General features: G+C 42.3%; 3 protein-coding genes across 12 annotated transcripts in view; all 3 read right to left on the minus strand.

Annotated features, from left to right (window-relative positions):
* Nucleotides 1–49,702, minus strand: part of LOC128703112 (UDP-glycosyltransferase UGT5) — a 51,627-nt gene extending 1,925 nt beyond the window's left edge. The window contains exons 1-7 of the mRNA XM_070103490.1: nt 49,632–49,702; nt 47,164–47,337; nt 46,625–46,879; nt 23,995–24,228; nt 23,598–23,762; nt 23,186–23,405; nt 4,243–4,462 (exon numbers count right to left, since the gene is read on the minus strand). Coding sequence (XP_069959591.1) covers nt 4,243–4,462; nt 23,186–23,405; nt 23,598–23,762; nt 23,995–24,228; nt 46,625–46,879; nt 47,164–47,337 — 1,268 coding nt within the window. The 5' untranslated portion in view covers nt 49,632–49,702. The remainder of the gene's footprint in view (nt 1–4,242; nt 4,463–23,185; nt 23,406–23,597; nt 23,763–23,994; nt 24,229–46,624; nt 46,880–47,163; nt 47,338–49,631) is intronic.
* Nucleotides 49,703–96,788: 47,086 nt separating this feature from the next.
* Nucleotides 96,789–141,392, minus strand: LOC128703106 (UDP-glycosyltransferase UGT5). 8 transcript variants are annotated; one of them, XM_053797645.2, is made up of 8 exons: nt 141,307–141,392; nt 137,055–137,228; nt 136,512–136,766; nt 128,580–128,813; nt 128,072–128,236; nt 127,659–127,881; nt 98,112–98,331; nt 96,789–97,119 (listed from the first exon to the last, which is right to left on the minus strand). In XM_053797645.2, exons 2-8 carry the CDS (start codon nt 137,226–137,228, stop codon nt 96,834–96,836), a joined length of 1,557 nt encoding a protein of 518 aa, XP_053653620.2. In that variant the 5' UTR covers nt 141,307–141,392; the 3' UTR covers nt 96,789–96,833. The 8 variants fall into 8 exon arrangements, with proteins under 8 accessions (XP_053653620.2, XP_053653623.2, XP_069959572.1 ...); XM_053797648.2 differs by having other exon boundaries at nt 141,246–141,358; XM_070103471.1 differs by lacking the exon at nt 141,307–141,392 and adding an exon at nt 140,575–140,645.
* A 21,996-nt stretch (nt 141,393–163,388) lies between these two features.
* LOC128703108 (UDP-glycosyltransferase UGT5) lies at nt 163,389–243,323 on the minus strand. Of its 3 annotated transcripts, none has more exons than XM_070103484.1 (8): nt 243,271–243,323; nt 211,667–211,840; nt 211,128–211,382; nt 202,573–202,806; nt 202,175–202,339; nt 201,761–201,983; nt 166,717–166,936; nt 163,389–165,468 (listed from the first exon to the last, which is right to left on the minus strand). In XM_070103484.1, the coding sequence occupies exons 2-8, from the start codon at nt 211,838–211,840 to the stop codon at nt 165,183–165,185; spliced, it is 1,557 nt and encodes a 518-aa protein (XP_069959585.1). In that variant the 5' UTR covers nt 243,271–243,323; the 3' UTR covers nt 163,389–165,182. The 3 variants fall into 3 exon arrangements, with proteins under 3 accessions (XP_069959585.1, XP_069959583.1, XP_069959584.1); XM_070103482.1 differs by lacking the exon at nt 243,271–243,323 and adding an exon at nt 242,396–242,452; XM_070103483.1 differs by lacking the exon at nt 243,271–243,323 and adding an exon at nt 242,274–242,329.
* Between the last annotated feature and the right edge of the window lie 20,618 nt (nt 243,324–263,941).

Here is a 263,941-nt window from a genome sequence, read left to right on the forward strand (position 1 = left end):
GATAATGGGAGGCCTCTAATTAAGCTACTCTAAAACTTCTAGAAACAGGCAATACTTTTCTCTAGAGAAAGTACACTAATAAGTGCTGGACATCCTGATATGAGTGTCCAGATCATTACTTAGGCGTAGTTACAGTAAAAGTAAGGGGAAGATGAAGAGAGAAGTAATAATGAATGAACTGAAGGTGACAGTGGGTGACACTAGCAAATATTTCAAGGAAATGTGGTCCTAGAAAGACACCAGGTAATAAGGAGGTCAGAGTTAAATGCTGTAAATTTAGGAAAGCTTAGGGTAACACTTTTGAATTTATTTATGAAAACTAATTAGCCGGATTCTAATTCCAGACAAAGGAAGTGCAGTACCTGCACTAAACAGTGGCTGCACTAAGCAGTGGCTGCACTAAACAGTGGCTGCACTAAGCAGTGGCTGCACTAAACAGTGGCTGCACTAAACAGTGATTGCACTAAGCAGTGGCTGCACTAAACAGTGGCTGCACTCAGCAGTGGCTGGAATAAACAGTGATTACACTAAGCAGTGACTGCACTAAACAGTGGCTGCACTAGGCAGTGGCTGCACTAAACAGTGGCTGCACTAAGCAGTGGCTGCACTAAAGAGTGGCTGCATTTAGCAGTGGCTGCACTAAACAGTGGCTGCACTAAGCAGTGGCTGCACTAAACAGTAGCTGCACTAAGCAGTGGCTGCACTAAACAGTGGCTGCACTAAGCAGTGGCTGCACTAAACAGTGATTGCACTAAGCAGTGGCTACACTAAACAGTGGCTGCGCTAAGCAGTGTTGCACTAAACAGTGGATGCACTAAGCAGTGGCTGCACTAAGCAGTGGCTGCACTAAGCAGTGGCTGCACTAAACAGTGGCTGCACTAAGCAGTGGCTGCACTAAACAGTGGCTGCACTAAGCAGTGGCTGCACTAAACAGTGGCTGCACTAAGCAGTGGCTGCACTAAACAGTGGCTGCACTAAGCAGTGGCTGCACTAAACAGTGGCTGCACTAAGCAGTGGCTGCACTAAACAGTGATTGCACTAAGCAGTGGCTGCACTAAACAGTGGCTGCACTAAGCAGTGGCTGCACTAAACAGTGGCTGCACTAAGCAGTGGCTGCACTAAGCAGTGGCTGCACTAAGCAGTGGCTGCACTAAGCAGTGGCTGCACTAAGCAGTGGCTGCACTAAGCAGTGGCTGCACTACTAAGCAGTGGCTGCAGTGGCTGCAAACAGTGGCTGCACTAAGCAGTGGCTGCACTAAACAGTGGCTGCACTAAACAGTGGCTGCACTAAACAGTGGCTGCACTAAACAGTGATTGCACTAAGCAGTGGCTGCACTAAGCAGTGGCTGCACTAAACAGTGGCTGCACTAAACAGTGGCTGCACTAAACAGTGGCTGCACTAAGCAGTGGCTGCACTAAACAGTGGCTGCACTAAGCAGTGGCTGCACTAAACAGTGGCTGCACTAAACAGTGGCTGCACTAAGCAGTGGCTGCACTAAGCAGTGGCTGCACTAAGCAGTGGCTGCACTAAACAGTGGCTGCACTAAACAGTGGCTGCACTAAACAGTTGCTGCACTAAGTAGTGGCTGCACTAAACAGTGGCTGCACTAAGCAGTGGCTGCACTAAACAGTGGCTGCGCTAAGCAGTGGCTGCACTAAACAGTGGCTGCACTAAGCACTGGCTGCACTAAACAGTGGCTGCACTAAGCAGTGGCTGCACTAAGCAGTGGCTGCACTAAGCAGTGGCTGCACTAAGCAGTGGCTGCACTAAGCAGTGGCTGCACTAAACAGTGGCTGCACTAAACAGTGGCTGCACTAAACAGTGGCTGCACTAAGCAGTGGCTGCACTAAACAGTGGCTGCACTAAACAGTGGCTGCACTAAGCAGTGGCTGCACTAAACAGTGGCTGCACTAAGCAGTGGCTGCACTAAACAGTGGCTGCACTAAGCAGTGGCTGCACTAAACAGTGGCTGCACTAAGCAGTGGCTGCACTAAACAGTGGCTGCACTAAGCAGTGGCTGCACTAAACAGTGGCTGCACTAAGCAGTGGCTGCACTAAACAGTGGCTGCACTAAACAGTGGCTGCACTAAACAGTGGCTGCACTAAGCAGTGGCTGCACTAAACAGTGGCTGCACTAAGCAGTGGCTGCACTAAACAGTGGCTGCACTAAACAGTGGCTGCACTAAACAGTAGCTGCTGCACTGCACTGCACTAAGCATTGGCTGCACTAAACAGTGGCTGCACTAAGCAGTGGCTGCACTAAACAGTGGCTGCACTAAGCAGTGGCTGCACTAAACAGTGGCTGCACTAAGCAGTGGCTGCACTAAGCAGTGGCTGCACTAAACTAAGCAGTGGCTGCACTAAGCATTGGCTGCACTAAACAGTGGCTGCACTAAGCAGTGGCTGCACTAAACAGTGATTGCACTAAGCAGTGGCTGCACTAAACAGTGGTTGCACTAAGCAGTGGCTGCACTAAACAGTGATTGCGCTAAGCAGTGGCTGCACTAAGCAGTGGCTGCACTAAGCAGTGGCTGCACTAAGCAGTAGCTGCACTAAGCAGTGGCTGCACTAAGCAGTGGCTGCACTAAGCAGTGGCTGCACTAAGCAGTGGCTGCACTAAGCAGTGGCTGCACTAAGCAGTGGCTGCACTAAGCAGTGGCTGCACTAAACAGTGGCTGCACTAAACAGTGGCTGCACTAAGCAGTGGCTGCACTAAGCAGTGGCTGCACTAAGCAGTGGCTGCACTAAACAGTGGCTGCACTAAACAGTGGCTGCACTAAGCAGTGGCTGCACTAAGCAGTGGCTGCACTAAGCAGAGGCTGCACTAAGCAGTGGCTGCACTAAACAGTCGATGCACTAAGCAGTGGCTGCACTAAGCAGTGGCTGCACTAAGCAGTGGCTGCACTAAGCAGTGGCTGCACTAAGCAGTGGCTGCACTAAGCAGTGGCTGCACTAAGCAGTGGCTGCACTAAGCAGTGGCTGCACTAAGCAGTGGCTGCACTAAACAGTGGCTGCACTAAACAGTGGCTGCACTAAACAGTGGCTGCACTAAGCAGTGGCTGCACTAAACAGTGGTGTGCACTAAGCAGTGGCTGCACTAAGCAGTGGCTGCACTAAGCAGTGGCTGCACTAAGCAGTAACTGCACTAAGCAGTGGCTGCACTAAACAGTGGCTGCACTAAGTGGCTGCACAGTGGCTGCACTAAACAGTGGCTGCACTAAACAGTGGCTGCACTAAGCAGTGGCTGCACTAAGCAGTGGCTGCACTAAACAGTGGCTGCACTAAGCAGTGACTGCAATAAACAGTGGCTGCACTAAGCAGTGGCTGCACTAAGCAGTGGCTGCACTAAACAGTGGCTGCACTAAGCAGTGGCTGCACTGCACTAAGCAGTAGCTGCACTAAACAGTGGCTGCACTAAACAGTGGCTGCACTAAACAGTGGCTGCACTAAACAGTGGCTGCACTAAGCAGTGGCTGCACTAAGCAGTGGCTGCACTAAACAGTGGCTGCACTAAACAGTGGCTGCACTAAGCAGTGGCTGCACTAAACAGTGGCTGCACTAAACAGTGGCTGCACTAAACAGTGGCTGCACTAAGCAGTGGCTGCACTAATCAGTGGCTGCACTAAACAGTGGCTGCACTAAACAGTGGCTGCACTAAACAGTGGCTGCACTAAGCAGTGGCTGCACTAAACAGTGGCTGCACTAAACAGTGGCTGCACTAAACAGTGGCTGCACTAAACAGTGGCTGCACTAAGCAGTGGCTGCACTAAACAGTGGCTGCACTAAACAGTGGCTGCACTAAACAGTGGCTGCACTAAACAGTGGCTGCACTAAGCAGTGGCTGCACTAAACAGTGGCTGCACTAAACAGTGGCTGCACTAAACAGTGGCTGCACTAAACAGTGGCTGCACTAAGCAGTGGCTGCACTAAGCAGTGGCTGCACTAAGCAGTGGCTGCACTAAGCAGTGGCTGCACTAAGCATACTTGTGGATGTTACAATCTGCTCTCTTCATAAGACAGCTATTGAATAAATGACGGTGATTGTGCTTTTATTTTTTAATCATCTAGATCAAGAAAGTGCATTTTTTTTAAATAAAAAAAATACAATTTTGAAATATACAAACTTTCGTGGATAAGAAGAATGAATAAAGAACTTAGTTACGTAACCAGAGAAAAATTCTCACTATAGAGGGTGTGTTATTAATTTTTCTCGCTTTATTAGCCTTAAAAAAATTATGTACTTAGGTTCGTTAAGAATTTTGGTGAGAGCGTCAACGATCATGTCCGTAGTAAGTTCTTCCCATATCAAAAAGTCTCCTAGTCCAGAGTTCTTAATAAACATGCTGTTCTTGGGCTGGTCACTGTGGATAGGTAGAGCGAGGAGTGGCGTGGCGTGGTAGATGGCTTCTTGCATACTGAGGAGACCACCGTGTGTGAAGAACACCTTCACGTTGTTGTGAGCTGTGGAACAATGGTAGTGAAAGCACCAAGAGGCATGGTACATTGTAAATTAAAAATGAGCAGTTTTTCGTTCATCAACGATGATTATCAACTTTTAAGTAACAAGGAAAATGGAAGGAAACCAGGATGAGGCTATAGCAGACGGCGCTTAGGTGACAGCTAAAGCTAGGTTCTAAATATTCGATAATACACTTGGAGAGACAAGCAAAGTCGTACGGTTTAACTTACCATAGTCTTGCTATGGCTAACACTTGGTCGGTAGTTCAATCTCCCAAAATGGGGATATCCCGATACGGCTAGCTCTGTTTCCTCGAATCAAATTTGTTTTCTCGAGTTTTTCATAAAATGGCTAGATTTTTGGTCCTGCCCAGGTGCTATCCCACTGTGCTAGCTCCATTTCCTTAAATCAAAAATTTTTCCTACATAACCTAAACTCATACACGCGATTTTCGTTAAATGAAATTCGATTACTCCCGTCTTAAATTTCCTAGACCGAAAACATTGCTGGGGTATCTTTAAATTTTATACAAAAATAACCTGCACTTAGAAGAGAAGAGCTTATGACGACGTTTCGGTCCGACTTGGACCATTTACAAAGTCACACTGACATAAAGGAGAGAAGGACGGAGTATATATTTGCCAGCAGACATTGACGAGATCCAGAGAGGTAATAGTGGTTAGGTCACGGGTGTTCTGAAGTTTGAAGCATCTTACAATGTAATGGGAAAGGAAGGCATCTAAAGCGACATAGTCAAGACTAAGAAAGTTAGAAGTAGAGTAGACAGTTTCAGCAGAAAAACAGTCAGTAGGATGACTGTGACCTCTGACGTGACAGAAAAGAGCATTGTGGTTGTCGGCAAGCCTAACACTACTTTTGTGCTCCCTAAGCCTGTCAAAAAGACATCGGCCAGTTTCTCCAAAGTACTGAAGAGGACAAGAGGAACAAGAAATGGAGTAGACACCAGGAACATTTATAGAGGGAGGAGAGGTATGAACTAGATTAGTGCGAAAAGTCTGGCGAAAAGTAAGTTTGATTTCTAAGGAACGGAGAGAGTTGTTGAGATTAGAAAGACCGGAAATGTAGAGAAGGCAGAGGACAAGAGAGTTCACAGGAGTAGAGAGTTTGGGAGAGAGGAAAGTCCTTTTAGCACATGAGAAGGCAGAGTCTATGAAATGGGAAGGGTAGCCAAGACAGGAAAATGAATTATGATAAGTGAAAATTTCTGATTCAAAGAACTGAGTATCACAAATACGGAGAGCACGGAGAAAGAGGGAGATAAGAGCACTTTTCTTGACAAGGGAAGCATGATAAGAAAAGTAGTGAATGTACATGACACTGTGCATAGGCTTGCGGTACACCTGTATCTGAGCGGTGGACATGAACATCAAGGAAAGGAAGCAAGAAATTAGATTCCCATTCAGCTTTAAACTTAAAGGAAGGGACAAGATTATTAAGAGCATCAAGAAATGGTTGGAAGAGACTGGAGTCATGAGGCCACAGAGCAAAGCTATTATCTACATAGCGTAGCCAAAGTGAAGGGCTCACATCAATAGTAGGAAGAACATGGAAAGATTAGCAAGAACAGGAGACAGAGGAGAGCCCACAGCGACACCGAAAGTTTGAGAATATTTACTTTGGAAGGAAAAGGAATTTGAGTCCACACAAAGGCGGATAAAATCAAGAATGACATCTGAGAAATTTAAGGACATCAAGAGGGACATTAGTGGAGAGGGACTCAACGTCAAGACTAAGCATCTTACAGGTTGGGAGAGAGCGAACCCGTTCAATGAAGTCTTGAGAGTGACGGAGGTGGGCAGGAGAAAAAGTACCAAGAAAGGGAGTGAGGGTTTTGGCCAGCCAAGAAGCAAGAGAATAAGAGACAGAACCTCTAGAGGATATGATAGGACGAAGAGGAATATCAGGTTTATGAGTTTTGGGAAGGCCATAGAAATAGGGCAGAAATTGACAGATGATCTTGTTCAACGTTTTCGTGTCATCTGTCCCTCTCCGCCTTATCTATGACCTTCCCAAAACTCATAAACCTGATATTCCTTTACGTCCCGTCATATCTTCTAGAGGTTCTGTCTCTTATTCTCTTACTTTTAGCTGGCCTTTTTCTCCTGCTCACCTTCCTCACTCTCAAGACTTCATCGAAAGGGTTCGCTCTCTCGACGTGTAGGATGCTTAGTCTTGACGTTAAGTCCCTCTTCACTAAAATCCCTCTTCATGATGTCCTTAATTTTCTCAGAGAGTGATGGCCAATGAAGGGTTACCTCATCTCTCTATACTTATGTGCGGGATAATTGTGTATTATTACAGTTACGGTAATGTGCCTTTTTTGTTATATAAATTTTATATTTCGTGGAGCATAGAAATTTATTTATATATGTATTTATTTTAAGAGTTATATTTGCGTATTTTACGTATTTCGAAGAACGATATTCTAATAATATTTGGCTAGAGTTGTATGACACAGTCTTGACCTTAGTAAAAGGACACAAGTGCAACTAATGTGACATTTATTGTGGCAACGTTTCGCTCTCCAGGAGCTTTATCAAGCCATTACAAACAATACATGGACACAGAGGGTATATAAAGGCTCAGAGTGAGGTGAATACTAGTGAGGTACCATTTCGATGTTCACTAGTGGTAGTAGTAGTAGTAGTAGTAGTGGTAGTGACAAAAGTAATACAATATGGTAGAGCAATTAATTCGTACATGAGTAAAAGGATATAAAAGCTATTACTTGGGTAACATAAAAATAGGTTGGACAAATATAAACTGGAATGAGGCAGCTTGTTTCAGTGTTCACTCTCTGTGCTTTGTGTAGTATAACAGGAGAGACTATGTGATGGCAGGGTTTACTGTTTTCAGGAGGATTCTTGCTAAGACTTCGGAGATGGTGAAGCTGCCGTTGTTTTGTTTAATTGTATTCGAAACAGCGATCAGTGCTGATTCGAGGCACTTGCGTCTGCGGAAATTAGTTTCTTTGATCACTAATTGGGCGTCTCTGAATTTCATGAGATGATTGGTGGAATTTCGGTGTTGTACACAGGCGTTGTTCAGGTTATCGTTCCTACATGCGTAAATGTGTTCATTGAGGCGGGTGTCGAGGTTTCTGGCTGTTTCACCTACGTAAATCTTGTCACAGCCTCCACAGGGTATAGTGTAAACTCCTGCATTGACTGGTTCGTGGTGCTTGGATTTTGTCCTGGTTATATCCTTTATTGAAGTGCTAGAAGCGATGGCGACTCTGGTGTTAGCTTGTGAAAGTGCTTTTGAGACGTTCAGTGCAACCTGACTGTTGGGAAGAATTATAACTTTGCTGGGAGTGGTGTTGATGCGTGGAGAATTTATGATCTGAAGAGCTCTTTTCTTGCAGTCTTTGATGAAAAAAGAAGGAAAATGTAACTCTGTGAATGTTTGGTGAATGTATGTACACTCCTCGTCAAGAAACTCAGGACTACAAATTCGGTATGCTCTTAGGAAAAACCCGATGATGATGCCTCTTTTGGTCTTGGTATCTTGACTGGAATAGAAGTGTGTGAGATCATTTTTATTGGTGGGTTTCCGATAAACTTGAAATCTTAGGTTGTTGTCTACTTTGTGAATGAGGACGTCGAGGAAAGGTAGCTTGTCATTGGACTCTTCTTCTAGTGTAAACTGGATCGCCGGTTCAACTGCGTTGAGCCTTGCCTGAAGATCCCGTACATCAAAACGTTTTGGAGTTATTACGAGGACATCGTCCACGTAACGTAACCAAGTGACGCTTGAAGGGATGATGTTGGCGAAGTGTTCGGACTCTAGGTGTTCCATGTATAAGTTGGCTAGGACGGCACTTATGGGGGACCCCATTCCCATGCCGTAGGTTTGTTTGTAGAGCTTGTTATTGAAAGAAAAACAGTTGAAATTAACACAGAGTTCAATTAAGTCAACAAAATCTCCGGGAGGTAGAGGAAGATTAAGGTCCTGATTGACTTTACGTCGTAGAACCTCGATGGCTTTTTTGGTAGGTACTTTTGTGAAGAGGGAAGTCACATCCAAACTGCTTAGTTTCTTGTTACGGATGGAGAGGTTACGGATGCGGTTGAGAAGGTCACCTGAGTGTTTAAGATGAGCGGGGCTGATGGTCCCCAGAAGGCAGGAAAGATGTTTGGCAAGAACTCCGGCTAGTTTGTGTGGAGCACTGCCTATTCCTGACGTGATTGGTCTGAGAGGAATATTGTGTTTATGGGTCTTGGGTAAACCATACATGTGTGCTGGTTTAGGGTTGCTTGGTAACAAGTACAGAAGTTTCTTCCCTTCTCTAGTGCGTTTGAGTATTTGTCTGGTTTTGTATAGAAAATCTTTGGTGAGCGTCTCCCACTGTTGAGTGCTGATGGGTTCGTATGTAGATTGATCATTCAAAAGGTCCATCATTTTAGTGTTGTAGTCACTGGTGTTGAGGATGACGACTCCACCTCCTTTGTCGGCGGTGGTGACGATAATGTTGGGGTCGTTGGCGAGGTTCTTAAGGGCAGTGATGTATCGTCTAGGAAGATTAGAAGTAGAAGGTTCACATAAAGCTGCAGTGAGAAGGCCCTGTATATAACCCTTCTGGAAGTTGCTGTCACTGTGTCTATGGTTCCTGGTAACTAGATTTAGTTGATAGTTAGGTTTGCGTATGTTGGTGGTAAATTTGAGTCCCAGACTCAGTGCTTGTTTTTCGTAGTCGGTTAAGGTGCGTGACGATAAGTTGTTTATCAGGGATTCACGTCCCATTTCCTTCCATCGACTGTTAGAGCAGAGGTACTGAAGTTTGCGATTGAGTTTGATCTTCTGTTGGAGGTTAGCTGTGGTGACTGTGCTGAGAATATGCTCAGCAGTGTGTTGGTCAATCTGAAGATTGGCCCTCATATTCCTTGCAGTTTCAAAGGTTTCCTTAGCGATGTTAGAAAGTTCTTCGGCACATTCAGTTAAGTAAGCTTGGGTAGCTGGAGAGAAGGGGTGCTTGGAGTTGGAGAGTTGTGCAGGAGTAGACTTAGGGATCACCTTCTCTGCCAGGCAATCTTGTAGGAAGTTGTGTCTGTTGCGATAGCTGTGAGCACGAAGAAGGGTGTCCAAATAACGTCTGCATGAAATGTCCATTATGTTGCGGTGTCCGACAGATTGTAATAAAGTTGGTAGAATTACCGACAATATGTAAAGTAAAAGGACACAAGTGCAACTAATGTGACATTTATTGTGCAACGTTTCGTGCTCACAGCTATCGCAAACCCAAGCTTACTTAACTGAATGTGCCGAAGAACTTTCTAACATCGCTAAGGAAACCTTTGAAACTGCAAGGAATATGAGGGCCAATCTTCAGATTGACCAACACACTGCTGAGCATATTCTCAGCACAGTCACCACAGCTAACCTCCAACAGAAGATCAAACTCAATCGCAAACTTCAGTACCTCTGCTCTAACAGTCGATGGAAGGAAATGGGACGTGAATCCCTGATAAACAACTTATCGTCACGCACCTTAACCGACTACGAAAAACAAGCACTGAGTCTGGGACTCAAATTTACCACCAACATACGCAAACCTAACTATCAACTAAATCTAGTTACCAGGAACCATAGACACAGTGACAGCAACTTCCAGAAGGGTTATATACAGGGCCTTCTCACTGCAGCTTTATGTGAACCTTCTACTTCTAATCTTCCTAGACGATACATCACTGCCCTTAAGAACCTCGCCAACGACCCCAACATTATCGTCACCACCGCCGACAAAGGAGGTGGAGTCGTCATCCTCAACACCAGTGACTACAACACTAAAATGATGGACCTTTTGAATGATCAATCTACATACGAACCCATCAGCACTCAACAGTGGGAGACGCTCACCAAAGATTTTCTATACAAAACCAGACAAATACTCAAACGCACTAGAGAAGGGAAGAAACTTCTGTACTTGTTACCAAGCAACCCTAAACCAGCACACATGTATGGTTTACCCAAGACCCATAAACACAATATTCCTCTCAGACCAATCACGTCAGGAATAGGCAGTGCTCCACACAAACTAGCCGGAGTTCTTGCCAAACATCTTTCCTGCCTTCTGGGGACCATCAGCCCCGCTCATCTTAAACACTCAGGTGACCTTCTCAACCGCATCCGTAACCTCTCCATCCGTAACAAGAAACTAAGCAGTTTGGATGTGACTTCCCTCTTCACAAAAGTACCTACCAAAAAAGCCATCGAGGTTCTACGACGTAAAGTCAATCAGGACCTTAATCTTCCTCTACCTCCCGGAGATTTTGTTGACTTAATTGAACTCTGTGTTAATTTCAACTGTTTTTCTTTCAATAACAAGCTCTACAAACAAACCTACGGCATGGGAATGGGGTCCCCCATAAGTGCCGTCCTAGCCAACTTATACATGGAACACCTAGAGTCCGAACACTTCGCCAACATCATCCCTTCAAGCGTCACTTGGTTACGTTACGTGGACGATGTCCTCGTAATAACTCCAAAACGTTTTGATGTACGGGATCTTCAGGCAAGGCTCAACGCAGTTGAACCGGCGATCCAGTTTACACTAGAAGAAGAGTCCAATGACAAGCTACCTTTCCTCGACGTCCTCATTCACAAAGTAGACAACAACCTAAGATTTCAAGTTTATCGGAAACCCACCAATAAAAATGATCTCACACACTTCTATTCCAGTCAAGATACCAAGACCAAAAGAGGCATCATCATCGGGTTTTTCCTAAGAGCATACCGAATTTGTAGTCCTGAGTTTCTTGACGAGGAGTGTACATACATTCACCAAACATTCACAGAGTTACATTTTCCTTCTTTTTTCATCAAAGACTGCAAGAAAAGAGCTCTTCAGATCATAAATTCTCCACGCATCAACACCACTCCCAGCAAAGTTATAATTCTTCCCAACAGTCAGGTTGCACTGAACGTCTCAAAAGCACTTTCACAAGCTAACACCAGAGTCGCCATCGCTTCTAGCACTTCAATAAAGGATATAACCAGGACAAAATCCAAGCACCACGAACCAGTCAATGCAGGAGTTTACACTATACCCTGTGGAGGCTGTGACAAGATTTACGTAGGTGAAACAGCCAGAAACCTCGACACCCGCCTCAATGAACACATTTACGCATGTAGGAACGATAACCTGAACAACGCCTGTGTACAACACCGAAATTCCACCAATCATCTCATGAAATTCAGAGACGCCCAATTAGTGATCAAAGAAACTAATTTCCGCAGACGCAAGTGCCTCGAATCAGCACTGATCGCTGTTTCGAATACAATTAAACAAAACAACGGCAGCTTCACCATCTCCGAAGTCTTAGCAAGAATCCTCCTGAAAACAGTAAACCCTGCCATCACATAGTCTCTCCTGTTATACTACACAAAGCACAGAGAGTGAACACTGAAACAAGCTGCCTCATTCCAGTTTATATTTGTCCAACCTATTTTTATGTTACCCAAGTAATAGCTTTTATATCCTTTTACTCATGTACGAATTAATTGCTCTACCATATTGTATTACTTTTGTCACTACCACTACTACTACTACTACTACTACCACTAGTGAACATCGAAATGGTACCTCACTAGTATTCACCTCACTCTGAGCCTTTATATACCCTCTGTGTCCATGTATTGTTTGTAATGGCTTGATAAAGCTCCTGGAGAGCGAAACGTTGCCACAATAAATGTCACATTAGTTGCACTTGTGTCCTTTTACTTTACATATTGTCGGTAATTCTACCAACTTTATTACAAATATGTTATACTAATAGTCGTAGTGTGAGAAATAAGATAAACTTGTTGAGAATAGTTGCAACTGCGGGTAACACTGAAGATTTTGCTATAACCGAGACGTTAATATGAAAAATAGTGACATGCCTGCTGAATGTCACATTCAGGGTTTTAAACTGTTCCAAGTAGACAAAAGCATTGGGAAGGGGGGTGGGGTGGCACTTTATGTCCGTGATCGTTTAAATTGTTGCATAAAAACGGGTATAAAGTCTGAAACACATACTGAGTCTGTTTGGGTAGAATTTTCAAAAGGGCATGAAAAAAATTATTTTAGGCATGATATACCGTCCCCCAAACCTGGATAGAAACCAAGGAAGACTACTGTGGGAGGAAACTGTAGGGCCACATGGCACAATAACGTAGTAATTCTAGGAGCCTTTAACTTTAGCCATATTGGTTGGAATTCTTTGACTGGGAATTTAAAGTTCAACGACTTTTTAGGGGTAGTTCAGGATTGTTTTTTTGAAGCAGCTTGTGACAGGACCTACAAGGGAAAATAACCTGCTTGACTTGGTTCTGGCAAACAGGGAATCCCTCTTTAATAATTCAGACATTTCAGAGGAACTTGGTGCAAGCGACCATAAATCTGAATGGAAGTATGATAGTAGGGATAACTCAGTAACGGTCCCAGATTTTCATTTAGCAGATTAAAATGGGCTTAGAGAACACTTATCATCTGTTGACTGGGGTAACGAAGAGAGCTATTAATTTGAGAGTTTTCTGAACGCTGTACATGCTGCCCAAAAAACGTTTATTCCATATAAAGAAATTAGATCGAATAGAAATGACCCAAAATGGATGAATATTAAGCTCAAACATCTTTTAGGGCAGAAGAAAGGAATTTATAGGTGCATCAAAGGAGGTGGGGGTCTTTGTGAGGGAAAAGTTCAATAGATAGGAGTAGCGATATAGTAACAACAGTTTCATTGCCGGCTACTTGTTAAGGTAGGGTAAGTCCAGCTCCCGCTATCCCCCCCTTTTTCCCCCTCCCCGAAAGTGATAGTTTGCTTGCCGGCTACTTGTTAAGGTAAGGCAAGTCTAGCTCCGGCTATTCCCGCTTTTTTCCACCCCCCACCCCAAAAGTGATAGTTTGATTGCCAGCTGCTTGTTAAGGTAGGGTCAGTCTAGCTCCTGCTATCCCTTCCCCTCCTTCTTCCCCCACCCCCCAAAAGGTGATGTGTGGGGCTCTGGTCCAAACAGTAATCACTAGACTCACAGCTCCCAGCACTACTGTAAGTACATGCCTGCCTTGTGTTCTAGTGGATTTATTGGTTGAAAACTTCACTTTTGACCAATAATAAACTTAGTCCTTTCAGTCTTGCTCTAAGTTGACTGTTGTAATAATCACCACATCTTTTAGGTATTGTACTTATCATGGAGAGTGATTTCTTAAGCAGTGGGTAACCTGTCTATCTTTCCAGCTTGGATGACAGAGAGGGTCACCTGCCAATCAACGAGCAGAATTGAAGGAGATGGACTAACGTTCTGAGATGTCCCAAATTTTGATCCACTTACCTGTTTGTGTATACAAGTAGCAGGATATAACCCCTCATCATTGCAGTGGAGGAAACCTGCTTTCCTGTCATCTGGAAGGATTATTGAAAGCTAGAAAATCTGTGAAGAACGAGCCGGTGGGTTGTCACCAACACCTGCGACCCCCCCCAATCATCAGCAACGGCTACGATTTCAACAACAGTGTCACCAACACCAGACACCCAAGTTTTATATACATTTATATTAGCATTGAATTCAGTTATCATTTATATTTTTCATTTTTCATTTTCTTTAATGTAGGATTAATACTTCATATTTAAGTGTTTTATATTTTATATTTTCTAAATAATAAAGTGTTTATGTTTGTCAGGTTTTATTCTTTTTCTATACATTAATTTTCCTGAGGAGGAGCCAGCCTTGGTAATACTGTCTGAAGTTGTTACAGGGCTGAGTAAGCCTTCACAAGTGGCGACCTTGCCAGGATCAACTCGACTGAATCAAGATTCAACTCCATCTCGAATCTACCATTGGAACTTCAACGCCGCATACCACAGACGGTTACCACCAGCCATGAGTAATCATTCTCTATGGTAGGACTACAGTACAGGTATTTAAAAGATTTGGTGATTGTTATAGTCTCCATTTATTGTAAGTCAAGTCAGGCAGGATATAATATTTAATTCTGCCACCTCTTTGTTCGAGCTTGAAACTCTTTGGAGGATTAGACTCTAGGGACCCGAGATTTTCCAGTGACAATTTCTTTCACTGAGCTCTTTATTTTATCAAGGGAACTGTCGTAGGACACTCTTGATTTGTTGGTGAGAAGATTGGATGGTCAAGTGACCCCATTCTACTTACTGTTTGCTCGGAGCCAGCATAGAACCCTTCGTTTTCATTAATACATATTGTTTAATTGAAGCAGGGATCGAGCCGTCTGGTTTATTTACAGTTTGAGTGGAGCAGGAATTGAACCCTCCGTTTTCTTTAATACCCGTTTCATTTCCCCTGATAGTTTAAGTTATTCTTGCAAGTATGGATGAATACCAGTTTTGGATGAATGCTGGAAGTAAGTTAGGAATAACAAGGAAAAATTTAGAATCTTTCATTAGTGCTAAGATCCAGGAAAGACTTGTAAGAGAGAGAATTGAGAGAGAAGAAAGACAGAAAGGGAAAGAGATGAAGAAAAGGAGAGAGAGAGAATCGAAAAGAGAAGAGAAAAAGGAGACAGAGAACCTTGAAAGACAAGAGAAAAAGGAGAGAGAGGGAATTGAGAGAGAAATCCAAGAAAGAGAGTTAAAAAGAGAAAGAGAAGACAAAAAGGAGCGTGATAGAAAGAGCTAAAGAACTTGAGGAACAAGCTAAGATACGTGAGGAACAGGTTAAATTAAGAGAACTTGAGGAAAGAGCAAAGGATAGAGAAGTTGAGGAAAAAGCTAGAGAACTTGAGTTAATAGAGAGAGAAAAGGATCGCGAGCTCGAAAAATCTCGCCTTGAATTAGAGAATAAAAAGTTAACTTTGACAAACAACAATTAGAGGAAGGAATACTTGAACATCATGCAGCTAGTGCACATATTCCAACACCTAATTTACCTCCCTTCACAGAGGGGGAAGACATTACTTCATACATTATCAGGTTTGAAAATACCGCTACCCTCTGTGAATAGCCTGCTGACACCTGGGCTACTAGGTTAGGAATGTTATTTTCTGGTACCGCTTTGAATATCTATGCAACTTTGTCGCAGGATATTATATGTAATTATAACCTACTGAAGAAGGCAATCCTTAAAGCATATCAAAAAACCACTAATTCTTACAGGAAAGATTTTAGGTATGTCACCTTACAGCCTGGCCAGAACTTTCAGCAGTTACAGGTAACACTCTTTCGTTTGTTCGACTTTTGGATAGAGAGTTCAGGAATTGATCACAGTTATGAATCTCTTATAGACTTCATGGTTGCTGACCAGTTCCTGACAGCTCTTCCTCACCAGATACGAACATTCATTAGAGAACGTAACCTGATTAAAGCTGAAGAAGTTGCTGAGGCTGCTGACCTGTATGCTGAGGCTCACAATTCCTATAAAGACCTAAAGGGATCGAACCCTAAGGGCAAGGGTTCATCAGACCTTAAGAAATCAAAGTCTCTAGTGGAAAGTAAAATGACTTCTTTTATTCCTGTTTGTCATTTGTGTGGTGTTAAGTGACATAAACGTCCAGATTGTCCTTCTAAGAAGGTCCAAAAAGTTGGAAGATGTTTTAAAGACTGTAATGACCAAGCACCCTTCTGTTCAGGAACAGTTAATGGACTTAATGTATCTACCATTTTACGAGACACTGGATGCACATGTATAGTCACTTCTGATAAGCTGTTCCCTAACCTTAAAGAAACTCATTCCTCTGCTATACTTTCAGACTACTTGGGCCGTACGGACACTTTTCCTACCATTCGTTATTACATTAGGTCTAAATGGTTCACAGCTTGGTCTGAAGCCGTACTAGCTCCCATCACTTCTTGCTCCGTGCTAATAGGTAATATAAAAGGTGCCATTCTTCCTTCTGAGATTGACCTTTCATCACCAAAGATGGACATAAGTGTTTCAGATCCTCTTCCTGTAGAGTCAGAGAAGCCCCTCGAAAGTTCAGATGAGACAATGTCTCGTGAGATTCATGTGGGATTAAAAACCATTGATGCTACTCTCGAAAGCGAGGTAGTAGGATCACCGGTTCACTTGTTAGATGAAAGTAAAGATATCACCTCCAATACCATAAATGTCTTGATTAGGGTTCAGACCAAAGCCCAGGCTTCTCCTACTGTCCATCCTTTGATTTTCCCTGACTTTAAGCCTTTAGATGTATCGAATGACTCCTTTGCCAATTTACAACATAATTGCCCTTCTCTTCAGAATTGTCATAATGCAGCTAAACAAAATCAAGTTATCCAAAGGAAAAACTTTTCATATAAATTTGAATATATAAAAGGTATCTTGTACAAGTCAGTATTCAAATTAAATTCAGATGAGATATACTATTCCATCTTAGTTGTTCCAAGTCAATGCAGAGAGACTGTTCTTAAAATGGCTCATGACCTGCCAGTGGCCGGACATTTCTCGCGTCGTAAAACCTTAAATAAAATTAGGGAAACCTATTTTTGGCCAAAATATCCTCAGATGTCACTACCTATTGTAGATCGTGTAAAGTTTGCCAACTGTCATCCTCCCGAGGTACCAGGCGAGTACCTATGGTCAAAATGCCTATCTTTACGGTACCGTTTGAAAGAGTAGTTATTGACATCGTTGGTTCTTTATCTCCCCTTTCATCTGGGGGACATAGATATATATTAACATTAGTTGATTATGCTTCGAGTTTCCCTGAAGCCGTTCCCTTAAAGACCATAACTACTACAGAGGTGGCTGAAGCCCTTTTGTCCATCTTCTCCAGAGTGGGCATCCCTAGAGAAATTTTGTCTGACCGTTGGACACAATTCACATCTGACTTAATGCAACATCTCTACCAACTTCTGGGAGTGAAGCCTCTCTTCACCACACCCTATCATCCCAGCTGTAATGGGAGGATTGAGCGCCAGCATTCGATTCTCAAGTCCATTTTAAGGAAACTTTGCTCCCTTAAACCTAAGGAGTGGCATCGTTACCTACCCTGTGCTTTGTTTGCCATGAGGGAGGTTCCCAGTGACTCTTTGGGGTTTTCACCTTTTGAACTTCTCTATGGTAGATAGGCCAGAGGCCCATTGTCCATCCTTCATGACTTATGGACTAATGAGGAGGTAAGTGCTGAGGTTCAGTCTTCTTACCAGTTTCTCCTTGACCTTAGATCCAAACTTGAGGAGACCTCTGACATAGTTTCGAAAAACCTAAATGGGGTTAAATCCGAGTGGGGATCTGTAACAAGTGGCGTTCCACAGGGATCAGTCTTGGGCCCGTTGTTGTTTATAATATATATCAATGATCTTGATGAGGGAATTACTAGTGATATGAGCAAATTCGCCGATGACACAAAGATAGGTAGGATAATTGATTCAAACGTAGATGTTAGGGAACTTCAGGAGGATTTAAACAAACTCTATTCTTGGTCAGAAAAGTGGCAGATGCAGTTCAATGTAGATAAATGCAAGGTTCTGAAGCTTGGGAGTGCCCATAACCCTAGTACTTATAAATTAAATGATGTAGAACTTAGCCATACAGATTGCGAAAAGGACTTGGGGGTTATGGTGAGCAGCAACCTTAAACCAAGACAGCAATGCCTAAGCGTACGTAATAAGGCAAATAGATTACTGGGATTTATATCAAGAAGTGTAAGCAACAGAAGTCCAGAGGTCATACTGCAGCTTTATACATCATTAGTAAGGCCTCACCTTGATTATGCAGCTCAGTTCTGGTCTCCGTATTACAAAATGGACATAAATTCGTTAGAAAACATTCAGCGTAGGATGACTAAATTAATACATAGCATTAGAAATCTTCCTTATGAAGAAAGATTGAAGACTCTTAAGTTACATTCACTTGTTAGACGAAGAATGAGGGGAGACCTGATCGAAGTGTATAAGTGGAAGATAGGTATTAATAAAGGGGATATTAATAAGGTCTTGAGGATGTCTCTCCAAGAGAGAACGCGCAGTAATGGATTTAAATTAGATAAGTTTAGATTTAGAAAGGACATAGGAAAGTATTGGTTTGGAAATAGGGTAGTTGATGAGTGGAACAGTCTACCTAGTTGGGTTATTGAGGCTGGGACTTTGGGTAGTTTCAAATCTAGGTTGGATAAGTACATGAGTGGGAGTGGTTGGATTTGAGTGGGACTTTCACATCAGAGCTTATTTCTTGGGTGGCATTGAAAATTGGGTTGGGCAAATATTTTGTTAGTGGGATGAATTGTAAAGGACCTGCCTAGTATGGGCCAGCAGGCCTCCTGCAGTGTTCCTCCTTTCTTATGTTCTTATGTTCTAAGCTTGTCAATGGACCAGTACAAAACCTATTTTGATTCCAAAAGTCAGAGGAGAAGTTTTAAAGTAGGGGATGAAGTTCTGGTACTTTTGCCTATCAAGTCAAATAAATTATTAGTAGCATGGAAAGGTCCATATAAAGTATTAAAAATTTGTGGGAAAGTTGACTACCTCATAGAAGTCAAGGGGAAACCTAAGCTTTATCATATCAACATCCTTAAGAAATATTACCGAAGAAATTCGGTTAACTGCCTTAATAACTTTGACTTAGTTTTTCCACACGAACTTGATAAGACAACTGAAGAATGTAAAGTGTGTGTAATTGACACCTCTAACTTAGACTATGATGAAGAACTACATGACTTGGTGACTTTTGACCACTCGGGCGCAACCAACATTAATATTAATGAATCTTTGGATGACCATAAGAGACATGAACTACTTCAATGTGTGAGTAACTTTTCAGACGTCTTTACTGATATTTCAAGTGTTACCTCCACGGTAGTCCATAAGATTGACTTAGTGACGGACAATCCTATCAAACGAAAATTATACCCAGTTCCAGTTCACCTTAGGGATGCATTTGACCGAGAGGTAGACAAATTATTAAAACTAAAGATCATTGAACCTTCAGTATCTGCATATTGCTCACCAGTAGTCATGGTTAAGAAGGATAATTCATATAGACTTGCTGTTGACTTCAGAGGCCTTAATGCTATAACTCGGTGGGATGCTAACCCTATGCCCTTAATAGATAGCGATCTACACAAATTTTATGACGCTTCCTTCTTTTCAGAGATTGATATTGCGCAGGCATATCATCAAGTTATGTTAGATCCTTCTTCTAAGCAGTACACCGCTTTTCCTACACACCAAGGACTGATGCAATATAGAACTATGCCCTTCGGTTTGGTAACTGCCTGTGCTACCTACGTGAGACTGATGAGAAAGGTCTTGGGTAATATGACAAATGTTTCAGTTTATTTTGATAACATTTACGTAATGACATCCACGTGGGGCGAGCATATCCAAACATTAACATCAGTTTTACGTAGGTTACGCTCACATGGCCTCACTGCCAAGCCGAAGAAATGCTTCCTTGGGTATAACAAGATTAGATATCTTGGACTGATACTTTCTGATAACTCTCTGCAGCCTCTCCCCAGTAAGATCAAAGCTTTATTAGAATTTAAATTCCCCAAAATCAAGAAGCTCATGCGTAGCTTTCTTGGTTCTGTAAATTTTTATGCACGGTTTATCCCAAACCTTACTGATCTTACAGGCATCTTATCCGACTTCCTTAAAAAGTCTGTGAAGGAACCTCTTGAACTTTCCGAAGTAGCTCGGGAAAAGTTTAATGAGATTAAAAGTATCTTTTCGAAAGACCCTATACTTAAGATTCCAGATATTAATAAAACATTTTGCTTAAGAACTGATGCCTCCAATACTGGCTTAGGTGCGGTGTTTCTACAATACCATGATGGTACTCCCTTCCCTGTATGCTTCCTAAGCCGGAAACTCCTTCCCGCAGAAACGAGATACTCCACAATAGAAAAGGAATGTTTAGCCCTTGTGTGGGGTATTGATTCAGTGGAAAATGTACTAGTTACTAGAATAACCGCTGATCATGTACCACAGCAAAAATTATCATTACTGGAAGAAATGAATGAACCAGTTGATAAGTTGTGGGATTTAGATGCGATAGGCATTGATGTAAATAAACCAAGCCCACAAGAGTCTCAGACTTATAACCAATATTTGGACACTGTCAAATATAAAGATGGACAGTATTGGGTTAGGTTACCATGGAAATTAAATCCACCACATCTGCCTAGCAATTATCGCATGGCTCTCGGACAAATGAAAGCACAAATACATGAGCTCAGGAAGAATCCAGAGCTACTGACTGTCTATGATAATATCATGCAAGAACAGTTGGACAATAAATTCATTGAGGAAGTAGTCGAAGATAAGTCGAAGACAGAAGCTCATTATCTCCCGCACCATGGAGTCAGAAAAGATTCTGAAACCACTCCACTACGTGTTGTATACAATTACAGCGCAAGTGCAAATAAAGATGTAGCAAGTCTTAATGACTGTCTGATGACCGGACCCTCACTAACTGAGAAGCTTGGAGACGTGCTTATGAAATTTCGCACAAATTCACAAGTCTACACGGCTGATATTTCCAAAGCTTTCTTAAGAATAGGACTACAAGAAATAGATAGAGGTTATACTTGATTCTTGTGGCCTGAAAATCCACATGATCCTCAAAGTCCTGTGAAAACTTATTTGTTTCAAATCAGTATTATTTGGTGCAACATTCTCTCCATTCTTACTAGAAGCTACTCTAAATACACATTTGAAGAAATCTGTAAGTATCTTCAAAGAAATCTTAAAGAAAAGTTTCATTGTGGACATTCTTTAAGGTACTGTGAATAAAGAGGAGGATTTGAAATCCTTATACTGAGACGCTAACAAAGAAATAAAAGAGGCAAATATGCCTCTCAGGATGTGGGATACTAATTCAACTCAATTAAGGGAACTTATCAAAGAAGATTTCCCTGAAACTGAAATTCCTGATTGCAACAATATGCTGGGACTTAATTGGAACACACAGGAAGATACTTTGAGTCTCAAAAGGATAAACAATAAATCATACAGTACACTCACTAAACGTAGTTTACTGTCAGAGGTATTACAATGTTTTGATCCTCTAGGACTCGTCTCACCAATTATCATTATTACTTTAATTCTTGCTCACACTGAGAGAGAGCCTTGTCAAATTACAGTAGGTGGAACCTAGACCCCCCAACTGACCCCAGTTGGCTTAGGCGAGTACTTGTGGCTGGCAGCATTGATACTCATTGTGGCGGCACTCCTGACGTCCTCGTTCCACTTTAGTTTTTTCTCTATATTTGTTTTAATCCAGAAAGTGTCTTAAACAAGGGGTGACCTAAATTGTGTAATGTCAGGATGGAGCCGACAGTAATTAATTCACACTCTCAGGTGAAAAGTCAGCACCAGCACCAGGACCAGCACCAAGCACCATCACCAGGCACCATTACCACCATCAACAACACTACCAACACTTCTACACCCCTATCACCAACACTATCACCAACACTATCACCAACACTATCACCGACACTGTCACCAACACTATCACCAAAACTATCACCAACACTGTCACCAACACTATCACCAAAACTATCACCAACACTATCACCGACACTGTCACCAACACTATCACCAACACTATCACCAACACTATCACCAACACTATCACCGACACTGTCACCAACACTATCACCAACACTATCACCAACACTATCACCAACACTATCAACGACACTGTCACCAACACTATCACCAACACTATCACCAACACTATCACCAACACTATCACCAACACTATCACCGACACTGTCACCAACACTATCATCAACACTATCACCGACACTGTCACCAACACTATCACCAACACTATCACCAACACTATCAACGACACTGTCACCAACACTATCACCAACACTATCACCAACACTATCACCAACACAATCACCGACACTGTCACCAACACTATCACCAACACTATCACCGACACTGTCACCAACACTATCACCAACACTATCACCAACAATATCACCAGCTCCCTCCTCACCACTATGTTTCATATTTATAAGGGAAAAGCTAAACCTGTAGGAGTTTTGCAGAGTGACGGGGAAAGAAAAGCATAAGAAGCACAGGTGTAATCTAAGATCAAGGCCCTCTCACCAGCATCAAGGCCCTCTCAACAGCATCAAGGACCTTCCTTGTCTAGTTGGTGATATACTAATCAAAATTTTAATAGCGATTTCTTTATTATAAAAATGCACACGAAACGAAATTTAAAGTTGAATATGTTTCTCTTCTTGTTCCTTATCTATATTAAAATTTAATTATTTTCTATGCAAAAAATTGCTGTCGTGAAGTGTATATTATAAATTAGGGAAGTAATATTCATTCTTCTCTTATGTGGCATCAGAGAAAATACTTATAACAGAGTTTTATCAGCATTCGTTATTTTAATTCAAACTGTCCGACTTCAAACTTAAGACTCGTGATGCACCAACCTTATTGGTTGTTTCTTCCTTGTTTTCACCACCGCCACAGAACAGTTTCTGATCACTTATTACAATCTTCTATAAGAAGGTATTAGGATTAAAATGTTTCCTTACAATGAATATTTTCCCGATATTTATTTTCTCTAAATTAATGGAATATGAGATGTAAGACTGAACATCAGATAGAATCAAAGTAGTGGGAACATCTAAAGCGTGTGTATTGTGAGTGAGAGACGCTAGTAGAATAGCTAAAAAAAAGACTGTGAAACTATGGTAAAAAAACTGATAACTAATAAAAAATATAGATAATATGTAGCGACTGTAAGTGAGGCTTCTAATGGAAGCTAAGACTCACCAAGAATATCTTGCTGGGGAAGCCACTTGCTGATCATCACGTTGTCAGGGACGTCCTCCAGTTCTCCTTCGTATTTCCAGATGACTCGCTGTGGCAGCCTGCGGAAAGCCTGGATGAAGAGGTCGCGGTACTGGACTGGCATTGACGAACTGCGCACAAACGATCCCAAACTGAAGTAAATTACGCCAGATCTTGATCCTGTGATCCATGATTCCAATTCCTGTAAAAAAGCCGTACTTTATCATCTTTTAATAAAAGAAATGCGCAGTGAAAGACAGGTGGGTCAGTAAGAGCAACAACAAACCTGAGTCTCTGATGACAGAATGATTGATCATGGGCAGGACCACTGATATTGGTTAAGGTGGCATAACGGAATGATATGACCATGGATCAGGTAGTCAGGACAACTCACCTGAGGCAGAGGGTTGGCAGGACGACAGTGCATGGCGCCCACCTCCACCTGTGAGGGCAGGAGAGGCAGTGGTGCGTTTATAGAAAAGTGACTGTTGAGCAGCGATAAACTCACGTTCCTCTCCAGGTCCAACAACAGTGGCAGCTCCGGGAACTGAGCTGAGATCTGAGGAATACCACCAATACTTTACAGTTGAGCCTGGGAGCAGGTCTGGCATTGCATCAAAATATCAAGATCCTTCTGTTGATCAAAGTAACATTAGCCTCCACTCACTATAGTAAAATTATAACTACACATTTATGAACCAGAAAAATATTATATTGATGATTCTGCTCATTTCCTGACGATTATCGGCTGCACCAGTCTAGAGTACTGTCTGTGATTGCATGTTACTCACAGCTTTTTGTATCAGTGGCAAAATGGTCCATTTCCGCCAGTAAAGCGCATGTCTAATGTGTGAGAAAGTATTGTAGAAGCGATGCCAGATGCTCAAGGGTCTTGGGTGGTCCTGCAAGAAATGAGGAACGTAGGCTGGGTTAGGAACGTTGCCCAGAACCGAGCTCATGCGTGGTTCCATCCCTGACGTTGAAACGGTAATGAAGGGAACTTCGTGCAGGAAGGGATATGCAACCTGTGGAAGACCGAGTTCTGTTATCCACAGAAAATTAAATTTAACCAACACTTTCATATACGATTCCAGAATTTCCGTAACTCTTTTCAGTACACATAACATGGAGTTAGTCAGCAACAGATTTATCATCTTTCCTAATTCCAGGGTTTCTAGTAACATTTCTAAGGTACAAAACAGTCATCAACAAGTCCTCCAAGTAACAAATACAAATAAAATATTTATTTTCTGCAATATTCAGGTAATATAGCTTACATATAATAAAATATTTTCAGGCACAAAGAAAGCAACTAGAATGTGGCGCATTTCTGACATATGTTGGCTGATATGTTCACCATTACTCTAAACACTCAAAGCATGTCAAGGAAAGCGTTCACCTTTGTTCCTACGAACACTGTGTCTATGCACCTCCGAGATTTATGATTAAAGGTAATTATTGTCAAATGAATTACAGATTGTTTTCAGTCAAATAACATATTGCGACTGACCTGAATTTCGACCCGAGTTGTCTAGTCAGCCTCTCTGGACGCTAGCTAAATTCTCAACACCCTAAACCAATAAACTACTGAGGAAGTGGTTTAGAGCGTCTAACATAAGAACATAAGATCATAAGAAAGAAGGAGCACTGCAACAGGTCTACTGACCCATGCGGAGCAGCTCCATGTCCCCCCCCCCGGATTAGACCAATGACCCACCCCCCGGATTATCCCAATGACCCACCCAGTCTGGTCATCCCCACTCAAGGATGGAGTACTGTACCAGACCCAGCAGCACAAGCTAGTCAGGTCCAACTCACACCCACCCACACCCACTCATGTATTTATCTAACCTATTTTTAAAACTACACAACGTTTTAGCCTCAATACTGTGCTTGGGAGCTTGTTCCACTCATCCACAACTCTATTACCAAACCAGTGCTTTCCTATATCCTTCCTGAATCTGAATTTTTCCAACTTGAAACCATTGCTGCGGGTCTTCTCTTTGCTGGAAATTTTCAGCACACTATTTACATCCCCTTTATTTATTCCTGTTTTCCATTTATACACCTCGATCATATCCCCCCGAATTCTACGCCTTTCGAGAGAGTGCAGATTCAGGGCCATCAGTCTATCCTCATAGGGAAGATTTCTGATACATGGGATCATCTTTGTCATCCTCCTTTGTACGTTTTCCAGAGCATTTATATCCTTTCTTTAACACGGTGACCAGAACTGAGCAGCATAGTCTAAGTGAGGCCTAACCAAGGATATATAGAGTTGAAGAACAACCTGAGGACTTCTATTATTTATACTTCTAGATGTGAAGCCAAGAATTCTGTTAGCTTTATTGCGAACACTAATGCACTGTTGTCTTGGTTTTAGGTTACTGCTAACCAGAACTCCTAAATCCTTTTCGCAATCGGTAGTATTAAGATCTACATTATTTAGTTTATATGTGGCATGGTTATTTAACTGTCCAACATTTAGAACTTGGCATTTGTCAATATTAAACTGCATCTGCCACTTCTCCGACCATTGCATCAGTCTATTCAAATCATCCTGGAGTGCTCTAATGTCCTCGTTAGAATGAATTGGACGGCCTATTTTGGTGTCATCAGCAAATTTGCTTATGTCGGTATTTATTCCCTCATCTATGTCGTTTATGTAAATTGTGAACAACAACGGGCCCAACACTGACCCCTGAGGAACACCGCTTGTGACGTGCCCCCATTCTGATTTCTCCCCATTTATGCAAACACTCTGCTGTCTATTTGTCAGCCATGCCTCTACCCAGGAAAAATTTTCTCCTCCTATTCCGTGTGCCCTAAGTTTCCTCAATAGCCTCTGGTGTGGAACTTTATCGAAAGCCTTAGTGAAGTCCATATACACAATATTATATTCATTACCATGATCTACCTCCTCAAACACCTTAGTGAAAAAAGTTAGTAAATTCGTAAGACAGGAACGCCCCTTTGTAAAACCGTGTTGAGAATCATTAATCAATCTGTGCCTGTCAAGATGGCTACGAATTGCTTCGGGAATTATTGATTCCATAAATTTTCCCACTATGGAGGTAAGGCTTATTGGTCTATAGTTCAAGCCAAGGACCTCTCACCTGCTTTGTAAACAGGAATTACATTTGCCATTTTCTACTTATCAGGCACTATGCCAGTTTGTAGTGATATGTTAAAAAGATTAGCCAAAGGTATGCTAAGTTCCTCTTTACATTCCTTTAACGCCCTTGCGAACAGTTCATCAAGACCTGGGGATTTGTTAGGTTTTAGTTTCACTATTTGTCCGAGGACCATGTCACTAGTTACCGCAATCGTACATAGTTTATCATCATCCTGTTCTACGTAATCTATTATTTCAGGAATATCGCTAGTATTTTCCTAGGTGAAAACTGAGAGGAAGTAGGTATTTAGAATTTCACACATATCCTTATCACTGTCAGTGATCTGACCAGAGTTACTCTTAAGTTGGCCAATCTTGTCTCTAATCTTACTTCTGTATATCTGAAAGAACCCTTTTGGGTTAGTCTTTGAATCCCTTGCGACCTTAGCCTCATAATCTCTTTTTGCTTTTCTTATTCCTTTCTTTATTTCTCTTTTTAATTCAATATATTGATTTCTTAACTGCCCATCCCCTCTTTTGATACGCCTATATATGCCTCTCTTTTGACCAATGAGATGTTTTAATCTATTGTTCATCCATTTGGAATCATTTTTGTTAGATCTAATTTCCCTACTCGGAAAAAAAGTTGTCTGGGCAGCTAGAACTATGCTCTGAAAAACGTCATATTGGCAACCAAGATCACTTAATTGACTCATAGTTAGGACATCCCAATTTAGCTCACCCAAGTAATTTTTCAGTCCCATGAAGTCGGCCAAGCGAAAATCTGGGACAGAGATTTGATTGCAGTTATCTAGGTAATTCCATGATATATTGAAGCTAAGTGATTTGCGATCACTTTCCCCAAGCTCATAATTAACCTCAAGATTATTAGTTAGTGACTCTTTGTTGGCAAGAACCAAGTCAAGCAGATTGCTTCCTCTAGTTGGTTCTGTCACAACCTGTTCTAAAAAGCAATCCTGAACCGTATCAAGAAAGTCACTAGACTCAAGATTTCCTGTCATATTGTTCCAATCAATTTGTCTAAAGTTAAAATCTCCTATTATCACAACATTTTCATATCTAGATGCCTTATGAGTTTCGTCCAATAACAGCTTACTGTCCTCCCTATCAAGGTTTGGGGGACTATAAATCACACCCAAAATAAATTTGTCACGACCCTCGAGAAACTGTAGCCAAACCGATTCTGTGTTCGACGTTTCTAATCTTATATCATGTCTAATACAACAATTTAAATTTTCTCTGACATACATCGCCACACCACCACCCTTCCTGTTGACCCTATCAGTGTGGATTAGTTTATAAACCTGTATGTTGCATTCAGAAGGCATTTCTCTATCTTTCAGGTTGTACCAGGTCTGTTATACATACACTTGCAAGTAATTTTAGCTAATCTATCTTATTTCTTAGACTCCTACTATTTGTATAGTAAACCTTAAGGGAGCTAGTCACTCGTTGCCCTCTACTATCTCTCTTTGTTTGTTGATCAGTTGATTTGCCATTACTAGCAACTTTATTTTGAATATTGTCTTTTAAACATATCCCTGAGGTATACCGGTAATAACTGCTGTTGTTAACCCTAATGCTGCAGCCTGATTGTTTCCCACAAACACCCATACCTCTATAATCTATCAGTTTAAATTCCTAGACAAGTCATCAATTGCCCTCTCAATTGAATTGGCTAATGCAACCACTCCATCCCCAGAGAGATGAACCCCATCCCTTGCATACATATCACGTTTGCCAAAGAAAAGGTCCCAGTTATCAATGAATGGGATTGCAAGTTCCTTGCAGTACCTGTCTTGCCAGCGATTTATACCAATTGCCCTAGACATCCATTCATTGCCCACTCCCTTTCTAGGCAAGATGCTACATATGACTGGGATCCCTCCCTTAGACCTAACTACTTCTATGGCTGATCTGTACTTATCCAGCAGCTCCTCTCTCCTGCCCTTCCCAATGTCATTACCCCCAGCACTAAGACAGATAATGGGCTTGTTCCCATTACCTGCCATAATATTTTCCAACCTGTTGAAGGATCAGTAATGGAAGGAGAAGAGGGATTATAAATGAGTAAATTCAAGGATTATGTGGATGAAAATTAGGGGTCGGATGCAAAAAGTGGGTCATAGTAAGGATGTATGCGCCTGGAGAAGAGAGGAGTGTAGAGGAGAGGGAGAGATTTTGGGAGATTTTAAGCGAATGTATAGGAACCTTTGAACTAAGTGAGAGAGTAATTGTGGTAGAGGGGAACCCTTTGATTGAAATTTGTATAGAAAGGGGCTTAGTTATAGGAAATACATATTTCAAGGAAAAGAGGGCAAATAAGAATACAATATATGATGTAGGGCATAATGACATTACTTTGTTGGATTATGTATTGGTAGATAAAAGACTGTTGAGTAGACTTCAGGATGTACATGTTTGTAAAGGGGCCACAGATATATCAGGTCACTTTTTTGTTGTAGCTACTGTGAGAGAAAAAGGTAGATGAGATACAAGGAAAATAGAAGCAGCAAGTAAGAGAGAGGTGAAGGTGTATAAAGTAAAAGAAGAGGCAGTTAGGATAAGATATAAACAACTATTGGAGGATAGATGGACTAGTGAGAGTATAGGTAATGGGGTCGAAAATATATGGGGTAGATTTAAAAATGTAGTGTTAGAGTGTCCAGCAGAAGTTTGTGGTTACAGGAAAGTGCGTGTTCAAGGGAAGAAGAGTGACTGATGGAATGATGATGTAAAGAGAGTAATAAGTTAGAAAAAGATAACATATGAGAGGTTTTTACAAAGTTTAAGTGATGCACATAGAGGAGAGTATAGTGAGAGAAAAAGAGAGGTTAAGAGAGTGGTGAAACAATGTAAACAGAGAGCAAATGAGAGAGTGGGTGAGATGTTATCAACAAATTTTGTTGAAAATAAGAAAAAGTTTTGAAGTGAGATTAATAAGTTGATGAAACCTAAAGAACAAATGGATTTGACAGTTAAAAATAGGAGAGGAGAGTTATTAAATAGAGAGTTAGATGGAGAGAATATTTTGAGGAATTGTTAAATGTTGATGAAGATAGGGAGTGATTTTGTATATAGGACAAGGAGGAATAATATCTTGTAGGAGTGAAGAAGAGCCAATTGTGAGTGTGGGGGAACTTTGTGAGGCAGTAGGTAAAATGAAAGGGAGTAAGGCAGCTTGGAATTGATGGGATAAAGATAGAAATGTTAAAAGCAGGTGGGGATATAGTTTTGGAGTGGTTGGTGCTACAATTTAATAAATGTATGGATAAGAGTAAGTGTTATGACCAAGGTCATAATGAGATTAATTTATATATGTATTATCCACTTAATATTATACTCGGGGTTTCTTTAATATTAGCTAAATTAAAGATTCTACTAGTTTATAATATTATCTGATTTAGGAATATACCGGGGTATGATGTGTATATATATATATATATATATATATATATATATATATATATATATATATATATATATATATATATATATATATATATATATATATATATATATATGCATATATATATATATGTATTTTGAGTAATGTGTTAGGTAGGTAGGTAACAGCTGGCTAAGAGTTGAAACAAGATATGTCCTTGGAGGGTAGTTTAGCCTACTCTTCCCTCTCAACTTTGGAGAGTTGATGTCATGCAGGGATTAACTGTGTTAGTTCAGTTCGCTCTCTCTGCCGACTCAGTGTGCATTGACTGAGCTACCCGTCCAGTACTCCACCTTATTCTCACTTGGATAGAGAATTGTGTTGTAGAAACTCCTGAACCAGTTTGAGGTTTATTCTGAAGTGAAGTCTGCGGACAGTTATATATTGTTACCCTCAGTTTACGATGTGACAACCTGTGCCAAGCTTAGAACTTTGTGCTATATTCCTTATGCCAGGGAGTTACTCAGTGAAAGTGTTACTTCTCAATGTATGTACCTGCGTACAAGTAATGTCACTATTGAGGAAGCAGTAATATTCCTCTGATCATTAACAAGTGTAGTGACGATATTGACAGAGGGGGTCTATGATGTACATTCTATTTAAGAGTTTTCTTGTGCGAATGAAAGTTTCTGACAGTGATATTTAATAAATATTTGTGAATATCTAAAAAGTGTTTAAGCTTTTAAATAAAAAGAGACTAAGAAAAGACTGAGTAACTATTATTTGTGCCTTACATTTCTAAGTTTGGAAGTATCTTCTAATTCTATGAAGTGTATTGTTACGGTGTGCACTAACCTGGCTAAAGATTAAGATTCAAACCGTAACAAGTGGGGGCCTGTCCAGGATCTTTGAACTTCTTGACCATGGATCGTGACATATCACAGTTGGTGAAGGACTTGACTCCAGATACGCTGAAGACTTTACCACTACAACAATTCTGGCAAGTGGCTAGAAATTTGGGAGTTTCTTATAACAATCGTTATACAACGAGTACCGTCCATCCCATAATACAGAACATATTGTTTTGTCAGGCCTCTGACACTGTTCCAATGTTGGAATCGCATGGCAAGACACCCTCGGAGGAATCTTTGTCCATAGGAGTAGCTCATTTGGTCGCTTCATTTGAAGGCCTCACTTTGGGAGCAGAGGCTATGTCTCGAGACAACGTGCCACCTGATTCGTGTAATGAGAGCCCATTAGCCAGCCCAGGTCATGTGAGGACGACCGGAGATAGAGCTCGTCCCAAGCTTCGCCTAGAGGGACACACTCCTCCCACTCCTATCTCACTCGAACACTTTCAACGTCTGGAATATCTTATGAAGTTGCAAACAGAGCAACTGGAATCCCAGCGCCTGCTGTATAAAGAAGAGTTCAAGAGGGAAAACATCCGATTCGAGAGGCAAAAAGAGAAGGAAAAGAGTAAGTCGTCTGCTACTCCAACCTTGACCTTTGATCTGCACAGGGCTGCCTCATTAGTGCCCAGGTTTTGTGAAACAGACTTGGACACTTCGACATGAACACTGACGATTACAGGAACAAAATGCTCAATCTACTTAATGACCCAGATACCTACAAACCTCTCACAACTAACCAAGTGGACAACCTTACTAAAACTTTTCTTCAAAGGACTCGCCGCATTCTGAGGGGCTCAGAACAAGGGAAGAAACTTCTGCACACCATGCCCAGCAACCCCAGACCTGCCAGAATGTATGGCCTGCCAAAGACTCACAAGCCTGGTATCCCACTGAGGCCCATATCCTCGGGAATAGGCAGTGCTCCCCACCAGCTCTCAGGAATTCTCGCCAAACACCTCTCTAAACTCTTGGGCACTATCAGTCCAGCACATCTCAAACACTCGGGTGATCTTCTCAATCGCATTCGCAACATCAACATCAGGAACAAGAAACTTTCCAGCCTTGACGTGACTTCCCTATTCACCAAAGTACCTACTACACAAGCCATCGATCTCTTGCGCAGGAAAATTGACGATTCACTTGATCTTCCCATTCCAGCCAGCGATTTCATCGACCTTGTTGAACTATGTGTTGGCTTTACGTGTTTCTCCTTCGAAAATCACCTCTTTCAGCAGACTTTTGGACTACCCATGGGTTCGCCACTCAGTGCAGTCCTGGCGAACTTATACATGGAACATCTAGAAGCCGAACGTTTCTCCACCATTATTCCTTCGTCTGTCACCTGGCTCCGTTATGTTGACGACATTCTCCTCATAACTCCTAAACGCTTCAACGTTCAAGCTCTCCAAGACAAGCTCAACCAGGTCGAGCCTTCAATCCAGTTCACACTTGAAGAAGAAGTCGACAACACTCTTCCTTTCCTTGATGTTCTGCTCTGCAAAGCTGACCACGAACTTCGTTTTAAAGTCTATCGAAAACCCACCAACCAAAACGATCTTCTCCACTTCTACTCTCACCACGACACCAGAACCAAACGTGGTGTGATTATAGGCTTCTTCCTACGTGCACTCAGAATCTGCAGCAATGAGTTCCTTGAGGAAGAATGCACTATAATTGAACAAGTATTTTCCAAACTCCACTATCCTAGTCACTTCATCAGAGACTGCAGACGGCGGGCATTAAACATCTTCAACACACCCAGAGAAGACACTGCCGAGAAGAGATACATAGTCCTCCCCAACAACTCCATTGTCAAACATGTTTCCAACATCTTTGCCAAAACATCACTCCAAGTATCTACCTCCACAACCACGACCATCAAGGACATCACCAGTAGTAGACAGGACAAGCCTCCATCCTCTGCAGGGGTATACATAATCCCTTGTAATGACTGCAACAAATTATATGTGGGCGAAACATCAAGAGACCTCCAAACACGCATTTCAGAACACCAATATGCAAGCAGGACTGACGATACAAGGAATGCCTGTGTACAGCATCGCAATTCACACAACCATTTAATTAACTACAGAAACTCAAGACTTATAGCCACAGAAGACAACACTCAATACAGAAGAATCATGGAATCATCGCTTATCTCTATAACCAACAATTTCAACCAGAACAATGGCTTCTATAACATAGCTGAACCACTCGCCAAGAAACTTCTTCATCGCTATCCCACATAAGAACATAGAACACTGCAGAAGGTCTACAACTTGTCCAATACCCCTGCCAAGCTACCCAAGACTCTATAACCCCACCCGGTGGATCATCAGATGCAGCATTCTTCACCTGACCTCAACATTCTGACTATAAATACTCTCGTACCTTCCAACCCCAGGTAGATCCGTGTGTGACTTGAGAAAGCCCACTGTGTGGGTGAAACGTTGTCAATAAAGGATCACATTATACTGCATTTGTGTTTATATTTCCACATTTGAGAATCAGTCACGAGGGATGAGATGGCCTCGTGAACATTGGGCTTCCTTACTTCACACCACACTTAAGGGTAAGGCTCAGTCATGTACTGCAGCTCTCCCGTATGACAAGTATGCAGATTACGAGGCAGTTAAGAAAATCATTTTAAAGGAGTATGACTTACTTCCTGTAAGTTATCAGCGCACCTTCCTCTCTCTACGAAGACTGCCCGGCCAAACCTGGGTAGAATTTGCCTGGCAAAAGAAGGTGGCTCTAGAGCGATGGCTGAGGTCATCTGGGTGTGATACTATTGAGCGTCTGATACAGTTGATCTTACAAGAAGAATTTCAGAACTCTCTGACGGGCGATGTACGCTCCTTTGTCATCGAACACCAGACTGCAGATGTGTTGGCCTCTGCTTCTCTAGCTGATCACTTCGAGATAACCTCTCAATTGACAAAGGAAAAAGGGTCTAGAGAGAAAGCCAGGTATGTTCTTCTAAGAGTCAGCCCTTCTCTCCTAGGAAAACGGATCAGCAGACCTCTCCTTCTCATTCAGCAAAAGCCTACTCGAGTGTCGTACATGGTAATGGTAAAGGAAGACCATCATAGGAGATGAATACATCAAGAAGAGGCCCAACTTGCTCTTATTGCCAGAAACCAGGCCATTGGAGGTGCTCATGTTTCCAATTGAATCGAGACCGTAGGCGGTCAGGTTCGAAAACATTGCCTGTACAGATGATGTCTTCCTCAAAATCGAAGTGCCTAATTCCCTTCGAGTTGTTCGCAGACAAACTTTCGGAAGCCATGTTGCCTTACTTCTTTAAGGGTAAGGCTGGAATTACACAGGACCAAATGGTGGACATAGTATCCTATCGGGATACGGGAAGCTACCTGACCTTACTGAGAAAAGAAGTACTTCCTCTAAATGATGACATCTATATTAACCTGGATGTTCTGCTAGAAGGATACGGTGGCGCCATCACGAGAGTACCCCTTCATAAGGTGTATGTGAACATAGATTCATATCAAGGTGAAGCTGTTGCGGGCCTTTCTGATACTGATTTTCCCATTAAGAGTGTGGATCTATTGGTGGGTAATGAGTTAGGAAGAGGAGGAATTTGCCGAGAACCTTGTGTTATAGAGAAGTTCTCTGGAGAGAATTACGCCATTGAAGGGTGTAAGGAAGATCTTCGTCTATTCCCTCTTACAGCTATAACAAGGGCTATGGGTAAAAATTTGGAACCACTGCCTACTCCTGATGAACCCTCAGATTGGGGTTTGGATGCTCTGTTCAGTGCCGATGATCAACCCAAAGTCGAAAATCAGCCTCCAAAATCCCAAGTGGTAGATTTTGCCCCATTACAGAGTAACGACTTTAATCGGGAAAATTTAGTGAAAGAACAGCTTGAAGACCCGTCGCTGAAACAGGCAAGTGATCAAGCGCTTACTGAGATGGAAGCTGCGGGTAAGGAAGAATGTTTTTATTACTCTGACGGTATCCTGATGAAGAAATTTCCGTCGACTTCAGTTAATTCATGTCTCAAGCCAAAACAGCTTTTGGTTTTACCTGTCAGATTTCGGGAGTTAGTGTTGGAAGTGGCACATTCTAGCCCCATGGGCGGACATTTGGGAATAAGAAATACTGTAGGAAAATTAGCCCGATATTTCTTCTGGCCCAAGATGAAGGATACCATGACTGAGTACTTGAGAAACTGCTATTTGCCAGCTCATTGGAAAGCCTGCACAAAAGCCTCCTCCTGCGCCCCTCTTACCTATTGCCGTAGAAGGCGAACCCTTCTCTTGGCCCGTAGTAGACTGTGTGGGACCTCTCCCATAAACTAGGCTTGGCAACCATCTTCTTACTATAATGGATACGACTACTCGGTATCCAGAGGCTGTGCCCCTACGCAAGATTAGTGCTAAGGCTATTGTGAGAGTTCTATTTAGATTCTTCGTACAGTTCGGATTCCCTAAGGAGATTCAATCTGACAGAGGGACGAATTTCACATCAAAGATTTTATGTGAAGCTATGTCCAGGGTCGGAGTTAAACCCATTGTTTCAACAGCATATAGACCCCAAACCCAGGATGTCATTGAGGGGTTTCACCAAACCCTTAAGATCATGATGAGGGCATACTGTGAGCAGTTCTCAAAAGACTGGGATGATGGTATTCCTTTCCTCCTTAGGATATAGTCCTTTTGAGCTTATTTATGGCCATGCAGTCAGAGGACCATTAGTAATGCTAAAGGACGTATGGTCTGGGAAAGTGGAGCCTTCTTTATGCTTGTCTCCCACGGCCATGCAAGAACACTTGGTTTTTACTCGGCAATTGGCCGCTGACAACTTCAGACAAGCTCAAAACCCTATGAAACAACGTTATGACAAGACTGCTGTTGAGTGTTCATTAAATGTGGGAGACAAAGTGTTAGCTTTAAAGCCGGTGCCAGGCCATACCTTGCAACCCAAGTATGAGGGTCCAATGGAGGTGATAAAGAAGTTGAGTAAGGTAAATTATGTGGTAAGAACACCAGGAAGAAGAAAGTCTACTCGAACTTACCATATAAATCAGCTAAAGAAATACTACGAAGGGCTTGTCCCTGTGGCTGCGGTGAGGACACAAGAAGGTGACCTAAGTAAAGAAGATTGTTCACGTGGAGTAGAGATAAGACTGAAGAACAAGGAAATAATGGAAACCTTAGATAATTATCTCGGTAACTTAGAAAAGGAAAGAGCAAGTGAAATCCGAGACTTGGTTTACACCTATAGAAGTCTCTTTGGAGATATCCCCAGACAGTGCACCATGGGGATCCATGATGTGGACGTGCAAGGAGCTGCTCCGGTTAAACAAGCTCTGTATAGTCAGCCCAGTAAAGAATAAATTTCTGAGGGAGGAAATAAGTTTCCTGTTGAATCATGGTTTGATTGAACATAGCAAGAGCCCTTGGGCTTCACCGTGTGTCCTTGTACCCAAGTCGGACGGTTCATTTAGAATGTGTACCGACTATCGAAGAATAAATTCCCTAACGGTGCCTGATGGATTCCCCCTTCCTAGGGTTGACGACCTAATAGACAGTATCTCCAGTGCTAAGTATGTCAGTCGTTTGGACCTCCTGCGTGGTTATTATCAGGAGCCGTTATCGCCACGAGCGCAGGAGATTTCTTCTTTCACCGTGCCTGGAGGCTGTTTAACTACAGGATGATGCCCTTCGGGCTCTACAACGCAGCCTCGACCTTCCAGAGGCTTATGAATCAGCTGACGTATGACTTGGAAGGAACGGAAGCCTACCTAGATGATCTGGTAGTATTCAGCGATGACTGGCCTCAACACCTGATTCGGCTGGAAGCGCTCTTGAAAAGGCTGGATGAACACAATTTTACCGTCAACCTTGCCAAGTGTGAGTTTGGTCAGGCCCAGATCAAATATCTCGGATTTAATATAGGACAAGGCACGGTTGCCCCCGTCAATGCGAAGATTCTTGATATTATGGATTTTCCCGCTCCGCAAGAGGAGAAAGGTGTAGAGAGGTTCCTAGGGATGGCCGGTTACTACCGCCGGTTTTGCCCTAATTTTTCGCAAGTGGCAGCGCCCCTGTTTGAACTTACAAGTTCTAAAGTTCCTTTTAAATGGACGGCTACAAGTGAGTTAGCCTTTACTCGTCTAAAGCGTCTACTTGGTTCCTCTCCAGTTCTACAGAGTCTGGTGTTCGACGCTCCCTTTACTTTACAAGTGGATGCCAGCGAGTATGCAGTCGGTGCTGTTCTTCTACAACCTTCCTCCTCTTCTGATCTTTTACACCCAGTCTGTTATTTTTCTGCAAAATTGAAACCCCATCAATTAAGTTATGCAACCGTTGAAAAGGAGGCACTAGCACTGGTCTTAGCCTTGGAATACTTGAGGTCTATCTCGGGACTACCCCTCATTAAATTAGAGTAAAAACAGATCATAATCCCTTAACCTTTTTAAACACCATGAAGGCTAAGAATGCTAGAATACAAAGATGGTCCCTTAGGATACAACCTTTTTCTATAAGTATTAACCACATTAGAGGAGCTGATAACATGATTGCTGACGCTCTGTCCCGTCCTTAAGACATGTTATTAAATTTGAGTTTACAAAAGGGGGGATTTATGGTACATTTTTATAGAGATGTATTTGTTTAATGCATTTTCTTAATACTATTTGTTTACTTAGAGTTATCTGATTCTTGTAACCACTGAGGAGACCTGTCACGTAAGCCACCATATGGTATCCAGAACTTGTTTCTGCGGTGGCAGTCTCCTGTAGTCTTACCCTGACTTCTCCTGCTACCAAGGGTCACTTAAGACCTCTTTATGGGAAACACCTCTTCTACCAGAAGCTCTGGTTACGTGGTGTCTACACATACGTGGTTTGGCGACACAAGACTTTAAATTTTCTTATTGGAGAAGAAACATTTGTCATCAGGGTCTTTGTCAGAGGAATGAAATGTATTCTGGTTTATATTCTATTTTTGAAGTCCTCTTTTACGGCGAAGTTTAGTCGTCGAAAGTTTTTTTTTTTTTTTTTATATTTTATTTAAAACATGACATTACAAAAATATAATATGTAAAACTCATTTAAGTCTATAAATTAACACAATCCTCCCTACAGCTAACATTACACACCACACTTACAACTCCGTGTGGGTACACCCCCCACTCCCTGCTCCCTCATCCTATCACTTAACCCAAACCTGTTGGAGCTACTCAACAGAATTACATGATATGAACAACACTTTTATACACATCCCTGGAAATGGTACTTAATAATCACCTACAGACCATGCAATTCATCGCACTGAACATATTATACAGACATATTACCCACCCCCCCGTGGTTATCCAACCATCCCACTATTTACAACCTAACATACTATAAACAATGAATGTTACCTAATCTAAAGTCACACAGCAATGATCAAAACATTAATTTATGTAATTGTCCTAATGGTTCAGCTACATAACAATATGTATTACACAACAATGGTGATATAGAAAAGTCACAGAGACATACAAAATGACTACAAAACCATAAGAATAAACTTAGTCTCAAAATCCAACACATGTAAACCTCTACACATTTAAACATGCAATTCCAGTGTTAAAACAATAACACAGCTTCAACTATGATATTCAAGCTCTATACAGCTTATATGGACATTACATAGTGCTATTGACAACAGTACAATACAACATAAAATATAACCATGACATAAGTAACACATAAAGACTGTGCCTAGCACGCACCTAACCACAAAAACCTATAACACCACTGTTGCCCAACTTTATTTACACCATCTGACGTACAGTAAACTCTTTACTCTCAAAACAAAACTGAAAATTGCAGAACACCAGTGACGAACAATAATGCACAGACATTAATACAAACATATCACAGCATATCTCTGGACACAGTGCATGATCACAGCATCAACACTATGCAGTGCAAGGCACCTAGAAAACAAGTTGGAGCAAATACATGCAATTATTATAGCAAATCCCCAAATTACAATGTCATTACCGTAAATCAATATTACCACACACAATATGTATAATAAGTGTAAAGTCCAGTCACACAAAAACTGGCCAGCTCCACAGGTGCTAGCACCCGTGGTCCACATATTATTCACTCACGCATCACTCATCCAACACTCTCGCAAACATTTGTTATCCATTACCAGGGAGGCAACCCTGTTTTCACCCCTGACTTCCCTACCCCAGCAACACTTTCCAATCATACCCTCCCCTCCCTCGTATATTACAAGTCTAATAAAACCTGTAACGTAAGTTGCCTATATCCCTCTGAAAAATCCTTCACCCACCTCCTCCCATAATTTTCCTTATTTCTACATACCGTTTTATAGAACGTTAACGCTAACACCCTCCTCTTCACCTCGGTAACCTGTTTCCCCCGCAATCCCCACACTATATAGATATAATCTGCCATAATGTACCCCACAGCTCTGATTACACGTTCCTCCCAACCCCCCACGTCGAGACTTAATGCTCTCAATACAGAAATTCCTTTACCTCCTATCCTATTTATCACCCTATTTAACCACCCCTTGACACTCCTCAGTCCATCACAAAAATATACTACATGAAAAGCCGACTCCTCCCCACCACATATCCCACACTCCCCCCCCGTCAACGACTCGTCTATCCCGTAGAACCACACCCGACGGTAAAATGCCGTTCAGAAAACGATACATTACATCCCGAACACGAGGTTGCAACCTCATCCTACTCAACCTATTCCATATACTTTCCCATGCATACATGGGGAAAATTCCCTCTACAGGCGCTACAACCCTCCCGGCTAACAATCTACACAACCTACCTATTTTAACCTTTGCTGGCTCTCGATCCCACACCAGAGCCCTCAACACAGTTTCACACTCATGCAACTCAACTCCTGTATACATCCGTTGCAATCTGTTATGGATCCTGGCCAAACCCTCCCACCCACACTTTCCCTCATCACCTCCCTTTTAATGAAGACACATTTGACCCTCCGCTTTAAGTCCAGCAATCCCAGCCCCCCCTTACTTACAGGTAACATTACCACATCCCTCTTAATCCAATCACAGCTCGAACCCCACAAGAATTTAAAAACCTTCCTAAGTATGTTCGTTATTGCTGGCCCAGTTAATGGGAACACGGCTGCCACGTGCCATACTTTGCTATACAGTAAGATATTAATAACAATGGCACGCTGCACAAGGGTCAAATGATAAGGTCGCAATGCACCCAAGCGTCCCTGAATCCTTTCTACCATCCTAAGCGAGTTATCCATGCGTGCCACAGGTAGATCGTCTGCATAAATAAGACTGCAGATTTTTAACGAATTCACCGACCTCCTCACAACTGCACTACCTCAATCAACCCTACCCGCCCAAGCTCCTAACCCCATGACCATGGATTTATCTGAATTTACCCTCATACCAGTTGCCCCTGCGAACATTTGTACTACCCCGTCTAATGTGTCCATTGACATCCCCTCCCTGATCAGAACAGTTGTATCATCCACATACCCAATTAAAACTGGCCAAACCCTCGCAACCTCACACCCTGGTCCCACTACGTGACACATACACTGCTCCATCAATCTATAAAAGGGGTCCTGTACGCACGCAAACAATAATTGTGACATAGGACACCCCTGCCTAAGTCCCCTACCCATTACAATCTTCCCACCCAATCGACCATTAATCTGTACCCTCGCCATTGCACCTCCATACAATGCCTCAACCCAGCCCACTATTTCTTCCCCAAATCCCTGACCCTTGAGGATGGCTTTCAATGCTTTCCGATCCACTCTATCATATGCCCCTTGCCAATCGAGCGCCACCAAACCTCCCTCCCTCCCCCCCCCCTTTTGCCTCCACGAAATCCCTAAGTAACCCACGCCCCTCTACCATAGACCTCCCTGGGAAACCAAACTGAGTTTTTGATACTACCCGCCCCACCACACACTTGACCCGATTTCCCAAAATCTTCGCAAACAATTTATAATCTGCGCATAACAACGAGATCGCCCGGTAATCCCGAAGCGTATGCTGCCCCTTACCCTTCGGTACCAATACTACGACAGCCGTTGCCTGCTTCTCACCCAGCTCACCTCTCTCCTTCATGCAATTTAATAACCTAATCAGAAAATGCCTCAATAATTCCCAAGCTGCTGATAAAACTCTGCCGGGAGTCCATCAATTCCCAGTGCTTTGCCCTTTCGCATTCCACTTAAAGCCCTCCATATTTCCCCCTCAGTTATTTCCCCACCCAGTGCTTCCCTATCAATGTTACGCAACTGACATACCACACTCCCACACACCTGTTCTAAAACCCCATCCTCTACCCCTTCTCGTTGCCAGTACTGCTCATACCACTTGTCAGCAAACGCCCCCATTCCTTCCGTAGCTTGTATGACCTGCCCCTCCCTGTACCCTCCTATCGATTCATGAACCTCCAACCATGGAATAGTCATTGCCTGCTGTCTTTGTTTCTGCCTACGCAATACGCACGATGAAGGTCTATCGCCCCATAACACCTCTTCCACCCCCGCCTGTACCCTCACCGCTTGGAACCTCTCATCCTGTACCTCACGCAGCCTCCCTTTAATTGCCATAATTTCATCCATTGGATAAGTGCCCGCCACCGCCCCCCTCGCATAACAACCCCGTAATCTATCCTCCAAATAGTTAGCAAGCCCATATTTTAAAGAATTGATACGTTTCCCTTCCTTTACGTAATATTGCTTAATCCGTTCTTTAGCCACACCATCTCACCACATCACCACATCCTCTACCCCATTTATCTCTGCACGTAACCCCTCCCACAGCGTTGCAAATCCCTCTATACCCTCCTCATCACCTAACACACTTGTATTTAATTTCCAATATCCCCTAGATATACCTGCTAGTGACTCCCACGCCACCTCTGCTACTACCGCCCGATGATCTGAATAAGCTACTTCTATTGTACGGAAAAATGTCAACCCATCCCCTTGAGATATATACAGCCTATCCAACCTAGCAGCGTAACCCCGTCTTACAAAAGTGTGCTCTACCTCCCACGCCCCTCCTCCAACCGCATCCCGCAACTGAATATCCCTCAAAAGATCTCGCAAGGCCGCCGACACGTGCCCCGCCCCTTTTGGTTCCACGTCAGCCCTCCTAATAACGCAGTTCCAGTCCCCACCAACGACGGCCACTGCAGGTAAACCACGTAAGAAGAAAACTAGTTCTTCACATACAAAATCCCTTTTTACCCTCACATCATTTTCTGCTGGTGCATACACACATACAAAAAATACCCGCTGTCCCATCCACCACCCATCCATGCACAATACTCTTTCCCCCCTCCCCCCTCACTTCTTAGCAACACAAACGGGCTTGCCTCCCTGATCAATATACCCACACCACCTTTCAGACGTGCAGATGGCAGAGTCATGACCTGAAACCCCTCCACCTCGAGCACTCTTCCCTCCTTGAAATTGTGTTCTTGCAGGAACACTACTTCCACCCTATATTTATACAGAAACATTCGAAACCATTCCTTCTTCACACTATTACACAGTCCATTTACGTTCACATTCATACACCTAAGGCCTCTTTATAGTTTCCAACCCTTCCTCCTCTCTTCATTCATCCCAGAGCCTCCTGCCCCAGAGCCAGCACAAGGCTTCACACCATCAACCCCTCCCCCCTTTTTTGCGATGCCTCTTATCGTGACTGCTTCGACATTGCTCTTCCTTCCTCCCAGACCTCTGCGCCGGCGTCAGGACATCATCTGAGTCTGACGCCGCCGCTCTCTTCCTCGTGATGCCCTCTACATCCATGTTATCTTCTGAGGTTCCCTCACGATGAACCTCAACCTCCACCACGCCCCGTTCCACAGCACACGGCGACAACTCTCTCTTACTAGTTGGCCCGTCAACCCTGCTATGTTTTTTATCCTTACATTCCTCTACAGGCAACGCCGTGCCTCTCACCAGCTCAGGAACAACATCCTCTGCAGGCGGTGTCAATGTCCTTAACACTTCCTGAAGCTCTTCCTCTAGAGCCTGCACCTCCTCCTGCACTTGCACTTCTGTACTTTTCCTTTGTGTAGTAACAGATCCTTTTACATCACAGCTTACCTCACACATGCCAGTCTCCTCTTTGGAATCCTCCACCTCTTCACTCCACAAGCGCCCAGGCCCTTGCTTTCGCACTGGGCTCTCAACAGCTATCACGCTGGTAACTGGTGCTTCACCAGTTTGCGCTAGCGCCCTCCTCAGCTTCACGCACTCTGCCGCCATATGGTCGTACGCCCCACATATTCTGCACGTACGTCTCTGTCCGGCAAACGATACCATAACTTGCATTCTGAAGTCCTCCAACACGACGTAAGACGGTATGGGATGTCTCAGAGTCATCTTCAGGGAAAAGGAACCCTCCGGACGTCCCATGTAAGCACCTGCCGTCCACTTGCCCTTTTGTGCCAGATGTACGGTTCCATATGTCTCAAAAACACTCCTTATGTCAGCCTCATCTGCCTCAAATGGGACATTACGTATCTTAACCCACGTAAAGTGGCGAGATACGTCGATCAAACGCACCTTCACAGCTGGAATAGTGTCAAGACTCACGTCTTGGAATCTCGTCACCAAAGACTCATACACGGACGTGGAATTCAGGGCTACACCATACACCTCATCGTCCTGGATTCCATAGGTCTTCCTAATGATTGTTGGGAGTAAGACTTGCACTGAAGAGGGTGAAATCGCCCCACGAAGCAGCTCAATACCAATGGTATTTACGCGCCTCTTCACACTCAGTGCCATGTTGATACAAGGTAGCTCGCCTGAAAACAGCAGAGGGGTGCAGCGCACAACCTCACTCGACCGTGGTCAGGCAGCGAATGAATTATTATTATTGTCGAAAGGTGGGGGGGGGGGTGTTATGACCAAGGTCATAATGAGATTAATTTATATATGTATTATCCACTTAATATTATACTCGGGGTTTCTTTAACATTAGCTAAATTAAAGATTCCACTAGTTTATAATATTATCTGATTTAGGAATATACCCGGGCATGATGTGTATATATATATATATATATATATATATATATATATATATATATATATATATATATATATATATATATATATATATATATATATATATATATATATATATATATATATATAAATTTATGTATTTTGAGTAATGTGTTGGGTAGGTAGGTAACAGCTGGATAAGAGTTGAAACAAGGTATGTCCTTGGAGGGTAGTTTAGCCTACTCTTCCCTCTCACCTTTGGAGAGTTGATGTCATGCAGGGATTAACTGTGTTAGTTCAGTTCGCTCTCTCTGCCGACTCAGTGTGCATTGACTGAGCTACCCCTCCAGTATTCCACCTTATTCTCACTTGGATAGAGAATTGTGTTGTAGAAACTCCTGAACCAGCTTGAGGTTTATTCTTAAGTGAAGTCTGCGGACAGTTATATATTGTTACCCTCAGTTTACGATGTGACGACCTGTCAAGCTTAGAACTTTGTGATATATTCCTTATGCCAGGGAGTTACTCAGTGAAAGTGATGCTTCTCAATGTATGTACCTGCGTACAAGTAATGTCACTATTGAGGAAGCAGTAATATTCCTCTGATCATTAACAAGTGTACTGACGATATTGACAGAGAGGGTCTATGATGTACATTCTATTTAAGAGTTTTCTTGTGCGAATGAAAGTTTCTGACAGTGATATTTAATAAATATTTGTGAATATCTAAAAAGTATTTAAGCTTTTAAATAAAAAAAGACTAAGAGAAGACTGAGTAACTATTATTTGTGCCTTACATTTCTAAGTTTGGAAGTATCTTCTCATTCTATGAAGTGTATTGTTACGGAGTGTACTAACCTGGCTAAAGATTAAGATTTGAACCGTAACAGTAAGGTATCTATGGATTGGCAGAGAGCCTACATAGCTCCTTCGTATAAAGGCAAAGGAGACAAAAGAGAATGCTAAAATTATAGGGGAATAAATCTGTTGAGTATACCTGGTAAAGTATATGGAATTTATTATTGAAAGAATTAGTAGTAAAGACGGAGAGTAGGATAGCAGATGAACGAGGAGGCTTTAGGAAAGGTAAGGGGTGAGTAGACGAAGTGTTTACAGTAAAACAAATAAGTGAACAGCATTTAAATAAGGATAAAGAGGTTTTTGTGGCATTTATGGATTTGGAAAAGGCGTATGACAGGGTGGATAGGGGGGCAATGTGGCAGATGTTGCAGGTGTATGGTGTAGGAGGTAGGTTACTGAAAGGAGTGAAGAGTTTTTACGAGGATAGTGAGGCTCAAGTTAGTGTACGTAGGAGAGAGGGAGATTATTTCCCAGTAAAAGTAGGACTTAGACAAGGATGTGTGATGTCACCGTGGTTGTTCAATATATTTAGAGATGGGGTTGTAAGAGAAGTGAATGCTAGGGTCTTGGCAAGAGGTGTGGAGTTAAAAGATAATCACAGTGGGAGTTGTCACAGTTGCTCTTTGCTGATGACACTGTGCTTTTCAGAGATTCTGAAGAGAAGTTGCAGAGGTTGGTGGAAGAATTTGGTAGGGTATGTGAAAAGAAAATTAAAGTGAGTGTAGGAAAGAGAAAAGTGATGAGAGTAACGAAAAGATTAGGTGGCGAAAGATTGGATATCAGATTAGAGGGAGAGTATGGAGGAGGTGAATGAATTCCTATATTTAGGAGTGGACGTATCAGCAGATGGATCTATGAAGGATAAGGTGAATCACAGAAATGATGACGGGGAAAAGGGTACGTGGTGCACTTGGGGGTCTGTGGAGACAAAAAACTTTGTCCGTAGAAGCAAAGAGTGGAATGTATGAAAATATAGTTATACAAACGCTCTTATATGGGTGTAAAGCATGGGTGATGAATGTTGCAACGAGAAGCCTGGAGGCAGTGTACATGTCATGTCTCAGGGCAATGTGTAGTGTGAATATAATGCAGGGAATCTTAGTTTGGAAATTAGGAGGTGTGGGATTACCAAAACTATTATCCAGAGAGCTGAGGCGGGATTGTTGAGGTGGTTCGGACATGTAGAGAGAATGGAACAAAACAGAATGACTTCGAGTGTTTATAAATCTGTAGTGGAGGGAAGGCAGGATAGGGGTCGGTTTACGAAAGGTTGGAGGAAGGGAGTAAAGAGGTTTAGTGTGCGAGGGGCTTGGACTTCCAGCAAGCATGTGTGAGCGTATTTGATAGTGAATGGACACAAATGGTTTTTAATACTTGACGTGCAGTTGGAGTGTGAGCAAAGTAACATTAATGAAGGGATTCAGGAAAACCGGCAGGCCGGACTTGAGTCCTGGAGATGGGAAGTACAGTGGCTACACTCTGAGGGAGGGGTGTTGATGTTGCTATTTTATAACTGTAGTGTAAAGCACCCTTCTGGCAAGACAGTGATGGAGTGAATGATGGTAAAAGTTTTTCTTTTTCGGGCTACCCTGCCTTGGGGGGAATCGGCCAGAGTGTTAATAAAAAAATGTATATCAAATAATATTCTGCAAACCTACGGGGATCGATTTCACTACTGCACGATGCTTCATATGTTAGGTGTCCAGACACTGAGCACAATGACTAAAGCTATCCTCGTTATGGGGAATAGAAATACCCCTAGTTCGATGAATATTGTTAGAATTATTTGGTTGAGTGGTTAGTGCACTGACCTGTGAGTTGTAGAATTCACTTGCCATGGGCTGAAGCACCACCTATTTCGTGGATTTAATTATATACTTATAGTGTAATTTAACAGATGCACTAAACAAGCTCATTTCTATCAAATACACACACACACACACACACAAACACACACACACACACACACACACACATACACACACACACACACACACATTCGTGAAATAACAAACTTTAACTTTACACTAGTAATGGTCAGTTCCTTTAAATAACATTAACCCACGAGTACTTACCTCGTTGAACAATTGATCAATCACCATAACATCAAACTCCTTCCTTCTTTTATAAAGGTCCTTCACCACGGGGACTTTGTACAACTCCCTAGCAACAGCTGGTAGTACAGTCTCTAACATTAACAAGGCTCTACTGTGGTTCTTCCTGTTGTCGAAAAAGTTAATATTTTCCTCCCTGTAGTATGGGAGGTCGTGAGGAATATCTTCAATGTTAGGATGTTTGGACGACTTCGGTTGGTTGGTCAACATCACTATCTGAAAATTTTAGTTAACCTGTATGTCAAGGTAATGTTGATGGAACTTGACGAAACCCACAACAAAATCTGAATTAAAATCATCATTGAAAATATTTAACAGAATTTCTCTTACTTTTTTTATAAAGCAATCTTTTATTTTTTATGTTACTGTTTGTTATTACTCAAACAATATTTAAGATATTTTCTCAGTTATACTCAGCTTATAAATTATTTCTCGATGTATTACTCATGAATTTATTTAGGCTAATTCGGAAATACAACCATAAAACATTTTGGCATTACCTTGTGTCCACGGTCGGCCAGAGCCTCAGCGAGAGGAGTGAAGACATTCCTGTGACTCCTGGAGGAGACTGGAAGGAGCATGAGGATCTTATAGGACCTCTCAGGTGGAGATAACTTCCCCATGATGCTTCCCACTAGCATCACCACCAGTACACACATCGTTGTTGACTTCATCTGCAGACAACATGAATTACACTTTTAACATGTAGTACATTTCAGTATTTTACTAAATGAAGAATATCTATGCAGGCAAAGTTTTAAGAAAGTAATGATTATTTCATTGACAATGAACAAGTTGGTCCATTTCTGGGAGGAGAGAGAGAAGCTAAGATCAAGAAAGATCTATAACTTTGAGAGTTTATATATTCTTACGGATGTGTGATAAGGTCAACATTATTTTTAATATGTACATCCGAGAACCTACCTGGGAGTTAAAAGTTTAATATGTACATCCGAGAACCTACCTGGGAGTTAAAAGTTTAATATGTACATCCGAGAACCTACCTGGGAGTTAAAAGTTTAATATGTACATCCGAGAACCTACCTGGGAGTTAAAAGTTCAATATGTACATCCGAGAACCTACCTGGGAGTTAAAAGTTTAATATGTACATCCGAGAACCTACCTGGGAGTTAAAAGTTTAATATGCACATCCGAGAACCTACCTGGGAGTTAAAAGTTTAATATGTACATCCGAGAACCTACCTGGGAGTTAAAAGTTCAATATGTACATCCGAGAACCTACCTGGGAGTTAAAAGTTTAATATGTACATCCGAGAACCTACCTGGGAGTTAAAAGTTTAATATGCACATCCGAGAACCTACCTGGGAGTTAAAATTTTAATATGTACATCCGAGAACCTACCTGGGAGTTAAAAGTTTAATACGTACATCCGAGAACCTACCTGGGAGTTAAAAGTTTATATGTACATCCGAGAACCTACCTGGGAGTTAAAAGTTTAATATGTACATCCGAGAACCTACCTGGGAGTTATAAGTTTAATCAACCACTTAGTTTATATGCTGCCGAATCAACTGTACTTATAATAAGAAGAAATTAGATTTATTCCTTCACGAGAGATGCAAATATCTAATATTACAAAATTACATTTTCATTGGGAAAAAAGACCTTTTTGATAGAACTATAATTACGTTTATTTCCCTTCAACAAAAGGATAACAGAATTCATTAAGTAATTACGAACAGATATAAATAACCTAAATGGTTCGTTAAACGAATACAACTCAATACAAAATCTGCTGTTAGCTCAAGTAATTAACAAGGTTAACGTACGTTTCTTTTAACCAAACCTAACTTAGAAACTTCACCTAAATAATGAAAGTTGTTTTCCAAAACTCTCTTCAAATTTACTTCATGTTACTTCTCATTTAAAACTTCCATTTTTTCCTGAAGGCAAAAATCAATAATTTATAGCTCTAATAAGATTATTATTCTTAATGGATATTTAGCCTAGTATTTAAATCAGTTTATTTTTCTTCTGTCAAACAACATTAGAAGACAATCATGTATAATTAAACCAATAATGCAAATAAAGATTTAATTTTCATGATAGTCACATGCAGAAGCTGCTTCATGGTCACCATTATGATTGTTTATACCCACATGAGAGAGTAACCATAAAAATCACTTTTAAAACATGTGTAATGTGGAACACATGCTGTTTCAGAGATGAAAATTTTAAGTAAATTTTTGAATGATTCCCGGTGTAAGTCTTAAATTATAATCCAGGAATGCGTTTTAGCCTATAAGCCAAAGACCAGTTCTGTTAATGATTAAATAAAACAGTATATTACAATGATCAAGTGTCATGTCTACTGTACTGTAACTCCCCTATCTAAATACTTTCAAAAACTTCTTTAAGTTTCCCCAAGAGGGTACACTTTTTCTTACATCTTATTTTTAAACAATTTTGGCAAAATGGCCTTTACTCAGCCCAGAATCACTACCAATTAGATAGGCTAGACCAGCATTTAAGATTTGAAGGTGATCAGAAGAACCATTCTCCAGTTATTGCTAAAACTTTGAAGCCGATAAGAGGATGCATTCTCTGCTTATCACATAAGGCAATTCAATATTTATTAACTACGTTAGGAAACCTTTAAATATGCACCTACAGAGCTTATTAGTCTGTTAAATAATGCACCTTCCTTCACAGTGCAGGAAGACACTCAGGTTGTGTGGTGTTGTGAAGCTCAACAACTTACTGTCCCACACAGTGCAGGAAGACACTCAGGTTGTGTGGTGTTGTGAAGCTCAACAACTTACTGTCCCACACAGTGCAGGAAGACACTCAGGTTGTGTGGTGTTGTGAAGCACAACAACTTACTGTCCCACACAGTCCAGGAAGACACTCAGGTTGTGTGGTGTTGTGAAGCACAACAACTTACTGTCCCACACAGTGCAGGAAGACACTCAGGTTGTGTGGTGTTGTGAAGCACAACAACTTACTGTCCCACACAGTGCAGGAAGGTGTACTGAGGTGGTAGAGGCCCCACAACACAGCACAGCTCCCTGGCAACTCTCGTAATCTTGAACACAGATGCTAAGATGACAGTTATATACTTTACATTACGAGCTCTTCACAAATATTATTCTCAAACTTTGTTTACTATAACTCAAGTATATAAAGATTTTCGTTTCATTATATTACCTTCATAAAATAATGAGTAATATTTCCAATAAGTAACGAATATAAACATTTTAGCAATATCATCCTGAGTTAAACATAATCTGTGTTTTTCGTGTCTAGGCATTAATAAGCCAACATATTTTAACAGCAAGTTACAATGTTTAAGATTTAAGAACGAAAATTAGCAATGAAAATCATACCCTTAACTTCAATAGAAAAGATAATGGGCACTGTCAGTCTTGCTTTACACAGAAAATGCCAAAATATCACACAAGGAATGCAAAATAAACAATACTATACAATAATACAATACTTAATTTGGACATGATACAAAGTTGTACAGGGAATTATAGAAGTTTTTTTTATATTTTATTTAAAACAATACAATACATTAAATAGATAAAACACAGTATCAGTTCTTACACAGAATTATCAATTTCATTGTCAAAAGCATACAGACATTTAACTTTGAGCTGACACAAACTGTCCCTCATCCTCTATGCATTATATCCCATGCACCTATGTTAATCAAGATTACACTAAACTACATTACAATATGCATTGTTATTATTATTAACAAAGACGCACCAAGCCTACAATATGCATTTATTTTCCACTTTGTTATTTATAGCAAATCAAAAAACCGTGGCAGACAATGTCAGTACACACAAAAACAAACAAACATTTTAACATATTGATATAGCGAAATTCTGCCGTAGTAAAACATACCGACTACAAAACAGAACGTCGGAGTCATTATAAAACATGTTGGAATAAATCCTATAATCATGTCTATATGTATGTACATACACATGCACATATACACCTACATGTATGTAACCATGCGTTCTTCCCGAACTGACTAGATTATACTAGAAAGAAATACGCAAAAAGACTTTATCACTAAATAAACTGGACCATAAACTAAATATGTAACATCCATAACAGAAGTGGCAGACAATGTCTGGTACACACAAAATACATTTTAACACTTAAATATAACATAATTCAACTGAAAATAACCCACCCAGTTTATGAAAATAAGAGAAGAAACATACCGACTTCCAAACAATCAGTCGGAGATATTATAAAACATGTATAAGTCCTACAATCATATATATATGTATACATATACACATGCATATACACACATACGTGTGTGTGCACGCGTTCGGACAGAAGAAACTGGATTATACATAGAAATATAACGCTAAATGACTAGTCACAAAAAATAAAATAAAAATATATTAACTTCAATAAGAGAACTATACCTAAGACATTGGTTCTCACTACACACCTACACACACACACACACACACACACACACACACACACACACACACACACACACACACACACACACACACACACACACACACACACACACACACACAAAGTTAATGTTACCGTTTAAACTCAATTTATTAACGACCTTTCATACAAAATGAAGGGTATATATAAACCCCAGAAAAATACTTATATATTTTCGTACATAGTTCGTAATGTACACCTTCAATATGATATAAAAAGATACGTATGTCAAGGATAACTCGATCAACATATTCAAAAGTATAAAACATATCCTCACATATACATATAAATATAAACCCCCTATGCAAAATGGTTCTGATAACAAAAAAGGAAAACAGAAGGTCACATACAACTGTTGACTCTGTGATTTTACAAAATCATAAGGTCTAATACCCCGGTGCCCCCGACGGCTCCCTGCAAATAAACTTTACTCACATCAACCACCTTGCCAACCAATCTACCTTCCTCATCAGGCTTCCAATCACTCCAAGAAGACACACCACTGAAGAGACCAACCCCTTACCCCTCACCCCGTCGCCAAACGGAGTAGACGTTCAACAGTTAGTTCACGATATCCCTCCGGAAAACTAGTTACCCACCTTCCCCCATATAATAGTTTATTCCTACACGCTGTCCTATAAAAACACGCCGTTAACGCCTTTATCCTAATATTTCCCTCCACCTCCCTCATCCCCCAAGAAATATACAAGTAATCAACTATTACGTATCTAATGGCCCTTCCCACCTCTTTGGGCACCCTTCCTATATCTAACATTAAAGCCCTAAGGGGTGATATCTGTCCCCCCCCAATAACAAGAAAACCCTCTTCAACCACAACCTTACCACCTCCAATTCAGAACAAATATATACCACATGAAAAGCCGTTTCAAGTTCCCCACAAAAACCGCATGACCCCTCTCTCACAAAACCCATTTGTCTTAGCACCTCTTTCGATGCTAACGTCCCCATAAGAAATCTATATACTAATTCCCTCGCTCTTGCCTGTATTCTTAATTTACTAAATTCCACCCATATCACTCGCCAATCATATGTGGGATACACTGCCATCCCTTGCATTGATTCCTTACGACGACCCACACCCACCAACCGTTTTACCTTGAGTTTTTTAACATTTCGTACCTTTAACATAAACCTCAACATATCCTCACACTCGACTAAGTCCTTGCCACCCCACCATTTGCGGATATCACATCTTTGCCCAACCACGCCCTCCCAAAACCCCACACATACCTTAAGACTCTTCTTTGTAATTCCATAATTTCCTGACTTCGTAAGGGATAAATTTCCGCCACTCCCCACACCTTACTATAAATCAGCGTATTTACCACCACAACCCTTTGATGCAAGGTTACATCCCCGGCCCTTAAACTCCGGAGCCTACTCAAAGCTCTGTCCATTACCAATTCTGAATTAACCCTTCTGCTCTCCTGTACATCTGCCAAATACAAAATCCCACAAATCTTTAGCCTTTCTACAGTTATCCAGCCAAACTCCTCCCCCAATGTCCCGCCTACCCAAGCTCCTATCTCCAGCAACCGTGATTTCTGTTTATTAACTTCATCCCAGTAGCATTCCCAAAAATCTCAATTACCCTTCCCACTTTACTTAAGTCTTCTATCTCATTAAGTAAAACAGTTGTATCATCTACATAACCAACAATATTCCCACAAAAGCCTCCACTCTCCCCCATTCTTCCCATCCCACCATCAACCAGAACATAGAAAGGATTCTGCATGCACGCAAAGAGAATTTGGGAGAGTGGACACCCCTGCCTTAAACCCCTCCCCATGATTACAGGACTACCCAACCTTCCATTTACCTGTACTCTCATTGATACATTCCATACAATGTCCTCACCCATCTAACCATCCTCCCTCCAAAACCCATTCTCACCATACTCTCAATCAAAAATTCCCTATCCACATAATCATAAGCTTTCTCCCAATCCAGACCTAGAATACCTCCCTTACTACTACCCTCAAGGAATTCCCGAATACGTCCATGACCTACCCGCATACTCCTCCCAGGGATACCAAACTGTCCCCCATGTATCACCGACCCCATGACCTTCTTCAATCTGTTACCCAAAATTTTAGCAAAAACCTTGTAATCTGCGCACATCAGAGATATTGCTCCGTAAGCACTCAACTCTCTTCCCCCCCCTCAGCTTTGGCACCAAAACTATAACACCCATACTTTGCGATGTGCCCAACTTCCCACTAGTTAACATATGATCCAATACCCTAACAAAACACTGCCTAATACACCCCCAATGTGCCCTGTAAAAATCGTTTGGTATACTGTCTATTCCCGGTGTTTTCCCCGTACTCATCCCGAAAACTGCCTCTTCCACCTCAACCTCACTTATACCAACCTCTAATTCCACTCTATCCTTCTCACTTAAAACACTATGGAACCCCCCTTCAAAAATACCCTCCCAGGAGCCCCCCTCCCTCCAACTCCATTTCTCCCTAAACCAACTATCTGCATAGAGACTCATACTTTCCGTGTTGGATAGGACCCGACCCTCTGGATACCCTCCCACCCCAGGGCTTGTCTCCAATTGTAGAATGGTGGTTACTCTCTGTCGGTCCCGAAATTTACGTAAAACAAACCCGGACGGCTTATCACCCCACAATACGTCCTCTAACCCCGCTCTAACCCTAATTGCATCAAACCTATCATTGTGTAATTCAGCTATTCTACTCCGCAGACTGTCCATATCATCCCTCCTACCACCTCCTCCAACATAACAGTCTTGCAACTGTCCCTCCAGATAATTTTGCAACCCAAAATGCCACCTCGCCTCTTCTCGTCCCCTTACCTTAAAAAAATTCGCTATTCCAGGTTTGGCCTGCATTTCCCACCAATCTAACAGATCTATCTCCCTGTCCCTAGCCTCCCAAAAATGCAACCACCAATTACTGAAAAAAGGCCCCTCCCCCTCCTCCTTAAGAAGCCTTACATTTAATTTCCAGTACCCAGAATAAATATGCACCACTCCATCCCACATCAAATCTGCTATTACCGCCCTGTGATCAGAAAACCCCACGTCAAGGGTTTGCACCCTCACAACGTCTATTCCCTGTCTTTTCTCTGTCCAATCGCGCTTCATATCCCCTACAGACGAACGTGTGCTCCACTAGGTATCCCCCCCTCCCCACCACATCAACAACTCCAATATCTCGCAATACATCCCTCAGAACACTCAACACACAACCCGCCCCTCTCGGTTCGACATCACCACTCCGAATCACACAATTCCAATCACCTCCAATTACTGTTATAGCAGGCAAACCTCTCAAGTGATACATCAGTACCTCCCTGACAAAATCTACTTTTACCCTGATATTACTAGTTGCTGGCATGTAAACTCCTACGAAACTTGCTCGACTCTCACCCCATACACCATCCACCCTCACGACCCTCCCACCCCCCCCTCTTCCTTCATTCGTCTCTCAGCCCTTGAGTAGAGAGGACGTGTGCTGCTGCTACCCCCTGGTGTTGACTGGGTGCAGTAATATTTTCACAACATGGCGCAGGCTTGTCGCCGGAGAGTTAATACAGTCTGTATTGAATTAACCAGTGGAGCTATCACGGGGCCGTCTATGGAGCTACTTCTACCAGCAATAATTAGAGACACCTACGGCGTAGCTACTGAAGAGATTTGTGGACTTGCCTTGAATGGCACGAAGAGGATATTTCTTAAATTCAATTCGACGAGTATGTATGAAACAGTGGTTAACAAGTTTCAGGAAGTGGCCATACCTGTGAATCATGCTGTCACGGTGAGGATGCATGATGTATCAAGTTACTTCACTTGGGTGAAGATCAGGAATGTGCCATTTGAGGCGGATGCATCTGACATGAGGTTTGCCATGAGTAAATATGGGACGGTACACACGGTTACTGCCGGAAGATGGTCAGCTGGTACGTATATGGGAATACCTGAGGGTACGTACTCTGCAAAGATGACGATACGACATCCTATACCGTCGTATGTGGTGATGGAAGAATTCAGAACTCAGGTATTTGTGACATACGCAGGGCAACGACGCACTTGTCGTTTGTGTGGGTCGTATGAACACCTGGCAGCGCAATGTGGTAGAGGACGTGGAGACAACGACCTGCAACAATGAAGAAACGTAGAGGTGAGGAGAGTGGAGCAAGAACAGCCTTTTTCGACACTGACTCCGCAGAGTGCGTCATGGAGTGAGGAGGTTGAGAAGGCAGAGAAGATGGCAGGTGCTACGAGTGGGGGGGACTCCCCTTCCTTGGACGTGGTTCAGGCATTGGAGGAGATCATTGCAGAAGTGAATGATAGCAAGGAGGAAGCATCGACGACGCTTGTTGATATTTCGGGCACGGGGCCGTATCAGGAAGAAGGCACGGTCCTGGATCTTGGGACTATTATGGAGGACGGAGGGGCGAAGGTAGTTCGTCCTAAGGTGTGTGACAAGGCTGTCTTGTCGGTGAATACGGTGGAGGTTGAGGTTCATCGTGGTGATGAGCTTGATGACGAGATGCAGGTCGACGGTACGACGCGAAAGCGCGCAGCAGTGCTTTATGATTCAGATGAAGTGCTTACTCCCACACAACGTTCAGGGAAGAAAACATGGGCGGATGTCACGCAGAGGGGTTCAAAAGACACTCAGGGACAGGGATCGAGTAAGAGTGCACAAAAAGGGGGGGGGAGGGATAAGAGTGCAATGAGGCGATCAGGTGACAAAAAGGTTGTGTCAAGAGGGAAACCACCTTTGTCGGTTTTAAGTGCTTGACATTGAACATCAATGGTTTGAGGTCGCAGAGAAAGTGTGAGTGGTTTAGGGAGTTTTTGGAGCGTCATGGTGTTGACGTTGTGTTCTTGCAGGAGCATAATTATAGACATGGTTATGAGTTGAAGGTGGAGGGATATAAGGTGTATGTTGAACATGCGGTCAGATTGAAAGGCTGTGTGGCTATATTGGTAAAGGAAACTAGCCCGTTGGTTGTCAGGCATTGTGAAGGGGGGGAGGGGAGGGTGATACGTGTGGATGGATTATGGGGTCAGGTACAGATGACGTTGGTGTGTGTGTATGGACCGGCAGAGGGAGATGTACGTGTTAAGAATAAATTTGTGAGGGACGTGTTGGTTTACTACTTGCGTGGATTGCCAGGGGTAGCCGTGATAGGAGGTGATTGGAACTGTGTGATAAGGCGTAAGGATGTGGAACCGAGGGGGGCGGGGCATTGTATGGGAACATTGGGAGAATTGTTATCAGGGGTGGGTTTAATCGATATCTGTGGGGGGGGAGGTAGAGCATACATTTATTAGGCGTGGGTATGCTGCTAGGCTCGATCGTTTGTACGTCCCCAGAAGGGTAGTAATACATAGGGTGAGGGTGTTGGATATGGTATTTTCTGATCATAGGGGTGTTATGGTGGATTTGGGTTGGGAGGGGTTGCCACGAAGGGGTAGGGGGTATTGGAAGTTAAATGTAAAGTTGCTGCATGAAGAAGAATATAGACAGTCATTTAAACAGTTTTGGGAGGGGTTGGAGGCAGAAGCGCCTGGGAATGGTGATCTGGTTAGATGGTGGGACTCGGTGGCGAAATCAGGTATTAAGGATTTTTATGTACGTAATGGGAGGGAATATAATAGGTTAAAGTATGGGTTTCAATTTTATCTTGAGGGGCAGTTGAGGGCTTGCTACGAACGAGGGAGGGTTAGTTACCCGGTGGGAGATATTGAGGGATTAAAGGAGAGCATTAGGGATTTGCAAAATGAAAGATTTGATGGTGCACGCGTTTTGGCAGGGTTGGAGGTGTTATGGGGTGATAGGCCATCGGCGTGTATATTGAGAGGACAGCGTAAGAGGAGAGCGGCGACGGAGATGATGGGATTAACTGTTCATGTGGGGATGGGAGGGTATAGGGAAGGGCAGGTATTGATGTCGACTGAAGGTATGAGTGGATATCTTGATGTATGGTTTAGGTCATATGCACAACATGTGGGTATACGAGATGATGCTTTAAGGGAAATGGGTGGTTATGTGCAATGCGAGCTTGATGGTAGAGATAGGGAGACTTTGGAAGGACAGATTACGGAAGGGGAAATTTGGCAAGCTATAGCAGGTGCAAGTTTAGGTAAGGCACCGGGTGTAGACGGGTTGCCTAATGATTTTTATGTTAAGAATTGGGAAGTATTGAGGAGATTTTTAGTCAGATTGTTCAATGTAATGAAGGAAGATGGGGCAATGGGTGAGCAGCAAAGGACTGCTGTTGTTGTATTAGTGCCGAAGGGTGGACAGACAACGGTAGAAGATTACCGTGCAATATCGCTTATGTGCGGTGATTATAAGTTATTTGCTAGGGTATTAGGGAACAGAATCAAACAGGTTTTAGGTAAAGTAATTGATAGAGGACAATATGGCATACCGGGTAGATCAATGTATGAAGGGCATGGAGTTATTAGGAGTTTTATAGAGCATAGGGGGGAGGGGGGAAGGGGTGTTTTGGCTCTGGATTGGAGAGCTGCTTATGATAGCGTAGAAAGGGATGCATTATGGAGTTTTATGCGTTGGTTGGGTTTCGGGAGGGAAATTGTTTCTTGGGCAAAAACTTTGTATCTGGGTGCAGTTATGAGAATTCAGGTTAATGGACGACTAGGTGATAGCATACAGATGGGAAGGGGTTTGCGACAGGGATGTCCTCTGTCGCAAATTTTGTTTGCATGTCTTCAGGAACCCTTTTATAGGGCAGTTAGGTGGAGTATGGCTAGAGCGAGGGTTGGTTTTTCACGAGAAGGGGAAGCGGGTATAGTGGGTTACGTGGATGATACGACTGTCTTGGTGAGGGATGTGAGGGATTTACATAAGGTAGGAAGGGTGATAGACGTTTTTGGTGAGGCTACGGGGATGAAAATTAATGTAGTAAAGTCCAAGTATTTGGATCTAGGGGATAGCGTACATAATGGTGAGACTGTTGAGGGTGGGTGGCGTGTGGTAGATCAGTTGTTGATATGTGGGATAGTGTACATGCGGAATGATAGGGATGCACAAGAGGCAAATTCGAGGCGCACCGTGGATGGAGTTTTGAAAAGATTGGGAGGTTTGAGGGCAGAGCAATTAACGTTGCATCAAAGGGTTATAGTCACGAATGTCCTGTTGTATAGCAAGTTATGGCACGTGGTGGCAATATATCCGTTACGACGGTGTGAGGTGCAACGGTTGCAACTGCGAGTATTCAGATTTATATGGGGATCGGGTTGTGACTGGCTAAGTAGAGGGGTGGTGTAGCTTCCCGTTAGCCAGGGGGGGCTGGGGCTTATACCTCTTGAGAAACGTATGTTGAGTGTGTTTCTGAAAAGGGGGTTTGTGAGGGAGGGGGTGAGCGGGGGGTGCCTTGAAAGACTGCGCATGGATATGCAACGGTGGTGGAGGGGTAGGGATTTAATGTTTGGGGAGGCTATGTTGCGAGTTTTACTGAAGGTAAGGGATCCGAAACAGCTTAAATTGAAGGTTCTTGAGAGGGTGGGGGGTGGGTCTGTGGTGGCGGCAGTTGAGGGGGCATACCCTATGTATGCATGGGGTTCTGTATGGAAATGTCTTCAACAACTACGTGTAAAACCAAGTGTCAGGGAGGTTATGTTTAGGTTTTTACATGGGATTTTGCCGTCTGGGGTTGTGTTATTTAATAGGAGATTAAGGGAGGGTGGGGAGTGCAAAGCGTGTGGATGTCCGGAAACCATATTTCACGCTGTGTACTTTTGTACTTGTTTAGAAGATGTGAGGGTCTGGCTAAGTAGGGTAGTTAGGTTAGTGGGTGGGGAAGGGTTACAGGTGTTGCGGGTGTTAAGTTTAGATATAGGTGGGTGGAGTCAGCAGGTGGTGAATGCGGTTGCGTATGTGGTCACTGATTTTATTTATATATCTTGGGCAATGAGGGAGGTGGGAGTCGAGGAAAGGATAAGAGTGTTAGGGGCCACGATGTATAGAACAAAGTGCCGCAATAGGGATCTTTATGGGGGAAGATGGGAGACAGCATTTACTGAAGGTTATCGTAGATTCAGGTTGAAGGATTTAAGAGATTTAAGTGTAAAGTAAGGGGTTGCGGCGGGCTAGTTTTCTTGAGTATGGAAATGTGTATGGATGTTAGTGTGTGTGGTATGTTTGGTAATATAATAAATAAGCTTCTTTTGTGATGTGAGTTTGGTCTGGGTAGTTGTGTAAGATATGTTTTTCACATTGTTTTTCAGAAGGTATTGAATATAATATGTAAGTAGTGTTGTTGCAATACATTGTGTGTATGTGTGAGAGGGTACATCTCACAGTATTTGTGTGTTTGAAGGTTTGAGGTGACACAAAGCAGGATCTAAGTATGTTTGGTTTTTCTTTTTGTCCTCAAATGTGTTATACAAAGATAGTACTGTGGTGTATGTGATGTGTAGGTTTATAGGTATTCAACATGCTTGTTGTATGTTCCCTTTTCGATACTTTGTTTTAATTGTCATTTCAATGTACTTTGTATAGTATTATACAATGGTATTGTTCTTTGCCATATGAAGTGGTTTTTTTTTAGGTTATGTTATGTTCTAGGTTTTTGTATGTTAAGATGTACTTATAGACTGTCAGCACCCTGATATAGGTTTTTCATGCTATGTTCTTAACGTAAGTTTTGGCTGTATGGTACACAGATATATCTAGCCAGTTTATAGGCGCATTCCTTTTGTGTCTGAGATTTTTGTATACGGGTTTATTGTAACTGTAATGAGTCGGTTTTGAGATCTAAGCTGTTTTCTTTGTATGTTTATTTGTATTTTGGTATATGTAAAGCTGTAATGTTAGGGATAAGTATGTAGATGTTCTAGTAGGATTATGATGTTAGGTTTTGGTTTATTGATTAATGAGAAGGCTGGAAGTAATTGTTACATTTTCTTGTATATATTATTTTCAATTGTAATGAGTCTTTGTCATATGTCATGTTATGTAAAATTTATATGTAAGTTAGGTTTTGAGTCATTGAATGTTTATATATGTTAGTTCATGACTCTGTTACTGTGGTTATTTGTAGCTATGTTCTTGCCGTAAGTTATTGTTGTATGACTTAAGAAATCGTAATGACACGATTGCAAATAAACCGCGGGTTCAATCCCGGCCGGGGGTATGGTTTATTGTTGTATGTTATACAGCTATATCTTGCCAGTATATAGGTGCAATCCATTTGTGTTAGTTTATTTTGTGTTGGGTTTCATATGTCAATGGCCGAACCTTCAGGATTGAGATCCATACTGTTTCCTTTTATTTTTATTTTTATGTATACTGTATTGGTTATAAATAAAATATAAAAAAAAAAATCCAATCACCTCCAATTACTGTTATAGCAGGCAAACCTCTCAAGTGATACATCAGTACCTCCCTGACAAAATCTACTTTTACCCTGATATTACTAGTTGCTGGCATGTAAACTCCTACGAAACTTGCTCGACTCTCACCCCATACACCATCCACCCTCACGACCCTCCCACCCCCCCCTCTTCCCATCCGATGACACGCAAGGGGCTGGTCTCCTTTATCGACACTGCTACCCCACCTTTCAATTGCAAACCACTGGTGACATACATCCGATATCCTTTTAACCTCAACACACAACCAGCCCTATGATTATGCTCTTGCAAAAAGCAAATGTCTACATCAAACCGCCGTAAAAACCACTCCAACCAAACTTTCTTAACCTCAGTCTTAAGTCCATTAACATTAAGCGTGACACTTCTGAAAATTATAGAAGGGGCGGCTTTCCCCTATGCCGCTGGGATTTACTTGCTGCACTTTTCACATTACGTATTCCCTTACCACTCGAGTTATTCTGTGCAGTCACCTCCCCCCTCCCTCTCCCACTGTGCAACTCAGACGCACCTCTACCACTATGTGGCATCGGCTCCACAACCGCTGCCCATGACTTCTTCCCCGGCCTCTGCCCCGGGGTAATAACCTCGTCTATCTCTGATGCCGCAGTTCTTTTCCTAGAACTTCCACTTACACACATCTCACCCTCAGACGAATCCTCCTGGTGTACCTCCACGGCCACCACATGCTCCAGCCTTTTTTTACTCAAGTCTTTCTCCACAATTTGTTGTCCCTCCAGCGCTCCAACTTCACATAAACTGAGGACACCTTCTGCACCGGGATCCTCCCCATCCAAAAAATCCTTGATCACATCTGCCAGTAAACCCTCCTGAGTCGAAGCTTCCTGGACAAAAGACTCCTCAGATATCACCTTCGACTCCCCCGACTCCCCTGGGAGAGTGACACACGTCTCCGCCTCCGCCACCTCCCAGTCGACCTCCTCGCTCCAGAGATCAGGCCTCCGGCCTCCAGAGGCAACAGAGCCAGGCACCAAATCACACGACTGTTGAATCACAATCGGCGTTTCCAGAATTCGAGGAGCCCGCCTCCTAGGACACTGGGCTGCCATGTGCTCATAAGAGCTACACAGACGACATGTTTTTCTCTGACCCGCATAGTACACATAAACCTGTGTTCTACAACCGGTCATCGTTACATAGGATGGTATAGGCCTTGTTAAAGACATTTTAAGGGTGTAAGAACCCTCCAGCATTCCTTCATACGGACCATCCCTCCATACCCCCATGGTTGCAGAATGCACTGTCCCATAACTGCGAAAAAACTCCTGTAGGCCATACGCCGTGGCCTCGAAGGGTACATTCCGTACCTTGACCCATGTGAAGTACTTAGAAACATCATGTAACACAACATCCATCGCTGAATTCACACTCATTCGTTGTTCCTGGTACTGCTTGACAGTTCTTGTGTAGAAGCCGGCTCTTAGAAATTTCACGAAGATTCTTGTCAAACCATTAAGAGCGACGCCATATAATTCCTCGTTGGGGATACCATATGTGTCCCTGATGATGTTAGGGAGAAGTACGTTCATCGTATCTCCACTTAACGTACCACGAACCAGCTCTATGCAGATAGTATTTACTCTCCGTACTGTATGTTCAGCCATTTTGATATCCCAAAATAAGCAGCGCACGTCCTCACTACTCAATGGTTGTTGATGTACTGTGGTAGCTCGCCTGAAGACAGCAGAGGGGTGCAGAGCACAACCGCACTCCACCGTGGTCAGGCAGCGAATCAGTAGTTGGGCGTACATGCTGAAAGCCCCTTGTATGCAGAGCATTATGGGCAGGCTTAAAATTAAGTTAAGTTTAACTAAGCAATGATAGATTCAGTGGTAAAAATTACCGTAAACAATTTACTATATGAAGTACAATTGAGTACTTGAAACAATGAAGTTTGAGCATTTCTATTTTGAAGCATTGTAGTTGTGAATTTGTTGCATTACAATGAATAACATAAGATGATCAGTTTGCTATTAGTTGTCTGGAAGTTTTAAGATTTAGGTAAATTGAAGATTTATTGGTAAAGTTAAATACTGAGTATTGATTTTCTTAAAATGATTTTCAGACCAGGTTACTTTTGTGAGGGAAAAGTTCAATAGATAGGAGTAGCGAGGGAATATATATTAACAATAGTTTCATTGCCAGCTACTTGTTAAGGTAGGGTAAGTCAAGCTCCCGCTATTCCCCGCCTTTTTTCCCCCACCCCTAAAGTGATAGTTTGTTTGCCGGCTGCTTGTTAACATAGGGTCAGTCTAGCTCCCACTATCCCTTCCCCTCCCTCCGAAAGGTGACGTGTGGGGTTCTGGTCAAACAGTAAATCACTCGACTCACAGCTCCCAACACTATTGTAAGTACATGCCTGCCTTGTATTCTAGTGGATTTATTGGTTGAAAGCTTCACTTTGGACCAATAATAAACTTAGTCTTTTCAGCCTTGCTCTAAGTTGACTGTTGTAATAATCACCACGTCTTTTAGGTATTGTACTTATCATGGAGAGTGATTATTTAAGCAGTGGGTAACCTGTCTATCTTTTCAGCTTGGATGACAGAGAAGGTCACCTGTCAATCAACGAGAAAAACTGAAGGAGACGGACTAACGTCCTGGAGACGTCCCATATTGGATTTACTTGCCTGTGCACTTGCATGAAGAATCAGGACATAACCCCTCATCATTACAGCAGTCAAGAACCTGATCTCCTGTCATCGGGAAAGATTACTTATGGCCACTAGAACGAGCCAGTGGGTTGTCACCAACAACTGCGACCCTCCCCCCCCCACATCATCAGTAACGGCTTCTATTGCAGCAATACGCAGTGTCACCAACACCAGACACCCAAGTTTTTAGCGTTGAATTCAGATATCATTTATATTTTTAATTTTTCATTTTCTTTCATGTAGGATCAGTATTTCATATTTAAGTGTTTTATATTTCATATTTCCTAAATAATAAAGTGTTTATATTTGTCAGTTTTTGTTCTTTTTCTATTCATTAATTTTCCTGAGGAGGAGCCAACTTGAGTAATACTGACTGAAGTTGTTACAGGGCTGAGTAAGCCTTCACACTTTAGTATTTTCTTGTAATGAATTCCAAATTTTGGGGCCATTTATGTGCACAGAGTTTTTACACTATGTGATATGGACACCGGGTACATCAAAAACAGATCTGTGTCTTGTGTTATGGTCGTGTGTCCTGTTAAGGTTGGTGAGGAGAAGTTTGAGTGGAGCGTAGGTAGGTATGTAGTAGGTACATGAATATGTGTGATGTTCTTTATGGTGAGCAGATTCAAACTTTTGAATAAAGGTGGAGTATGCTGTCTGAAGTGGGAATTTGGTATTATTCTGATTTCAACCTTTTGCTAGGTTATTAGTGGCCTAAGGTGATTTAATGTTGGTGATCCCCATGCACAAATTCCGTATGTGAGATGAGGGTAGATGAGTGAATCATACAATGCAAGGAGAACTAATTGTGGAACATAGCACCGTATCTTTGATAGTATGCCTACTGTCTTAGCGATTTTCTTGGAAATTTGTTGTATATGTGTCTGGAATTTGAGGCTACTGTCAAGGTGGATTCCTAGGAATTTTCCCTCTGTGAGTCTTGTGATGACTGATCCATTTAGTGTTATGTTAAGAGAAACATTTGCAGCTGTGGTTCCAAAATGAATGAAATAGGTTTTGTCAATATGTAGGTTAAGTTTTTTAGTCATCATCCATGTAGATATTTTCTGCAATTTAGCATTGACAGTGTTGGCGAGTATGACTGGGTTTGAGTGGGAGAAGACGTATGTAGTGTCATCTGCAAATAATATGGGTTTGAGTAGCTGTGATGCATTTGGTAGGTTATTGAAGTAGATGAGAAAAAGGAGTGGTCCAAGGACACTTCCCTGTGGGACTCCTACTGTGACTGGTTGGAGTTTACCTGGAGTTTACCTGGAGAGAGTTCCGGGGATCAACGCCCCCGCGGCCCGGTCTGTGACCAGGCCTCCTGGTGGATCAGAGCCTGATCAACCAGGCTGTTATTGCTGGCTGCACGAAATCCAACTTACGAGCCACAGCCCGGCTGGTCAGGTACCGACTTTAGGTGCTTGTCCAGTGCCAGCTTGAAGACTGCCAGGTGTCTATTGGTAATCCCCTTTATGTATGCTGGGAGGCAGTTGAACAGTCTCAGGCCCCTGACACTTATTGTATTACTCTTAACGTGCTAGTGACACCCCTGTTTTTCATTGGGGGGATGTTGCATCGTCTGCCAAGTCTTTTGCTTTCGTTGTGAGTGATTTTTGTGTGCAAGTTCGGTATTAGTCCCTCTAGGATTTTCCAGGTGTATATAATCATGTATCTTTCCCGCCTGCGTTCCAGGGAATACAGGTTCAGGAACTTCAAGCGCTCCCAGTAATTGAGGTGTTTTATCTCCGTTATGCAGGCTGTGAAGGTTCTCTGTACATTTTCTAGGTCAGCAATTTCACCTGCCTTGAAAGGTGCTGTTAGTGTGCAGCAATATTCCAGCCTAGATAGAACAAGCGATCTGAAGAGTGTCATCATGGGCTTGGCATCCCTAGTTTTGAAGGTTCTCATTATCCATCCTGTCATTTTTCTAGCAGATGCAATTGATATAATGTTATGGTCCTTGAAGGTGAGAGTTTGGAAGAGTTTGGAAGAGTTTGCACCATTTGCGTACACGTATTGGCTTCTGTTACTAAGATATGTCTTTAGGTAGTTGAGGGAGTGCCCTCTTATACCATAGTGTGTTAATTTAGTGTGCAGCAGTTCGTGATCGACTGTATCAAAAGCTCTACGTAAGTCAATGAAAATTCCCAGTGGGACTACTTTCTTCTCAAGAGCGGTATATATTAGTTCTAGCATGTGTATAATAGCATCATTTGGGATTTTATTATTCCTGAATGCAAATTGACAGGGGTTAAGTATGTTATTTGAGACGAGGTAGGAATAGATCCGTCTATGAATTAATTTTTCAAAGAGAAACTGGTCGATCTCTTTCTGACAGACTTAGGGAGCTCAAAAATAGTGTTAGGCTTGCCGACACTAACAATGCTCTTTTCTGTCACGTCAGAGACCATAGCCATCCTATTGACTGGTCTTCTGCTAAAACTGTCTTCCCTACTTCCAACTCGAACAGTCGCCGTCTAGTTGAATCCTCTCTAATACACAACTTTCCTTGTATGAACCTTAGTCCTGGCTTCGTCTCTGTAGATGCCTTCCTCTCCCACTACATTGTAAAATGCTCCAAACTTCAGAACACCCGTGACTTAACCTGAATCCTCATTTTTTCTTTTTCTTTTTCTTCTTCCTCTTCCCCTTTCCTCTTTCCTTTTCTCCTCTGGGTTGTCTTTCTCTCTCCTGTCTCGTGTTTCTGTTCCTTCCTCATTTATTTCACCACTTCCCTTTCACGCACCTCTGTGCGCTTGCTCTCCGTCTGTGGGCACCTAGCTCTCTTGCAGTGCTCCCCTTCCTTTGTATTTGACTGGCTCGTCCTTTTTATTTCCCACTTCTACCGCTACCACTACTACTACCTCTTCTTCTTCTACTACTACTACAACTACTGATGAAATTAAGACACATGTGCGGCGTCTGGATGTCTTTGTTGTGGACGTTTCGCCATCCAGTGGCTGGCTGGATGGCGAAACGTCTATGATGGGGATGCCCGGGTGTTGTGCATGTGTCTTAATTTCATCTTGTCGGTATTATATACAACTCTTGTACTACTACTACTACTACCACCACCTCTTCCTGCCTATATATAGCCGTCCTGCTCCACCTATGGTTAGTGTGACTTTGTCAATGGTCCAAGTCGGACCGAAACGTCGTCGTAAGCTTCTCTCTTTTATGTGCGGGTTATTTGTGTATTTTTGAGTAGTGGTAAGTTAGAAATTGGTCTATAGGTATTCAGGTAGGCTTGATCACCTCCTTTGTGGATCGGGGTGACCCTCGCTGTTTTGAGAACTGCTGAAAAAGTGGAGGATTCAATTGCTTTGTTAAAGAGTGTTGCAATAATTGGTGACAGTACTTGTGAAGCTTTTTTGTACATAGAAGTTGGCAAGTTGTTTATGTCTCCTGCCGTGTTCTTAAGGGTGTTGATGATGAGCGAAACTTCTGTTGGGTTGGTTGGAGCTAGGAATAGTGTATCCGGGTAGGTGTCCGTGAGTAAGTCTGATGGACAGGTATTTGAGCTTGGTATTTTGCTTGCTAGATTCTTTCCTATGGGGGAGAAGAAAACATTGAGTCTGTTTGCTGTTTCAGTTGGTGTGAGTAGGGGTATGTCTGATTTTGTTAACTTGATTGTTTAGTTTTTGAATATCCTTTTAGTTCCTACAATTTCAGATAGGGTTTTCCAGGTCTTTTTCATATCACCTTCGATGTTTTGTAATCTGTTCTCATAATAAATTTTTTTTTGACCTTATCATGCTGGTAAGAGCTGACGAGTAACGTTTAGACTGGTCTCTAGTTATTTGATCCATTCTGTACTGTTTTTCATATTGGTGATTTGTGTTAATGGATTTGAGGATGGTGGGTGTTAGCCAGGGACTATTTAGTCTCTTTGCTGTGAGCTGTTTAGTTTTTTAGGACAATGGTTGTTATAGAGGTAGTGGGTTCCTTTTACAAAATTATGAATATATTCATTCGTGTCTGTATATGTTTCAAGCTCATTATGCCAGTCGACGTTTTTCATAGCTGCAGTAAAGTTATTTACAGCTGTTTCGTTATGTCTTGGGGCAATTTACCTAGGTTAGTTATGAGAAAGGTAGGGTAGTGGTCTGTGATTGTGCCTGATTTTAGAGGGGATATGGTGTTAGTCCAGATGTGGTCCAGTAAATAGATACTAGTCTGGGAGATTCATTTAGGTTTTGGTATTGCTGGTAGCAACAAACAGTTGCTCATAGTGTTTGTGAATTCAGTTACTTGTGGGTCCTGGTCATGTTGTAGATTTATGTTGAAATCTCCTGTTAGTAGTTGAGTGATGCTGGAGGGACACCACAACCTTCCAACTGTCTTACACATTATTATTCACCTGTGCTGTATAATCCTCCGGGTTTAGCGCTTCCCCCTTGATTATAATAATAATAAATCTCCTGTTAGTAGTTGATGGTCTTTGTTCATATGTGCATCAGTTATCAAAATCCCTAATTTATCACTAAAGTGGTAAATGTTTGACTGTGGTACTTTGCAGATGTTTATGACAGTGAGGGGTTTTTGCAGGTCTTTTGATTTAAATCTAGCTATAATATATTCACCATACTCATCCCTTGTGCAAGAATTGTTGATACATTCAAGTTGATTTGAGTAGTGTATAGCTGTTCCACCCCATTGTTGGTCTGTCCTACAGCTGTGTATGGCAGTGTATCCAGGAATGGCGTTGACATTTGTAGTGCCAGGCTTTAGCCAGGTTTCTGTGAGTGTGATGATTGACATACTGGATTTTTTTTGTATATTTTATTTAAAACAATACAATACATTAAATAGATAAAAAACATAGTATCAGTACTTACCCATAATTATAAATTACATTGTCAAAATACACACAGACGTTTAACTCTGTGCTGACACAAACTCTCCCTCATCCCCTATACATTATATCCCATGCACCTATGTTAAGCAAGATTACACAAGACTACATTACAATAAGCATTATAATTATTATAAACAAAGAAGCACCAAACCTACAATATGCATTTATTTTCCACTTTGTTATTTATATATTATCAATCCTTCTTCTTCTCTTGTTTAGAAGGAGGGGTGTTAATGTTGCAGTTTAAAAACTGTAGTGTAAAGCACCCTTCTGGCAAGACAGTGATGGAGTGAATGATGGTGAAAGTTTTTCTTTTTCGGGCCACCCTGCCTTGGTGGGAATCGGCCAGTGTGTTAATAATAATAATAATAATAATAATAATAAAAATTAATCCTTCATACATAAATGTACATAAACAAGTACATGTATAAAAAGAAACAACACGAAGTAATGGTTCCAGTACTCAGTCTACTGTGTTACACACAGTGAGACATCATGACAGTATAACGCTTTCTTTAACTTACACAACCGATACTCACCCACACCTGTGAGTAATTATAAGAATGATACAAAACAAAATTATAGTACCCCTCAAAAAGTATATTTTCACTGACCTGAATATACAAATAAACCCCGTTCTTCTGACCTTTAATATACACACAACACACCAACACACACCTCACGATTATGACATTGTCCCCTCATACATTGAATATTAAACAACATATGCAATTTTACACTTTTGATTACAAGGAAAATGTGTGTACTGACTCGATTGTCATTACATCCTACACAACACCATTCACAACTCGCTACTGACGATCATATCATCCAATATAGACATTCTTCGTATGGAATCTAGATAATTCGGTGCACACACCGACAACCCTGCTGGGTGAAGTGTGCTGCTCCCTGTTATCTCCTAGAAACCTAAAAGTAATAGACACTAATTCAACGATCTAAAACAAGTGGCACCTTCTTACACAGACAATGTAGAATAAAACACCTAAATTCAGTACCTACATGACACAATAATGTGAACTACTAAATACAGCTAAAACACATACACCTCAACAGGCAATATATATTATGCCAACAGTCACGTTACTGACATTTGTAATAATTATACTCTAAATCCAAAATATTATTATGATAATCAAAAAGAAGCGCTAACCCACAAGGGCTATACAGCGCTAAAACCAAAAACAATCCTGTAGATCAGCTTATATGTAGTTCAATTTCACAATGGATAATTATAAACAAATGATATTCCTCACCTTAATGTATATTTGGTAATCATCTTATGACTAACATGCTACACTCTGTCACCCACTATATTCTCCTGTTCAAATATGCACTCACACACACGTGTATACCTTTATAAATACATCTATGTATATTTCCGTACATATGCACACATATATATACACACTCACGCACCTACATATTTATGTAAACATACGTTTCCATCACTGCACCATCATAACCAAGGAAAGACACCTTAAATCAAACAATGGTGTCACAAACAGTGTAATACGCTTTCCCCTCTCGCACTCTTCCATATATTACTCAATATTATACGTACCTCACCTACATTCTTGCCCACTCACACCCACACGCCTCAGAACGGGAGGCTAGCCCGTTGCTTCCCATTGACCTACAAAGTCCATAAATCACACAGCCGAAAATTCCTATAACCCTCTGTAAATTCGGTGTTCCATCTCCTACCATATACTTCCCGATTGCGGCACTTAGATCTGTAAAATGTCGCCGCCAGCACCTTTATCCTTTCACCCTCTCCTACATCTCTCATTGCCCATGACGTGAACACGATATCAGTTACCAGATATGCTACTGTGTTTTTAACCTGCGCTCCCACCCCATCAATATCTAAACTTAAAACTCGCAATACCTGCAACCCACCCCCTACCATAAATCGAATTACCCTTCCAAACCATTCCCTGGCCCTACCTATGCATTCACAAAAATATACAACATGAAAAATGGTTTCTACTTCACCACACGCTCGACACTCCCCACCTTCCCTGAGCTTTCGATTAAATAAGACGATCCCAGAGGGCAGAATCCCGTGTAAAAAGCGATACATCACCTCTCGTACACCCGGACTAATGCGTAACTTCCGGAGACGTTTCCATATGTCGCGCCAGGCATACATCGGGTATGCTCCTTCCACAGGAGCCACCTCCAACCCTCCTCCCACTCTCTTGATTATGCGCAGCTTGACTCGATCTGGATCCCTCGCCACCATCAGAAATCTCAACATCGCCTCCCCTACTCGCAAATCCTTCCCCGTCCACCAACGTTTTCTGTCCGCATGCACTTTCTCGACCCCCCTCCCTTCTTCCCACGCTCCCGCAGAAGACTCCGTTTCACGTAAATACACATAATCCACATACACATACACATAATTTGAATAGACTGATGCAGTGGTCGGAGAAGTGGCAGATGCAGTTTAATATAGACAAATGCAAAGTTCTAAATGTTGGACAGGACAATAACCATGCCACATATAAACTAAATAGTGTAGATCTTAATATTACAAATTGCGAAAAAGATTTAGGAGTTCTGGTTAGCAGTAATCTGAAACCAAGACAACAGTGCATAAGTGTTCGCAATAAAGCTAATAGAATCCTTGGCTTCATATCAAGAAGCATAAATAATAGGAGTCCTCAGGTTGTTCTTCAACTCTATACATCCTTGGTTAGGCCTCATTTAGATTATGCTGCACAGTTTTGGTCACCGTATTACAGAATGGATATAAATTCTCTGGAAAATGTACAAAGGAGGATGACAAAGTTGATCCCATGTATCAGAAACCTTCCCTATGAGGATAGACTAAGGGCCCTGAAACTGCACTCTCTAGAAAGACGTAGAATTAGGGGGGATATGATTGAGGTGTATAAATGGAAGACAGGAATAAATAAAGGGGATGTAAATAGTGTGCTGAAAATATCTAGCCTAGACAGGACTCGCAGCAATGGTTTTAAGTTGGAAAAATTCAGATTCAGGAAGGATATAGGAAAGTACTGGTTTGGTAATAGAGTTGTGGATGAGTGGAACAAACTCCCAAGTACCGTTATAGAGGCCAGAACGTTGTGTAGCTTTAAAAATAGGTTGGATAAATACATGAGTAGATGTGGGTGGGTGTGAGTTAGACCTGATAGCTTGTGCTACCAGGTCGGTTGCCGTGTTCCTCCCTTAAGTCAATGTGACCTGACCTGACTAGGTTGGGTGCATTGGCTTAAGCCGGTAGGAGACTTGGACCTGCCTCGCATGGGCCAGTAGGCCTTCTGCAGTGTTCCTTCGTTCTTATGTTCTTATGTTCTTATGTTCTTCGTTCCAGCGGTATGAGCCCCATCCCTCCTTGGCCAATCGGCAAAGTAATTACCCCTCTGCTTAACCACTCACAGCCAGATCCCCAAATGAACCGATAAACCCTGCGCAACAATTTCGTGACCTCTCGGCGCATTAACGGATAGATGACCACCACGTGCCATAATTTACTATATAATAGTAAGTTTGTCGCAATGACTCTTTGGTGCAACGTTAGATTTGCAGACCTCAATCCACCTAATCTTTTTAACACACTGTCCACGGCCCTCACCGAGTTCACCTCACGTGCCACCAACGGATCACAAATATACACAATCCCACATATCTTAAGCTGATCCACCTCCCTCCACCTACCCCTCATGCCCCCATTCATTTGGTCCCAATTTCCCACTGCCATGAACTTAGTCTTCGTAGCATTAATTCTCATCCCTGTCGCCTCACCAAACACGTCCACGATTCCTTCCACCTGCTGCAAGTCTGCACCACCTCCTACCAAGACCGATGTATCATCTATGTAACCCACAATACCAGGCCACCCATCGCGCTCATAACCCCCCAACCCCCCCAAAACTCTAGCCCGCACCGCCCTATAAAAAGGATCTTGAAAACACGCAAACAATAACCGTGAAAGGGACAACCTTGCCTCAAACCCCGACCCATCTGAACTGGCACACCTACCTTACCATTGACCTGCACAGGCATAGTCGCCCCTTTGTATAAAGTCTGTGCCCAAGAGATGATTTCATTCCCAAAACCCTGCCAACACATGAACTGCCACAAAGCTCCTCTTTCTACACTATCATATGCAGTAGCCCAATCCAAAGCTAAAATCCCTCCCCCCCACCCGACACCTGTCGTCTTTCTCTGAAACCACGAATCACCCCGTGGCCTTCAAACATGGACCTACCTGGTATCCCGTATTGTCCCTTATCTATAACTTTTCCCATCACCTTTTTCAGTGTATTCCCCAGTATCCTCGTGAACAACTTGTAATCACCACACATAAGTGAAATGGCCCTATAATCCAGAACTGTAGATCGATCCCATTTTGGCACCAAAACCACCACTGCCGTCCATTGCAATTCTCCCATAACCTCGTTAGTCTTTAAGATGTTAAACAACCGTACCAAAAACGCTCTTATCACACCCCAGTTTGTTACGTAGAAATCACTTAGGAGCCCATCAATGCCAGGTGCTTTACCTAAGCTCACCCCAGCCAGAGCCTGCCATATTTTGCACTCCGAAATAGGCCCTTCCAATGCTTCTCTGTCTTGCATACTAAGCCCACACTACATGTTATTACCGATTTCCCGTAGTGCTATATTATTTATCCCAATGCTTGCCATGTAGGTCTTAAACCACGCATCTATATACCCGCTCATGCCCTCTGTCTTCACCAACACTTGGCCCTCGTGATAGCCTTCTCTCCCTGCGTGCACTGTTAACCCCATCATTTCCGTAGCTGCTCTCCGTTGCCTCTGTTCCCTCAACACACATGCCGAAGGCCGATCCCCGTAGAGAACCTCCTCCAAACCTCCCACCACCCGAGCACCGATCATTATGCAAGCCCTTGATATGTTCCTTTAAATCCTCAATTTCCTCTACAGGGTATCGTGCACCATCACCCACATAACAATCACGTAACTGTCCTTCCAAATACCCCTGAAGCCCGTACAACATTTGATTATTTTCCCGCCCTCGCCGAACATAAAAATCCCGGATGCGTGTCTTAGCCACCATATCCCACCACCGAACCAAGTCACCATCCCCAGTGCCTCTGCCCACAAACCCTCCCATAAAGTCGCAAATGATAGTCTACTCTCACCCCCTTTCAACAATTTAACATTCAATTTCCAATAACTACGACTCCTTCTAGGTAATCCCTCCCACCCTACGTCTACAAGAACCCCTCTATGATCGGAAAACACCACATCCACGATACGCACGCTCTTAACTGCGATGGTACGTGGTACATACACTCTCAAGTTGCGCCGCGTACCCACGATGTACAAAAGTATGTTCAACCTCACCCCCCCCCAACCATGTCCATCAATCCCGCCCCAGTCAATAAATCCCCCAACACCCCAGAAAAATGTCCACTTCCCCGGGGTTCAAGATCCCTATGCCGGATCACGCAGTTCCAATCCCCTCCTATGAGCGCCACTTCAGGGATTGACCGCAAATAGTAAATTAATACCTCCTTCACAAAGGTAGTTTTTACACGCCCATCATTCTCTGCCGATCCGTACACGCACACGAAGGCAGCCTTCACCCTGCCCCATAGACCTTCCACCCTTATTACTCTCCCCTCCCCACCCTCGCAATGCCTCACAACAAACGGGCTAGTCTCCCTGATCATGATGGCAACGCCACCTTTCAACCGTATAGAATTCTCCACATACCCATCTATCCGCAACTCACTTCCTAATTTATGATTGTGTTCCTGTACGAACACAACGTCAACATTATTATGCACTAATAATTCTCGGAACCATACACGCTTTTGCACACTCCTCAAACCATTAATATTTATTGTCAGGCACTTAAATTGGTCAGTGGGGTTTTTCCTTTCGATACTAAATGTTTCTCACCGAATCTTTTGTTCCAACCTTTTTAAACCTCCCCTCCTTTTGAAGCACTCTTGACCAGCCCCTGAGCTTTAGGTCCACTGGGCCCTCTCTGTGCCACATCTGCCCAGGGTTTCTTTCCGGATCGCTGGGCTGGCATCAGCACTTCCTCCGAGTCTGAAAGCGCTACAGAGCGCTTTCGCGTAACACTTTCCACCTGCATGTCTTCATTCGCAGAGCAGTCCTGGTGGATTTCCACCTCCACCGTGTGTTTCAACAAGGCGTCAGGGACGCCCACAACCAGCTGCTCTTCGTGTCCCACCTTCGCAGCAGGTCCCAGGTTTAGGGAAGGGTCCGTAGCAGGACTCATGCTTCTCTCTGTAAATAATTCATTCAGCACGGAGGCAATGGATTCCTCTACGTCGTTGTTATGCACATCTTGCAGAGCTGGGCCTTCTACTGGTTTTGCCTCCAAAGAAGGCGATACTTCCGGGAGTGTGGCACACGCTGTCTCAGTAGACCTCTCAACCTCTACACTCCAAGACAATCCTGATGGTATCACCGGCACACCAGGCACATCTTGCCCCGCAGCTTCCTCCTCAACATCCGTGCTTTGTTGTCCAACCTTGGCACCTCGTCGTCGTTCACACTGTACCGCCATATGATAATATGCGCCGCACAACCTGCAAGTGCGGCGTTGCCCTGCATATGACACCATTACCTGAGTTCTGAAGTCTTGCAAGATCACGTAAGAAGGGATTGGGTGCCGTAATGTCATCTTTACTGAAAACGTACCTTCTGGTATTCCTGCATATGGGCCGTCAGACCACCTCCCTGCTGTAGCCATGTGTATGGTGCCATAATTACCCAGTGCAGCTCTAATGTCAGACACATCAGCCTCAAAAGGCACATTTCTGACCTTTACCCATGTGTAATAGCGGGAGACGTCATGTAGCTTGACTGACACTGCGGGGTTAACCACTAGATTAACCTCCTGGAACTTGTCGACCACCTCCTCGTAAACATGAGCCGAGCAGAACTTCACAAAGTTCCGTGATACGCCATTCATTGCCACACCGCACAAGTCTTCGTTGGCAATACCATAGGTATCGCGAATTATCGCAGGCAACAGTAGCGCCATTGACGGTCCAGGCACGGCCCCACGGGTCAATTCAATACACACAGTATTGACGCGGCGCCGGGTAGCCATGTTGTGAAAATGAAAACTGCCACCAGTCAACTATAGGGGGCAGCAGTTACACACGTCCCCTCTACTCAAAGGCTGAGAGACGACTGGTACTGGAATTAAGGTAACTGGGTAATACTGTGAGGTCATCGTAATGTTTGCTCAAGGATCTGACATAGTAATTAAAGATAGTTATGTTATTTCATTTTTTTTATTTTATTTAAAAACTCACAGAATACAAATTGTACACAACATGAAATTGTTGTCCAACATATGGACCATTGTCAAAACTTACACAAATTACATCAACACAATCCATACCACTCCAGTGGACACTAAATCCATACACACTGATAATACTCCCTCAACACCTGCAAAGTGCAGGATGAGACACCCTTGCCGCCACAAAATAGTGGCCCAACCCCTTCATCTTAACTTAGTTTGCAACTAAAAAAAAACACTATTCCCCCAATATATATATATATATATTGGTGTGTTAATGTTGCAATTTAAAAACTGTAGTGTAAAGCACCCTTCTGGCAAGACAGTGATGGAGTGAATGATGGTGAAAGTTTTTCTTTTTCGGGCCACCCTGCCTTGGTGGGAATCGGCCAGTGTGATAATATATATATATATATATATATATATATATATATATATATATATATATATATATATATATATATATATATATATATATATATATATATATATATATATATATATATGCAAAACAACCACTCTGAAAGAATAGAGAAATTCCAAGCGCTTTCGTGACTACTCACATTATCAAGGAACTATGAAAGTGAAGCATCCAAGGAAGCTATATAAGGGGTCCGGCCAGCACCTCACTATCAGATCCCACAACGGTTAAACACGTGACGCGCGGCGAGCCAACTTGGATAGGTCCTTTGCAAAACTCACCCCCAAGCTATTTATTTGTCCAGTGTATTATTAAATTCTTCCCAAATTCTATTAATTATAAATGGATCTAATTTATATAAACCAAAGGAAATATTCATATTATTGTCAAAACTGCTTTTTATGAAACAAGATTCAATTATATTCCTGTCGACCATGGACTTGCTTGATACTACTTTCTCCCTTACCATGAAAACTTGGTTGATATGCCTTCTCTTCTTAAGACTTTTAATATTAAAGTTGTATTCAAAAATCTTGATACAGTAAAAAAACTTTTGATTAAGAATTCCCCCCAAAATGCTGATGGATGTGTCTACAAGATTCCTAGTAAAATTTGCGATAAAGTTTATTACGGTCAAACTGGTAAAAATCTCGAACTAAGATTAAAACAACATAAATATAGAATTAGAACTGGACAAGATTTCAATGCTCTATTTATTCATGTAAGAGATTTTAACCATCCAATTGATTCTCAAAAAGTTGAGAAAGTAGTATCAAGCAAGTCCATGGTCGACAGGAATATAATTGAATCTTGTTTCATAAAAAGCAGTTTTGACAATAATATGAATATTTCCTTTGGTTTATATAAATTAGATCCATTTATAATTAATAGAATTTGGGAAGAATTTAATAATACACTGGACAAATAAATAGCTTGGGGGTGAGTTTTGCAAAGGACCTATCCAAGTTGGCTCGCCGTGCGTCACGTGTTGTGGGATCTGATAGTGAGGTGCTGGCCGACCCCTTATATAGCTTCCTTGGATGCTTCACTTTCATAGTTCCTTGATAATGTGAGTAGTCACGAAAGCGCTTAGAATTTCTCTATTCTTTCGGAGTGGTTGTTTTGCATATTTTGAAATCACCTGTTTACTGTGATCTTATTGCATATATATATATATATATATATATATATATATATATATATATATATATATATATATATATATATATACATATATAAAATGTCGTGCCGAATAAGCAGAATTTGCGTTCTTGGCATAAATAGCAACGCTCATCTTGCCATATAGGACAAGTTAAAATTTGTGTATGCAATAATTTCGCCAAAATAAATTCTGAACCTAACGAAAAAAATATATTTCACTGTGTTTGTTTAGTATTAAATTACTGTAAACAAATCTAAAATATATTTAGTTGGGTTAGGCTAAAATAAATTGTTCTTGTTATAATGAGGTTAGGTAAGTTTTCTAAGATTCTTTTGGTGCAAAATTAAATTTTTTTACAATTACATTAATGAAAAAATATATCTTTAAACGTATAAAAGAAAATTTCAGAAAGGACTTAATTTTAAATGAGTCCTTCTAATTGACCAGTTTTACATATTCGGCACGACATATATATATATATATATATATATATATATATATATATATATATATATATATATATATATATATATATATATATATATATATATATATATATATATATATATATATATATATATATATATATATATATATATATATATATATATATATATATATATATATATATATATATTTTTTTTTTTTTTTTTTTTTTTTTATTATCACACTGGCCGATTCCCACCAAGGCAGGGTGGCCCGAAAAAGAAAAACTTTCACCATCATTCACTCCATCACTGTCTTGCCAGAAGGGTGCTTTACACTACAGTTTTTAAACTGCAACATTAACACCCCTCCTTCAGAGTGCAGGCACTGTACTTCCCATCTCCAGGACTCAAGTCCGGCCTGCCGGTTTCCCTGAATCCCTTCATAAATGTTACTTTGCTCACACTCCAACAGCACGTCAAGTATTAAAAACCATTTGTCTCCATTCACTCCTATCAAACACGCTCATGCATGCCTGCTGGAAGTCCAAGCCCCTCACACACAAAACCTCCTTTACCCCCTCCCTCCAACCTTTCCTAGGCCGACCCCTACCCCGCCTTCCTTCCACTACAGACTGATACACTCTTGAAGTCATTCTGTTTCGCTCCATTCTCTCTACATGTCCGAACCACCTCAACAACCCTTCCTCATTATATACATATATTATATACATATATTATATATATATATATATATATATATATATATATATATATATATATATATATATATATATATATATATATATATATATATGTATATATATATATATATATATATATATATATATATATATATATATATATATATATATATATATATATATATATATATATATATATATATATATATATATATATATATATATATATATATATATATATATATATATATATATATATATATATATATATATATATATATATATATATATATATAGCTGTTTGAGAATTTTCTCCTACCAACCCCTATATTATATATATACTTCGTCCAGCTCCCCGGCGGTGGGCCGCGTGCCCAGAATGCTGCAGGCATTTCCTCTCTGGATCGCAACACTGAGTCTCTGAAAGAGGAAGCTGGTCGCCCTGTGGTCCTTGGTTTCTATGATGAGCTTTTCACCTAGCTCTTTGAGGAACTTTAGAGTACACTTGCCCCATGCTCCAACGGTCTCCGACCCTATTGGAATGAAGTTGTAGCAAGGGGGAAGGTCTTCATATTTGCGGATCTTCTGAGTCTCCCTGTGGCTGGCAGCTCCACCCCGTTCCACTACGGAGTATGGCAAGTAGGTGTCTGCCAATGTGGCGGCACATGTGTAGTCCCAGGCAATCTGCTTTCCATCCTTCCAAGGTAGCATAGTGGCTCCATCAGGACGCTTTACACTTCCGTCAGACCTCTGCACTTGGGGTTCCCGTTGAGCTGGGCAACGGGCTGTGGCGAGGCTTCTCTTTATGATGTCATTGACCTCCTCATGCCTGGCATACTTCCCTTCTGCTGTGTGACACACGAGACCATGAAGTCCGAATTGATCAGCTGTCGCCCTGCCGCAAATACACCTATGTTCGGTGAGGATGGGGGCGGCTAGGCGAAGAGCAACACCAATCCGAATGGCCTGTGGGTCTAGTCGAGTGCCCAAGGAGGAATTGGGAACAGCAAACAGGAAATCTCCTGAGTGTGGTGCCTTCACTGCCAGGAGACGAGCGTTGTCCTTTCCTGAGGCGTTGGAGAGCATTGTGTTGGCGATTTTTTCCATGATCGGTTTGTCCCAGTGGGACTGTTTGTGTTCTTTGGGAGGAGCTGGTCTACTGGAGGAATCTGTAAGGGTGTCCCACCGAATTGCTGCTTCAGTAAACCTGGGGTCTTGAGCTCCTACCATGTCTCTCAAGCGTTCGGGAACAATCTTCTTGACTAATGCACTGGAAGCCAAACACGAAGACAGAAATGCAGGTAAAGCAACATGCGTTGCTTTGTGCACCCCTATACCTCCCAGTCGTACTGGGAGGGTTGCCTGATCCCATTGCTGATCCTCTAGTGACAGGTTCAGTGCCTTCTTAAGGGTTGACCTCAGGTGTGCGTCATATTTGTCAAGTGTTGGGTTGTCAAAAGAGGGTGCACACCTGTGGAAGTAAGTGAGTCTTGGAATAGTAAGGCACCTTGTGAGGAGATACAGAGCATCATGGGCATCAAGATTGATTATTCTCTCCTCCATTCTCATCAGGTCCTTCAATCTGTCCTTGAGGACTGTGTCGATGGCCTGGTGACCCAGCGGTGCTCCCAGGAGGGTACTGTTGGACGGAGTGGTAGTAGGGACTTCTGGGAGAATTCTTCGCACAGCATTGATTATTTCCTGGTTTGCTGTGATGATTTCACACTTGGAGGGATTGAGGATGAGTCCCAAGTCTTCTCCCTGTGTTTTCACCAGTTGTAGGTCCCCTACCAGGGACTCTTCAGTGCCTGCCAGAGTGCCATCATCCAGGTACCAGATGTTGAGCTCGCTGCGTAGGCTGGAAGTTAGTTCTCTTACTGCGAAGCAGAAGAGAAGTGGAGCGAGTGGGTCACCCTGCTGAACACCTTCTGATGAGAGAATTTCATGTTCTCCAAACAAAAGAATTGAGGGTTTGCTGTAGCCGGCTGAAATGAACGGAAAAAGACTGGGGAAGCGATCCCGAACAGCTGGCAAGACAGCATCTCTCTTTACCATATTAAAGGCATTTCTAAAATCTTGTCTTCTGGTAGGTCCCTGATGTAGGCCCTTGCCACATGAGCTGCAGCTTCACTGCCTTGAGGGACCCCAAAGCCCAGTTGGTGTGGCTGGAGTAAACTGGCAGCTTCTAGGCGAATGTTTCTTATTGTTTCTTATATATATATATATATATATATATATATATATATATATATATATATATATATATATATATATATATATATATATATATATATATATATATATATATATATATATATATATATATATATATATATATATATATATATATATATATATATATATATATATATATATATATATATATATATATATATATATATATATATATATATATATATATATATATATATATATATATATATATATATATATATATATATATATATATATATATATATATATATATATATATATATATATATATATATATATATATATATATATATATATATATATATATATATATATATATATATATATATATATATATATATATATATATATATATATATATATATATATATATATATATATATATATATATATATATACATGATATGAAAACTCGTTATAAACTAAATCATTAAGTATCATGTTATTGCAAGACAGTTTTTGCCCAACCATTTGATTATTTACATACCAACTAACAAAAGTCTTAACATTGTCTATATGCACTATCCCAACTACAGTTATTGTTATAATTTATATAAAAACTTACAGAATACACAATATTTACATGAACGTCCAAATGTTGCCCAACACATGGCTCAACATCAAAATTTATGCACAATACAACATCAACATAATCATCCCGATCCAGAGAACACTAACCTATACACTCTGATTACACGGACTCAAAACCTGCAATATGCAGGATGAGGAAACCCTTGCTGCCGCCACAACATATTGGCACAATCCCTATCTTCCTAACATAGCTATCAACTAAAAACACTTTTCCCCAATATACATATACATGATATGAAAACTCTACCAAATAACAAACATGAAGTATAATGTTACAGCAACAAAGCCAATCTAAGCACCCGTTAATATAACAGTGGCGTGCATATAACACAAGAATCCCAAAATGGCTCCAACACATAAAAGCCACACCATACATTACAGTTGTAAAACACCCGCACACGTAACATCATTCAGCACCCATCATTATACAAATAGTAGGATTACCAATCTTGACCATAATAATAGAAGCACAATATATACTGACGCTACAACACACGGCAACTTTATACCTCATACCCAATACTCTCATAACCTACTCACCATAAAACACCCTGTCTCTTTAACATATAAGTGGTGTTCCAGTCATACTCACACACACTAGCCCCCCCGGGGAGACCAGCCCGCCGCATCCCCTAACCCCCTCCCCACCGTTAAACCACGATTGCTTACAGGGAAATCCCGCTCCCACCTTATCCCATAAAGAACCCGATTCCGACACAGCGTTCGATAAAAGGTTGCCGCCAATACTCTTTTATGCACCCCCACCTCCACCTGACCCCTCATTGCCCACCACACATACACAAAATCCACAATAAGGTAACCAAATGTCCGCTGCACAGGGATTCCCACCCCTCCCACATCCAAACTTAGAGCTCGCAAGACCGAAATCCCTTCCCCCCAACCCATCTTACCACTCTCCCCATCCACTCCCATACGTCCCCCAATCGTTCACAGAAATAGACTGCATGAAAGGCTGTATCCTCACCCCCACAAACCCCACAGACGCCCTCCTCACGAATCCTCCGGTCTCGAAGAACCGCACCTGATGGCAGGATACCATGCAGGAACCGGAACATCACCTTCCGCTCCCGCGGCCGGATTCGTAGCCTACACAACCTATTCCAAATATCCCCCCATGCATACATTGGATACACTCCTTCCACAGTCGCCACTTCCCTTTCCCCCACCACTTTCTCTAAAACCCTCACCCTCATGTGTGTCACATCCCTAACATACATAAGCACCCACAACATGTCCTCACACACACGCAAATCCTTCCCTCCCTACCATCTTCTGACATCCTCATACAAAAGGTGCAACCCACCACCTTTACACCCCCCTCTCGGAGGAACCCCCTCTTTACATATACACTCATAATCCTATTCTTTAAAATAATTAACCCCAGCCCGCCTCTGTGCACTGGGAGAGTAACAAACCCCCTCTGTAACCAATCACATCCCAACCCCCAAATAAACCTAAAGACTCTCCTCAATAATACCGTAATATCTGATTGCAACAAAGGGTACATAGCGACCACATGCCAAATTTTACTATATAGTAAGACATTCACTACAATGACCCTCTGATGAAACGTTAAATGTCCCGGCTGCAACCCATCCAACTGCCTATTCACCCTTTCCACAATACTCCCAGAATTAACCATCCTAGCTTGCTGTACATCCTGCATATACTCAATCCCACAAATCTTAACCCAATCCACAACACTCCAACTCCCACTACCCTCTCCCCCACCTTCCCCTCCCAATCCCCCAACCCCATAAACTTAGATTTCTCTACATTCACCCTCATACCAGTCGCCTCTCCAAACAGGTCCACAATCCTCCCCACCCCTCCTAAACCTTCCCCTCCCGCACAAGAATCGTCGTGTCATCTACATAACCGACAATTCATGGCACACCTCGTCCTACCCACCCCTGTCGCTCCCCCTCACTCATACCCACACCGCTCTATAAAACGGATCCTGCAAACATGCAAAAAGTAGTTGGGATAAAGGACATCCCTGCCTCAGACCTCTACCCATAGGGATCCACTCCCCCACCCTTCCATTCACCTGCACCCGAACACCCGCTCTATGATACAACGTTTGTACCCACCTCACAATCTCATCCCCAAACCCTTGTCTCCTCAGTATCCCCCACAACGCTTCTCTCTCGACACTATCATATTCAGCCCTCCAGTCTAAGGCCAACACCCCATCCCCCCGCCATTCCTTGCACACTCTCCACAAACTCCCGAATCACCCCGTGCCCCTCATACATGGTCCTTCCCAGCACCCCATACTGGCCCGCTGCCACTACCCTAATGATCACACACTTCAGCCTATTCCCCAAAATTTTAGCGAATAACTTATAATCCGCACACAGTAAAGAAATAACCCTATAGTCCTTCACCGTGCATGGACTGGCCACCTTCGGGACCAAGACTACCACTGCAGTTGCTTGCAAAACCCCCAGCTCACCCTTGTTTTTCATCACGTTCAACAACCTCACCAAGAACCCCTTAAGTACATCCCAATTTTGTAAGTAAACCTCACATGGCAGACCGTCGATCCATGGGGGCTTACCTCTACTCATACCCGATAATGCCCGCCACACCTCCCCCTCGTCTATGTCCCCTCCCAGCACCATACGGTCCCCCCTGCTCAGAACATTGACCACATGCCCTCCCAACTGCCATAACGCCTCCCCCCTGCACTCCACAATTCCTCAAAGAAGTCCCGAATCATTCATCCACATAACAACCCATCCCATCCCTTCTGTTGTATGAAGCACCTGCCCCACACGAAAACCTCCAACCTCCTCCTGCACTAACAAACATTCCATCTCTGTAGCCACCTGATGTTTCCGCTGCCCTCGCAGAACACACGCCGACGGCCTGTCACCCCACAAAACTTCCTCTAACCCACCTTTAACCCGAACTGCATCAAATTTCTGATTCTGCAATTCCCTGATGCGTTGCTTCAGCCCCTGTATTTCCTCCACAGGATAACCCCTGCCCCCCCACCCATCTCCCATAACAATTCTCAACCTCCCCTCTAAATATCTTATAAGCCCAAAAGTCATTTCAGCCTCTCTCTTGCCCTGTCTAACATAATACGCCCTAATCCTCCCCTTTGCTACTCCATCCCACCATGCCAACATATCCCCAACAGCTTCCCCCCAAAACCACAACTCCCTCCACAATCGCGCAAACCCCTCCCTCCCCCCTCCATCTTCAATTTTACTTCAAATAGGTATTTACGATTCAAAGAAGGAAACGGGATAATACTACAAGAACATATTCCTCGCCAAGATGCTGGTGAGGGTGGACATTTGCTGCACCTCTCATCCCGGCGCAAGTGCTAGCCAGGCTGACACAATGGTGGTTGGGGTGTGCCGCAGAATTAACACTGTCAGCATAAAATTACTGAGAGGAGCAATTAATCAGGATTCGGCGTTGGTGTTGTTGCCTCTGATTATTCGTGAGACGTATGGTATTGAGGATTGCGAACTTTACGGTGTGGTCTTAAATAAAAATTACAGGATGTTCGTGAAACTGTCTTCTCAGGTGTATGAGGATCTACTCGATCGTTATCAAGATGTTGCCATCGAGGTTAATGCGGACATCCGGGTAAAGATGGTCGACGTTTCGCGTCAATTTACGTACGTTAAGTTATGTAATGTGCCTTTCGAGGCGAATGAAGCTGACCTCCGTTGTGTGTTTGGAAAGTTTGGAACCATACATGTAGCTCAACAAGGCAAGTGGACGGCAGGGGCTTATGAGGGTTATCTGAAAGGCAGTTTTAGCCTGAAAATGACTCTGAGGCAGCCAATACCTTCGTAGGTGTTCTTAGAGGAATTCAGGACACAAATACTTGTAACTTACGATGGACAACACAGAATTTGTAGACTGTGTGATGGTTATGATCGCATAGCGGCTGAATGTGTGAGGTGGAGGATGGACCAGGGAATACCAAGGAGTGACATTTGGAGGCGAGGATCTGTGGTGACTGATCAGTACCGCCAGGATGGACGTAGGCGTAGTCGGTTGTGGAGTGAGGAAATGGAGGAAAGGCAACATGTAGTGGAGCCTGAGGGTGCTGTGGAGCAATTGAGTGCGTCTGCAGAGGGTGTGACGCACGAGGCAGAGAAGGACGTAACAAATGATGTAGAAATTGACGTAGTGCTTGAGACAGTTTTGCAGGAGATGTTCCCTAAATCGGAGGAAACCTTGCCAGAGGAAAAGATGGGAGACCGGGTACCGGGACAAGGGAAGATGCATGCGGGCCTGGAGGAAGGAATGAAATGTCGGTTTTGCCAAGTAGTGAGAAGGGGAATGAGGTGATAGAGGTGGAGGTGCACAATGAGGAAGGTCAGGAGACAAGCATGGAGGAAGAGGAAGTGTCGAGGAAGCGGGCGCAGTCACGTCTGACTCGGATGACGTCCTCACTCCAGCACAAAGACCAGGGAAAAAGGCGGGAATTGAAGGTGTGTGTAGAGGCAAGGAGAAAAAGAAATGCCAGCAAGGGGTTAGGAGTGGAGGGGGTGGGGTGAGTGCCAAGGACGGTGTGTATGGGGCTACAGGACAGTGGAAAAATGAGGTGGGGAAACATGGATGGAAAACGTAAGCAGGCCTAAGGTGTATGACAATTAATGTTAATGGTTTATGTAATAGTGGTAAGTGTGAATGGTTGAGAGGATTGCTGTTTCGTTACAAGGTAGATGTAGCTTTTATACAAGAGCATAACTTGAAAGCAGGAAAATTGCTGGAGGTGAATGGATATAGGGCTTTTGTAATGCCAACGACACGTTTAAAAGGCGGAGTAGGTGTTTTAATTCGTGAGGCAAGTCCTTTTGTTTTGCAACGGTTTGAGGGGGGGGGGAATGAGGGAAGAATAATGAGGATGGACGGGTGGTGGATGCGTGAATGCGTGTCTTTTGTTGGAGTGTACGCTCCGGCGGAGAGCGATATGAGGGTAAAATTGGCATTTGTTAAGGATGATCTGGTGTATTTCTTGAGAGCGCTACCCAGGGTTGCATTGATCGGGGGAGATAGAAATTGTATAATAAGGAGACTTGACGTGATGCCAGAGGGGGCGGGATATTTCTCAAACTTGTTGAGAGATTTGTGTAGAGACATTGGGGTACGAGATGCATTTTGGGGTGGAATAGGTGAAGTGCAACATATGTATGTAAGGAGGGATTACGCAGCTAGATTGGACAGGATCTATATAATGCAAGGGGTTTCATTAGAGTCTTTTCACACCATAGAAGCAATTTATTCAGATCACAGGGCAGTGGTGGTGGGGGTGGCATGGGATTCGTTAGTGAAATGGTTCAAAAGCTATTGGAAATTAAACACACGACTCCTTGAGGATGAGGAAGTGGAGGGGGGGTTTCCTTCGTTGTGGAGGAAGCTAAGTGAGGAGGGAAAAAGGGTTGATAATGTGGTACGTTGGTGGGACAGTGTGGCCAAGGAGAGGATTCGTAGGTTTTGTGTGGGTGAGAGGAAGCGTATAAATCAACTGAAGTATGGATTAACAAATTATTTGGAAATTAGATTAGGGTACTATCATGAGCAAGGAATGGTGGGGGGGGGGTATTCCAAACAGAGGCAATGGATGATCTGAAGAGAAGGTTAAGGGAGGTGCAGGAGGAGAGATTTCATGTGGTGAGGGTGCAGGCGGGAGTGGAGGAAGTGCTTTGGGGGGATAAACCATCGGCATGTGTGTTGCGGAAACAACAGCAGAGGCAGACAGCGACCACGATAATGGATCTGGAAGTGCACTCTGAGGTGAGAGGTTTCAGGGAGGGGCAGGTGTTAAAAACAATGGAGGGGATGAGTATGTTTGCGGATGAGTGGTATGGGAAATATTGGAAAAGTAAAGGGGTAAATAGGGAGGATCTTGATGGGGTGTGTGGTGTAGTGCTCGTAGCTCTGGGGAGAAAAGACAGGGAAGCTTTGGGTGGTGATATTGAAGAGGGGGAGATATGGAGAGGGCTTGTAGACATGCGCAGGGGCAAAGCACCAGGTATTGATGGACTTACTACTACTACTACTACTACTACTACTACTACTACTACCACTACCACCACCACCTCTTCCTGCCTATATATAGCCGTCCTGCTCCACTTCTGGATAGTGTGACTTTGTAAATGGTCCAAGTCGGACCGAAACGTCGTCGTAAGCTTCTCTCTTTTATGTGCGGGTTATTTGCGTATCACTCCATGGTATCTTTCAAGCTACTAGCCGTGGCCCCCGGCACAGCTAGCAGCATTCAGTAACACTCCATGGCAACGTTCAAGCTACTAGCCGTGGCCGCCGGCACTGCTAGCAGCACTCAGTAACACTCCATGGTATCTTACAAGCTACTAGCCGTGGCTGCCGGCACTGCTAGCAGCACTCAGTAACACTCCATGGTATCTTTCAAGCTACTAGCCGTGGCTGCCGGCACTGCTAGCAGCACTCAGTAACACTCCATGGTATCTTTCAAGCTACTAGCCGTGGCCGGTGGCACTGCCAACAACACTCAGTAACACTCCATGGCAACGTTCAAGCTACTAGCCGTGCCGGTGGCACTGCCAACAACACTCAGTAACACTCCATGGCAACGTTCAAGCTACTAGCCGTGCCGGTGGCACTGCCAACAACACTCAGTAACACTCCCTGGCAACGTTCAAGCTACTAGCCGTGCCGGTGGCACTGCCAACAACACTCAGTAACACTCCCTGGCAACGTTCAAGCTACTAGCCGTGCCGGTGGCACTGCCAACAACACTCAGTAACACTCCCTGGCAACGTTCAAGCTACTAGCCGTGCCGGTGGCACTGCCAACAACGCTCAGTAACACTCCCTGGCAACGTTCAAGCTACTAGCCGTGCCGGTGGCACTGCCAACAACGCTCAGTAACACTCCCTGGCAACGTTCAAGCTACTAGCCGTGCGGGTGGCACTGCCAACAACGCTCAGTAACACTCCATGGCAACGTTCAAGCTACTAGCCGTGCCGGTGGCACTGCCAACAACGCTCAGTAACACTCCCTGGCAACGTTCAAGCTACTAGCCGTGCGGGTGGCACTGCCAACAACGCTCAGTAACACTCCATGGCAACGTTCAAGCTACTAGCCGTGCCGGTGGCACTGCCAACAACGCTCAGTAACACTCCCTGGCAACGTTCAAGCTACTAGCCGTGCGGGTGGCACTGCCAACAACGCTCAGTAACACTCCATGGCAACGTTCAAGCTACTAGCCGTGCGGGTGGCACTGCCAACAACACTCAGTAACACTCCATGGCAACGTTCAAGCTACTAGCCGTGCCGGTGGCACTGCCAACAACACTCAGTAATACTCCATGGCAACGTTCAAGCTACTAGCCGTGCCGGTGGCACTGCCAACAACACTCAGTAACACTCCATGGCAACGTTCAAGCTACTAGCCGTGCCGGTGGCACTGCCAACAACGCTCAGTAACACTCCATGGCAATGTTCAAGCTACTAGCCGTGCCGGTGGCACTGCCAACAGCACTCAGTAACACTCCATGGCAACGTTCAAGCTACTAGCCGTGCCGGTGGCACTGCCAACAACGCTCAGTAACACTCCATGGCAACGTTCAAGCTACTAGCCGTGCCGGTGGCACTGCCAACAACGCTCAGTAACACTCCATGGCAACGTTCAAGCTACTAGCCGTGCCGGTGGCACTGCCAACAACACTCAGTAACACTCCATGGCAACGTTCAAGCTACTAGCCGTGCGGGTGGCACTGCCAACAACGCTCAGTAACACTCCCTGGCAACGTTCAAGCTACTAGCCGTGCGGGTGGCACTGCCAACAACGCTCAGTAACACTCCCTGGCAACGTTCAAGCTACTAGCCGTGCCGGTGGCACTGCCAACAACGCTCAGTAACACTCCCTGGCAACGTTCAAGCTACTAGCCGTGCCGGTGGCACTGCCAACAACGCTCAGTAACACTCCCTGGCAACGTTCAAGCTACTAGCCGTGCGGGTGGCACTGCCAACAACGCTCAGTAACACTCCCTGGCAACGTTCAAGCTACTAGCCGTGCCGGTGGCACTGCCAACAACGCTCAGTAACACTCCCTGGCAACGTTCAAGCTACTAGCCGTGCCGGTGGCACTGCCAACAACGCTCAGTAACACTCCCTGGCAACGTTCAAGCTACTAGCCGTGCCGGTGGCACTGCCAACAACGCTCAGTAACACTCCCTGGCAACGTTCAAGCTACTAGCCGTGCCGGTGGCACTGCCAACAACGCTCAGTAACACTCCCTGGCAACGTTCAAGCTACTAGCCGTGCCGGTGGCACTGCCAACAACGCTCAGTAACACTCCCTGGCAACGTTCAAGCTACTAGCCGTGCCGGTGGCACTGCCAACAACGCTCAGTAACACTCCATGGCAACGTTCAAGCTACTAGCCGTGCCGGTGGCACTGCCAACAACACTCAGTAACACTCCATGGCAACGTTCAAGCTACTAGCCGTGCCGGTGGCACTGCAACGCTCAGTAACACTCCCTCAACGTTCAAGCTACTAGCCGTGCCGGTGGCACTGCCAACAACGCTCAGTAACACTCCCTGGCAACGTTCAAGCTACTAGCCGTGCCGGTGGCACTGCCAACAACGCTCAGTAACACTCCCTGGCAACGTTCAAGCTACTAGCCGTGCCGGTGGCACTGCCAACAACGCTCAGTAACACTCCATGGCAACGTTCAAGCTACTAGCCGTGCCGGTGGCACTGCCAACAACGCTCAGTACAACGCTCAGTAACACTCCCTGGCAACGTTCAAGCTACTAGCCGTGCCGGTGGCACTGCCAACAACGCTCAGTAACACTCCCTGGCAACGTTCAAGCTACTAGCCGTGCCGGTGGCACTGCCAACAACGCTCAGTAACACTCCCTGGCAACGTTCAAGCTACTAGCCGTGCCGGTGGCACTGCCAACAACGCTCAGTAACACTCCCTGGCAACGTTCAAGCTACTAGCCGTGCCGGTGGCACTGCCAACAACGCTCAGTAACACTCCATGGCAACGTTCAAGCTACTAGCCGTGCCGGTGGCACTGCCAACAACGCTCAGTAACACTCCCTGGCAACGTTCAAGCTACTAGCCGTGCCGGTGGCACTGCCAACAACGCTCAGTAACACTCCCTGGCAACGTTCAAGCTACTAGCCGTGCCGGTGGCACTGCCAACAACGCTCAGTAACACTCCCTGGCAACGTTCAAGCTACTAGCCGTGCCGGTGGCACTGCCAACAACGCTCAGTAACACTCCCTGGCAACGTTCAAGCTACTAGCCGTGCCGGTGGCACTGCCAACAACGCTCAGTAACACTCCATGGCAACGTTCAAGCTACTAGCCGTGCCGGTGGCACTGCCAACAACACTCACTAACATTCCTAACACAATAATAAATGTTCGTCTCACCGCGCTCCTTAACTCATTTCATTTTATTTCCTAAGGGTTTCATGACTCACGAAATCGTAGCGACACGATTGCAAACAAACCATAGCAGGGGTGGGGCTAGAACCCGCGGCCAGAGGGTCGTAAATCTCCAGACCGACGCGATATCTACTTGGAATATTTATGCACCATTGTATATTTATACAATGGTGTATATTTATACACCAATGAAGCCAGCTGGCCCAGTGGATAATGCGTCGGTCAGGAGTTTTACGACTCTCTGACCACGGGTTCAAGCCCTACTCATGGTATGGTTTGGTAGAGTTTCATACCTGAAGAGAGTTTCGGGGGTCAACACTCCCAAAGCCCACTCTGTGATCAGGCCTCATGGTGGATCAGGGCATGGTCAACCAGGCTGTTACTGTTGGCCGAATGCAACTCAACGTACGAACCACAGCCCGGCTGGTCACTTACTTACTTTAGGTGCATATCCAGCGTTTTCTTGAAGACAGCCAAGGGTCTATTGGTAATCCCTCTTATGCATGCTGGAAGGAAGTTCAACAGACTTGGGCCCCTGACACTTGCTGTCTTGTCTCTTATCGTGCTAGTGAGGCCCCTGCTTTTCACTGGGGTGATGTTGCCGAGTGTTTTGCTTTCACAGGGAGTGATTTTCGTGTGAAAATTTGGTATTAATCCCTCTAGGATTTTCCAATTGTACATAAGCATGCATTTCTCTCACCTGCATTCTAGGGAATACAGGTTAAGGAACTTCAAGCGTACCCAGTAACTGAAGGGTTTCATTGCAGTTATGTGCGCCGTGAAGGTTCTCTGTACATTTTCAAGGTCAGCAATTTCTCCTGTTTTGAAAGGTGCTGTTAGTGTGCAACAATATTCCAGCTTAGATAGAACATGCGACCTGAAGAGTGTCATCATGAGCTTGGCATCCATTTGGCTCGAAGTTCTCCCAGTCGACTTCCTTGTGTTTAAAGTTCCCATAACCAGTAGCTTTGCCCTGCTGGCATGAGCCCTCCTGGCCACTTCCGCCAGAGTGTCCACCATCGCTCTGTGTTTTCATTTCCATCCTAACATTTTTCTAGCAGTGGGATTTACACAATATTGCGGTCTTTGAAGGTGAGATACTCGGACATTATAACTCCCCAGTCTTTTACATTAGTTTTTTGCTCTAGTGTGTTGTTGTAATAGGTTTCATACTCCTATGAAGTTTTAATTTCCTCATATTTTCCATATCGGAGTAATCGAAGATCCTCATTATTGAACTTCATATTGCTTTCTACGGCCCATTTAAAGATTTGATTGATTTCCGCCTGGAGTCTTTCAGTGTCTTCAACGGAGGACACTGTCATGCAAATTAGGGTATTATCTGCTGTGGCTTACATCCCTGCTAAAGTCAGATATGAGGATGAAAAACAGAATGGGAGCGAGAACTGTGCCTTGTGGAACAGAGCTTTTCACCATAGCCGCGAGAAAGTTTAATCTGTTTACTACTACTTTTTGTGTTCTTTGTGTTAGGAAATTATATATTCATCTACCATCTTTTCCTGTTATTCCTTTATCACGCATTTTGTGAGCTATTACACCATAGTCGCACTTGTCAAAGGCTTTTGAAAAGTCTTTGTATACTACATCTGCATTTTTGTCTTCTAGAGCATCCAGGACCTTGTCATAGTGGTCCAGTAGTTGTGACACGCAGGAGCGACCTGCTCTAAACCCTTGTTACCCTGGCTTGTGTAACTGATGGATATATAGATGAGTGGTGAATTTGTTTCTTAGAACCTTTTCAAAGTTTTTATGATACGGGTTGTTAGCACTATCAGTCTGTAGTTCTTTGTTATTGCTTTACTACCACCGTTATAGAGCGGGGCGTAATAAAGGTTTCATTATTTTTCTCATAAGTAAGTTATTCTCCTATTAGCAAGGCTTTCCTCGTTATTCATGAATACATTGTCATGGGTCTACAAATGCTCAAAGCCAATTTCTAATAGCATTTACCGTTTTTTTATTTATTTATTTTAAAAAACGGAAAAAACTAAATAAAAATATATACAAAATTAAAAATTTGGGGGGATACAATGTAATGATACATAATTCAGTTTTTATCTATGTTTCTTCTTTAGTCTGTACTTGTTATGTAAAATAAACTAGAATATCCTGAGTGTTACTAACTTCGCATTAATTTTACCAGTGAGTTCCCATATCAAAAATCATTACTTTATTTTTTATCTTTCTTATTTTTGGGCAAACTTCATGAAACTTGTTGTATACAGTAGTTACCATATTTTTAACACGCATTATAAACATAATTGAAATCGGACATTTATAAAAAAAAAAAATCCATTCTGAACACTGCTTACCCTTTTAAGGTTCACAAGTTAGCCACAGTTACTGTTAGAGTCTCATTCAAAAGTAAATTAATTATTATAACAAACTTTGAATTCAATTATTATGTATTACGAGATCAAGAAAAGATCTATTCAAAGGAAATTGAGATGTGAGAAGCAGGTAACACCCCAACTATCGGCAGACTTTTTAATACGAGTCTTGATACAGGCTGTAATTTTCACTGGTAACAAGAAAATGTTCCGAAATTAATCAGTAGTAAAAGTCCTTTGTAGAAAATGTACACCATAACGTGCCAATTAATACGTAATAAAAACAAAGTTTAATTATCGGGAATTTATAATCTGAACTAAAACTAATTGTATTTTTAAGAAATAAATCAAGAGAAATTAAATCAGCAAGAACGCTGAGGTCAGTGGTTACGTTTGGTCATACCTGTCCTAAGTTGTCGAGGATTTAGCGAGGGGTGTTACCTAGCACCATGGCTTGTTGCAGTGTTTTAGAATCTCACGTTAAAATGTGGAAGAAGGAGCTTCTACTTCTTCAGGAGGAAAATAGGAGGCTGAAGCTTCGTTTAGATGGGTTTGCGAGTGAGTGTGAGATGTTTGTAGCTGGTGATGAGGAAAAAGTTACCAGCAGTGATTTAGAGAGTGGCAGCGGCTTTAAGTAGCAAGTTGTTCACAATTCAGCAAGAAATATGATTAGGAAGGTTAACAGAGAAGATGTGAAGGTAGGAAATCGATTCTTTGTACTCCAGAAGAGTGTACTTCAGTGGTTAGTGTGATTAAAGGTACCACTGACTCCCCTGCTTATTATGGGAGATTTTCGGGTAAGATTTATTGAATGTGGTTTTTGTAACAGAGAGAGAAAGGTCAGACAGAGGCTGTGTCTCCCAGGAGCTGGTGTTGGTGACATAGTCAGCAGGTTAGATAATATTATGTCAGGCACTGGGAACAAGCAAATTATTTTAGTGCTGGTGGAAATGACATCGGGAAGGGCAGGAGACAGGAGCTGCTGGATAAGTACAGGTCAGCCATAGAAGTAGTCAGGTCTAAGGGAGGGAATCCAATCATATGTAGCATCTTGCCGAGAAGTGGAGTGGGCAATGAATGGATGTCTAGAGCAATTGGTATAAATTGTTGGCTAGACAGGTACTGCAAGGAACTTACAATCCAATTCATTGAAAACTGGGACATATTCTATGACAAATGTGATATGTATGCAAGGGATGGGGTTCATCTCTCTGGGGCTGGAGTGGTTGCATTAGCCAATTCGATTGAAGGGGTTATTGCTGACATGTCTAGCACTTTAAACTGATAGGTTATAGAGGTATGGGTGTCTGTGGGAAATAATCAGGCTGCAGTACTAGGGTTGAAGACAGTAGATATAACCAGGATACCTCAGGGATATGTTTAAAAGACAATATTCAAAATAAAGTTGCTAGTAATTGGAAATCAATTGATTAACAAACAAAGAGAGACAGTAGAGGGCAACGAGTGACTAGCTCCCTTAATTAAGGTTTACTACACAAAGAGCAGGAGTCTAAGAAATAAAATAGATGAGCTAAGATTACATGCAAGTGCAAGTAATCGAGTTATTATTTATGTAACAGAGATTTGGTTCGACTTGAAAGATAGAGAAATGCCTTCTGAATGCAACATACAGGGCTGTAAACTATTCCATACTGATTGGGTCAACAGGAAGGGTGACGGAGTGGCGATGTATGTCAGAGATCAAATAAATTGTTCTGTTAGACAAGATATAAGATTAGAAACATCGGGTACAGAATCTCTTTGGCTACAGTTTCTCGAGGGTCGTGAAAACTTAATTTTGGGTGTGATTTATAGGCCCCCAAACCTTGATAGAGAGTGCAGTAAGCTGCTATGGGACGAAATTCATAAGGCATCTAGTTATGAAAATGTGTTAATGAGAGATTTTAAATATAGAGAAATTGATTCGAACAATGTGACAGGAAATTTTGAGTCTAGTGATTTTCTTGATACGGTTCAGGATTGCTTTTTAGAACAGGTTGTGGCAGAATCAACTAGAGGAAACAACCTGCTTGAGTTGGTTCTTGCCAACAAAGAATCACTAAATTCTAGAAACAATAAATTATGTAGAACAGTACGATAAACTGCGCATGATTGCGGTAACTAGTGACATGGTCCTCAGACAAATAGAGAAATTAAAACCTAGCAAATCCCCAGGCCCTGATGAACTGTTTGCAAGGGTGTTAAAGGAATGTAAAGAGGAACTTTGCAAACCTTTGTCTAATCTTTTCAACATATCACTACAAACTGGCATATTGCCACATAAGTGGAAAATGGCAAATGAAACACCTATTTACAAGGCAGGCGACAGGTCGGTAGCTTCGAACTATAGACCAATAAGCCTTACCTCCACAGTAGGAAAAATTATGGAATCAATAATTGCCGATGCAATTCGCAGCCATCTTGAAAAGCATAAATTGATTAGTGAATCTCTACACAGTTTTACAAAGGGGCATTCCTGCCTTACGAATTTCCTAACTTTTTGCACTAAGGTATTTGAGGAAGTAGATCATGGTATTAAATTTGATATTGTGTACATGGACTTTAGTAAGGATTTCGATATAGTGCCACTTAAGAGGCTATTGAGGAAACTTTAGGAACACGGAATAGGAGGAGAATTTTTTCCTGGGTAGAGGCATGGTTGAGAAATAGGCAGCAGAGAGTTTGCATAAATGGGGAGAATTCAGAATGGGGGCACGTCACAAGCGGTGTTCCACAGGGGTCAGTGCTGGGTCCCTTGTTGTTCACAATTTACATAAACGATATATATATGATGGAATGAATAGCGACATAAACAAATTTGCTGATGATACCAAAATAGGCCGTTCAAATCATTCTAATGTGGACATTAGTGCACTCCAGGATGATTTGAATAGACTGATGCAATGGTCGAAGAAGTGGCAGGTGCAGTTTAATATAGACAAATGAAAAGTTGTAAATACTGGAAATCATAATAACTATGCCACAAATAAACTAAATGATGTAGATCTTAATATTACTGATTGCGAAAAGGATTTAGGAGTTCTGGTTAGCGGTAACCTGAAACCAAGACAAGAGTGCATAAGCATTTGCAGTAAAGCCAACAGAATCCTTGGCCTCATATCAAGATGTATAAATAATAGAATTCCTCAGGTTCTTCTTCAACTCTATATATATTTTGTTAGGCCTCATTTAGAATATGCTGTGCAGTTCTGGTCACCGTATTACAGAATGGATATAAATGCACTAGAAAACTTACAGAAGAGGATGACAAAGTTGATCCCATGTTTCAGAAATCTTCCCTATGAGGATAGGCTGAGGGCCCTGATTCTGCACTTTCTAGAAAGGCGGAGAATTAGGGAAAATATGATCGAGGTGTATGAATGGAAAACAGGAATGAATAAAGGAATGTAAATATCATGCTAAAACTATCTAGCTTAGCCAGGACTCGCAACAATGGTTTTAAACTGGAAAAATTCAGATTCAGGAAGAATATAGGAAAGCATTTGTTTGGTAATAGAGTTGTGGATGATTGGAACAAACTCCCGAGTACCGTTGTAGAAGCTAAGACGTTGAGTAGTTTTAAAAATAGATTATATAAATACATGAGTGGTTGTTGGTGGGTGTGAGTTGGACCTGATTTGCTGGTTCTATTGGGTCAGATGCCGTGGAGGTGACCTGACTGGGTGGACCATTGGTCTAAGCCGGGGGTTGACATGTACCTGTACTGCATGGGCCAGTAGGCCTGGTGCAGTGTTCCTTCCTTCTTATGTTCTTTTGTTTTATACACTGAAAAGAATATATTTCTCATTATATATAGTCTGATAGATTATTTTGACCAATGTTTTTGGAATTAATGTTTTACTGACAGGTAATGAAAAAGCAATATTCACCTTTAATATGTGTGGTCGATAGGATTTAAATTTAATTAACTAATCATAATCTAAAAAAAAGATTAAAAAATCATGGAAAATTAAAAAAAAAATGTTTAGTTTATACTTATTGGCACTAACATAACCTCTGACAGATTAGTAAAAGGTAAATGTATAAGTGAAATGCTTAAAACAGTATGACTTTTAATCTACTTCTGCCTACAAGAAAGGTATTGCTACTCATTTTTCTTTTTCATTTTGCCACTACTACCGAAGATTTTAGCAGTGATGACTCGGATGATGCGACGTAGAATAAATAGAAGGACAATCACAGCCAGGTGGAGTATGAAGATCACGTCCAGCATGAGGAACTCCACCCAGGAGAGCTGTGCCGCTGGTGACCTCAGCTGAGGCGCACCTTTGTGACGGATGACGTACTCCGTCCAGAACACTGCCAGCTCCGTGGGTGGTACAAGTTGATCATGCAGTGGCACTGACATCTTCAGCACGTTTTCCTTATACCTGTGAACAAGTACAGTGAGAAAATCTGGAAGATTATCCACACGAGTTACAAAGCAGTAGGAGAGGAGGGAGAAATATTAATTAGTTATGGAAAAAAATTGTTTAAAGTGTTCCAGCTGAAGACAGATGAGGATTAGAGCTAAAGTGGAATATAAGATGACACAGTAAATGTGAATACTTCCCCGGCGGTGTTGACTGCATGAAACAGAATAATTGTTGTGGGTGACGAAAATGCTGGAGTGAGGAAACTGTTGAAGATGCCATAATACATATATTTAGAATGCCAGGGAAAAATGATAATGGGAATCCTCTAATTAACTACTCTAAAACTTCTAGTAATAGGTAATACTTTTTTTCTAGAGAAAGTACATTAATAAGTGCTGGATATCCTGATATAAATGTTCAGATCATTTCTTAGGCGTAATTACAGTGAAAGTAAGGGGAAGATGAAAAGAGAAATAATAATGAATGAACTGAAGGTGACAATGGGAGACACTAGCAAATATTTCAAAGAAAGGTGGTCTAGAGAGAGTGTAGGTAACAAAGAGGTCAAATTTAAATGCTGTAAATTTAAGAAAGCTTAGGGTAACATTTACGAATTTATTTATGGAACCTAATTAGCCAGATTCTAATTCCAGACTAAGGAAATGCAGTGCCTGCAGTAAGATGTGACTGCACTAAGCAGTGGTGAACTTTGATATCTTCTCTCCTAAAAAGACAGCTATTGAATATATGATGATCATTGTGCGTTCATTTTTTATTTATCTAGACCAAGAAAGTGGTTATATCTTCTTTTAAAACAAAAAAAGTACAATTTTGAAATTTACAAATATTCATGGATAAGAAGAATGAATAAAGAACTTAGTTACGTAATTGGAGAAGGAGAGGATACTTCCATTAACGAAAGATTAAGAATTATATTACAGAAAAGTCTTACTTAAGAGGGAGGGTTATTATTTTTTCGCTTAAAAAGCCTTGAAAAAATTATGTACTTAGGCTCATTAAGAATTTTGGTGAGAGCGTCAACGATGACGTCCACAGTAAGTTCTTCCCATATCAAAAAGTCTCCTAGCCCAGAATTCTTAATAAACACGCTGTTCTTGGGCTGGTCAGCGAGGATAGGTAGAGCGAGGAGTGGCGTGGCGTGGTAGATGGCTTCTTGCATACTGAGGAGACCACCGTGTGTGATGAACACCTTCACGTTGTTGTGAGCTGTGGAACAGTGGTAGTGAAAGCAACAAGAGGCATGGTACATTGTAAATTAAAACTGAATTACTGTCCGTTCATCAATGGTCATTATCAAGTTTTAAGTAATATGGAAAATGGAAGAAAACTAGAATGAGACTGGAGCAGGCGGAGGTTAGGGGATAACTGAAGCTAAGTTCTAAATATTCGGAAATGCACTTGGAGAGGCAAGCACAGTAGTAGGGTTTAACTTGTCATAGCCTTCTTATGGCTAGCTCTTGGGCTCTAGTTGGCCTCTGTCAGACACTGCAACACAATGGTATCTTGGTACAGAACTGAAAACAACTTGGACAACATCTATTGAGAATGGCTGGATTTGAGAGGGACGTGACCTCCAAACGACTACATTCTTGATAAATTAGACACATGTGTCTAATTTATCAACATGTCGGTTCTCTGAACCATTCAACTACATTCTTACCTATTCTAATGGTCTACATCTCAGCTCCTGGCAGTATATAAGGCTCCATCCTGTCACTTCAACTCCATATTGTTTCAGACTATGGAACAATAATCTTCTCAAGACTGAGGGACTGACCACCTCAAATCTTCAAGGGTGATGGATTGATTACATGGTCTTCACGTCTTTTCTGCTTCTGTCGACTTTTCTGTACTCGACAGAAGAAGCCTACTGTGTAGGCGAAACGTTTCGAAATAAAGATACCTAACTGTTCCATATGTGTCTTATCCACATTATACTGCTTAATTGTTTATATTTCCAAGAGAGGGCCTAAAACTGATGCTTGTGGAACCCCACTAGTGACTAATCCCCATTCAGATTTGACCCCATTAATGGAAACTCTTTGCTTTCTGTTGGTAAGCCATGCATCTATCCATGCTATAACTTTACCTCCTGTACCATGAGCTGCTGCTTTTCTTAAGAGTCTCTTGTGAGGTACTGAAATCCAAATAAACCATATCATAGTCTTCATCGCTGTCTACTGCCTCAAATGTTCTATTGAAGAACGTCAGTAAATTTGTCAGGCAGGATCGATTTCCCGTGACCCCATGCTGAGATTCATTAATCAAATTATGCTCTTCAAGTTGACTTCTAACAATGTCATCTGTAATTGATTTTAATAATTTGCCCACTATAGGCGGTAATTTACCCACTGTGGGTGGTAATTTGAAGGAATTGACTTATCCCCTGATTTGAATATAGGAACCACATTAGCCATCTTCCATATCTTTGGCACAACACCAGTAAGTATGGACGCATTAAACTCACTTGTTAATGGCTGACTAAGTTCCATCTTGCATTCTTTAAGTACCCTGGAAAAACAACTCGTCGGGTCCCTAGTACTTATTTGGCTTCAGCAGCTTAAGGTGGAATTGAGGGTAGTGAAAATAGAGATACAGCGATTGACTGAGGAAAACAAGAGGATTCGTAGTAGCACTCCTGTTGTGAGTCCTCAGGTCAACAAGGGAACCTGGACAGTGGTTGGGCAGCATGGAACGAAGTTGATGATCAAGAACACGAATGGAAAGGTATAAACGACGAAGAAGAAAGAAACTGCTGTGGAAACTGTTGTGGAAACATCTAATGCATTCTCCGTGCTACCCGAAGAATGTGAATCGACTACTGGGAACGTCACGACGAACGACACCAAGGAAGGTAAAAATATTGTTGTTGTTGGGGATAGCCAAGTTAGGTATATGGATAGTGCCTTCTTCTTGAAGGATAAGAGCAGGAGGCAAAGGGCTTGCTTTCCTGGGGCCGGGATGGAGGATACTGTTAGCCGCCTTGACAACATCATAAACAGTAATGGGATCAATCCTGTTATCTGCCTCAGTGCTGGAGGCAATGATGTAGGCAAGCGTAGAAGTGAGAATTTAGTTAGAAGGTTCAGGACAGCAATAGGCATAATTAGGAATAAGGGGGAAGCGCCCTGTTATATGTGGCATTTTGCCTGGAAGGGATGTTGGAAATGAATGGTTGTCCAGAGCAATTGGTATTAACTGTTGGCTGGACAAACACTGTAAGGATAATGCAGTACCATTCATTGACAACTGGGACAACTTCTATGGCCGAAATGAGATGTATGCCAGGGATGGGGTTCACTTATCCATGGCAGCTGTGGATTTTCTTGCTAGCTCAGTTGAGGGGGTTGTTAGGAGATTAATCTAGGATTAGTTAGAGGTATGGGTTTAGAAATGAAAAATAATGAGTATAGATGTATTGACTTAGGCTTTGATATTATGAATCTTAATATTAGCAGTCATGGAGTAACTCTGGGTGATGATAATTTCAAAAATTGTGAAAAAGCAAAGGTGAATAGGAAAAATGTGCAGAAGAAAAAACATATGATGGTATTTTATGCTAACAGTCGAAGTGCAAGAAATGTAATTAATGAACAACGTTTGGTAGCATGTGCTGGGAACTTTGATGTCATTGCATTAACTGAAACATGGTATGGCTTAAAGAGTCGGGATATGATTGCTGAGTATAACATTCAATGGTTTAAGTTGTCCCATGTGGATAGATGTAATGGGAAGGGGGAGGAGTTGCATTATATGTACGAGAAAATATTAATTGTTGGATACAAACAAGTATAAAAATAGATGGACTAGCAACAGAATCTGGGTAGAGTTTGTAGAAGATCAAGAAAAACTAATTCTAGGTGAAATATACCGACCTCCAGGCTTAGATCACGATAGAGGGAGACTTCTTTGGGACGAAATTGTTAGGGCTTCTAGACACTAACGTAGTGATAGTAGAGGATTTTAACTTTAGTCAAATTGACTGAACTTCTTTGACCGGTAATCTGGAGTCCAGTGACTTTATGGAAATAGTTCAGGACTGTTTTCCGAAGCAGTGTGTAACTGAGCCTACCAGGGGTAATAATATGCTCGACCTAGTCTTGTTAAATAAGGAAACACTAGTAAATAATCTGGAGATCGCTGAAGAGCTTGGCGCAAGTGATAAAAAATCCATCACTTTTACAATTAATTGGGAATACAAGAATAATGATAATATGGTAATATTTTCATTCTGCCGATTACAATGGACTTAGGGAACACCTGTCTAATCTCGAGTGGGGTTATCTTGCTAATGATTTTATTGATGATGATCATACTTATGTTTACGAAGGGATCTGCGTTTATGACTTTTTCTTAATAACGTACACCGTGCTCAGAGTATATACATTCCCCAGAGAGACATTAGGCATAATAATAACGATCCAACATGGGTTAACAGGAGGCTAAATCATCTATTAGGGGAGAAAGGAGAAATTTATAGGCGTCTCAGAAGAGATGTTAACCTTACTGACTAATATGTTCAGCTTAAAAGAGAAGTAAAAAAGGGATTTGAAAGGCTAAACATGAATATGAAATTAGAGTTGCTCATGACTCAAAGACTACTCCAAAGAGGTTCTTTCAAGTGTGTAGGACGAAGATGAAGGAAAAAGTAGGACCTCTGAAAATTGGGAATGGACAGCTGACGGATAACGAACTGGAAATGTGTTCCTTATTTAATGACTATTTTTTTGTCACTTTTTACTCAGGAAGACAGATGAGATTCCAGAAATTAACAATTATTCAGTTCCTGATGAATTCAAATTAACTAATGTTACTGTCACGAGGGATATGGTTATCAAACAGACAAACTTAAGGAAAATAAGTCTCCGGGGTTGGACGAGTTGTTTTCCAGGGTACTTAAGAAATGCAAAATGGAACTTAGTCAGCCATTAACAAGTGTGATGAGAGTAAGACACATGTGCAACATCTGGGTATCTTTATTGTAGACGTTTCGCCATCCAGTGGCTTTATCAATACAAATTCCAGGACATAACTTGAAGACAGTAGAACTATGTACATGTGTCTTACTCTCATCTTGTCGGTATTATATACCTTTCGTACACATTAACAAGTGTGTTTAATGCGTCCATCCTTACTGGTGTTGTGCCTGAGACGTGGAAGATGGCTAATGTGGTTCCTATATTCAAATCAGGGGATAAGTCCACTCCTTCAGATTATCGTCCAATAAGCCTGACATCTATAGTAGGCAAGATATTAGAATCAATCTAGTCACCTCCACTCAAGGATATAGCACGGCACCAGACCCAGCAGCACAAGCTAGTCAGGTCCAACTCACACCCACCCACACCCACTCATGTATTTATCTAACCTATTTTTAAAACTACACAACGTTTCAGCCTGAATAACTGTACTCGGGAGTTTGTTCCACTCATCCACGACTCTTACCAAACCAGTGCTTTCCTATATCCTTCCTGAATCTGAATTTTTTCCAACTTGAAACCATTGCTGCGAGTCCTGTCATGGCTGGAAATTTTCAGCATGCTATTTATATCCCCTTTATTAATTCCTGTTTTCCATTTATACACCTCGATCATATCCCCCCGAATTCTACGCCTTTCGAGAGAGTGCAGATTCAGAGCCCTCAGTCTATCCTCATATGGAAGATTTTTGATACATGGGATCATCTTTGTCATCCTCCTATGTACGTTTTCCAGACCATTTATATCCATTCTGTAATACAGTGACCAGAACTGAGCAGCATAGTCTCAATGTGGCCTAACCAAGGATATATAGAGTTGATGAACAACATGAGGACTTCTATTATTTATACTTCTAGATAAGAAGCCAAGAATTCTGTTAGCTTTATTGCGAACACTAATGCACTGTTATCTTGGTTTTAAGAACATAAGAACATAAGAACGAAGGAACACTGCAGAAGGCCTACTGGCCCATGCGAGGCAAGTCCAAGTCTCCTACCGGCTTAAGCCAATGCACCCAACCTAGTCAGGTCAGGTCACATTGACTTAAGGGAGGAACACGGCAACCGACCTGGTAGCACAAGCTATCAGGTCCAACTCATACCCACCCACATCCACTCATGTATTTATCAAACCTATTTTTAAAGCTACACAACGTTCTGGCCTCTATAACTGTACTCGGGAGTTTGTTCCACTCATCCACAACTCTATTACCAAACCAGTACTTTCCTATATCCTTCCTGAATCTGAATTTTTCCAACTTAAAACCATTGCTGCGAGTCCTGTCTAGGCTAGATATTTTCAGCACACTATTTACATCCCCTTTATTTATTCCTGTCTTCCATTTATACACCTCAATCATATCCCCCCTAATTCTACGTCTTTCCAGAGAGTGCAGATTCAGGGCCCTTAGTCTATCCTCATAGGGAAGGTTTCTGATACATGGGATCAACTTTGTCATCCTCCTTTGTACATTTTCCAGAGAATTTATATCCATTCTGTAATACGGTGACCAAAACTGTGCAGCATAATCTAAATGAGGCCTAACCAAGGATGTATAGAGTTGAAGAACAACCTGAGGACTCCTATTATTTATGCTTCTTGATATGAAGCCAAGGATTCTATTAGCTTTATTGCGAACACTTATGCACTGTTGTCTTGGTTTCAGATTACTGCTAACCAGAACTCCTAAATCTTTTTTGCAATCCGTAATATTAAGATCTACATTATTTAGTTTATATGTGGCATGGTTATTGTTCTGTCCAACATTTAGAACTTTGCATTTGTCTATATTAAACTGCATCTGCCACTTCTCCGACCACTGCATCAGTCTATTCAAATCTTCCTGGAGTGCTCGAATGTCCTCGTCAGAATGAATTCGACGTCCTATTTTGGTGTCATCGGCAAACTTGCGGATGTCGCTCTTTATGCCCTCATCTATGTCGTTTATGTAGATTGTGAACAGCAGGGGGCCCAACACTGACCCCTGTGGAACACCGCTCGTGACGCTTCCCCACTCTGATTTCTCCCCATTTATGCAAACTCTCTGCTGCCTATTTGTTAACCATGCCTCTATCCAGGAAAAAAATTCTCCTTCTATTCCATGTGCTTTAATTTTCCTCAATAGTCTCTGATGTGGGACCCTGTCAAAAGCCTTACTGAAGTCCATATACACAATATCATATTCATTACCATGATCTACCTCCTCAAATACCTTAGTGAAAAAAGTTAATAAATTCATAAGGCAGGAACGCCCCTTTGTAAAACCATGCTGAGATTCGTTGATTAATTTATGCTTTTCAAGGTGGCTACGAACTGCCTCGGCAATTATTGATTCCATAAATTTTCCCACTATGGAGGTTAGGCTTATTGGTCTATAGTTCGAAGCTAAGGACCTGTCACCTGTTTTGAAAATAGGTATCACATTTGCCATTTTCCACTTATGTGGCACTATGCCAGTTTGTAGTGATATGTTGAAAAGATTAGCCAAAGGTGTGCTAAGCTCCTCTTTACATTCCTTTAGAACCCTTGCATACAGTTCATCAGGGCCTGGGGATTTGTTAGGTTTTAATTTATCTATTTGCCTAAGGACCATGTCACTTGTGACCCTAATCGTGCACAGTTTATTATCGTCCTGTTCTACATAATTTATCATTACTGGAATATCGCTGGTATCCTCCTGTGTAAAAACTGAGAGGAAGTATGTGTTAAAAATTCTACACATTTCCTTATCACTGTCAGTGAGCTGACCCGAGGAACTTTTGAGTGGGCCTATCGTGTCCCTGATCTTACTTCTGTATACCTGAAAGAATCCTTTTGGGTTAGTCTTCGATTCTCTTGCAACTTTAACCTCATAATCTCTTTTTGCTTTTCTAATTCCCTTTTTTATTTCTCTCTTTAACTGAATATATCGATTTCTTAATTGCCCCTCTCCTCTTTTGATTTGCCTATATATGCCTCTCTTTTGACCAATCAGATATTTTAATCTATTGTTCATCCATTTAGGATCATTTTTGTTTGATCTGATTTCCCTATTTGGAACATAATTTGACTGAGCAGCTAGAACTATGCCCTGGAAAGCATCATATCGGCAACCATCACCACCTACCTGACCCTCAGTCAGGTCATTTCAGTTCAACCCACCTAAGTAATTTTTCAGGCCTATGAAATCAGCCAAGCGGAAGTCAGGGACAGAGACTTGATTGCCTTTATTAGGGGAATTCCATGATATATTAAAACTGAGTGATTTGTGATCACTTTCCCCAAGCTCATCATTAACCTCAAGATTATTAATTAGTGTTTCCCTACTGGCAAGAACCAAGTCAAGGAGGTTGTTTCCCCTAGTTGGCTCTGTCACAAACTGTTTTAAAAAACAATCCTGGATCGTATCAAGAAAGTCACCTGACTCTAAATTTCCTGTCAAATTGCTCCAGTCAATCTGTCTATAGTTGAAATCTCCCATTAGCACAACATTTTCGTATGTAGATGCCTTACGAATTTCGTCCCATAGAAGTTTACTGCAGTCCCTATCAAGATTTGGGGCCCTGTAAATCACACCCAAAATTAGTTTTTCTCGGCCCTCGAAAAGCTGTAACCAAACAGATTCAGTGGCTGACGCTTCTAATTTAATATCTTCTCTAACACAACAATTTAAATTGTCTCTGACATACATCGCTACTCCACCACCTTTCCTGTTGACCCTGTCAGTGTGGAATAATTTAGATTACTGCTGACCAGAACTCCTAAATCCTTTTTGCAATCAGTATTATTAAGATGTACATTATTTAGTTTATATGTGGCATGGTTATTTTTCTACCAACATTTAGAACTTTGCATTTGTCAGTATTAAACTGCATCTGCCACTTCTCCGACCATTGCCGTTGCAATGGTCGGAGAAGTGGCAGATCATCCTGGAGTGCTCTAGTGTCCTTATTAGAATGAATTGGACGGCCTATTTTGGTGTCATCAGCAAATTTGCTTATGTCGCTATTTATTCCCTCATCTATGTCGTTTATGTAAATTGTGAACAACAACGGGCCCAACACTGACCCCTGAGGAACACTGCTTGTGACGTGCCCACATTCTGATTTTCCCCATTTATGCAAACTCTCTGCTGCCTATTTGTCAGCCATGCCTCTACCCAGGAAAATATTTTCTCCTTCTATTCCGTGTACCTTAAGTTTCCTCAATAGCCTCTAATGTGGAACTCTATCGAAAGCCTTACTGAAGTCCATATACACAATATCATATTCATTACCATGATCTACCTCCTCAAACACCTTAGTGAAAAAAGTTAGTAAATTCGTAAGACAGGAACGCCCCTTTGTAAAACCGTGTTGAGATTCACTAATCAATCTGTGCCTATCAAGATGGCTACGAATTGCTTCGGTAATTATTGACTCCCACTATGGAGGTAAGGCTTATTGGTCTATAGTTCGAAGCCAAGGTATTACATTTGTCATTTTCCACTTATCAGGCACTATGCCAGTTTGTAGTGATATGTTAAAAAGATTAGCCAAAGGTATGCTAAGTTCCCCTTTACATTCCTTTAATACCCCTGCAAACAGTTCATCAGGGCCTGGGGATTTGTTAGGTTTTAGTTTCTCAATTTTTCTGAGGACCATGTCACTAGTTACCACAATCGTACATAGTTTATTATCATCCTGTTCTACGTAATGTATTATTTCAGGAATATAGCTAGTATTTTCCTGGGTGAAAACTGAGAGGAAGTAGGTATTGAGAATTTCCCACATATCCTTATCACTGTCAGTGATCTGACCAGAGTTACTCTTAAGTGTGCCAATCTTGTCCCTAATGTTACTTCTGTATACCTGAAAGAACCCTTTTGGATTAGTCTTTGAATCCCTTGCGACCTTAGCCTAATAATCCCTTTTTGCTTTTCATATTCCTTTCTTTATTTCTCTCTTTAATTGAATATATTGATTTCTTAACTACCCATCCCCTCTTTTGGTACGCCTGTATATGCCTCTCTTTTGACCAATGAGATGTTTTAATCTATTGTTCATCCATTTGGGATCATTTTTGTTAGATGTAATTTCCCTACTCGGAACAAAATTTGTCTGGGCAGCTAGAACTATGCTCTGAGAAACGTCATATTGGCAACCATGATCACCTACCTGACCCATAGTCAGGACATCCCAATTTAGCCCACCCAGGTAATTTTTCAGTCCCATGAAGTCGGCCAAGCGAAAATCTGGGACAGATATTTAATTGCAGTTATCTGGGTAATTCCATGATATATTGAAACTAAGTGATTTGTGATCACTTTCCCCAAGCTCATTATTAACCTCAAGATTATTAATTAGTGAATCTTTGTTGGCAAGAACCAAGTCAAGCAGATTGTTTCCTCTAGTTGGTTCTGTCACAACTTGTTCTAAAAAGCAATCCTGAACCGTATCAAGAAAGTCACTAGACTCAAGATTTCCTGTCATATTGTTCCAATCAATTTGTCTAAAGTTAAAATCTACCATTATCACAACATTTTCATATCTAGATGCCTTATGAATTTCGTCCCATAACAGCCTACTGCCCTCCCTATCAAGGTTTGGGGGCCTATAAATCACACCCAAAATTAATTTGTCACGGCCCCCGAGAAACTGTAACCAAACAGATTCTGTGTTCGATGTTTCTAATCTTATAAGAACATAAGAACATAAGAAAGGAGGAACACTGCAGCAGGCCTGTTGGCCCATACTAGGCAGGTCCTTTACAATTCATCCCACTAACAAACATTTGACCAACCCAATTTTCAATGCTACCCAAGAAATAAGCTCTGATGTGCAAGTCCCACTCAAATCCAACCCCTCCCACTCATGTACTTATCCAACCTAAATTTGAAACTACCCAAGGTCCTAGCCTCAATAACCCAACTAGGTAGACTGTTCCACTCATCAACTACCCTATTTCCAAACCAATACTTTCCTATGTCCTTTCTAAATCTAAACTTATCTAATTTAAATCCATTACTGCGGGTTCTCTCTTGGAGAGATATCCTCAAGACCTTGTTAATATCCCCTTTATTAATACCTATCTTCCACTTATATCATGTCTAAGACAGCAATTTAAATTTTCTCTGTCAAACATCGCCACTCCACCATCCTTCCTGTTGACCCTATCAGCGTGGAATAGTTTATAACCCTGTATGTTGCATTCAGAAGGCATTTCTCTATCTTTCAGGTTGAACCAGGTCTTTGTTATACAAATAATGTCTATATTACCTGCACTTGCAAGTAATCTTAGTTGATCTATCTTATTTCTTAGGCTCCTACTATTTGTATAATAAACCTTAAGGGAGCTAGTCACTCGTTGCCCTCTTCTGTCTTTCTTCCTTTGTTGATCAATTGATTTGCCATTACTAGCAACTTTATTTTGAACATTGTCTTTTAAACATATCCCTGAGGTATCCAGGTAATAACTGATGTTTTTAACCCTAGTACTGCAGCCTGATTATTTCCCACAAACACCCATACCTGTATAATCTATCATTTTAAAGTCCTAGACATGTCACCAATAACCCCTTAAATTGAATTGGCTAATACAACCACTCCATCCCCAGAGAGATGAACCCCATGCCTTGCATACATATCACCTTTGTCAAAGAATAGGTCCCAGTTATCAATGAATGGGATTGCGAGTTCCTTGCAGTACCTGTCTAGCCAGCGATTTATACCAATTGTCCTAGACATCCATTCATTGCCCACTCCCTTTCTAGGCAAGATGCTACATATGACTGGGATCCCTCCCTTAGACCTAACTACTTCTATGGCTGACCTGTATTTATCCAGCAGCTCCTCTATCCTCCCCTTCCCAATGTCATTACCCCCAGCACTAAGACAGATAATGGGCTTGTTCCCATTACCTGCCATAATATTATCCAACCTGCTGACTATGTCGCCAACACCAGCTCCAGGAAGGCACACTCTGTGTCTGACCTTTCTGTCTCTGCTGCAAATTGCACGGTCCATATATCTTACCTGAGAATCGCCTACTATTAAAATATTCTTACCTTGATTAGCGGGGGAATCGATGGTACCTTTAACCTCACTAACCACTGGAGTACACTCGTCTTGGAGAGGAGAGAATCGATTTCCTACCATCACATCAACTATATTAACTCTCCTCATCTTCCTTCTCCCTGAATTCTAAACCACTTGCCACTTAAAGTGGCTGCCACTATCATTGCTGGTGACCATTTCCTCCTTACCAGCTAAATCCTTCTCACACTCGCTCCCTAACTCATCTATGCAAAGCTTCAGCCTCCTATTTTCCTCCTGAAGAAGTAGAATCTCCTTCTTCAAGACTTGAACCTGAGATTCTAAAGCACTTCAACAAGGCATGGTATGGGTAACAGCCCACGCTAACTCCCAATAGCTTAGGCAGGTATGACCGCAGGTGACCACTGACCTTGATGAAGGGATTACAAGTGACATGAGCAAATTTGCTGATGATACAAGGGTAGGCAGTATGATTCATTCTGAGGAGGCTAGCAATGAACTCCAGGAGGATTTGGACAAATTAATGTCTTGGTCTGAAAAATGGCAGATGAAGTTCAATGTGGATAAGTATAAGGTACTAATCCTTGGTAATGAAAATAACCCTCGAAGCTATAAACTAGGTGAAGTAGAGCTTGATCATACAGAATGTGAAAAAGATTTGGGTGTCATGGTAAGCATAAATCTAAAGCCAAAACAGCAGGGCCTTAGTGTGCACAACAAGGCTAACAGATTACTAGGTTTTATCTCAAGAAATATAAGTAACAGAAGACCAAAAGTTATTTTACAGCTCTATACATCACTAGTGAGGTCTCATTAGATTATGCCGCTCAGTTTTGGTCTCCTTACTACAGGACGGATATAGACTCATTGGAGAACATACAGAGAAAAATGACTTAAATGATTTACTGTGTAAGGAATCTCTTGTATGAAGACTTAAAGCCTGGTGACTTGTACTTAGCTGTGGAGGCCTGTACTTAGCTCAGTGGTGACCTGCACTTAGCTTAGTGATGACCTGTACTTAGCTCAGTGAGGACGTGTCGAGTGTGCTCTCCATGGACTGAACCAAGATGCCCTCGATCGAGCAACTTTACCAGCAGCTCAAGGAAGAATTGAGGGTGGCGAAGATAGAGATACCGCGATTGACTGAGGAAAACAAGAGGATTCGTAGTAGTCCTCCTGTTACGAGTCCTCAGGTCAAGAAGGGAACCTGGACAGTGGATGGACAGCATGGAACGAAGTTGATGATCATGAAGACGAATGGAGAGGTAGAAATGCTGAAGAAGAAAGAGCATGATTTGGAAATATCTAATGCATTCTCAGTGCTACCTTAAAAATGTGAGTCGACTACTGGGAACGTCACGATGAACGACACTAAGGAAGGTAAGAATATTGTTGTTGTTGGAGATAGGCAGGTTAGGTATATGGATAGGGCATTCTTCTTGAAGGACAGGTGTAGGAGACAGAGGGTTTGCTTTCCTGGGGTTTGGATGGAAGATATTGTTAGCCGGCTTGACAACATCATGAATGGTAATGGGATCAATCCTATTATCTGCCTCAGTGCTGGAGGCAATGATATAGGCAAGCATAGAAGTGAGGATTTAGCTAGAAGGTTCAGGACAGCTATAGACATAATTAGGAAGAAGGAGGGGCACCCTGTTATATGTGGCATTTTGCCAAGAAGGGGTGTTGTTGGAAATGAATGGTTGTCCAGAGCAATTGGTATTAATTGTTGGCTGGATAAACACTGTAAGGATAACACAGTACCATTCAATGACAACTGGGACCACTTCTATGGCCGAAATGACATGTATGCCAGGGATGAGGCTCACTTATCCAGGGCAGGTGTGGGTTTTCTTGCTAGCTCAGTTGAGGGTGTTGTTAGGACTTTAAACTAGGACTAGTTAGAGGCATGGGTTAAGAAATGGAAAATAAATAGTGTCGAAACATGGATTTAGGCTTTGAAATTTTAAATCTTAACAGTAATGAGGACAGTAATAGGTATAATGGAAGAACAAAAAGGAGCAAGAAGGGTAAAAAGAGAGTCCTTAAATATATATTACACTAATAGTCGTAGTGCTAGGAATAAAGTAGACGAATTGAGATTAGTTGCTAGTGAAGGTAACATTGATGTATTTGCTTTAACTTAGACGTGGTTCAATACGAAAAATTGGGACATGCCCGCTGAATGTCGCACACAGAGTTTTAAATTGTTCCAAGTAGACAGAAGTATCGGGAAGGGGGGTGGAGTGGCACTGTATGTCCAAGATCGCTTGAATTGTTGCATAAAAACAGGTATAAAATCTGAAATAACACATACAGAGTCTCTTAGAATAGAATTTTCAGAGCGACATGAAAAATTGATTTTAGGTGTGATATACCCTCCCCCAAACTTAGATAGGGACCAAGAGAGACTATTATGGGAGGAAATTGTTAAGGCCACAAGGCACGATAACGTAGTAATTCTAGAGGACTTCAACTTTAGTCAGATTGATTGGAATTTCTTGACTGGGAATTTAGAATCTAACGATTTCTTAGAAGCAGTTCAGGACTGTGTTTTTGAAGCATTTTGTGACAGAACCTACAAGGGGATATAATCTGCTTGATTTGGTTCTGGCAAACAAGTTTTCTGAACATGCTGTCTAAAGAACATTTATCCCATATAAGGAAATTAGATCGAATATAAATGACCCCAAATGGATGAACAATAGACTCAAATATCTTTTAGGACAGAAAAAAGGAATTTATAGGCGCATCAAAAGAGGTGAGGGTCATCTTATGAATCAGTATATTGTCATTAAGAGGGACGTTAAAAAGGGGACAAGAAAAGTTAAACGGGACTATGAAATTATAGCTGCTATGGATTCGAAAACTAACCCAAAAAGTTTTTACCAGCTTTATAGAACAAAAGTTAGAGATAAGATAGGTCCCCTTAATAATAACTCTGAGCATCTTACTGACAAGGAGAATGAAATGTGCTCTATTCTTAATAATTATTTTCTCTCGGTTTTCACTCAGGAAGATACTAACAATATCCCAGCAATTAATGTTTATAGTGGGCCTGATGATAAATTATGTAATATCACAGTCACTAGCGAAATGATTATCAAGCAAATAGACCGGTTAAAGCAAAATAAATCCCAGGGCCCTGATAAACTTCTTTTTTCAAGGGTTCTTGAAGAATGTAAAATGGAACTTTGTGAATCATTGACTAAAATTTTTAATATTTCTCTTCAAACAGGTGTAGCGTCCGATAAGTGGAAGATGGCTAATGTAATTCCTATTTTTAAAGCAGGGGACAATTGTAGGCAAATTACTAGAGTCAATTATAACTGATAATATAAGAAGTTTTTACAAAGTAGAAGTGATGCAAGGAGGGAAGAGTATATGGAGAAAAAGAGAGAGGTTAAGAGAGTGGTGAAGCAATGTAAAAAGAGAGCAAATGAGAGAGTGGGTGAGATGTTATCAACAAATTTTGTTGAAAATAAAAAGTTTTGGAGTGAGATTAACAAGTTAAGGAAGCCTAGAGAACAAATGGATTTGTCAGTTAAAAATAGGAGAGGAGAGTTATTAAATGGAGAGTTAGAGGTATTGGGAAGATGGAGGGAATATTTTGAGGAATTGTTAAATGTTGATGAAGGTAGGGAAGCTGTGATTTCGTGTATAGGGCAAGGAGGAATAACATCTTGTAGGAGTGAGGAAGAGCCAGTTGTGAGTGTGGGGGAAGTTAAGAGATAAGAGATAAGATTTCGTTCGGATTTTTAACCCCGGAGGGTTAGCCACCCAGGACAACCCAAGAAATTCAGTGCGTCATCGAGGACTGTCTAACTTATTTCCATTGGGGTCCTTAATCTTGTCCCCCAGGTTGCGACCCACACCAGTCGACTAACACCCAGGTACCTATTTGCTGCTAGGTGAACAGGACAATAGGTGTAAGGAAACGTGTCGGAATTTCCACCCGCCGGGAATCGAACCCGGGCCCTCCGTGTGTGAAGCGGGAGCTTTAGCCACCAGACCACCGGGCCACTGAGGCAGTAGGTAAAATGAAAAGGGGTAAGGCAGCCGGGATTGATGGGATAAAGATAGAAATGTTAAAAGCAGGTGGGGATATAGTTTTGGAGTGGTTGGTGCAATTATTTAATAAATGCATGGAAGAGGGTAAGGTACCTAGGGATTGGCAGAGAGCATGCATAGTTCCTTTGTATAAAGGCAAAGGGGACAAAAGAGAGTGCAAAAATTATAGGGGGATAAGTTTGTTGAGTGTACCTGGTAAAGTGTATGGTAGAGTTATTATTGAAAGAATTAAGAGTAAGACAGAGAATAGTATAGCAGATGAACAAGGAGGCTTCAGGAAAGGGGGTGTGTGGGCCAGGTGTTTACAGTGAAACACATAAGTGAACAGTATTTAGATAAGGCTAAAGAGGTCTTCGTAGCATTTATGGATTTGGAAAAGGCGTATGAGAGGATGGATAGGGGGGCAATGTGGCAGATGTTGCAGGTGTATGGTGTAGGAGGTAGCTTACTGAAAGCAGTGAAGAGTTTTTACGAGGATAGTGAGGCTCAAGTTAGAGTATGTAGGAAAGAGGGAAATTATTTCCCAGTAAAATTAGGCCTTAGACAAGGATGTGTGATGTCACCGAGGTTGTTTAATATATTTATAGATGGGGTTGTAAGAGAAGTAAATGTGAGGGTCTTGGCAAGAGGCGCGGAGTTAAAAGATAAAGAATCACACATAAAGTGGGAGTTGTCACAGTTGCTCTTTGCTGATGACACTGTGCTCTCTGGAGATTCTGAAGAGAAGTTGCAGAGATTGGAGGATGAATTTGGTAGGGTATGCAAAAGAAGAAAATTAAAAGTGAATACAGGAAAGAGTAAGGTTATGAGGATAACAAAAAGATTAGGTGATGAAAGATTGGATATCAGATTGGAGGGAGAGGGTATGGAGGAGGTGAATGTATTCAGATATTTGGGAGTGAATGTGTCAGCGGATGAGTCTATGAAAGATGAGGTGAATCATAGAACTGATGAGGGGAAAAGGGTGAGTGGTGCACTTAGGAGTCTTTGGAGACAAAGAACTTTGTCCTTGGAGGCAAAGATATGAATGTATGAGAGTATAGTTTTACCAATGCTCTTATATGGGTGTGAAGCGTGGGTGATGAATGTTGCAGCGAGGAGAAGGCTGGAGGCAGTGGAGATGTCATGTCTGAGGGCAATGTGTGGTGTGAATATAATGCAGAGAATTCGTAGTTTGGAAGTTAGGAGGAGGTGCAGGATTACCAAAACTGTTGTCCAGATGGCTGAGGAAGGGTTGTTGAGGTGGTTCGGACATGTAGAGAGAATGGAGCGAAACAGAGTGACTTCAAGAGTGTATCAGTCTGTAGTGGAAGGAAGGCGGGATAGGGGTCGGCCTAGGAAAGGTTGGAGGGAGGGGGTAAAGGAGGTTTTGTGTGCGAGGGGCTTGGACTTCCAGCAGGCATGCGTGAGCGTGTTTGATAGGAGTGAATGGAGACAATGGTTTTTAATACTTGACGTGCTGTTGGAGTGTGAGCAAAGTAACATTTATGAAGGGGTTCAGGGAAACCGGCAGGCCGGACTTGAGTCCTGGAGATGGGAAGTACAGTGCCTGCACTCTGAAGGAGGGGTGTTAATGCTGCAGTTTAAAAACTGTAGTTGGTTTAGAAAGACACGTAAGCAAACACTATAACATATTTATTAGAAAACGTTTCGGTCCTGGGACCTTGATCACTTCTAACATACAGAGGTAGAAAGACATTATATATAGGCGGAGAGTGAGATGTGACGCACGTGACCTGAGGAATGTCATAAGAACATAAGAATGGAGGAACACTGTAGAAGGCCTACTGGCCCATGCGAGGCAGGTCCTTATCAAAACAACCTCTGCCTATGATGAGGACCAGTAGACGATGAAATCATGTGACTCCTGTGTTGTTGGGTTGGTGCTGCTTAAGTATCATGTATGCCAATGTTTTTGAAATTTTGTAGTTTCCAGTGTTGCGTTCTATAGTGTCGGTGACGGTGATTAGTGAGGCTTCTAGGCACCGTCGGCGTCTGAGGTCTGGTTCGGTGAGAACGAGTTGTGCCTCGTTCCAGTTCATCAAATGCCCCGTGGAGTCTCTGTGGAGGACACAGGCGTACCTTACATCGTCTCTGTTAGAGGCATTTCGATGCTCATTCAGGCGGACTGCAAGATCTCTGCCTGTCTCGCCTACATATTTCTTGGGACAGAACCCACAGGGGATAGTGTAGACGCCTGCTGTAGAAGTTAGAGGTGTGGGGCTGCGTTTAGTAGTGAGGTCTTTGATAGAGGATGTGTTTATGGTGGAAACGTTGATGTTACTCATAGCAAGTGCCCGGCGAGTATTCGTGGCAACATCGCCACATGGGAGTACTATGAACTGTTTAGGGGGCTGTTCCATGGGCGGTTTGTTGAGGATAGCTTGTGCCTTGAGTCTGCAATCTCGGATGAAGAAAGATGGGAACTGAAGACGTGTAAAGGCTTGTGTTATGTAAGTGCATTCTTCTTCTAGAAAACAAGGGCTGGAGATGCGAAGAGCTCTCAAGAAGAAGCCAATGAGGACTCCTCTCTTAGTGCGGGTATCTTGGTGTGAATAAAAGTGTATAAGATCGTCCTTGTTGGTAGGTTTTCTATACACTTTGAAGAGAAGTTTGTCACTGTCGGGAGATCTGCACAGTAGAACGTCGAGGAAAGGAAGTTTGCCATCATTTTCGAGTTCAAGTGTAAACTTTATTGATGGTTCAACTGCATTGATCTTGTTGAGAAGGGCCTGGATATTGAGACGTCTTGGATAGAAAACCAATATATCATCAACGTATCTTAGCCAGGTAACGGTGTTGGGAATGAGGGTGCTGAATTTCTCTGTCTCCAAGTTTTCCATGAAGAGGTTGGCAAGCACAGCACTGAGCGGGCTGCCCATTGCCATCCCAAAGCATTGTTTGTAACAGTTGTCCTGATACTTGAAGAAGTTGAAATTAACACACAGTTCCACTAGATCGATGAAATCTAGAAGAGGTAAAGGGAGGTCGTGGTTTTCAGTGAGCCTCTGTCTCAGAATGTTGATTGCAGCGTCAGTAGGAACGTTGGTAAAGAGGGCTGTGACATCGAAGGAAGCCATGCTTTTGTTTTTGACATTCAGGTTGGAAATTCGGGAGAGAAGGTCACCTGAATGTTTGAGGTGGGCTTGACTGATAGTGCCCAGAAGCGCTGAAAGGTATTTGGCAAGGTGGCCGGCTAGTCTGTGTGGTGCACTCCCTATGCCCGAAGTGATAGGCCGTAGTGGGATGCCAGGTTTGTGTGTCTTAGGAAGGCCATACAGGCGTGCTGGTTTCGGTTGACCTGGTAAAAGTTTAAGTAGTTTTTTGCCTTGTTCTGATTTTCGTAAGATGCTACGAGCCTTTTGAAGGAAAGTCTGGGTACTTTGAAGTAGCACTGATTCTGATACAGGCTGGTATGTGTTGGCATCGTTGAGAAGATTTAAGACTTTATTGTTGTAGTCGACAGTGTTGAGTAACACCACACCACCTCCTTTGTCAGCGGTTGTAATGACGATATCATCGTTGTTGGCCAAGTTCCTGAGTGCTTGGATGTATCTTCTGGGAATGACCGGTCTTGAAGGTTCAGTAGCTGCAGCAGTGATGATTCCTTGGACAAAGCCCTTTTGAAACTCGGAGTCTCCAAAAGGTTGGTTCTTGGTTACCATATCCACCAGATTATGTTTCTTGTTGATGCCAGTAGTAAACTTGAGCCCTAGGCTGAGGGCTTCTGTCTCGGTGACGGTTAGTGTATAGGAAGATAAGTTATTTATGATTTCTGGTCGTCCCATTTCGCTCCATTTGCTGTGGGAACACAGGTCTTGTAGTTTTCGTGATAGCTTCAATTTCTGTTGGATGTTGGCAGTGGTAACTTGGCTGAGTATATATTCTGCAGTCCTTCTGTCAGGAGTAGGAAGTGAAGCACGAATCTGAGCGGCACGTAATGAGGCCTCCTTCTGAGCATGTCGCAGTTCATCGGAGCTCTCTCTAAGGTAGGCGTAAACAGCAGGAGAGAAAGGGTGTCTAGATGTGGTCAGTTGTCGAGGAGTGGACCGTGGTATCACCATCTCAGCAATACAGTCTTCTAGGAAGGTGTGTCGGTTCCGAAGACTATTAGCTTTGAGTAGGAGAGAAAGGTATTCTCTGTATGCTATGTCCATAGTGTGTTGCAGTGTCAGACAAGATGGTATAAACCTTGGTAATAAATACCGACAAGTTGGTTTAGAAAGACACGTAAGCAAACACTATAACATATTTATTAGAAAACGTTTCGGTCCTGGGACCTTGATCACTTCTAACATACAGAGGTAGAAAGACATTATATATAGGCGGAGAGTGAGATGTGACGCACGTGACCTGAGGAATGTCATAAGAACATAAGAATGGAGGAACACTGTAGAAGGCCTACTGGCCCATGCGAGGCAGGTCCTTATCAAAACAACCTCTGCCTATGATGAGGACCAGTAGACGATGAAATCATGTGACTCCTGTGTTGTTGGGTTGGTGCTGCTTAAGTATCATGTATGCCAATGTTTTTGAAATTTTGTAGTTTCCAGTGTTGCGTTCTATAGTGTCGGTGACGGTGATTAGTGAGGCTTCTAGGCACCGTCGGCGTCTGAGGTCTGGTTCGGTGAGAGCTCTTCGCATCTCCAGCCCTTGTTTTCTAGAAGAAGAATGCACTTACATAACACAAGCCTTTACACGTCTTCAGTTCCCATCTTTCTTCATCCGAGATTGCAGACTCAAGGCACAAGCTATCCTCAACAAACCGCCCATGGAACAGCCCCCTAAACAGTTCATAGTACTCCCATGTGGCGATGTTGCCACGAATACTCGCCGGGCACTTGCTATGAGTAACATCAACGTTTCCACCATAAACACATCCTCTATCAAAGACCTCACTACTAAACGCAGCCCCACACCTCTAACTTCTACAGCAGGCGTCTACACTATCCCCTGTGGGTTCTGTCCCAAGAAATATGTAGGCGAGACAGGCAGAGATCTTGCAGTCCGCCTGAATGAGCATCGAAATGCCTCTAACAGAGACGATGTAAGGTACGCCTGTGTCCTCCACAGAGACTCCACGGGGCATTTGATGAATTGGAACAACTCGTTCTCACCGAACCAGACCTCAGACGCCGACGGTGCCTAGAAGCCTCACTAATCACCGTCACCGACACTATAGAACGCAACACTGGAAACTACAAAATTTCAAAAACATTGGCATACATGATACTTAAGCAGCACCAACCCAACAACACAGGAGTCACATGATTTCATCGTCTACTGGTCCTCATCATAGGCAGAGGTTGTTTTGATAAGGACCTGCCTCGCATGGGCCAGTAGGCCTTCTACAGTGTTCCTCCATTCTTATGTTCTTATGACATTCCTCAGGTCACGTGCGTCACATCTCACTCTCCGCCTATATATAATGTCTTTCTACCTCTGTATGTTAGAAGTGATCAAGGTCCCAGGACCGAAACGTTTTCTAATAAATATGTTATAGTGTTTGCTTACGTGTCTTTCTAAACCAACTTGTCGGTATTTATTACCAAGGTTTATACCATCTTGTCTGACACTGCAACACACTATGGACATAGCATACAGAGAATACCTTTCTCTCCTACTCAAAGCTAATAGTCTTCGGAACCGACACATCTTCCTAGAAGACTGTATTGCTGAGATGGTGATACCACGGTCCACTCCTCGACAACTGACCACATCTAGACACCCTTTCTCTCCTGCTGTTTACGCCTACCTTAGAGAAAGCTCCGATGAACTGCGACATGCTCAGAAGGAGGCCTCATTACGTGCCGCTCAGATTCGTGCTTCACTTCCTACTCCTGACAGAAGGACTGCAGAATATATACTCAGCCAAGTTACCACTGCCAACATCCAACAGAAATTGAAGCTATCACGAAAACTACAAGACCTGTGTTCCCACAGCAAATGGAGCGAAATGGGACGACCAGAAATCATAAATAACTTATCTTCCTATACACTAACCGTCACCGAGACAGAAGCCCTCAGCCTAGGGCTCAAGTTTACTACTGGCATCAACAAGAAACATAATCTGGTGGATATGGTAACCAAGAACCAACCTTTTGGAGACTCCGAGTTTCAAAAGGGCTTTGTCCAAGGAATCATCACTGCTGCAGCTACTGAAGCCTTCAAGACCGGTCATTCCCAGAAGATACATCCAAGCACTCAGGAACTTGGCCAACAACGATGATATCGTCATTACAACCGCTGACAAAGGAGGTGGTGTGGTGTTACTCAACACTGTCGACTACAACAATAAAGTCTTAAATCTTCTCAACGATGCCAACACATACCAGCCTGTATCGGAATCAGTGCTACTTCAAAGTACCCAGACTTTCCTTCAAAAGGCTCGTAGCATCTTACGAAAATCAGAACAAGGCAAAAAACTACTTAAACTTTTACCAGGTCAACCGAAACCAGCACGCCTGTATGGCCTTCCTAAGACACACAAACCTGGCATCCCACTACGGCCTATCACTTCGGGCATAGGGAGTGCACCACACAGACTAGCCGGCCACCTTGCCAAATACCTTTCAGCGCTTCTGGGCACTATCAGTCAAGCCCACCTCAAACACTCAGGTGACCTTCTCTCCCGAATTTCCAACCTGAATGTCAAAAACAAAAGCATGGCTTCCTTCGATGTCACAGCCCTCTTTACCAACGTTCCTACTGACGCTGCAATCAACATTCTGAGACAGAGGCTCACTGAAAACCACGACCTCCCTTTACCTCTTCTAGATTTCATCAATCTAGTGGAACTGTGTGTTAATTTCAACTTCTTCAAGTATCAGGACAACTGTTACAAACAATGCTTTGGGATGGCAATGGGCAGCCCGCTCAGTGCTGTGCTTGCCAACCTCTTCATGGAAAACTTGGAGACAGAGAAATTCAGCACCCTCATTCCCAACACCGTTACCTGGCTAAGATACGTTGATGATATATTGGTTTTCTATCCGAGACGTCTCAATATCCAGGCCCTTCTCAACAAGATCAATGCAGTTGAACCATCAATAAAGTTTACACTTGAACTCGAAAATGATGGCAAACTTCCTTTCCTCGACGTTCTACTGTGCAGATCTCCCGACAGTGACAAACTTCTCTTCAAAGTGTATAGAAAACCTACCAACAAGGACGATCTTATACACTTTTATTCACACCAAGATACCCGCACTAAGAGAGGAGTCCTCATTGGCTTCTTCTTGAGAGCTCTTCGCATCTCCAGCCCTTGTTTTCTAGAAGAAGAATGCACTTACATAACACAAGCCTTTACACGTCTTCAGTTCCCATCTTTCTTCATCCGAGATTGCAGACTCAAGGCACAAGCTATCCTCAACAAACCGCCCATGGAACAGCCCCCTAAACAGTTCATAGTACTCCCATGTGGCGATGTTGCCACGAATACTCGCCGGGCACTTGCTATGAGTAACATCAACGTTTCCACCATAAACACATCCTCTATCAAAGACCTCACTACTAAACGCAGCCCCACACCTCTAACTTCTACAGCAGGCGTCTACACTATCCCCTGTGGGTTCTGTCCCAAGAAATATGTAGGCGAGACAGGCAGAGATCTTGCAGTCCGCCTGAATGAGCATCGAAATGCCTCTAACAGAGACGATGTAAGGTACGCCTGTGTCCTCCACAGAGACTCCACGGGGCATTTGATGAACTGGAACGAGGCACAACTCGTTCTCACCGAACCAGACCTCAGACGCCGACGGTGCCTAGAAGCCTCACTAATCACCGTCACCGACACTATAGAACGCAACACTGGAAACTACAAAATTTCAAAAACATTGGCATACATGATACTTAAGCAGCACCAACCCAACAACACAGGAGTCACATGATTTCATCGTCTACTGGTCCTCATCATAGGCAGAGGTTGTTTTGATAAGGACCTGCCTCGCATGGGCCAGTAGGCCTTCTACAGTGTTCCTCCATTCTTATGTTCTTATGACATTCCTCAGGTCACGTGCGTCACATCTCACTCTCCGCCTATATATATAATGTCTTTCTACCTCTGTATGTTAGAAGTGATCAAGGTCCCAGGACCGAAACGTTTTCTAATAAATATGTTATAGTGTTTGCTTACGTGTCTTTCTAAACCAACTTGTCGGTATTTATTACCAAGGTTTATACCAAAAACTGTAGTGTAAAGCACCCTTCTGGCAAGACAGTGATGGAGTGAATGATGGTGAAAGTTTTTCTTTTTCGGGCCACCCTGCCTTGGTGGGAATCGGCCAGTGTGATAATAAAAAAAAAAGCATCTTGATAAGCACAGCTTGATTAATGATACTCAGCATGGATTCACGGGGTCCGTTCCTGCCTAGCTAATTTATTAATCTTCCTCAGTAAAGCTTTTGAGGCCGTTGATCATGATAAAGAATTCGATATTCTTTATTTAGATTTTAGTAAAGCCTTTGATAGAGTACCACACCAGAGACTGTTAAAAGAAAGTGGCAGCTCAATGCATTGGGGGAAAAGTACTGTCATGGATAAAGTCATGGCTCACCAATAGGAAACAGATATTTGTAGATGGATGGTTCAGGAAACAGATAGTATGCTTAAATTGGGTTAAATCTGAGTGGGGATCTGTATCAAGTGGCGTGTAGATGAATGGTTCAGAGAACCGACACGTTGTTAAATTAGACACATGCGCAACTCTTGGGTATCTTTATTGAGGAAACGTTTAGCCACACAGTGGCTTCATCAGTCCTTACAAAGGATAAACTTGAAGAACAGGAGGAGAATGAGGTAATCAGTCCCTCAACCTTGATGGACTGACCACATCGACTTAAGGTTGAGGGACTGATTACCTCATTCTCCTCATGTTCTTCAAGTTTATCCTTTGCATGGACTGATGAAGCCACTGTGTGGCGAAACGTTTCCTCAATAAAGATACCCAAGAGTTGCACATGTGTTTAATTTAGCAACAAGTGGCATTCCACAGGAATCAGTCTTGGGCTCGTTGTTGTTTATAATATATATAAGAACATAAGAACATAAGAAAGGAGGAACACTGCAGCAGGCCTGTTTGCCCATACTACGCAGGTCCTTTACAATTTATCCCACTAACAAAACATTTGCCCAACCCAATTTTCAATGATACTCAAGAAATAAGCTCTGATGTGAAAGTCCCTCTCAAATCCAACCCCTCCCACTCATGTACTTATCCAACCTAAATTTGAAACTACCCAAAGTCCTAGCCTCAATCACCCAACTAGGTAGACTGTTCCTCTCATCAACTACCCTATTTCCAAACCAATACTTTCCTATGTCCTTTCTAAATCTAAACTTATCTAATTTAAATCCATTGCTGTGGGTTCTCTCTTGGAGAGATATCTGTAGACAGCCTGTATTGTCAGAACACACAGCCTAGCCGTCTGTTCTGACTAGTTCATATTTCGCGGCATTTAAGTGCTGCCCTTTGTAGGCTCACCCATGTCAGTGGGAGGCTGAGCCCATTCGCTCTCACTCCTAGGCCGACCGACTTGATAGACACAAGTGCTCCCCCTCCACAGACTGGCTTGCGGTCACTCCCTCACACTGCCCGTTGTGTACTCACTCCTATCTCCTCAAGACCTTATTAATATCTATCTTCCACCTATACACTTCGATCAGGTCTCCCCTCATTCTTCGTCTAACAAGTGAATGTAACTTAAGAGTCTTCAATCTTTCTTCATAAGGAAGATTTCTAATGCTATGTATTAATTTAGTCATCCTACGCTGAATGTTTTCTAACGAATTTATGTCTATTCTGTAATATGGAGACCAGAATTGAGCTGCATAATCTAGGTGAGGCCTTACTAATGATGTATAAAGCTGCAGTATGACCTCTGGACTTCTGTTGCTTACACTTCTTGATGTAAATCCCAGTAATCTATTTGCCTTATTACGTACGCTTAGGCATTGCTGTCTTGGTTTAAGGTTGCTGCTCACCATAACCCCCAAGTCCTTTTCGCAATCTGTATGGCTAAGTTCTACATCATTTAACTTGTAAGTGCTAGGGTTATGGACACTTCCGAGCTTCAGAACCTTGCATTTATCTACATTGAACTGCATCTGCCACTTTTCTGACCAAGAATAGAGTTTGTTTAAATCCTCATGAAGTTCCCTAACATCTACGTTTGAATCAATTATCCTACCTATCTTTGTGTCATCGGCGAATTTGATCATATCAGTAGTAATTCCGTCATCAAGATCATTGACATATATTATAAACAACAACGGCCCCAAGACTGATCCCTGTGGAACGCCACTTGTTACAGTACCCCATTCGGATTTAACCCCATTTATGGACACTCTCTGCTTCCTGTCTGTGAGCCATGACTCGATCCACGAGAGCACTTTTCCCCCAATGCCATGAGCTGCCACTTTCTTTAACAGTCTTTGGTGCGGAACTCTATCAAAAGCCTTACTAAAATCTAAGTAAATAATATCAAATTTTTTTCGTGGTCAACAGCCTCAAAAGCTTTACTGAAGAAAGTTAATAAATTAGTTAGGCAAGACTGGCCTCTTGTGAATCCATGCTGAGTATCATTAATCAAGCTATGCTTATCGAGATTGCTTCTTATATTATCAGCTATAATTGACTCTAGTAATTTGCCTACAGTTGAGGTCAGGCTTATTGGGCGGTAATTTGACGGTAATGACTTGTCTCCTGTTTTAAAAATATGAATTACATTAACCATCTTCCACATATCAGACACTACACCTGTTTGAAGAGATAAATTAAAAATATTAGTTAATGGTTCACAGAGTTCCATTTTGCATTCCTTAAGAACCCTTGAAAAAAGCTAATCAGGACCCAGCGACTTATTTTGCTTCAGTTGGTCTATTTGTTTCATAACCATTTCACTAGTGACTGTGATGTTACATAATTTATCTTCTTCAGGCCAACTGTAAAAATTAATTACTTGGATATTGTTAGTGTCTTCCTGTGCAAAAACCGAGAGAAAATAATTATTAAAAATCGAGCACATTTCATTCTCCTTGTCAGTAAGATGCCCATAGTTATTTCTAAGGGGACCTATCTTATCCCTAACTTTTGTTCTATAGACCTGAAAAAAACTTTTTGGGCGAGTTTTCGAATTCTTAGCGACTTTAATTTCATAGTCCCTTTTAGCTTTTCTTATCCTCTTTTTAATGTACCTCTTAATGTCAATATACTGATTCATAAGATGACCCTCACCTCTTTTGATACGCCTATAAATTCCCTTCTTATGCCCTAGTAGATATTTCAGTCTATTATTCATCCATTTTGGGTCATTTCTATTTGATCTAATTTCTTTATACAGGATAAACGTTCTTTGCGCAGCATGTATAGTGTTCAGAAAACTGTTATACTAATAGCTTTCTTCGTTACCCCAGTCAACAGATGATAAGTGTTCTCTAAACCCATCGTATTCTGATAAGCGAAAATCTGGGACTGTTACTGAGTTATCCCTACTGTCATACTTCCATTCAATGCTAAATGTAGTTGATTTGTGGTCGCTAGCACCCAGTTCCTCTGAAATTTCTAAATTATTAACAAGGGATTCAATGTTTGCCATAACTAAGTCAAGCAGGTTATTTCCCCCTGTAGGCTCCGTCACAAACTGCTTCAAAAAACAATCCTGAACTACTTCTAAGAAGTCGTATGATTCTAAATTCCCAGTCAAGAAATTCCAACCAATATGACTAAAGTTAAAGTCTCCTAGAATCACTACATTATCGTGCCTTGTTGCCCTAACAATTTCCTCCCATAGTAGTCTCCCTTGGTCCCTATTTAAGTTTGGGGGACGGTATATCACTCCTAAAATCAATTTTTCATGCCCCTCTGAAAATTCTATCCAAACAGACTCTGTGTTACTTCAGACTTAATACCCGTTTTTATGCAACAGTTCAAGCGATCTCGGACATACAATGCCACCCCAACCCCCTTCCCGATACTTCTGACTACTTGGAACAATTTAAAACCCTGAATGTGACATTCCGCAGGCATGTCCCGACTTTTTTAATTAAACCACGTCTCAGTTAAGGCAAATACGTCAATGTTACCTGCACTAGCAACTAATCTCAACTCGTCCATTTTATTCCTAGCACTACGGCTATTAGCATAATAAACATTGAAAGACTCTCCTTTCTCTTTACCCTTCCTGCTCATTTCTGTTTTTCTACTAAACCTATTACTGTCCTTATCACCTAGTGTTACTAGCTTTTCAATATCTACCTGGTTCTGCTTATTACCAGTTCCCCTAGAACTCATAATATTACTACACTGGGACTTCACTGTTTTCCTGCCCCCAGACCTAGATAAGTGAATCCCATCCCTGGCATACATGTCATTTCTGCCATAGAAGAGGTCCCAGTTGTCAATGAATGTTACCGCATTTTCCTTACAGTATTTGTCCAGCCAGCAATTGACACCAATTGCCCTGGACAACCATTCATTTCCAACTCCTCTCCTTGGCAAAATACTACATATGACAGGGTTCCCACCCTTCCTCCTAGTAATTCCCTTCAGTGACCTTAATGAGGAAATTACTAGTGATATGAGCAAATTCACCGATGACACAAAGATAGATAGGATAATTGATTCAAATTTAGATGTCACAGAACTTCAGGAGGATTTAGACAAACTCAGTTCGTGGTCAGAAAAGTGGCAGATGCAGTTCAGTGTAGATAAATGCAAGGTTCTGAAGCTTGGGAGTGTCCGTAACCCTAGTACTTTTCTATTCTCTTCTATTCTAATTTCTATTCAAACTCTATTCTTGTTCAGAAAAGTGGCAGATGCAGTTCTATGTAGATAAATGCAAGGTTCTGAAGCTCGGGAGTGTCCGTAACCCTAGCACTTAGAAGTTAAATAATGTAGAACTTAGCCATACAGATTGTGAAAAAGACTTGGGGGTTATGGTGAGCAGCAACCTTAAACCAAGACAGCAATGAAGAATTGAGACACTTATGCAACACATGGGAATCTTTATTGAAGAAACGTTTCGCCACACAGTGGCTTCATCAGTCCAATACAAAGTAGAAATGGGTAAGGAGAGGAGAAGTTCGAGGTAATCAGTCCCTCAACCTGGAAACGATGTGTTCAGTCCATCACTCTTGTAGGAAGTGCAGCATAGGGCCGGAGAGGTGGCTTATTTACTGCGGTGAGATGAGTTGAAGCAGGAGGAGGCAGGATCATAGTGGGACCTGCCACTAGTGTAAGTAGGTCGTCGTCCAAAGGTTGGGCAAGCGTTGAAGTCTTTGTACCAAGATCCCATGATGTTGCAGTGTCTGACAGATGTGGTGAATGGTTTTGAAAACCGACAAGTTGAAGAATTGAGACACTTATGCAACACATGGGAATCTTTATTGAAGAAACGTTTCGCCACACAGTGGCTTCATCAGTCCAATACAAAGTAGAAATGGGTAAGGAGAGGAGAAGTTCGAGGTAATCAGGCCCTCAACCTGGAAACGATGTGTTCAGTCCATCACTCTTCAAGATTGATGGACTGACCACATCGACTCAAGGTTGAGGGACTGATTACCTCATTCTCCTCCTGTTCTTCAAGATTCTCCTTTGTATGGACTGATGAAGCCACTGTGTGGCGAAACGTTTCTTCAATAAAGATTCCCATGTGTTGCATAAGTGTCTCAATTCTTCAACTTGTCGGTTTTCTAAACCATTCATCACATCTGTCAGACACTGCAACATCATGGGATCTTGGTACAAAGACTTCAACGCTTGCCCAACCTTTGGACGACGACCTACTTACACAAGTGGCAGGTCCCACTGTGATCCCGCCTCCTCCTGCTTCAACTCATCTCACCGCATTATATAAGCCACCTCTCTGGCCCTATGCTGCACTTCCTACAAGTTGAAGATTGAGACACTTATGCAGCATATGGGAATCTTTATTCAGGAAACGTTTCGCCACACAGTGGCTTCATCAGTCCAATACAAAGAGGAAGGCGTAAGGAGAGGAGGAGTATGAGGTAATCAGTCCCTCAGCCTGGAGTCGATGTGTTCAGTCCATCAATTCTACAAGATTGATGGACTGAACACATCGACTCCAGGCTGAGGGACTGATTACCTGATACTCCTCCTCTCCTTACGCCTTCCTCTTTGTATTGGACTGATGAAGCCACTGTGTGGCGAAACGTTTCCTGAATAAAGATTCCCATATGCTGCATAAGTGTCTCAATCTTCAACTTGTCGGTTTTTCAAACCATTCATCACACTTCCTACAAGAGTGATGGACTGAACACATCGTTTCCAGGTTGAGGGACTGATTACCTCGAAATTCTCCTCTCCTTACCCATTTCTACTTTGTATTGGACTGATGAAGCCACTGTGTGGCGAAACGTTTCTTCAATAAAGATTCCCATGTGTTGCATAAGTGTCTCAATTCTTCAACTTGTCGGTTTTCAAAACCATTCATCACAAACTAAGATTTACCAAGAATGTCTTGTTGGGGAAGCCACTTGCTGATCATCACGTTGTCAGGGACGTCCTCCAGCTCTTCCTCGTATTTCCAGATGACTCGCTGTGGCAGCCTGCGGAAAGCCTGGATGAAGAGGTCGCGGTACTGGATTGGCATTGAGGAACTGCGAGCAACAGATCCCAAACTGAAGTAAATTACGCCAGAAGATCCCGCTCCAGTGATCCACGATTCTAATTCCTTAAAAAAAAAGCGTGCTTTATTATCTTTAAATAAAAGAATTGCGCAATGAAAGACATGTCAACAGAGAAACACAACAAACCTGAATCTCTGAAGACAGAACGATTGATCATGGAGAAGACCAGTGATATTGCTCAAGGTGACATAATGGATTGATACAAACATGGATCAGGTAGTCAGGACAACTCACCTGAGGCAGAGGGTTGGCAGGACGACAGTGCATGGCGCCCACCTCCACCTGTGAGGGCAGGAGAGGCAGTGGTGTGTTTATAGAAAAGTGACTGTTGAGCAGCGATAAACTCACGTTCCTCTCCAGGTCCAACAACAGTGGCAGCTCCGGGAACTGAGCTGAGATCTGAGGAATACCACCTATTCTTTACAATGGTGCGTGAGGGGGGGTCTACATTTGCATCGAAATATCAAAATACATCTATTGCTCAAAGTAGTGATGAATGGTTCTGAAAACCGAAAAGTTGAAGATTGAGACACTTATGCAACATATGTTGCATAAGTGTCTCAATGTTGCATAAGTGTCTCAATCTACTGCTCAAAGTAGTATTATCCTCCACACACTATAGTAAAATTGTAACTACACTTTTTATAAAACAGAATAATATTGTATAGATAATTCTACTGGTTTCCTGACGATTATCGGCTGCACCAACCTGAAATATTGCCTGTGATTGCATATTACTCACCGCTTCCTGTATCGGTGGCAAAATGGTCCATTTCCACCAGTAAAGCGCAGATTTAATGTGTACCACAGTATTGTAGAAGCGATGCCAGATGCTCATGGGTGCTTTGTGGCCCAGCCAGGAGTGAGGAACGTAGGCTGGGTTTGGAACGTTGCCCAGAACGGAGCTAATGCGTGGTTCCATCCCTGACGTTGAAACCGTAATGAAGGGAACTTCGTGCAGGAAGGGATATGCAACCTGTGGAAGATCGAGTTCTATTAGCCACTGAACACTGAATTTATCCAACACTTTCGTATACGATTCCAGAATTGCCTTACACACAAAAAGTGGAGGGAGACAGCAACAGATTTATCATTTTTCCTAATTCCAGGGTTCCTAGTAACGTTTTTGAATTACAAAACAGTCATCAACAAGTCTACCATTTTACAAATAGAAATAATATATTTCTGCTCTGTAATATTCAGGTAATATAGTTTACAAATAATAAAATATTGTTAGACACAAAGAAAGCCACTAACATGCGTCGCATTTCTGGAAAATGGAAACGTAAACACATATGCAGTTTAATGTGTTCCTTTATTGACAACGTTTCGCCCACACAGTGGGCTTTTTCAAGTCACACACAGATCTACCTGGGGTGGAAGGTACGGGAGCATTTATAGTCAGGTTCAGAATTTGTAGATGAATGGTTCAGAGAACCGACATGTTGATAAATTAGACACATGTGCAACTCTTGGGTATCTTTATTGAGGAAACGTTTCGCCACACAGTGGCTTCATCAGTCCATACAAAGGAAAATCTTGAAGAACAGGAGGAGAATGAGGTAATCAGTCCCTCAACCTTGAGTCGATGTGGTCAGTCTATCAATCTTGAATAGAATACGGCATATGAGCGGAGAAGGAGCTTATAAACCGTATGGCAGGAGAGGTGCAGCAGTCATAGGTGGTGTCACATTTGTTCAATGTGGAAGTAGGTCGTGCCCAAGAATTAGGCAAGCGAAGAATTCCCAAGAATTAAGATCCCAAGAAGTTGCAGTGTCTGACAGATTTGAAGATAAATGGTTCAGAGAACCGACATGTTGATAAATTAGACACATGTGTAACTCTTGGGTATCTTTATTGAGGAAACGTTTCGCCATTCGCGATCTTGGCTTAAATAGCAACGCTCATCTTGCCATATAGGGCAAGTGAAAATTTGTGTATGCAATAATTTCGCCAAAATCATTCTGAACCTAACGAAAAAAATATATTTCACTGTGTTTGTTTAGTATTAAATTATTGAAAGCAAATCTAAAATGTATTTAGTTGGGTTAGGCTAAAATAAATTGTTCTTGTTATAATAAGGTTAGGTAAGTTTTCTAAGTTCCTTCTGGTGTAAAATTATAAATTTTTACATCAACATTAATGAAAAAAATATATTTTTAAATGTATAAGAGAAAATTTTAGAAAGGACTTAATTTTAAATGAGTTCTTGCTAATTGACCAGTTTTACATATTCCGCACAACATATATATATATATATATATATATATATATATATATATATATATATATATATATATATATATATATATATATATATATATATACATGTATATATATATATATATATATATATATATATATATATATATATATATATATATATATATATATATATATATATATATATATATATATATATATACATGTATATATATATATATATATATATATATATATATATATATATATATATATATATATATATATATATATATATATATATATATATATATATATATATATATATATATATGAAGGAGGGGTGTTAATGTTGCAGTTTAAAAACTGTAGTGTAAAGCACCCTTCTGGCAAGACAGTGATGGAGTGAATGATGGTGAAAGTTTTTCTTTTTCGGGCCACCCTGCCTTGGTGGGAATCGGCCGGTGTGATAATAAAAAAAAAAAAATAAAAATATATATATATATATATATATATATATTATATATATATTATATATATATATTATATATATATATATATATATATATATATATATTTTATTATCACACTGGCCGATTCCCACAAAGGCAGGGTGGCCCGAAAACGAAAAACTTTCACCATCATTCACTCCATCACTGTCTTGCCAGAAGGGTGCTTTACACTACAGTTTTTAAACTGCAACATTAACACCCCTCCTTCAGAGTGCAGGCACTGTACTTCCCATCTCCAGGACTCAAGTCCGGCCTGCCGGTTTCCCTGAACCCCTTCATCAATGTTACTTTGCTCACACTCCAACAGCACGTCAAGTATTAAAAACCATTCGTCTCCATTCACTCCTATCAAACACGCTCACGCACGCCTGCTGGAAGTCCAAGCCCCTCGCACACAAAACCTCCTTTACCCCCTCCCTCCAACCTTTCCTAGGCCGACCCCTACCCCGCCTTCCTTCCACTACAGACTGATACACTCTTGAAGTCATTCTGTTTCGCTCCATTCTCTCTACATGTCCGAACCACCTCAACAACCCTTCCTCAGCCCTCTGGACAACAGTTTTGGTAATCCCGCACCTCCTCCTAACTTCCAAACTACGAATTCTCTGCATTATATTCACACCACACATTGCCCTCAGACATGACATCTCCACTGCCTCCAGCCTTCTCCTCGCTGCAACATTCATCACCCATGCTTCACACCCATATAAGAGTGTTGGTAAAACTATACTCTCATACATTCCCCTCTTTGCCTCCAAGGACAAAGTTCTTTGTCTCCACAGACTCCTAAGTGCACCACTCACCCTTTTCCCCTCATCAATTCTATGATTCACCTCATCCTTCATAGACCCATCCGCTGACACGTCCACTCCCAAATATCTAAATACATTCACCTCCTCCATACTCTCTCCCTCCAATCTGATATATATACATATATATATATATATATATATATATATATATATATATATATATATATATATATATATATATATATATGTATATATATATATATATATATATATATATATATATATATATATATATATATATATATATATATATATGTATATATATATATATATGTATATATATATATATATATATATATATATATATATATATATATATATATATATATATATATATATATATATATATATATATATATATATATATATATATATATGCAATAAGATCACAGTAAACAGGTGATTTCAAAATATGCAAAACAACCACTCAAGAGCAAACTACAAAGAAAATTAGACATTTTAATTGAAAATAGTGATTGGACAAAGCATGCTAATAACAATTTTGTAATTAACTTATCAGATGAAATTTTAGACAAACATACAACTGCTGCTCTAGGTTTTGGCCTAAGTTTTGCAACTTCAAAAAAACTTAATAATGTTGAAATTGCAAAAGCCTTTTGTAACTTTGAGAAATTTTCTGATTTATCCTCTGATGAAATTAATATTAGTAAAGGAATGGTATATAGCTCTATGTTAAAACCAAACATTCCCAATTGCCCTCAAAGATTCTTTAAGTCTTATGATACACTTAATAACAATAAAAATTTGCGCCTTACTAAAGCAGAAAAAATAAATGCAATAGTAATTATGAAAGAAAATGATTACCAAGAAAAAATGAATAATCTCTTAGATGATACTGAAACCTATTCTAAACTTAGGAAAAATCCCCTAGAAACCGTTAACAGCAATTTCAATAAAACAATAAAACTTCTACTGAAAGGCAGAGATGAATTAGTCAAACAATTTACTTCCACTAATCCATCTTTACCTTACATGTATGGACTAATAAAAACGCACAAACCAGGGAATCCAGTCAGACCAATTATTAGCTCCATAGGATCAGTTTCATATAAATTATCCAAATGGCTTGTTGATATTTTGAGCCCTATTGTTGGCAAAATTTCTAACTTTAATGTTAAAAACAACATAGACTTGGTTGATAAATTAAGCTCCTTGACTGACTTAAATGATTTTAACATGGTTAGTTTTGATGTTACTTCCTTGTTTACGAGAGTTCCTGTTGATGATTTATTTAGTTTCTTATCTGAAGAACACGTTAACTATGATTTACCATTGTCAGTTCCTACTATCATTAAACTTATTAAACTTTGCATTGTTGATGCAAAATTTGTATTTAATGATAAGTTTTACACTCAGAAGTTTGGTATGGCAATGGGAAATCCTCTTTCACCTGTTCTTAGTAACCTATACATGGAATTTTTTGAAACAAGGTTGCTTAACACAATCCTCCCTAATAGAGCTAAATGGTTCAGATATGTTGATGATATTTTGTGTCTTATGCCCAAAAATGTAGATATACACCATTTTCTTGGAAAATTAAATAGCTTAGCCCATTCTATAAACTTTACTGTTGAGTTTGAAGAAAATAACTCATTGCCTTTTCTAGATGTTTTAATTATTAAGGGTATTAATGAATTCAAATTTAAAATTTACAGAAAACCTACAAATAACTGTTCCTATGTCCACTATTATTCCTCGCATCAAGATAGAGTCAAACTGTCTGTTTTCTCATCAATGTTTTTGAGAGCTTTACGAATTTGTAGTCCTGCGTTCATAGATGAGGAAATATCCAAAAAATTTATGAAATAGGTAATGATCTAAAATACCCAAGAAATGTAATTGATAAATCTTTTAAAGTTGCTAGAAACACTTTTTATAATCCAAAAAGGGGCAACCAGCCTTATTCAACTAAAAATATGTTGGTTCTCCCTTACCATGAAAACTTGGTTGATATGCCTTCTCTTCTTAAGACTTTTAATATTAAAGTTGTATTCAAAAATCTTGATACAGTAAAAAAAAATTTTGATAAAGAATTCCCCCCAAAATGCTGATGGATGTGTCTATAAGATTCCTTGTAAAATTTGCGATAAAGTTTATTACGGTCAAACTGGTAAAAATCTCGAACTAAGATTAAAACAACATAAATATAGCATTAGAACTGGACAAGATTCCAATGCTCTATTTATTCATGCAAGAGATTTTAACCATCCAATTGATTTTCAAAAAGTTGAGAAAGTAGTATCAAGCAAGTCCATGGTCGACAGGAATATAATTGAATCTTGTTTCATAAAAAGCAGTTTTGACAATAATATGAATATTTCCTTTGGTTTATATAAATTAGATCCATTTATAATTAATAGAATTTGGGAAGAAGTTAATAATACACTGGACAAATAATTTTTAAATTTTCTTGGGTAGAATAGTTTGGGGGTGAGTTGTGCAAAGGACCTATCCAAGTTGGCTCGCCGCGCGTCACGTGTTTAACCGTTGTGGGATCTGATAGTGAGGTGCTGGCCGGACCCCTTATATAGCTTCCTTGGATACTTCACTTTCATAGTTCCTTGATAATGTGAGTAGTCACGAAAGCGCTTGGAATTTCTCTATTCTTTCAGAGTGGTTGTTTTGCATATATATATATATATATATATATATATATATATATATATATATATATATATATATATATATATATATATATATATATATATATATATATATATATATATATATATATATATATAAGAGAGTGGTGAAGCAATGTAAAAAGAGAGCAAATGAGAGAGTGGGTGAGATGTTATCAACAAATTTTGTTGAAAATGAGAAAAAGTTTTGGAGTGAGATTAACAAGTTAAGAAAGCCTAGAGAACAAATGGATTTGTCAGTTAAAAATAGGAGAGGAGAGTTATTAAATGGAGAGTTAGAGGTATTGGGAAGATGGAGGGAATATTTTGAGGAATTGTTAAATGTTGATGAAGATAGGGAAGCTGTGATTTCGTGTATAGGACAAGGAGGAATAACATCTTGTTGGAGTGAGGAAGAGCCAGTTGTGAGTGTGGGGGAAGTTCGTGAGGCAGTAGGTAAAATGAAAGGGGGTAAGGCAGCCGGGATTGATGGGATAAAGATAGAAATGTTAAAAGCAGGTGGGGATATAGTTTTGGAGTGGTTGGTGCAATTATTTAATAAATGTATGGAAGAGGGTAAGGTACCTAGGGATTGGCAGAGAGCATGCATAGTTCCTTTGTATAAAGACAAAGGGGATAAAAGAGAGTGCAAAAATTATAGGGGGATAAGTCTGTTGAGTATACCTGGTAAAGTGTATGGTAGAGTTATAATTGAAAGAATTAAGAGTAAGACGGAGAATAGGATAGCAGATGAACAAGGAGGCTTTAGGAAAGGTAGGGGGTGTGTGGACCAGGTGTTTACAGTGAAACATATAAGTGAACAGTATTTAGATAAGGCTAAAGAGGTCTTTGTGGCATTTATGGATTTGGAAAAGGCGTATGACAGGGTGGATAGGGGGGCAATGTGGCAAATGTTGCAAGTGTATGGTGTAGGAGGTAGGTTACTGAAAGCAGTGAAGAGTTCTTACGAGGATAGTGAGGCTCAAGTTAGAGTATGTAGGAAAGAGGGAAATTTTTTCCCAGTAAAAGTAGGCCTTAGACAAGGATGTGTGATGTCACCGTGGTTGTTTAATATATTTATATATGGGGTTGTAAGAGAAGTAAATGCGAGGGTCTTGGCAAGAGGCGTGGAGTTAAAAGATAAAGAATCACACACAAAGTGGGAGTTGTCACAGCTGCTCTTTGCTGATGACACTGTGCTCTTGGGAGATTCTGAAGAGAAGTTGCAGAGATTGGTGGATGAATTTGGTAGGGTGTGCAAAAGAAGAAAATTAAAGGTGAATACAGGAAAGAGTAAGGTTATGAGGATAACAAAAAGATTAGGTGATGAAAGATTTGATATCAGATTGGAGGGAGAGAGTATGGAGGAGGTGAATGTATTCAGATATTTGGGAGTGGACGTGTCAGCGGATGGGTCTATGAAAGATGAGGTGAATCATAGAATTGATGAGGGAAAAAGAGTGAGTGGTGCACTTAGGAGTCTGTGGAGACAAAGAACTTTGTCCTTGGAGGCATAGAGGGGAATGTATGAGAGTATAGTTTTACCAACGCTCTTATATGGGTGTGAAGCGTGGGTGATGAATGTTGCAGCGAGGAGAAGGCTGGAGGCAGTGGAGATGTCATGTCTGAGGGCAATGTGTGGTGTGAATATAATGCAGAGAATTCGTAGTTTGGAAGTTAGGAGGAGGTGCGGGATTACCAAAACTGTTGTCCAGAGGGCTGAGGAAGGGTTGTTGAGGTGGTTCGGACATGTAGAGAGAATGGAGCGAAACAGAATGACTTCAAGAGTGTATCAGTCTGTAGTGGAAGGAAGGCGGGGTAGGGGTCGGCCTAGGAAAGGTTGGAGGGAGGGGGTAAAGGAGGTTTTGTGTGCGAGGGGCTTGGACTTCCAGCAGGCATGCATGAGCGTGTTTGATAGGAGTGAATGGAGACAAATGGTTTTTAATACTTGACGTGCTGTTGGAGTGTGAGCAAAGTAACATTTATGAAGGGATTCAGGGAAACCGGCAGGCCGGACTTGAGTCCTGGAGATGGGAAGTACAGTGCCTGCACTCTGAAGGAGGGGTGTTAATGTTGCAATTTAAAAGCTGTAGTGTAAAGCACCCTTCTGACAAGACAGTGATGGAGTGAATGATGGTGAAAGTTTTTCTTTTTCGGGCCACCCTGCATTGGTGGGAATCGGCCAGTGTGATAATAAAATAAAATAAATAAATAAATATATATATATATATATATATATATATATATATATATATATATATATATATATATATATATATATATATATATATATATATATATATATATATATATATATATATATATATATTCAAGCACCACCTATTCCGTGGATTTATTTATGTAACGATCGTGTAATTTAACACCTACATTTAAGAAGCTCATTTCAATCAAACTTTCACATATTCACACTCGTGAAATACCAGTCTTTAACTTTACACTAGCCATGGTCAGTGCCTTTAAATAACATTAACCCACGAGTACTTACCTCGTTGAGAAATTCATCAATCAACATAACATCAAATTCCTTCCTTCTTTTATAAAGGTCCTTCACCACGGGGACTTTGTACAACTCCCTAGCAACAGCTGGCAGAAGAGTCTCAAAGGCTTGCATGGGTCTACTGTGGTTCTTCCTCCTGTAGAAAGCGTTAATATTTCCCTCCTTGAAGTATGGGAGGTCGTGAGGAATATCTTCAATGTTAGGATGTTTGGACGACTTCGGTTGGTTGGTCAACATCACTATCTGGAAATTTAAGTTGAACTGTATATAAAGGTAATGTTGTAGAAACTTGGCGAAACCCACAACAAAACCTGAACTAAATTCATCATTTGGGAATATTAAACAGAATTTTTCTTATGTTTTGTAAGCAATCTTTCACTTTATTTACGTTACTGTTTGCTGTTACTCAAGTAATATTTGTTAAGATATTTTCTCAGTTATACTCAGCTTATGAATTATTTCTCGATTTAATTACTCATGAATTTATTTAGTCTTATTCGGAAATACAGACATAAGTCATTTTGGCATTACCTTGTGTCCACGGTCGGCCAGAGCCTCAGCGAGAGGATTGAAGACATTCCTGTGACTCCTGGCGGAGACTGGGAGGAGCATGAGGATCTTATAGGACCTCTCAGGTGGAGACAACTTCCCCATGATGCTTCCCACTAGCATCACCACCAGTACACACGTCGTTGTTGACTTCATCTGCAGACAACATTAATTACACCTCTAACATGTAGTACATATCAGCAGTACATAAAAGCATTGTGCTAAATGCAGAATCACTAAGCAGGCAAAATTTTAATCAAATAATAATTATTTCTTTGACAATGAGCAAGTTGATCCCTTTTTGGGAGGAGAGAGAGAGGCTAAAATATCATAAAAGATCTATAGCTTTGAGAGTTTATATATTCTTAAGTAAAAAGTATCACATATATGAAAGTATTTGGTTATATTACAAAATTACGTTCAGATTGGGAAAAAAAAACTTAATATATTGATTGTGTTTTTCAAACTTAGGTACACAGTGGTTTATGTGCCCTCTTTGGTTATATTAACAAAGATAATAATAAAAGAAGGTTTGAGCTTGCTACCACCTGCAGCTCACAAGACTGCCATCCCCACGAGCCCCTTTGGGGCGGGGCAGATGGCAGACCAGAGGCCTAGCTTCTCCCTACGAGCCCCGTGAGGGCGGGGACTGTGGCTAGGCCTGGGGGACACTTGGTCCCAAAGATGAGGGGGTACTAGTACCTCCTCCCATGGGAGACTTAAGTCTCTAGATACTCCCCAGATAGGGAGCCAAGGCCGGGTCACCAGTACTTGGAAAAAACCCCGGCCGGGAGAGTACCGGCAAAAAAAAAAAAAAAGAGATTACAGAGTTAAAGACAGAAATTCATTAATTTTAAATAGCATTCAGCTTTTGCAATTTTGTTTATCATATATAACGTTAAGTTTGTTTACTCTCCAGCAAACATCGAAGATATCTACATGTTCCAGAATGAGTAATTGTTAAATTCTTAATGTGACATGATAAATGGGTTGAATTTTGTGATAAACTTTTGATAATATAATGGTGATGTACATGTGTCCTTGTTGCCTGTCACAGATTGTACATATTAAGTACTAAATTTTCGTATGATCAACTGACTCATCTTGTGACACATCATCTAGTCTCGGTAATTAGAATATCACGCTGTTTAGTTAACACGTTGTTTCAGAATAATGGTGCTGACTTGCCTAATATGTCGACCTTGACGAACTGGTCCAACTACATTAACATTAGACTTCTCAAAAAAAATGATTTTGTAGATTGAAAAATATATTTTTTTTTCAGTCATAAATATTTGTTATCTTTTAGCCAAACTTAACTTAGAAACGTCACCTAAATAATGAAATTTGCTTTACTAAATTCTGCTCATATTTATTTAATGTTATTTTACATTTCAACCATTTTTCTTAAAGGCAAAAATTAGTAAGACCATTATTCTTAATTGAAATATAGTCTGGTGTTTAAATCAGGTCATTTTTCTTCTATCAGACACTATCAGTAGACAATCATGTATTATTAAAGCAATGATGCACATAATGAATTATTTTTCATGATAGTTACATGCAGAAGCTGCTTCATGGTCACCATTTTAATTGTTTATACCCACATGAGAGAGTAACCTTAAAAATCAGACTTTTAAAACATGTATTTCGTTAGATAGTTAGTTAAAGATTAGTCGGCATTCTCCCGGCCCGGGCCTTGTCCAAGTGGTGGCCCGGCCTTGGCTCCCTCTTTAGGGAGTGTCTGAGACCTAAGTCTCCCATGGGAGGAGGCACAAGTACCTCCTCATCTTTGGGACCAACTGTCCCCAGGCCTAGCCACAAGCTAGGCCTCTCTGGTCTGCCATCCCCGCCCCAAGGGGGCTAATGGGAATGACAGTCTTATGAGCTAAAGGCTCGGGCTCAGGCACCTACCCTACCCTAGAAGGGTTAGGCATGGTGTCGATGACATGTATTTCGTGCAACGCTTGTTGTTCCTGAGTTAAAATTTTTAAGTAGAATTTTGAATGATTCCTTGAGTAAGAATCTTGATGATAAATTAGACACATGTGCACATGTGTCTAATTTATCAACATGTCGGTTCTCTGAACCATTCATCTACAAGTAAGAATCTTAAATTATAATCCAGGTATAGGCTTTAACCTATTAGCCTGAGACCAGTTTTATTAATGACTAAATTTAACAGTATATTACAGTGATCAAGTGTTATCTCTATTGTACTGTAACTCCTCTATTTAAATACTTTCACAAACTTCTTTAGGTTCCCCCAAGAGAGTACACCTTTAATTACCTCTTATATTTTAAAAATTTTGCCAAAATGACCTATACTCAGCCCAGAGTCACTGCCAATTACAGGTAGGCCAGGCCAGCATTTAAGATTTGAAGGTGATCGAAAGAGACATTTTCCTATTATTGCAAGGGTAATTTTTGTCTAATAAAACTGGCAAAATAAAATTATCACAAACCAAAATCAATGCAGTGCATTCCCCTCAAGGAAGGTTCCTTGATGTTGGTGAGGGGCTCTTGATTTAGGGAATTGGATCTGTGCTCCAGTTCCCCGAATTAAGCCTGAATGCCTTCCACATCCCCCCCTCCAGGCGCTGAATAATCCTCCGGGTTTAGCGCTTCCCCCTTGATTATAATAATAATAATAATAATGCAGTGCATTCACTAATAAACAAAATTGCTAAAGGATAGAAGCCGATAAGATGATGCATTCTCCGCTTATCACAAGGAATGAGGCAATTCAATGTTTATTAACTACGTTAGTAAAGCGTCAAAAATGCAACTACAGAGCTTAAACACAATTAACCTGTTACCATCCTTTGATGATAGTGATTCATCATCCATTCTCGATATTGGTCTGTTATCATCCTAATATATTTTTTTGTTAAATAATGCATCAGAGTGATGCTACTCAAGTTGTGTAGTGAAGTAATGTTTAACTACTCACCATCCCACACTGTGAAGGAAGACACTCAGGTTGTGTGGTGTTGTGAAGCACAACAACTTACTGTCCCACACTGTGAAGGAAGACACTCAGGTTGTGTGGTGTTGTGAAGCACAACAACTTACTGTCCCACACAGTGAAGGAAGACACTCAGGTTGTGTGGTGTTGTGAAGCACAACAACTTACTGTCCCACACAGTGCAGGAAGACACTCAGGTTGTGTGGTGTTGTGAAGCACAACAACTTACTGTCCCACACAGTGCAGGAAGACACTCAGGTTGTGTGGTGTTGTGAAGCACAACAACTTACTGTCCCACACAGTGCAGGAAGACACTCAGGTTGTGTGGTGTTGTGAAGCTCAACAACTTACTGTCCCACACAGTGAAGGAAGACACTCAGGTTGTGTGGTGTTGTGAAGCACAACAACTTACTGTCCCACACTGTGAAGGAAGACACTCAGGTTGTGTGGTGTTGTGAAGCTCAACAACTTACTGTCCCACACAGTGCAGGAAGACACTCAGGTTGTGTGGTGTTGTGAAGCACAACAACTTACTGTCCCACACAGTGAAGGAAGACACTCAGGTTGTGTGGTGTTGTGAAGCTCAACAACTTACTGTCCCACACAGTGAAGGAAGACACTCAGGTTGTGTGGTGTTGTGAAGCTCAACAACTTACTGTCCCACACAGTGCAGGAAGACACTCAGGTTGTGTGGTGTTGTGAAGCACAACAACTTACTGTCCCACACTGTGAAGGAAGACACTCAGGTTGTGTGGTGTTGTGAAGCTCAACAACTTACTGTCCCACACAGTGCAGGAAGACACTCAGGTTGTGTGGTGTTGTGAAGCTCAACAACTTACTGTCCCACACAGTGCAGGAAGACACTCAGGTTGTGTGGTGTTGTGAAGCTCAACAACTTACTGTCCCACACTGTGAAGGAAGACACTCAGGTTGTGTGGTGTTGTGAAGCTCAACAACTTACTGTCCCACACAGTGCAGGAAGACACTCAGGTTGTGTGGTGTTGTGAAGCACAACAACTTACTGTCCCACACAGTGAAGGAAGACACTCAGGTTGTGTGGTGTTGTGAAGCTCAACAACTTACTGTCCCACACAGTGAAGGAAGACACTCAGGTTGTGTGGTGTTGTGAAGCACAACAACTTACTGTCCCACACAGTGCAGGAAGACACTCAGGTTGTGTGGTGTTGTGAAGCACAACAACTTACTGTCCCACACAGTGAAGGAAGACACTCAGGTTGTGTGGTGTTGTGAAGCTCAACAACTTACTGTCCCACACAGTGCAGGAAGGTGTACTGAGGTGGTAGAGGCCCCACAACACAGCACAGCTCCCTGGCAACTCTCGTAATCTTGAACACAGATGCTAACATGACTGTTTTAATATACTTTACATTACGTGCTCTACACAAATATACTCAAACTTTGTTTACTAAAAATCGAAGAATATAAAGTTTTTCGTGTGTTTATATTGTCTTCATGTAATAATAAGTAATATTTCCAGTAAGTAATGCACATTAACATTTTAGCCATATCATCATGAGTAAAACATTGTCTGCGTTTTTCCTTTCTAGGCATTAATAAGCCAAAGTTTTATAAGTACAAGATAAAGGTTATTTAAGATTAAAGAACGAAAATTATCAGTGTGAACTACACCCTTGGATAGGAATGATAATGAGCACTGTCCGTCTTACTTTACGCAGAAAATGCTGAAATATCACACATGGAATACAAAATAAAGATACAAGAACAATACTAAGGTTTACCTAAAAGCTGACCACGGTATCTCTTCAAGGAAAACAATTAAAAGCAGTTTTAAATATAGTTTTAAATAAAACGTTATTTCCTTGAAGGAACATCCAAATCTATTGGTAGTAAATTTATAATATTTGGTGACATAAGACTGTCGTAACATAATAAATAAATTATTCAGTTGCAACAATTTTTTTTTCTCTAATTTAAAAAAGTTTAAACTGGATGGCAATGAGAGACGGGGCTATAAAACAAGAGTACTAGTAGTGACTCCTACTTGGATAATTCAGGACATTCGTCGCTCGACGTCTGTAGTTAGCGTACGTGCGTTACACTGCCTTCTGCTGGCCGATGAAGCAAGCTGAGATTTTCTCAATATGGCACAGCAGACACGGAGGCGGATCAACACTGTATAGAGCTGGTGAGTGGGGCTGTGACGGCCCAAACAGCTTCTGTTATTAAATTAGACACATGTGCAACTCTTGGGTATCTTTACTGAGGAAACGTTTCGCCACACAGTGGCTTCATCAGTCCATACATAGGAGAAACTTGAAGAACAGGAGGAGAATGAGGTAATCAGTCCCTCAACCTTGAGTCGATGTGTTCAGTCCATCAATCTTGAGTAGAGCCACTGTGTGGCGAAACGTTTCCTCAATAAAGATACCCAAGAGTTGCACATGTGTCTAATTTATCAACATGTCGGTTCTCTGAACCATTCATTTACAAAGCTTCTGTTATCCTGTCAGCCATCATCAGGGAGACTTATGGTGTCGCTGATGAAGAACTTTATGGAGTGGCGCTTAATGGGGCCTATAGGGTCTTTGTTAAGCTCCGAACAACAAGTGTCTACGAGCAGTTGGTCAACAAATATCAAGATAGTTGTGCGGTTGTCAACCCGGCGGTCACAGTGAGGCTCATCGACGTGTCACGTTACTTCACTTTGGTTAAGGTGCGAAATGTGCCTTTTGAAGCCGATGAGACTGATTTGTGGAACGTATTCAGCAGGTATGGAACTGTACATGTAGTGACCGTCGGAAAGTGGACGGAGGGCGCATATGCTGGCCTCCTTGAAGGTACCTTTTCACTGAAGATGTCTTTGAAACATCCCATACCATCGTAAGTAGTGATTACTGATTTTCGTACGCAAGTGATGGTATCCTATGCTGGGCAACGCCGCACTTGTTTGCAGCACAATGTGGTCGCCAACAGTGAAAGAAGGACGTAGCGCGACAACCAATGGAAGAGCCAGTCCAGAAGGTGACTGTTGTGCCTGAGTCAGGTGCACGTCCAAAGACGTGATTGTGGAGTGAAGAGGTGGAGCGAGACGACTGCTTGAGGAGTCTTGTGTGACTACCTGGGAAACCTTCCTCCGTTGGCCCGATTATGCTGGATGAGGAGGGTAGGATGGTCATGGAAGAGTGAGTGGAAGACACATTAGCGACAGTGCTGAAGGGATTGTTGGGCACACCTGGTGAGGCAGAATAGGAGGGGCTTGAATTACCCCTTGGGAATGTGTCTTGTGTATGGTCCTAGGATGTGGTGGAGCTGGTTGAGAAGCAGGCTGCTGGGATGGATGTAATCACCGTAGAGGCCTTCTGGAGGTGGCTATGGAGGAAGAGGGAGGATCGTGCAAATGGACGGCGGCACTCCCAGACTCATGATATCCTCACCCTGGCGCAGAAACCTGGCAAGAAGGTGTGGGCGGAGGTGGCACAGGGCCTCCCTAAGGGGCCAAGGGGCCCAGTGGCGGATACTGGAGGACCTCCACCATCAGGCGTCAAGAGGCGGATCAGTGCCAAAAGGGCACAAGATACAGCTGGCTTGAAGTATGTTTCAATAAATGTAAATGGGCTGTGAGACAGAGTGAAGTGTATGTGGTTTTTGGGTTTTCTTCGTAGGTATGGAGTGGATGTGGCTTTTGTGCATGAGCACAATTATAAAGCCGGGTGTGAGTTAGTACTGGATGGATTTCAGGTGTTTTTTGCGCATTCAACTCGATTGAAAGGGGAGGGTCGCCATCCTTCTGCGAGAGACCAGCCCGTTTGTTGTGTATCGTAGTGCGGTAGGGGAGGAGGGGCAGGTCGTGCGAGTGGATGGGCTGTGGATGGGGGAGAGAGTGGCACAATGGGCCCGTAAAGGGGGATGGACGTGTCAAGAATGCCTTTGTGAGGGATGTGTTAGTGTACTACCTCCGGTTGCTTCCTCCCATGGTGGTTGTGATCGGTGACTGGAATTGTGTGGTGAGAAGGAATGATATGGAGCCTCGAGGGGTGGGGTTTTTCTCTGTAGTGTTAGGGGATCTTTTGCGAGGGGCGGGGTTGTGGGATGTTGCTAAGGGTGAGGCATGGGAGGTTGAGCGCACCATTGTGTGGGGAGGGTATGCTGCTCGTCTGGACCGTTTGTATGTAACGCAGACTGCAAGGGTGGAAAGGGTGTGTGTGGTGGAAGTAGCATATTCAGAACAGGTGGTTTTCGTTGAGGTGGGGTGGGACGAGTTGCCTAGGAGGCTTAGGAGTTTTTGGAAATTGAATGTTTGACTCCTTGCAGATAGAGGGGGAGGCAGGGGTTTGCACAATTGTGGAGGGAGTTGTGGTCAGGGGTGGAGGCTGTTGGAGATATGTTGGCGTGGTGGGATGGAGTGGCAAAGGGGAGGATCAGGGCACATTATGTTAGACAGGGCAAGGGGGAGGCTCAGATGACTTTTGGGCTTATAAGATATTTAGAGGGGCGGTTGAGGGATTGTTTTGGGAAGAGAGGTAAGGGCAGGGGCTATCCTGTGGAGGAAATAGAGGGGCTGAAGCAATACATCAGGGAACTGCAGAATGAGAAGTTTGATGCAGTGTAGATTAAGGGTGGGTTAGAGGAAGTTTTGTGGGTTGACAGGCCATCGGCGTGTGTTCTGCAGGGGCAGTGGAAGCGTCAGGCGGCCACAGAGATGGAATGTTTGTTAGTGCAATAGGAGGTCAGAGGGTTTCGTGTGGGGCAGGTGCTTCGTACGACGGAAGGGATGGGTTGTTATGTGGATGAAGGGTTTGGGACTTCTTTGAGGAGTGTTGGTGTGCAGGGGGGGCGTTAGGGCAGTTGGGACGGCATATGGTCAATGTTCTGAGCAGGGGGGACCGTATGGCACTGGGAGGGGACATTGAAGAAGGGGAGGTGTGGAGGGCATTATCAAGTGTGAATAGGGGTAAATCCCCTGGAATCGACGGTCTGCCATGTGAGTTTTACTTACAAAATTGGGACATACTTAAGGAGTTCTTGGTCAGGTTGTTGAATGAGATGAAAAAAGGGGTGAGCTGGGGGTTTTTCAGGCAACGGCAGTGGTAGTCTTGGTCCCGAAGGTGGCCAGTTCATGCACAGTGAAGGACTATAGGGTTATTTCTTTACTGTGTGCGGATTATAAGTTATTCACTAAAATATTGGGGAATAGGTTGAAGTGTGTGATCAATAGGGTGGTGGCAGTGGGCCAGTATGGGGTGCTGGGAAGGACCATGTATGAGGGCCATGGGGTGATTTGGGGGTTTGTGGAGAGTGTGCAAAGAATGGAGGGTGGGTGTTGGCCTTAGATTGGCGGGCAGCATATGATAGTGTCGAGAGAGAAGCATTATGGTGGATAATGAGGAGGCAAGGGTTTGGGGATGAGATTGTGAGGTGGATGCAAACACTGTATCATGGAGCAGGTGTTTGGGTGCAGGTGAATGGAAGGGTGGGGGAATGGATCCCTATAAGTAGAGGTCTGCAGCAGGGATGTCCTTTATCCCAATTACTTTTTGCGTGTTTGCAGGATCAGTTTTATAGAGTGGTTGAGGCATGTGTGAGGGGGGAGTGACAGGGGTGGGTAGGACGAGGTGTGCCGGGAATTGTCGGTTATGTAGATTGCAATTAGTGGTAAGCTCCGGGGTGGGGGGATACCAGGATGGTATGGTTTTCACCGCTACAGAAAGCACGAGCTATTATTCTGATGCTTGGTTTCGCGAAAGATGGAAGGGGCGGGTGGGTATCGATTCGTGCGATTTGGCGGGGGAGGGTCGAGATGTACTGGGGACGAAGCTTAGAGAGAGGATGGAGGAGGATATACGTGAGGAGGTAGCGGAGGCGATTTTTGGGATGTAGACTGGCAAGAGGCCGGGCATTGTGATGGGTTACCAATTGAATTTTATAGGACACATTGGGGTTGCATTAGGTATCTATTTGTCGGGGTTCTTAATAATATGATGGCGAGTGGGAAGATGGGTCAGTCCCAATGAACGGGTGTTGTAGTGTTGGTTCCTAAGGGAGGCAGGCATTGCCTGAATGCTTACAGGGCAATTTCTTTAATGTGTGTAGATTTCAAGGATTTTGCGAGGATATTGGGCAATCGTTTGAAGGGGGCCCTGGGGTCGGTATTGCATGTAGGACAGTATGGAATTCCTGGGAGAAGTATGGGAGAGGGGCATGGACGTATCAGAGATTTCCTGGAGGGGGATGGAGGAGGAGGTGTTCTTGGTTTGGACTTGGAAAATACGTATGATTGAGTGGATAGGGGTTTTATGCATGAGTGTTTGTTTGGCTTGGGTTTTGGTGCGAAAGTAGTGGATTGGGTAGAAACATTGTATGCCGGGGCAAGGATGAGGGTTCAGGTGAATGGACGACTGGGAAACAATATATGCATGGAATGAGGTTTGAGGCAGGGATGCCTGTTTTCCCAAATCTTTCTCGCATGCATACAAAATCCGTTTTTTGAGCTGGTGGATAGCGGGGGGAGGAGTGGGGGTGAGAATCAGTCAGGGGGCGGACGTATAGTGGGGTACATTGATGACGACTGTTTTGATTAGTGCATAGTGCACGGGAGAATTTCATCTACGTGGGTGAGGTCATTGAAAAGTTTGGTGCGGCAACGGGTATGAGGGTTAACAGGTGTAAGTCGATGTTGCTAGAGGTGGGGAGCTGGGTGGGAGGGAGAATGGGCGAGGGTTTTGGATGGACATGTGTGGATAGGATTACGATTTGTGGGATTATGTATTTGGCGGACAAACAGGCAAGCAGGGAAGTTAATTCGGTGGCAGTACGGAACAAGGTGCTGGGTAGATTATGAGGATTATGAGCCGGGGATTCCTAGTTGCACCAACGGGTGATGATCGTGAATTCGCTTGTGTATAGTGAAGTCTGGGGAGTGGTAGCTGTTCATCCTTTGAGGGCCTGTGACGTAATGGAGATACAGAGATGAGCGTTGAGGTATGTTTGGGGATATGGTCGGGCATGGTTGGGACATGAGGTGGTAATAGTCTGGAGTACGTGCGGGGGGTTTAGGTTTGTTAGCTTTGGGACCTAGGGTGAGAGCAATATATGTACGTGCCTGTTACTTAACAGAGGGAAGCAGTGTTCAGAATGGAAATTTTTAATATTAGTCAGATTTCAATTATTTTTTTAATGTAAGTTAAGAATGTGGTGACTAGCATCTACTGGAAGTTTCATGAAGTTTGACCAAAAATAAGAATAGATAAAAATTAAAAAGTAATTTTTGATATGACAACACACTGGTAAAATTTCTGCCAAATTGGTAACACTCAGGATGTTCTAGTTTACTTAAACAAGTAGAGTGGTAACACTCAGAATGTTCTAGTTTACATAAACAAGAAGAGTGGTAACACTCAGAATGTTCTAGTTTACTTTACATAAACAAGTAGAGTGGTAACACTCAGGATGTTCTAGTTTACTTTACATAAACAAGTATAGTGGTAACACTCAGAATGTTCTAGTTTACTTTACATAAACAAGTATAGTGGTAACACTCAGAATGTTCTAGTTTACTTTACATAAACAAGTAGAGTGGTAACACTCAGAATGTTCTAGTTTACTTTACATAAACAAGTATAGTGGTAACACTCAGAATGTTCTAGTTTACTTTACATAAACAAGTAGAGTGGTAACACTCAGAATGTTCTAGTTTACTTTACATAAACAAGTAGAGTGGTAACACTCTGAATGTTCTAGTTTACTTTACATAAACAAGTAGAGTGGTAACACTCAGGATAATCTAGTTTACTTTACATAAACAAGTAGAGTGGTAACACTCAGGATAATCTAGTTTACTTTACATAAACAAGTAGAGGCTAAAAAGAGTTGAAAGATGCATCATTACATCGTATTTAGAAAAAAATCCTAATTTTGTATGCTATAATTTTTTTCCTGATTTAAAATAAATAAAACCAAAGCGGAAAAGACTATTTAGAACTGACATTAAGTATTTCTAAAACCAAGTTTTGTGAATAATGTCTTTAAAAACCATAATAATGTATTGATGAATAACGAAGAAAACCTTACTTATAGGGGAATACCTTATTTTTGAGACAAATAAGAAAACATTTCCTATGAAACTCTACGGAGGTCGGATGCCATGAGTCAAGTAGCGCTGAGCGACGTACATTCATTATTGCATTAGGAGTGTTTACCTGAAGAGAGTTCCGGGGGTCAACGCCCCCGCGGGCCGGTCTGTGACTAGGCTGCATGGTGGATCAGAGCCTGATCAACCAGGCCGTTACTGCTGGCTGCACACAATCCAACGTACGAACCACAGCCCGGCTGGTCAGTGTTGCTGAGTGCTACTAGCAGTGCTGGCGTCCACAGCTAGTAGCTTGAAAGTTGCCATGGAGTGTTAGTGAGTGCTGCTAGCAGTGCTGGCGGCCACAGCTAGTAGCTTGAAAGTTGCCATGGAGTGTTAGTGAGTGCTGCTAGCAGTGCTGGCGGCCACAGCTAGTAGCTTGAAAGTTGCCATGGAGTGTTACTGAGTGCTGCTGGCAGTGCTGGCGGCCACGGCTAGTAGCATGAAAGTTGCCATGGAGTGTTACTGAGTGCTGCTAGCAGTGCTGGCGACCACAGCTAGTAGCTTGAAAATTGCCATGGAGTGTTACTGAGTGCTGCTAGCAGTGCTGGCGGCCACAGCTAGTATCTTGAAAGTTGCCATGGAGTGTTACTGAGTGCTGCTAGCAGTGCTGGCGACCACAGCTAGTAGCTTGAAAGTTGCCATGGAGTGTTACTGAGTTCTGCTAGCAGTGCTGGAGGCCACAGCAAGTAGCTTGAAAGTTGCCATGGAATGTTACTGAGTGCTGCTAGCAGTGCTGGCAGCCACAGCTAGTAGCTTGAAAGTTGCCATGGAGTGTTACTGAGTGCTGCTAGCAGTGCTGGAGACCACAGCTAGTAGCTTGAAAATTGCCATGGAGTGCTACTGAATGCTGCTAGCAGTGCTGGCGGCCACAGCTAGTAGCTTGAAAGTTGCCATGGAGCGTTACTGAGTGCTGCTAGCAGTGCTCCCGGCCACAGCTAGTAGCTTGAAAGTTGCCATGGAGCGTTACTGAGTGCTGCTAGCAGTGCTGGCGGCCACGGCTAGTAGCTTGAAAGTTGCCATGGAGTGTTACTGAGTTCTGCTAGCAGTGCTGGCGGCCAGAGCTAGTAACTTTAAAGTTGCCATGGAGTGTTACTGAGTGCTGCTAGCAGTGCTGGCGTCCAAAGCTAGTAGCTTGAAAGTTGCCATGGAGCGTTACTGAGTGTTGATAGCAGTGCTGCCGGCCACAGCTAGTAGCTTGAAAGTTGCCATGGAGTGTTACTGAGTGCTGCTAGCAGTGCTGGCGGCCACAGCTAGTAGCTTGAAAGTTACCATGGAGTGTTACTGAGTGCTGCTAGCAGTGCTGGAGGTCACAGCTAGTAGCTTGAAAATTGCCATGGAGTGTTACTGAGTGCTGCTAGCAGTGCTGGCGGCCACAGCTAGTAGCTTGAAAGTTGCCATGGAGTGTTACTGAGTGCTGCTAGCAGTGCTGGCAGCCACAGCTAGTAGCTTGAAAGTTGCCATGGAGTGTTACTGAGTGCTGCTAGCAGTGCTGGAGGACACAGCTAGTAGCTTGAAAGTTGCCATGGAGTGTTACTGAGTGCTGCTAGCAGTGCTGGCAGCCACAGCTAGTAGCTTGAAAGTTGCCATGGAGTGTTACTGAGTGCTGCTAGCAGTGCTGGAGGCCACAGCTAGTAGCTTGAAAATTGCCATGGAGTGCTACTGTGTGCTGCCCGCAGTGCTGGCGGCCACAGCTAGTAGCTTGAAAGTTGCCATGGAGCGTTACTGAGTGCTGCTAGCAGTGCTGGCGGCCACGGCTAGTAGCTTGAAAGTTGCCATGGAGCGTTACTGAGTGCTGCTAGCAGTGCTGGCGGCCACGGCTAGTAGCTTGAAAGTTGCATTGGAGTGTTACTGAGTTCTGCTAGCAGTGCTGGCGGCCAGAGCTAGTAACTTGAAAGTTGCCATGGAGTGTTACTGAGTGCTGCTAGCAGTGCTGGCAGCCACAGCTAGTAGCTTGAAAGTTGCCATGGAGTGTTACTGAGTGCTGCTAGCAGTGCTGGCGACCACAGCTAGTAGCTTGAAAATTGCCATGGAGTGCTACTGAGTGCTGCTAGCAGTGCTGGCGGCCACAGCTAGTAGCTTGAAAGTTGCCATGGAGCGTTACTGAGTGCTGCTAGCAGTGCTGGCGGCCACGGCTAGTAGCTTGAAAGTTGCCATGGAGCGTTACTGAGTGCTGCTAGCAGTGCTGGCGGCCACGGCTAGTAGCTTGAAAGTTGCATTGGAGTGTTACTGAGTTCTGCTAGCAGTGCTGGCGGCCAGAGCTAGTAACTTGAAAGTTGCCATGGAGTGTTACTGAGTGCTGCTAGCAGTGCTGGCGTCCAAAGCTAGTAGCTTGAAAGTTGCCATGGAGTGTTACTGAGTGCTGCTAGCAGTGCTGGCGGCCACAGCTAGTAGCTTGAAAGTTACCATGGAGTGTTACTGAGTGCTGCTAGCAGTGCTGGAGGTCACAGCTAGTAGCTTGAAAATTGCCATGGAGTGTTACTGAGTGCTGCTAGCAGTGCTGGCGACCACAGCTAGTAGCTTGAAAATTGCCATGGAGTGTTACTGAGTGCTGCTAGCAGTGCTGGCGGCCACAGCTAGTAGCTTGAAAGTTGCCATGGAGTGTTACTGAGTGCTGCTAGCAGTGCTGGTGGCCACAGCTAGTAGCTTGAAAGTTGCCATGGAGTGTTACTGAGTGCTGCTAGCAGTGCTGGCGGCCACAGCTAGTAGCTTGAAAGTTGCCATGGAGTGTTACTGAGTGGTGCTAGCAGTGCTGGTGGCCACAGCTAGTAGCTTGAAAGTTGCCATGGAGTGTTACTGAGTGCTGCTAGCAATGCTGGCGGCCACAGCTAGTAGCTTGAAAGTTGCCATGGAGTGTTACTGAGTGCTGCTAGCAGTGCTGGCGGCCACAGCTAGTAGCTTGAAAGTTGCCATGGAGTGTTACTGAGTGCTGCTAGCAGTGCTGGCGGCCACAGCTAGTAGCTTGAAAGTTGCCATGGAGTGTTAGTGAGTGCTGCTAGCAGTGCTGGCGGCCACACCTAGTAGCTTGAAAGTTGCCATGGAGTGTTACTGAGTTCTGCTAGCAGTGCTGGCGACCACAGCTAGTAGCTTGAAAGTTGCCATGGAGTGTTACTGAGTGCTGCTAGCCGTGCTGGCGGCCACAGCTAGTAGCTTGAAAGTTGTCATGGAGTGTTACTGAATGCTGCTAGCAGTGCTGGTGGCCACAGCTAGTAGCTTGAAAGTTGCCATGGAGTGCTACTGTGTGCTGCCCGCAGTGCTGGTGGCCACAGCTAGTAGCTTGAAAGTTGCCATGGAGTGTTACTGAGTGCTGCTAGCAGTGCTGGTGGCCACAGCTAGTAGCTTGAAAGTTGCCATGGAGTGTTACTGAGTGCTGCTAGCAGTGCTGGCGGCCACAGCTAGTAGCTTGAAAGTTGCCATGGAGTGTTACTGAGTGCTGCTAGCAGTGCTGGCGGCCACAGCTAGTAGCTTGAAAGTTGCCATGGAGTGTTACTGAGTGCTGCTAGCAGTGCTGGCGGCCACAGCTAGTAGCTTGAAAGTTGCCATGGAGTGTTAGTGAGTGCTGCTAGCAGTGCTGGCAGTGTTGCAACCCCTGAATGGGTTACAATGATTATTATGCATATATATATAATGTATATTACCTTTTCATATAATTTTATATTGCTTATATTTGCTATAATAGCTAAATCGTAAATATATTGCTTTATATTCATATTTGACTTATGTTGTTATGCTACATATTATGTGCTCAGTTCAAGTCTTGATTGTCAAACTACTGTAATTATCGCTTGTGGCTCGTTATACTGCCGGCTTCTGAGCTGCAGTTGTCCACGGAGCTATCACGTGATCGAGGGGGGAGGGTGTCCTCACCTCTCCTGAAGTATTCAGTGTGCTCTAGACTCGCTTGGTGGTTGGACAGATTGTCTGTCTCATTATTCTTGTTAGTTCTGTAGAACTCTGTTCACAGAACATTGTATAGACTTAGTGATTTTCGACGTTGTACTGAGGTTGTGTGTCACATAGACACTCTGAGCATCTCAGGTCCTTAGCTATAGCTTCTGACCTAATTTTGTACTGGTTTCTGTGTATTGTCACAGTCGGGTTTTTCCTATGCTGAACTTAGATTCAGTAGTATGGGAGTTTTGTAACTTTTGTGGAGGATCTGCTGATGGTCCCTACTTAGTGTCGTTATATTATCTCCTTGATCCTGATTGTGTCGCAGTCGCTTGTTATATGGCTATTGGGCTTAGCATTCTTTTCATTGTTCAAGCAGACTGTACTGGTTGCCAGTCGGTCAAGAAGTTAGTTTATGTGAGGACTTTGTCAGTCACTTGTTTAAGTCTAGTCGAGTCGTGAGACATAGTGAACTACTTAGAGCACTTACACGCATACACAAACTTACTTGTACATATTTGTAATATCTTATTAAATGTTAATGTACCAGACGGTACTTAAGAATTATAAATGTGATATGTGCTTTCAGCACAACAATATTGAACTCGAGAGATTGATTTTATTTTGATTGCTGTGATTAATTTAATTTGATAATATACCTCTAGACTTAATAAATTTATTAAATTTTAATTTCTCTAGTTAGTAGCCTACCAGTTGTAATCCTGAAGCACTATTGAATAATACTGAATTTTAATGGATAATTGGACAAGGATACTGACTACTTGTTACGAAAACCCAGTAACAGGCTGGATGCTAGAAGGGCAGTCCTTTCTAGTATTCACTGGAGATCTCTAAGCTTTTAGAATCGCGATTTTTGTAACAGGCAGCCACACCTAGTAGCTTGAAAGTTGCCATGGAGTGTTACTGAGTGCTGCTAGCAGTGCTGGTGGCCACAGCTAGTAGCTTGAAAGTTGCCATGGAGTGTTACTGAGTGCTGCTAGCAGTGCTGGCGGCCACAGCTAGTAACTTGAAAGTTGCCATGGAGTGTTACTGAGTGCTGCTAGCAGTGCTGGCGGCCACAGCTAGTAACTTGAAAGCTGTCATGGAGTGTTACTGAGTGCTGCTAGCAGTGCTTGTGGCCACAGCTAGTAACTTGAAAGTTGCCATGGAGTGTTACTGAGTGCTGCTAGCAGTGCTGGCGGCCACACCTAGTAGCTTGAAAGTTGTCATGGAGTGTTACTGAGTGCTGCTAGCAGTGCTGGCAGCCACACCTAGTAGCTTGAAAGTTGTCATGGAGTGTTACTGAGTGCTGCTAGCAGTGCTGGTGGCCACAGCTAGTAGCTTGAAAGTTGCCATGGAGTGTTAGTGAGTGCTGCTAGCAGTGCTGGTGGCCACAGCTAGTAGCTTGAAAGTTGCCATGGAGTGTTAGTGAGTGCTGCTAGCAGTACTGGCGGCCACAGCTAGTAGCTTGAAAGTTGCCATGGAGTGTTACTGAGTGCTGCTAGCAGTGCTGGCGGCCACAGCTAGTAACTTGAAAGTTGCCATGGAGTGTTACTGAGTGCTGCTAGCAGTACTGGCGGCCACAGCTAGTAGCTTGAAAGTTGCCATGGAGTGTTACTGAGTGCTGCTAGCAGTGCTGGCGGCCACAGCTAGTAGCTTGAAAGTTGCCATGGAGTGTTACTGAGTGCTGCTAGCAGTGCTGGCGGCCACAGCTAGTAACTTGAAAGTTGCCATTGAGAATACTTCATACTTATCTACTATTAAAATACTTTGAAAAACAATATAAACAAAATGTTGCCAGAATTATGATTTATTTTTCAGTAAGTCAAAAATTTCGTATTTTTTATAATTTTTAATTACAGCTGTTGGGCCCTTAAGTGGTAGCAAGTAGATGCTCAAAATTATTACTCTAATTGAGGGACATGTTCAAAATTGTTACTGAAAATGTCTTGCATTTGACGAATGTAGGAAACCAGATTCCTAGCACTGCACTAGCCGAGGACTCGAACCCATGCTGCTTTGGCCTGCCTCATGGTGGGCGAGAACAAATTCGAGTCCTTGGCTAGTGCAGTGTTGTTATTGATCAATACCACTCCTTCGTGGTCACAATATATATATATATATATATATATATATATATATATATATATATATATATATATATATATATATATATATATATATATATATATATATATATATATATATATATATATATATATATATATATATATACATATGTATATGGGGGGGGAGGTGAAGGTGTATCAAGCTGTTTCGGTCGAGAGGTGCAAGGTGGAAGACCCAGAAACGAGCTAAAGCATCAGATTCTGATGCTACAGCTCGGCTACTTCATAACAAGTCCTAGCACAAAGGCAACCTCATAAGAAGTTCTAGGCAGAGATGCCCAAAGTGCCCGAGGATATGCCCAACAGAGACAGTATTGACAAAGATTTAAAGGACGAGGATATAGGTCGGAACAGTTTGAGGAGAAAACCACATTCTACAAGGCGTCGGGGTAATGAAACTACGTTAGTGGCCTTTGTGAGATGGCAAAGTAGCAATACTTTGCAAAGATTGTTTGGGATGTGGCGGGTTTGTCCTGTATCTGCCATTTGTGCATGTGCCAGAAGTTGGTGTTGTGCTACTTAAAAATTCTCTTATTAGGAGGAATTATTTTTTTATTTAGATTACCACTTGTCTTTGCCTTTGTGGGAGGGAACTGGTATTGTATATATGGAAATATTTATCTCCATGAAGGGGGTTAAGCCTCCTTTGTCTACATTCCTACACTGGCAGTGTAGGTGGGGACTAAAGGAGTTAAGACCCCTCCATCTTACCATTATCAGAGATGAAGGGAGATCTTACGGCTTGCAACGACACTTCATATCCATATATCTTAACATGTATTACAACCCAGGAGTCGAAATGGCCTGTTATCCTGAGTGTGAAGGGAGCAAAATAAACACAGCAGAAAAGTTTTGACTTACATTATCCTTCACCAATTTAGAACAGCAGTATGTACACTATATACACTATGTACAGTGATAGGTATTAGTGCACTCCACGGTAAGCAAGGCAGAATAGAAGCCACAAGATAGCAGACCGTTCTTCAACCAGCTCTAGAATGGGAATGACAAGGACAGACAGTAGAGTGGTACCCACATAACCTCTACGATTGCCAAAACCATCTTCTTATTGGCTGGAACCTGGTCACTAGTTGAACGACGGGGCCCCATCGTCAACTCTCAGTCACCTGGTTCACTGGCTGGGGGAGATAGCCTTTAAATGAGGGTGTGTACATGCGCCGTATAAAAGTTACGTACTCTTTGCTTGCCACAACATGTTTGCTTTACCATTTGGTCTAGATCAAAAGTAGATAAAATATTCATATAATCCTTATATGTGAACAGCTGATTCTCTACTTCTGCAAGAGAACTGGCAATATAATATAGTCACATGTTTTTCTGAGGAATCTTCTACTCCTGAAATTTGCTAAAAATACATGGTAATACGCCTCTAGCCTGATAACATAGCTAATGGCTTTATACTCAATAACCAGCATCTTGGAGTCAAGGAATCTGTATTCTTTGATTAAACTAAGGTGTCAGTGCTGGCACTCATCCCCATAGACATTATGTTAGCAAATCGAGAATATATAAATTTTCAATGGCTCGTAGACTGCGACTGCGATGAATGAATTCGAACAGTGATGAAGAAGCAAGTGATCGAGTGTTGCCGGCAAGATCATTCCTCATTGAATCACAGAAATATTTGTAGCCATTCTTGAAGCTAAATTCGTGCACTGACAATCTCCGTGGAGAATTGAGTGAGAAATACAGTATCGAGAAATGAGAAGAGCAAAGATGGCATTCTTTAAAAAAAAATTCCCAGGCTGATGTGACTAGTTGCTTGATTAAATCTACGATGAGCTTAGAAGAGTCAGAGAGAACACCAAATTTATGCATACGAGGAAGTTGAATAATCTCATAGCAAGGAGTGGTTGCTAGCAATGAATAAAGTAATGACCAGCAGGCACCACTAGGGTTTGGGTTAAGCTTCGCCCCAACAGCTAAGGATGTCATTTATGTAATCCTACCAAATCGTTCTGCATGCTAGAAAAACATTGTGACCTGACGCCTGATGCATTTAATATATGTAAAGCGATGGTATATGGGACTTTACTCCTCCCGGTGTTTTCCAACTGCCCATAACATTCAGAAAGAGGTCAGTAAAGATCAGATTTTGCATCTCTCGAGAAAGGGTAAAACTAATTTTATTCATTTATATAGTTAAAAGGAGAGTTTTCCTTATAATGGTCCTGACAAATTTGCGTATCTGCAGTCAGGAGTATTTAGAAGGTGAAATCAATAAGATATTTAACATAGCCACAAAACTGAGATACTCCAGGTATTATCTTGAGAAGGAAAGGAAAAATGTACTTATCTTACTATGCAATGAAAATTAGGTCAGCCTGCATGAGGCACTAAGAACGTTCATGAACTATACCTTCAAAAACACTTGGAGAGTAAAACAGTGGTTGATTAAAAACACACCGCCTAATAATGTTGGTGGTGTTTACAAAGTTCAATGCACTCTTTGTCTGCTCTCATATCTTAGTCAAACACGTAAACGTTTCAGTGCCAGATTATCCCAACACCAGTACTCAATCAGAATGAGCCAGGAGTCGAATGTTATCTTTTGCCATGTCAGTTCTTGTAATCACCATCGTGGTGGGATGCTGCCCAGAACACTGTACGAACAGTTCCGTCATGGAAAGAAATATAATTGGCTCCTCTCTCTTGAAACATGACAGGAATGTCTTATATAACTCAAATTATTAGTTTACAAACTTGATAGCCATTTAATGGAATCTTTTGTGGACAGCCTTAATATCTTCATGAACATTCTTCAACCTCACCAGGTGGAGAAGGGGGGAGGGGTGGAAGAAGCGGAAACGATGAACACATCTTACTGAACAAACATACTGCACAACAAATTACCACCACCACTCATTCATCTTCCACTCCTGTCTAATGAACTTTTTCCTCACAAGATGCTTCAACTGTACTTGAGAAAGAGAGTTATCACACAGGCTTGAGATTATGGGAGTTTTTTTTTAATATTTTATTTAAAAACACAATACATTAACTAAACAAAAGTATACAGTATCAGATCATCAACAGACAATATAATTTCATCATTGTCTAAACTGCAACATGCAGTGATGTCAAACATATACACTTCATGCAGCTGATAGATGTATACTGCCATGATACATAATTCCATTACAAGATATAACTGTGCAAATAATACAAAATACAGATTCCTCTTACCCCTTCCCATCTGCTAATTTCAATATACACACAGTAGAAATTACATGCCGCAAAAAAGCAAGCAGTATAACTACCCCCCCTATTTACCCCAGTTCACCAAAATGTACAACATTTCACCGTTATTTATTTAACTTACAAACTAACCAAACAAATTTGAGCCTAAGAACATGTTATATTAATAACAATAACAACTCTACAGTAGTGAAAAAAGCCAGCTGCTATCCTAACTTTTTTTTTTATTTTTATTAAAAAGCAAATAGTGTATATATTGTGCTATACATAAGCTCACTGGAGCCAAGACACCAACAGTCATACCAGTTCAAAATACAATACAAAATACATAACAGCTCTACAATAAATACTCATGCCACCGACTGTAGCCATTTCCCATCCCCTATACCCTATCCACCTTTTACATATATGCTTTCCTACATATACACGAAACACACGCGTATATTATACATAAACATGTACAACTAGCAATATATAGCGCACACGATGACTTACAATTTTCGTCATGATTCAAACACACCCTAACACTTAACATACAGTTACCAAAACAGTTCTATTTTAGGTCACATATCTATGAGGGATAACGCCACCATAACGTTATAGTGCATTTAAAGCAGTACTTTTTTATACGTAACATACAACAGTGACAACCTCCAGATATCCTCGCAACATAAAATCAAAGGGTTAATTAACACATGATAACAGAGTCCTCTACGAAACCCAGGTATCCCAGGGTGCACAGGAGAACAAACATAATCAAAGTACGTTAAATGGAACGCAGTACATGTAAGCATACCGTGAGTACGCTGAGGTCAGTGGTCAAGTGCGGTCATACCTGCCAAGCTCTTGGGAGTTAGCGTGGGCTGTTACCAAGCACCATGGCTTGTTGTAGTGTTTTAGAATCCCAGGTTCATGTGTTGAAGAAGGAGATTCTACTTCTTCAGGAGGAAAATAGGAAACTGAAGCTTCGCATAGATGAGTTTGGGAGCGAGTGTGAGAAGAATTTAGCTGGTAAGGAAGGAATGGTCACCAGCAGTGATAGTGGCAGCCGCTTTAAGTGGCAAGTGGTTCACATTTCAGGAAGAAGGAAGATGGGGAGAGTTAATAGAGAAGATGTGAAGGTAGTAAATCGATTCTCTGTTCTCCAAGACGAGTGTACTTCAGTGGTTAGTGAGGTTGAAGGTACCACTGATTTCCCTGCTAATCAAGGTAAGAATATTTTAATAGTAGGCGATTCTCAGGTAAGATACATAGACCGTGCATTTTGAAACAGAGACAGAAAGGTCAGACAGTGTGTCTTCCTGGAGCTGGTGTTGGCGACATAGTCAGCAGGTTGGATAATATTATGGCTTGTAATGGGAACAAGCCCATTATCTGTCTTAGTGCTGGAGGTAATGACATTTGGAAGGGCAGGAGAGAGGAGCTGCTGGATAAGTACAGGTCAGCCATAGAAGTAGTTAGGTCTAAGGGAGGGATCCCAGTCATATGTAGCATCTTGCCTAGAAAGGAAGTGGGCAATGAATGGATGTCTAGGGCAATTGGTATAAATCACTGGCTAGACAGGTACGGCAAGGAACTTGCAATCCCATTCATTGATAGCTGGGTCCTTTACTTTGGCAAACGTGATATGTATGCAAGGGATTGGGTTCATCTCTCTGGGGATGGAGTGGTTGCATTAGCCATTTCAATTTAGAGGGTAATTGATGACTTGTCTAGGAATTTAAACTGGTAGATTATAGAGGTATGGGTGTTTGTGGGAAACAATCAGGCTGCAGCAATAGGGCTAAAAACAGTAGTTATTACCGGGATACCTCAGGGATATGTTTAAAAGACAATATTCAAAATAAAGTTGCTAGTAATGGCAAATCAATTGATAAACAAACAAAGAGAGATAGTAGAAGGCAACGAGTGACTAGCTCCCTTAAAGTTTACTATACAAATAGTAGGAGTCTAAGAAATAAGATAGATGAGCTAAAATTACTTGCAAGTGTATGTAATATAGATATTATTTGTATAAGAGAGACCTGGTTCAACCTGAAAGATAGAGAAATGCGTTCTGAATGCAGCATACAGGGTTATAAACTATTCCACACTGATAGGGTCAACAGGAAGAGTGGTGGTGTGGCGATGTATGTCAGAGAAAATTTAAATTGTTGTCTTAGACATGATATAAGATTAGAAACGTCGAACAAATAATCGGTTTGGCTTCAGTTTCTCGAGGGTCGTGACAAATTAATTTTGGATGTGATTTATAGGCCCCCAAACCTTGATAGGGAGTGCAGTAAGCTGTTATGGGACGAAATTCATAAGGCATCTAGATATGAAAATGTTGTTATAATGGGAGATTTTAACTTTAGACAAATTGATTGGAACAATATGACAGGAAATCTTGAGTCTAGTGACTTTCTTGATACGGTTCAGGATTGCTTTTTAGAACAGGTTGTGACAGAACCAACTAGAGGAAACAATCTGCTTGACTTGGTTCTTGCCAACAAAGATTCACTAATTAATAATCTTGAGGTTAATGATGAGCTTGGGGAAAGTGTCCACAAATCACTTAGTTTCAATATATCATGGAATTACCCAGATAACTGCGATCAAATCTCTGTCCCAGATTTTCGCTTGGCCGGCTTCATGGGACTGAAAAATTACTTGGGTGGGCTAAATTGGGATGTGCTAACTATGGGTCAGGTAGGTGATTTTGGTTGCCAATATGACGCTTTTCAGAGCATAGTTCTAGCTGCCCGGACAACTTTTGTTCCGAGTAGGGAAATTAGATCTAACAAAAATGATCCCAATTGGATGAACAATAGATTAAAACATCTCATTGGTCAAAAGAGAGGCATATATAGGCGTATCAAAAGAGGGGATGGGCAGTTAAGAACTCAATATATTCAATTAAAGAGAGAAATAAAGAAAGGAATAAGAAAAGCAAAAAGAGATTATGAGGCTAAAGTCGCGAGGGATTCAAAGACTAACCCAAAAGGGTTCTTTCAGGTATACAGAAGTAAGATTAGGGACAAGATTGGCCAACTTAAGAGTAACTCTGGTCAGATCACTGACAGTGATAAGGATATGTGTGAAATTCTAAATACCTATTTCCTCTCAGTTTTCACCCAGGAAAATACTAGCGATATTCCTGAAATAATAGATTACGTAGAACAGGATGATAATAAACTAAGTACGATTGTGGTAACTAGTGACATGGTCCTCAGACAAATACAGAAACTAAAACCTAACAAATCCCCAGGTCCTGATGAACTGTTTGCAAGGGTGTTAAAGGAATGTAAAGAGGAACTTAGCATACCTTTGGCTAATCTTTTTAGCATATCACTAAAAACTAGCATAGTGCCTGATAAGTGGAAAATGCCAAATGTAATACCTATTTACAAGGCAGGTGACAGGCCCTTGGCTTCGAACTATAGACCAATAAGCCTTACCTCCATAGTGGGAAAATTTATGGAATCAATAATTGCCGAAACAATTCGTAGCCATCTTGACAGGCACAGATTGATTAATGATTCTCAACACGGTTTTACGAAGGGGCGTTCATGACTTACGAATTTACTAACTTTTTTCACTAAGGTGTTTGAGGAGGTAGATCCTGGTAATGAATATGATATTGTGTATTTGGACTTCACTAAGGCTTTCGATAGAGTTCCACACCAGAGACTATTGGGGAAACTTAGGGCACACGGAATAGGAGGAGAAATTTTTTCCTGGGTAGAGGCATGGCTGACAAATAGACAGCAGAGAGTTTGCATAAATGGGAAGAAATCAGAATGGGGGCACGTCAAAAGCGGTGTTCCTCAGGGGTCAGAGTTGGGCCCGTTGTTGTTCACAATTTATATAAACGACATAGATGAGGGAATAAATAGCGACATAAGCAAATTTGCTGATGACACCAAAATAGGCAGTCCAGTTCATTCTAATGAGAACATTAGAGCACTCCAGGATGATTTGAATAGACTGAGGCAATGGTTGGAGAAGTGGCAGATGCAGTTTAATATTGACAAATGCAAAGTTCTAAATGTTGGACAGTTAAATAACCATGCCACATATAAACTAAATAATGTAGATCTTAATACTACCGTTTGCGAAAAGGATTTATGAGTTCTGGTTAGTAGTAACCTAAAACCAAGATAACAGTGCATTAGTGTTTGCAATAAAGCTAACAGAATTCTTGGCTTCATATCTAGAAGTACAAATAATAGAAGTCCTCATTTTGTTCTTCAACTCTATATATCCTTGGTTAGGCCTCATTTAGACTATGCTGCTCAGTTCTGGTGGTAGAGGAGGATGACAAAGATGATCACATGTAACAGAAATCTTCCCTATGAGGATAGACTGAAGGCCCTGAATCTGCACTCTCTCTTAAGGCATAGAATTAGGGGAGATATGATCAAGGTGTATAAATGGAAAACAGGAATAAAGGGGATGTAAATAGTGTGCTAAAAATTTCCAGTCAAGACAGGACTCGCAGCAATGGTTTCAAGTTGGAAAAATTCAGATTCAGTAAGAATATAGGAAAGTATTAGTCTGGTAATAGAGTTGTGGATGAGTGGAACAAACTCCCAAGTACAGTTATTGAGGCTAAAACGTTGTGTTGTTTTAAAAATAGGTTGGATAAATACATGAGTGGGTGTGAGTGGGTGTGAGTTGGACCTGACTAGCTTGTGCTGCTGGGTCTGGTACAGTGCTCCATCCTTGAGTGGGGATGACCAGACTGGGTGGGTCATTGGGATAATCCGGGGGGGGGGGTCATTGGTCTAATCCGGGGGGGACATGGACCTGCTCCGCATGGGTCAGTAGGCCTGTTGCAGTGTTCCTTCTTTCTTATGTTCTTATGTTCTTAATAGAGAATCCACAACACTGTAATGGATAACTAATCATACAAAAGCAGACATGTTTATTATTGCAACTTAGATAAACAAAACAACCAACGTTGCAACTAATGGAAATAAAATACAAGAACCATCCTTCTCCACTCCACTCCCTGCTTCCATCCTTATCATACTACTACTCAGTCCACTTTCACGCCAGATCATCGCTGCCTACCAGTCCATTGCCGTCCTGTTCCAACTAATCAGCGAAGTTTTACCACCGTCATATCGCGATACCCCTCAGGAAAAGACTCAACCCACCTACTACCATAGACGCTTCTATTTCTGCACATTGTTCTGCAAAATCGTACAGCCAACGCCCTGATCCTACCAGTGCCCCGTACCTCACGCATTCCCCAAGACATGTACAAATAGTCCATGATGATGTATCTTAATGCTCGTGCCACATCCTGTGTCACCCCAACCACGTCAAGGTGTAACACCCTTAACATAGCCATCCTCCCCCCTCCCAACATCCCGAAAGCACCTCGCATCCACAACCTTACCTCTTCTAGGGATGGACAAAAATACACTGCGTGAAAAGCCATTTCTTCATCACCACAATGCAAGCAGGTTACATCCTCCTCAAAACCCATTTTCAATAACATTACCCTAGATGCCAGGATCCCCATCATAAATCTATACACCACCTCACGGGCCTTAGCTGGTATACGAAGCTGCCAGAATTCCTCCCATATTACCTTCCAATTATATGTGGGATAAATCTCCACCCCTGACAATGCTTCCAGCCGAAATCCTACATTCACAAGCCTTCCAACGTGCATACCACTGACATTAAATTCCTCACTTTTAACATGAATCGCAGCAAGTCTTCACACGCCTCTAGTTCCTTTCCACGCCACCAACATCAGACTTCTCCTCCAGCCTCCCCCCCCCCGCTACATCCTCTAGTCCCCCCTAGTCTTAATTAAGGTTACCAGGTTTTACCTGGAGACCTGTAGAGGGTTTCAGGGGTCAACGCCCCCGCTGCTCGGTCTGAGACCAGGCCACAGATAGCCACAGATACTGTTAGACTCTCATCCTTAACTAAATTAATTATTATGAACTCAAGAAAAGATCAACTCAGAGGAAATAGAGATGTTAGAAGCAGGTAACACCGAACTATCGGCAGAGTTTGTTATAAGAGTCTTGGAACAGGTTAAAAATTTCACTGGTAACAAGAAAGTGTTCAGAAATTTATCACTAAATGGATGTGTATTGTAGGAAACGCATACCATTACATAACAATTAATAAGTAATATAAAAAAAATAATTGTCGAAAATCATAATTTCAACTAAAACTTATGTATATTAAAGAAATAAGTGAGGAACAATTAAATCAACACAATGTGTACTTTGAGAAGCACACATTTATCATGGTATATACTCTGATAATTTATTTTAACCAATATTTTAGGGATTAATATTTTGTTGACAGGTAATATTCAGCTTTAATATAGTAAAAATGCACACTTGGAGTCTACTTGTAGGATTTTCCTGGGATCAACGCCCCGGGGACCCGGTCCACGACCAAGCCTCCCGGTGAATCTGGGCCTGATCAACCAGGCTGCTACTGCTGGCTGCACGTCGTCCAACGTATGAACCACATCCCAGCTGATCTGGCACCGACTTTAAGTATCTGTTCAGCTCCCTCTTCATGGTAGACAGGGACCAATTGGTAATTCCCCGTATGCATGGTGGGAGGCTATTGAACAGTCTTGAGCACTCGGGCACTCATGGCGTTTTCTCTTAGTGTATCAATGGCGCCCCTACTTTTCATTGTGGGTATTTTGCACCGCCTGCCCAGTCTTTTACTTTCGTGCGGAGTGATTTCTGAGTGCAGATTCGGAACCATTCCTTGTAGGATTTTCCAAATGCAGATTATGATATATCTCTCTCGCATTCATTCCAATGACTGCAAGTCAAGCTCTTCCAAGCATTCCCAGTACTTGAGGTGTTTGATGGAGCTTATATGTGCAGTAAAGTTCTCTGTACATTCTCTAGATATGCAATTTCACCTACTTTGAATTCTAATGAACATCAGTATTCCAGCCTAGAGAGAACAAGTGATTTGAAAACGATGATCAATGGCTTGGCATCTCTATATTGAACGTTCTCATTATCCATCCAATCATTTTCTGTGCAATTGTGATCGTGGAACTGTTGTGATGCCTAAAAGTGAGATTCTCGAACATTACCACTCCCAGGTCCCTTACCTTATTTTCTCGCTCTATTGTAGGATCAGAGTTTGTAGGATACTCAGTTTTAATTATTATCTCCTCCAGTTTTCCATAACGGAGTAGTTGGAATTGGTCTTCATTGAACATCACATTGTTTCCCGTTACCCATTGGAAAACTTGGCTTATATCTTATTGGAGGTTAACTGTGTCCTCAGTAGATGTGTCTCGCGCAGATCCTAGTATCGTCTGCAAAGGATGACACGGCACTTTGGATTACATCTCTGTCTATGTTTGATATGAGGATGGGGAACAGGATGGGGCGAGTGCTGTGCCTTATGGAACAGAGCTTTCCACTATGGCAGCTTCCGATTTAACTCTGTTGACCACTACTCATTGTGTCCGATTGGTTAGGAAGTTGAAGATCCATCTCCCCACTTTGCTAGTTATTTCTTTAGCTCGTATTCTGTGCGCTATTACTCCATGATGGCACTTGTCAAAGGCTTTTGCAAAGTCTGTTTTTCTTCCAGTGCATCCAAGACCATATCATAATAATCCAGTAATTGAGAGAGGCAGGAGCGACCTGCTCTGAAAATCTGAAAATTATTGAGTTTCTCTCTACATATTGACACTGGCATAACCACTGACAGATTAGTAATAGGTAAAAGTACAAGTGAAAAGATGAAAACAATATAACTTTTAACACAATTTACTCTTGCCTGCCAGAAAGGCATTGCTACTCATTTTTCTTCTTCATTTTGCCACTACTGCCGAAGATTTTAGCAGTGATGACTCTGAAGATGCGACGTAGAATGAATAGAAGAGCAATCATAGCCAGGTGGAGTATGAAGATAACGTCCAGCATGAGGAACTCCACCCAGGAGAGCTGTGCCGCTGGTGACCTCAGCTGGGGCGCACCTTTGTGACGGATGACGTACTCCGTCCAGAACACTGCCAGCTCCGTGGGTGGTACAGGCTGATCATGCAGTGGCACTGACATCCTCAGCATGTTTTCCTTATACCTGTGCACAAGTACAGTGAGAAAATCTGAAAGATTTCCCAAACATTTTAGAGAGCCAAATAAGAGAGCAAGAAATGATTAGTAAATAGTCATGGAAAGAAAGGAGGGAGCTCAAGTACTCAAATTCAAGACGTATGAGGATAAGAAGTAGAGTGAAATATAAGATGTTATAGTATATGTGAATACTCCCCGGGCTGAATTGACTTCATAGAACTGCTTTGAACCAAGTGACGGAATAACTGTTGTGGGTGACATATATGCTGAAGGGAGGAAGCTGTTGAAGATGCCATAGTATATATATGTTTAGAGTGCCAGGGACAAATGAGAATGGGTAATATATAATACTTTTTTCTAGGCAAAGTACATTAATAAGTGATGGACATTCGATGTGGTAATTGCTAGCAGACTTCTGGATATTGATGTCCAGATCACTATTTAGGCGGAGCTACAGAAACAGTAAAGGAAAGATGGAGTAAGAGAGAAGTGATTATGAATGAAGTGAAAGGGGCAATGGGAGATACTAGCAAATATTTCGAAGAAAGGTGGTCATGAGAGAGAGAGTGTAGGTAAGAAGGTCAAGGTTAAATGCTGTAAATTTAAAAGTGCATAAGATAACATTTATAAATTTGTTTATGGAAACTAATTAGCCAGACTTCAATTCTACACTTGGAAAGTGCAGTACCTGCACTAAGCAGTGGTGTGAATGTGTGGAACAATCTTCCGAGTAGGGTGATTGAGGCTAGGAACTTGGGTAGCTTTGAAAAGGGATTGGAAAAATATATGAGTGGGAGGGGATGGGTTTGATTGGTGTCATTGGGTATAGGAGGATATTCTTGGGTAGCTTTGGGTAGGGGTCGTTTTGATAAGAATGTGCCTTGTATGGGCCAGTAGGCCTTCAGCATTGTTCCTCCATTCTTATGTTCTTATGTTACAGTCAGGAAGGTAATTAACTTTGATATCTGCTTTCCTAGCAAGACAGCTATTGAATAAATGATGGTGAACGTGATTTGTCTTTTATTTATGTAGACCAAGAAAGTGATTATATTTTCTTTTAAAATAAAAAAAATGCAGTTTTGAAATTTACAAATTTTGATTAATAAGAAGAATGAATAAAGAAATTAGTTACGTAACTTGAGAGGATATACTTCCATGAATGAAAGATTTAAAATTTATGTTACAGAAAAAGCCTAACTAAGGAGGTTGGGTTATTAATTTTTCCCCTTAAACAGGGCTAAAAAAATTTACGTACTTAGGTTCGTTAAGAATTTTGGTGAAAGCGTCAACAGTCACGTCCACAGTAAGCTCTTCCAATATTAAAATGTCTCCTAATCCAGAGTTCTTAATAAACATGCCGTCCTTGGGCTGTTCACCGTGGATAGATAGAATGAGGAGTGGCGTGGCGTGGTAGATGGCTTCCTGCGTACTAAGGACACCACCGAGTGTGATGAACACCTTCACGTTGTCGTGAGCTGTGGAACAATGTTAGTGAAAGCAAGAAGATTCATTGTACATGTAAATTAAAACTGAATGACTTTCCGTTCATCACTGTTGATTATCAAGTTTTAAATAATAACGAAAATGGAAGAAAAACAGAATGAGGCTAGAGCAGATGGAGGTTAGGAGACAGCTAAAGCTAGGGTGTAAATACTCGACAATGCACCTGGAGAAGCAAGCACAGTAGTAGGGTTTAACTCACCTTTAACCTTATGGCTAGCTCTTGAGGTCTAGCTCATGGTCCCATAAAGGGGACATCTCGCTATGGCTAGCTCCATTTCCTCGGGTCAAATTTTTGTCTCGTTATCGCATATATGACTAGATTTATGGTCCCACTCAGGGGCTTTCACACTATGGCTAACTCCATTTCGATAAATGAAATTCGATTACCTCCGTCTTATATTTCGTGGATTGAAAACATGGTAGTGGCGTTCTAAAAGTTTATATTCAGTGGTGCGCACAAATATTAATTTATAGGATTTTATTTTGAGAGATACATTTGTGTATATTATGCGTTTCGTAGAATGAGTTTCTAATTATGTTTGCCAGAGTTGTATAACATAGTTTCGATTTTACTTGATATATATGGTATATTATTAATTTTACACAAGTGTAAATTATTATTAAAAAAGTAAGCATTTATTATTGCAGTAAGCATAAAATATTAGACATATTTTTGTTGGTGATGGTGGTGATGTGGCGGTGATGATGATTGTGATTGTTGGTGATGGTGGTGATGTGGCGGTGATGATGATTGTGATTGTTGGTGATGGTGGTGATGTGGCGGTGATGATGATTGTGATTGTTGGTGATGGTGGTGATGTGGCGGTGATGATGATTGTGATTGTTGGTGATGGTGGTGATGTGGCGGTGAGGATGATTGTGATTGTTGGTGATGGTGGTGATGTGGCGGTGATGATGATTGTGATTGTTAGTGATGGTGGTGATGTGGCGGTGAGGATGATTGTGATTGTTGGTGATGGTGGTGATGTGGCGGTGATGATGATTGTGATTGTTGATGATGGTGGTGATGTGGCGGTGATGAAGATTGTGATTGTTGGTGATGGTGGTGATGTGGCGGTGATGATGATTGTGATTGTTGGTGATGGTGGTGATGTGGCGGTGATGATGATTGTGATTGTTGGTGATGGTGGTGATGTGGCGGTGATGATGATTGTGATTGTTGGTGATGGTGGTGATGTGGCGGTGATGATGATTGTGATTGTTGGTGATGGTGGTGATGTGGCGGTGATGATGATTGTGATTGTTGGTGATGGTGGTGATGTGGCGGTGATGATGATTGTGATTGTTGGTGATGGTGGTGATGTGGCGGTGAGGATGATTGTGATTGTTGGTGATGGTGGTGATGTGGCGGTGATGATGATTGTGATTGTTGATGATGGTGGTGATGTGGCGGTGATGATGATTGTGATTGTTGGTGATGGTGGTGATGTGGCGGTGATGATGATTGTGATTGTTGGTGATGGTGGTGATGTGGCGGTGATGATGATTGTGATTGTTGGTGATGGTGGTGATGTGGCGGTGATGATGATTGTGATTGTTGGTGATGGTGGTGATGTGGCGGTGATGATGATTGTGATTGTTGGTGATGGTGGTGATGTGGCGGTGAGGATGATTGTGATTGTTGGTGATGGTGGTGATGTGGCGGTGAGGATGATTGTGATTGTTGGTGATGGTGGTGATGTGGCGGTGATGATGATTGTGATTGTTGGTGATGGTGGTGATGTGGCGGTGATGATGATTGTGATTGTTGGTGATGGTGGTGATGTGGCGGTGATGATGATTGTGATTGTTGGTGATGGTGGTGATGTGGCGGTGATGATGATTGTGATTGTTGGTGATGGTGGTGATGTGGCGGTGATGATGATTGTGATTGTTGATGATGGTGGTGATGTGGCGGTGATGATGATTGTGATTGTTGGTGATGGTGGTGATGTGGCGGTGAGGATGATTGTGATTGTTGGTGATGGTGGTGATGTGGCGGTGATGATGATTGTGATTGTTGATGATGGTGGTGATGTGGCGGTGATGATGATTGTGATTGTTGATGATGGTGGTGATGTGGCGGTGATGATGAAGATTGTGATTGCCATGGGTGATGATTATTAATGGTAGAGGTTTTACTCATATATCAGATACGGTGGTGGGAAAGGTTCTGGTGATAGTGTATTAATGGTGATGATGAAGTGTGCTATTGACGAACGGTGTTGGTGGTGATTAAGGGCGTTTTCGATGAAGGTGATGGAGTGTAATGATGGTGGTGTATTTTGGGTGGTCAGGAATAGTGTTGGTGGTGATTGTGATGTGGTGATGATGATGATGGTGATGATGGTAGCTGATAGAGATTTCACTCAGATATTAAACATGATGTTGGGAATTTGCAGGTGATTATGTTGATTATGGTGCATTAGTGGTGGCTCGTACTGACAGTTGGGGGCTGACAAACAAGAGATTCTCTCTCACCCATTTATGCGTTTAATTCGTTTAAAATACATCCACCTGGTGGTCGTGGCATTCTCGTCGTGTCCACGACGTGTTATTACAAACATATTGGGAAATCGAAAGAACCCCAAAGTATTTCTTCTCATATGCCAAATCAAAGTCGAGAACAACGTCCAGTATTGGGCCCCTACTTAAACAAGATGGGTCCTAAACAGATGACAGCAAGGAAATGAGTGAGCTACTCAAGTCCCAATATGACTCAGTTTTTAGCAAGCCGCTAACCAGACTGAGAGTCGAAGATCAAAATGAATTTTTTAAGAGAGAGCCACAGAATTTGGTTAACACAAGCCTATCTGATGTTATCCTGACGCCAAATGACTTCGAACAGGCGATAAATGACATGCCCCTGCACTCTGCCCCAGGGCCAGACTCATGGAACTCCGTGTTCATCAAGAACTGCAAGAAGCCCCTATCACGAGCCTTTTCCATCCTATGGAGAGGGAGCATGGACACGGGGGTTGTCCCACAGTTACTAAAAACAACAGACATAGCCCCACTCCACAAAGGGGGCAGTAAAGCAACAGCAAAGAACTACAGACCGATAGCACTAACATCCCATATCATAAAAATCTTTGAAAGGGTCCTAAGAAGCAAGATCACCACACATCTAGAAACCCATCAGTTACACAACCCAGGGCAACATGGGTTTAGAACAGGTCGCTCCTGTCTGTCTCAACTATTGGATCACTACGACAAGGTCCTTGATGCACTAGAAGACAAAAAAGAATGCAGATGTAATATAGACAGACTTTGCAAAAGCCTTCGACAAGTGTGACCATGGCGTAATAGCGCACAAAATGCGTGCTAAAGGAATAACAGGAAAAGTCGGTCGATGGATCTATAATTTCCTCACTAACAGGACACAGAGAGTAGTCGTCAACAAAATAAAGTCCGAGGCAGCTACGGTGAAAAGCTCTGTTCCACAAGGCATAGTACTCGCTCCCATCTTGTTCCTCATCCTCATATCCGACATAGACAAGGATGTCAGCCACAGCACCGTGTCTTCCTTTGCAGATGACACCCGAATCTGCATGACAGTGTCTTCCATTGCAGACACTGCAAGGCTCCAGGCGGACATCAACCAAATCTTTCAGTGGGCTGCAGAAAACAATATGAAGTTCAACGATGAGAAATTTCAATTACTCAGATATGGTAAACACGAGGAAATTAAATCTTCATCAGAGTACAAAACAAATTCTGGCCACAAAATAGAGCGAAACACCAACGTCAAAGACCTGGGAGTGATCATGTCGGAGGATCTCACCTTCAAGGACCATAACATTGTATCAATCGCATCTGCTAGAAAAATGACAGGATGGATAATGAGAACCTTCAAAACTAGGAAGGCCAAGCCCATGATGACACTCTTCAGGTCACTTGTTCTATCTAGGCTGGAATATTGCTGCACACTAACAGCACCTTTCAAGACAGGTGAAATTGCTGACCTAGAAAATGTACAGAGAACCTTCACGGCACACATAACGGAGATAAAACACCTCAATTACTGGGAGCGCTTGAGGTTCCTGAACCTGTATTCCCTGGAACGCAGGCGGGAGAGATACATGATTATATACACCTGGAAAATCCTAGAGGGACTAGTACCGAACTTGCACACGAAAATCACTCACTACGAAAGCAAAAGACTTGGCAGACGATGCAACATCCCCCCAATGAAAAGCAGGGGTGTCACTAGCACGTTAAGAGACCATATAATAAGTGTCAGGGGCCCGAGACTGTTCAACTGCCTCCCAACACACATAAGGGGGATTACCAACAGACCCCTGGCAGTCTTCAAGCTGGCACTGGACAAGCACCTAAAGTCGGTTCCTGACCAGCCGGGCTGTGGCTCGTACGTTGGTTTGTGTGCAGCCAGCAGCAACAGCCTGGTTGATCAGGCTCTGATCCACCAGGAGGCCTGGTCACAGACCGGGCCGCGGGGGCGTTGACCCCCGGAACTCTCTCCAGGTAAACTCCAGGTAAACCCTCGACTTTTCACCTGGTGTTAGTTCTGCCAACCCATCAAGTGATACACAAATGTGTTCATACTCGTTTCATAACTTTATTTTAGCTCTGTTCTTAATCGTTTGATCTTATAACGTAGCCCACGATATTTCACCTAAGAGTGTGAACTAAATAACTACAGTCAGCCCCAGCCTGACTTAACGAAAAATTACGTCATCCCTGTTTCTAACCTGGGTTGCTATAGACGTAATCGTTTACCTTCCTTCCCACCAACCTATTACCTGAAGATTCACCTGGTGTCCTACTTCTGAAATAATCAACACACACACACACACACACACACACACACACACACACACCCACACACACACACACACACACACACACACACACACACACACACACACACACACACACACACACACACACACACACACACACACACACACAAGGTTTGATAAAGCTCATGGAGCAGGGAGAGAGAGGACCTAGTAGCAATCAATAAAGAGGCGGGGCCAGGAACTATAACTCGACCCCTGCAACCACAATTAGGCGAGTACAATTAGATGAGTATGCACATAGCCGCCATTGCCCGAACCTGCTGCTTCATACCTGCCTGGGATTCGATAATTACCTCACAATTTTCAGAACGAAAGACTCGCCAACAATTACCATTTCCTCCAAAATACACTGAGGGCGTCTGATTGTACATAAAATTAGGTCACACTTGTTTAATGACTTGACCTGGCCTATGGTTATCACACTAAAGGTGTGAATTAATTACTCGTACCTTTTATGCTAGAATATCACAAATGAACCTACCAGACACAATCACACACACACTTAAATCCAATTCCTAGGATCAAGAACACCTGCATATGGTAAAACTAACATGACAAAATTACTCAGTTAAAAATAAGGTTCAAATTATTTTTAATGGAATAAGTAACGTCTGTGAAAAGTGTACTATAAGATAATTTTCATTGGTGATTGTTGTACCATCTGTGCAAAATACTTCTTCTCTCTGATTAAGTTAAAATAAATCTTCACAGAAACATAAAGTCCAATATTTTCAATAAATCCCAAAAGAGCTACTAATAAGTCCTTTATTTTCATAAAATCCGTATATAAATACCAATAAATCCTATATTTTCAATAATTTCCAATAGCAATACCAATAAATTCTGTATTTCCATAAATATACATAAAAATCCTCTACTATTATTAAAATCTTAGGTGGTGACGTGTACTTAGCTCAGTGGTGACGTGTACTTAGCTCAGTGGTGACGTGTACTTAGCTCAGTGGTGACGTGTACTTAGCTCAGTGGTGACGTGTACTTAGCTCAGTGGTGACGTGTACTTAGCTCAGTGGTGACGTGTACTTAGCTCAGTGGTGACGTGTACTTAGCTCAGTGGTGACGTGTACTTAGCTCAGTGGTGACGTGTACTTAACTCTGTGAAGACCTGTTTGTGTGCTCTCTGTGAATCTGAACCAGGATGCCCTCTCTCGAGCAACTTTACCAGCAGCTGAGAGAAGAACTTAGAGTTGCTAAGATGGAGATACGGCGATTAACGGAGGAGAACAAGAGGATTCGAAGTAATCCTCCTGTTGTGAGTCCCCAGGTTAAGAGGGGAGCTTGGTCAGTGGCTGGGCAACATGGAACCAAGCTGAGGATCAAGAAGACTGTTGGAGAGGCAGAATCAACGAGGACCCAGAAGACCACTGTGGAAACTTCCAACCCATTTTCGGTACTAACTGACGAATGTGAGTGTTCTACTGGGAATGTCACAATGAGCACAAAGGAAGCATTGGCTGACGTGAGTGAGACATCCCTAGAGACACCAATGAAAACCATCGAGAACGTCTTGACAAATTCCACAAGTGAAGGGGGCAGTAGGGCAATTAATTATAGTCTTCTTGTTTACCGTCCGATTTCCTCCAGTTTTGGTGCACAAGACAAAGTGTTTTCACTCTTTCTTGAAAATATTTACCAAAAATATATCTCAAACAACAACTGAGAAAAGACTGAAAAAGGACTGATTTACTGAACATGCTCTTGTGTCAAAATTTATTCCTATATGGGACGACGTAAGGTTGTTTGGACACTTGGTGCCGAGAGAACAAAGCCAATACGATTTTTCTTAGGGGTCTTTCCTCTAAATAACTTATCTTTATTTCACAAAAAAATAAAGTTTGTTAGTTCTTGGAAAGTTGCAAAAAATCTGCCCTTTACTCCCACATAACTCCCAAAGTATTTGGAATATTTCCAAAAATTACACGTAATAAAATAGAGAAATCATTATTCTATAATTTCTGTGAATATTATTCCATTTAATTAAGTAATAAGAAAGAATATTTGGCATTAGGTGAATAAGTTACTTCCGAGATATTGGCCTGGAGCGCCGACCGGCCCGCCGTCTCAATTTTTTTTTGTTTTTCGCGAAAATCGCGTTTGATGGGTGTATTTCTTAGTAAATTGATGTTCTAGTGCAGTTATCCTCTTCAAAACAGCGTTTTCTCTTACTCAGAGACCAAAGAATACGACATGAGAGGATTCCCTCATTTATATCGAAATATTCCCGATGGCCCCTCGCCATATTATGGCTTATTTTATTCAGTCTAGAGTATATAACATGTTTGTATGTTATTTATAGTGTTTATTATATTACATTAGATCAATTCTGATAGATAAATAAGCCGTAGAGTTGATATATAAGCTGATATAAGCGTAATAATGAAGAAATTTCTCCTGGCACTCTCTGGAGCGTGAATACTGCGGAGCGTTCCCATATGGTGCCTGGTTGTCTGTAAGTCTACGGATAAGCTCCGCCTACTTTTTTTATGATGCCAAATAGTCAGTTATTATGACTCAAGAAATCGTAATGACACGATTGCAAACAAACCATACCCTCGGCCGGGATTGAACCCGCGGTCATAGAGTCTCAAAACTCCAGCACGTCGCGTTAGCCACTAGACCAGCTAGCCACAATAAGATTCATCCAACTAGGTATATTTCTACACCATAGGAAGGTTAGCACAGGCACCTCTGTGACCACAAATGCAAGTTTTTACAGACGAATCTCCAGCTAGCGTTGACGTTGACGGCAGTGAAGGGACTTGAGCTAGAGTTCGTCACGGCCACGCTAGCTGGAGATTCGTCTGTAAAAACTTGCATTTGTGGTCACAGAGGTGGCTGTGCTAACCTTCCTATGGTGTAGAAATATACCTAGTTGGATGAATCTTATTGTGGCTAGCTGGTCTAGTGGCTAACATGACGGGCTGGAGTTTTGAGACTCTATGACCGCGGGTTCAATCCCGGCCGGGGGTATGGTTAGTCAGTTATTATATTAGAAAGAATAATGCAAGAAAAAGCTATAAAAAACAAGGAAAACATTCCAAAATATATATGGGCTGTGAGCAGACGCGCTACCCACATCGCCGTCACCATACCTCATATAAATGACTATAATTTCTTGTAGAAACGTCGTAGAACATTAATTCTTGTACCATTGTGTTGCCAAAGAGTTAAGCTATTTTTCTGTATAAATAACTCAATTTACATAATTTTTCGATTTTTTTTGAGAGCTCACGGAAAATTGGATGACTACCCTCCCTTCTCTTTTTTCTTCCTGCTGATTTCTGTTCCTCCACTATGCCTGTTACTCTCCTTATCACCTAATTTCATTGGCTTTCCTATGTTCATCAATAACTCTTCCTCTAGTTTAAAGACCTAACAGCTCCCTTCACTGCGTTGGCCAGTGCTCCCACCCCAGACCTAGATAAGTGAACCCCATCCCTAGCATACATGTCATTTCTACCATAGAAGAGGTCCCAGTTGTCAATGAATGTTACAGCATTTTCCTTTCAGTATTTTGTCCAACCAGCAATTGACACCAATTGCCCTGGACAACCATTCATTTCCAACTCCTCTCCTTGGCAAAATACAACATATGGCAGATTTCCCACCCTCCTAATTATCTCTATTGCTGACCTATACCTGCTAATCAGGTCCTCACTCCTACGTCTGCCAACATCGTTGCCTCCAGCACTGAGACAGATAATAGGATTGCTCCCATTACCTCTCATGATGTCATCCAGACAGCTAACAATATCCTTCATCCCAGCCACAGGAAAACACACTCTCTGCCTCCTACTACTATCCTTCAAGCAGAATGCCCTATCCATGTACCTAATCTGGCTATCCCCAACAACAACAATGTTTTTACCACCTTGGCGTCGTCCGTCGTGATGCTCCCAGTTGTTGACTCACATTTGTCAGGTAGCATTCCACCTTAAATACATATTATGCAAATAGTCGTAGTGCTAGGAATAAGATGGATGAGTTGAGACTAGTTGCTAGTGCAGGTAACATTGGTGTATTTGCCTTAACTGAGACGTGGTTCAATACGAAAAATCGGATATGCCTGCTGAATGTCACATACAGGATTTTAAATTGTTCCAAGTAGACAGAATTATCGGGAAGGGGGGTTGAGTGGCATTGTATGTCCGAGATCGCCTGAACTGTTGCATAAAAACAGGTATAAAGTCTGAAACCCATACTGAGTCTGTTTGGATAGAATTTTCAGAGGAACATGAGAAATTGATTTTAGGTGTAATATACCATCCCCCAAACTTAGATAGGGACCAAGGGAGACTACTATGGGAGGAAATTGTTAAGGCCACAAGGCACAAAAATATAGTAATTCTAGGAAACTTTAACTTTAGTCATATTGATTGGAATTTCTTGACTTCGAATTTAGAATCAAACGACTTCTTAGAAGTAGTTCAGGATTGTTTTTTGAAGCAGTTTGTGACAGAGCCTACAAGGGGAAATAACCTGCTTGACTTAGTTCTGGCAAACAGTGAATCCTTTGTTAACAATTTAGAAATTTCAGAGGAACTTGGTGCTAGTGACCACAAATTAATTACATTTAGCATTGAATGGAAGTATGATAACAGGGATAACTCAGTAGCAGTTCCAGATTTTCGCTTAGCAGATTACGATGGGCTTAGAGAACACTTAACATTTGTTGACTGGGGTAACGAAGAGAGCTATCAATATGACAGTTTTCTGAACACTATACATGCTGCTCAAAGAACGTTTATCCCGTATAAAGAAATTAGATCAAATAGAAATGACCCAAAATGGATGAATAATAGGCTGAAATATCTACTAGGGCATAAGAAAGGAATTTATAGGCGTATAAAAGGAGGTGAGGGTCATCTTATGAATCAGTACATTGGCATAAAGAGGTACGTTAAAAAGGGGATAAGAAAAGCTAAAACGGACTATGAAATTAAAGTTGCCAGGGATTCGAAAACTAACCCAAAAAGTTTTTTCCAGGTATATAGAACAAAAGTCAGAGATAAGATAGGTCCCCTTAAAAATAACTATGGGCATCTTACTGACAAAGAGAATGAAATGTGCTCAATTTTAAACAATTATTTTCTCTCGGTTTTTACACAGGAAGATACTAACAATATCCCAGTAATTAATTTTTATAGTGGGCCAGAAGAAGATAAATTATGTAACATCACAGTCACTAGTGAAATGGTTGTGAAACAAATTGATCGACTGAAGCAAAATAAGTCGCCGGGACCTGATGAGCTTTTTTCAAGGGTTCTTAAGGAATGCAAAATGGAACTCTGTGAACCATTAACTAATATTTTTAATTTATCTCTTCAAACAGGCGTAGTGTCTGATATATGGAAGATGGCTAATGTAATTCCTATTTTCAAATCAGGGGATAAGTCATTACCATCAAATTACCGCCCAATAAGCCTGACCTCAATTGTAGGCAAATTGCTAGTCAATTATAGCTGAGATTATAAGAAGCCATCTGGATAAGCATAATCTGATTAATGATATTCAGCATGGATTCACGAGAGGCCGTTCTTGTCTAACTAATTTATTAACTTTCTTCAGTAAAGCTTTTGAGGGTGTTCATCACGAAAAAGAATTTGATATTATTTACTTAGATTTTAGTAAGGCTTTTGATAGAGTTCCGCACCAAAGACTGTTAAAGAAAGTGGCAGCTCATGGCATTGGGGGAAAAGTGCTCTCATGGATCGAGTCATGGCTAACAGACAGGAAGCATAGAGTGTCCATAAATGGGGTTAAATCCGAGTGGGGATCTGTAACAAGTGGCGTTCCACAGGGATCAGTCTTAGGCCCGTTGTTGTTTATAATATATATCAATGACCTTGATAAGGGTATTACTAGTGATATGAGCAAATTCGCCGATGACACAAATATAGGTAGGATAACTGATTCTAACGTAGATGTTAGGGAACTTCAGGAGGATTTAGACACTCTATTCTTGGTCAGAAAAGTGGCAGATGCAGTTCAATGTAGATAAATGCAAGGTTCTGAAGCTCGGGAGTGTCCATAACCCTAGCACTTATAAGTTAAAAAATGTAGAACTTAGCAATACAGATTGTGAAAAGGACTTGGGGGTTATGGTAAGCAGCAACCTTAAACCAAGACAGCAATGCCTAAGCGTACGTAATAAGGCAAATAGATTACTGGGATTTATATCAAGAAGTGTCAGCAACAGAAGTCCAGAGGTCATACTGCAGCTTTATACATCATTAGTAAGGTCTCACCTAGATTATGCAGCTCAATTCTGGTCTCCATATTACAGAATAGACATAAATTAATTAGAAAACATTCAGTGTAGAATGACTAAATTAATACATAGCATTAGAAATCTTCCTTATGAAGAAAGATTGAAGACTTTTAAATTACATTCACTTATTAGACGAAGAATGAGGGGAGACCTGATCGAAGTGTATAAGTGGAAGATGGGTATTAATAAAGGGAATATTAATAAGGTCTTGAGGATGTCTCTCCAAGAGAGAACCCGCAGTAATGGATTTAAATTAGACAAGTTTAGATTTAGAAAGGACATAGGAAAGTATTGGTTTGGAAATAGGGTAGTTGATGAGTGGAACAGTCTACCTAGTTGGGTTATTGAGGCTAAGACTTTCTGTAGTTTCAAATTTAGGTTGGATAAGTACATGAGTGGGAGGGGTTGGATTTGAGTGGGACTTGCAAATGAGTAGACAGAGTTATGTAAAGTAAAAGGACACAAGTGCAACTAATGTGACATTTTATTGTGGCAACGTTTCGCTCTCCAGGAGCTTTATCAAACCATTATTTGGTTTATTTTTTTTATATTTAACATACGCCACTAGACAAGCATGTTAAATACAACACAAATGTTAAATAAAACTCTTGGTGAAAGGAGAATTGTTTTTACCTAATTTTTGGTAAATAGCAAAGTTCCTCTCTCGCTTTTCTTATCTTTTCTTTCGATGATAGTTGAAAACTCCCCCCCCCCCTTTTACATAGAAAGAGTAAAAAAAAATTTTAGAGACAAAAATATTAATGAGTAACTTCAGGGGTGGGTTTTTCCATTTCGAGAAAATATATAACTTTGGGAACAAATTCATGAACAATAGTTTGAGTGTTGTAATTGGTTGGTGTTTTTCTCATAGTTTACGGATATTTTAGGAAAACGTGAGATTTTATGAAAAATATAAGAAAATTCATGAAGATTTATTTAAATTATAAGATTTTATGAATCTGCTATATAGACCAAAGAGAAGGAAGTATGACAGTCTTGAACCAGGAGGTGCAGCATGACAGTCTTGAACCAGGAGGTGCAGCACTACAGCCATGAACCAGGAGGTGCAGCATGACAGTCTTGAACCAGGAGGTGCAGCATGACAGTCTTGAACCAGGAGGTGCAGTATGACAGTCTTGAACCAGGAGGTGCAGTATGACAGTCTTGAACCAGGAGGTGCAGTATGACAGTCTTGAACCAGGAGGTGCAGCATGACAGTCTTGAACCAGGAGGTGCAGTATGACAGTCTTGAACCAGGAGGTGCAGTATGACAGCCATGAACCAGGAGGTGCAGTATGACAGTCTTGAACCAGGAGGTGCAGTATGACAGTCTTGAACCAGGAGGTGCAGTATGACAGTCTTGAACCAGGAGGTGCAGCACGACAGTCTTGAACCAGGAGGTGCAGTATGACAGTCTTGAACCAGGAGGTGCAGCACGACAGCCATGAACCAGGAGGTGCAGTATGACAGTCTTGAACCAGGAGGTGCAGTATGACAGTCTTGAACCAGGAGGTGCAGTATGACAGTCTTGAACCAGGAGGTGCAGTATGACAGTCTTGAACCAGGAGGTGCAGCATGACAGTCTTGAACCAGGAGGTGCAGTATGACAGTCTTGAACCAGGAGGTGCAGTATGACAGCCATGAACCAGGAGGTGCAGCACGACAGTCTTGAACCAGGAGGTGCAGTATGACAGTCTTGAACCAGGAGGTGCAGCACGACAGTCTTGAACCAGGAGGTGCAGCACGACAGTCTTGAACCAGGAGGTGCAGTATGACAGTCTTGAACCAGGAGGTGCAGCACGACAGCCATGAACCAGGAGGTGCAGTATGACAGTCTTGAACCAGGAGGTGCAGTATGACAGTCTTGAACCAGGAGGTGCAGTATGACAGTCTTGAACCAGGAGGTGCAGTATGACAGTCTTGAACCAGGAGGTGCAGTATGACAGTCGTGAACCAGGAGGTGCAGTATGACAGTCGTGAACCAGGAGGTGCAGTATGACAGTCGTGAGCCAGGAGGTGCAGTATGACAGTCGTGAACAGGAAGGTGCAGTTTGACGGTCGTGAAACAGGAGGTGCAGCATGACAGTCTTGAGCCACGAGTTGCATTATGACAGTCGTGAACCACGAGTTGCATTATGACAGTCGTGAACCACGAGGTGCAGTATGACAGTCTTGAACCACGAGTTGCATTATGACAGTCGTGAACCACGAGGTGCAGTATGACAGTCTTGAACCACGAGATGCAGTATGACAGTCGTGAAACATGACGTGCAGCATGACAGTCTTGAACGAGGAGATGCAGTATGACAGTTTTGAACCACGAGGTGCAGTATGACAGTCGTGAACCAGGAGGTGCAGTATGACAGTCGTGAACCAGGAGGTGCAGTATGACAGTCGTGAACCAGGAGGTGCAGTATGACAGTCGTGAACCAGGAGGTGCAGTAAGACAGTCGTGAACCAGGAGGTGCAGTATGACAGTCTTGAACCACGAGGTGCAGTATGACAGCCATGAACCAGGAGGTGCAGTAAGACAGTCGTGAACCAGGAGGTGCAGTATGACAGTCGTGAACCAGGAGGTGCAGTATGACAGCCATGAACCAGGAGGTGCAGTAAGACAGTCGTGAACCAGGAGGTGCAGTATGACAGTCTTGAACCAGGAGGTGCAGTATGACAGCCATGAACCAGGAGGTGCAGTAAGACAGTCGTGAACCAGGAGGTGCAGTATGACAGTCGTGAACCACGAGGTGCAGTATGACAGTCTTGAACCAGGAGGTGCAGTATGACAGCCATGAACCAGGAGGTGCAGTAAGACAGTCTTGAACCAGGAGGTGCAGTATGACAGTCGTGAACCACGAGGTGCAGTATGACAGTCTTGAACCAGGAGGTGCAGTATGACAGTCTTGAACCAGGAGGTGCAGTATGACAGTCTTGAACCAGGACGTGCAGCATGACAGTCTTGAACCAGGAGGTGCAGTATGACAGTCTTGAACCAGGAGGTGCAGTAAGACAGTCGTGAACCAGGAGGTGCAGTATGACAGTCTTGAACCAGGAGGTGCAGTATGACAGTCTTGAACCAGGAGGTGCAGTATGACAGTCTTGAACCAGGAGGTGCAGTAAGACAGTCGTGAACCAGGAGGTGCAGTATGACAGTCTTGAACCACGAGGTGCAGTATGACAGCCATGAACCAGGAGGTGCAGTATGACAGTCGTGAACCAGGAGGTGCAGTATGACAGTCGTGAACCAGGAGGTGCAGTATGACAGTCGTGAACCAGGAGGTGCAGTATGACAGTCGTGAACCAGGAGGTGCAGTATGACAGTCGAGAACCAGGAGGTGCAGTATGACAGCCATGAACCAGGAGGTGCAGTATGACAGCCATGAACCAGGAGGTGCAGTATGACAGTCGTGAACCACGAGGTGCAGTATGACAGTCTTGAACCACGAGTTGCATTATGACAGCCGTGAAACACGAGGAGCAGTATGACAGTCTTGAACCACGAGATGCAGTATGACAGTCGTGATCCAGAAGGTGCAATATGACAGTCGTGAACCAGGAGGTGCAGTATGACAGTCGTGAACCAGGAGGTGCAGTATGACAGTCGTGAACCAGGAGGTGCAGTATGACAGTCGTGAACCACGAGGTGCAGTATGACAGTCGTGAACCAGGAGGTGCAGTAAGACAGTCGTGAACCAGGAGGTGCCGTATGACAGTCGTGAACGAGGATGTGCAGTATGACGGTCAGGAACCAGGAGATACAGTATGACAGTCGTGAACCAGGAGGTGCAATATGACAACCGTGAGCCACGAGGTGCATTATGACAGTCGTGAACCACGAGGTGCAGTATGACAGTCATAAGAACATAACATAAGAAAGGAGGATCACTGCAGCAGGCGTGTTTGCCCATACTTGGCAGGTCCTTTACAATCTATCCCACTTACAAAACATTTGCCCAACCCAATTTTGAATGGCACCCAAGAAATAAGCTCTGATAATTCTATCCACTTATTTGCAAATCCCACTCAAATCCAACCCCTCCCACTCATATATTTATCCAACCTAAATTTGAAACTACCCAAAGTCCTAGCCTCAATAACCCAACTAGGTAGACTGTTCCACTCATCAACTACCCTATTTCCAAACCAATACTTTCCCATGCCCTTTCTAAATCTAAACTTGTCTAATTTAAATCCACTACTGTGGGTTCTCTCTTGGAGAGACATCCTCAAGACCTTATTAATATCCCCTTTAGTAATACCCATCTTCCACTTATACACCTCTATCATGTCTCTTCTCATTCTTTGTCTAACAATTGGATGTAATTTAAGAGTCTTAAATCTTTCTTCACAAGGAAGATTTCTAATGCTATATATTAATTTAGTCATTCTACGCTGAATGTTTTCTAACGAATTTTTTTCATTCTGTAATATGGAGACCAGAACTGAGCTGCATAATCTAGGTGAGGCCTCACTAATGATGTATAAAGCTGCAGTATGACCTCTGGACTTCTGTTGCTTACACTTCTTGATATAAATACCAATAATCTATTTGCCTTATTACGTACGCTTAGGCATTGCTGTCTTGGATTAAGGTTACTGCTTACCATAACCCACAAGTCCTTTTCGCAATCTGTATGGCTAAGTTCTACATTACTTAACTTATAAGTACTAGGGTTATGGACACTCCCGAGCTTCAGAACCTTGCATTTATCTACATTGAACTGCATCTGCCACTTTTCTGACCAAGAGTAGAGTTTGTCTAAATCCTCCTGAAGTTCCCTAACATCTACGTTTGAATCAATTATTCTACCTATCTTCGTGTCATCGGCGAATTTGCTCATAACACTAGCAATTCCTTCATCAAGATCATTGATACATATTATAAACAACAACGGGCCTAAGACTGATCCCTGTGGTACGCCACTTGTTACAGATCCCCACTCGGATTTAATCCCATTTAAGCATTCTCTCTGCTTCCTATTAGTGAGCCTTGACTCGATCCATGACAGCAGTTTTCTCCCAGTGCTACGAGCTACCACTTTTTTTAACAGCCTCTGGTGCGGTACTCTATCAAAAGCCTTACTAAAATATAAATAAACAATATCGAATTTTTTATCATGATCAACGGCCTCAAAAGCTTTACTGAAGAAGGTTAATAAATTAGTTAGGCAGAAACGGCCCCTCCTAAATCCATGCTGAGTATCATTAATCAAGCTGTGCTTATCGAGATGGCTTCTTATAATCTGAGCTATAATTGACTCTAGTAATTTTCCTACAATTGAGGTTAGGCTTATTGGGCGGTAATTTGACGGTAACGACTTGTCCCCTGTTTTAAAAATAGGAATTACATTAGCCATCTTCCTCATATCAGACACTACACCTGTTTGAAGGGAAATATTTAAAATATTAGTCAATGGTTCACAAAGTTCCATTATACACTCTTTAAGATCCATTGAAAAAAGTTCATCAGGGCCCGGAGATTTATTTGGCTTTAACCGATCTATCTGTGAACCACGAGATGCAGTATGACAGTCGTGAACCACGAGGTGCAGCATGACAGTCGTGAACCACGAGGTGCAGTTTTTTTATATTTTATTTAAAATACAGTATACATTATACATAGATGCAAACATACGTCACTAAACCCAAGTGACATGAAACAACAAATTAATTTACAACATACATGTACAAGTCCAAACGCTTCGCACCCAAATCTACCCACAACATATCCATATAATTTACCTCAGCACATTTATACATCTTATGCTAAGCTTAATATACAGAACAATCCCTAATGGTAAAAGCCTCGCCACATACCAGTAAAACCTATGCACCCTCCCTCTGTAAAAAGTTACTTTTACTATGTCGTACCTCATCAAAAACCTACAAAGCAGTGACATACAACAAGAACTCCAGATGTCACTTGCTCTATGTAGCATCTATGGAAACTTTGCCTTAATTACAAAGGATGACATTCCCTGTTTCTCAAAAATGTTACACTCCACCCAACAACCATAATTCACTGCTTACCATATAGCAGTACTAACTGCATGACCTACACCGCTACTTGAACTCGTATGCAAATCTACTCCAACAAAGTATTTATAACTAAAATATGCATTTACACAAAATCAATATACATTTTTATATTGCCTTACAGATTAGACTTAATTGAAACTTGCATTATAAAAATATAAAAGGGAAACAAACAACAAGTATGTACTTATATAATACAACACTTCCCTGCACATACATTGTCACACAACATGAAATATATAATCTTAGCCTGGCCTCTGAAACATTATGTGTGAGGCCTTATGTACCAAAATACAGTCTCTCGTAATGTTAAATACTTTGCCACGTTGCTCATTGCAACTATTTACACTTCCCACCATCCCGATATACAGATACTGTGTCATACAGAACGCATACTACAAGAAGGGAAACCCCCGACTTTATGTCACAGCATATTCCAACCACACAGATGTCCTTCCGTAGTAACACCAGAAAATACGTGCTTTATATAGCATCTATGAAAACACTCTTACAAGAACGTAGTCATTCCCACACACACAAGTACTGTATGGTCTACCCGCACACTCACCTTGTATACACACAAAGTTGTAGTGCGCCAATACACTACGTACATGTTCTATCCAAAAAGTCACATCAAGTAACATGTGTAATACCACCACTCACACCTCACTCACACTACAGGCAAAGCATATATGTTACAGTACCAATCCATACCACATGCACTAAACGCTCATCCGCACTTCCACACTCAAGAAACTAGCCCGCCGCTACCCCTTACTTTAAACTTAAATCCCTTAAATCCTTTAACCGAAATCTCCGGTAACCCTCAGTAAACGCTGTCTCCCATCTTTCACCATAAATATCCCGTGGTGGCCGCTAACACCTTTATTCTTTCATCCTCACCCACCTCCCTCACACCCACCTCCCTCACACCCACCTCCCTCACACCCACCTCCCTCACACCCACCTCCCTCACACCCACCTCCCTCACACCCACCTCCCTCACACCCACCTCCCTCACACCCACCTCCCTCACACCCACCTCCCTCACACCCACCTCCCTCACACCCACCTCCCTCACACCCACCTCCCTCACACCCACCTCCCACACAACCACCACCCTCACACCCACCTCCCTTACACCCACCTCCCTAACACCTTTATTCTTTCATCCTCACCCACCTCCCTCATGGCCCAAGACGTATAAATAAAATCAGTGACCACATATGCAACCGCATTCACCACCATCTGACTCATCCCACCTATATCTAAACTTAACACCCTCAACACCTGTAACCCTTCCCCACCCACTAACCTAACCACTCTACCTAACCATACCCTCACAGCTTCTAAACAATTGCAAAAATACACGGCATGAAAAATAGTCTCCAAACAACCACACGCTTTGCACTCCCCACCCTCCCTTACCCTCCTATTATATAACACAACCCCAGACGGCAAGATCCCATGTAAAATCCTAAACATTACCTCCCTTATACCTGGCCTAATACGCAACTGCCGTAAACATTTCCATATATTCCCCCACGCATACATGGGGTATGCTCCCTCTACTTCCGCCACCACAGACTCACCCCGCACCCTCTCTAAAACCCTCAATTTGAGGCGATCCGGATCCCTCATTAAAACCCGCAACATGGCCTCACCAACCATTAATTCCCTACCCCTCCACCACCGTTGCATATCCATGCGTAGTCTTTCAAGCCCCCTCTCCCCGCCCCCCACTCTCAAATAGCCTCGTTTTAGGTACACACTCATCATACGTTTTTCTACAGGTATAAGCCCCAGCCCCCCCTGGCTAACGGGAAGTGTCACCACCCCTCTACCAAGCCAGTCACAACCCGATCCCCATATAAATCTGAAAAGCCCATGTTGCAAACGTTGCACCTCTCGTCGCATCAACGGGTATATTGCCACCACGTGCCATAGCTTGCTATACAATAGGACATTCGTCACAACAACCCTCTGATGCAACGTAGCTGCGCCATCCTCAAACCGCCCAATCGTTTCAAAACCCCATCCACGTTGAGCCTCGAATTTGCCTCTTGCGCAACCCTGTCATTTCTCCCTCTTGCACGACCCTATCATTTCTCCCTCTTGCGCGACCCTATCATTTCTCCCTCTTGCACGACCCTATCATTTCTCCCTCTTGCGCGACCCTATCATTTCTCATGTACACTATCCCACATATCAATAGCTGATCCACCACACTCCAACCTCCCTCTATGTACGCTATCCCCTAGGTCCATATACTTGGACTTTGCTACATTAATTTCCATCCCAGTAGCCTCACCAAACACATCTACTATCCTTCCTTCCTTATGTAAATCTCTCTCATCCCTCACCAAAACAGTCGTGTCATCCACATATCCCACTATACCCGCCCCTCCCTCTCGTTCATTACCAACCCAACCTCCTGCTATACTCCACCTAACTGCTTTATAAAAGGGGTCCTGTTGACACGCAAACAATATTTGCGACAGAGGGCATCCCTGTCGCAAACCCCTCCCATCTGCATGTTTACACCTAGTCTTCCATTAACCTGCACTCTCATAGATGCTCCCTGATACAATGTTTTCGCCCAAGATATAATTTTCTTCCAGAAACCCTGCCAACGCATGAAACTCCATAATGCATCCCTTTCTACACTATCGTAAGCCGCTCTCCAATCCAATGCCAAAACTCCCCCACCCCCTAATTCCCCCCGCTGCTCTATAAAACTTTGAATCATGCCATGCCTTTCATACATTGACCTTCCCGGTACCCCATATTGTCCTCTATCAATTACCTTTCCTATCACCTGTTTGATTCTGTTCCATAGTATCCTTGCAAATAACTTATAATCGCCACACATAAGCGATATTGCTCGGTAATCCTCCACCGTATTCTGTCCACCTTTCTGTCAACCCTCTAAATACTTCCCAGTTAAAACATAAAAATCATTGGGCAATCCGTCTACACTCAGTTCCTTACCTAAACTTGCCCCAGACAAAGCTTGCCATATCTCACATCCTATCTGTATCATCAATCTCACACTGCACAAAACCTCCCATTTCCCACAAAGCTGCCTCTCGAATACCTACGTTTTATGTATGTGACCTAAACAATGCATCTAGATATCCATTCATACCCTCAGTCGTCACTAATACCTGCCCCTCCCTAAACCCTTCCACCCCCACCTGAACAGTTAATCCCATCATCTCTGTTGCTGCCCTTCTCTTGCGATGGCCTCTCAACACGCATGCCAAAGGCCTATCACCTCATACCACCTCTTCCAGGCCACCTGCAATGCGTGCACCATCAAATCTTTCATTTTGCAAATCCCTAATGCTCTCCTTTAATCCCTCAATATCGTCAACCGGATAACTAGCAATCCCACGCTGATAGCAAGCTCTCAACTGCCCCTCAAGATAAGATTCATACCCATACTTCAACCTGTTATATACTCTCCCACAACAAACTTAAAATTCCTTAATTAATACGTGTTTTCGCCACCGAGTCCCACCAACTAACCAGATCACTGTTCCCAGGAGCCTCTACCACCAACCCCTCCCACAATTACACAAATGACTGTCTAGACTGCTCTTCCTGCAACAACTTTACATTTAACTTCCAATACTCCTTACACCTTCTTGGCAACCCCTCCCAACCTATATCCACCAAAACACTCCTGTGATCTGAAAATACCACGTCCATCATCCTCACACTGTGTATTACTACTGCTCTAGGCACGTACAAATGATCGAGCATAGCCGCATACCCACGCCTAATAAATTTGTGCTCCACCACCCCACCTCCCCCAATATCGATCAATCCTACCCCAGATAACAATTCTCCCAATATTCCCAAACAATGCCCTGGCCCCCTCGGTTCTGCATCCTTACGCCTTATCACACAATTTCAGTCACCTCCTATCATGGCCACCCCCGGCAAACCACGCAAATAATATACCAGAAAGTCCCTCACGAATTTATTCTTAACATGTACATCACCCTCTGCTGGGCCATACACACACACCAACGTTATCCGTACCTAACCCCATAACCCATCCACATGAATCACTCTCCCCTCCCCCCCTCACAATGCCTGACAACCAACGGGCTAGTTTCCTTTACTAGAATGGCCACACTTCCTTTCCATCTGACCACATGCTCAACATACATATTATATCCTCCCACCTTCAACTCATAACCCGGTCTATAATTGTGTTTCTGCAAGAACACTACGTCAACACCATGATGTACCAAATATTCCCGAAACCACACACGCTTTCTCTGTGACCTCAAGCCATTTATGTTCAATGTCAAACACTTAAAACCGACAAAGTGGGTTTTCCTCTTGACACTACCGACTTGTCACCTGATCGTCTCATTGCACCCATTTCGCTCCCCCCTTTCTGGACACTCTTTCCCAACCCCTGCCCCTGAGTGCCACTTGAACCTGTCTGCACGGCATCTGCCCATGTTTTCTTCCCAGGTCGTTGTGCGGGCATAAGCACTTCATCTGAATATGAAAGCGCCGCTGCACGCTTTCGCGTCGTACCCTCGATCTGCATCATGTCTTTCAGTGCAGTGCTATGATGGACCTCTACCTCCACCATTCTCACCAACAGGGCATCCTTGTCACACACCTCAGGCCGAGCTGCCTTCCCCACGCCCTCCTCAACAGCAGACCCAAGATCAAGGTCCTTACCATCATCCTGACAAGGACTCTCGTTGCCCAAAATTTTCCCAAACATCGACACTATCGATGCTTCCGTCTCACTGTCATTAATTTCTGCAATCTCATCCAGCACTTGTACATCGTCCAAGGAAGGGATGTCATCCCTCTCCGTAGCACCTGCAGTCACCATCTCCGCCACCCTCTCCACCTCCTCACTCCATGAAAAAGTCTGCTGAGGCAGTGTCGAAAACAGCTGATCTTGATCCACACTCCTCTCCTCCACATCACGTCATTGTTGCAGGTCCTTATCACCTCGTCCTCTACCACATTGCGCAGCCAGGTGATCATACGATCTGCACAATCGACAAGTGCATCGCTGCCTAGCGTATGTCACAAATACCTGAGTTCTAAAATCGTCCATCACCACATACGATGGCATAGGATGTTGGAGCATCATCTTCACAGAGTATGTGCCCTTATGTGTCCCCAAATACGGTCTCTCCTCCTTCCTTCCTTAGCCTGATTACCTGGTCCTAGACAGTTGTTTTCCTCCTGATGTGGCTGTATAACAGTTTCGGGTCAGATTTGGCTTTCGCTGCTATGTCGTTTCCATGTTGTCTTTGGGCCTTCCTTCTTATCTGTGCATATTCGTTTCTGGCTCTATGCCTGCTCTACTTATTCTCCTGGGTCCTTTGCCTTCTACATTTCTTCCATTCCCTAGCACACTTGGTTTTTGCCTCCCTGCACCTTTGGGTGAACCATGGGCTCATACTGGCTTTTTAATTATTCCTGTTACCCTTGGGCACAAACCTCTCCTCAGCCTCCTTGCATATTGTTGCTACATATTCCATCATCTCATTAACTGGCTTCCCTGCCAGTTCTCTGTCCCACTGAACCCAGTTCAGGAAGTTCCTCATTCCCATGTAGTCCCCTTTCTTGTAGTTTGGCTTCATTCGTCCTGGCCTTCCTACTTCTCCCTCCACTTGTAGCTCTACTGTGTATTCGAAACTTAAAACCACATGATCACTGGCCCCAAGGGGTCTTTCGTATGTGATGTCCTCGATGTCTGCACTACTCAAGGCGAATACTAAGTCCAGTCTTGCTGGTTCATCCTCTCCTCTCTCTCTTGTAGTGTCCCTTACGTGTTGGTACATGAAGTTTTCCAGTACCACCTCCATCATCTTAGCCCTCCATGTATCTTGGCCCCCATGTGGCTCCAAGTTCTCCCAATCGATCTCTTTGTGGTTAAAGCCACCCATGATCAGTAACTTTGCCCTGCATGCATGAGCTCTTCTGGCCACTGCAGCCGGTGTGTCAACCATCGCTCTATTGCTCTAGTCGTACTCTTGCTTTGGCCACCTGCTGTTCTGTGGTGTGTTATACATCACTGCTATTACCACCTTGGGACCTCCAGAGTGAAGCGTTCCCGCTATGTAATCACTTTCTTCTCCGCTGTCTCCTCTCTCCAGCTCATCAAAATTCCATCGGTTTTTGATCAGCAATGCCACTCCTCCACCTCCCCTGTTCCCTCTGACTTTCCTCAGGATCTGGTATCCCGTTGGATAGCTGGCATCTGTTATCATACCTGTAAGCTTGGTTTCTGTTAGAGCTATGATGTCCGGTGATGCCTCTGGCTCTTTCGTGCCACTCCTCCCACTTATTTGTTATTCCATTAGCATTTGTGTACCATACCTTCAGTTTCCTTTCCAACACTGTGGTTTGGGGGGCCTGTGAGGGTGGGAGACCTGGTAGCATACTGTGGGATTCTATAGCTCAGTGTGGGGTGGAAGCTATGGGTATGGATTGTAGTGTGTGTTGGGATGGTGTGATAGGTTGTTGGGTTCTGAGAATAGTTGTGTGTGTCCTTGCCCTTGCTGCTCTGCTCTGCTCTGACTGACCTCTGCTGGTTCCATCCTTGTCTCCTTTCCTAGCTCCTTTCACTTTTTTGTCCTCTCCCTCAGCTGCTGTCGTTCTGATTTTGTTCTGTCTCTGTCTAGGAACACCCTCTTGTACTCTTCCGAGTATTTCAACCGTGGTTTCTCTTGGAGGATCCTGTTCCACACTGTTTCCGTCCTGAGAATCAGCTTGATTGGTCGGTTTCTTCCCTTCGAGTACCCCCCTATTCTCTGAAAATTTACAATCTCGTCCATCTCTTCTTCACCTATTTCTGTGATGATTTTCTCAATCTCCTTTCTTTCTTCATGCCGCCTTTCAGTGTGTGTCCTTTCCTCTCTCTTCTGAAGCCCATGGATAAACACTGATTTTGCCCTTTCCTTCTCCCATTGCCTCACCCTCTGTGTCTTTGGATCCTGCCTGTATATGGTCATTTTCTCCCTTGATTTTTCCACTCCTCCCTCCCAGAACCATTCTCATCTGATCCCTGGTTCCTGCGAGTCCCAACCATTTTTTTTGTGTGTGTGAGAGAGAGAGAGAGAAGGGAAAGGTAGAAGGAGAGAGAGAGAGGGGGAGAGTGAGAAGGGAAAGGGGAGAAAGAGAGTGAGAGAGAGGGAGAAAGAGAGAGGGGGCAAAGAGAGAGAAGGGAAGGGTAGGAGAGGGGGAGAGTGAGAAGGGAAAATGGGGAAGATATATATATATATATATATATATATATATATATATATATATATATATATATATATATATATATATAGAGAGAGAGAGAGAGAGAGAGAGAGAGAGAGAGAGCAATATGTGACAAAGCCTACAGATCAGCCTTGGTTTGGCTTTCGTTGTAGAGAGGCTGCTACTGCTAAGTACAAAGCATGGCGAAGGTATAAGAGACATCCTACCACCTATAACAGGAACTTGCACATGCAAGCCTGTAGGCATATGGGTGATGTTCAAAAGTGGGCCATTGCTAAATGGGAGTTGGACACTAAAAGAAAGTTAGCATCAGGTAGGGTAGGCTCCAAAACCTGGTGGTCCCTGGTCAAGGACAGACAAGGTTATCTGCCTGATGAACTTATTCCACCTCTAAATCGACAGGATGGGACCACCTCTACTAGTAGTCAAGAGAAAGCGGACCTCTTTGCTGAACACTTTGCTACCAAAATGCAAGTTCCTGATCCAGCAAGGGACCCTCCTTGGCTAGCTGCAAGAACTGTATCAAAACTGTCAGGGGTGACAATAAGGCAGGAGGAGGTGCATTTCCTTCTTAAATCACTTGACCAAGAAAAGGCTGTGGGCCCAGACAAGTTGAGCCCAAGATTGTTGAGAAGATGTGCAGACCAGCTAGCAGCACCTCTAACTCGCATCTTTCAGCACTGCCTAGTACAGTGCAAATGGCCCTCTCCATGGAAAGAGGCAAATGTAGTCCCTGTTCACAAAAAGAAGAGCAGAGCAGAAATCAGCAACTACAGACCAGTGTCACTCCTGTCAATCACTGGTAAGATCCTTGAGACAATAATCTCAAGACAAATGACAGATTTTTTTGACTACCACTCACTACTTTGTGATCGTCAATATGGCTTCAGGAAAGGTTACTCTGCTGCTGATCTGTTGTTAAACCTCTCCACTAAGTGGCACCAGTCACTGGATGAATCCAAAGTCAGCTGTGTGGTAGCACTGGACATTGCTGGCGCTTTCGACCGGGTGTGGCACCAGGGCCTCTTAGCAAAACTTCAAGCACTGGGAATTGCAGGCTCTACGCTATGTCTCCTCAGTGATTACCTTCATGGTAGATCTCTAAGTGTAGTCCTCAATGGAACGGAATCAGCAAGACATCCTATTGGGGCAAGCGTTCCACAAGGAAGTGTGCTGGGTCCACTGTTATGGAATGTCTACTTCAACGACCTTCTTCATCTCATCCCAGAATCACATGCATATGCAGACGACTGTACACTGACATTCACTTATCCAAGAGAAGAAATGCCAGCTGCTCTAAGCTACATCAATCACCAGCTGAGAGCTATATCAGCTTGGGGAAATAGATGGCAAGTAACATTTGCACCTGAGAAAACGCAAATGATGATCGTCTCTAGGCACCATGATGGTAATGCTGGTGCAGTAGTAAGGATGAATGGGAGGATGTTGGCACCTGGAGAAGAAGTTGATATCCTTGGGGTGAAATTTGACTCCAAACTAACCATGAAGAACCATGTTGTAAATCTTGCAAACAAGGCAGCCAGGAAGCTTACAGCACTTCGCCGTATCTCGCATCTGCTTGACAGTAGGGGTTGCAAGATACTGTACGAGGCACAAGTACGCTCACACCTTGAGTATGCTCCACTTTCTTGGTTTGCCTGTCCCCCCTCTCATCTGCGACTGCTTGACAGAGTAGAGAACAGAGCAAGACGTCTCATCTCTCGCCTGGACCCATCCTGGATGGATCTGTCATTTCAGCAGAGCCTTCAACATAGGAGGGATGTGGGTGGCCTTACTGTTATGTACAAGGCCAATATTGTCAAAATACCACACTTGGATCCACTTCGAGGACAGCGCGAAACAAGCTTTTATGCCACAAGACGGGCAGAAAGCAGCAACTTCACTCTGGCTGTACCCCTTCTCCAGAACATCACTCCATCTGAGATCATACATACCCAGGATGACTCGAGTATGGAACACATTCGTTCAGCATAATGATGTCAACGAGATAACGTCAGTTGATCAAATGAAAATGCTGGCCCACAGATGGCTCCAACTTCATCCTGTTCCCTACTTGTATGTCTCATAACAATAAAAATGCTTTCAAATGAGCTGATGTAGGTAACAGCTCTTAGCTTGTCAATAAAGTTAGGAATCCTTAACCTGTAAATAGCTTGTCAATAAAGCTAGGGATCCTTAACCTTGTCAAACCATGTGTAAAAAAAAAAAAAAAAAAAAAAAAAAAAAAAAGTGAGAGAGAGAGAGAGAGAGAGAGAGAGAGAGATAGATAGAGAGAGAGAGAGAGAGAGAGAGAGAGAGAGAGAGAGAGAGAGAGAGAGAGAGAGAGAGAGAGAGAGAGAGAGAGAGAGAGAGAGAGAGAGAGAGAGAAAGAGAGAGAGAGAAGGGAAGGTAGAAGGAGAGTGAGAAGGAAAAAGGGGAGAGAGAGAGAGAGAGAGAGGAGAGAGAGAGAGAGACAAGAGAAGGCGGACCTCTTTGCTGAACACTTTGCTATCAAAATGCAAGTTCCTGATCCAGCAAGGGACCCTCCTTGGCTAGCTGCAAGAACTGTGTCAAAACTGTCAGTGGTGACAATAAGGCAGGAGGAGGTGCATTTCCTACTTAAATCGCTTGACCAAGAAAAGGCTGTGGGCCCAGACAAGTTGAGCCCAAGATTGTTGAGAAGATGTGCAGACCAGCTAGCAGCACCTCTAACTCGCATCTTTCAGCACTGCCTAGTACAGTGTAAATGGCCCTCTCTATGGAAAGAGGCAAATGTAGTCCCTGTTCACAAAAAGAAGAGCAGAGCAGAAATCAGCAACTACAGACCAGTGTCACTCCTGTCAATCACTGGTAAGATCCTTGAGACAATAATCTCAAGACAAATGACAGAGTTTTTTGACTACCACTCACTACTTTGTGATCGTCAATATGGCTTCAGGAAAGGTTACTCTGCTGCTGATCTGTTGTTAAACCTCTCCACTAAGTGACACCAGTCACTGGATGAATCCGAAGTCAGCTGTGTGGTAGCACTGGACATTGCTGGCGCTTTCGACCGGGTGTGGCACCAGGACCTCTTAGCAAAACTTCAAGCACTGGGAATTGCAGGCTCTACGCTATGTCTCCTCAGTGACTACCTTCATGGTAGATCTCTAAGTGTAGTTCTCAATGGAACGGAATCAGCAAGACATCCTATTGGGGCAAGTGTTCCACAAGGAAGCGTGCTGGGTCCATTGTTATGGAATATCTACTTCAACGACCTTCATCATCTCATCCCAGAATCACATGCATATGCAGACGACTGTACACTGACATTCACTTATCCAAGAGAAGAAATGCCAGCTGCTCTAAGCTACATCAATCACCAGCTGAGAGCTATATCAGCTTGGGGAAATAGATGGCAAGTAACATTTGCACCTGAGAAAACGCAAATGATGATCGTCTCTAGGCACCATGATGGTAATGCTGGTGCAGTAGTAAGGATGAATGGGAGGATGTTGGCACCTAGAGAAGAAGTTGATATCCTTGGGGTGAAATTTGCCTCCAAACTAACCATGAAGAACCATGTTGTAAATCTTGCAAACAAGGCAGCCAGGAAGCTTACAGCACTTCGCCGTATCTCCCATCTGCTTGACAGTAGGGGTTGTAAAATCCTGTACGAGGCACAAGTATGCTCGCACCTTGAGTATGCTCCACTTTCTTGGTTTGCCTGGCCCCCCCTCTCATCTGCGACTGCTTGACAGAGTAGAGAACAGAGCAAGACGTCTCATCTCTCGCCTGGACCCATCCTGGATAGATCTGTCATTTCAGCAGAGCCTTCAACATAGGAGGGATGTGGGTGGCCTTACTGTTATGTACAAGGCCAATATTGTCAAAATACCACACTTGGATCCACTTCGAGGACAGCGTGAAACAAGCTTTTATGCCACAAGACGGGCAGAAAGCAGCAACTTCACTCTGGCTGTACCTTTCTCCAGAACATCACTCCATCTGAGATCATACATACCCAGGATGACTCGATTATGGAACACATTCATACAGGATAATGATGTCAACGAGATAAAGTCAGTTGATCAAATGAAAATGCTGGCCCACAGATGGCTCCAACTTCATCCTGTTTCCTACTTGTATGTCTCATAACAATAAAAATGCTTTCAAATGAGCTGATGTAGGTAACAGCTCTTAGCTTGCCAATAAAGTTAGGAATCCTTAACCTGTAAATAGCTGTCAATAAAGCTAGGGATCCTTAACCTTGTCAAACCCTGTGTAAAAAAAAAAAAAAAAAAAAAAAAAAAAAAAAAAAAAAAAAAAAAAAAAAAAGGGTAGGATAGGGGGAGAGTGAGAAGGAAAAAAGGGGAGAGAAAGAGAGTGAGAGAGATAGGGGGAGAGAGAGAAAAGGGAAGAGTTGGAGATGGGGAGAGCAAGAAGAGAAAATGGGGAAGAGAGAGAGAGAGAGAGAGAGAGAGAAGGGAAAGGTAGGAGAGAGGGAAAAGGGGGGAGAGAGAGGGTGAGAGAGAGAGAGAAGGGAAAGGTAGAAGGAGAGATGGGGAGAGTGAGAAGGGAAAAGGAAGAAGAAAGAGAGTGAGAGACAGAGAGAGAGAAAGAGAGAGAGCGAGAGAGAGAGAGAGAGAGAGAGAGAGAGAGAGAGAGAGAGAGAGAGGGCAGAGAGAGAGAGAGGGGGAGAGAGAGGGGGAGAGAGGAGGAGAAGGGGGAAAGAGGGGAAAGATGGGAGAGAGAGAGGGGAGAGAGAGGATAGGGGGAGAGAGAGGGGAGGAGGGGAGAGAGATGGGAAAAGGGAGAGGGGAGAGATAATGAGAGGGGAGATATATTAGAGGGGAAGAGATGTTAGAGGGGGGAGGTGTTAGAGGAAGAGATGTTAGAGGGGAGAGATGGAGAGGGGAGAGATGGGAGAGGGGAGAGAGAGAGAGAGATAGCTAGAGAGTGATAGGTAGAGAGAGATAGGTAAAGATTGAGATAGGTAGAGAGAGATAGGTAGAGAGGGAGACAGGTAGTGAGAGAGGGAGAGAGAAGGAGTGAGGTTTAGATGGTCATTTCACAGGAAGGTGTGAAAACCTGTGTATGTGTGTGTGTGTGTGTGTGTGTGTGTGTGTGTGTGTGTGTGTGTGTGTGTGTGTGTGTGTGTGTGTGTGTGTGTGTGTGTGTGTGCCCCCACTTCTAAGTATTCATACTGCTAATAAATACCGGTAAATACCAGTAATTCTAAGCTTACCAATACTTCTAACACATCGATTCTACTTCTAAAATTCAGAAAGTAGCTAGGTTGTAAAATTTAGCTTGTCTCAGCTTAAGTGTCTGACGTTATCCCTCACTACCGCTTTACTCCTTGCACTCTCGTCTATGCTATTTCTACTCTAATTCTGGTGATAGCTTGCAGGAGTGAGTGACCAGTATCTAACAGTGATGCAGGACCAGAACTCAACCCTGCAACATGCAACCTCAACAGGTCAGCAATACTTGCGCTGGCAGCGGTGTGATGACAAGTTGCCAGATGCTGTTGACGTAGTTGTCGTACATAGGCCTTCTATCACTATTTTGAAACTTCTTCACCCGTGATGTTTATAACCATATATGCTCATGCATCCCGCATTCCTCAAGTGATTTCACTTTTCACTTATGACAGAATACGCTTCACATTCGGTGTTACACTTTATATGTATAATGGCATACAACTGTTGTGACCTCACTGCTTCAGCAGGCCTACTACTGCCACCTTCCCTTGTTGTATATCTTATTTTTCCTTTCTCCTTTTGCTTATTAACTTTTTCACTCTCACTGTATGGTGCCCCACATTTCACTTGTTAACCAAACGCTGGTAATTCTTGAACACCTGTTTCCACGCTCACTTTGATCTTTGTATGTTTGAATCTGTGTGTCAACAGTAGACTCCCAATGGTTTGGCACTTTGAAATATTAATGATTTCAGGCTTCCTCTCGACTTTTTTTTAACTAATAACTTTAGTTATCACTCGTAGGATTGTTCACTGATGTTGTCACTACCACTGATTACTGCTAGCAGTTACTGCACGCCTTAAAAACACTAAGGTTCTCGGAGTCTTGTGCACCCACGTCTGCACCCACCATGCATGTGTGTGTGTACTCACCTAATTGTACTCACCTAATTGTGGTTGCAGGGGTTGAGACTCAGCTCGTGGCCCCACTGATTTAGGTATCGGAACGCTATTCTCAGGTTTGCCAGGCGCCCATATGCTGCAGCAGTTATTTGGTTGATGTGTGCCTCCGGTGACGTGCTCGGTGTTATGGTCACCCAGAGGTCTTTCTCCCTGAGCGAGGTCTGTAGTCTTTGTCCACCTAGCCTATACTCTGTCTGCGGTCTTCTTTTCCCCTCCCCAATCTTCATGACTTTGCATTTGGCAGGATTTAATTCGAGAAACCAGTTTCTGGACCACATGTCCAGCCTGTCCAGGTCTCTTTGCAGTCCTGCCTCATCCTCATCCGATTTAATTCTTCTCATCAACTTCACATCCTCTGTGAATAAGGACACTTCAGAGTCTATTCCTTCCATCACGTCGGTCGCATATATCAAAAATAGCACTGGCCCTAGAACTGACCCCTGTGGGACCCCGCTCGTCACAGGCGCCCACTGTGATACCTCTTCACGTACCATGACTCGTTGCTGCCTCCCTGTCAGGTATTCCCTGATCCACTGCAGTGCCCTCCCTGTTACATGCGCCTGATCCTCCAGCTTCTGCACTAATCTCTTGTGGGGAACTGTGTCAAAGGCCTTCCTGCAGTCTAGGAAAACGCAATCAACCCACCCCTCTCTCTCGTGTCTTCTGTTACCTTGTCATAAAACTCCAGGAGGTTTGTGATACAAGATTTGCCTTCCATGAACCCATGCTGGTTTTCATTTATAATCTTGTTCCGTTCCAGGTGTTCGACCACTCTCCTCCTGATAATCTTCTCCATGACTTTGCACACAATACATATCAGAGACACAGGTCTGTAGTTTAGCGCCTCGTTTCTGTTTCCTTTCTTAAATATGGGGACTACATTTGCTGTCTTCCATTTCTCAGGTAGTTGCCCAGTTTCAAGGGATGTGTTGAAGATTGTGGTTATAGGCACGCATAGCATCTCTGCTTCTTCTCTAAGGACCCATGGGGAGATGTCCGGTCCCATCGCCTTTGAGGTATCAAGGTCACTTAGCAGCTTCTTCACCTCCTCCTTGGTTGTTCGTATGTCATCCAACACTTGGTGGTATATTCCCTCTTGATGTTCCCTTCTGTACTGACTTCCCACAGCCCTTCCTGTCTCTACTGTAAAAACTTCCTTAAATCTCCTGTTTAGCTCCTCACATACCTCCTGGTCATTTCTTGTGAGTTCTCCCCCTTCTGTCCTTAATCTGAACACCTGGTCTTTGACTGTTGTCTTCCTCCTGATGTGGCTATACAACAGTTTCGGGTCAGTCTTGATTTTCGATGCTATGTCATTTTCATACTGTCGCTGGGCCTCCCTCCATACCTGTGCTTACTCGTTCCTGGCTCTGCGACTGATCTCCCTATTTTCGTGTGTTCTCTGCCTTCTGTACTTTTTCCATTCTCTATTGCACTTTGTTTTTGCCTCCTTACACCGTCGGGTAAACCAGTAGCTCGTTCTGGTCTTCCCGTTGTTTCTGTTGCCCTTGGGAATAAACCTTTCCACTGCCTCCTTGCATTTTGTTGTTACGTATTCCATCATTTCATTTACTGGCTTTCCTGCCAGTTCTCTGTCCCATGGGACCTCCTGCAGGAAGTTCCTCAACCCTATGTAGTCCCCTCTTTTATAGTCAGGCTTTTCCTATTCAACTCCTGTTACTCTCTCCACTTGCAGCTCTACTATGTATTCAAAGCACAGAACCACGTGGTTGCTAGCTCCTAGGGGACTCTCATACTTGATGTCCTCAATGCCTGAACTGCCCAGGGTGTGTGTGTGTGTGTGTGTGTGTGTGTGCGTGTGTGTGTGTGTGTGTGTGTGTGTGTGTGTGTGTGTGTGTGTGTGTGTGTGTGTGTGTGTGTGTGTGTGTGTGTGTGTGTGTGTGTGTGTGTGTGTGTTTGTGTGTGTCTGAGTTAATGTGTCAGTGTGTTTAGGGTGTCAGCTGTGATATACTAGCATAATAGGTACCAGTAATTAATTCACACCCTCAAGGTGATAACCATATCACAGTGTAACGCCAGACGACCTCACAGCGTATTGGGGTACATGGTAATTGTCGACGAGTCTGAAAGGCGTGAGATAATTATGTTGATTACTTCACTTAGAGGGCACCAGGTGTATCCCTCTTAATGGTCTGGGCAGGTGGTCAGGGGTGGAGGTAAATGTTCATCTCTGCAGCCTCCAGGAGTGGTCATGAACAGGGGGTGACCTAATTTTGCGTAACATCAGGTTGGAGCCGACAGTAATTAATTCACACTCTCAGGTCACACTCTCTGGTGAACAGTTGTGGGTTATGTTATTTGATCCAACGACTGCCAACATATGTTGAATATACCTGGAGGGTGTTCCTGGGGTCGAAGCCCCCGTGGCCCGGTGCATGACCAGGCCTCGTGGTGGAAAATACCTGGAGAGGGTTTAGGGGGACAACGCCTCCGTGGTCCGGTCTGTGACCAGGCCTTATGGTGAATCAGGGCCTGATCAACCAGGCTGTTACTGTTTTCCAAATGCAACCCGACGTACGAACCACATCCCGGCTAGTCAGGTACTGACTTCAGGTGCCTCTCCAGCACATTCATAGTCATAAAATTGGTAAAAACGCATCTGCGTGGGATTTTATGGGTTGGTATATCTAATTAGGAATTAGGTCATAAACACCATGTGAACACTCGAGGGTTACCCGATATTTGGGTCATAACACTCCGTGGTCATAACAAGAAAGTCTCGCCCACCAGATGGATGTGGCTGAAACGAATTAGACATTTAAGGATTTTCACCTCTAATGTTTGTCGGCCCCTGCTGTCAGCACCAGCACGAAGCGCCATTAGAATTAGACATTTAAGGATTTTCACCTCTAATGTTTGTCGGCCCCTGCTGTCAGCACCAGCACGAAGCGCCATTACCATCACCATCATCACCACCACCACCACCATCATCATTACCTACACTATCACCAGCTCCTCACCACCACCATGTGTGACATTTGAGTTACACCTCTACCATTATCTTCCATCAACACAATTATCATCATTATTTTCATTTCTATTATTATCATTGCTATTATCATTGCAATCATTTTTACAAGCATTCTTATTATCATCATTATTATATTTATTATTATATATAGGAAGCGCTAAACCTGTAGGAGTTTTACAGAGCCACTGGGAGAGAAAAGCATAAGTAGTACAGGTCGAATGTAAGATCAAGAGCCTCTCACCAGTATCAAGGCCCTCTCACCAGTATCAAGGCCCTCTCACCAGCATCAAGGCCCTCTCACCAGCATCAAGGCCCTCTCACCAGCATCAAGGCCCTCTCACCAGCATCAAGGCCCTCTCACCAGTATCAAGGCCCTCTCACCAGCATCAAGGCCCTCTCACCATCAAGGCCCTCTCACCAGCATCAAGGCCCTCTCACCAGCATCAAGGACCTCTCACCAGCATCAAGGCCCTTTCACCAGTATCAAGGCCCTCTCACCAGCATCAAGGCCCTCTCACCAACATCAAGGACCTCTCACCAGCATCAAGGCCCTCTCACCAACATCAAGGCCCTCTCACCAGCATCAAGGCCCTCTCACCAGTATCAAGGACTTTCCTTGACTGGTTGGTGATTTAGTCATCCAAATTTCAATAATGATTTCTTTATCATAAAAATGTACACAGAACGATAATAAGAGTTGAGGACGCTTCGGTTCATTCTTGTTCCTTATCTATAAAAAAATAATGAATTTCTATGCCAAAAATATAGCTGCTTGAAGTGTATATTATAAATTAAGGAAGTAATGTTCATTCTTCTCTCACGTGGCATCAGGGAGAATGTTTATATCAATATTTTATCAACATTCATTATTTTAATTCAAACTGTCCGACTTTAGAATTAAGATTCGTGATGCACCAACCTTGTTGGTTGTTTCTTCCTTGATTTCACCACCGTCACAGAACAGTTTCTGATCACTTATTATAATGTTCAATAAAAAGATTTTACCTTTAAAATGTTTCCTTACAACGGATATATTTGTCTAAATTAATGGAATGTGATAATATGAGATGTAAGAATGAGCGTCAGATAGATTCAAGGCTGTGGAAACATCTAAAGTGAGAAAATTGTGAGAGACGCTAGTAGAATAGCTAAAAAATATAATACTTACGTAAAATAAATTGATAACTAATAAAAATATAGATATGTAGTGACTGTAAATGAGGCTATTAATAGAAGCTAAGACTCACCAAGAATATCTTGCTGGGGAAGCCACTTGCTGATCATCACGTTGTCAGGGACGTCCTCCAGCTCTTCCTCGTATTTCCAGATGACTCGCTGTGGCAGCCTGCGGAAAGCCTGGATGAAGAGGTCGCGGTACTGGACTGGCAATGACGAACTGCGCACAAGAGATCCCAAACTAAAGTAAATTACGCCAGAAGATCCCGCTCCTGTGATCCACGATTCTAATTCCTGTAAAAAAAAGGCGTGCTTTATCATCTTTTAATAAAAGAATTATGCAATGAAAGACAGGTCAGTAGAGCAACACTACAAACCTGAGTCTCTGATGACAGAGCGATTGATCATGGAGAAGACCAGTGATATTGCTCAAGGTGACATAATGGAATGATACAAATATGGATCATGTAGTCAGGACAACTCACCTGAGGCAGAGGGTTGGCGGGACGACAGTGCATGGCGCCCACCTCCACCTGTGAGGGCAGGAGAGGCAGTGGTGTGTTTATAGAAAAGTGACTGTTGAGCAGCGATAAACTCACGTTCCTCTCCAGGTCCAACAACAGTGGCAGCTCCGGGAACTGAGCTGAGATCTGAGGATTACCACCAATACTTTACAGTTGTGCATGGGAGCGGGTCTGGCATTGCATCAAAATATCAAGATTCTTCTGTAGCTCAAAGTAGCATTAGCCTCCACACACTATAGTTCAATTGTAACTACACTTTTCATGAAACAGAATAATATTGTATAGCTAATTCTACTGGTTTCCTGACGATAATCTCCTGTACCAACCTGGTTTATTGTCTGTGACTACATATTACTCACCTCCTTTTGTATAAGTGGCATAATGGTCCATTTCCTCCAGTAAAGCGCAAATCTAATGTGTAGCACAGTATTGTAGAAGCGATGCCAGATGCTGAAGGGTCTTGGAGGGTCCTGCAAGAAATGAGGAACGTAGGCTGGGTTCGGAACGTTTCCCAGAACCGAGCTCATGCGTGATTCCATCCCTGACGTTGAAACGGTAATGAAGGGAACTTCGTGCAGGAAGGGATATGCAACCTGTGGAAGACCGAGTTCTAGTAACCACAGAACACTGAATTTAACCAACAGTTTCATATACGATTCCAGGATTCTCGTAACCTTCTCATTACACATAACGCGGAGGGAGACAGCATCAGATTTATTATCTTTCGTAATTCCAGGGTTCCTAGTAACATTTCAAAAACTACAAAACAGTCATCAACCAGTCAACCATGTTGAAAATACAAATAACATATTTCTTTTCTGAATTATTCAGGTAATGTAGTTTACATTCAATAAAATATTGTTAGACACAAAGAAAGCCACTAGTATGCGGCGCATTTCTGGAATATGCTGATTGATATGTTCATTATTACTCTAAACACTTAAAGCATGTCAAGAAAAGTGTGTTCACCTTTGTTCCTAGGAACACTGTGTCCATGCACCTCTGGGATTTATGAAACAGAGGCAATTATTGACAAGGTAGTTACAGACTGTTTTCAGTCAAAGAAGATATTGCGACTGACCTGGATTTGAACCCGAGTTGTCTAGTCAGCCTCTCTGGACGCTAGCTAAATTCTCGACACACTCAACAAGTGTCAGGGGCCCGAGACTGTTCAACTGCCTCCCAGCATACTTAAGGGGGATTACCAATAGACCCCTGGCAGTCTTCAAGCTGGCACTGGACAAGCTCCTAAAGTCGGTACTTGACCAGCCGGGCTGTGGCTCGTACGTTAAATTGTGTGCAGCAAGCAGTAACAGCCAGGTTGATCAGGCTCTGATCCACCAGGAGGCCTGGTCACAGACCGGGCCGCGGGGGCATTGACCCCCGGAACTCTCTCCAGGTAAATTCCAGGTAAAACTCGGTTTTCAAAACGTAGTCAGTCACAATGTGTTCTCCGCTTTAAACCACTTGTTCCCATATAAGCATTGAATAGTTTTCAGTATTTATATTCTTAGATTATTAATGTTTTTACTTAAGTTAAGACAATCAGTTATTTATAGAATGTCTCATAGTAATCAGTATAAATATGAATAAGTGCTTATTTTATAATTTATTTAAATAAATTTCCACCTCAGAATCTCTTAACCAATTGAATTAATAACGGTCATTGAAAAACAAAAATTCTTTAAAGCATCAACTGGTCAGAAACTCTTGCGATATTTCAGAAGAGGATCCTAGAACTAGTAGAAACATGTTGATCAATTAGTCTCCTGAGTTTCAGTCTCCATATTGGTTATTATTGACTATTGACAAGTGCTCATAACACTCACACACAAGTCACCAAGAGTTACTGGAAAATATTAGGGATGCAATGACTATGTACAGACGGCACCCAGTTTCACAGAGGGAAAGGGAATGGGAGGAGGAGAGGGAGAGGTTGGTTTTTATTTATGGGCTTCAGGAGAGCATAGGGATGACATTCAATGAAAAAAAAAGCAGAAAGAAAACCAAGAGATTGAAAACATAATCAAAGAAATAGGTGAGGAGGACATGACTGAGATAATAAATTTTCAGAGAATATGGGGGTACTCGAAGGGGAGAAATCCAAATTATTTTCTAACAGAAACAGTGCAGAACAGGATCCTGCAAGGCTGAAGGAATCATCAACATACAAGGTGTTCATAGACTGTGACAGAACAAGAATAGAAAACAGCAGCTGAAGGACAGGCCATAGAAACGAAAGGAGGAGGATAGAGAGGCAATGACAGAGTCAGCAGAGGACAATAAGAACTGGGGAAAGCAACAAGCACAAACACACACAGGACCATCCTAAAAAAATCCAAGTCAAGTACGCTATCCCATTGCAAGCCACAATCTGCACTCATATTCCCATCCCCACATTATGCAGTGGAATCCCACAGCACACTCCCCAACCCTCTGAGACACCCCAGAACACATTGGTGAAGAGGAAACTGAAGGAATGGTTCACCAACACTGAAGGAATAACGAATAAGTGGAAGGAGTGGAACGAGAGACTCGAAGAGCCATCACCGAACATCATAGCTCTCACAGAAGCCAAGCTCACAGGAATGATAACAGATACCATCTTTCCAATGGGACATCAGAACCTGGGAAGAGGAAAGGCACTGATCGTCAAAAACTTAAGTGATTATGAGAAATTGGACAGAGGAGACAGAGGAGAAGCAAAAGTCTACGTAATAGGAGCATTTAAGTCTGGAGGTCCCAAAATGATTATTGCAGTGATTTACAACCCCCACACAACAGCAGGAGGCCAAGGCAAGAATATGACGAGAGTAATAAAGCGATGGTTGACATACAGGCTGAAGTGGCCAGAAGAGGTCATTTGAGCAGGGCAAAGGTACTGATTGTGGGTGACTTCAATCACAAGGAAATTGACTGGGAGAACCTGGAGTAACATGGGGGGCCAAGAAACCTGGAGGGCTAAGATGATGGAGGTGGTACTGGAAAGCCTCATGTACCAATACATAAGGAACACTGCCAGAGAGCAGAGGACGAAAAAGCAACACTGGATCTAGTATTCACCTTGAATTGTTAATTAAGGTACTAGTCCTTGATAATTAAGGTACTAGTCCTTGGTAATGAAGGTACTAATCCTTGGTAAAAAGATACTAGTCCTTGGTAATGAAAATAACCCTCGAAACTATAAACTAGGTGAAGTAGAGCTTGATCATACAGAATGTGAAAAAGACTTGGGAGTCATGTTAACCAGAAACCTGAAGCCAAGACAGCAGTGCCTAATTGTGCACAACAAGGCTAAAAGAATACTTGGATTTATCTCAAGAAATATAAGTAACAGAAGTCCAAAAGTTATTTTACAGCTCTATACATCACTAGTGAGGCCTCATTTAGATTATGCTGCTCAGTTTTGATCTCCTTACTACAGGATGGATATAGACTCATTAGAGAACATACAGAGAAGAATGACTAAAATGATTTACTCTGTAAGGAATCCCCCGTATCAAATACTTAAACCCTTAAATCTCCACTCTCTGGAGAGACGTAGATTGAGTGGGGATATAATTGAAGTGTATAAGATGATGACGGGCTTAAACAAAGGAGTTATTAATAAAGTACTGAGGGTGTCGAATCACTCGTAATCCCTTCATTAAGGTCATTAATATAAATTATGAACAAGAGAGGGCCTAGAACTGATCCTTGTGGAACGCCACTGGAGTTTACCTGGAGAGAGTTCAGGGGGTAAACGCCCCCGCGGCCCGGTCTGTGACCAGGCCTCCTGGTGGATCAGAGCCTGATCAACCAGGCTGTTACTGCTGGCTGCATGCAATCCAACGTATGAGCCAGAGCCCGGCTGGTCAGGTACCGACTTTTGGTGCTTGTCCAGTGCCTGCTTGAAGAGTGCCAGGGGTCTATTGCTAATATCCCTTATGTATGCTGGGATGCAGTTGAACAGTCTCGGGCAACTGACACTTATTGTATTGTCTCTTAACGTGCTAATGACACCCCTGCTTTTCAATGGGGGGATGTTGCATCGTCTGCCGAGTCTTTTGTTTTCGTTGTGAGTGATTCTCGTGTGCAAGTTCGGTACTAGTACCTCTAGGATTTTCCAGGTGTATTTTTTTATTATTAACACACTGGCCGATTCCCGCCAAGGCAGGGTGGCCCGAAAAAGAAAAACTTTCACCATCATTCACTCCATCACTGTCTTGCCAGAAGGGTGCTTTACACTACAGTTTTTAAACTGCAACATTAACACCCCTCCTTCAGAGTGCAGACACTGTACTTCCCATCTCCAGGACTCAAGTCCGGCCTGCCGGTTTCCCTGAATCCCTTCATTAATGTTACTTTGCTCACACTCCAACAGCACATCAAGTATTAAAAACTATTTGTCAACATTCACTCCTATCAAACACGCTCACGCATGCCCGCTAGAAGTCCAAGCCCCTACCACACAAAGCCTCCTTTACCCCCTCCCTCCAACCTTTCCTAGGCCGACCCTTACCCCGCCTTCCTTCCACTACAGACTGATACACTCTTAAAGTCATTCTGTTTTGCTCTATTCTCTCTACATGTCCGAACCACCTAAACAACCCTTCCTCAGCCCACTGGACAACAGTTTTGGCAATCCTGCACTTCCTCCTAACTTCCAAACTACGAATTCTCTGCATTATATTCACACCACACATTGCCCTCAGACATGACATCTCCACTGCCTCCAGCCTTCTCCTCGCTGCAACATTCATCACTCATGCTTCACACCCATACAGGAGCGATAATTGATTCAAACGAAGATGTTATGGAACTTCAGGAGGATTTAAACAAACTATTCTTCGTCAGAAAAGTGGCAGATGCAGTTCAGTGTAGATAAATGCAAGGTTCTGAAGCTCGGGAGTGCCCATAATCCTAGTACTTATAAGTTAAATAATGTAGAACTTAGCCATACAGATTGCGAAAAGGACTTGGGGGTTATGGTGAGCAGCAACCTTAAACCAAGACAGCAATGCCTAAGCGTATGTAATAAGGCAAATAGATTACTGGGATTTATATCAAGAAGTGTAAGCAACAGAAGTCCAGAGGTCATACTGCAGCTTTATACATCATTAGTAAGGCCTCACCTAGATTATGCAGCTCAATTCTGGTCTCCATATTACAGAATGGACATAAATTCGTTAGAAAACATTCAGCGAAGGTGACTAAATTAATACATAGCATTAGAAATCTTCCTTATGAAGAAAGATTGAAGACTCTTAAGTTACATTCACTTGTTAGACGAAGAATGAGGGGAGACCTGATTGAAGTGTTTAAGTGGAAGATAGGTATTAATAAAGGGGATATTAATAAGGTCTTGAGGATATCTCTCCAAGAGAGAACCCGCAGTAATGGATTTAAATTAGATAAGTTTAGATTTAGAAAGGACATAGGAAACTATTGGTTTGGAAATAGGGTAGTTGATGAGTGGAACAGTCTACCTAGTTGGGTTATTGAGGCTAGGACTTTGGGTAGTTTCAAATTTAGGTTGGATAAGTACACGAGTGGGAGTGGTTGGATTTGAGTGGGACTTTCACATAGGAGCTTATTTCTTGGGTGGCATTGAAAGTTGGGTTGGGCAGATGTTTTGTTAGTGGGATGAATTGTAAAGGACCTGCCTAGTATGGGCCAACAGGCCTCCTGCAGTGTTCCTCCTTTCTTATGTTCTTATGTTGGTAAAACTATACTCTCATACATTCCCCTCTTTGCTTCCAAGGACAAAGTTCTTTGTCTCCACAGACTCCTAAGTGACCGCTCACCCTTTTCCTCTCATCAATTCTATGATTCACCTCATCTTTCATAGACCCATCCGCTGACACGTCCAATCCCAAATATCTGAATACATTTACCTCCTCCATACTCTCTCCCTCCAGTCTGATATCCAATCTTTCATCACCTAATCTTTTTGTTATCCTCATAACCTTACTCTTTCCTGTATTCACTTTCAATTTTCTTCTTTTACAAACCCTACCAAATTCATCCACCAACCTCTGCAACTTCTCTTCAGAATCACCCAAGAGCACAGTGTCATCAGCAAAGAGCAACTGTGACAACTTCCGCTTTATGTGTGATTCTTAATCTTTTAACTCTACGCCTCTTTCCAAGACCCTCGCATTTACTTCTCTTACAACCCCATCTATAAATATATTGAACAACCTCGGTATTACAACCCAGGATTCCAAATGGCCTGTTACCCCGGGTGTAATGGGTGCAAAATAAACACAGCAGAAAAAGTTTAGACTTATATTATCCTTCACCAATTTAGAACAGCAATATGTACACTATGTACAGTGATAAGTATAGTGCACTCCACGGTAAGCAAAGCAGAAATAGAAGCCACAAGATAGCAGACCGTGCTTCAACCAGCTCTAGAATGGGAATGACAAGGGCAGACAGGAGAGCGGTACCCACATAACCTCTGCGATTGCCAAAACCATCTTATTGGCTAGAACCTGGTCACTAGTTGAACGACGGGGCCCCATCATCAACTCTTAGCAACCTGGTTCGCTGGTTGGGGGAGATAGCCTGTAAATGAGGGTGTGTATATGCCCCGAATAAAGGTTACGTACTCTTTGCATGCCACACACGGTGACATCACACATCCTTGTCTAAGGCCTACTTTTACTGGGAAATAATCTCCGTCTTTCCTACACACTCTAACTTGAGCCTCACTATCCTCGTAAAAACTCTTCACTGCTTTCAGTAACCTACCTCCTACACCATACACCTGCAACATCTGCCACATTTCCCCCCGATCCACCCTGTCATATGCCTTTTCTAAACCCATAAATGCCACAAAACCCTCTTTACCCTTATCTAAATACTGTTCACCTATATGTTTCACTGTAAACACTTGGTCTACACACCCCTTACCTTTCCTAAAGCCTCCTTGTTCATCTGCTATCCTATTCTCCGTCTTACTCTTAATTCTTTCAATAATAACTCTACCATACACTTTACCAGGTATACTCAACAGACTTATTCCCCTATAATTTTTGCACTCTCTTTTATCCCGTTTGCCTTTATACTATGCATGCTCTCTGCCATTCCCTAGGTACCTAATCTCTTCCATACATTTATTAAATAATAGCACCAAGCACTCCAAAACTATATCCCCTCTTGCTTTTAACATCAATCCCAGCTGCCTTACCCCCTTTCATTTTACCTACTGCCTCACGAACTTCCCCCACACTCACAACTGGTTCTTCCTCACTCCTACAAGATGTTATTCCTCCCTGCCCTAAATATGAAATCACAGCTTCCCTATCTTCATCAACATTTAACAATTCCTCAAAATATTCCCTCCATCTTATCAATACTTCTAACTCTCCATTTAATAACTCTCCTCTCCTATTTTTAACTGACAAATCCATTTGTTCTCTAGGCTTCCTCAACTTGTTAATATCACTCCAAACCTTTTTCTTATTTTCAACAAAATTTGTTGATAACATCTCACCCACTCTCTCATTTGCTATGTTTTTGCATTGCTTCACCACTCTCTTAACCTCACTTTTTCTCTCCATATACTCTTCCCTCCTTGTATTACTTCTTTGTAAAAACCTCTCATATGCTAACTTTTTATCCCTTACTACTCTCTTTACATCATCATTCCACCAATCGCTCCTCTTCCCTCCCACACCCACTTTCCTGTAACCACAAACTTCTGCTGAACACTCTAACACTACTTTCTTAAACCTACCCCATAAATCTTCGACCCCATTGCTTATACTCTCACTAGCCCATCTATCCTCCAATAGTTGTTTATATCTTACCCTAACTGCCTCCTCTTTTAGTTTATACACCTTCACCTCTCTCTTACTTGCTGCTTCTATTTTCCTTGTATCTCATCTTCCTTTTACTCTCACTGTAGCTATAACTAGAAAGTGATCTGATATATCTGTGGCCCCTCTATAAACATGTATATCCCGAAGTCTACTCAATAGTCTTTTATCAACCTATACATAGTCCAACAAACTACTGTCATTACGCCCTGCATCATATCTTGTATACTTATTTATCCTCTTTTTCTTAAAATATGTATTACCTATAACTAAACCCCTTTCTATACAAAGTTCAATCAAAGGGCTCCCATTATCATTTACACCTGGCACCCCAAACTTACCTACCACACCCTCTCTAAAAGTTTCTCCTACTTTAGCATTTAGGTCCCCTGCCACAATTACTCTCTCACTTGGTTCAAAGATTCCTATACATTTGCTTAACATCTCTCTCTCTCTCTTTCTTTCTCTCTCTCTCTCTCTCTTTCTTTCTCTCTCTCTCTCTCTTTCTCTCTCTCTCTCTCTCTCTCTCTCTCTCTCTCTCTCTCTCTCTCTCTCTCTCTCTCTCTCTCTCTCTCCTCTACACTCCTCTCTTCTACAGGTGTATACACGTTTATTATGACTCACTTTTCATATCTGACCTTATTTTAATCCACATAATCCTTGAATTTACACATCTATATTCCCTCTTCTCCATCCATAACTGGTCCTTCAACATTATCGCTATATAATTATATATCAAATAACATTCTGCAAACCTCCGGGGATCGATTCCACTACTGCACCATGCTTCAAATGTTAGATGTGCAGTAACCCAAGCTATGCTCCCTATGGGGTGTAGAAATATGCCTATTTCGATTAATATTAGTAGAATTTTCTGGTTGAGTGGTTGCTGCACTATCCTGGGAGTTGCAGAATTCACTTGCCATGGGTTGAAACACGAACTGTTTATGGATTTAATTATATAACTATCGTGTAATTCAACACATGCACTTAACAAGCTCATTTCAATCAAATTTTCACCCATACACACTCGTGAAATACCATTATTGAACCTTACACTAGCCATGGTCAGTTCCTTTAAAAAACATTAACTCACGAGTACTTACCTCGTTGAACATTTGATTAATCAACATAACATCAAATTCCTTCCTTCTTTTATAAAGGTCCTTCACCACGGGGACTTTGTACAACTCCCTAGCAACGGCTGGTAGAACAGTCTCAAAGATTTGCATGGGTCTACTGTGGTTCTTCCTGTTGTGGAAAACGTTAAAATCTTCCTCCCTGAAGTATGGAAGGTCGTGAGGAATATCTTCAATGTTAGGATGTTTGGACGACTTCGGTTGGTTGGTCAGCATCACTATCTGGAAATTTAAGTTGAACTCTATATCAAGTTAAGGTTGTAGAAATTTGACGAAAAACAACAAAACCTGATTTAAATTCATCATATTGGAATATTAAACAGAATTTTTCTTATGTTTTGTAAGCAATCTTTCACATTATTTACGTTACTGTTTGCTATTACTGAAGCAATATTTGTTAAGATATTTTCTGTTATACTCTGCCTATGAATCACTTCTCGATTCAATTACTTTTGAACTTATTTAGGCTAATTCGGAAATACAACCATAAAACATTTTGGCATTACCTTGTGTCCACGGTCGGCCAGAGCCTCAGCGAGAGGATTGAAGATATTCCTGTGACTCCTGGAGGAGACTGGAAGGAGCATGAGGATCTTATAGGACCTCTCAGGTGGAGACAACTTCCCCATGATGCTTCCCACTAGCATCACCACCAGTACACACATCGTTGTTGACTTCATCTGCAGACAACACGAAGTGAACTTTTAAAACGTAGTACATTTCAGCATTGTACTCAATGCAGAATCACTAAGCAGGCAAAGTTTTAAACCTAATAATTATTTCGTTGACTATTAGCAAGTTGATAACTTTCTAGAAGGAAAGAGAGGTTAACATCAAGAAAGATTTGTAGCTATGACAATTTACCTATTCTAAAGTAAAACGTCATATATATATATATATATATATATATATATATATATATATATATATATATATATATATATATATATATATATATATATATATATATATATATATATATATATATATATATATATATATATATATATATATATATATATATATATATATATATATATATATATATATATATATATATATATATATATATATATATATATATATATATATATATATTTGGCCTCCCTAGTTTTGAAGGTTCTCATTATCCATCCTGTCATTTTTCTAGCAGATGCGATTGATACAATGTTATGGTCCTTGAAGGTGAGATCCTCCGACATGATCACTCCCAGGTCTTTGACGTTGGTGTTTCGCTCTATTTTGTGGCAAGAATTTGTTTTGTACTCTGATGAAGATTTAATTTCCTCATGTTTACCATATCTGAGTAATTGAAATTTCTCATCGTTGAACTTCATATTGTTTTCTGCAGCCCACTGAAAGATTTGGTTGATGTCTGCCTGGAGCTTTGCAGTGTCTGCAATGGAAGACACTGTCATGCAGATTCGGGTGTCATCTGCAAAGGAAGACACGGTGCTGTGGCTGACATCCTTGTCTATGTCGGATATAAGGATGAGGAACAAGATGGGAGCGAGTACTGTGCCTTGTGGAACAGAGCTTTTCACCGTAGCTGCCTCGGACTTTACTCTGTTGACGACTACTCTCTGTGTTCTGTTAGTGAGGAAATTATAGATCCATCGACCGACTTTTCCTGTTATTCCTTTAGCACGCATTTTGTGCGCTATTACGCCATGGTCACACTTGTCGAAGGCTTTTGCAAAGTCTGTATATATTACATCTGCATTCTTTTTGTCTTCTAGTGCATTTAGGACCTTGTCGTAGTGGTCCAATAGTTGAGACAGACAGGAGCGACCTGTTCTAAACCCATGTTGCCCTGGGTTGTGTAACTGATGGGTTTCTAGATGCGTGGTGATCTTGCTTCTTAGGACCCTTTCAAAGATTTTTATGATATGGGATGTTAGTGCTATTGGTCTGTAGTTCTTTGCTGTTGCTTTACTGCCCCCTTTGTGGAGTGGGGCTATGTCTGTTGTTTTTAGTAACTGTGGGACGACCCCCGTGTCCATGCTCCCTCTCCATAGGATGGAAAAGGCTCGTGATAGGGGCTTCTTGCAGTTCTTGATGAACACAGAGTTCCATGAGTCTGGCCCTGGGGCAGAGTGCATGGGCATGTCATTTATCGCCTGTTCGAAGTCATTTGGCGTCAGGATAACATCGGATAGGCTTGTGTTAATCAAATTTTGTGGCTCTCTCATAAAAAATTCATTTTGATCTTCGACTCTCAGTCTGGTTAGCGGCTTGCTAAAAACTGAGTCATATTGGGACTTGAGTAGCTCACTCATTTCCTTGTTGTCATCTGTGTAGGACCCATCTTGTTTAAGTAGGGGCCCAATACTGGACGTTGTTCTCGATTTTGATTTGGCATAGGAGAAGAAATACTTTGGGTTTCTTTCGATTTCATTTATGGCTTTTAGTTCTTCCCGCGATTCCTGACTCCTAAAGGATTCTTTTAGCTTAAGTTCGATGCTTGCTATTTCTCTGACCAGTGTCTCCCTACGCATTTCAGATATATTGACCTCTTTTAGCCGCTCTGTTATTCTTTTCCGTCGCCTGTAAAGGGAGCGCCTGTCTCTTTCTGTTTTACATCTACTCCTCCTTTTTCTTAGAGGAATAAGCCTTGTGCATACATCGAGTGCTACCGAGTTAATCTGTTCTAGGCATAAGTTGGGGTCTGTGTTGCTTAGTATATCTTCCCAGCTTATATCGGTTAGGACTTGGTTTACTTGGTCCCACTTTATGTTTTTGTTATTGAAGTTGAATTTGGTGAATGCTCCCTCGTGACTAATCTCCTTATGTCGGTCTGGGGCTCCGCGCATACATGACTGAACCTCAATTATGTTGTGATCTGAGTATATTGTTTTTGATATGGTGATATTTCTTATCAGATCATCATTGTTAGTGAAGATGAGGTCTAGTGTATTCTCCAGTCTAGTAGGCTCTATTATTTGCTGGTTTAAATTGAATTTTGTGCAGAGATTTAAAAGCTCGCGTGAGTGTGAGTTTTCATCAGAGCTGCCTCCTGGTGTTATTACTGCAACAATATTATTTGCTATATTCCTCCATTTTAGGTGCCTTAAGTTGAAATCCCCCAGGAGCAAGATATTGGGTGCAGGAGCTGGGAGATTTTCCAGACAGTGGTCAATTTTTAACAGCTGTTCCTGGAATTGCTGGGATGTTGCATCCGGAGGCTTGTAGACTATCACAATGACTAGGTTTTGGTTCTCGACCTTTACTGCTAAAACTTCCACTACATCATTTGAGGCATTTAGCAGTTCTGTGCAAACAAGTGACTCTGCAATGTACAGGCCAACCCCCCCCTTTTGCCTGTTCACTCTGTCACATCTGTATAGGTTGTAACCTGGGATCCATATTTCGTTGTCCAAGTGATCCTTTATGTGGGTCTCAGTGAAAGCCGCGAACATTGCCTTTGCCTCTGCAAGCAGTCCACGGATGAAAGGTATTTTGTTGTTTGTTGCTGGCTTTAGACCCTGTATATTTGCAAAGAAGAATGTTATCGGACTGGTGGTATTGTTGGTACTGGGGGGGGATTTTTTTTCCGGCATTAGTATCTGTATCTGTTGGTTTGGAGTGGAGGCCATCGACTGTGGTTCCACTCCAGGAATGACTGGATTTGGTGTACGATTTCTGCCATTTCCTGCCAGTTTTTTTTCCTTCCTGGCACTAAAAAACCTCTCCCTCTTGAGTGGCTGTGGCTACCCAGGTTTTCCCATGGCCTGGATGTTTTGTATCTTTTTGTCCCCTTTAGATGGTATGCCTGGCAATTTAAGTTATAGCACAGTCTTTCCTGTACTGAAGAGGTACACAGTTCAGGGTGAAAAAGCTTACAGGAAGGGAGTTTGCATTTTCCTGTTGTCATATGGGCATGGCATTTCCTAGGGTGGTCATAGTTGCACGTCCCATCTGTTTTTCCAGATTTCCCATGCCAGCAGATACCGAGTGCATAGTATGTGCACAGGCTTGGTTTCCGTTTGCCTTGGGTTTCTGTGACTGTATTCCCTGTTGGTGCATGTTTCCCTGTCTTACTTCTATCCTCCCTAGCACCAACAATGGAGCTCCCACCATTTGTTTTTGGTAATATATCCTCACTATTGCTAGTGGAGTCCTCTTGTTTGCTATTTCCTGCGGTATTTCTAGTTTGCAATATTGGTTTTATCTTATCTTTGACTACACTTGTTTCCCTACTATGGCTCCTGTCCCCTATGAGGTCATTCATATGTATTCCTTCCTGCGTATAATTCCCGACTACCTGGACAAAATCTCCAGCTTCACCATTACTGTCTCCCAGGACAGCATCTCCAGCTTCCCCATTACTGTCTCCCAGGACAGCATCTCCAGCTTCACCATTACTGTCTCCCAGGACAGCACCTCCAGCTTCACCATTACTGTCTCCCAGGACAGCACCTCCAGCTTCCCCATTACTGTCTCCCAGGACAGCACTATCAGCCCCCCATTTACTGACTACCAGGACATCATCTCCAGCCTTACAGTTTCTGACTACATGGCCAGTATCAAGGGCAGTACCATTCAGCCCGGACTTTTTATGTTCCCATCTGTTGTAGAAAGCTTCCAGGTTTTCTATGAAAGCAGCTTTGATGTTGACCTCTTTTAATACCCTTGTGATTTTAGTCCACAGATTTATCTCATTTGGGCATACCCAAAAACACTTCCCTGTTTTAATACTGCTTGTAGCTAGTTCTTGGATATCTGCACAAGGGGCGTGACACCAATTTCCACAGAAATGACAATTTATGCATGTGGAAGCCCGTTTGTTTGACTGACCACAGACTACACACAGCTTCATAATGATTTGAATGGTTGATTTACTGCAATTCTACTAGCAACCTCTTGAATATTCTATTAATAACCTGCTAGGTGCACAACGAAACCGTTTGAAACCAGTCCAGGGTTCGGACCAGTCAAGGGTTCGGACCATTCAAGGGTTCGGACCAGTCAAGGGTTCGGACCAGTCTATCTGATCTGATCAGTGGGTCACTTATTTAAACCATACTGTAAACAAATCTAAAATATATTTAGTTGGGCTAGGCTAAAATAAATTGTTCTTGTTATAATAAGGTTAGGTAAGTTTTCTAAGATTCTTTTGGTGCAAAATTAAAATTTTTTACATTAACATTAATGAAAAAATATATCTTTAAACGTATAAGAGAAAATTTTAGAAAGGACTTAATTTTAAATGAGTTCTTGCTAATTGACCAGTTTTGCATATTGGGCACGACATATATATATATATATATATATATATATATATATATATATATATATATATATATATATATATATATATATATATATTATATATCTATATATATATATATATATATCTATATATATATATATATATATATATGTAATAAAATATAGGGAGGTACCACCTCTAGAACTGTCCTAGGGACCCTCTTCCTCAGAGAAAAGAATAAACTTGCTTCAGGGAAAACTCAAGGTTCTCCCTGAAGCTGTTTGAGAATTTTCTCCTACCACCCCCTATATTTCAAGTATGTTTTATTTAAAGACAAAATACTTTGGCTAAGCATTCGCAAAAATAAAGCAGAAAGTAAAACAACATAGGTAGCTCCCAATCGCACTGGGAGGGTTGCCTGATCACATTGCTCATCCTCTAGTGACAGGTTCAGTGCCTTCTTAAAAGTTGTTCTTAGGTGTGCGTCATATTCATCGAGTGTTGGGTTGTCAAAAGAGGGTGCACACCTCGAGAAGTAAGTGAGTCTTGGCAGTAGTAAGACACGTTGTGAGGAGATACTGAGCATCATGGGCATCAAGATCGCTTGTTCTCTCCTCCATTCTCATCAGGTCATTCAATTTGACCCTGAGGACAGTGTCGATGGCCTGGTGACCCAGCGGTGCTCCCAAGAGGGTACTGTTGGACGGAGTGGTAGTTGAGACTTCCTGGAGGATTCTTCGCACAGCGTTGATTATTTCCTGGTTTGCTGTGATGATTTCACACTTGGAGGGTTTGAGGATGAGTCCCAAGTCTTCACCCTGTGTTTTCACCAGTTGTAGGTCCCCCACCAGGGACTCTTCAGTACCTGCCAGAGTGCCGTCATCCAGGTACCAGATATTGAGCTCACTGCGTAGGCTGGAAGTTAGTTTTCTTACTGCCAAGCAGAAGAGAAGTAGAGCGAGTGGATCACCCTGCTGAACACCCTCTGATGATTGAATTTCATGTTCTCCAAGCAAAAGAATTGAGGGTTTGCTGTAGCCGGCTGAAATGAAGGGGAAAAGACTGGGGAACGGATCCCGAACAGCTGGCAAAACAGCATCTCTCCTCACCATATTAAACGAATTTCTAAAATCAAGTTTGGCTATTGCTTTGTCTTCTGGTAGGTCCCTGATGTAGGTCCTTGCGGCATGAGCTGCAGCTTCACTGCCTTGAGAGACCCCAAAGCTCAGTTGGTGTGGCTGGAGTAAAGTGGCAGCTTCTAGGCGAATGTTTCTCACTGTTGCTTTAGCAACGAGACGGCGAAGAGTGTTTCCAACTGCAATGGGTCTGATTCCCCCATCAGTCTTCTTCAAAGCACATAGCGAGGCTCCAAAAAAGAAAGGTTTAATTTCTTCTGGGATTCGCCCAGCCAGGCAATTGTTGACGAAAGTTGTTAACTCGGTTAGAAGAATTGATGCAGATTCACCGAGTACTGGATTTACCATCTCTTTGAGGTGCTGAGGTCGAATTCCAATATATATATATATATATATATATATATATATATATATATATATATACATATATATATATATATATATATATATATATATATATATATATATATATATATATGTCGTGCCGAATAGGCAGAACTTGCCATCTTGGCTTAAATAGCAACGCTCATCTTGCCATATAGGACAATTGAAAATTTGTGTATGCAATAATTTCGCCAAAATCATTCTGAACCTAACGAAAAAAATATATTTCACTGTGTTTGTTTAATATTAAATTATTGTAAACAAATCTAAAATATATTTAATTGGAATAGGGTAAAATAAATTGCGCTTGTTATAATAAGGTTAGGTAAGTTTTCTAAGATTCTTTTGGTGCAAAATTATAAATTTTTATGTGATGAATGGTTTGAAAAATCGACAAGTTGAAGATTGAGACACTTATGCAGCATATGGAAATCTTTATTCAGGAAACGTTTCGCCACACAGTGGCTTCATCAGTCCAATACAAAGAGGAAGGCGTAAGGTGAGGAGGAGAATGAGGTAATCAGTCCCTCAGCCTGGAGTCGATGTGTTCAGTCCATCAATCTTGTAGAATGTACGGTACATTCTACAAGATTGTTCTTCTTTATTTCTTCTATTGTCCATTGGGAAGTGGAAAAGCATCTTTCCTCCGTAAGCCATGCGTGTCGTATGAGGCGACTAAAATGCCGGGAGCATTGGGCTAGTAACCCCTTCTCCTGTAAACACTTACTAAAAAAGAGAAGAAGAAAAACTTTATAAAACTGGGATGCTTAAATGTGCGTGGATGTAGTGCGGATGACAAGAAACAGATGATTGCTGATGTTATGAATGAAAAGAAGTTGGATGTCCTGGCCCTAAGCGAAACAAAGCTGAAGGGGGTAGGAGAGTTTCAGTGGGGGGAAATAAATGGGATTAAATCTGGTGTATCTGAGAGAGTTAGAGCAAAGGAAGGGGTAGCAGTAATGTTAAATGATCAGTTATGGAAGGAGAAAAGAGAATATGAATGTGTAAATTCAAGAATTATGTGGATTAAAGTAAAGGTTGAATGCGAGAAGTGGGTCATAATAAGCGTGTATGCACCTGGAGAAGAGAGGAATGCAGAGGAGAGAGAGAGATTTTGGGAGATGTTAAGTGAATGTATAGGAGCCTTTGAACCAAGTGAGAGAGTAATTGTGGTAGGGGACCTGAATGCTAAAGTAGGAGAAACTTTTAGACAGGGTGTGGTAGGTAAGTTTGGGGTGCCAGGTGTAAATGATAATGGGAGCCCTTTGATTGAACTTTGTATAGAAAGGGGTTTAGTTATAGGTAATACATATTTTAAGAAAAAGAGGATAAATAAGTATACAAGATATGATGTAGGGCGAAATGACAGTAGTTTGTTGGATTATGTATTGGTAGATAAAAGACTGTTGAGTAGACTTCAGGATGTACATGTTTATAGAGGGGCCACAGATATATCAGATCACTTTCTAGTTGTAGCTACACTGAGAGTAAAAGGTAGATGGGATACAAGGAGAATAGAAGCATCAGGGAAGAGAGAGGTGAAGGTTTATAAACTAAAAGAGGAGGCAGTTAGGGTAAGATATAAACAGCTATTGGAGGATAGATGGGCTAATGAGAGCATAGGCAATGGGGTCGAAGAGGTATGGGGTAGGTTTAAAAATGTAGTGTTAGAGTGTTCAGCAGAAGTTTGTGGTTACAGGAAAGTGGGTGCGGGAGGGAAGAGGAGCGATTGGTGGAATGATGATGTAAAGAGAGTAGTAAGGGAGAAAAAGTTAGCATATGAGAAGTTTTTACAAAGTAGAAGTGATGCAAGGAGGGAAGAGTATATGGAGAAAAAGAGAGAGGTTAAGAGAGTGGTGAAGCAATGTAAAAAGAGAGCAAATGAGAGAGTGGGTGAGATGTTATCAACAAATTTTGTGGAAAATAAGAAAAAGTTTTGGAGGGAGATTAACAAGTTAAGAAAGCCTAGAGAACAAATGGATTTGTCAGTTAAAAATAGGAGAGGAGAGTTATTAAATGGAGAGTTAGAGGTATTGGGAAGATGGAGGGAATATTTTGAGGAATTGTTAAATGTTGATGAAGATAGGGAAGCTGTGATTTCGTGTATAGGGCAAGGAGGAATAACATCTTGTAGGAGTGAGGAAGAGCCAGTTCTGAGTGTGGGGGAAGTTCGTGAGGCAGTAGGTAAAATGAAAGGGGGTAAGGCAGCCGGGATTGATGGGATAAAGATAGAAATGTAAAAAGCAGGTGGGGATATAGTTTTGGAGTGGTTGGTGCAATTATTTAATAAATGTATGGAAGAGGGTAAGGTACCTAGGGATTGGCAGAGAGCATGCATAGTTACTTTGTATAAAGGCAAAGGGAATAAAAGAGAGTGCAAAAATTATAGAGGGATAAGTCTGCTGAGTATACCTGGTAAAGTGTATGGTAGAGTTATTATTGAAAGAATTAAGAGTAAGACGGAGAATAGGATAGCAGATGAACAAGGAGGCTTTAGGAAAGGTAGGGGATGTGTGGATCAGGTGTTTACAGTGAAACATATAAGTGAACAGTATTTAGATAAGGCTAAAGAGGTCTTTGTGGCATTTATGGATTTGGAAAAGGCGTATGACAGGGTGGATAGGGGGGCAATGTGGCAGATGTTGCAAGTGTATGGTGTAGGAGGTAGGTTACTGAAAGCAGTGAAGAGTTTTTACGAGGATAGTGAGGCTCAAGTTAGAGTATGTAGGAAAGAGGGAAATTATTTCCCAGTAAAAGTAGGCCTTAGACAAGGATGTGTGATGTCACCGTGGTTGTTTAATATATTTATAGATGGGGTTGTAAGAGAAGTAAATGCGAGGGTCTTGACAAGAGGCGTGGAGTTAAAAGATAAAGAATCATACACAAAGTGGGAGTTGTCACAGCTGCTCTTTGCTGATGACACTGTGCTCTTGGGAGATTCTGAAAAGAAGTTGCAGAGATTGGTGGATGAATTTGGTAGGGTGTGCAAAAGAAGAAAATTAAAGGTGAATACAGGAAAGAGTAAGGTTATGAGGATAACAAAAAGATTAGGTGATTAAAGATTGAATATCAGATTGGAGGGAGAGAGTATGGAGGAGGTGAATGTATTCAAATATTTGGGAGTGGACGTGTCAGGAGATGGGTCTATGAAAGATGAGGTGAATCATAGAATTGATGAGGGAAAAAGAGTGAGTGGTGCACTTAGGAGTCTGTGGAGACAAAGAACTTTGTCCTTGGAGGCAAAGAGGGGAATGTATGAGAGTATAGTTTTACCAACGCTCTTATATGGGTGTGAAGCATGGGTGATGAATGTTGCAGCGAGGAGAAGGCTGGAGGCAGTGTAGATGTCATGTCTGAGGGCAATGTGTGGTGTGAATATAATGCAGAGAATTCGTAGTTTGGAAGTTAGGAGGAGGTGCGGGATTACCAAAACTGTTGTCCAGAGGGCTGAGGAAGGGTTGTTGAGGTGGTTCGGACATGTAGAGAGAATGGAGCGAAACAGAATGACTTCAAGAGTGTATCAGTCTGTAGTGGAAGGAAGGCGGGGTAGGGGTCGGCCTAGGAAAGGTTGGAGAGAGGGGGTAAAGGAGGTTTTGTGTGCGAGGGGCTTGGACTTCCAGCAGGTATGCATGAGCGTGTTTGATAGGAGTGAATGGAGACAAATGGTTTTTAATACTTGACGTGCTGTTGGAGTGTGATCAAAGTAACATTTATGAAGGGGTTCAGGGAAACCGGCAGGCCGGACTAGAGTCCAGGAGATGGGAAGTACAGTGCCTGCACTCTGAAGGAGGGGTGTTAATGTTGCAGTTTAAAAACTGTAGTGTAAAGCACCCTTCTGGCAAGACAGTGATGGAGTGAATGATGGTGAAAGTTTTTTTTTTTCGGGCCACCCTGCCTTGGTGGGAATCGGCCAGTGTGATAATAAAAAAAAAAAAAATATATATATATATATATATATATATATATATATATATATATATATATATATATATATATATATATATATATATATATATATATATATATATATATATACATATATATATATTATATATATATATATATATATATATATATATATATATATATATATATATATATATATATATATGTATATATATATATATTTATATATATATATATATATATATATATATATATATATATATATATATATATATATATATATATATATATATATATATATATATATATATAGAAAGGGGTTTACTTATAGGTAATACATATTTTAAGAAAAAGAGGATAAATAAGTATACAAGATATGTTGTAGGGCGAATTGACAGTAGTTTGTTGGATTATGTATTAGTAGATAAAAGACTGTTGAGTAGACTTCAGGATATACATGTTTATAGATGGGCCACAGATATATCAGATCACTTTTTAGTTGTAGCTACACTGAGAGTAAAAGGTAGATGGGATACAAGGAGAATAGAAGCATCAGGGAAGAGAGAGGTGAAGATTTATAAACTAAAAGAGGAGGTGGTTAGGGTAAGATATAAACAGTTATTGGAGGATAGATGGGCTAATGAGAGCATAGGCAAAGGGGTCGAAGAGGTATAGGGTAGGTTTAAAACTGTAGTGTTAGAGTGTTCAGCAGAAGTTTGTAGTTACAGGAAAGTGGGTGTGGGAGGGAAGAGGAGCGATTGGTAGAATGATGATTTGAAAAGAGTAGTAAGGGAGAAAAAATTAGCATATGAGAAGTTTTTACAAAGTAGAAGTGTTACAAGGAGGGAAGAGTAAATGCAGAAAAAGAGAAAGGTTAAGAGAGTGATGAAGCACTGTAAAAAGAGAGCAAATGAGAGAGTGGGTGAGATGTTATCAACAAATGTTGTTGAAAATAAGAAAAAGTTTTGGAGTAAGAATAACAAGTTGAGGAAGCCTAGAGAACAAATGGATTTGTCAGTTAAAAATAGGAGAGGAGAGTTATTAAGTGGAGAGTTAGAGGTATTGGGAAGATGGAGGGAATATTTTGAGGAATTGTTAAATGTTGATGAAGATAGGGAAGCTGTGATTTCATGTATAGGGCAAGGACGAATAACATCTTGTTGGAGTGAGGAAGAGCCAGTTGTGAGTGTGGGGGAAATTCGTGAGGCAGTAGGTAAAATGAAAGGGGGTAAGGCAGCTGGGATTGATGGGATAAAGATAGAAATGTTAAAAGCAAAAGGGGATACAGTTTTGGAGAGGTTGGTGCTATTATTTAATAAATGTATGGAAGAGGGTAAGGTACCTAGGGATTGGCAGAGAGCATGCATAGTTGCTTTGTATAAAGCCAAAGGGGATAAAAGAGAGAGCAAAAATTATAGGGGGATAAGTCTGTTGAGTACACCTGGTAAAGTGTATGGTAGAGTTATTATTGAAAGAATTAAGAGTAAAACAGAGAATAGGATGGCAGATGATCAAGGAGGCTTTAGGAAAGGTAGGGGGCGTGTGGACCAGGTGTTTACAGTGAAACATATAAGTGAACAGTATTTAGATTAGGCTAAAGAGGTCTTTGTGGCATTAATGGATTTGGAAAAGGCGTATGACAGGGTGGATAGGGGAGCAATGTGGCAGATGTTGCAGGTGTATGGTATAGGAGGTAAGTTACTAAAAGCAGTGAAGAGTAGTTACGAGGATAGTGAGGCTCAAGTTAGAGTATGTAGGAAAAAGGTAGATTATTTCCCAGTAAAAGTAGACCTTAGACAAGGATGTGTGATGTCACTGTGGTTGTTTATTATATTTATAGATCATGTAGTAAGAGAAGTAAATGCGAGGGTCTTGGCAAGAGACGTGAAGTTGAAGATTAAGAATCACACATAAAGTGGGAGTTGTCACAGCTGCTCTTTGCTGATGACACTGTGCTCTTGGGAGATTCTGAAGAGAAGTTGCAGAGGTTGGTGGATGAATTTGGTAGGGAATGTAAAAGAAGAAAATTGAAAGTGAACACAGGGAAGAGTAACGTTACGAGGATAACAAGTAGATTAGGTGATGGAAGATTGGATATCAGATTGGAGGGAGAGAGTATGGAGGAGGTGAATGTATTCAGATATTTGGGGGTGGACGTGAGTAGGCGAGTTTTCTTCTGAGTGGCTCCTCCTCTCAGTGGCTCCTACCTCTCAGTGGTCTCCTCCTCTCAGCGGTCTCCTCCTCCCAGCGGTCTCCACGGTATGGCTCCTCCTCTGAGTGGACTCCTTTTCGCACCTTTATGCTAATGACCTTGACCTCACCCTTGACCACCTCACCCTCGACCACCTCACCCTCGACCACCTCACCCTCGACCACCACACCCTCGACCACCTCATCCTCGACCACCTCACCCTCGACTACCTCACCCTCGACCACCTCACCCTCGACCACCTCACCCTCGACCACTTCACCCTCGACCGCCTCACCCTCGACTGCCTCACCCTCGACCACCTCACCCTCGACCACCTCACCCTCGACTACCTCGCCCTCAACCCCCCACCCACGCCCCCCACCCATGCCCCAACCCGTGCCAGCGTGCCCGCCCACCCACGCGCCTGCCCAACCGGTGGCCACCTCATGCTCAGCCCCACCCCTGCCCTCACGCCTGCCCCGCACCTTCTGCAGCGCCTTTTGCAGCGTCGTCCGGATCGCCCCCACCCCCCGATTTTTTTTCCGATTTTTTTCATTTTTTTTTTAATTTAATTTTCTTGTGCTCTCCATCTCCTCGGATCAAATTTTTTTGGGTTTCCCCCTATGGGTACCCCTCCCACCTCCATCCCAAAATTCCTGCTCCATCTCCTTGGATCAAGTTTTCTCGATATCAATAATACAAAGACTCCACTTCCTAGGATCAAATTTTTGAGGTTCTCCTTCCCACTTTCACCCCTATCCCAAAATTCCTGCTCTAATTCCTCGGATCAACACCCTCCCCCTGTCATGTAGGGGGGTAATGATTAGGGGAATATGGGGGTAAACGGGGGGGAGTCAGTAGGTAGGGGACAGGCGAGGTGGTAGGAGTGAGGTAGGTAGATAATGTAAGGTCACTGGTGACTACAACTTCACCTCTCATTACTCCACCCACCACACTACACTCCCTCTCACTACATGAAATAAAATAATGAATAAAATAGTAAATAACGGTGGGCAGTGAATATTACTATTCTACTAAAACACAGTTTATTATTACGTCTTTGTACCATAATATATTTGGGAACAGAACATTATTGTGGTTTAGATAAATGGGATGGTATGTATAAGCAGTGAGACAGGGAACACAATCAACTTGGCGAAACAGAATATAACTTACAATGTAGTTCAGAGGGCAGTTCATCACAGGAACTAAGCCACAGGTCCCAAGACCTACACAGCACGAGTACTGCGCCAAGCCAGTACTCTGCTCAATGCCTCCAACAGTCTCCTCCAGAGACTTCAGCAGCCTTCTCCCGAGCCCTGCACCCCAGCAGCAGCTCCTCTCGAAATGTCTCTGCTCAGAGCTCTGCACCCAGGCCAGAGCTCTGCCCGAAACTTCTGCTCAGGAGCTCTGCGCCCCAGCAGCAGCTCCGCTCCAATCTCCTGATCATGCTCTTCCTTGGACTTTTATGGTGGTCCAAGCACCCTCCACAACCACGTGTACGACCTGACGCCTAGGTCTGAGGCGTCAAGAACAAAAGACCTCAGACGTGGGCGTGGCTACAGACGTTTGCCAAGGCAAGGTGTGACCATATAATTAGGTCTCCCTAGAGACCTCACAAGCCCATCTGAACTGCATCACATCCCCCTTTCTCCCCCAATTTAAAATATCTGAGAACTAGGACAATTTGTCCTAAGTTATTAGACTATTTTAATCCTAACCCCTCAATTCTATTACAATACAAAGACAAAATTATACATAATACAATTATTCAATTACATATATTTCCCTCAACCTCCTCAACTACCACAAGGCAGCATAATCAGTACATCTGGCAGTTGGCCAGCATAATAGTCGCCCTCTGGTGCAAAGCCTCCTTACCCGTCATTTCTCCTTAAACCTAAATATCGGGCTCCAGTGCCTTCCCTACTTCTACTAGAAATGCACTAGCCAATGCTAGTCACCCTCGCACGTTAACCATTGGGCCAAACCTCTCTAGGCTTCTATGGCGTGGAAAACTGCTCCAACGGGTTGCATTCTTTCAAGTAACTGCAACTGGACCACTTCACGACCACCAAGGTCGCATTTTCGGCACACTTCACATGCACACTACAACATCTGAAAATCGAGACAGGGCAGGCATTGCAGCTAAGACCCTCCATTATCCTATGCCACTACTAGGATTCACTGGCCTCATAAAACAAGGCGGCCATAACCACTGGACCGTTTTCAAGGTCACCTTATTTCACACAGGTAACACTAACACTTCTGGCAAGTCAAAGTAGGCTGGGGACATCTCACACTCTTAATTGTCTCTCATGGCTGGCAGGGCATCCCCGCATACCTGTCGCACAGGTCGACCAGCAAGGCAGGACACACCTCCATGCCGCCCTTGAAAGCAGGCTGGTCCCAGCAGCTGGAGTCCATCTCCGCGGCTCACGTCCTTCCACATCTCCGAGGATGACAACTCCTTCATAGTAGATTCTCCTGTCCTGGCACACAAGCCAGAATCCCTCACACACCACTGCAGCATCACCGCCATCTCCTCTTGAGCTAGGCAGCATCGCAGCATCACAGCACGGCCACAGCATATCCATCATCACAGCACGGCCGTATCACAGCAGCACACAGCACGGCCACAGCATCGCAGCACGGCTACAGCATCGCAGCACGGTCCCAGCATCACAGCACGACCGCAGCGTCTCAACATCACAGCACGGCCGCAGCATCTCAACATCACAGCAGCACACAGCACGGCCACAGCATAGCAGACAGCATCACAGCACGGCCACAGCATAGCAGACAGCATCACAGCACGGCCACAGCAGAGCAGACAGCAGCCGACATCAGCAGTAGCAGGCAATGGTCAGTTGCTCGGGGTGAGGTGAGGTCACTTCAGGTCATCAACAGCAGGTGTGGTCACCCATCCCTGGCAACTGCGGGTAACTGGCGGTCCGTGGGTGATGGTCACAGAGGCTGGGTGACGCAGACAGACACCCACTACACTGGATGACAGACCAGGGCAGCAATACATCTACTGGGGCACATCAGCTGGGTGACTGGGCATATCAGCTGGGTGACTGGGCACATCAGGTGGACAGCAATCATAGGCAACTCTTCAATGGGTGAGAGTTGTGGGTAAGTCTTCCAAGGCGGGCTAGGTGACTTCTCATTCCTCTGTAAATATTCAATTTCGACCAGTAATTGCTTCCCCCAAAAGTCTCACCCAAACACTGATATTCTCCACCATTTATCTCAAACCAGCAACCAACTCCACCAAATATAATAATACAACCAAGCAATTATTCAGACCCACTGTCAAGAAAAGGTCAGTTAAGGTCACTAGGATTATAATATTATAATAACACACAAAATCAAATGGTAGCAAATGGTAGCATAAGTATAACCGAGCAGTCAAAAATAAGGCACATGGGACTGGTTCCTACTATAAAAATAATAAGAACCACCACCGCTTAGACACCATGTCATGTAGGGGGGGTAATGATTGAATAGGATATAAGTGGGGAATATGGGAGTAAGGGATTATGTAGGCAGGGGAGAGGCAGGCGAGGTGGTAGGAGTGAGATGATTAGCGGAGGTAGGTAGGTAATGACAGGTCAGTGGTGACCACCACGAGACTCTCATTAATTCTACACTACTCACTAACATGTGCCTCGCCCATTCTTCACTCATATAAACATAATAAAATATAAGAAAAAAGAATAAATAACGGTGGGCAGTGAATATTACTATTCTACTCAAACACAGTTTATAATTAAGTCTTTGTTCAATAATATATTTGGGAACAGAGCATTATTGTAGTTTAGATAAATGGGGTGGTACACATAAGCAGTGAGACAGGGAAATACAATCAACTTGACGAAAATGAATATAACTTACAATATAACACAGAGAACAGTTCACTACAGGAACTAAGCCACAGGTCCCAAGACCTATACAGCACGAGTAATGAGCCAAGCCAGTACTCTGCCCAGTGCCTCCAACAGTCTCCTCCAGAGACTTCAGCAGCCTTCTCCCGAGCCCTGCACCCCCCAGCAGCAGCTCCGCTCGAAGTCTCTGCTCAGAAGCTCTGCATCCCAGCAGCAGCTCCGCTCGAATCCCCTGATCATGCTCTTCCTTGGGCTTTTATGGTGGTCCAAGCACCCTCCACAACCACGTGTACGACCTGACGCCTAGGTCTGAGGCGTCAAGAACAAAAGACCTCAGACGTGGGCGTGGCTACAGACATTTGCCAAGGCAAGGTGCCCCACACCTCCCACCATCCACTTCTACCCCAAATATTCCTGCTCCATCTCCTTGGATCAAGTTTTTCTCTATATCAATAATACAAAGACTCCACTTCCTTGGATCAAGTTTTTTTGGATTCCCCCTCTGGGAGTAAGCATTCAAAATGGACTCCCACTTGCATCCCAAATTCCCTGCTCCAATTCCTCGGATCAACACCCTAATCCACACCTCCCACCACCCACTTCCACCCCAAGTATTCCTGCTCCATCTCCTCGGATCAACTATCTATAAACCATATATTTCTCCTCCACTTCCTTTGATCAAGCTTTTTTTGGATTCCTCCCTATGGGGTTTCGAATTTCTTATGATCTTCTCGGATCAAGTTTTTCTTGGTATCAATAATACAAAGACTCCATCTCCTTGGATCAAGGTTTTTGGGTTCCCCCCTATGGGGGTAAGCATTCAAAATGGACTCCCCTAGGGGGTTTCGAATTTTCTTGTATTCTCCAATTCCTCGGATCAACACCTTCCCCCCCACCTCCCACAACCCACTTCCACCCCAAGTATTTCTCCTCCATCTCCTTGGATCAAGTTTTTCTCGATATCAATAATACAAAGACTCCATCTCCTTGGATCAAGTTTTTTGGATTCATCCCTCTTTGTGTAAGCATTCAAATGAACTCCCCCCTATGGGGCATGGTACTTTCTCTTACTACAGGTCTAAACAAGTGTGACATCACCCCACCTGTGTTTACTTGGCAGTCAGTGACGTCATGTGATGACCTCACACACACAGGCTGAATCTTGTCGACTTCCCCCTATGTCAGTGACGTCGCGTGATGACCACACACAAACAGGCTGAATCTTGTCGAGCAGACAATAATTTAAAATGCAGGATAACACTATTTATTATACAACCAATGCATTTCATATACATCCAACAAAAAAAAATCATTGAAAAAAAAGGTACAATTCATTGACTAAAATCAACATATTTTTCTCTTGAAGAAATTCTGTGCATTTTGTTCTGGATCTTCTTCGTCGTCACCATCTCAGTATTACACATTTCATATACAACATAGGGAAAACATTACACATTTTCACTCTTAACCCAGGATAACCCAAATAATTTCATATTTTTTTCGTTAATACCCACAACAATCCACAATTTCCTTATAAAAGATTCACTCTCCTCAAGTCTAGACATTTTTCTCGTTTTAACTATTTCATCAGAAAAAGTCTGGCGAGTCTTATCTGACCGATCTCAGATAACATCTCAGGTCACTCCCCCACGAAGTAACCTTCTCTCTCTCCTTACCCCTTCTCCCACCAACATCTCACAATTTTCACTCATAACCCACAATTTTTCTCGTTTTAACTATTTCATCAGAAAAAGTCACCACAACACTTACAACTTATAACCACTTTTCGATAAATTCACTTGTCACAATTTTACATATTACGAAGTTAATATGCACACACACACACACACACACACACACACACACACACACACACACACACACACACACACACACACACACACACACACACACACACACACACACACACACACACATACACACACACACACACACACACACACACATACACACACAATACACACACACACACACACACACACACACACACTGTAGGACACATTGGACACACACACACACATCACACACACACACAGGATCCATGCTCACGGTTCACTAGTACATCAGTGAACACACACTTTTCACTTTTCTCAATATCTCTTAAGAAAATATTCATCGACAACCTTTATCATCTCACTACAGAACAACCCCCAGATTACTTCGAACACTCTCATAAATCATTTGAATACTCACAAAAGCACCTTTGAACATTTCCAAACAACACTAAAACATTTCCAAGACAACATTTTGAATACTCCCAAATAAGATTTGACATCTCTAATTTATCTACACTTACATATTTCATTAAATTACAACTCATCCCCCAAAACTCCTCCTTCATTCTCCAGATTTTTACAATAGTATCACAAAAACTAACTCAGACACTTTACTTTGAGCAACACCAAAAACACCATCAATTACCTTTGAATACTCCAAAAACATCATTCGAACACCCCCCAAATCACCACTGAATACTCCCAGAACTCCTTCATACTCTTACACATCATTTGAACACCTTCAAAAACACCTTTGAATAGTCTCAAACACCATTTGAGTACTCCCAAATACACCACTGAATACTACCAAAACAACACAGAATACTGCCCAAACAACACAAAATGTCACCAGAAACTAAGATCAACATCACAGACTAACACCCATTTTTCACACAAATCCCCTGAAATCACTATAACCAAGACGATTACCAATTTCTATGAGTACACTCACCTCCAACTAAGATATAACATGTGCGAAAAAAAAACATGAACACAAACAAAACACACACGAACACTTAAAAAAGAATCACCCCTTTTTCGGTATTTCTAGTTCGACAACAACGCCCACAACCCACAACTTATAACCACTTTTTCGGCATCACTAGTTCGACAACAACACCCACAACCCACAACACCCCACAATCCACATCACCCACAACAACAACCCACTTATAACATCTTTTTTGGTATCTCTAGTTATACAACAATACCCACAACCCTCATCACTTACCAATTTATTCCCAATTTTTCCTCATTCGATACAAATTTTTCCCCTTCTTTTTATTGAATCTTAAAATGTAATGCACATTCCTCCCTACATTACTAAAATTCTAATAAAATCCTCTCCATACCCATCTCCTTGTATCCACATAAATTAATATTATACTCACAACAACTAATCATCTCACTACCCAACTACTGCGACATGTTTCTACACACTCCAATCTTTTCCAGTGTATCAAAACTTTTCAATTCTATAATTTCTTTTATAATATTCACACATTACCTTTATTTTCAGTAAAATCCCCCCATATTTCATTAAATTTTTAATACAACCCTCCCCATACCCCTCTCCATCTCACCCACATTTCTTCACACCCACTCACCCGTCTCCCAACACACCTCTTCAGAACAAACACAAAAATCACATTTCACATCCATAAATGCATCTCATCACCCATCTCAAATCCACTAAAATCACTGTATCCAAGATATTCACAAAATTCTATGACCACCTAACTCACACAGACAACTCACTTTACTTTGAACACCTTCAAAACACTCTCATACATCATCATTTGAGACTACCTTTTCTCAATATCTCTTAAGAAATATTCTCTCATCGACAACCTTTATCATCTCACTACAGAACAACCCCAAGATTACTTCGAACACTCTCATAAATCATTTGAATACTCACATAAACACCTTTGAACATTTCCAAACAACACTGAAGCACTTCCAAAATATCATTTTGAATACTCCCAAATAAGATTTGTCATCTCTAATTCATCTTCACTTACTCATTTTATTAACTGAAATTACAACTCATCCACCACACTACTCCCTCAGTCTCCAGACTTCACATCATTATCACAAAAACTAACACATACACTTATGACATGAGACATTTTACCAAAACTAACACAAACACACCCACACACACACCCTTCTTTACTTTGTACAACACCAAAAAACAACATCAATTACCTTTGATTACTCCAAAAACATCATTTGAACACATTCAAAAACATCAACAAACTCCTTTGAATACTCCCAAAACACCACTGAATACTACCAAAACAGCACCGAATACTGCCCAAATAACACTAAAAATCACCAGAAACTAAGATCAACACCACCAACTAACTCCCATTTTATAGAAATCCCTCTCAAATCACTATAACCAAGACGATCCAACTCACCTCAGACTATTATATAATATGAGCGCAAAAAAAAATACTCATAAATCATTTTGAATACTCACAAAAAACACCTTTGAACATTTCCAAACATCACCGAAACACTTACAACAGGATCACCACCAACTGAAAACATAACATGTACACACACACTCACAAAAAAAAAAAAAACTAAGTCATCCATCAACTATCATCAATGACCACTCATTTTTATAAACATTCACACAAAAAATCACAATCACCAACTCCATACAATATCTAATACACTCCCCTCACTACCACCAACACATACCAGCACAGATAGGGATACCTCCCATGACATCACACTCCATCCTGTGTTTACTTGGCGATCAGCGAAGTCACACCCCACTTTTACTTCATTTAACTTAACGAGAGGAAGTTACTTGTTTCAACCTGTTATATCTCCAATATCTAAGATCACCACAATCAAGACGTTTACCAAATTCTATAACCCCACCACTAAGATCACACATTTTTGCACACATTCTCTTAAAACATCATCATAACGAAGATCACTAAAACTATCTATACTTTTACTAAGATCACATAACATTTTGTCTTCTCTAACTCACCCACTAATTTACATTCTCATTCACACATTTCATTAACAGAAATTACATCTCATCCATCAAACTTCTCCCTCATTCTCCAGACTTTACATCATTAGCACACACAAAAAAGAACTAACTCATATACTTATGACATGAGACATTACCATAACTAACACTGACTAACTTTGAACCAACTCTGAACAACACCAAAACACCACTGAACATCTTCAAAAAAATACTCTGCACAAAATTTGAACACCTTCAAAAATAACATCAAACACCTCCGAATACTCCCAAAACACTACTGATTGCTACCAAATCACCACTGAATACTACCAAAACACCGTCAAAATCACCAGAAACTAAGTTTAGCATCACCAACTAACACCCATTTTATAGAAATCCCCTCAAATCACTATATCCAAGAACTCCCTCCCCATGGGTGCAAAAAAAAAAAAAGAAAATATGAACACATACCTAATACACAAACACTTAGTACATGATCACCGTCAAGTGAAAACATATCTTGTACACACATAAATCTAAGACAACCACCAACAACAAACACCCATATTCACTTACCTAAAAAAACACTAATATCACAGAAAACACTCATTTTTTATTCACATTCACACAAAAAAATCATATTTGACTATCTCTAACCGCACTAACCTCACTACCAGCAACACACGATGTCACACCCCACAGGACCGGCGAGGTCACCTCCAGTGACGTCACACTCCCATCTGTGTTTACTTGGTGGTCAGTAACATCACACCCAACCCACCTTGTTTCAACCTGTTGTACCCACAATATCTAAGAACACTATAACCAAGACGATTACCAGATTTTATGACCCCACCACTAAGATCACAGAAAACACTCGTTTTTATAAACATTCACACAAAAATCACGATCACCAATTCCATATAATGTTCACCATCATCTATCAACACTCATCACCAAGATCACCAAAAATCTAAGATCATGCATCTCAAAACTACTATGATCACTGAAAACACTTATTTTTTAAACCACCAAGTAAACACAGATGGGAGTGTGACGTCACTGGAGGTGACCTCGCCGGTCCTGTGGGGTGTGACATCGTGTGCTGGTGGTAGTGAGGTGAGTGTGCTTAGATATAGTCAAAAATGATTTTTTGTGTGAATGTGTATAAAAAAATGAGTGTTTTCTGTGATATTAGTGGTTTTTGAGGTAAGTGAATATGGGTGTTTGTTGTTGGTGGTTGTCTTAGATTTATGTGTGTACAAGATATGTTTTCACTTGATGGTGATCATGTACTAAGTGTCTGTGTATTAGGTATGTGTTCATGTTTTTTTTTTTGTTTTTTTTTTTTTTGCACCCATGGGGAGGGAGTTCTTGGATATAGTAATTTGAGGGGATTTCTATAAAATGGGTCTTAGTTGGTGATGCTAAACTTAGTTTCTGGTGATTTTGACGGTGTTTTGGTAGTATTCAGTGGTGATTTGGTAGTAATCAGTATTGTTTTGTGAGTATTCAGAGGTGTTTGATGTTTTTTCGAAGGTGTTCAAATGATGTGCAGAGTATTTTTTTGAAGATGTTCAGTGGTGTTTTGGTGTTGTTCAGAGTTGGTTCAAAGTTAGTCAGTGTTAGCTATGGTAATGTCTCATGTCATAACTGTATGAGTTAGTTTTTGTGATAATGATGTAAAGTCTGGAGAATGAGGGAGGAGTTTGGTGGATGAGATGTAATTTCGGTTAATGAAATGTGTGAATGAGAATGTAAATTGGTGGGTGAGTTAGAGAAGACAAAATGTTATGTGATCTTAGTAAAAGTATAGATAGTTTTAGTGATCTTCGTTATGATGATGTTTTAAGAGAATGTGTACAAAAATGTGTGATCTTAGTGTTGGGGTTATAGAATTTGGTAAACGTCTTGATTGTGGTGATCTTAGATATTGGAGATATAACAGGTTGAAACAAGTAACTTCCTCTCGTTAAGTTAAATGAAGTAAAAGTGGGGTGTGACTTCACTGATCGCCAAGTAAATACAGGATGGAGTGTGATGTCATGGGAGGTATCCCTATCTGTGCTGGTATGTGTTGGTGGTAGTAAGGGGAGTGTATTAGATATTGTATGGAGTTGGTGATTGTGATTTTTTGTGTGAATGTTTATAAAAATGAGTGGTCATTGATGATAGTTGATGGATGACTTAGTTTTTTTTTTTTGTGTGAGTGTGTGCATGTTATGTTTTCAGTTGGTGGTGATCCTGTTGTAAGTGTTTCAGTGAAGTTTGGAAATGTCCAAAGGTGTCTTTTGCGAGTGTTTTCTGCGATCTTAGTGGTTTTGAGGTGTGTGGTCATTGGTGAAAGTTGATGGACGTCTTAGTTTTTTTTTTTGTGAGTGTGTGTGTACATGTTATGTTTTCAGTTGGTGGTGATCCTGTTGTAAGTGTTTCGGTGATGTTTGGAAATGTTCAAAGGTGTTTTTTGTGAGTATTCAAAATGATTTATGAGTATTTTTTTTTTTTTGGCGCTCATATTATATAATAGTCTGAGGTGAGTGGGGTCGTCTTGGTTATAGCGATTTGAGGGGATTTCTATAAAATGGGAGTTAGTTGGAGGTGTTGATCTTAGTTTCTGGTGATTTTTAGTGTTATCTTGGCAGTATTCGGTGCTGTTTTGGTAGTATTCAGTGGTGTTTCGGGAGTATTCAAAGGAGTTTGTTGATGTTTTTGAATGTGTTCAAATGATGTTTTTGGAGTAATCAAAGGTAATTGATGTTGCTTTTTGGTGTTGTACAAAGTAAAGTGGGGTGTGTGTGTGGGTGTGTTTGTGTTAGTTTTGGTAAAATGTCTCATGTCATACATGTATGTGTTAGTTTTTGTGATAATGATGTAAAGTCTGGAGACTGAGGGAGTAGTGTGGTGGATGAGTTGTAATTTCAGTTTATGAAATGTGTAAGGGTAGATGAATTAGAGATGACAAATCTTATTTGGGAGTATTCAAAATGATATTTTGGAAGTGCTTCAGTGTTGTTTGGAAATGTTCAAAAGTGTTTATGTGAGTATTCAAATGATTTATGAGAGTGTTCGAAGTAATCTGGGGGTTGTTCTGTAGTGAGATGATAAAAGTTGTCGATTAGAGAATATTTCTTAAGAGATATTGAGAAAAGGTAGTCTCAAATGATGATGTATGAGAGTGTTTTGAAGGTGTTCAAAGTAAAGTGAGTTGTCTGTGTGAGTTAGGTGGTCATAGAATTTTGTGAATATCTTGGATACAGTGATTTTAGTGGATTTGAGATGGGTGATGAGATGCATTTATGGATGTGAAATGTGATTTTTGTGTTCTGAAGTGGTGTGTTGGGAGACGGGTGAGTGGGTGTGAAGAAATGTGGGTGAGATGGAGAGGGGTATGGGGAGGGTTGTATTAAAAATTTAATGAAATACGGGGGGATTTTACTGAAAATAAAGGTAATGTGTGAATATTATAAAAGAAATTATAGAATTGAAAAGTTTTGATACACTGGAAAAGATTGGAGTGTGTAGAAACATGTCGCAGTAGTTGGGTAGTGAGATGATTAGTTGTTGTGAGTATAATATTAATTTATGTGGATACAAGGAGATGGGTATGGAGAGGATTTTATTAGAATTTTAGTAATGTAGGGAGGAATGTGCATTACATTTTAAGATTCAATAAAAAGAAGGTGAAAAATTTGTATCGAATGAGGAAAAATTGGGAATAAATTGGTAAGTGATGAGGGTTGTGGGTATTGTTGTCGAACTAGAGATACCAAAAAAGATGTTATAAGTGGGTTGTTGTTGTGGGTGATGTGGATTGTGGGGTGTTGTGGGTTGTGGGTGTTGTTGTTGAACTACTGATGCCGAAAAAGTGGTTATAAGTTGTGGGTTGTGGGCGTTGTTGTCGAACTAGAAATACCGAAAAAGAGGTGATTCTTTTGTAAGTGTTCGTGTGTGTTTTGTTTATGTTCATGTTTTTTTTTCGCTCATGTTATATCTTAGTTGGAGGTGAGTGTACTCATAGAAATTGGTAATCGTCTTGGTTATAGTGATTTGAGGGGATTTGTGTGAAAAATGGGTGTTAGTCTGTGATGTTGATCTTAGTTTCTGGTGACTTTCAGTGTTCTTTGGGCAGTATTCGGTGTTGTTTTGGTAGTATTCAGTGGTGTATTTGGGAGTACTCAAATGGTGTTTGAGACTATTCAAAGGTGTTTTTGAAGGTGTTCAAATGATGTGTAAGAGTATGAAGGAGTTCTGGGAGTATTATGTGGTGATTTGGGGGGTGTTCGAATGATGTTTTTGGAGTATTCAAAGGTAATTAATGGTGTTTTTGGTGTTGTTCAAAGTAAAGTGTCTGAGTTAGTTTTTGTGATACTATTGTAAAAATCTAGAAAATGAGGGAGGAGTTTTGGGGGATGAGTTGTAATTTAATGAAATATGTAAGTGTAGATAAATTAGAGATGTCAAATCTTATTTGAGAGTATTCAAAATGTTGTCTTGGAAATGTTTTAGTGTTGTTTGGAAATGTTCAAAGGTGCTTTTGTGAGTATTCAAATGATTTATGAGAGTGTTCGAAGTAATCTGGGGGTTGTTCTGTAGTGAGATGATAAAGGTTGTCGATGAATATTTCTTAAGAGATATTGAGAAAAGTGTGTGTGTGTACTCACCAAGTTGAGGTTGCGGGGGTCGAGTCCGAGCTCCTGGCCCCGCCTCTTCACTGATCGCTACTATGTCACTCTCTCTGAACCGTGAGCTTTATCATACCTCTGCTTAAAGCTATGTATGCATCCTGCCTCCACTACAAACTATTCCACTTATTGACTACTCTGAGGCTGAAGAAATACTTCCTAACATCCCTGTGATTCATCTGTGTCTTCAACTTCCAACTGTGTCCCCTTGTTACTGTGTCCAATCTCTGGAACATCCTGTCTTTGTCCACCTTGTCAATTCCTCTCAGTATTTTGTATGTCTTTATCATGTCCCCCCTATCTCTCCTGTCCTCCAGTGTCGTCAGGTTGATTTCCCTTAACCTCTCCTCGTAGGACATACCTCTTAGCTCTGGGACTAGTCTTGTTGCAAACCTTTGCACTTTCTCTAGTTTCTTTACTTGCTTGGCTAGGTGTGGGTTCCAAACTGGTGCCGCATACTCCAATATGGGCCTAACGTACACGGTGTATAGGGTCCTGAACGATTCCTTATTAAGATGTCGGAATTCTGTTCTGAGGTTTGCTAGGCGCCCATATGCTGCAGCAGTTATTTGATTGATGTGCGCTTCAGGAGATGTGCCTGGTGTTATACTCACCCCAAGATCTTTTTCCTTGAGTGAGGTTTGTAGTCTCTGGCCCCCTAGACTGTACTCCGTCTGCGGTCTTCTTTGCCCTTACCCAATCTTCATGACTTTGCACTTGGTGAGATTGAACTCCAGGATCCAATTGCTGGACCAGGTCTGCAGCCTGTCCAGATCCCTTTGTAGTTCTGCCTGGTCTTCGATCGAGTGAATTCTTCTCATCAACTTCACGTCATCTGCAAACAAGGACACATCAGAGTCTATTCCTTCCGTCATGTCGTTCACAAATACCAGAAACAGCACTGGTCCTAGGACTGACCCCTGCGGGACCCCGCGGGTCACAGGTGCCCACTCTGACGCCTCGCCACGTACCATGACTCGCTGTTGTCTTCCTAACAAGTATTCCCTGATCCATTGTAGTGCCTTCCCTGTTATCCCTGCTTGGTCCTCCAGTTTTTGCACCAATCTCTTGCATGGAACTGTGTCAAACGCCTTCTTGCAGTCCAAGAATATGCAATCCACCCACCCCTTTCTCTCTTGTCTTACTGCTGTCACCATGTCATAGAACTCCAGTAGGTTTGTGACACAGGATTTTCCGTCCCTGAAACCGTGTTGGCTGCTGTTGATGAGATCATTCCTTTCCAGGTGTTCCACCACTCTTCTCCTGATAATCTTCTCCATGATTTTGCATAGTATACATGTCAGTGACAATGGTCTGTAGTTTAATGCTTCATGTCTGTCTCCTTTTTTAAAGATTGGGACTACATTTGCTGTCTTCCATGCCTCAGGCAATCTCCCTGTTTCGATAGATGTATTGAATATTGTTGTTAGGGGTACACATAGCGCCTCTGTTCTCTCTCTCAATACCCATGGGGAGATGTTTTCTGGCCCCATTGCCTTTGAGGTATCTAGCTCACTCAGAAGCCTCATCACTTCTTCCTCGGTTGTGTGCACTGTGTCCAGCACATGTTGGTGTGCCCCACCTCTCCGTCTTTCTGGAGCCCCTTCTGTCTCCTCTGTGAACACTTCTTTGAATCTCTTGTTGAGTTCCTCACATACTTCACGGTCATTTCTTGTTGTCTCTCCTCCTTCCTTCCTTAGCCTGATTACCTGGTCTTTGACTGTTGTTTTCCTCCTGATGTGGCAGTACAACAGTTTCGGGTCAGATTTGGCTTTCGCTGCTATGTCATTTTCATATTGTCTTTGGGCCTCCTTTCTTATCTGTGCATATTCGTTTCTGGCTCTACGACTGCTCTCCTTATTCTCCTGGGTCCTTTGCCTTCTATATTTCTTCCATTCCCTAGCACACTTGGTTTTTGCCTCCCTGCACCTTTGGGTAAACCATGTGTGTGTGTGTGTGCATATTAACTTCGTAATATGTAAAATTGTGACTAGTGAATTTATCGAAAAGTGGTTATAAGTTGTAAGTGTTGTGACTTTTTCTGATGAAATAGTTAAAACGAGAAAAATTGTGGGTTATGAGTGAAAATTGTGAGATATTGGTGGGAGAAGGGGTAAGGAGAGAGAGAAGGTTACTTCGTGGGGGAGTGACCTGAGATGTTATCTGAGATCGGTCAGATAAGACTAGCCAGACTTTTTCTGATGAAATAGTTAAAACGAGAAAAGTGTCTAGACTTGAGGAGAGTGAATCTTTTGTAAAGAAATTGTGGATTGTTGTGGGCATTAACGAAAAAAATATGAAATTATTTGGGTTATCCTGGGTTAAGAGTGAAAATGTGTAATGTTTTCCCTATGTTGTATATGAAATGTGTAATACTGAGATGGTGACGACGAAGAAGATCCAGAACAAATGCACAGAATTTCTTCAAGAGATAAATATGTTGATTTTAGTCAATGAATTGTACCTTTTTTTTTCAATGAATTTTTTTTGTTGGATGTATATGAAATGCATTGGTTGTATAATAAATAGTGTTATCCTGCATCTTAAGTTATTGTCTGCTCGACAAGATTCAGCCTGTTTGTGTGTGGTCATCAGGCGACGTCACTGACATAGGGGGAAGTCGACAAGATTCAGCCTGTGTGTGTGAGGTCATCACATGACGTCACTGACTGCCGAGTAAACACAGGTGGGGTGATGTCACACTTGTTTAGACCTGTAGTAAGAGAAAGTACCATGCCCCATAGGGGGGAGTTCATTTGCATGCTTACCCCCAGAGGGGGGAATCCAAAAAACTTGACCCAAGGAGATGGAGTCTTTGTATTATTGATATCGAGAAAAACTTGATTCAAGGAGATGGAGGAGAAATACTTGGGGTGGAAGTGGGTTGTGGGAGGTGTGGGGGAGGGTGTTGATCCGAGGAATTGGAGAATACAAGAAAATTCGAAACCCCATAGGGGAGTCCATTTTGAATGCTTACTCCCATAGGGGGGAACCCAAAAACCTTGATCCAAGGAGATGGAGTCTTTGCATTATTGATATCGAGAAAAAATTGATCCAAGGAGATGGAGTCTTTGTATTATCGAGATAAACTTGATCCAAGGAAGTATAGCAGGAATATTTGGGGTAGAAGAGGGTGGTGTGGGGGGGAGGGTTTTGATCCGAGGAGATGGAGCAGGGAATTTGGGATGCAAGTGGGAATCCATTTTGAATTCTTACCCCTATAGGGGGAACCCAAAAACCTTGATCCAAGGAGATGGAGTCTTTGTATTATTGATATCGAGAAAAACTTGATGAGGAGATCATAAGAAATTCGAAACCCCAGAGGGGGGAATCCAAAAAAAACTTGATCCAAGGAGATGGAGTCTTGGTATTATTGATATCGAGAAAAACTTGATCCAAGGAAGTAGAGCAGGAATATTTGGGGTGAAAGTGGGAGTCCATTTTGAATGCTTACCCCCAGAGGGGGGAATCCAAAAAACTTGATTCGAGGAAGTGGAGTCTTGGTATTATTGATATCGAGAAAAACTTGATCCAAGGAAGTAGAGCAGGAATATTTGGGGTAGAAGTGTGTGGTGTGGGGGGGAGGGTGTTGATCCGAGGAGATAGAGTCTTTGTATTATCGAGAAAAACTTGATCCAAGGAGTTTAAGTCTTGGTATTATTGATTTCGAGAAAAATTTGATCCGAGGAATTGGAACAGGGAATTTGGGATGCAAGTGGGAGTCAATTTTGAATGCTTTCCCCCAGAGGGGGAATCCAAAAAAACTTGATCCAAGGAAGTGGAGTCTTTGTATTATTGATATCGAGAAAAACTTGATCCAAGGAGATGGAGCAGGAATATTTGGGGTAGAAGTGGATGGTGGGAGGTGTGGGGGAGGGTGTTGATCCAAGGAGATGGAGGAGAAATTTTGGGATAGGGTGAAAGTGGGAAGGAGAACCTCAAAAAGTTGATATCGAGAAAAACTTGATCCAAGGAGATGGAGCAGGAATTTTAGGGTGGAAGTGGGTGGTGGGAGGGGTACCCATAGGGGGAAACCCAAAAAATTTGATCCGAGAAGATGGAGAGCACAAGAAAATGAAATTCAAAAAAAAATTGAAAAAAATTGGAAAAAAATTCGGGGGGTGGGGGCGATCCGGACGACGCTGCAGAAGGCGCTGCAGAAGGCGCGGGGCGGGCGCGAGGGCGGGCGTGGGGCAGGGCGCGGGGCGGCCGCCGGTCGGGCGGGGTGGGGGCGTGGGTGGGGGGAGCGTGGGAGGGGGGTTGAGGGCGAGTAGGTCGAGGGTGAGGTGGTCGAGGGTGAGGGAGGAGCGATACCATGGAGACCGCTGAGAGGAGGAGACCGCTGAGAGGAGGAGACCACTGAGAGGTAGGAGCCACTGAGAGGAGGAGCCACTCAGAAGAAAACTCACCTTCTGACGTGTCACCGGATGGGTCTATGAAAGATGAGGTAAATCATGGAATTGATGATGGGAAAAAGGTGAGCCGTGCACTTAGGAGTCTGTGGAGACAAAGAGCTTTGTCCTTGGAGGGTTGGTATAGTTTTACCAACGCTCTTATATTAGTGTGAAGCGTGGGTGATGAATGTTGCAGCGAGGAGAAGGCTGGAGGCAGTGGAGATGTCATGTCTGAGGGCAATGTGGGGCGTGAATAAAATGCCGAGAATTCGTAGTTTGGAAGTTAGGAGGAGGTGCGGGATTGCCAAAACTGTTGTCCAGAGGGCTGAGGGAAGGTTGCTGAGGTGGTTCGGACATGTAGAGAGAAGAGAGCGAAACAGAATGACTTAAAGAGTGAATCAGTCTGTAGTGGAAGGAAGGCTACTCAAGTTGTATAGTGAAGTAATGTTTAACAACTCACAATCCCACACTGTGCAGGAAGACACTCAGGTTGTGTGGTGTTGTGAAGCTCAACAACTTACTGTCCCACACAGTGAAGGAAGACACTCAGGTTGTGTGGTGTTGTGAAGCACAACAACTTACTGTCCCACACAGTGAAGGAAGACACTCAGGTTGTGTGGTGTTGTGAAGCACAACAACTTACTGTCCCACACTGTGAAGGAAGACACTCAGGTTGTGTGGTGTTGTGAAGCTCAACAACTTACTGTCCCACACAGTGAAGGTAGACACTCAGGTTGTGTGGTGTTGTGAAGCTCACTTACTGTCCCACACTTAGACACTCTGTACTGTCCCACACAGTGAAGGAAGACACTCAGGTTGTGTGGTGTTGTGAAGCTCAACAACTTACTGTCCCACACAGTGAAGGAAGACACTCAGGTTGTGTGGTGTTGTGAAGCTCAACAACTTACTGTCCCACACAGTGAAGGAAGACACTCAGGTTGTGTGGTGTTGTGAAGCACAACAACTTACTGTCCCACACAGTGAAGGAAGACACTCAGGTTGTGTGGTGTTGTGAAGCACAACAACTTACTGTCCCACACTGTGAAGGAAGACACTCAGGTTGTGTGGTGTTGTGAAGCTCAACAACTTACTGTCCCACACAGTGAAGGTAGACACTCAGGTTGTGTGGTGTTGTGAAGCTCAACAACTTACTGTCCCACACAGTGAAGGAAGACACTCAGGTTGTGTGGTGTTGTGAAGCTCAACAACTTACTGTCCCACACAGTGCAGGAAGACACTCAGGTTGTGTGGTGTTGTGAAGCTCAACAACTTACTGTCCCACACAGTGAAGGAAGACACTCAGGTTGTGTGGTGTTGTGAAGCTCAACAACTTACTGTCCCACACAGTGCAGGAAGACACTCAGGTTGTGTGGTGTTGTGAAGCTCAACAACTTACTGTCCCACACAGTGAAGGAAGACACTCAGGTTGTGTGGTGTTGTGAAGCACAACAACTTACTGTCCCACACAGTGAAGGAAGACACTCAGGTTGTGTGGTGCTGTGAAGCACAACAACTTACTGTCCCACACAGTGCAGGAAGGTGTACTGAGGTGGTAGAGGCCCCACAACACAGCACAGCTCCCTGGCAACTCTCGTAATCTTGAACACAGATGCTAACATGACTGTTGTAATATACTTTACATTACGAGCTCTTCACAAATATTATTCTCAAACTTTGTTTACTATAACTCGAAGTGTATAAAGCTTTTCGTTTCATTATATTATCTCCATAAAATAATGAGTAATATTTCCAATAAGTAACGAATATAAACATTTTAGCAATATCATCATGAGTTAAACATAATCTGTGTTTTTCGTGTCTAGGCATTAATAAGCCAACATATTTTAACAGCAAGTTACAATGTTTAAGATTAAAGAACGAAAATTAGCAATTAGAACCATTCTCCTTACTTAAATAGAAAAAATAACAGGCACTGTCCGTCTTGCTTTACGCAGAAAATGCTAAAATATCACACATGGAATACAAAATAAAGATACAAGAACAATTCAAAGATATATCTAAAGGCTGACCACTGCATCTCTTAAAGGAAAACAATTATGCAGTTTTAAATGTAGTCTTAAATAAAACGTTATTTCCTTGAAGGGACAGCCAAATTTATTGGTAGTAAATATATAATAAATAAATTATTCAATTGCATCATTTTTTCACTATATACAAATAACCCGCACATTGAAGAGAGGAGCTTAAGACAACGTTTCGGTCCGACTTGGACCATTGACTTTATTCGTGGGGTAGAGCAAGAAAAAGTTTTCAAGTTCCTTTTCCAGGTACGTAAGTAAGTCAGGGACAGGGACTTTCTGACATCAAAACTCACAGGAGTAAAGCCGTGAGAAATATTTAATTTCTGGAATCTTTCATATACGTATCCGAGATCCAACATGGGATTTAAAAGTTAAATCAACCATTTAGATAACTTACATGCTGCCGAACCAACTGAACTTATGATAGGACGAAATCAGATTTATCCCTTCTCGGGAGATGCAAGATTTGATCGTTACTGACCTCTTTGTGAATGTTAATGGACAGTTGGGAAACACAGGACAGAGTAAAGTCGTATCTACCGTCCCTTTACGGATATTAAATGTATCAGGCGTCAGGTCACAATGTTTTTCCAACATGCAGAATGATTTTGCTTGGTTTACATAAATGACATCCTTAATTGTTGGTGCGAAGTTTAATCCTAGTGATGCCGGCTGGTCAATCACTCTGTTCTATGAGATTATTTAACTTCCACGTGTGCATATATTCGGTGTTCTCTCTGACTCTTCTAAGCTCAATGTAAATATAATCAAGCAAGTAGTCATTTCATCCTATGGAATTGGCTCTTCCCATTTCTCGATATTGAATCTCTCCCTCAATTCTCCCTGGAGAACGTCATTGCACGAATTTAGCTTCAAGAATGGCCACAAATATTCCTATGTTTCAGTGAGGCATGGTCTTGCCAGCAATACTCGATCACTTGCTACATCATCACTGTTCGAATTCATTCACTGCAGTTGCAGTTCTGGGGCTCTAGGAGCTCCAGAAGATTTACATATTCTCGATTTTTCTGCTGCATAATGTCTATAGGTATAGGTTCCAGCTCTGACATCTTAGTTTAATCAAAGAATATGGATTCCTTGACTCCAAGGTGTTAGTTATTGAGTATAAAGCCATCGGCTATGTCATCAGTCTAGAGGCATATTACCATATATATTTAACTAATCTTAGAAATAGAAGGAAAACATGAATATATTATATTATATTATATATATATATATATATATATATATATATATATATATATATATATATATATATATATATATATATATATATATATATATATATATATATATATATATATATATATATATATATATATATATATATATATATATATATATATATATATATATATTATATATTATATTATGCAGGAGTAGAGTATCAGCTATACACGTGTAAGAATCATATGAACATTTTATCTACTTTTGATATAGACCCAATATAATTGCAGTCTAAATCTGCATGGTAAGACACACATGTTAACACAGGGAAGTGCACCACAGCCTCCTCTTAAGCAGGGGCGCCCCACACATCTACCAATACTTTACTCTGCCTCACAATCTCCGTGTTCCCCGATCCTCCATTCCTCATGGGCTAGATGCATTCTCCATGGCTTTGAAGCTCTCTCATCTGAACCAATGGACTTTGACAAGGGAGACGTGAGTGTATGCTCCCGGCTATATTGCCTGGCAATATAGTGGAGTACCAATAGGAAGGGCATGTGTCTCGTTCTCAGCAGACAGAGGATCAAGCCTCCACCACGTTTTGCACTGAATGACCATTATAAGTTTAGCATTTAACATGAATTAGCAATTAATCTCCTCTAATGGTGACTACGGTGGCCCGGTGGCCTACAAGGTGGCCCGGTGGCCTGGTGGCTAAAGCTCCCGCTTCACACAAGGAGGGCCCGGGTTCGATTCCCGGCGGGTGGAAACATTTCGACACGTTTCCTTACACCTGTTGTCCTGTTCACCTAGCAGCAAATAGGTACCTGGGTGTTAGTCGACTGGTGTGGGTTGCATCCTGGGGGACAAGATTAAGGACCCCAATGGAAATAAGTTAGACAGTCCTCGATGACGCACTGACTTTCTTGGGTTATCCTGGGTGGCTAACCCTCCGCGGTTAAAAATCCGAACGAAATCTTATCTTATCTTACCTGGATACACTCAACTCCACTTTCTGGAGAGGACATTCCACATCTATAAGATCATATGCCTCACAGATTTACAAGTGCGCTACTGTCCTGAATATAACAACTTCTGTGTCTAAATGACATCGGACTGTAAAAGATACTCTAATGATATTTGGAGAAAGTGTTGCATAACATCCCATGTCCTTCATAATGATTTAATGACACTTTCTTACATATATATATATATATATATATATATATATGTATATATATATATATATATATATATATATATATATATATATATATACATATATATATTTAATGTGTTTATTCTTAGTTTTAAATAAATATTAAAATATTAACTATTCGATATTTTTCATGATACTATGATTTTGATAGAGGATGTAGCCTCAAGCAATCCAGGATACATACCAGTAACACATGTACCTGGTTATGATACATGTATTGTCCTATAACGAAAGTAAACTTGGCGGAGCTCACTTTCATCAGCCTCAAAAGGAACACTGCAGACTTTTACCTACTAGTATTGTTTTGATACATGCACCATGTATACACTAAAATATTTCTTGACCTCCACCAGGACATCTTTACACTTATCATCCACCACATCATACATTTCAGCAGACTGTCGTGATAGTGACTGTCGTGATAGTGACTGTCGTGATAGTGACTGTCGTGATAGTGACTGTCGTGATAGTGACTGTCGTGATAGTGACTGTCGTGATAGTGACTGTCGTGATAGTGACTGTCGTGATAGTGACTGTCGTCTGCTATCTAGTAAGTGTTGAATGTTGACGTGTTATCTCAAACATTGAGCCATCATGGCGCCCCCGGGCAACCTACTCCAGACATCGGGAGGAGCTACGAGTACACGTATACCCAGGCCACTATCTAGGCCAATTTTTCCTCTATTATAATTCAGTTTAAAAGTAATTTAATGACTCTTTTTACAAGAACTTATCTGGTACATTCAAATTAAACCAGTTTCAAACAAGAATTACAATATATTATAACACTCTTAGCACTGAATATTGGTAAACAAATAATCTTTCCTGGAGGTGATAATGGCAGCTCTCTATGAACTTTTTATTTTATATATAGGGATTTTTTTTACAGTTTAGACTTATAAAATCTTTTAATTGTTCTTTAAAAATTCTTCAGTTCTACAATTTTGTAATTCTATTTTACTCTTATGTGGACTTGAAGACGAACAGAAACTCTCGGAATATTGTAAAAAATAGCAGTTTTTTTTTTTTTTTTTTTTTTTTGGGGGGGGGGGGTTCCGGTCCTTGGTTCTACTGTATATACAAAGAAACATTGCAGGCAGTTGGATGTGAACCTGCGTTCGGAACCTACTGTGGGATGCTTCCCACAACAGTCAACTATCACCCAGGTACCTTCTTACTGATAACTGAACAGTGGTAGCAGTTGTGAGGTGACAGACACCCAGGTACCTACTTAGTGACAAGTGAACAAGTAGCAGGTGAACGGATACGGCTAACCATTCCACCCATGCCAGGGATCGAACTGCTGACCTTCAGTATTTCACATGAGTGCGCTACCAACTGAACCAAACGGCACCTATGTTTCTTAAGTTTACATTAAAAATGAATAACTTTTTATTCTCCTCTACGGTATATACTTCGTTTAATTCTTTTGGTCTTGAGTTTAAAATTCTTAAATAAATGTTTCTTAGTAAGGTTTTAGGAATGACATATGTAAAGATGTCTTTCACAAACTATTGGTTTGTACTCAGATGTACTAACATTAAGTTATCTGGTATTGAGTCCATACTCAACAATCACGTGAATACTTGGAGTCTACCTGGAAGGTATTCACGGGATCAACGCCCCCGCGGACCAGTCCACGACCAGGCTTCCCGCTGGACCAGAATCTAATTAATCAGGCTGTTACTGTGTACCGCACATAGTCCAACGTACAAACCACAGTCCGGCTGATCCGTCACCGACTTTAAGTATCTGTCCAGTTTCCTTTTGAAGGCAGCCAGGGGCCTATTGGTAATTCCCCATATACTTGGTGGGAGAATGTTGAACAGTCTTGAGCCCTGGGCACTTATGGTGTTTTCTCTTAGTGTACCAATGGCGACCCTACTTTTCATTGGACAGCAGGGAACGAAGTTGACGATCAAGAAGACGAATGGAAAGGTAGAAACGATGAAGAAGAAAGAGACTGCCGTGGAAACAGTTGTGGAAACATCTAATACATTCTCAGTGCTACCCGACGAATGTGAGTCGACTACTGGGAACGTCACGACGAACGACAACAAGGAAGGTAAGAATATTGTTGTTGTTGGGGATAGCCAAGTTAGGTATATGGATAGGGCCCTCTGCTTGAAGGACAGGAGTAGGAGACAGAGGGTTTGCTTTCCTGGGGCTGGGAAGAAGGATATTGTTAGCCATCTGGATGACATCACAAGAGGTAACGGCAGCAATCCTATTATCTGTCTCAGTGCTGGAGGCAACGATGTTGGCAGACGTAGGAGTGAAGACCTGATTAGCAGGTATTGGCCAGCAATAGAAATAATTAGGAGGAAGGGAGGGAACCCTGTCATATGTGGTATTTTGCCGAGGAGAGGAGTTGGAAATGAATGCTTGTCCAGGGCAATTGGTGTCAATTGCTGGCTGGACAAATACTGTAAGGAAAAAGCAGTAACATTCATTGACAACTAGGACCTTTTCTATGGCAGAAATGACATATGCCAGGGATGGGGTTCACTTATCTAGGTGTGGGGTGGGGGCACTGGCAACTGCAGTGGAAGGAACTGTTAGGACTTTAAACTAGGAATAGTTAGTGGTATGGGTTTTGGCAGGAAAACAGTGAAGTCCCAGTGTAGTAATAATATGAGTTCAAAGGGAACTAGTAATAAGCAGAACGAGGTAGATATTGAAAAGCCAGTAACACTAGGTGATAAGGACAGTAATAGGTTTAGTAGAAAAACAGAAATGAGCAGGAAGGGTAAAGAGAAAGGAGAGTCTTTCAATGTTTATTATGCTAATAGCCGTAGTGCTAGGAATAAGATGGACGAGTTGAGATTAGTTGCTAGTGCAGGTAACATTGATGTATTTGCCTTAACTGAGATGTGGTTTAATTCAAAAAGTCGGGACATGCCTGCGGAATGTCACATTCAGGGTTTTAAATTGTTCCAAGTAGATAGAAGTATCGGGAAGGGGGGTGGGGTGGCATTGTATGTCCGAGATCGCTTGAACTGTTGCATAAAAACGGGTATTACAGAGTCTGTTGGATAGAATTTTCAGAGGGGCATGAAAAACTGATTTTAGGAGTGATATACCGTCCCCCAAACTTAGATACGGACCAAGGGACACTACTATGGGAGGAAATTGTTAAGGCCACAAGGCACGATAATGTAGTAATTCTAGGAGACTTTAACTTTAGTCATATTGATTGGAATTTCTTGACTGGGAATTTAGAATCATACGACTTCTTAGAAGTACTTCAGGATTGTTTTTTGAAGCAGCTTGTGACAGAACCTACAAGGGGAAATAACCTGCTTGACTTAGTTCTGGCAAACAATAAATCCCTTGTTAATAATTTAAAAATTTCAGAGGAATTGGGTGCTAGCGACCACAAATCAATTATATTTAGCATTGAATGGAAGTACGATAGTAGCGATGACTCAGTAACAGTCCCAGATTTTCGCTTAGCAGATTACGATGGGCTTAGAGAACACTATCATCTGTTGACAGGGGTAACGAAGAGGGCTATCAATATGACAGTTTTCTGAACACTATACATGCTGCTCAAAGAACGTTTATCCCGTATAAAGAAATTAGAGCAAATAGAAATGACCCAAAATGAATGAATAATAAGCTCAAATATCTACTAAGGCATAAGAAAAGAATTTATAGGCGTATCAAAAGAGGTGAGGGTCACTTTATGAATCAGTATATTGGCATTAAGAGGGACATTAAAAAGGGGATAAGAAAGCTAAAAGGGACTATGAAATTAAAGTTGCTAGGGATTCTAAAACTAACCCAAAAAGTTTTTTCCAGGTCTATAGAACAAAAGTTAGAGATAAGATAGGTCTCCTTAAAAATAACTATGGGCATCTTACTGACAAAGAGAATGAAATGTGCTCGATTTTAAATAATTATTTTCTCTCGGCTTTTACACAGGAAGACACTAACAATATTCCTGTAATTAATTTTTATAGTGGGCTAGAAGATAAATTATGTAACATCACAGTCACTAGTGAAATGGTTGTGAAGCAGATAGACAGACTGAAGCAAAATAAGTCACCGGGTCCTGATAAGGTTTTTTCAAGGGTTCTTAAGGAATGCAAAATGGAACACTGTGAACCATTAACTAATATTTTTAATTCATCTCTTCAAACAGGTGTAGTGTCTGATATGTGGAAGACGGCTAATGTAATTCCTATTTTTAAAACAGGGGACAAGTCGTTACCGTCAAATTACCGCCCAATAAGCCTGACCTCAATTGTAGGCAAATTACTAGAGTCAATTATAGCTGAGATTATAAGAAGCCATCTCGATAAGCATAGCTTGATTAATGATACTCAGCATGGATTCACAGGAGGCCGGTCTTGTCTAACTAATTTATTAACTTTCTTCAGTAAAGCTTTTGAGGCTGTTGACCAAGATAAAGAATTTGATATTATTTACTTAGATTTTAGTAAGGCTATTGATAGAGTTCCGCACCAAAGACTGTTAAAGAAAGTGGCAGCTCATGGCATTGGGGGAAAAGTGCTCTCATGGATCGAGTCATGGCTCACAGACAGGAAGCAGAGAGTGTCCATAAATGGGGTTAAATCCGAGTGGGGATCAGTAACAAGTGGCGTTCCACAGGGATCAGTCTTGGGCCCGTTGTTGTTTATAATATATATCAATGACCTTGATGAGGGAATTACTAGTGATATGAGCAAATTCGCCGATGACACGAAGATAGGTAGGATAATTGAATCAAACGTAGTTGTTAGGGAACTTCAGGAGGATTTAGACAAACTCTACTCTTGGTCAGAAAAGTGGCAGATGCAGTTCAATGTAGATAAATGCAAGGTTCTGAAGGTCGGGAGTGTCCATAACCCTAGCACTTATAGGTTAAATAATGTAGAACTTAGCCATACAGATTGCGAAAAGGACTTGGGGGTTATGGTAAGCAGCAACCCTAAACCAAGACAGCAATACCTAAGCGTACGTAATAAGGCAAATAGATTACTGGGATTTATATCAAGAAGTGTAAGCAACAGAAGTCCAGAGGTCATACTGCAGCTTTATACATCATTAGTAAGGCCTCACCTAGATTATGCAGCTCAATTCTAGTCTCCATATTACAGAATGGACATAAATTCGTTAGAAAACATTCAGCGTAGGATGACTAAATTAATACATAGCATTAGAAATCTTCCTTATGAAGAAAGATTGAAGACTCTTAAGTTACATTCACTTGTTAGACGAGGAATGAGGGGAGACCTGATCGAAGTGTATAAGTGGAAGATAGGTATTAATAAAGGGGATATTAACAAGGTCTTGAGGATATCTCTCCAAGAGAGAACCCGCAGTAATGGATTTAAATTAGATAAGTTTAGATTTAGAAAGGACATAGGAAAGTATTGGTTTGGAAATAGGGTAGTTGATGAGTGGAACAGTCTACCTAGTTGGGTTATTGAGGCTAGGACTTTGGGTAGTTTCAAATTTAGGTTGGATAAGTACATGAGCGGGAGGGGTTGGATTTGAGTCGGACTTGCACATCGGAGCTTGTTTCTTGGGTGGCATTGAAAATTGGGTTGGTCAAATGCTTTTTAGTGGGATGAATTGTAAAGGACCTGTAAAGTAAAAGGACACAAGTGCAACTAATGTGATATTTATTGTGGCAACGTTTCAAAGACTCCCACGAGGCCTTAAAACTGGAAGTGCACTTAAAAAACTCATGGACCAGGGTAACACTGCTGACATTAATAATGTCTGCTATTTATATGAGCAATTTTTTCATTATGATGAGAAACTTAACAGGATCCCAGGACGACTATAATGGATCAAAACTCGTATAAACTTTCTATATTAAGCTGGAATATTGCATCACTTAGAAAAAGACTTCCTGACCTTCGTCATAAAGTAACCACTGAACCCATTGACGTCATGTGTCTACAAGAGTGCAGAGTCCCTGAAAAATCCCAACCCCCTAAATTGCCCTCATTTGTTGCATGTAACCTCAAATCTACAAACTCTTGTGTTCTATATATTTAAAAAATCACTTGCCCATCAACTTCTTGCACATAAGTAAACAGAGGGGCTACAGTATCACGGTGTTAAGATTTGTATAGGGAACTCTGCTCTCAACATATTTAACTTGTACGCTCCTGCTGATAAGTTTAATTACTTGGAGCTCCCAACTTGTGCTCATTCCGAACCTACTCTATTATTGGCGATTATAATGCAAGACAAAAGCATTGGAAGCTCACAATTTGGTAATCGTAATGGTAATCAACTGTTGTCACTCTTAAACAGTCATGATAATGTGCAAATTGTAGGTGACCTTGAACCCACACATATCTATGTAGGTGTCCTTGATCTGTGTCTGGGTTTCATCATTACTTCTGCCAGCTGTGAGTCTTCCATTGTAACAGATATAGCGTCTGAACATTTCCCAAGGCTAACCTCACTAGATATTGGTAATACTGTCCTCCCTGGTGGGAGATTCAAACACCAACGTTTTAATGTTCCCACTGACCAGCATGACGACTTTGTTACACATGTGGCTGACTGGTATAATTCCTATGAGTGTACCTCTGTCGAGACTTTTAACAATGACCTTGTGAGCAGTATTCAGAACTACTTAGAACAGCCACTGAAACCTCCTACTATTCTAAATCCAAATGACTTTCATAATAATCATAAGTCTTATAAAAACCATACCTATTACAATGATTCTAAGCTTCAAACATTGAAACGTACTACTCGTAGACTAGGCCTAGCCTATAGAAACCATCGTACCCCTGAAATGCTGAGCCTCTTTCAAACTGCCCTTGCTGCTGCCAGAGAGCGTATGACAGAGCTGCGGAAAACTGGCTGGGAACAATTTGTCAATGGTCTCAGTGCTCACAGCCCACTTAGCCGGGCATGGAGGGACATAAATAGAATTATGGGTAACAGAACTGGGCAGATCGTGCACCATCATCCCTTGCATAGGGCGAATGAGTTAGTCAGTGCTTGGGCTGCTGCATCTAGCGATGACAATCTTTCCAGTACCACCTCTTCAAGGGGGGCTCCTTGGCGTGGTGAAGAGGCTCTTGGTCTGAGGAATTAGACCTGTCGGTCTCCTTCCTCAGACCGAACCTAATTACCCCCCAATCCCCCCTTCCCTATCCCATCCTCCCTATCCTCCCCTTTTTCCTTTTCTCCTCCTCCTCCCCACCCCTCCTTTTTGCCCTTCCTTTTTGGCCTTTGGGATTTTTTCCCACAGGCACGCTAGTTCCTAGGTAGGGGAAAGGGTACCGGGGTCCATCCCATTCCGTTGAGGTTATTGGCGGTGGCATAGCTTACCGTGGAATCTGGATTGCCTGGGGATGTCCCGATCCCTCTCCGGTATCCCGGAGGGTGGCTTTGGGTGTCTCTCGGGCGACGGGTGTATCTCTGGAAGCCATCTTTCGGATTCCGGGGGTGGTGGCCGAAAGAGGTATGCTTTGTGGTAGATGTCCGGCCGCACTCTCTTTTGTCCACCGAGGTAGCTCGGCAGATGTAAGGTTGCTATCCCGGATTGCTGGATTACTTGCATGATGGGTAGGGTATGGCATGGGTTCCATGCTGCATCTACGCTACTTGCGGTGCTGAGGTCCTCTTGGGCACAGAGGGAGATTTCTGGCCCTTTCATTCCTCCTAGGAACTATCCCTCCCCGGTCCCCCCTTTTTTTTATTCTTTTTTCCTTTTCTTTTCTTTTCTTCTTTCTTTTTTTTTCTTAAAAACAAAAAGAAAGAAGTAACCTAACCATGGAGAACCCAATCCATGAACCTGCTACCTCCGGGCCCATTCTTGATACCGCACCCCGTTCTGACCCCGCTTCATCTTTGGACCACTCTTCGGACACTCCTCATGCCTCTGTACCTCTTGCTGGTGCTGTTTCCTCACCCTCTTCAGGTACTGAGGTCTCGACTGACTCCTTCGATTTATCTGACCTCCGCTCTCCTTTGGCTATACTTCTGGCCTCTCCCTCTGTGGTGCGGCAATTTTCGAATCGCCGGACCGTTCCACGTCGGACCAACTCTGGTCCCACGCCTAAACACCAACGACAATTACTTGCTGATGATACTTCTCCACCTTCTCGTTCTTCTCAGAAAAGATCGACACGTCCTGCACTCCCTATCCAAGCTCAGTTTCAGACTGCACAATGAAATAAATTCTTCACTTTACGACAGACTTCCTCTACCTCCTATCTTTCCGACCACAGTATTGGCAAGGCACTCCTACACCATGTTGGTTAAGATATTTCTTTTCGTGCTCTTAAGAGCGGTACGTGCATCATCACTGTACAGAATGCCACCCAAGCTCATGACCTTTCTCTTCTTTCCCATACAGATACTGTTCCTGTCACTATTGAAAAACATCATTCCCTCAATTCTTGTAGTGGTACCAACATTCTGCCCAATACCATAGTTCAACAAAATTTCCAGACATGTGGCAATGACATTCTTGAACAGCTGGAACTCCAAGATCTCCCAATCCTCAAGGTAGACACTTATGTTCTTCCTGCACGTGGGTGGAGACAATACCCTAGCAATGTGGCTCGTTTAACTTTTGACAGCCGTGAACTCTCATCCTCAGTTTATGTAGCAGGACATCGGTTACAAGTTCAAAAGGTGAACCCTACACCGCAACAATGTAGAAATTGCTGGCGATTTGGCCATCCAGCGAAATATTGCAGATCTATAGCCGAATGCCAAGTCTGTGGTGCCGATGACCATTCAAATACGTCTTGCAAACGACTTCCCTCTTGCCTTAATTGTCATGAGGCTCACCCTTCATACTCTCGCCATTGCCAAGTCTACTTAAATGAGCGGGAAATCCGTTACCTCAAAGAGGCAGAAGGTCTCCCTTATGCCATGACAGTTTCTCATCTCTGCCTCCAAGGAACACTACCTCGTGTTTCTTATTCCCGGTTTCAAAACGTTTCCCCACTTCTAGGGTCCAATCCTCTGCTGCCTCCTCTGTTGTTACCTCTCCCATAGTCAATCCTTTATCTAATTCTTTTGCTGTCCTGGGCTCAGACGTCCCTACTTCAACGCCTCAGTCTGTTCTCGCTTCTTCGTGTTCTCCCTCACAAGCCTCAGTATCGACGAGATCTCGTACGACACCTTCTCCCAATCATCCTTCTACTTCTCAGAAGTCAAACAAAGGTCCTTTAACCCCTCCTTCCCTTCTTCCACCTGTTTTTAGTGAGGTTCCTTCTTCGTCCTCCATTGATGAGCTTTTACACCTCTTCTCGTCCTCCGTTTTAACCGCAGCTTCTCATTCTATTCCCGAAACTTCGGGCAGGCATTCTCAGAAATGCGTACCTTGGTGGTCTCCTGCTTGTGCTCGTGCAGTACGTTTGAAACGCGCTGCATGGGGCAGGGACCGGTACAATAGAACCACGGAGAGGCTTCTTGATTTTAAGCAGAAGTGTGCGATCGCTCGCCGTGTCATCCGTGACGCTAAACACACTTGCTGGCGAGATTATGTCTCCACCATCACCTCTGCTTCCTCTATGAGTGCAGTCTGGAAAAAAGTACGAAAACTGAGTGGTAAATATTCTCCTGATCCAGCTCCTGTTCTACGTGTTGCCAGTGTAGATATAGCAAACTCACTAGATGTTGCCAATGAAATTGGCAATAATCTGGTCCGTATATCTCAGGGGCTCCATCTATGCCCCTCGTTTCTTTCCTCAAAGTCTGCCAGAGAGTTAGCACCCTTGGACTTTTCTTCTATCGGAGAGGAACAGTATAATGTGCCTTTTACACTTCAAGAACTGGAGGTAACACTCTCAGCTTGCTGATCATCGGCAGCAGGGCCCGACGACATTCATATTCGTATGCTACAACATTTACATCAGTCAGCCCTTGCAATCCTATTACTCCTTTTCAATCTTATTTGGTCAAGAGGAGTTCTTCCACAGCTGTGGAAATCTGCCATTGTTCTCCCTTTCCGGAAACCAGGCACTACAGGATATGAAGCCTCCCACTGTCGTCACATTGCTTTTACCAGTGCAGTTTGCAAAGTGATGAAACACCTGGTAAATAGACATTTAGTGTGGTATTTAGAGACACACAACAGTCTCTCCACTCATCAATATGGCTTTCATAAGGGACGTTCTACCATAGACCCCTTACTACGCTTGGATACGTATGTTCGTAATGCCTTTGCGAATAACCACTCAGTTATTGCCATATTTTTTGACCTTGAGAAGGCATATGACACAACTTGGAGGTATAATATTTTGGCCCAAGCCCACTCCATAGGCCTTGTAGGCAATCTACCATCCTTCCTTAAGAACTTTTTAACTGATAGGCATTTCCGTGTTCGGGTTAATAATGTGCTCTCCCCGGACTTTATCCAAGCTGAAGGCCTTTAGTCCCATCATTTGGGGATGTCGCTATTGCCTTTGACTGTCACATCACATTTTCGACCTTGTTTCCAATTTGTCCTATAAATGCTCTGATCCTTTGTACCTCTTGGCTCCCGTTCTTGAACGTGATAAACCCTTGCTAATCTTTCATGGGAAGCTGATCGTCAAACTCTCCTTTGCCTACATTCCACCCTCATTTTATCAAAACGTGATTATGGTGACCAGATCTATTCACCGGCTTCTCCTGCTACTCTCTCTAGCCTTAACCCGATTCATCACCAAGGATTATGTTTATGCCTTGGTGCTTTTCGCTCTTCCTCTGTTGAGAGCCTCTATGCAGAAGCAAACGTTCCACCCTTATCCGATCGCCGTTATGCCTTCGCTACTATGTACGCTCTCATGATCTCCGCAATCCTTCCATTTATACAATAGTCACTGATATTAGTAGACATTCTTTATTTGTTCGCCGCCCCTGTTTACTCCGTCCCTTCTCTCTTCACCCACATTCGCTCTTGTCTTCTCTTCAATTACCACCTTTCTATGTTCATGTAGCATCTCACTTTTCCCTACCCCCCTGGGAAGTTCCAGCTGTTCGAGTCTGTTCTTTCTCTCTCCCTTGCTCGAAAGCCCAACTGCCTATGGTCGCTTCCCGCTCTCTTTTTCTTGACCACTTCCACTCTCATTCTCATGCCATTGCAGTGTACATAGATGGCTCTAAGTCTTCTGACGGCGTAGGATTCACAGTAGTGTTTCCGGACAGCGTCGTACGGAGGCATTTACTATCTTCGGCTAGTATTTTTACTGCTGAATTGTATACCATTCTTGCAGCACTTATCCATATTGCATCTATGCCTGTGTCATCATTTGTGGTTGTCTCAGACTCCCTTAGTGCTTTACAGGCTAAAGGGAAATTTGATACACCTCACCCCTTAGTCTTCCGTATCCAGCTTTGGCTACGCCGCATCTTTACCAAGCATAAAGATATTGTTTTTTGTTGGGTCCCTGGTCATGTTGACGTACAGGGCAATGAGCAGGCAGACACTGCTGCGCGGTCAGCAGTACATGACCTACCAGTTTCATGTAGAGGTATTCCATTTACGGACTATTTTGCTGCAATAGCTACCCACCTTCACACCCGTTGGCAACAACGTTGGTCTACTATGCTCGGTAACAAACTTCAATCTATTAAACCGAGTATAGGTTACTGGCCGTCTTCTTGTCACCAGTGTCGAGGTTGGGAGACTACTCTCTCCCGTCTTCGCATTGGCCATACTCGTCTTACTCATGGATATCTCATGGAGAGGCGCCCTGCTCCTCTCTGTGAGAATTGTCAGGCTCCATTATCAGTCAGCCACATTCTGTTGGACTGCCCACTTTATCAACGAGCACGCAGAATTTACCTCCATCGTCGTCTTCGCTCCGCTGCTTTCTCTTTACCTTCCCTTCTCGCTGACAGACCCACCTTTCATCCGGACTCTCTCACTGACTTTTTGGTTGATTATGCTGCACCACTACTTGCTCTTGTGTCTGACTGGAAGCTTGGAGGGCTGGAAAAACTGCAGAACGAAGCAATGAGGATTATTTTAGGATGCAATTGCACTGCCAAAATTTTAAATATGCAAGAAGAACTTGATATCCGAAGTATCAGAGATCGTGTTACTGAAAGAAATATCCTAATTGGGGTTAATATGCTCAGGCAAGCCCATTCAAACCCTCCAAACTTTCCTCAGCACTGGTGAACACCCCTCCAGATGGATCGAAAAACTGGTACCGGGCTCCGCATGAATCAGATACATGATCTATGTCAAGTAAGGCAACAGCGGCACTTCTCCGCTCCATGGTATATTACCCCATTCCAAACTACCATTCCTCCATTTCTCCCCAAACTACTTCTTAAATCACAACCAAAACTTCGCCTTGAAGCCAAACATGATCCCTTAAGCTGTATTGGTAACTTAGTCACCACAGCACACACTCTTGCAAATTATTTACGTTGATGGTTCTGTTCACCAATCCACTGGTGCAGCTGGTAGTGCAGCTGTTGTCGTACAGAGTGATGGTTCTCTTAAAGAAATTGGAGCACGCATTAATAATTGGGCCTCTACCCTTCATACAACTGTTTGCCATCCTCCTTACACTGAAATGCATCTATGTATCTAAGATTGACAGTTTAATTGTAGCTGATTCTCTGTCATCCATAAATGCACTCAACTCATTAAGCATAAATTGTGGCATGCTTGTGTCAGAAGCCAGACACAGGTATGGTAAGATTGTGGACAGTGGAGTCAGAGTGCACATGCTGTGGATTCCAACTCACATTGGTCTTCGGAGGCATGATAGAACTGATAAATTAGCTAAGCTGTATACTTTCAAAGATGGAGTAGATTACAACCTTGGCTTGTCAGGTAATAGTTTGAGAACAATAATACGAAAAGAGATTCAACTGAATTTTATTAACTTAAGACTCAAGGAGAATGACACCAGTCAGTCCATCTGTCATTATTCTATCATAAGGGAGGAGCCACATGTCTATGGTGCATCCAACAAAATAAGCAGACTCTTGGATGTCACTACTGCCCGGCTCCGGATGGGTTACAAGTATCTTTGGCAGGTTAAATCGCCACCACCAGATGTAGACCAAACGAAATGTAAACTTTGCCAGATTGACTATTGTCACACCCTGCGTCATTATGTACTGGAGTGCGACAAAATTAATGAATTTAGAGACAACAACTCACTCAGAAATGTTCAAGAAATGGGAAAGTATTTTATCCACAGTGGTATATTTCAGACCATTCTGGAGAAATACCCTGACTTTGCTAGCAGTAAATAAAGCATTACCGCGTGTGTGCGTGTGTGTGTGTGTGTGTGTGTGTGTGTGTGTGTGTGTGTGTGTGTGTGTGTGTGTGTGTGTGTGTGTGTGTGTGTGTGTGTGTGTGTGTTTGTGTGTCTGTGTGTACTCACCTAGTTGTACTCACCTAGTTGTACTCACCTAGTTGTACTCACCTAGTTGAGGTTGCGGGGGTCGAGTCCGAGCTCCTGGCCCCACCTCTTCACTGATCGCTACTAGGTCACTCTCCTTGAACCGTGAGCTTTATCATACCTCTGCTTAAAGCTATGTATGGATCCTGCCTCCACTACATCGCTTCCCAAACTATTCCACTTACTGACTACTCTGTGGCTGAAGAAATACTTCCTAACATCCCTGTGATTCATCTGTGTCTTCAACTTCCAACTGTGTCTCCTTGTTACTGTGTCCAATCTCTGGAACATCCTGTCTTTTTCCACCTTGTCAATTCCTCTCAGTATTTTGTATGTCGTTATCATGTCCTCCCTATCTCTCCTGTCCTACAGTGTCGTCAGGTTGATTTCCCTTAACCTCTCCTCGTAGGACATACCTCTTAGCTCTGGGACTAGTCTTGTTGCAAACCTTTGCACTTTCTCTAGTTTCTTTACGTGCTCGGCTAGGTGTGGGTTCCAAACTGGTGCCGCATACTCCAATATGGGCCTAACGTACACGGCGTACAGGGTCCTGAACGATTCCTTATTAAGATGTCAGAATGATGTTCTGAGGTTTGCTAGGCGCCCATATGCTGCAGCAGTTATTTGATTGATGTGCGCTTCAGGAGATGTGCCTGGTGTTATACTCACCCCAAGATCTTTTTCCTTGAGTGAGGTTTGTAGTCTCTGGCCCCCTAGACTGTACTCCGTCTGCGGTCTTCTTTGCCCTTCCCAAATCTTCATGACTTTGCACTTGGTGGGAGTGAACTCCAGGAGCCAATTCCTGGACCAGGTCTGCAGCCTGTCCCTTTGTAGTTCTGCCTGGTCTTCGATCGAGTGAATTCTTCTCATCAACTTCACGTCATCTGCAAACAGGGACACCTCAGAGTCTATTCCTTCCGTCATGTCGTTCACAAATACCAGAAACAGCATTGGTCCTAGGACTGACCCCTGTGGAACCCCGCTGGTCACAGGTGCCCACTCTGACACCTCGCCACGTACCATGACTCGCTGCTGTCTTCCTGACAAGTATTCCCTGATCCATTGTAGTGCCTTCCCTGTTATCCCTGCTTGGTCCTCCAGTTTTTGCACCAATCTCTTGTGTGGAACTGTGTTAAACGCCTTCTTGCAGTCCAAGAATATGCAATCCACCCACCCCTCTCTCTCTTGTCTTACTGCTGTCACCATGTCATAGAACTCCAGTAGGTTTGTGACACAGGATTTCCCGTCCCTGAAACCATGTTGGCTGCTGTTGATGAGATCATTCCTTTCTAGGTGTTCCACCACTCTTCTCCTGCTAATCTTCTCCATGATTTTGCATACTATACATGTCAGTGACACTGGTCTGTAGTTTAATGCTTCATGTCTGTCTCCTTTTTTAAAGATTGGGACTACATTTGCTGTCTTCCATGCCTCAGGCAATCTCCCTGTTTCGATAGATGTATTGAATATTGTTGTTAGGGGTACACATAGCGCCTCTGTTCCCTCTCTCAATACCCATGGGGTGATGTTATCTGGCCCCATTGCCTTTGAGGTATCTAGCTCACTCAGAAGCCTCTTCACTTCTTCCTCAGTTGTATGCACTGTGACCAGCACATGGTGGTGTGCCCCACCTCTCCGTCTTTCTGCAGCCCCTTCTGTCTCCTCTGTGAACACTTCTTTGAATCTCTTGTTGAGTTCCTCACATACTTCACAGTCATTTCTTGTTGTCTCTCCTCCTTCCTTCCTTAGCCTGATTACCTGGTCCCAAACTATTCCACTTGTCATTTCTTGTTGTCTCTCCTCCTTCCTTCCTTAGCCTGTGTGTGTGTGCTGTGTGTGTGTGAGTTATTTGGTTGATGTGCGCTTCAGGAGATGTGCCTGGTGTGTGTGTGTGTGTGTGTGTGTGTGTGTGTGTGTGTGTGTGTGTGTGTGTGTGTGTGTGTGTGTGTGTGTGTGTGTGTGTGTGCGTGTGTGTGTGTGTGCGTGTTTGTGTGTTTGTGTGTGTATGTGTTAGTTACCATTGTGTGTGTACTCACCTAGTTGAGGTTGCAGGGGTCGAGTCCAAGCTCCTGTGTGTGTGTGTGTGTGTGTTTGTGTGTGTGTGTGTGTGTGTGTGTGTACTCACCTATTTGTACTCACCTATTTGTGGTTGCAGGGGTCGAGTCACAGCTCCTGGCGTGTGTGTGTGTGTGTGTGTGTGTGTGTGTGTGTGTGTGTGTGTGTGTGTGTGTGTGTGTGTGTGTGTGTGTGTGTGTGTGTGTGTGTGTGTGTGTGTGTGTGTGTGTGTGTGTGTGTGCGTGAGTGTGTGTGTGTGTGTGTGTGTGTGTGTGTGTGTGTGTGTGTGTGCCGCCTCTTCGCTGATTGCTTCTAGGTCCTCTCTCTCCCTGCCCCATGAGCTCTATCATACCTCGCCTTAAAACTATGTATGGTTCCCGCCTCCACTACGTCACTTTCTAGGCTATTCCACGGCCTGACTACTCTATGACTGAAGAAATACTCCCTAACATCCCTTTGATTCATCTGAGTCTTCAACTTCCAATTGTGACCTCTTGTGTCCGTGTCCCTTCTCTGGAACATCCCGTCTTTGTCCACCTTGTCTATTCCGCGCAGTATTTTATATGTCGTTATCATGTCTGACCCTCCTGTCCTCCAGTGTCGTCAGGCCGATTTCCCTCAACGTTTCTTCGTAGGACAATTCCCCGTAGCTCTGGGACTAGTCTTGTTGCAAACCTTCGCACTTTCTCTAATTTCTTGACGTGCTTGACTAGGTGTGGATTCCAAACTGGTGCTGCATACTCCAGTATGGGCCGGACGTAAATGGTATACAGAGTCTTAAACGAATCCTTACTGAGGTATCGGAACGCTATCCATAGGTTTGCCAGGCGCCCGTATGCTGCAGCAGTTATCTGATTGATGTGCGCCTCAGGAGATATGCTCGGTGTTATGCTCACCCCCAGATCTTTTTCCTTGAGTGAGGTTTGCAGTCTTTGGCCATCTAAACTATATTGTGTCTGCGGTCTTCTTTGCCCTTCCCCAATCTTCATGACTTTGCATTTGGCAGGGTTAAATTCAAGGAGCCAGTTGCTGGACCAGGCTTGTAGCCTGTCCAGGTCTCTTTGTAGTCCTGCCTGATCCTCGTCCGATTTGATTCTTCTCATTAACTTCGCATCATCTGCAAACAAGGACACATCTGAGTCTATCCCTTCCGTTATGTCGTTCACACATACCAAGAACAGCACAGGTCCTAGGACTGACCCCTATGGAACCCCGCTTGTCACAGGCTCCCACTCTGACACCTCGTCGCGTACCATGACACGTTTTGCCTCCCTGCCAGGTATTCTCTGATCCATTGCAGTGCCTTTCCTGTTATGTGTGCCTGATCCTCTAGCTTTTGCAGTAACCTCTTGTGAGGAACTGTGTCGAAGGCCTTCTTGCAGTCCAAAAATGTGCATTCGATCCACCCCTCTCTCTCTTGTCTTACTTCTGTCACCTTGTCATAAAACTCTACTAGGTTTGTGACACAGGATTTTCCTTCCCTGAAACCGTGCTGGTTGTCAATTATTCACTTGTTTCTCTCCAGGTGCCCCACCACTCTCCTCCTGATGATCTTCTCCATGACCTTGCATACTATACACGTTAGTGATACAGGTCTGTAGTTTAGTGCCTCATGTCTGTCTCCCTTTTTAAAAATTGGGACTACATTTGCCATTTTCCATACCTCAGGGAGTTGCCCAGTTTCAAATGATGAGTTGAAGATCTTTGTTAATGGCTCACACAATATCGGTGCTCCCTCTTTAAGGACCCATTAAGAGATGTTGTCTGGTCCCACCGCCTTTGAGGTGTCAAGTTCGCATAGCAGCTTCTTCACCTCCTCCTTGGTTATATGTACCTCATCCAGCACTTGCTGGTGTGCCCCCCTGTTCTGATTTCCTGGAGTCCTACTGCTTTCCACTGAAAATACCTCTTTAAATCTTGTGTTGAGCTCCTGACATACCTCTTGGTCGTTTCTTGTGAATTACCCATCACCCTTCCTCAGTCTGATTACCTGGTCCTTGACTGTTGTTTTCCTCCTGATGTGGCTATACAACAGCTTCGGGTCAGTCTTTACTTTTGATGCTATGTCATTTTCATATTGTCTCTGAGCCTCCCTTCTTATCTGTGCATATTCGTTTCTGGCTCTTCGGCTGATTTCTTTATTTTCCTGAGTTCTCTGTCTTCTGTACCTTTTCCATTCTCTAGTACACCTAGTTTTTGCCTCCCTACACCTTTGGGTGAACCAAGGACTCGTTCTCGTTCTCTCCTCTGCCTCCTTGCATTTTGTTTCTACATAGTCCATCATTTCTTGTACTGGTTTTCCTGTAAGTTCCCTCTCCCACTGAATGTCTTGA

This window comes from Cherax quadricarinatus, chromosome 85 (assembly GCF_038502225.1).
Source record: "Cherax quadricarinatus isolate ZL_2023a chromosome 85, ASM3850222v1, whole genome shotgun sequence".
Classification (NCBI taxonomy): domain Eukaryota; kingdom Metazoa; phylum Arthropoda; class Malacostraca; order Decapoda; family Parastacidae; genus Cherax; species Cherax quadricarinatus.

Excerpts from the sequence above, each read along its gene's own strand:
- LOC128703106 (XM_053797644.2), bottom strand. Across the intron at positions 128,814-136,511 it reads TTGATGAATTTCTCAACGAG|GTTGCATATCCCTTCCTGCA; the intron begins GTAAGTACTCGT and ends GATCTTCCACAG. Across the intron at positions 97,120-98,111 it reads AAAATTCTTAATGAGCCTAA|GTATAAGGAAAACGTGCTGA; the intron begins GTACATAATTTT and ends ACTTGTTCACAG.
- LOC128703108 (XM_070103484.1), bottom strand. The coding sequence starts at position 211,840 with ATGAAGTCAACAACGATGTGTGTACTGGTGGTGATGCTAGTGGGAAGC. Across the intron at positions 202,340-202,572 it reads TGCCACTTATACAAAAGGAG|ATCTCAGCTCAGTTCCCGGA; the intron begins GTGAGTAATATG and ends GGTAATCCTCAG. Across the intron at positions 201,984-202,174 it reads CCGCCAACCCTCTGCCTCAG|GAATTAGAATCGTGGATCAC; the intron begins GTGAGTTGTCCT and ends TTTTTTTTACAG.